The sequence below is a fragment of the Salvelinus alpinus genome, chromosome 30 (genome assembly GCF_045679555.1).
Source record: "Salvelinus alpinus chromosome 30, SLU_Salpinus.1, whole genome shotgun sequence".
NCBI lineage: Eukaryota > Metazoa > Chordata > Actinopteri > Salmoniformes > Salmonidae > Salvelinus > Salvelinus alpinus.
The window spans coordinates 37438252-37653297 of NC_092115.1; the positions used below are offsets into that span (position 1 = coordinate 37438252).

Genomic DNA, 215046 nt, shown 5'->3' on the forward strand with positions numbered 1-215046 from the left:
AGCTAAGATAACGCTATATTGTGTTTTCGCTGTAAAACACTTAGAAAATCTGACATACGCTGTGTATTTTTAAGAAATGTTTTATGATGAGTAATTAGCTAATACACGATGGTCTCTGTAGTTATTCTAGTCATTTTAGTGATAGTTGTAATGGGGGCTGCAATTGTAAACTATGATTTATACCTGAAATATGCACATTTTTACAAATCAGCCGGGCTAGATAATCTGGACCCTTTCTTTCTAAAACTATCTGCTGAAATTGTGGCCACCCCTATTACTAGCCTCTTCAACCTCTCTTTCGTGTCGTCTGAGATTCCCAAAGATTGGAAAGCAGCTGCGGTTATCCCCCTCTTCAAAGGGGGGGACACTCTTGACCCTAACAGCTACAGACCTATATCTATCCTACCCTGCCTTTCTAAGGTCTTCGAAAGCCAAGTCAACAAACAGATTACCGACCATTTCGAATCCCACCATACCTTCTCCGCTATGCAATCTGGTCTCAGAGCTGGTCATGGGTGCACCTCAGCCACGCTCAAGGTCATAAACGATATCTTAACCGCCATCGATAGGAAACAATACTGTGCAGCCGTATTCATTGACCTGGCCAAGGCTTTTGACTCTGTCAATCACCACATCCTCATCGGCAGACTCGACAGCCTTGGTTTCTCTAATGATTGCCTCGCCTGGTTCACCAACTACTTCTCTGATCGAGTTCAGTGTGTCAAATCGGAGGGTCTGTTGTCCGGGCCTCTGGCAGTCTCTATGGGGGTGCCACAGGGTTCAATTCTTGGACCGACTCTCTTCTCTGTATACATCAATGATGTCGCTCTTGCTGCTGGTGATTCTCTGATCCACCTCTACGCAGACGACACTATTCTGTATACTTCTGGCCCTTCTTTTGACACTGTGTTAACAACCCTCCAGGCGAGCTTCAATGCCATACAACTCTCCTTCCGTGGCCTCCAATTGCTCTTAAATACAAGTAAAACTAAATGCATGCTCTTCAACCGATCGCTGCCTGCACCTGCCCGCCTGTCCAACATCACTACTCTGGATAGTTCTGACTTAGAATATGTGGACAACTACAAATACCTAGGTGTCTGGTTAGACTGTAAACTCTCCTTCCAGACTCACATCAAACATCTCCAATCCAAAGTCAAATCTAGAATTGGCTTCCTATTCCGCAACAAAGCATCCTTTACTCATGCTGCCAAACATACCCTTGTAAAACTGACCATCCTACCAATCCTCGACTTCGGTGATGTCATTTACAAAATAGCCTCCAAAACCCTACTCAATAAATTGGATGCAGTCTATCACAGTGCCATCCGTTTTGTCACCAAAGCCCCATATACTACCCACCACTGCGACCTGTACACTCTCGTTGGCTGGCCCTCGCTTCATACTCGTCGCCAAACCCACTGGTTCCAGGTCATCTACAAGACCCTGCTAGGTAAAGTCCCCCCTTATCTCAGCTCGCTGGTCACCATAGCAGCACCTACCTGTAGCACGCGCTCCAGCAGGTATATCTCTCTAGTCACCCCCAAAACCAATTCTTCCTTTGGACGCCTCTCCTTCCAGTTCTCTGCTGCCAATGACTGGAACGAACTACAAAAATCTCTGAAACTGGAAACACTTATCTCCCTCACTAGCTTTAAGCACCAGCTGTCAGAGCAGCTCATAGATTACTGCACCTGTACATAGCCCATCTATAATTTAGCCCAAACAACTACCTCTTTACCTACTGTATTTATTTATCTATTTATTTTGCTCCTTTGCACCCCATTATTTCTGTCTCTACTTTGCGCTTTCTTCCACTGCAAACCAACCATTCCAGTGTTTTTATTTTTTATTTTACTTGCTGTGTTGTATTCACTTCGCCTCCATGGCCTTTTATATTTTTATTTATTTATACATATATTTGTTTGCCTTCACCTCCCTTATCTCACCTCACTTGCTCACATTATATATAGACTTATTTTTTTCACTGTATTATTGACTATATGATTGTTTTACTCCATGTGTAACTATGTGTTGTTGTATGTGTCGAACTGCTTTGCTTTATCTTGGCCAGGTCGCAATTGTAAATGAGAACGTGTTCTCAATTTGCCTACCTGGTTAAATAAAGGTTAAATAAAAAAAAAATTAAAACAATTTTTCTAACAAAACCTATGCTATACAATAAATATGTTATCAGACTGTCATCTGATGAGAATTGTTTCTTGGTTAGTGGCTATTTATATCTTTATTTGGTCGAATTTGTGATAGCTACTGATGCAGTAAAAAAAATGGTGGAGTAAAAAAAGTGGTGTCTTTTGCTAACGTGGTTAGCTAATAGATTTACATATTGTGTCTTCCCTGTAAAACATTTAAAAAATCAGAGATGATGGCTTGAATCACAAGATCTGTATCTTTCATTTGGTGTCTTGGACTTGTGATTTCATGAACATTTTATTTTATGATATCCCTGTAACTTTAGGCTAGGCTATGCTAGTCAGCTTTTGTGATGGGGGGGATCCCGGATCCGGGTTTGTGACTCGTGAAAGGTTAACAAACTTTGACGCGAAAGTGCAAATCAATCCCAGAACAACAGCAAAGGACCTTGTGAAGATGCTGGAGGAAACAGGTACAAAAGTAACTATATCCACAGTAAAATGAGTCCTATAGCGACATAACCTGAAAGGCCGCTCAGCAAGGAAGAAGCCACTGCTCCAAAACCACCATAAAAAAGCCAGACTACGGTTTGCAACTGCACATGGGGACAAAGATCGTACTTTTTTGAGAAATGTCCTCCGGTCTGATGAAACAAAAATAAAACTGTTTGGCCATAATGACCATCATTATGTTTGGAGTAAAAGTGGGGATGCTTGCAAGCCGAAGAACACCATCCCAACCGTGAAGCACGGGGGTGGCAACATCATGTTGTGGGGGTGCTTTGCTGCAGGAGGGATTGGGGCACTTCACAAAATATAAGGCATCATGAGGCAAGACAGTTATGTGGATATATTGAAGCAACATCTCAAGACATCAGTCAGGAAGTTAAAGCTTGGTCACAAATGGGTCTTCCAAATGGACAATGATCCCAAGCATACTTCCAAAGTTGTGGCAAAATGGCTTAAGGACAACAAAGTCAAGGTATTGGAGTGGCCATCACAAAGTCCTGACCTCAATCCTATAGATATTTGTGGACAGAAATGAAAAAGCATGTGCGAGCAAAGAGGCCTACAAACCTGACTCAGTTACACCAGCTCTGTCAGGAGGAATGGGCCAAAATTCACCCAATTTATTGTGGGAAGCTTGTGGAAGGCTACCCAATACGTTTGACCCAAGGTAAACAATTTAAAGGCAATGCTACCAAATACTAATTGAGTGTATGTAAACTTCTGACCCACTGGGAATGTGATGAAAGAAATAAAAGCTGAAATAAATCATTCTCTCTACTATTATTCTGACATTTCACATTCTTAAAATAAAGTGGTGATCCTAACTGACCAAAGACAGGAATTTTTACTAGGATTAAATGTCAGGAATTGTGAAAACTGAGTTTAAATGTACAGTGAGGGAAAAAAGTATTTGATCCCCTGCTGATTTTGTACGTTTGCCCACTGACAAAGAAATTATCAGTCTATAATTTTAATGGTAGGTTTATTTGAACAGTGAGAGACAGAATAACAACAAAAATATCCAGAAAAATGCATGTCAAAAATGTTATAAATTGATTTGCATTTTAATGAGGGAAATAAGTATTTGACCCCTTCTCAATCAAAAAGATTTCTGGCTCCCAGGTGTCTTTCATACAGGTAACGAACGGAGATTAGGAGCACACTCTTAAAAGGAGTGCTCCTAATCTCAGTTTCTTACCTGTATAAAAGATACCTGTCCACAGAAGCAATCAATCAATCAGATTCCAAACTCTCCACCATGGCCAAGACCAAAGAGCTCTCCAAGGATGTCAGGGACAAGATTGTAGACCTACACAAGGCTGGAATGGGCTACAAGACCATCGCCAAGCAGCTTGGTGAGAAGGTGACAACAGTTTCTGTGATTATTCGCAAATGGAAGAAACACAAAAGAACTGTCAATCTCCCTCAGCCTGGGGCTCCATGCAAGATCTCACCTCGTGGAGTTGCAATGATCATGAGAACGGTGAGGAATCAGCCCAGAACTACACAGGAGGATCTTGTCAATGATCTCAAGGCAGCTGGGACCATAGTCATCAAGAAAACAATTGGTAACACACTATGCCGTGAAGGACTGAAATCCTGCAGCGCCCGCAAGGTCCCCCTGCTCAAGAAAGCACATATACATGCCCGTCTGAAGTTTGCCAATGAACATCTGAATGATTCAGAGGACAACTGGGTGAACGTGTTGTGGTCAGATGAGACCAACATGGAGTTCTTTGGCATCAACCCAACTTGCCGTGTTTGGAGGAGGAGGAATGCTGCCTATGACCCCAAGAAACCATCCCCACCGTCAAACATGGAGGTGGAAACATTATGCTTTGGGGGTGTTTTTCTGCTAAAGGGACAGGACAACTTCACCGCATCAAAGGGACGATGGACGGGGCCATGTACCGTCAAATGTACCGTCAAACCCTCAGCCAGGGTATTGAAAATGGGTCGTGGATGGGTATTCCAGCATGACAATGACCCAAAACACACGGCCAAGGCAACAAAGGAGTGGCTCAAGAAGAAGCACATTAAGGTCCTGGAGTGGCCTAGCCAGTCTCCAGACCTTAATCCCATAGAAAATCTGTGGAGGGAGCTGAAGGTTCGAGTTGCCAAACGTCAGCCTCGAAACCTTAATGACTTGAAGAAGATCTGCAAAGAGGAGTGGGACAAAATCCCTCCTGAGATGTGTGCAAACCTGGTGGCCAACTACAAGAAACGTCTGACCTCTGTGATTGCCAACAAGGGTTTTGCCACCAAGTACTAAGTCATGTTTTGCAGAGGGGTCAAATACTTATTTCCCTCATTAAAATGCAAATCAATTCATAACATTTTTGACATGCGTTTTTCTGGATTTTTTTGTTGATATTCTGTCTCTCACTGTTCAAATAAACCTACCATTAAAATTATAGACTGATCATTTCTTTGTCAGTGGGCAAACGTACAAAATCAGCAGGGGATCAAATACTTTTTTCCCTCACTGTATTTGGCTAAGGTGTATGTAAACTTCCGACTTCAACTGTATATCTTATTGTTATTTACTGCTGCTGTTTAATTATTCGTTATTCTTATCTCTTACTTTTTGGGGGGTATTTTCTTAAAATTACATTGTTGGATAAGGGTTTGTAAGTAAGCATTTCACTGTAAGGTGAAATTTGTTGTATTCGTCGCATGTGACAAATACAATTTGATTTGATTTGAATGTGCCTCGGGGCCCCAAATGCCGTAGTCCGGCCCTGCCTTGCCCTTTGCTCTCTGTTCTTGTCTATTCTTTTTGACAGTTGGAGTTGGAGTGCCACAACCTCAAACACCCAGCAGTCTTCAGTGGTTTCCAGTTTCTGCTCCCTCGTCAGAACTGCAGCAGAAAGCCATACAAATATTTATCCGCTGTCTCCCCCCCTCTCACTTTTCATTTCTGTCACAGTCCCCATATCCCTCTTTTCCTCTATTCCCTCTCTCAGCTCTTTCTGTCTTTCTTCGCTCTCCCACACACTCTCTGAATCCCTCTTCCCCCTCTCCCTTTCCCTCCCTCTTTCTCTCCCTATCCCTCTCTGTCCCTCTTCCCATCCTTTTCTCTCTGCCCCGCTCTCGCTCTCCCGCTTCTTCTATCCCTCTCCCTATCATGTTCTCTCTGCCCCCCCTTTCTCTTCCCTTTGATCTCTCTCTCTCTCCTCTGTCTCAGGACAGATCTCCTCTCATTACGTTGATGGTGGTAATGATTCAGTTCACTGGTGCTATGCTCTCTCTCTCTCATCAGCACCTCTCCAAGGCCTTTTTCAGCAGTCTGCTCATGCAGCCCTTTTCGCTTCAAGGGCACAGGGGCAGCATTGCGCCTGGTCCTCTGCCCCTCTGTCCTGTGGATCCATCGTAGGCACTTGACCATTAACATAGCACTTGACCATTAACCATGGTAAGCAATGCTCCCTAACCACCTAGAACCACATTCAATCCATTTAAATGAAATTATTTTTTACTTTATTCTCTGTGAACTATAACAAATGCAATATGTGCTGTGTCTTACCTGTGATCCTCATGGCTGCTCATTACCAAAGTTCCCTTGATCTAACAGCTCTGTACGGCTGATCCTTATGTGAGCGTTATTATGGTTCCTTGTTTCTGATCTTTACTGAGTAGGGTACTGCCTCTCTGCCTCTGGCTGGCTGCTGTCCCTCTCTCTCTGTTGTTCTTAAGCACTGCCTTGTAAAGATGCACTGCGGCTCTTCGTTGTCAGTCCTTCACCAGCGTCGTCCCCTAACATGAAACATTAAAGGCTTTTTCTCACCTCCAAGCAGAATTGCTCCTCCTGTTCTTTTTGACTCGTTTGCTGCTTTCATCTGTTTTTCTGTTTACTGCAATCACAACGACCCTTCCTACTCCCACAACGACCCTTACTACTCCCACAACGACCCTTAGACACAGACACTATGCACACAGACCTTCATCCTCTTTGTCGCTTACACACACACACACACACACACACACACACACACACACACACACACACACACACACACACACACACACACACACACACACACACACTCTTCATCTGTTTTCCGTCTATCTCTCCCTTTACGCACACGCACACACACACACACGTCTGGTTGATTGTTGGGATTCATTTGTTTGTTTGTTTCACCTGAGTCTTGTAATGCCTGGCTCTGATCCGGCTGATGTAGCCTTGGCTTTTATCTCACTAATTGGCAGATCTGAGCTCAGCTGGGATCCCACCAGAGGGCCGTGTGAGGCAGGGCTCAGCCAGCGAGGGGTTAAACACTGAGTGGGTTTAATGAAGGGTTAAAGCAGGAGATGAAAGGACGGGGCTGGAGGCCTTCGGCCGGGCCGCCCAGGGTGATTTGGGCAAGGTGGTGTGTGGGGTGTGACAGGCTGCTCTTGGTTGCAAGGATATTGTTTTATTTGATTAAGTCACAGACACACAGGGTTTTGGATGGTTTTGTTTATTCCACATGAATACAGCCGACCCTGTACACACGTTGACCCCTCCATCCTTCCTCTGGAAATAGCTTTAGCCACACCTGAGGTCTCAGGTCACACACTGCTCTGTGCAGGTGTGTCCCTGGTAGCAGCTGTGACACATGGACACACGCGAATGGACACACGGACACACATACGCTTACACGCACGCACGCACGCACACACAGACACACACACCATCAGTGTATTTTATTTTTCTACAGAAACAGTACACCGCCTTTCTCTTTGTTCAATGTTTCAAGAACAACCGTGGCATCGGAGAAGCATTCCTGTCAGAGATTTCAATTTTCTCCATCTCTCCTTGTAATTCTCTTCTCAAGAGTAGGCTGCACTTCTGCAAAACTTCTCGATCCTTTCAAATCTCTCTCACTGAAGCTATGCTATTTACTGGTGTGAGAGTGTGTGGGTGTGTGTGCTGAGTCGTTTTATAATTATGTGTCTGTCTGGTTGTGTATTGATGTCTGTGTTTGGGAGTATTTGTATGTTCTCTGCGTGCCTGTCTGTCTGTCTGTCTGCCTGTCTGCCTCTCTATGTCCTCGTTGACTCTCACTGCGTGTGTCGGAATTGATCAGTATCCTGTACCTCCCTTCACCTCGGGCTAATTGTGTGTGTATGTCTGTATCTGAGTGTGTCTCTCTCTCTCTCTGTGTGTGTGTGTGTGTACTTGCTCATCTCTGTAAGTGTATCTGGTGTCGTCTTCTCACCTGTCAGTCAGAAGCTTCTCTCAGCAGGGCTTTAGCTATCTATAAAAGGAAGGTCACAGAGCCTCAAAGACAGAGATGAGCTAGGACTCCACTGCCTTATGATTACAGCACAATACCCCTGCACTCGCTCTGGGAAACATCTGAGCACATGGCAAGGATGAAGAGATGGGGTGAACCAGGGGATAGCCGGACACAGGCACACACACACACACACACACACACACTGGTTCAAGCTAAGCCGAGGTGATGCTAGGTTTGATAGTAAGAAGAGTAAATTACTCCCCACATACGGCGATGGAGGATCTTGTGTACAGGAGAGCTTGGATTTCTACCATATGAAACATGGGAGTTATGGGAAAAAGTGATTGAGGTGGAGAGAGAGGGAGCAGATGGGTCAGCCATCTGGTGGATGGCGAAAAAGCGAGGGAGATGAAAAGAAGAGGGAGGGAGCGCTGGAGAGATGTAGATAAGGGAGCGATGCATGGGAAATATCCATGTGTACAAGTTTGAGTGTGTCGGTGCGCGCGTGCGCGTGCGCGTTTATTTAGTCAAAGGAGATTCAGGTGTGAGCATGCAGCTGAGTTCATACCACACACTGTTGAGCGCACTACCATACACACATTAACTACAACACGCTACAGCAGGGTTTCCCAAACTCGGTCCTCGGGACCCCAAGGGCTGTACGTTTTGGTTTTGATCTGATTCAAATGATCAAAGCTTGATGATTAGTTGATTATTTGAATCAGCCGTGTAGTGACAGGGCAAAAACCAAAACGTGCACCCCTTGGGTCCCCAAGGACCGAGTTTGGGAAACACTGTGCTGGAGGCAGGAGGACACACCCCACACACATGGGCACACATACAGGTAACTGCCAAAATAATGGAGTAAATGAGGGATACAAAGTATATTGAAAGCAGGTGCTGCCACACAGGTGTGGTTCCTGAGTTAATTAAGCAATTAACATCCCATCATGCAAATTATTTTGGCTACCATGGCTATGCCCCGATAGGATGACAATGCCCCCATCCACAGGGCACGAGTGGTCCCTGAATGGTTTGATGAGCATGAAAATGATGTTAACCATATGCCACGGCCATCTCAGTCACCAAATCTCAACCCAATTGACCACTTATGGGAGATTCTGGAGTGGAGCCTGAGACAGCGTTCTCCCACCACCATCAACAAAACACCAGGTGATGGCATTTCTTGTGGAAGAATGGTGTTGCATCCCTCCAATGGAGTTCCAGACACTTGTAGAATCTATGCCAAGGTGCATTGAAGCTGTTCTGGCTCGTGGTGGCCCAATGCCCAATTTCCTTTATTTTGGCAGCTACTTGTAGGTCCACACTAAAACAGACGTGGGCAAACCACACAGTCAGAAACCGTACATGCACAGCAACAAGGACAGCCATGTTAGCCATGCTTTATGCACTGTCTATATGGAACTCAGAGATTTAGCCCAGGGCTGAGACAAGCTACGTTACAGACCAGCACAGCTAATTCACTGAGACAAGGAAAGAGAGGGGGAGAGGGAAAGAGAAGAGACCGGCAGATAAATAGCAAAGAAAGGGGGACAAGGCAGAGAAAGAGAGATGATGAAAGAGTACGAGAGGGGGAGAGACGGGGGAAGAAAATGGGGAGAGAGACGAAGATGAGGATGGATGAGCAGACAGACTAAAATAGCTAAGTAATGGTAAACCTGAAACAGATCAAAGAAATTATCTTCGTAAAAGACCAGATGTCAGGAAAATAGATATCAATGTATTTGCGGTGGCAGGAGCCTTGAATACCCTTTAAATTGCACCATCCCTGTTGTGATGTGAGAGAGCATTAGTGAACTGATGCCACTGACGAGAGAATGCAGCTCTGGGAGATACAAATCGCTTACATGGTGGCAAAATAAAGGGATGGTGAAAAGAAAGTTATAAATGTTCATTCACACCACACTTACTGTAAATACATACTGCCATGACTTAATTATCTATAATATAGTACAACAGAGTGACGATAATATGTGGACAGCCATGTTAGTCATAAAATGGTGAACGTAGATCATGAAATTCACATTCACTGCAAATATAATGACACAATTATTTTGAATTCAATTACAGTTGCAAAACATTTTATCGGTGTAAATACACGCACAGCATCGCCAACTCAGTGCTCTGCATGTGGTGGACACAAAAAGCCACCATATAATTTGCGAAACTTTGTTATTTTCTCTCTGCTTGGATGATAATGATGATTATCGTCATTACTGTCCTGGTAATAATCATCAATTTGGCTGTTGTTGTTTTTGTCGTCAGCACTTTGTTCTTCGCTTGGCACACATCTGCGTCCCAAGTGACCTACATTGTGTGAATTTTCCTGTACATATTATTTATTTGTGCAAAGGATAATGTGCCTGCGTATATATTTATCCTTTTGTTGTCTAAGCAGTTCCGCTGCAGTGGAGTACCTTTGGGGCAGCACAGAGGTGGGCTAGAAACCGTACGCTTTAAAGCTACATAAGATCTGGTCTCAGGTGAGTGAGGCAAAACCAGGTATATCTGTGTTTTCTGAGTGACATAAGTGGTCGAGGAGTAATTTCATGCCTAAAGAGACATGAGGCAGGTCGGGGCTCAGCAATAGCTTAGCTGAGCTGTGCAGGATGCAGCCAGCTTTCTCATCCGCTCCTATCATCCTCCTCTCTCCATCCATTCTCTGACCACGCAGGAGCAAAAGGCTGAAAGAGATTAGCAAAAGGAGCTATGACATTGGGTTGACTGTCGGAGTGAGGGATGCAGAAAAGGAAAAACAAAAGGAAGGACCCATATATGGATATATTTAAATCCAAACAATCGCACACACTCATGCTGACACACCACACACATTGTCCTTGTCACATTTCCCCCACTTTTGCCAAAATGCACATACACACACACACACACACCCTGTCACATTTCCCCCACTCTCCATCACATACTCTTGATCTCACACATATGCAGACACACACGAACCCCGCTCTCCTCCCTCTCTCTCCCTCTCCTCCTTCGACGGCATGCACGCGCAACACACACCTACTGTGCTCTCCTGTACACACGTCCCAGTATTTGTGCTGCTGTCTGCCATCCTGTGAAAGGGAAGTCCGAACAGGACTGCAAATGAGCAGACAGGTGGAGAGGGGGAGACACACCCACCAGGTGGAGGAGAGGACATCTGTCCGTCTGTCTGTCTGAGTGTTCGTCTCTGTGTATCATACATCACAAGTCTATATCAGTACTGTACTGTATGTCTGTCTGTACTGTATGTCTGTCTGTGTATCATATTACCTGTTTATGCCTGACTGTCTGTGTCTTGCTGTTTCTTTGTCTGCCCCCTGTTGCTCCTTGTCCTTGATATTTAGGAGAGGCAGAGATAGAGTTGAAGTCGGAAGTTTACATACACCTTAGCCAAATACATTTCAACTCAGTTTTTCACAATTCCTGACATTTAATTCTAGTAAAAATCACCACTTTATTTAAAAAATGAGAAATGTCAGAATAATGGTAGAGAGAATGATTTATTTCAGCTTTTATTTCTTTCATCACATTCCCAGTGGGTCAGAGGTTTACATACACTCAATTCGTATTTGGTAGCATTGCCTTTAAATTGTTGAACTTGGGTCAAACGTTTCGGGTAGCCTTCCACAAGCTTCCCACAATAAGTTGGGTGAATTTGGGCCCATTCCTCCTGACCGAGCTGGTGTAACTGAGTCAGGTTTATAGGCCTCTTTGCTCGCATACGCTTTTTCAGTTCTGCCCACAAATTTTCTATAGGGTTGAGGTCAGGGCTTTGTGATGGCCACTCCAATACCATGACTTTGTTGTCCTTAAGCCATTTTGCCACAACTTTGGAAGTATGCTTGGGGTCATTGTCCATTTGGAAGACCCATTTGCGACCAAGCTTTAACTTCCTGACTGGTCTGGAGATGTTGCTTCAATATATCCACATAATTTTCCTGACTCATGATGCCATCTATTTTGTGAAGTGCACCAGTCCCTCCTGCAGCAAAGCACAACATGATGCTGCCACCCCCATGCTTCACGGTTGGGATGGTGTTCTTCGACTTGCAAGTCTCCCCCTTTTTCCTCCAAACATAAAGATGGTCATTATGGCCAAAGAGTTCTATTTTTGTTTCATCAGACCAGAGGACATTTCTCCAAAAAGTACAATCTTTGTCCCCATGTTTAGTTGCAAACCGTAGTCTGGCTTTTTTATGGTGGTTTTGGAGCAGTGGCATCCTCCTTGCTGAGCGGCCTTTCAGGTTATGTCGATATAGGACTCATTTTTCTGTGGATATAAATACTTTTGTACCTGTTTCCTCCAGCATCTTCACAAGGTCCTTTGCTGTTGTTCTGTGATTGATTTCTACTTTTCGCACCAAAGTACGTTCATCTCTAGGAGACAGAACGCGTCTTCTTCCTGAGCGGTATGACGGCTGTGTGGTCCCATGGTGTTTATACTTGCGTACTATTGTTTGTACAGATGAACGTGTTACCTTCAGGCATTTGGAAATTGCTCCCAAGGATGAACCAGACTTGTGGAGGTCTACAATTTGTTTTCTGAGGTCTTGGCTGATTTCTTTTGATTTTCCCATTATGTCAAGCAAAGAGGCACTTAGTTTGAAAGTAGACCTTGAAATACATCCACAGGTACACCTCCAATTGACTCAAATTATGTCAATTAGCCTATCAGAATCTTCTAAAGCCATGACATAATTTTCTGTATTTTTCCGAGCTGTTTAAAGACACAGTCATACACAGTATTCCTCTGACCCACTGGAATTGTGGTACAGTGAATTATAAGTGAAATAATCTGTCTGTAAACAATTGTTCTAAAAATTAATTGTGTCATGCACAAAGTAGATGTCCTAACCGACTTGCCAAAACTATAGTTTGTTAACAAGAAATTTGTGGAGTGGATGAAAAACAATGTAACGGCGTTCCTCCTCCTCTTCTTCCGAAGAGGAGGAGCAGGGATTGAACCAAACTGCAGCGTTGCGATTTGACATGATTTATTTAAGGAAAGACGACAAACACGAACTTCACTTGAATCTAAACAAAACAACAAACGGAGTAGACAAACCTGAACGTAAGAACTTACATGTAACTCGAAGAACGCACGAACAGGAAAAATGACTACATAAAACGAAACGAACAAACAAACCGAAAACAGTCCCGTATGGTGCAACATAGACACAGACACAGGAGACAACCACCCACGACAAACAATGTGAAAACACCTACCTTAATATGATTCTCAATCAGAGGAGATGAAAACCACCTGCCTCTAATTGAGAACCATATTAGGTACCCAAAACCAACATAGAAACAGAAAACATAGACTGCCCACCCAAACTCACGTCCTGACCAACTAACACATACAAAACTAACAGAAAACAGGTCAGGAACGTGACAAACAAGTTTTAATGACTCCAACCTAAGTGTATGTAAACTTCCGACTTCAACTGAATATGAGAGCCACATCCTCACTGGAGGAAAGACTCCTCCCACATCCATCTCGCTCGCTGATGCTGTCCTTCAAACACACACGCACACACACACACACACACACACACACACACACACACACACACACACACACACACACACACACACACACACACACACACACACACACACACACACACACACACACACACACACACTCACACTCACACTCACACTCACACTCACACTCACACACACACGATCTGGAAGGATTGAGATTAGCTAGTGGATAAATCATTTGAAGGTGTTTCAGTGATAAGGAGGTGCATGGGGTGGGTGTGTCCTGTGTGTGTGTGTCCTTCTGTGTGTGTGTGTGTGTGTGTGTGTGTGTGTGTGTGTGTGTGTGTGTGTGTGTGTGTGTGTGTGTGTGTGTGTGTGTGTGTGTGTGTGTGTGTGTGTGTGTGTGTGTGTGTGTGTGTGTGTGCGTGATGTTACACCTCATAAATCCTAGGGGGATAGAAGTGACCTGGGTTATTGGGGAGGAAGGGTAGCAGGGAGGCGTTCAATGCCACGCTATACCCGTTAATGCCGGAGGGACTCACACTCTCACACGTCCATAAAGAGAGCAGAGTGAGTACACACAAACACACACACACCCACACCAGTGGATAAATCAGTCTTTTCATCCTCTGTCATCTGGCTGGCCCTGTTCTGACCGTGTTTATGTAATGGAGGAGGAACAGTCTCTCTTACAATTCTAATGGACCTGCAGAACCAGAGCTCTCTCTTCCTTCAACAGGAACTGTGGGCTAGTTATTCAATATGAACATAAAAAAAACCCAACAATGGTGAAAATGAAAATAATTTGATTACATTTTTATTTGACTGATGATGATGTCTAGTTGATGGACAGGCTACTACGATGATGATGATGACCTGAAAAATGGTGGTGAACTGTTAGTAGGCTAAAACGGAGGAGATGGGAAGAGAGAGAGAGAGCGAGTGTACATGATGAGAGATTAAGACAGTGGTCTTATTATTGGAGCGCGAGAGAGAGATGCGACAACAGCGTTTACCCTGTTCACATTTGACTCAGTGTGACTCTTGTCACTAGAGACGGGCAGATACGACGAGAGGCAAGAAACTTCAGACAATATTCAAAGATCGACCTCTGAAGGTAAATTAATTCTTAACATCACCAAAAGGTAATCAAGCAATGCGCGCGGTGAGTCGGAAGAATATGTTTTAACCGCGATATTATAGAAGCAAATGAAGATAAATATCGTATTTTTATTTGGTTGACAGTCTATCAAATGCATTATTTCTTTGTCAGTCTGAATGCATTAGACTAAATAGCCTAAACATTGATATTTATTCTTGAAAACGTTCTTCGAGATGAATTGCATGGTGGTTTTATAGTGAACCTTGTTTGTGCATAATTGCGGGGCTGAAAGAGAGAACAGATTTTCTTACATTTTATGTTGAAATGTCAAAAAGTGTGTTGGCTACTCCACTAGATTTTGGGCGATTTCATGCAACAACAGCCAATGTCTACAACGTCTCTTAAACAGACTTGACAAACCCACACATGTTATTATTGTGACCATGGGCTAGGCTACGAGTGCCATGAATTTAGACTTTGATGCACATATTTGTAGGTATTTTGTCATCTATTACAACCGCATAACTCAGTTAAGTGAACAGGGCACGCGCACGTCTCGGGGTCACTTGGGAGAGATGGACCAGTGCAGATTTCACGTGACTGAACCGAGTCCGAGCAGATGGTGCGCGCACTTCTGTCTGCCACGGTTAAAAGATCCGCGGGGTAGCGGCAGACTAGACACGTAGCCTACCAAAAACCGACAGTGACACCCGAGTGTGTGCGAGGCAAATATTTTACCTGCCGCATGCGCAATGTCTACGAGGATCAGCGCGTCCCTAATGAAGGTGATCTTGTCAGTATCGCTTCATAATACCAGCTTAATTGTATCCATTTATTATTTGTACCAAATCGGTTATAACAAGTGTTTGGCTTGATATTGAGGGGTGTCGGTGTGAGCGCGCGGTGACAAGACTGGGCTGTGTTCGGTGCTGTCTCTCCGATATGGTAATGTGATGTGTGTGTGTGTGTGTGTTTGGGTGGCGCGTTTTACTGTCCTGTGACAAACATTTTCTGAGATTTATGATTGCCCTTTAGCAGTAGGCTGCTATCAACAATTCTGTCCATGTCTGAATGTGAATGTGTTTTATTTGCGGTGTTTTACCATTGTGTGTACAGTAGCCTAAAGTGGGTTGAATAGTATGCTATGTATTTGATGTTGTAAAGCCATCCCAGCTTTTAATATAAGCCTCTGTAGCTGGCATTTTTCTCTGTGGAAAATGATGCATGTCCCCTGGATTTGTGCACTACCCCCCCCTCTCCCTCGTTCCAACACACACGTATTTAGAGATCCTTCAATCACTTTTCAGTACCTTTGTGTGGGTTTTAGTGCATCGTTGTGAGCCTCTGGCTCATCCATAATCACTTCAATCACTGCAGTATGTATCACACCATGTATTTTACTGATGAATCAGTGTGCTTTATATGGAACACAGGTAGGCTTTATTTAATATTTGTAGATAAAGCATATACGTTTGGCTGATGATCAATGACTATGCATGTGTTTATGTTTTTTTTAACGTGTGTTTCTGTGTTTGGCTGTGTGCACAGTTTTTCCTGTGCTTGTACATTCAATTTCGACCTGGCTTTGCCTTGGCAGCGAAAGGTCTTGTGAGAATACATCAAGGGAGATCGGACATTAGACAAATGCTCTCCGCTAATTTGGTTAAAACAGAGCAAAACAATCTGTCTCAGCATTAAGCTCATAATTCTTTACACCAAAGAGCTTTTGTATTTACCCTGAGTGAGACGCGAGAGGGAGAGAGAGAACTGAGAGGAAGGGTAGATGTGTGTGTGTGTGTATAGACAAGACATTGACTCAGTGACTTATGTCAGCTATAAAGCGACAAGGAGAAGGGAGGCTGAAAAAGAGGTGCTGCTGTTGTGACAGGGAGGACTCACCACCTCCCATTACCGGACATTACTGTTTATTACAACAGACATCGAATGGAGGGAGGAGAGAGCGAGATGGAAGGACACTGGCCAAGGCCAGAAAAAGAAGATGAGTGAGGGAAAGAGACAGAGAGAGCAAGTGTTCGAGAGTGGTGATATCGTGCAGGCCTGGCCCGGGCAAATCGTAAACCTCCCTGGCTGTTATTCCACAGTTTGTCTCTTATGTAACGACACCGCAACCCTTATCTCAAGTGTGGCTAAAGTGTTTTGCTGTCCAGATAAATGAAGCTATTCTCTCGAAGAGAGCCACGTCACCAGTGGCAGCCATAGCAGACAATGGAGGGGCCGGGGACTCTCTCGAATGACACATCCTCTCCTCGGGCTACTCTCTGTAGACGTTTAAGAGAGTGTTTAAGACACACAGCGCCCCCAAGGCTCTTATTCAGCAAAATTACGGTTAGACGTGCAGCCGAGTTGGGAATGCACCTTTAACAGGGGGGATGATCAATGGCTTGTTTTCCCTTTCTGAAACCAAACTAATGACTATTGAAGACCTACAGTCTACCGCCCTTGGGTTTTGTAGTTCAGGGAAGGGAATTGACTGCTGTTATAGACATCTACCAATTCAGCAGCGTTCAATTCAGCTAAAGGAATTAGACGCCGTGCCGGGACCCTCCGTTAGAATAGCGACTGTTGAAGACTCGGAGTGTTCCCTGGAGTCATCTCAGAGAGAGAGAGATTATTTCATTCTCGTATTCCCACTCCAATTGTTGTGGGGGAAATGGGGCTTCTGAGTCCCACGTTGCCAGGGATACCCACACTCATGTACTCATGCTGTTCAGTCAGAAAATGGAATTAGCTCCTCCACATTCTACCTCCCTGGTGGCACCTTATAGAGCGCTAACTGATAAAGAAACATAGCAGCCTTTGACGCTTCTTCCTTCACAAATGTGATTCAACCAGACAGAGATCTTCCCAATGTCTCTACCTGTAGAGGTGATGGTTAAAGACATGCAATATAACACCCGGGTGACTCCCCTCTCAATCAGACTGGTTCATCAGGAAGACATATTTCTTCCCTGGGGTACCCATTTAGAGAAATGGTTGTGGAGGAGCCGTGTTCTCCTCATGGATGGATGCTGCTGCTAGAGCTTGTCACGGTCTGATTGTACACAGGCGACTGTGGCTGTTCTGCCTTCTCCTGAACACGGTGTGGGAGGATGCAGCTGGCCCACTGTGCCAAGCCCAGGGAGGAGGTCTCTTTTGTGGCTGGAGCATGTAGGGATGTGGAGCTGGAGTGTGGCAGGCACGTGAGGCGCCAAGCCTCTTCCTGCCTTCAGAGATTGACGTGAACCACCTCTCTCGCTGGCCGCTCGGATTATGGAGGATTTCCTCATGAAAATGTACAGCAGTCCGCTCTGCTGGAGACATTATTGTAAAGGGAGAGAGGGAGCTTTCATTTAAGGAATAGAGGGCACATTCATCGCAGTAAGGGCTCACCCAGGAGTGTGTCTGATGCAAGTGTGGGAGTGTGTGTGTGTTCGTATTGGGTAGGCTTGCGGCGGTGTGTGTGGCCGTTAGAAAGCAACTCCAAGCTCTGACATGGGAGTCCAGAAGGAATTGGGGGAAATCCTATTGTAAATTTGTCTACTCCACAAAGATAATTGGCTTATTCCTGTGTTAAATTGGCCTGTCCTATAGGACATTGAGTGGGCTTAACATGCTCGGTGCAGACACTGCCTGCTCCTCTGCTTCGCAGGGACTTAGACGGGTATTACACACTGAATTACTGTATGACAATGATGAACCGATAGCTGCAGTGCATTCAGCAATGCAGAGCCCCTTTAAAGTATCGTTCACACGTAGACCGACAGGTTTGTTTACACAGAGCTTCTTTCAATATAATGTAGGCTAACTAACTATCGAAATGAACCCTTTGACACGTATGAACACACAGGAGTGCTCATTCTACAATGTCCCTGCAGCGTACGCTCAAACCGGTGTGATTAGAATGCTTATATAGAATGTCCAGTTACGACTGATGCAACAGTCAGCGTTTGAGCTGGCCACAATGTTTTTTTCACAGAAACATTTTGCACAAACACAGTCCTTACACCGTTATGTCCTCAATGTGAGCAGTTTATTTTTGGATGCAATGTTCAGACATTCACAGAAGTAGCGACACAATAACACAATTCTCATCCAAACCGGAAAATTCAGGCTACATTAGTCGTAATCAGGCTACACTCATCATAATCAGTACAACCTTCAAAAAAGTTTTTTACACTTATCATATGTGTCCATTACAGTCTATGCAAGAATCGGAATGCATGATTTGTCACCAGAACTTGAAAACATGTGAATAAAACAGTAAATACATACATGCAATACCAGTCAAAAGTTTGGACACACCTACTCATTCAAGAGTTTTTATTTATTTTTACTATTTTCTTCATTGTGGATCAATAGTGAAAACATCAAAACTATGAAATAACACATATGGAATCATGTAGTCACCAAAAAAGTGCAAAGAAAATCAAAATATATTTATATTTGAGATTCTTCAAAGTAGCCACCCTTTGCCTTGATGACAGCTTTGCACACTCGGCATTCTCTCAACCAGCTTCACCTGGAATGCTTTCCCTACAGTCTTGAAGGAGTTCCCATATATGCTGAGCACTTGTTGGCTACTTTTCCTTTACTCTGCGGTCTAACTCATCCCAAACCATCTCAATTGGGTTGAGGTCGGTTGATTGTGGTGGCCAGGTCATCTGATGCAACACTCCATCACTCTCCGTCTTGGACAATTAGCCCTTATACAGCCTGGAGGTGTGTTGGGTCATTGTCCTGTTGAAAAACAAATGATAGTTTCACTAAGCGCAAGCCAGATGGGATGGCGTATCGCTGCAGAATGAGGTGGTAGCCATGTTGGTTAAGTGTACCTTGAATTCAAAATAAATCACAGACAGTGTCACCAGCAAAGCACCCCCACACCATAACACCATCTCCATGCTTCACGGTGGGAACCACACATGCAGAGATTATCCGTTTTGCGTCTCACAAAGACATAGCGATTAGAGCCAAACATCTCTAATTTAGACTCATCAGACCAAAGGGCAAATTTCCACCAGTCTAATGTCCATTGCTCTTGTTTCTTGGCCCAAGCAAGTCTTCTTATTGGTGTCCTTTAGTAGTGGTTTCTTTGCAGCAATTCGACCACGAAGGCCTGATTCACTCAGTCCCCTCTGAACAGTTGATGTTGCGATGTCTGTTGAACTCTGTGAAGCATTTATTTGGGCTGCAATTTCTGAGGCTGGTAACTCGAATGAACGTATCCTCCGCAGCAGAGGTAACTCTGGGTCTTCCTTTCCTGTGGCGGTCCTCATGAGAGCCAGTTTCATTACAGCGCTTGATGGTTTTTGCAACTGCACTTGAAGAATTGTTCAAATTCTTGAAATTTTCCAGATTGACTGACCTTCATGTCTTAAAACCTCTACAAGATTGGTGGGTCCCCCTTGGGATGGGTGAGCTAATGTAGGCTAATGTGATTAGCACGGGGTTGTAAGTAACAAGAACATTTCCAGTGACAAAGACATGTCTGATATTGACAGAAAGCTTAAATTCTTGTTAACTTCTCTGCGCTACGGATCCCTTTTACGGGATCACTTTCCTAAACAACCGCTAGAATTGCAGGGCGCCAAATGCATAAATATTACAAAAAATATTTATAATCATGCAATCACAAGTGAAATATACCAAAACACAGCTTAGCTTTTTGTTAATCCACCTATCGTGTCAGAGTTTGAAAATATACTTTACAGCGAAAGAAATCCAAGCTTTTGTGAGTGTAGCAATCAATGCTACAACAGCTAGCCCCAAATTAGCATGGTCACGAAAGTCAGAAAAGCAATAAAATTAATCGCTTACCTTTGATAATCTTCGGATGTTTCCACTCACGAGACTCCCAGTTACACAACAAATGTTCTTTTTGTTCGATAAATATTACTTTTATCACAAAAAAACGCCATTTGGGTTGCGCGTTATGCTGAGAAAACTACAGCCTTGTTCCATTTGACAAATTCCAAAAAGTATCCGTAATGGTCGTTGAAACATGTCAAATGTTTTTTATAATCAATCCTCAGGTTGTTTTTAACAAACATAATCGATAATATTTCACCCGGACCATAACCTATTCTTTAAGACAGAAAAGGAAAATGGGGAGCCCCTCTCTCGCGCGCAGGAACTATTCAGAGGACACCTGACCTCTTTTGAAACATCTCGCTCATTTTTCAAAATAAAACCCTGAAACTATGTCTAAAGCCTGGTCACAGCCTGAGGAAGCCATTGGAAAATGAATCTGGTTGATACCCCTTTAAATGGAGGATAGACGGTCCAGGAAACACAGATTTAAAAAAAGAATTATCACTTCCGGGTTATATTTTCTCAGGTTTTCGTCTGCAGAATACGTTTTGTTATACTCACAGACAATATTTGGACAGTTTTGGAAACTTTGGAGTGTTTTCTATCCTAATCTGTAAATTATATGCATATTCTACGATCTGGGCCAGAGAATATGTCCATTTACCTTGGGAACAATATTTTAAGAAAAAAAGAATTTCTGACCCCTAGCGTCAAGAGTTAACTAGATCTAAGACCGCTAGACATAACGAGTGCAGCAAAATCAGTAGGTTAGTTATTAGTTTTGTAACATTGGTTTGTATTTAACCTTTTCATGCGTGAGTTCCAAACATCTCTAACGGTCGCCCCCAGGGCAAGAATTGTTTATGCGCATGATGTCAGAATGCTCTCACTGTTCCAAAATGTGGTTGTTATGCAACAGGACAATTAACCCATGCTGCCCTTAAACCAAGGCACGCTGCCTGCTAATTAACTATAGGCTGTTTCAACTTGTCATTTAAAAATAAAAATAAATTGAATTGAGGTGTGTTCCACCTCCTCATTAATTCACATAGTAGTAGCCAATTATACTGTTTCGGCCTATTTACGTTTGAGGCATTACTGAGCCGGACAAAACTTCTCTCTTCTACAAGAGTCCAAGCACAAACGTTTTCCTCCCCTGCATATTTTCCGCCTGGTGCCCACATTGACTTCACTACTAATAATAACTTTGGACATGTGCGCGTTCCTATAAAAGTAAGTGCCTTATCACGTGATCATTATAGTTTCTGTATATCTAGTTGTTAACATTTCTACTGTGGCACACTGTATGTACAGTACCAGTCAAATGTTTGGACACACCTACTCATTCCAGGGTTAATCTTTATTTTTAAAATGTTCTACATTGTAGAATAATAGTGAATATATCAAAACTATTAAATAACACATATGGAATCATGTAGTAACCAAAGAGGTGTTAAACGAATCCAAATATATTTTATATTTGAGATTCTTCAAAGTAGCCACCCTTTGCCTTGATGACAGCTTTGCACACCAGCTTCATGAGGTATTCACCTGGAATGCATTTCAATTAACAGGTGTGCCTTGTTAAAAGTTTATTTGTGGAATTTCTTTCCTTCTTAATGCTTTTGAGCCAATCAGTTGTGTTGTGACAAGGTAGGGGTGGTATACAGAAGATAGCTCTATTTGGTAAGAACAACTCAAACGACAGTCCATCATTACTTTAAACTGTAATAGCTACTGTAAATTGGACAGTGCAGTTAGATTAACTGGTCTGTAACCTGATTTAAGATGTGGATCTATGTGAGAAATCAGCGTGGTGTTAAATGTACATGTGTCCAGGCAGAGAGCAACCTTACTATGGTCCAGGGACAGCTCTGTCTCTCTCGACCTCTTGGTTGGCCAGTCCAAGCGGATTATTATGTTAAGATTGTGACGAAAACAAATATATACAAAAACGAAAACTACATAGAGGCATAAAGATGAAAAATAAATAAATAAATCAAGGCGTCACGGCCACCAAACAAACCAAAAGCCTCACGGCTTGCAAGCTGGGACACTGACTGACGATCACCTGTCCTTATCAAGGCTTGGCAGCACAGCACTTGGACATGGTTGCTGCTGCCCCCTGGAGGAATGGCGTGTGAAAGTGGTAGTGAGCTGTAGTGTGCTCTCTTAACTACCAAACCTTCCCCATACATCAAAACACCAACCAAATGCCATCAGACTTCTCTTTCAGAACTTCCTTGTTCAGACCTCAGCAAATCTCATGCTTGTAATATTCATCAGACCCTCCAAATTTCTGGTTTCCAACTCACAGCCCTAAATGAGGGTTTCCAGGCCCCATTCAGGTTGGCATAAAAAATGTCTCTTTCTCAGGCAGCAGCATACCTAAATCATTATCCTCACATCAAACACCAGCCTGGCTTCGCTTTGGCACTTTGAAGATTTTTCTCATCAATCCATCGTCAGAAGGAGACACAAGATAAGTGTGTGTGTGAGTGTGTCTGTATGTGTCTTCAAGCTTATTTTAACCCATTAAATGTCTTTAGTGTAACCCTTAATAACAGCTCCAGCCAAGTCCTGACCCAGGGCAGCTGCTTAGCAGCTAACACAGCTGATCTGGAGACGCAGGGTTTAGTGGAAATGATAAAACCAGAAAATGAGAGCAGAAGAGACGGATGAATTGTCAATGGATGCAGCCGCTCGTGTGGGAAAAACTAGGCAGGCAGCATGCATAATTCTGGGGAAGTGACCGAAAACTGTTTCGTTAGAGTGCATGCATCGGTAAAATGGATAAAAGCAAGAATTCCCAAAACATGACAAAAACGCTCAAATGCCTGTAAGTGTCTTGAAGCCTGGTAATGGAACCAAAGAGAACAAAATGAATGAACCAGTTTAATTCCTGTTTCAAACCCGCGTTGTTCTTCATGTGGCATTCTCTGCAGGGAATTGGCTGAAAACATCCTTAGAGGCATTTTAAGCTTATAAAATGGCTGGAATGAGATGGTGAGATTTAGGGTTTCTTGATGCTACTAGGCAGTATACAGAGACGACTGTGTTTATTCATGATTGTTTAAGCATGCCATAGATTTGATTACTACAGTATATTATGATGTATGGCATTGTACTCTATGATAAAGTACTGGATGTTTTGTAATACAGTGAGCCTGCCTCCAATTGTTTGTATTTGACAGCATCATGTTCTTTTAAGCTATTGTCCTTGTAAAAATGTGTATAAATTATGTATATATTTGTTTGTTGGAGTGTGTGTGCGTGCGCGTGTGTGTGAGAAAGGTGTGTCAGTGTGTGAAAAACAATTTGTCCACTCCTGTGTGTGTAAAATGAGTTTTAATAGTGAGCCAGCAGGAGAGTGTGTGTATACGAGGTTCATCAGTAGCGTTATTAATGTAGTGGAGTTCAGTTGGTTCATGGCTGATATTTCAGTGCTGGATCTACTTGAGGAACCCTTTTGATGAATGGGCAATTAAAGCCAGCCTCCTCATGCCTGGTAGTTGACTGATCACTTTTTAATAGTACTCCTGTTTCTTTGATAAAAGACAAAATGAATCATCAATACCTTCGTCCAAGGAGCGCTGAGCTTGTGATTTTAAGTGTATTAGAGTGTAGCTTACAGTAAGCACGTGTGTGTGTGTGTGTGTGTGTGTGTGTGTGTGTGTGTGTGTGTGTGTGTGTGTGTGTGTGTGTGTGTGTGTGTGTGTGTGTGTGTGTGTGTGTGTGTGTGTGTGTGTGTGTGTGTGTGTGTGTGTGTGTGTGTGTGTGTGTGTGTGTGTGTGTGTGTGTAACTCCTGTTGCTATAGTGGTCAGTCTTTTCCCCCAGCTCCGGTGCACATTATTGTTTTTGCAACGCATCATATAAAAGTGTCTCCTCATTCAAAATGTTCTATCCGTGCCTTAATCCATTCAATGCACCCCATACAATGAACAAAAATATGTTGAGTATATGTGTGTGTTTGTTTCTATTTGTGTTTGTGTTTGGCTGTTTGAATGTATGTGTGTATGTTTGTGTGTGCATGTGTGCATTTTTGTTTTTGTGTGACTGTTCAGCTGTTAATCGATCATTAATCGTGCCAAGTGACGAGTCAAAGTATCAGTAACATGAACTTAGTTTTTTGTCTCCTTTTTAATCCTCTCTCATCATCTCTCATTTCTTTGTTTGATTTTTATTCAAGCGTATCGTCTCTCACTTCAATTAGCGAGAAAAGTGTTGCCTCCAGAAGCATGCTCGAATCACGTTGTTGCGTTTTGGATTCTCAAATCAAAAAGTCTAATTTTATACATAATTAATGATACAGCTCAGAAATTGAAAAATATAAAAACATCCTAAACGTTCAAAGAAGCAGAAATGGGTTTTGCGTTCCACATTTCCTGTTCCGTGGGAGACTGCTGATGTGCTCACTGATACTTAGAGGGAACACAAAAGATGCGTTTGAACTGAAATGGTGGAACAAACACGGGATAACAATCGAACAAGCTGGCACCACCTCGAACTTAAACCGCCCACCAGGAGACATGGACCTCCTAATGTGCATTCCTTAGTCAGAAGTCAGTCCATGTGTCTCTCTTTCATGGTGTCATGTGCTTAACGCCAGATAGGTACTGCCTCTAACTAAGTGGAACATTTGGGATTAGATTATTCATCTTTTCAAATGCCAATGGAATACCTGCTGGTTGGTTGAATGGATGGTTGATGGTATTTTTTGGATTCCACAGTAACAGCCATAAAGCTTCTGCCATGGAGATGGTCTGTTGAACTGCATGCCCGCGTGGTGAGTGTGAGTAACCTTTCGTGAGAGGTGGGTCTTGTGTTAGCTCCTGGAGATGGGCTATCATACTCTTCAGATGCTCCAAATGAACTGGATTGGATCCTTGGTGGGTCTGCTCTGTAAATAATCACAAGGTGGGCTGCTTCGTTGTGTGGATTTGGGTTTTTCATCCTCATTGACCTTGAGGTTAGAGCTGCTCAGTTGTGACCACAATCTATCAGGAGTCTTCGGGTTTGAAGTACCATCACGTCTCTCTGTGGCAACGGGCAAATCTGCCCAACGTTTCTGAATTAATGTGCGCAAACGGAAGTGTGTTTGTCTGAGTTTGTTTTTGTTGGCATGTTTGTGTGTGTGTTCGAGGTGGGTCTGTCTCAGTATTAGGGGCTTGCTGACTCATGTCATTTTAGCAGACAGCATCTTTCTCAAATAAAGTTTCTTGACTGTGCCACTGACAGAATTAAACTGTGTCAAACATTAATGTAACAGCCCAGGCTGTTAGAATACAGATTGGCTGTTGAATCCGGGCCAAATGGCCTGTATGAGACTTTCCCACCACTCACTGCATTCTCTTTAGAATAATTATCTTTGTCACACTTTACACAGTGGCTCATTTATTTATTTGTATTGGCTTCATGGACATGACAATAGCTTGAGGGTCCCACTAAGTAAATGTCCTACTGAATAGAGGGAAATAGGGGACACGTATTAAATATTCAATAGCATAGTACACAATCTTCCTGAGCAAAAAAGTTATATGTTTTGTCCAGTAATCAACTAATCATGATCTTCAGTTTAGAATGCAATTAGTTTAATCAGCTGTGTTCGCTAGGGGATGGGGGGGAAAGTGTGACTCCTCTCTGGCCCCCGAGGACTGTAGTTGCCCACTCCTGTTCTCGAGTAACTGTGGTCATGATTTCTAGTCTTCTTAGTTGTGGTTTTCTTACTCTAAGTCCGGGTTCCTATCTTCTAGACCAGGGTTATTCAACTCTGACCCTACGAGGTACGGAGCCTGCTGGTTTTCTGTTCCACCTGATCATTTATTGCGCACACACCTGGTGTCCCAGGTCTAAATCAGTCCCTGATTAGAGGGAAACGATGGAAGAAAAAGCAGTGGAACTGTCTTCGAGGTCAAGAGTTGACCTTGAGGGTTTTAGACTGACCCTTGTTCTGGTGTCGTCTCCACACAGCCGCTGTTTAGATTCATTTGATATGTTTTGCTATTCCACGACTCACACACACATGGCTGTTATAGCTACACACAGACAGCACACGATTCACATGCACAGATAGAGCTTGCATACACATAAGGGAATCCAAAACGCACACGCGCACACAATACCCAGGATTGCTGGAGATGAAAGGGGAGGTGTTGGTGACAGATCTGGGTAGAGAGAGAGATGTTCCTGTCGTGTTCTGTCACTGAGGTTCTTCCACATGCCTGCTGCTACATTTACAGCTGCACTGTTAAAAGCACTAGTGACATATGGCCACGGCTGTCATCACCACGAGATGAGCATGAATCTCAGCGCGAGTCTCCGTAGGGAGAGGGTAAGACATGGAGGGAGAGCAGAGGGGAGGAAGAAGAGAAATGGAGAGTGAGAGAAGGCAAGATATAGCATACGGTGGGAATGCTGATGACGGTTTGTGGTTTGTGTGATTTGAGGAGAAAGTGCTGTTGATGAGAGTGTACGTGTGTGTGTGTGTGTGTGTGTGTGTGTGTGTGTGTGTGTGTGTGTGTGTGTGTGTGTGTGTGTGTGTGTGTGTGTGTGTGTGTGTGTATTCTAGAATCTCTGGTCATGACACTGAGTGACTGTGTGCTCCTGGGCTTTGTGGTAATGTGTATATGCTGTTTATGACAGTGTGTAGTATGTGTGTATATTTGTGTGTTGTGCCAGTGTGTGTGTATGAGTGTATGAGGGATCCCTGTGGGGATTGTATTTCGGTCGGTCAGGCACGTCTGATAACAGCCCACCAGACTCGTCACATCTATTATTGAGGGACGGGAAATTGATCGGCACTAACAGTGCCTGTTACCCTGTCTCTCATATACCGCTGGGCTTCTCCTGCTCTCTATTCCTCCTCTCACCGCTTCACTCCTTCTCCCATTTGTCCTCCATCCCTCCTTTCTCACTGTCTGTCTCCCCCACTCATTTGTTCCTTCATGCCTCCTGTTTCTTTTGTCTCTATCTCTTCTTTTCAAACATATAGCAATACTCTCTAATCCCCTTCCCTCACTCTCTCTCTCTCCTCCCTCCTGCTGTCATTTTCTCTCTAGCTTTCTGACTCTTTTTTTCACTCTGTTTCTGTCTCTCTCGCGCCCATACATTGCCGGGTCCTCTGTCCATGTAATCCCCCCTTTGTATCTCCCCTCATACCGCATTTATCATCTTAAAACTTATTCTACTTCCGTACTGGTACGTATTGTGCATGTCTGAGCATGGTCATTTCTAGGCTGATGTCTTGTTGTGTGTTTCCTAGACGTAGTTTGTCATTTGACAATGTTACATTTTTTTTGTCCCCTCAATTCCCTCACTTTTCTCCCTTGTCTTTTAGCACTGCCTCAACCCCCCGCCCCCCTAATCAATCAGTTAGAGAACCTCTCACTCACTCTGTTCCCCGTGACTTTATTCACCAGTTTAATACTCCCTTCTCTCCCTTCATCAGGCATCATCCGTGTTCTAGCTCACCTTTGATATCTCTTCACATTGAGCGTCTGTTTCATCGTTCGCTGTGGAGTGTTTTGTTTATTCGTTGCGTGACGTCTCTGCGCGACAACTCACTCCGCACACTGTGCTGCCAACACGTCTTTAGAAGGAGGAGAGAATGAGAAGAAAAGCTCATTTGAGCTCGATTCATCGTGCAAAGATTGCCCTGCATTTATTGAAAATGGCTTTTTCCGTTTTAAAGAGACGCTGTTAAAATGCCAATCGTGTAAAGTCAGAGAAATGCAGCTGTCGTCGCAATTAACTTCTCGCTTTCCCTAATGAAAGACTTAATCCACCAGCAAATCTCCCCGGTCTTTACGCAGATCGATTCAATGTGCTTTCAGTAGAATAAAAGCAACCCGTGTCGGGAAAAAATATAACTATCTAAAACCTGAGCCAAAAGTCACATTCATCCGCGCCGCTTGGCACCCCATCAGCCTCACCCTGCATCATTGTAATGAGAGACCCTTGAACTCTGCTGTTTGATCCCAGCTTCCTTAGAGCTGCTGAGAGGAGAGCTCATCTAAGTGTGTTTTCAACCCGCTTTTCAAAACATCCTTGTCTTGCCTTCCTGCTCGCCTTTTCTCCCTCGCTGTGGTGGCATCTTATTTTGGGGATAAAAAATAAATAAACGGTGCAAATCTCAAATAGCACTCTATTCCCTGTAGCGTGCTACTTTAGGCCAAAGCCGCAGAGTCATTGTTCTGGCCAAATGTACTGCACTATACAGGGTAGGGCTGCACAATGAATCGAATTCAGATCGAAATTGCGATATTGACGTGCAATATCAATATCGCAAGAGGCTGCAATTTTCCCCTTTCTTCGACACTACGTTAATACAACAAAAACAAGTATACGGGACCTCCTCCAATGAGACGCCCTAGATTCAGTTCATTCACTCTCTACATGCACAGAGGATGCCTACCAATCACCAGCGGATCTTATGGTGTATGGCAGTATTTCAGCCACCGGGAAACAGATGTCAGTCAACCAAATGCAAGTGTTGTCTAAAAAGTGCCTCAGAGTTGTGGCGACAGCACAACAAATACATTCAACTATTTGAAGAAGAACCATCCCCTACTTCATGACGATTGCATGGTGAAGAAAGCGTCCGGAAGCTACAACATACCATTGTTCTAGTAGATTCTGTTAGCACGGTATGTGTTCGTTCATACGATCTCATTTAGAAGTGATGTTCTCTACCCTGACACTTGTTTTAACCATGTCTGATGGAATTACCACGTTACCAAGTGTTTGAAAATCCCAATTCATCATCCCAATTGCAATATCTAGCCCTAAAATTCACAATGAGATATTTTGTCCACATCTTGCAGCCCTAATACAGGGAATAGGGTATCAACAGGTAGACAAATCCATTCTCTCTCTCATCCTTCAAAATGGCTGCTCAGTCAGACCACTGACAGACAGTTCTTCTCATGGTGAATGTTTTGGCCTGTGTGTGGAGAGTGAATGGCTGTCGTCTGACCCGAGTAAGATGTGCTCTCTTGGCCTATCATGAATGTTACACCACTGAGAGGTGAAGAGAGCTTACTCTAAATCACTAGTGCCCTCGATCCCGGTATTGATTGCCAGGTTTTTACCATGAGGAGATGGAAGGAGATAGACAGAGGGGGGTTGACCAGATAGATTAAACAGTTGAAAAATGCCAATCCCATTCATGGTTTTCACTCTACCCATCAATCAGCAGTATGGGGACTGACTGCACTTGTAAGACACATACATAGTGTTGCTCTAGTTCAACTTGGCTTTAGTGTTGGGTAGGCTTTGTGGGTCAGTCAAGACTAATACTGTAGAGGCTCTACCTTGATTGGGGTTGACTCTCTCAGTATGACTCCGCGGCTGGGCTTTCTTTTTGGAACAAAGAGCCTGGCTGGGCTCTGGGTCTGGAGGAGATTAGACAGATGAGGGCCAAAATACCTAGGTTGGTTTTTAAAGAGTTTGGCCGGTCATTGCCTTGTCATTTAGAATTGGATATAGGCCTATGTTGAGATCAGTGTGTTCCTGACTCTATGAAACAGGATGCAGGATATGTTCTAAGTCCACTGTCAGAGAGGCCCTTGTTTTCTAGGTCTTCTCCTCCCGGACCATTATAATTCCCTTTATCTCACTGTCGTCTTTCCAATCTCTCTGTCCCTGCTCCCATCACACACCCAGACCCTAACTCCCACCTCGGCAGTGACCATCTCATCTAGAGCCCAGATTATATAACTGTTCCTCTCTATATATTGTATTCTTCTTCATCTCTATCTCTCTCTTTCTCTCTTGTAATCCCTACATCTCTTATCTTTCACCCTTGACTGTCTCCTGTCTACCAAATTCTCTCTCTCTCTTGATCTCTCTCCCTCTCTGCCTTTGCTGTTGTGGTAGAGGCGCTCCTCTCTTCGTTCAGATTTGTGTTAAGATTGACTTTATTGGCATGACAGGAAATGATCAATGTTAGCTACAAAGTGTGACGGGCACACATACACACACACACGCGCGCAGAGAGAGAGATTCAGAACCTCTCTCACAGTTGAATGAACATTTTGCTTCTCCGTAGTGTGTGCCTTAAGTAGAAACCCAGGCCTCCTTAGCAGTAGATATAAACAAATGACTGGTTGATTCATTTATCAGCCCAACACTTTCATCCCTGGTGGAGTCACAAGTGTTTACTTTTTTTATGTGGGCAAACCCACTTACCCGTTTCTGCTTCCTATAAGCAAGTTCTCTGGAGAAAGAAAATGTGTCCGGTGTTCAGAAGCATATGAGATCGAGGCGAGAAGGGTCCTGGGCTGTTCTTCGCGTCGTTGTTTTCCCGATTTGATCTCTCATTTTGAACTAATCCTATTGTCTGACAACTGCAGGTCTCTGCAGACCTGTTATGAGGAGGCTCATTGGGATTGCATGTGCTATTTATTTTGTCTGAGCGCTGAGACTTAGGCGGGCTGCTGGGTGGTCTTTTCAACTTCATTCTCTATTCTGCTGCATGAATCCAATCAGTGTCTTCCCAAAAACTCCCTCAATGCAATCAGATTGATCAGCCTGCTGATTGGTGATTATAGCTGCCCCTCTACTTATTTATTGGTTAGACCAGTGAGGCAGTTCTCTTCCTCTACTCCCATAGGCTGAGGGGTTGCAGAGGAAGATGAAAGTGCACAGACCTGTCACTCAGACTTTTCTACACATGGTTAACTTTTTGAACATCATTTGATGAGACCTTGGCACATGCCTTTGAGGACAGAGACCCGAGAGAAAGACGGAGGGAGGGATGCACAGAGAGAGAGAAGGGAGTGCGTTAGATAAAGAGAGATGGATAGAAACCCAGAGAATCAGAGCAGAGCACCCCCTAAATGAGAACACTAACCTGTAGGGAGAGATAAGAACAGGCGGATGGGGTAGATAGATCGAGAGACCGATGGGTAGTCCGATAGAACAGGGGGCTGACTGAGAGATGGAGGAAGAGAAAGGTAAGAGAGGTAGATGGATGTGGAGATAGAGAGGAATGCTTCTTCCGGGTAGGGTAGAGTCTATGACTTGGAGTTGTTTAGTGTTAGGGGCTGCTTCTCTGCATGATTCTTCCTCCGCCTGCCTGACTGTGCCTTTTAGTCTCTGCCACCACTGCACTTACAGGCTATTTTTAATAGAATTAGGCTGGTCTCGTTATCAGTGGAGCGGGCAACCAGAGAGTGAGGCGAGATTGAAACAGCGATTTCCAATTTGAGATTGTGTCACACACACCTCCCTGCACTGAGATAACATCAGCAAATCACCACCACCACCACCACCATCTCTTTCTCTCTCCTTCTGTCTTTTACCCCCTTCCTTCTCATCTTCTACTCATCTCTCCCCCTCTCTCTCCGGACTCCCTCAAACACCCTTACAGGTTCTCACTCTCTCTTGTTGGACTGTCTTCTGACAATATGGTGCTTCGATATTTCTCTCTCGCTCTTCTTGGCTCTTTCTCTTGCCAACTCTGCTCATGGTGTTGCAAAGTATCTCTAAATGCTTGCTTTCCCATCTATCCCTCCATCCATCCTCTCTCCTTCTTCTGTCTTTGCAATGTTTCTCTCCCACTCCTCCTCCTCCCACTCTTGTTTGTTACTCTTCGTTCCATCTCCAACCAATGTTTCTCTCCTACAGTAGCGTGCCGTGGGCCTGGCGCCTGGGCCTTCAGTGAGGTCCTACACAGTCCCACCCGAATTAATCCACCTGTTATTACCATCATTTAGATGCCATGGCTCTAGACACTATACATTTAGACAGAAACGCAGTATAACCAGGCGTTGCGTCACCTTGAAATTGACATTTTTTTCAGAGAATTGCAGGGGAAGAGTACAATACAGTACAGTTCAACTAATAGGCAAGAACATAGTCGAGTGCAACAGAGTTATATTAATATTCTTCTTCTATCCATTTCTGGTCCACAAACTTTGAGCTTTAAGTCCCCCAAAAAATAAATACAGTGTGTTCACTAAACAGCGCATTGTCGCACCCAAAGCAGTTTCACCGTGATGATAAAGACACATAACTATTCACTGAAAATAAAAGAAAACAAATAATTTGCAACATAGGCTATTTGCCATTTTATTTTGTTAATATATAGGCTATTTAATATTAACGAAATAAAATGCGAAACATACATACACATTTAATAAAAAATAACATGCATTGTATGCCTACTCACCAAAGACTGATTATTAGACAGTTGCGTGCGCTTAGGGGATCGTGAGAAAAATGCTGCAAGGCCATTGAGGTTGGCAAAGAAGACCTTGCATTCTTTAAGCTTTGAGGCTCCTTGAGTCAGTACTAAATTTAGTCGATGTGCATAGCAGTGAATGAATAAGGCCATCGGTGCCCTCTCCTTAACTTTAGCCTGCACCCCATTGAGTCCAGATGCCATGACTGCTGCGCCATCAAAACACTGTGCCACAACTTTATCCAGACTACATTCATTTTCCTCCAAGAAACGGAAAATAAGAGCGGCAATGTCATCAGCTCGCTTGCCGCTTGTCACATCTTCAAACCGGATAAATCGCTCCTTGACTCCCGTGTCCGTCACATAACGCAGGACGAGTGAGAGCTGTAGCTCCACTCTGGTGTCCCCAAACGTTTTCAAAAGCACCATTGCTTCTAAGTGCCCAGCCGTACTTTGGTGTCTCGTTGCTGCCTTGGTTAGACAACTCAAGTTTGCAAAGCCAGTGTGGCTCCAAACACCAAATCGATCACTTGCAAATAATAGGCATTCCCAGCAGTACAGTTTGCAGTGCTTCTCGGAGCCTGTGAGCCATTGACAGCGCTCATAGTTGAAACTTTGAAAGTGGCGAACGAACGAACCCCTTTCCCGCCTGTGACAGGCTTTGTGGCGTCGGGCGACCTCTCCTTACAATGTCTAACTTTTCTTGAAAAGTTTGTCTTGAGAATGGCGTTATAATTATATCCTCGACCAAATCGATATCTTCTCCTCCTTCCGCCATTGTGGGTTCAAAAAACAGTAGAACGCAAATTAATTCGTTTATCAAATTTAGTTTCCTAGATCTGCATAGACCTGCCCATAGGACCTGCCTCTCAATATTGGTAATCCAATCAAAAGACGTGGACGCCCTACGCCTGCTAGCTGGCTCCTGTGTAACACTGGAGCCAGCCAGCAGGCGTACAATAGCCAACTCTAAAGCTGATTGGTTGACACAAAATTTTAATTTCCATTCACTTTAAGCTACAAGCGCCCGCACTGTTGATTCTGAAGGCCTGAGGGCAGATTTTAGACCCCTGGCAACACATGATGGCTGAATATGATTGGATAAAAGATCTAACGTAAAGACCAGCCCTCCAAATCTCAACCTGGGGCTGGAAGCAGTGCAACCAAGAGGAAAGCTATGAAATGAAGAGTATAACTCTTACTCTGGGGAATAATTTAATACATATTTGTGGGAAAATATATAAAAAAAAAAAATTATATTCTGATGATGTTTAGGCCAGCAGAGAAGGCCTTGCAGGCCCTGACGGCCCACCACTGCTCTCCTATCACTCCTCGGTTATTTCACACATCTTTCTTCCCACATCCCTTTTCCCCGTCTCACCTTCCTCCTTCCCCACTTTTTTTCTAATCGTATCATCCTTTACTCTCTCTGTTATTTCCATCCCCTTCTCCCCCCCCCCTCATCCTCTCCTCTCCATCTGTGCTACCTCTAGGCAGTGGCTCCTTTCACTTTTCTTGACAGCCCTTCTCTCTGCTTCTTGATGTTTTCCACCTTTTGTTTGTGCGTACATAGCCTAGTGTGTGCGTGTGTGTGGGGGAGTGTTTGTCAGGGCCTTGCTGGTTTTCCTTCACCCTTATGCTCCAGAGCTTTATTCTTGAGCACAATGCCATGCCTCCACATTGAGGGGCTTTGAAAGACTTCAGAGAAGCATAGCCTTGCCATGACGGCCTTTCTAATAGCCACCATTAGCCGAGCTAGTGCCAAAGTGCCAAAGTGCCTTGAAGCCTTGTAGTCCTGCAACCTTGAAGCCTTGTAGCCTTGAATCTCAGCACACACTCCTTTATTGGACATTCCCTTTGCATGGGTGAGATTTCTCCTGTTTCATAATATGCAATGAATGCCTTTCTTGTCATGGGCTCTTCTATTCTAGAGTGTCTCTAAGTGTTGATTTTTATTTATTTAATTTCACCTTTATTTAACCAGGTAGGCCAGTTGAGAGCAAGTTCTCATTTACAACTGCGACCTGGCCAAGATAAAGCAAAGCAGTGCGACACAAACAACACAGGGTTACACATGGGATAAACAAAACATACAGTCAATAACACAATAGAGAGAGAAACAAAAGTATATATACAGTGTGTGCAAATGAGGTAAGATAAGGGAGGTAAGGCAATAAAGTTACCCATGAGGCATCGTTACCCATCGCGCCACAAAAGCCGCGGCCCTTGCAGAGCAAGGGGAACCACTACTTCAAGGTCTCAGAGCGAGTGACGTCACCGATTGAAACGCTATTAGCTACTAGCTAGCCATTTCACATCGGTTACACTGGTGTAGGCCGTCATTGTAAATCAGAATTTGTCCTTAACTGACTTGCCTAGTTAAATCAATTAAAAATAAATATCCAACCTCTTCAGGATGACATCCTTTATCAGGGAGCAGAACTTCCTCCTTTTCTTCCGTTTCCTTCTCGCGGTGTATGAATGGAGGCGGTCATAGAGTCGTGTAGATGACATCTTTATTGTCTCAGACATACACATGAAGACAATGGGGTTTGTTGTGATGCAAAGCTGGATGGAAGGATCTCGAACAAACTCGTGTACAGTATATATCATAAGGACTTTGAAGGAGGATGAGGCTATGAATACTTACAGCTTTCATGTTTCTAGTGTGACATAGCTGTTCAAATACATATCCACATTCCATCACATGCACATTTGCACGCACATGTATACACACACACCCGCACACACACACACACACACACACACACACACACACGCATGCACACACGTGTAAGATTTGATTCTGATATAACTGATTTCATTACATTGACAGAGCCAGAGGGTGGAAGGATATAGTACCTCTCTCACATTGGCAATCTATTCCCCAACTGAAAGTGCATTGTGAGCAGGTTTATGTCTGGGTAGCATGGCTTGGATCGATGGATACCAGAGTGGTGGAAAACGATAATTTACATGGTATGTAAGATGAACACTCCAAGTGAACACACTGCTTGATTTGTTGCCACGGTATGAGACACAGTCACTTTAGGTGTGGAGCTGAAACCTTTTCTCAGTTTTTCACTTGGTGATCCTTAACTTATTGCCAATGCCGTTTGGAGAGTGAAGTTGGAATAAAAACTGGGGAATTCAATACACACTGTGGGGGGAAAAAAGCACAGTGAAAATGGATGCGGAAATCTTCAATAATTAGTTGGACAATGTTTACGGTTGAAACAGAGCGAAACTTCATTTAGATTTGAAGTAAAAAAACATTCATTGTTCTGGCCCACTTTTTTCCCATAATCTTTTATGGCTTTCTTATGGTTTGATTGAATTCGTGCCAGAGCCATTACTGTACAGTCAGCTCACTCAGGCTTTTATAATTAGTCTCCACCCATATTCAGTCTGCTGCCCCTGAACATAGTGAACAGCAAACGAAGCATGTTCTTTCCTTTGACAGTGGTGGTGGTGGAGGTGTATGGAGGGTCTGAAACAGAAGAACCACCATGGGGCTGCGGCTGTGCTCAGTGAGCAGCCCTGTCCCTCTATCGCTGTGCCTGTGGTGCTCAGTGATCTATCCACACCAGCTGACACCCGCTCAGCAGAGCTCCAGCAGAGCCCCAGTGGAGGCCTATCCCAGCCCGCAGCCACCCTCCCGCCCCAGAGCAGCCCTGATCTGGCCACTGAGCCAGCCCACCAAGGGGGATAGCCGTGGAGGATGGATTATCTTCCGGGGAGGGGCTCAAATCGACCCTGGAGGTGTGGAGGAGTGGAGCCAGCATTGGCGAGTCAAGCCCATTTCCTCCCAGCAATGCTCTGTCACACAATCACACCACAGGATCAGGAACACACACATTTCACATAACACACCTGAGAACATCCACACACGCACACACGCAGAGACACACAAACCTCAGAGTCAGAAAAACCCACCACACACTCATGCAAACAGACACCGAATTTGCACATCTTCTCTCCCACACACATTCACACATACTGTAACACAAGCAATGTAATGTGACATCCCGGGAACTGGGATGTGTGTGAGTGTGGATATCATGAATATGCCACAGTCAGAAGGAAGTGTTAGAAACAGTGGAGAATTGTTGTGAGCAGGGGGATAGAAATGTTATCAGAGCCGTCACCCGCAACTGTAGGTGAGGGCTTCTCCCTCTCTCCACATCACCTCACGTGGACTAACTTGTCGCTGTGGTGTTAGAGCCAAAATGTCAGCTCAAATGAGCAGATCCAATGACTTTTTGAGCCCTCTGTGTGCCCAGTTTCATATAGGCCCTCAGGGTTAACATAGACCTTCAATCTCCCCATGCTCTGCCAACAACCCCCCCACCCCACCCCCTCAGGCTCTGTGGCTAACCAGCATGCACCCCTCTGGCAATCCTCTCTACCTCCGAGAACGCTTTACTCTATCTCTTCATCTCTCCAACTCTTTATCTCTCACCACAGCACAGTGCATTTTAATCATGCCCCCGAATGGAAGACACTTTTCCAATTAAGAAACCTCTGCAAGGGCTGCACCATGACTTTAAAGAGGGTTAGAATTACAGGGGCTTTGTGAACAGGGGAAAGGAGGTGAGCGCTAAATGAAAATGTTTCGATTCTATAACTCCTCTGTATCTTTATTTTGGGAATCTGTGTGCCTGTGTGTATTTTTAACTTTGGTTTCTTTCCAGCTTAGACAAGGAGCTATCACTTTCCCAGAAACTAGCTCGGCAAAACGACGGCAATTTGAGAACCCTGTTGTGTGTGTGTCTTTGTGTGTGTGTTTGTTTGTGTGTGTTTGCGTGTGTGTGTGTACGTATGTGTGAGGAAGCACATATGATAAGGTGTGGATTTGTGACCGTGTGCAATATATTTTTGGGATGTAATCAGATGTGTCTGTTTCCGATGTGAGGAAGCTTATATTCGAATTTCCTCAGGAGAATATGAATGAGTAATGAGGGAATTGGTCATTTCAGGTGCTTTCATTTCAATAAAATGAGGTGTGTACTTCCGATGACGTGTTTGTCTTTCTATAAGTCCATGAGTGTGTGTGTGTGTGTTTGCATGTGTGTGTGTGTGAGCGAGAGAGTTAGAAACCCCACTGTTGTGTGCTCTGCCGTTATTTGGCCTGTTTGTGGCCCCGCTTGTTAGCTTGCACGATTCTTGCCATTATCCTTCGACATCTCTCATGAGCAATTTTTGCCCACAGGACTGGAGCTGACTGGATGTTTGTCGTACCATTCTCGTTAACCTCTCTGCGCTACGGATCCCTTTAGCGGGATCGTTTTCCTAAACAACCGCTGAATTGCAGGGCGCAAAATATTACAAAAAATATTTCTAATCATGCAATCACAAGTGAAATATACCAAAACACAGCTTAGCTTGTTGTTAATCCACCTATCGTGTCAGATTTTGAAAATATGCTTTACAGCGAAAGCAATCCAAGCTTTTGTGAGTTTATCAATCAATGCTAGAACAGCTAGCTCCAAATTAGCATGGTCACGAAAGTCAGAAAAGCAATAAAATTAATCGCTTACCTTTGATAATCTTCGGTTGTTTGCACTCACGAGACTCCCAGTTACACAATAAATGTTCTTTTTGTTCGATAAATATTACTTTTATAACGCCATTTGGGTTGCGAGTTATGTTCAGAAAACTACAGCCTCGTTCAGTTCGACGAAAATTCCAAAAAGTATCCGTAATGTTCGTAGAAACATGTCAAATGTTTTTTATAATCAATCCTCAGGTTGTTTTTAACATACATAATCGATAATATTTCAACCGGACCGTAACCTATTCAATAAAAGAGAGAAAGAAAATGGAGAGCTACCCCTCTTGCACGCAGGAACTAATCAAAGGACACCTGACTAGTTTTGAAAAATCTCGCTCATTTTTCAAAATAAAACCCTGAAACTATGTCTAAAGCATGGTCACAGCCTGAGGAAGCCATTGGAAAATGAATCTGGTTGATACCCCTTTAAATGGAAGAAAGACGGGAAATGAAACACAGATAAAAAAAATCACTTCCGGGTTAGATTTCCTCAAAAATCTGTTTTGTTATACTCACAGACAATATTTGGACAGTTTTGGAAACTTTGCATATTCAACGATCTGGACCTGAGAAATAGTCCGTTTACCTTGGGAACGTTATTTAAAAAATAAAAAAAATCTGACCCCTAGCGTCAAGAAGTTAAACCCTTGTACATGTTATATAAACTGAATATATGAATTGCTATTAATATTGTACCTGTAAACCCCCCCCCCCCCCCCCCCCCCCACCCCCCCCCCAATCCACCCTAATAAAAATTTGGCACCAAAAAATTACAAATAAATAGTAGGCTGCTGAGGTGTGTCACCACGTCCCCATATGGATCTTTGTGTTGAAGGCTCCCCACATAGATGTGGTAAAGGAGTCACTGCAATGCAGACGTTCCATTGACCAGATTGGCGCACATTCAACAAATCTGATCTAATAATGTGGATATTCGTCAAATCCGGCATGATTTATGTATTGCAACGTCCGATTTGGCTACATCTGGCTGATTTCGCGGCATAACATGTATAAGCTGGTTAGCATAGCTAACTCCTATTCGTATAAGCTGGTTAGCATAGCTAACTCCCATTCGTATAAGCTGGTTAGCATAGCTAACTCCCATTCGTATACGCTGGTTAGCATAGCTAGCATGCAGACATCGGCGGTGGTAGTCAAAGTCGTTTTTAACTGTAATACAGATGGTTGGTAACGATGACATGAACATGTGTTGGGGTTGAGATCCATACAAGCATTATACACAGATGTTTACCTCAACATAGTGTAAAATACACAATAGCCTAAATGTAGGCACATTTTGCTAGGGGGCAATGAGGTGACTGGGGATCTTTCCCCCACGTGTTTCTATGGCAATTCAATTGTTTTGGTTGAGTTCCATTGACCTTTTTACCGCATCCATACACTATTCTTATTGAGGGATTTGCTTTGCTTTCCTATGCAGGGATTTTCTTTGTTTTAAAAAAAATAAACAAATCACATGTCCCTTGTGATTTCCTGTACTACATTGCCCTTCCACCAATCAACATGAGCCTCTGTACGTGACATGCCTGCTGTTTGAAAACAACTAGACAGATAGATTCCCATGGCTTCCCCTTTATATATTGTAACAATCGCAGCTATGCATTCTGTACTTTATCCTTCCTCTTTTGTGTCAAGACATACTCTTTCTAGCGGTATTAGTGGGGAGATCTGTGCGGCCGGAGAGGTTGGAGGGGGGTATTAGGCAGAGGTAATTGAATGTAGAAGTTACAGTGCTGCACAGTTTAACACTTTAATTAACCCTCTCACCTCTGTGCTTTGAGCCAGGAGTTTCTAGAGAAATATAATAAGGCATTGGTGGAATGAGACTTGAGCTTGGCCTGTGTTCCAATTCTCTCCCCTTCTCCCGAAGTGTGCACTCGATCACTCCCGTCATGCACTTAGTCTTTTCCTGCGGTTGGCTAAAACGGAGTGATTGCATTCGTTTTTTCGCCTTAAATAAATCTGAAAAGGAATTGTACTGGTGTCAGAAATATAGTGCAAACACCTTCCAGCCCGTCCCTAACACTCATCCAATACGTTCAAGTCTACGAGGAGGAGTGATCAAGTGCATACTCCATGGAGAAGGGTTGAGGGAATCATAGCATAGCCATGGTACATGTAGAATGGTAGAACATTGGAACACGCAGCCTTGGTAGTGTGGGTCCATTGGGACCAGTGTGGTTCAACACAGCCTGTTCCCACCAGTCACTGGCTGTGTTGAGCCAACTGCCAGGCTTTGATCCGCAACACTCCCTGTCTCTGCAGAGAGATATGTTTGGCTTTTCCCCAAGGAGACGTCAGAGAGCACTATCCATCCTGCAGATAACTGGTTTTAAAGAATAATGAACAAGAGGCCAAGTCTATGTTATAACAGGTTAACACAGAGAGGGAGGGAGAGGGGAAAAGAGAGAGAGGAATAGCTGTCGAGCAAGGAATAGAGAGGGAAAGAGAGAGAGAGACAGAAACCAAGAGAAGGTTGAGGAATAGAGAAGAGAGATGAGATGGGAAATGAGAACGAAGGGTGAGAAGCGATAGAATAGGGAAAGAAAGAAATGCTGAGAGAATTACTCTGTTTTCTCCATTACACAAAACTGGTCATTTCCTCTTCACAAGCTAGTTTCCACCAATTACGTTCGTCAGTGTGCATCATCCTGAATTCAAAATGCAACAACAGCCTTCAGGGGTCTGCAGCAGTCTACCCTTACCCATTCTCGGCTCTGTCGCTCTCCCTGCCGCTCTCATTCTCCTGACACACACACACACACACAAATACCACGCAGGCACGCTCACAAATCCGCCTCCTCTATCTATCGCTCTCCTCCAACGACTTCCTCTCCATCTCTCTCACTCGCTTTACCTCAGGCACTCCATCCATCCACCCACCCCCACTCCAACCATCTCCCTGTATCTATGGGCCTGTGTGCATTCTCCTCTTCCCTCCTAGTGATGATAGTAATAAAAGGGGTGATTGCAGAGATGGAGATAAGGGACAGTGGCTGTGGTGAGTGAAGAGGTGACAGGCCACCATGAAAAATGGAGGGGCTCTATTATTAGCCATAACAATAACAACACTGGGCCTAATTGAATGAAAGGCGCCGCCAGCCCGTCAACCTGATGGCGAGAGAAAGATCAGAGACGTGTGAAAGCTACTGGCCCCGGACCAGACTACTCTTCTAGCTACTGACTGTCTGTGGGTGACTTCTGGGGTGTGAGGTAGACCCGCATGGACAATTACGGGAAAAAATGATTGAGTTGGCAGAATAATAAATAATTTAGAAATGTTGCTGGTGAGGGAGCAAGGTTATGAAGGAGAAAAATGGTCTGGGGGTAAGAGGAAAGGAGAATCCTCTGTGGATGTTTTTCTTAGTGGAGAGCTTTTATGGGAGAAAATGGAGGAACCTGTACTGCCACTGTAGCTCAATTTCCACCTTACAAAGTGTGCATTTATTTAACCACCTTCTCATTTAACTTCTCAAAGTATTTCCATACAGGACTTCGCTGCTGTCACTTACCTGCTTCATTCTCTGCCATTTTTCCAACTGTTAACAACGGTGACGTGCGGAGTGCTTTATATACAGTGGGGAGAACAAGTATTTGATACACTGACAATTTTGCAGGTTTTCCTACTTACAAAGCATGTAGAGGTCTGTAATTTTTATCATAGGTAACACTTCAACTGTGAGAGAAGGAATCTAAAACAAAAATCCAGAAAATCACATTGTATGATTTTTAAGTAATTAATTTGCATTTTATTGCATGACATAAGTATTTGATACATCAGAAAAGCAGAACTGAATATTTGGTACAGAAACCTTAGTTTGCAATTACAGAGATCATACGTTTCCTGTAGTTCTTGACCAGGTTTGCACACACTGCAGCAGGGATTTTGGCCCACTCCTCCATACAGACCTTCTCCAGATCCTTCAGGTTTCGGGGCTGTCGCTGGGCAATACGGACTTTCGGCTCCCTCCAAAGATTTTCTATTGGGTTCAGGTCTGGAGACTGGCTAGGCCACTCCAGGACCTTGAGATGCTTCTTACGGAGCCACTCCTTAGTTGCCCTGGCTGTGTGTTTCGGGTCGTTGTCATGCTGGAAGACCCAGCCACGACCCATCTTCAATGCTCTTACTGAGGGAAGGAGGTTGTTGGTCAAGATCTCGCGATACATGGCCCCATCCATCCTCCCCTCAATACGGTGCAGTCGTCCTGTCCCCTTTGCAGAAAAGCATCCCCAAAGAATGATGTTTCCACCTCCATGCTTCACGGTTGGGATGGTGTTCTTGGGGTTGTACTCATCCTTCTATTCCTCCAAACACGGCGAGTGGAGTTTAGAGCAAAAAGCTCTATTTTTGTCTCATCAGACCACATGACCTTCTCCCATTCCTCCTCTGGATCATCCAGATGGTCATTGGCAAACTTCAGACGGGCCTGGACATGCGCTGGCTTGAGCAGGGGGACCTTGCGTGCGCTGCAGGATTTTAATCCATGACGGCGTAGTGTGTTACTAATGGTTTTCTTTGAGACTGTGGTCCCAGCTCTCTTCAGGTCATTGACCAGGTCCTGCCGTGTAGTTCTGGGCTGATCCCTCACATTCCTCATGATCATTGATGCCCCACGAGGTGAGATCTTGCATGGAGCCCCAGACCGAGGGTGATTGACCGTCATCTTGAACTTCTTCCATTTTCTAATAATTGTGCCAACAGTTGTTGCCTTCTCACCAAGCTGCTTGGCTATTGTCCTGTATCCCATCCCAGCCTTGTACAGGTCTACAATTTATCCCTGATGTCCTTACACAGCTCTCTGGTCTTGGCCATTGTGGAGAGGTTGGAGTCTGTTTGATTGAGTGTGTGGACAGGTGTCTTTTATACAGGTAACGAGTTCAAACAGGTGCAGTTAATACAGGTAATGAGTGGAGAACAGGAGGGCTTCTTAAAGAAAAACTAACAGGTCTGTGAGAGCCGGAATTCTTACTGGTTGGTAGGTGATCAAATACTTATGTCATGCAATAAAATGCAAATTAATTACTTAAAAATCATACAATGTGATTTTCTGGATTTTCTCTCACAGTTGAAGTGTACCTATGATAAAAATGACAGACCTCTACATGCTTTGTAAGTAGGAAAACCTGCAAAATCGGCAGTGTATCAAATACTTGTTCTCCCCACTGTATATGGCAAATAATTCATTTCAAATCATTTTGAAAGATGCATATTTCTTCCTACTAACGTTACACCATTGTTGCATTAGGTCATTTGTAAAACAAATATTTTTTCCCTTTATGATAATGATTGTGAGCTGTTAGTGTTAGTTTTGTGATAACTACACTGTGATTTTTTCATTTTTCTCAACGTTAACGATCCCAATGTCGTTTAAACATTCACACCCCTACTGGAAATACAATAAAACAAACCGCTGTACAAACTATGCTGGCTCTAGAGGGAGAGTAGAGGTGGATTCTCACAGCCCATCGTTTGGTGTGTGTATGTACGTGGCTTTGTGTGTGTGTGTGTACCGGTACTTATTTTTGTCGGTCAATAAATCCATGGCTTGCCCATTTTGACAGACCTGATTTAGCAGGGCCAGGGCTGCATGTGCAAAGCCGCTAATCAGGTTGTTACAGCATGGCACAGAACATGCTAACAACGTCCTCAAACTCGCTAAGGGCCATGCTAACCACATCATCAGTCACATTTGCGCCACGCTTGGCTTCATGCCCTTTCTCAGCAAAAAAAAAAACTTTTTTTTTTTGTTGCATCGGCGGCTCTTTGTATGAAGAGAGAAGCCAGGCATACAGATACAAATCCCGCTTGATCAAAAGAGAGGAGCCGGAGTGATGAAGGGGAGAAGAGAGACGGTGGGAGGGAGGCAGAGGATAACCAGGGAAGTGGAAAGCTTTAAAGGGAAGGGAGAAATGGGGAGAAATTATGGATACATAATTAGGAATGTTTCTTTCCCTTTCAAGACGATTAGATACATATCTATACTGCACAAACATATTAAATGCAACATGCAACAATTTCAATGATTTTACTGAGTTACTGTTCTTACAGTATAAGGAAATCAGTCAATTAAAATAAATTCATTAGGCCCTAAAAGGGCTTTATTACAGACAGAAATACTCCTCAGTTTCATCAGCTGTCCGGGTGGCTGGTCTCAGACGATCCCGCAGGTGAAGGAGCCGGATGTGGAGGTGCTGGGCTGGCATGGTTACACCTGGTCTGCGGTTGTGAGGCTGGTTGGATGTACTGCGAAATTATCTAAAGCGATGTTGGAGGCAGCTTATGGTAGAGAAATTAACATTCAGTTATCTGGCAACAGCTTTGATGGCATGCTGACTGCAGGAATATCCAATTGCATGCTCCTTCAAAACTTGAGACATCTGTGGCATTGTGTTGTGTGACAAAACTGCACATTTTAGAATGCCCTTTTATTGTCCCCAGCACAAGGTGCACCTGTGTAATGACCATGCTGTGCACCTGTGTAATGAAAACCTTTTCACGTGTTGTCAGAATGCGCTCACTGTTGCAAAATGTGAATGTTGCGCAACAGGACAGTTAATCACGTTGCCCTCAAACCAAGGCACGCTGCCTGCTGTTTCAAGTTGTCAATTTCAAATTATTTTCAAACAAGTTTTTTTCTTCTAACAACACTTTGAATTGAGGTGTGTTCCGCCTCCTCATTAACTTCTTATGGGCAGGTGGGATGGTATCGTCCCACCTGGCCAACATCCGGTGAAATTGCAGAGCACGAAATTCAAACTACAGTATTATAAATATTTAACTTTCATAAAATCACAAGTGTAATACATCAAACTCTTGTTAATCCAGCCGCGGTGTCAGATTTCAAAAAGGCTTTACGCGATTATCTGAGGACAGCTCCCCGCATACAAACACATGAAAAACATATTTCAACCAGGCAGGTGCAACACGAATGTCAGAAATAGCGATATAAAAAATGCCTTACCTTTGATGATCTTCTTCTGTTCGCACTCCAAAAGGTCCCAGTTACATCACAAATTATCCTTTTGTTCGATAATGTCCTTCTTTATATCCATAAAAACTCAGTTTAGCTGGCGTGCTTCAGTCAATAATCCACCCAGTTTCCCTCCATCAAAATGCATACAAAATGAATCCCAAACGTTACTAATAAACTTTTCCAAACAAGTCAAACAACGTTTATAATCAAACCTTAGGTACCCTAATACGTAAATAAACGATACAATTTAAGACGGAGAATCATTATTGTCTTCAGCGGAGAAAAATACTAAAGAATTCGCTCTCTTCCACGCGCTTGGGAACACTACAGCCAAAATGGGAGCCACCTAGAAAAACTACAATTTCTGGCTCATTTTTCCAAAAAACAGCCTGAAACTCTTTCTAAAGACTGTTGACATATAGTGGAAGCCCTAGGAACTGCAACCTGGGAGGACCTGGCCTTATAATTAAAGTGATAGCCATTGAAAATAGAGGTAGGCTGAAATTCATTTTTTTTGGGATGGTTTGTCCTCAGGGTTTCGCCTGCCATATCAGTTCTGTTATACTCACAGACATAATTTTAACAGTTTTAGAAACTTTAGAGAGTGTTTTCTATCCAACTCTACCAATTATATGCATATCCTAGCCTGAGTAACAGGCAGTTTACTTTGGGCACGCGTTTCATCCGGACGTCAAAATACCCTCTACCCAAGAGAGGTTAGTTCACATAGAAGTAGCCCATTTCACTTTTGAGGACAATTTACATTTGAGGCATTACTGAACCGGACAAACTTGTCTCTTCGATGAGAGCCCAAGCACAAACTTTTTCCTCCCTGGTGCATTTTCTGACTGGCTCCCGCATTACCTTCACTACTAATAATAACTTTGGACATGTATGCGCCCCTATCAAAGTAAGTGCATTATTACGTTATCATTATAGTTTCTGTATATCTAGTTGTTAACATTTCTACTATAGCACATGTTTTCAAGTACAAATAATGCATTCCGATTCTTGCATAGATTGTAAATGGACACATATTTGTAAAATAATTTTTTGAAGGTTGTCCTGATTATGATGAGATAATGCTAAGCTAATTGCCTGCTATGTGTGGCGCAATGTTTGTTGACATCATCAAATGCATTCTGGTTGTCACATAAACGTCTGTCAGATCAAAGATGTTATAGCAAAACGAGGTGAAGGAAGCGAATGATGGAAGTGAATGATGGTAGACAACACACACCCTTCAACATGCATACTGCAAACAGACCCAACTCATCTTGTAACATCCTATCTTTGGTTGCAGCAAAAAAACAGACATGACAGCGAGCACAAACTACCCATCGTCGGATTACTTTAGATTTAAAAAAATGTATTACTCCATTATCTTGATCACTGGTGAGGTCACCCGTGATGTGATGAATTGTAAATAGTAATTGCTATTAGATAATTAATATTAGGATTTCTGTCAGCGAGAGTTAGCTAAATATGACCACTTATGTTAGGTCATCCTTTCCTCAGTTAGCGCTACGACTAATGTAGCCTACATTTTCCAGTTTTGATGAGAATTATGGGGTATTGTGTGTAGATTGATTAGGGGGGAAAAAGTGAAGGGGTCTGAATACTTTCCGAATGCACCGATTATTGATATTGATATTGCCTGGGTTGTTCGGCGTGCAAAATTACTTGTTGATCAATGACTGGTTGATCAACACAGTTGCATGCTTAGTTCGATACTGAAGGAGAGGACGCATCAGTTGTCAGAAAACAATAGGTATTTTTGGAAGGTAGAAAGAAGGTAATATGAGCAAAAGCATATAGTGAACCTGCGACACGTAAGGTTTAAAATCGATTTTGACTGATGCATGCTACTTTTGGATCTGTTTGGGGTCCCGTAGACCGATGCACTCACATCTTAACGCTAGAACTGCTGCGCCTCGATGGACCTCCCTTCAAATCAAATGTTATTGGTCACATACACTTGGTTAGCAGATGTTCTTGCGAGTGTAGCGAAATGCTTATGCTTCTAGATCTGACAGTGCAGCAGTATCTAACAGGTCATATCTAACAATTCCACAACAAAACCTAATACACACAATCTAGTAAAGGAATGGGATAAGAATATATAAATATAAAATATATGGATGAGCAGTGACAGGGCAGCTAAGATGCAATAGATAGTATAGAATAGATAGTGTAGGATACAGTATACAGTATATACATATGAGATAAGTAATGCGAGATATGTAAACATTCTTAAAGTGCCATTATTAAAGTGACTAGTGTTCCATTTATTAAGGGGCCAATGATGTCAAGTCTGTAGGTAGGCAGCCGCCTCTCTGCTAGTGATGGCTGTTTAACAATCTGATGGCCTTGAGATAGAAGTTGTTTTCCTATCTCTCTGTCCCAGCTTTGATGCACCTGTACTGACCTCGCCTTCTGGATGGAAGCGGGGTGAACTGGCAGTGGCTCGGGTGGTTATTGTCCTTGATGATATTTTTTGCTTTCCTGTGACATTGGGTGTTGTAGGTGTCCTGGAGGGCAGGTAGTTTGCCCCCGGTGATGTGTTGTTTAGACCGCACAACCCTCTGGAGAGCCCTGCAGTTGTGGGCGGTGCAGTTGCCGTACTAGGCGTTGATACACCCCGACAGGATGCTCTCGATTGTGGACCTGTAAATGTCTGTGAGGATTTTCGGTGAGAAGCCACATTTTTTCAGCCTCCTGAGGTTGAAGAGGCGCTGTTGCGCCTTCTTCACCACACTGTCTATGTGCGTTTTGTTTTGTTTTGCTGACATTGAGAGAGAGGTTATTTTCCTGACACCACACTCCGATGGCCCTCACCTCCTCCCTGTAGGCTGTCTCGTCGTTGTTGTAATCAAGCCTACCACTTGTGTCGTCTGCAAACTTGATGATTGAGTTGGAGGCGTGAATGGCCACGCAGTTGTGGGTGAACAGGGAGTACAGGAGAGGACTGAGAACGCACCTTTGTGGGGCCCCAGTGATGAGGATCAGCGGAGTGGAGATGTTGTTTCCTACCTTCACCACCTGGGGGCGGCCCGTCAGGAAGTCCAGGACCCAGTTGCACAGGGCGGGGTCAAGACCCAGGGACTCAAACTTAATGATGAATTTGGAGGGTACTATGGTGTTGAATGCTGAGCTGTAGTCAATGAACTACATCGGTATTCCTCTTGTCCAGACGGGATAGGGCATTGTGCAGTGTGATGGCGATTGCATCATCTGTGGACCTATTGGGCCGGTAAGCAAATTGAAGTGGGTCTAGCGTGTCAGGTAGGGTGGAGGTGATATGATCCTTGACTAGTCTCTCAAAGCACTTCATGATGACAGAAGTGAGTGCTACAGGGCGATAGTCATTTAGTTCAGTTACATTGGCTTTCTTGGGAACAGGAACAATGGTGGCCATCTTGAAGCATGTGGGGACAGCAGACTGGGATAGGGATTGATTGAACATGTCTGTAAACACACCAGCAGGCTGGTCTGCGTATGCTCTAAGGACGTGGCTACGGATGCCGTCTGGGCCGGCAGCCTTGCGAGGGTTAACACGTTTAAATGTTTTACTCAAGTCGGAGAAGGAGAGCCCACAGTCTTTGGTAGTGGGCTGCTTCGGTGGCACTGTATTGTCCTCAAAGCGCGCAAAGAAGTTGTTTAATTTGTAATCACGGCCGGTTGTGACACAGACTTGTTTTTTTTGCAAACAACTTGTTCGCCACTAACCACGTTTCTATCCACAGTTTCTTTATACGGATTCTAGAATATTCACATGAAAATCTGTCGCCAATTGGATGGAAACCTAGCTACTGACACTGAAGTGAAGAAATTGTCCATGGTGATGTTTCTCCTCTTGCCAACGTGAGGTTCCACGATGTTGGGCGTGGCATGACTTGAAAAAGTTGAAAAAATTGTCAAAAATGTAATATAATCACGAGCAGTCAAAATTACTGCTTTAACGGTTCTAGTGTTAAACATTTGAACCAGGGAACGATGCGTTTCGGTGAATTGTTACATTCCTATAGGTAATATAATAATATGTGCCATTCAGCAGACGCTTTTATCCAAAGCGACTTAGTCATGCGTGAAACATTTTACTTGTGTGTGGTCCTGGGAATCAAACCCACTACCCTGGTGTTACAAGCGCCATGCTTTACCAACTGAGCAACAAAGGACCATAAATACATACACGTGAGCAGGCCTGGAGAAAAGGGGCCAGGATGAATATTGATGAGAGATGTGATAATGTGTGTTGTTGAAGTGCTGCAGAGAAAGGACGAAAAGACAGGCTGGGCTACTTTGGTCTGGACCTGTGGGCATGGTGAGTGGCAGCATAGGCAGGAGTTCTCTGCTGGCTGCAACACCGGCCCTGAATTTTTCATAGGGACTCTATGGCAAGATCTCCCAGGGACGTTGCGCTAGTTAAACAATTTAAAGACAATGCTACCAAACACTAATTCAGTGTATGTAAACTTCTGACCCACTGGGAATGTGATGAAATAAATAAAAGCTGAAATAAACAGACACCTTCACCAAATACATTTAAACTCAGTTTTTCACAATTACTGACATTTAATCCTAGTAAAAATTTCCTGTTTTAGGTCAGTTAGGATCACCACTTTCTTTTAAGAATGTGAAATATCAGAATAATAGTAGAGACAATGATTTATTTCAGCTTTTATTTCTTTCATCACATTCCCAGTGTTTCAGAAGTTTACATACACTACATTTTTATTTGGTAGCATTGCCTTTAAATTGTTTAACTTGGGTCAAACGATTTGGCTAGCCTTCCACAAGCTTCCCACAATGCGTTGGGTGAATTTTGGCCCATTCCTCCTGACAGAGCTGGTGTAACTGAGTCATGTTTGTAGGCCTCCTTGCTTGCACACGCTTTTTCAGTTCTGCCCAATAAATCATTCTCTACTATTATTCGAACATTTCACATTCTTAAAATAAAGTGGTGATCCTAACTGACCTAAGACATGGAATTTTTTGTCGGATTAAATGTCAGGAATTGTGAAAAACTGAGTTTAAATGTGTGTGTGTAAACTTCCGACTTCAACTGTATATTCAAATGCCAGTATGCATTCTACAAACTGTGGAATAGGCTAAATATGATAACACAACAACTGATGTCAGTAGCTAACTACTGTAGCCAGCTAACCTTTGTAACTTGCCAGCAAGGTAGCAAACAACGCTAAAGGGATTACAAACGGATTAGGATAGCCAAACCAGTTATTTTTTCTTCTAATTATTAGCTTGCTGGCTAGCAGTAATGAGTCCAGCAATCACGTATTTCCTCCAAAGTTATAATGGATATATATGTGCTCCATGCACTTTCGGTAGCCTGATTGCGTCCAGACTGCAGAGAAATCCACACACAATGCATCCCTGACTACCACCTGAAGTGGTCAACCAGATCTGAACACATTCAGACCCATCATTTCAATGCGATCTTCGTATTCTTATAGCAAAAGTCGCATGTAAGTGTCAAGTGTAGACACAACCTAATTCATCCACAGTGTGATTTCAACAGATTTTTACTTTTTTTGTGAAAATTAACAAATTATTAGATTTTGTTGAATTTATATAACAACATTCCAACCTTGTTTGGCATTATCTAGTGCAAATATGGCATGATTCCACGATTTGGCCAATCCTTACTGTGGCTAGATTCATTCAGGTAGCATATAGCTAGGGCTAAACTAGCGCTTAGCATGAGGCTAGCTAGCGAACTTTCTATCCAATAATAACGGCAAACTAAAACATCTAACTACAAGGATTCAATAGTACAAAATATACAGTGAGTTTATAAATCTGAGCCTTTGTTTAATAAAATAAAGTCATCCTTAAAAATATTTATTTATTCGAAAAGTCCGCAACGCCATTTTGCTAGGTTTACCTCCCATGTTGAATCCTATAATGGGGAGACTTAGTATTTTCTAGCTTGGACATTTTTTTTTTAAATGCACCATAAACATCACACAACCCATTCAATAGTTAGTGAAACATGTTATCTTATTATTTCAAGGTATATTTTGTATTGTTATACTTTGCAAACCTGTAAAACAGGAGACGAAAATTGTCTGGTTTCAGAAAAAGTTCTGTCAATAGAATGAGGAAGGGAGGTCACGATCACCAGTGTAAAGGCCACTAACCAACAGATCTGCTGGCTTCACCTAGTTGTACCAATACCTTTCAGGGCATATTAATGCATAAACCTGAAGGACTCCAATAATAAAATCAAAGTAATACAATTTATGCCTCACAAATAATAAAACCATTAAAAAAAATCCAAAACACATCAAATAAACACAAAACTGTGACCATACATGTCACGATCGTTATAATGAGTGGACCAAAGCGCAGCGTGATCTGGGTTCCACATCTTTTTTATTACTAGGTGAAACTCACAGCAAAACAAAAACAATTAATCTCAAACCGAAACGTGACGCTAACAATAGTGCTAACAGGCAACTATACATAGTCAAGATCCCACAAAGCACAATGGGGAAATGGCTGCCTAAATATGATCCCCAATCAGAGACAACGATAAACAGCTGCCTCTGATTGGGTACCATACCAGGCCAAAATAGATCATTATTCACCTAGATAACCCACCCTAGTCAATGTCACGCCCCAACCAACATAGAGAATAAGCAGCTCTCTATGGTTAGGGCGTGACAATACATTTGGTAAGCGTCACATATTCATATGGTATCTGGGGGACCCCAACCCCTTTTTTTGGGCGAGGTTGGGGGGAGGCCTTGCGGGAGGGTGTGCTACGCCAGTGGCCGAGAGGTTGTGAGTTTTGTGAGGTTGACTCCCAAATAATCAGAATTTTGCTGGTCTGCAAAACCATGCCCATTATTATCATATTTCCCAGCATGCTCTATTGCAGTTAGAGTTCTTTCTTTCAATGTCTGTGTTTTTGCATGTACATTGATTGACAGTGGCGTACCGCAGGTCTGAGCAAGGTATAGCTTGCAAGGTATAGGTCTGAGCAAGGTATAGAGTACCACAGTATGAGTCATAATACCCATAAAACCTAGCGGTCAAACAGGCAAATGGTTTCAAATGTTTTTCCACCATTCATTCATTTCATTTTTTCATTTTAGTGTTTTGTAAAGGCTTACCCTGGCGTGACATTCTGTGACACAATACCTGTTAGCAAAGGTGTCCACTAGAGATGACGTGCAGGAGCTTGCAGGGATTTGTAGATGTCTAGTTTGATGCTAATTAGCATTTCAAAATCTGAGAATAAATAGAGCCGAATATATTGATAAAATTCACCTTGTCCGAAAGAGATTTACATGGTTATCAAAACGTCATGTCAGGCTTAGCCTACATGAAACACAGCCCATATTTTAAGCATTTCTAAAATCCTGTATGGGAAAAATTAATGGTGGTGTAACGATCGTCCTGGGAAGAAGGTGACCAAAACGCAGCGTGGTAAGTGTTCATGTTATAAATTTAATCAAAACTGAACACTAAACAAAATAACAATGAGGAAGAACGAAAACGAACCAGTTCTGTCAGGTAATACACACAAAAGAGAAAACAACTACCCACAAACACAGGTGGGAAAAGGCTACCTAAGTATGGTTCTCAATCAGAGACAACGATAGACAGCTGCCTCTGATTGAGAACCACACCCGGCCAAACACATAGAACTAGACAACATAGAACATAACATAGAATGCCCACCCCAACTCACGCCCTGACCAACCAAAATAGAGACATAAAAAGGATCTCTAAGGTCAGGGCGTGACAGGTGGAAAAACAATTGGAACCATTTCCCTGTTTGACCGCTAGGTTTTAAGGGTGTTATGACACCTCCACTGTGGTGTCATAATAGCTAATCTTATACTATTCAACACATTTTGCCATGAGGCTGAAAGAAAATTGCTGTTTTAAAGCAACTTTTCTGCATTTCTACACATATTCCCTTGGGGCGGTGAGAGAAATGTGCAGTTTTATAGCTAATCTCATGCTATTCTACACATTTTGCAATGAGGCTGAGAGAATGTAACATTTGTTAAGCTAATTTCCTGCTATTTTACACATTTTTCCATGAGAATGAGAGAAAGAAACCCATGCGCCCTTCTTCCTTGGGGGGCTGCGGGTGTGTGTGTGGTATGCCAGTGTTGATTGATTAATTAAGCAATTCATGTATCTTATGCTACAGAAAGATAAATAACATATATTTTTCGAAACTAATACAATCTGATAGTTGGATTTATTGCACCCATTACTGAAATGGTTGTTCCAGTTTAGGTAGTCTTATTCATTAATCTTTCTAACCCTGGCAGTCATTCTAAATGCAGATTGTGGGACTCTAAAACATCATAAGCCAGCATAATGTGACTTGATGCTGGTTTTGCTTTCAGCTTATACTGGTCATCAGTGTCCAAAACACAGTGAAGGCTGGTCACCAGCAAAAACACAGAAAATGCTGATCACCAGCAAAAACGCAACGAAGTCTGGTCACCAGCGAAAACACAACGAAGACTGGTATGCCAGCAGAACCAATTAGACTATGCTGGTCAGACCAGCTTGACCAGCATCAGACCAGCACTGACCAGCATGGACAGCTATAGACCAGCTTGAAATGTATGCTGGTCTATGCTGTTTTTTTTAGCACGGGAGGAATAAAAAGAAGTGAAATGTTTGGGAAAATACAGAGTACGTTGAGAGTGGTTTAGCTCTAGTACCAAACAAGTTAGCAGTGTGCTGATGCTGCAGTGATGGATTATGGGTTATGGAGTTATGATGGATGAGCCATGTCTGGACAGGGTTGTGGAATGGAGGGCAAGCATAAGTTCTTGACTGGACGACATTGACATTTGACCATCAGCAATTTCAGCACAGTCTCTGACATAAACAGTACCATTCAAATGTTTGGACACACCTACTCGTTCAAGGATTTGTGACCTCTAAAACCCCCCACAAACTTCTACAGATGCACAGTTGAGAGCATCCTGTCGGGCTGTATCACCGCCTGATACGGCAACTGCACCGCCCACAACCGCAGGGCTCTCCGGAGGGTGGTGCGGTCTGTGCAACGCATCACCGGGGGTAAACTGCCTGCCCTCCAGGACACCTACAGCACCCGATATCACAGGAAGGCCAAAACGATAATCAGGGACAACAACCACCCGAGCCGCTGCCTGTTCACCCCGCTATCATCCAGAAGGAGAGGTCAGTGCAGTTGCATCAAAGCTGGGCCCGAGAGACTGAAAAACAGCTTCAGACTGTTAAATAGCCATCACTAGCACAGAGAGGCTGCTGCCTAGATACAGACTTGAAATCATTGGCCACTTTAATAAATGGAACACTAGTCACTTTAATAATGTCACTTTAATAATGTTTACATATCTTGCATTACTCATCTCCTATGTATATACTGTATTCTATTCTATGCTATCTATTGCATCTTAGTCTATGCCGCTCTAAATTGCATATATCCATATATTTATATATTCTTATTCTATTCCTTTACTTAGATTTGTGTGTATTAGGTATTTGTTATGAAGTTGTTAGATATTACTTGTTAGATATTATCGCACTGTCGGAACTAAAAGCGCAAGCATTTTGCTACACTCACAATAACATCTGCTAAACACGTCTATGTGACCAATAAAATTAGATTTCGATTTGATAATAGTGAAGACACCAAAACTATGAAATAACACATATGGAATCATGTAGTAACCAAAATAGTTTTGAACAAATCAAAATATATTTTATATTTGAGTTTCTTCAAAGTAGCCACCCTTTGCCTTGATGACAGCTTTGCACACTCTTGGCATTCTCTCAACCAGCTTCACCTGGAATTCTTTTCCAACAGTCTTGACAGTCTTCCAGTCTTATGCTGAGCACTTGCTGGCTGCTTTTCCTTCACCCTGTGGTCCAACTCATTCCAAACTTTCTCAATTGGGTTGAGGTCGGGTGATTGTGGAGGCCAGGTCATCTGAAGCAGCACTCCATAACTCTCCTTCTTGGTCAAATAGTCCTCACACAGCCTGGAGGTGTGTTTTGGGTCATTGTCCAGTAAGCGCAAACCAGATGGGATGGCGTGTCACTGCAGAATGCTGTGGGTGCTATGCTGGTTAAGTGTACCTTGAATTCTAAATAAATCACTGACATTGTCACCAGCAAAGCAACCCCACACCATCACACCTCCTCCTCCATGCTTCATGGTGGGAACTACACATGCGGAGATCATCCGTTCACCTACTCTGCGTCTCACAAAGACACAGCGGTTAGAACCAAAAATCTCAGACCAAAGGACAAATTTTCACCAGTCTAATGTCCATTGCTCGTGTTTCTTGGCCCAAGCAAGTCTTCTTATAGGTGTCCTTCAGTAGTGGTGTCTTTGCAGCAATTAGACCATGAAGGCCTGATTCCCGCAGTCTCCTCTGAACAGTTGATGCTGGGATGTGCCTGTTACTTGAATTATGTGAAGCATTTATTTGGGCTACAATATCTGAGGCTGGTAACTCTAATGAACTTATCCTCTGCAGCAGAGGTAACTCTGGGTCTTCCTTTCCTGTGGCAGTCCTCATAAGAGCCAGTTTCATCAAAGCGCTTAATGGTTTTTGCGACTGCACTTGAAGAGACTTTCAAAGTTCTTGAAATGTTCCGGATTGACTGACCTTCATGTCTTAAAGTAATGATGGACTTTCTTTTCTCTGCTTATTTGAGCTGTTCTTGCCATAATATGGACTTGGTCTTTTTACCAAATCTTCTGTACACCACCCCTACCTTGTCACAACACAAACGCATTAAGAAGGAAAGAAATTCCACAAATTAACTTTTAACAAGGCACACCTGTTAATTGAAATGCATTCCAGGCTACCTCATGAAGCCGGTTGAGAGAATGCCAAGAGTGTGCAAAGCTGTCATCAAGGAAAATATTAACTACTTTGAAGAATCTCAGATATATAATATTTTAAAATTTGTTTAACACTTTTTTGATTTAACACTTTTTTACTACATGATTCCATATGTGTTATTTCATCGTTTTGATGTCTTCACTATAATTCTACAATGTAGAAAATAGTAAAAAATACAGAAAATCCTTGGATTTAGTATGTGTGTCCAAACCTTTGGCTGGTACTGCATATATATATTTTTTATATTTTTATATATTGAGTTGCTTCCAGAAGGGATACCTCAAAAACCAGTTCATCAGTCCACCATTGCAATGAGAGCACAAGTAGTACAGTTCCTGTATTGATGTCTATGGCAGAAACACATGGATTATTGGTGGTTGGATCCTATGGTCTCCTAATGATCACTTCTAAGAGACTGTAATTCTATACAGCGAAAAGAGAGACTCAGAGAGAATGAATAAGCTTTAAAAACCACGTTCCTATGATCTTGAAAGTCAAATCATTCCCTTTCGTCCACAATCTTTAAAGAGGTGCAATTAAAGAGGTAAAATTTTGATATTTTTGTCTTTAGTGTCCCTCTGGTAAACATAGCAGTTTGGAGCAATTAACCAACAGCTAATGAGCAAAGTGGGGGTCTGCCTCAATATCACACCATTGTTCATTTGCGTTTTTTAATTAATGGGGTTTGAAGTAAAAATCGCAAAAGTTTTTAATTGTTTTTCTTTAGGGGGGGGGGGATCAGAGCGTTAATTATAAGAAGGGCTTTAAAGTGTGGAGGATTTAGGGTTTTAATTAAAGAAGAATTTGTCAGGACTGATGAGACCAATAGACTGAGTTCAAATACGACACAATCCTCTGTTATTCCCCCCTTTCCCGTCCATCTTTCTTTTACTCCACCTCGCTCTCTGTTTCCCCTGCCACCTTCCTTCCCCCTCTCCTTCTCTTTCATACTCGTATCTTTCCACCATCTCCTGACATATCTCTCTCTCTCGTTCTCTCTCTCTCTCTCTCTCTCTCTCTCTCTCTCTCTCTCTCTCTCTCTCTCTCTCTCTCTCTCTCTCTCTCTCTCTCTCTCTCTCTCTCTCTCTCTCTCTCTCTCTCTCTTTCTCTCTCTCTGTCTCGTTCTCTCTCTCTCGTTCTCTCTCTCTCTCTCTCGCTCTGGTGTTGTTGTATCTCTCTGTGCTTTGCAGGGTATCAGAAGGAGGATTAGGAGTTTCTCTGAGCTCTATTCTGAAATGGGAACGATGAGTGGTGGATGGGGGGGGGGGGGGGGGGCTGGATTCCCCAGATTGAATTAGTGAGGTTTTAGAAGAGTAAGAGTTTTTGGAGATGTACACAATGTTCCCCTACTTTTCCTTTTCTCATTTCTTTTCTTCCCCTGCTGCTGTTTTCTCTCTCACTCTCGCTCTCTCTCAAGTCATTACTTTCCTGCTCTCCCTTGCGTTCACTCTTCTCGTCCCTATTTTGTTTTCCTCTCGCTCCTATCCCTTTCTGCCTCCCTCCCTCCCGCTCCGTTAATAGAGTATAAGATTGTTTTCATACCAATGATACATTAAGCTGAAGTGATTAACACAGTGTGAAACGTGATTACATTGCGTTGCTGATTGGCTGAGCAGATGCCCTTTACCAGAGAGACTTTGCTGGGTTACATCTTTACATGTAGCTCTCCACACAGCTGGGATCTCACCAGAGGAATCCAGGTTAATTGCCTTGATTGCTTGATTGGGGATATAGACGAGTTGTTCCAGAGGGAATTGAACCTTGAATCGCCTTATTATAGCTGACACCATCTCTCTCTGTCTGTCTGTCTGTCTGTCTGTCTGTCTGTCTGTCTGTCTGTCTGTCTGTCTGTCTGTCTGTCTGTCTGTCTGTCTGTCTGTCTGTCTGTCTGTCTGTCTGCTCTCTCTCTCTCTCTCTCTCTCTCTGTCTCTCTCTCTCTCTCTCTCTCTCTCTCTCTCTCTCTCTCTCTCTCTCTCTCTCTCTCTCTCTCTCTCTCTCTCTCTCTCTCTCTCTCTCTCTCTCTCTCTCTCTCTCTCTCTCTCTCTCTCTCTCTCTCTCTCTCTCTCTCTCTCTGCAGCCTGTTTGCAAAGTCAATTTCAGACATATAAACAAAAACAAGTTGCTGCTGGGAAGGTGTCCTGGTCTGTCTAGGTTTCCGTGGCGACAGAGGACAGGGTCGTCCCTTTACAATGTTTGCCAATCACTGGGATTAATGGGCCGATATTACCGCACCCATCAGCGTCAGGAACAGTGGCACACCACCTCTCCCTTTCTCACTCTGGCTCATCAGCAGGGGAGGAATAATATTAAAGGATAATAACAAGAAAAATTGCTGACCTCCTGTTGTTTTCGTGCCCGTGCCAGTGTTATTACTCCAATCAATGTCATTACACATTCCAATAGATGAATGTGGTTTCCCAAGGTTTGTTGTATGCATGATAATGTTGCCTATACCAGTTCATTTCAGCACAATCTAATCTAGCAGCCATTTAAAACACACACAACCAGATTCGAGAGACATGCCCCCTCAAGATATACTGTATTTCCACTGAAAACAAACTGCAGAGCAAATCTAATCATGATTAAACAACCTGACCCAGCATTCATCCACTACCTAATCAGCAGCAATAGGTTCAGCTCTATGTTGATCCCCCCTCTCCCTCTCCTCCTAGCCATCTCCCTCCTCCTTCTCATTCGCTGTCCCTTCTTTTCCCTGGGAATGGTGGGGAATGGGGAGGATTAACCCATGTCAACCTCTTCCCTCATCCCTCTATCTTTTTAACTTTGTTGCCCATCACGTACTAGCGCTCCTTATCTGTTTATCCCTCTCCCTCTATTCTTCATTTATTTCACTACATCTTTTGCTCTCTGCGTTAATGTATTTTCTTGCCTTCGTCGGTATCTTTCTCTCTCATGTCTCTTTATGACTCTCTTCATGGGGTCTATTTGAACAAACCCAACGCAGGCGGCTTCGCTATAGGTTCAGGGGTGTGTCAAATATTTGAGCTATTTCCACTGTCACAGTTATCATCGCACTTGCTGGCGGTAGCACAAAAGGGCTGGGATTTGATGAATCAACACGTTGTGGGTGTGTCGAGTCTTGGCCCCTCACTGGCCAATCTGAACGTGCTCCATGGCAAAATATGTAGTTGCTTCAGGTTGTGTATTTACTGTCTTTTATGTGTTACCTTGGAATCAACTCCAATTCCAATGTTAGTCCGTTATAGTTTGTTAAATGGCTTACAGAAACAAAATAACAAAATGTAGACCTATCCCATCTTTGCAAAATAGGTTAACTTGAACCCATTTGCAGTAATCATTGTTCTTAGTAATTGCATGTCAAACATTGTCAATAAGCAAGTTTAAATTCATTATTGAAAAGGCCTAAAAAGAGAACGAATAATTAGAATCAAATTCTAAACAAAACAAAATAACAACTTATTTTAAATAGGCTATGTCACACTTACAGGCACCTTACTTTCGCCCTGTGGGCATATAATATTACAACAATGAAGACTATGGATGGTTTTACACACATCCAAACTTTTAACAGTAGCTAGACAAAGATCCAATATAAGAGAAGGGAGAATGTCGACTCACCGTCAGTATACTGCTCCTAAATAGGCCTATGTTTTATGAACATAATCGGAACCATTTACAGATCAGATCGTAGTCACACATCTCCATAAGTTGCACTGCAAGCGTGCCACGGACGTCAACATAAAACCAGGAAGGTGAATCATTCTAATAAGTTTGGTTGTAATACAATTTTACAAAAAACAAGCAATCAGTTTAACAAAAAACAACAACAATAAATACATGTCAAATGTAATGATATCATCAAATCCCCAGGATAAAAAAGAAACGCATTTCTGTTGAACTAGCCATCGTTATAGTAGACCTAAGGGAGGGCCTGGGTTTTGAACATATGAAACAGAAAAAAATGCTATTTTTACAGATGACAAATAACTTATAAATATAAGGTTTCATCTATTCACTGAGGTTCTCATCTCTCCTTTCATGATGGGCATGGACACACAGCCTACATCATGGAGGGGTTTTACGCATGTCCAAAACGAGACCTGCGTGGCAAAAATAATGTGGGCCTGCCTACAATGCATAGATCAAAAGGGAACGTCAGCTCGCTGTTTTACTTGATATTTTAATAAAGCTTTGGTGATTTAAGATTTATTTCCAATTGGTCTTAGGAGCCAAACCCTAGTAGGTCTTGACTACTTCGCGATTTCATTGGGCAGACAAAAATAAAGCCTTAATTGAGAGGAAAGGAGGCTATGCTTGGTTTTTAATCAAATAAAACGAAATGTAAAAAAAAAAGTTTTTTATGATTGTAAATACGTATACAGGCACCAAAAGCACATTAGCCTACTCTTGTTCCATGCTCATATCGGCAGTGTGTGTCCAGGGTGTATAGGCTGTGTTTCCACTGTCAAAATGAATGTTGCCATAACCAACTGTGTTACCGCTAATGTAACGGATGTGAAATGGCTAGCTAGTTAGTGGTGGTGCGCGCTAATAGCCTTTCAATCGGTGACGTCTCTTGCTCTGAGACCTTGAAGTAGTGGTTCCCCTTGCTCTGCAAGGGCCGCGGCCTTTGTGGAGCGATGGGTAATGATGCTTCTTGGGTGACTGTTGTTGATGTGTGCAGAGGGTCCCTGGTTCGAAAGTGAGCTGATATAACACAGTAAATTGCCCGAGCCTGGTGTTAGGGCCGGGAAAATGCCAGTGCGCCAGTTTTTACACGACGCAATTGCTAACTAATGTGCGTTTGACGTTAGCGCCGCCTTAACGCCAGCCGAAAGTAGAGCCCCAAGGCTGCTAGTACAGCAGATACTGTACATTCCTTACAGTAGCTATATTTTATACAACAATAGCAAATGTGATTGAGGCCTCACTTCGGTCAATCTCAGGAACAGGAAAACCATGTTATAGGAGTATTTATGCCGTATAGGATGTGTTAACGGTGTTAAAACTGACACCTGCAAGCTGTTCCTCCTTGGAGACATTGTTAGTGGATGATGACTCAAAAGTACACCTGTCCTTGACATACAGCGTAAACATTCTCAGTGTACCCGCAGTGAGGTCGTTTTCTTTTTTTGTGCAATTAATTGGGGTCAGAATCTTGAAAAACACAGTGCCATGTTACAATTGCCCTATACAGTGACATGTTTTAGTTGAACATTCTGTCATATTGTAAACAACAGGAAGTGCAGGGTGTATTTCCTGTGTGTGTCTGTGGGCTGAAGGCCCTCTGTAGGGGACATTATCTAGTTATGACCTAGTAGCCTGACAACAGAGGTTTTGTTTTGAGGGCAGGATAGCCCTTCCCTGTGATTTTCTTTCTGTGGAGTGATTCACAATGGTGGATGGATGGAAGACGTGGAGTAGTGACTTTACCCTCTGACTGGCTGGAGCCATGCGGGGCATGTGGCAGGGTGACAGAGAAGGACACACTGCAGGGTTAATCGACTCACACTGGTCGACTTTGCAGGGAGGAGAGAGGAAGAGGGATGGAGGGAGATGGGATAGGGAGAGATAGGTGTTCAGTTAGAATAGCAAAGGAGGACTGAGAAATGAAGACACGGAGAGAGGAATGGAGCAGGAATAGTGGAGCCCGGGAATGAGTGAGAAAGATGAGAAGAGAGGTGAAAGAATGGGAGCGAGTGAATGAGGGAGGGAGACAAGGAGAGAAAGAGAGATGGTGAAAGGGAGGGGAAAGGTGCAAGAGATTGATGAGAGAGAGTGAGAAACTAATTCTCACTTCACTCTGGGCTGGAAGATTAAGGAAGATTAGAGAGATAGAGAAAAGGAAGGGAGAGATGGACTGATAACTTCTACCGCATGCCAGCCAGAGAGAGATCTTTGAATGCCTAATACCCTGAGAGGGAGCGGGAAAGAGAGAGGGAGGCAGGGAACGAGAAAGGGAGGGGGAGAGAAAAGGAGGTAGAGGGAGGGAATGAAATGGAAGAGATATATTGTGTGTGTGTGAGAGAGAGAGAGAGAATTGGAGCGATAAAAGGATGGATGGATCAAAAGAAAGAGTGAAATGCTGGCTCAGAAGACTCTTAATGGTAGTGGTCCGTGAGAGTGATGTCCTTGTATTAGTGGCCATTTACATGAGTGTGTAGTAATCCTGGCTGGTCTGTGGGGTGGAGATAATAACAGAGGTACAGTATCCAAGTCCTTTATAGCTGCAGAACTCTCTGCCCTCTCAGTGTAATACTATCCTCCAGTCCAGAGGATGCCCACTTGTCCGGTCCGTTAGTAGAAATGTCAGCACCTTTGTCCATCTGTTTTTTTCTACTCCAAGAACCGACCCTTCTCTTCTCTTGTCCCGTCCTCATCCCCTCTTCGCCATGCCCAAACACAGACACCCACTAATGTGTTCCCTCTTATTCTACCGTATGTTCTCCAGCTCCAGGTCTTATCCCCGAACATAGGCCTTTGCCCAATATTAGGGAGAGTGTTATACTGCCTACGCACACATCCACACTTGAACTTACACACACACTCTAACCCTCAACTTAGTCTCAGAGGCCGCCATAGCAGACTCAATCCTTCATGGAGGATTACAGCTTAAGCTTCTCCACGGCTATAGATGCAGTTTTATGGAAAAGCACAGGGCTTTTTAGAAGAGTGGCCCTGTGATCTGTACATTAGCAGAAAGGGGATTCTCCACCTCTGCAGTGTCCTCATTATCGTCACGACTCCCCCCCCCCCCCCCCCCCCCCAGAGCTGACCGCGGGCTACGGTTGGTCTTTGACAGTCGCCCTCTGCGCCCCTGCCACCTGCCCCTTGCCCCCTGCCCTTGCAGAGTGGGATGATTTCAACCGTGCTGAGGAATTGACCTTGTGGTAGGGACGGGATTGGTGGGGTATGTGTGTGTCTGTCTCAGTGTGTGTGTGTCTCGACATCTTGAACTGCTTGCTGGAAGCGAGCCGGCGAACCTGCACACCATCACCCAGCGTGACAACGCTCAACACAGAAAACGGCCCTGACGACCCAACCAACTTTGATCTCATGCACCACCGCATGCCACGAGGCTGAGCTGACCAAACTCGGAAACTCGCAGCTCGGAAATCCCTAAGGTTTATCCTCTAACCCAGAGACAACTCTGAACTAAAAACATATATAAACTAAAATAAAAACAACTCTGAGACAAAACCCAACACAAGCCACAGAGGAAAGTGAAGTAGAATACACTGAACAAAGGTCATTCATCATTGTCACTTTAGCTACCTCTCCTTGGTTGCCAATCTGTTAGCACACAGCGCACACGATGCTACCTGGCTAGCTGAGAGCACAAAGAAGACACTTAACTGCACCCTCAGGTACAAAAGATAGAGAAAATAAACAAACAAACTGACCCAAATAGAAAAAGACAAAAACAAAATGCATTTGAGATTGGGGCAAAGTCATTAGCATTACAAAAATATCTGTCACCGGTGAAATAAAGCTGAAGAGGACCGAGGGAGCATGAAAGTCAGGCAGAAGGGGAGATATATGCTAATAAGGCTGGGACTTTGTGACTCCCAACAAGGGGGATTAAAAAGTGTGGCAGCAGAGAGAGAGCGAGAGAGGCTCCGAGGCCCAGAGCACAACACATAACTAGCTCAGCTCAACAGTACCATGCAAATATAGTAATATAGTGCTACAGTAATATGGCATGACAACATAGCAACTCTCCAGGCTTTAGCCTACTGACCAACGCCAAACTAGTGCAATGGCGCACAACTAAGGTAAATGATTCATCAGTTGTTACGCAGTTCAAACAAGTACCGACATAGGCCCTACACAGACCTCAAAGCTTACTACATGATATAACATTTGTGGCATCATGCTAGTCATGCTCTAGTCTAGATTGATGTAACATCACACAAGACAAGTACAGCGTGGCATCAAACACTACCACTGATCACAAGACTCGTTTGACTCCATTTAAGTATAGCAAAACATTAGTATGTTACTAGGCAACAACCCCCACCACTATTAACAATCAAAAAAGACATAGCTGAGGGAGTTCTGGAAGAAACGTTCTATTGAACAGCACATGGAGCGGAAGACTATCGATCTGGATCAGGCATTAGAAAACGGTGCCATTGTGCTCCTTTCGCTGTGCTGCCCGTGGAGATAATATTGAGGGTTTTTAATGAAAGTGAGTTCTACTGTAAATGGATTTGTGCGTACTTAAAAATATCAATTGTCATTATTCGGTCTCTTCTTCACAGCTGTGGCCTTGTCATCTCTCTTTTGATAGTGTCGTCTCCTGTCCATAGGTCTGCGATGCATTCGAATTCCAACCTTGGGTACTTTGGTGTTTATTGATCTCTGAAAAGTTCCCCCTCAACTAGCTGGGCCGGCAGGCTCCCCGGTAACACCCTTGAAACGTAAACAGGCGAGAAGGAAGTTGAGATTTTGTCTTTTTAATAATCAACGTACAATATATCGTACCTCCCTTTTCTATGAGGAAGGACAAACTTTATTTTGTTGATGTACGAAGGCTTCAATGTCAACACTTGGGTTGGGGATGCATCAAGGATATTGTTAGACAAAATATCCTGTGCATTAGCAACATTCTGTTCACACACTCACTCACTCACACACTCACTCACACACACACACACACACACACACACACACACACACACACACACACACACACACACACACACACACACACACACACACACACACACACACACACACACACACACACACACACACACACACACACACACACACACACACACACACACACACACACACACACACACACACTTTGCCTGCAGGGAGAGTGCTCATAGATTACGGGGGACGTTCTCTAAAATGGCAGGCAGTTTTGAGAAGATCAGATAGCTGTTTGATGTGCGAAAACAGCCAGGCAGAAGAGGAAGAAAGGCAGTCTTGATGGGCATCAGGTGTAATTTCTGTAAATGCCTCTGCTGACTGAGTGACTCACCACTCCTCTGTGTCCATGTGGTGTATTTCTACCCAGGAGACCTTGACACAGACCAGCAGAGCTGTCTGCTACAAAAACACCCCTCTGACCTTAGGTTATCATTGTGCAGGTAGACCACTGAAGCTTCGACTTTTGTTATTGAAATGCAGGAGAGGTACGGTGCCCAGGTGTAATGCTTGTTAGTCGGCGTCTGAGTATAGAGTCATATTATGTGTGGGAAAAGCTTGGTAGCACGTTCCACCGTCCAAATACAGACTTTTCTCTCCTTGTTAAAAACATAGATCTCTGGTGGTTTCCCATGAGAATGAAGGGAGGGAATATGTTAATTCATTATCTAACACTTGAATGGATGTGAACGCTGATCATGAGAATTTGCTAAATCACATGGTTAGAGGGGTCATGGTATATCCCTGTACTCAAACACTTAGCGCTAAACGTGTTCAATTCAAAGTAATCCGATTGGTAATGATTTTAGATCATGCCAGTGGGCTGTAGTAGTGTAGGAATGGATTCTGAGTGAATGATCTTTTCCCTAGAGGTTCTTAAAGCAATGTGAGGATGTTGTGAATACTCTGCTAATCCTGGTACTGTATACAGTCTCCCTTGAACAGTTTCACTTGATCCAATTGTTAGCTGGAAATGTTCTTTTGCTATAACCTTTAACCCAGCTATAGAACACTCTGACCAATCTGGGACCCTGTTGATCATAAGCCCTTCTTTCTCTTTGTATTACGGTGATGAGTTTGTATTCTAAGCTCAGAGCCGGCCCTGAAGTGGACTTATCGTTCTGCACTTATCAAAACGAGGACTTCGTCTGGATGACTGGATTACACTCTTCCGTTCTACTCTCCGTTGGTTCCTTTGTTGTTTTCCCTCCTTTTCTTTCTTCTCTCTCTGTCCCGACGAACCCACAACTCAGGGGATTTGCCTCTTCAGGCCTGGCAGGGAATGGCCGGTGACTGGTTCCCAATGCCCGTGCAGCTGTGATGCTCACCGCTCACGTTTACCATCTTGTGACAGATTTCACCTGCAGCCCAGACACAATCAGGGCATGGATAGATGAATTCCATCTGCACAGATTTATCCTCAACTTCTTCGTTGAGGAGGAGCGAGGAGGAATGACTCCTCGACCTCCAGATTCACTGTGCTGCTTTATAAAGCTCAACACTTTTTGACAGGTCTGCTTTTATCTGCTGAGGTTCAAGACAAGGCCTGGGCTATGTGTGTTCAGTGGCTTTATGCTCTTAAAACGTAGTGATGGTCTCCCAAGACGGGCCTGTTTTGCTCGTGGCTGGCTCTTCTATCTCCTCTTCTCTCTGTTGTTTGTTTCTCCATGCATAATTCTATGGGCGACTGTTCTTGGACTACCTTTCTTAGAAAGGCGAGTTCTCTCTTTCTTCTCTGACTTTTGTGGGTCCAGAGGCGATCCCCTGAGCTTTCTACCGGGAACAGAACAACACACATATTTGTTGTTGTTTGTGTGGGGTTTGTGGCGGTGTCTTTCTTGCAGTCTAGCAGTGTGTGTGTGTTGAGAAGAGACTGTGTGTGTGTTTCACGTATTTGAGTGTCTGGAATTAGGAGAGAATGGCTATGTTTTAGTTTTGTGTTTTTGTGTGCCCGTGGTAATATATACAGTGGGGAGAACAAGTATTTGATACACTGCCGATTTTGCAGGTTTTCCTACTTACAAAGCATGTAGAGGTCTGTAATTTTTATCATAGGTACACTTCAACTATGAGAGACGGAATCTAAAACAAAAATCCAGAAAATCACATTGTATGATCTTTAAGTAATTAATTTGCATTTTATTGCATGACATAAGTATTTGATACATCAGAAAAGCAGAACTTAATATTTGGTACAGAAACCTTTGTTTGCAATTACAGAGATCATACGTTTCCTGTAGTTCTTGACTAGGTTTGCACACACTGCAGCAGGGATTTTGGCCCACTCCTCCCTACAGATCTTCTCCAGATCCTTCAGGTTTCGGGGCTGTCGCTGGGCAATACGGACTTTCAGCTCCCTCCAAAGATTTTCTATTGGGTTCAGGTCTGGAGACTGGCTAGGCCACTCCAGGACCTTGAGATGCTTCTTACGGAGCCACTCCTTAGTTGCCATGGCTGTGTGCTTCGTGTCGTTGTCATGCTGGAAGACCCAGCCACGACCCATCTTCAATGCTCTTACTGAGGGAAGGAGGTTGTTGGCCAAGATCTCGCGATACATGGCCCCATCCATCCTCCCCTCAATACGGTGCAGTCGTCCTGTCCCCTTTGCAGAAAAGCATCCCCAAAGAATGATGTTTCCACCTCCATGCTTCACGGTTGGGATGGTGTTCTTGGGGTTGTACTCATACTTCTTCTTCCTCCAAACACGGCGAGTGGAGTTAGACCAAAAAGCTCTATTTTTGTCTCATCAGACCACATGACCTTCTCCCATTCCTCCTCTGGATCATCCAGATGGTCATTGGCAAACTTCAGACAGGCCTGGACATGCACTGGCTTAAGCAGGGGGACCTTGCGTGCGCTGCAGGATTTTAATCCATGACGGCGTAGTGTGTTACTAATGGTTTTCTTTGAGACTGTGGTCCCAGCTCTCTTCAGGTCATTGACCAGGTCCTGCCGTGTAGTTCTGGGCTGATCCCTCACCTTCCTCATGATCATTGATGCCCCACGAGGTGAAATCTTGCATGGAGCCCCAGACCGAGGGTGATTGACCGTCATCTTGAACTTCTTCCATTTTCTAATAATTGCGCCAACAGTTGTTTCCTTCTCACCAAGCTGCTTGCCTATTGTCCTGTAGCCCATCCCAGCCTTGTGCAGGTCTACAATTCTATCCCTGATGTCCTTACACAGCTCTCTGGTCTTGGCCATTGTGGAGAGGTTGGAATCTGTTTGATTGTGTGTGGACAGGTGTCTTTTATACAGGTAACGAGTTCAAACAGGTGCAGTTAATACAGGTAATGAGTGGAGAACAGGAGGGCTTCTTAAAGAAAAACTAACAGGTCTGTGAGAGCCGGAATTCTTACTGGTTGGTAGGTGATCAAATACTTATGTCATGCAATAAAATGCAAATTAATTATTTAAAAATCATACAATGTGATTTTCTGGATTTTTGTTTTAGATTCCGTCTCTCACAGTTGAAGTGTACCTATGATAAAAATTACAGACCTCTACATGCTTTGTAAGTAGGAAAACCTGCAAAATCGGCAGTGTATCAAATACTTGTTCTCCCCACTGTATGTGTGCGTTTGTGTGAGAGATGGGGCTCCAGAGAGGAAAAGGGAGCTAGACAGCACGGACGGAGGTGAATCGTAATTAAAATGTTCAGTCTCGTTAAGTTGGTGACAGCCTTCACTGCAACTCGGCTTCCTGCGATCGATGGCGGAGATCTGCCTCTAATACTAACGAACCAAACGATCGTTTGAGTTTGGGGCCCAAGGAAGGGAAAAATTAATTAAGATATTTATGGCCCCAATTAATCAGTTCAGCAAGAAACTCTGTGCACCCGAGGGGGTAAATGGAACACGGCAGGAAGCAGCGGAACGTTAAAAGACGAGAGGGTGTTCCACCGTCTACATACCGCATTCCCCCTACTCACCTTTAACCCACTGTGAGGAGCCGTTAACTCTGGGGTAGCTGCCCTCATCCCCGGGACACTATAGCTCATCAGCGTCTGGAGGAGGAAGTAAGGGAGGCAGGGCCTGGTAATCACACAGGTTGGTTGTCACAGCGATTATAACCTGGACAGTGCTCTGAATTGTGTTAAATGTAGAAATGTGTCTATTAGAGATTAGTCTATTGGAGAACAATGTCGTTCACGCATGTCGACATCCCACAACTTTGAGATGAGGAAAATACCCTCCGGAGGCTCCAGATTTATAGTTATGAGCACAGGGACAACCAGCCTGTGTCTCCCCTGCTGATACCGTGGGGGATATCAAGCACATCACCTGGAGCAGAATGAGGGTGTATATTGATGGGTGTATTGCCATTAGACACAGCATGAGTGACACATTCAACCTATTATCATGAGTAACACATTCAACCTATTATCATGAGTAACACATGCCGTGTTTTCAACCAATGCATGGTACTACATGTAACATCATCCACTCATTAGAACAATGAGTCACCCTCTATAGTCTACTCTGAGCCACTCTGTTCGACAGAAGAATGCAGTCCGGGTACGTACGTGGATCAGTTGAAGGACTGCACTGACCCCATAAAGTCACTGGGAAACCGCAGTCTGACACAACATCCCAGATAGACACCGGTAATGAACCCTTCTCTCAACCACTAACAACCGCGCACCGATATTCTGACCTGCTACCTGCCCTCAGCCCGTTAACAAGGTGCCCATGGCAACGACCGCCTGGCCGGCAAGTTCCCTGACAATATGTTCCTCCTGGACAGAGCGGGTGTCATTGAGCCTGGGTGAGAGGTCGTTCTGATTGGATCTTCAAACTGCAGTAGCCTGCATGTGTAGTAGCGCTCTCGGAAATACAGACATATTCAATGAATGATACCCTGTTAACTTGTGTTGTGGTACTTCCAGTCAGTAAATCCTGTGGTTGTGAATATGAAATTTTCCACTTGTTATATGAGTACTATATAGGTTTTATAATGGTATGTTGTGTCATCAATATGGATGCCAGACACCTGTCAATTCCAATGTCACTGGGCCGTCAACGGGAGAGGGTTGGCTGATTGATTGAAGTTAGAGAGAGAGCACGGAGGGTGAGGGACGCTACGACAGCATCATGATTGACAGGGAATGAGGAAAGGACAGGAACGACAAGCAGAGGAAGGGATAGCATACTAAAACAAACCTGGGGCAGAGAAAGATGGAGAGACAGCGATGGATAGATAGGCAGAGCTAGAGAGACGGGTGGTGAGTGGGAGAGGTGGTAATAGAAAAAGACGAGGAGGAGGAGGAGGAGGAGGATGAGGGAGTGTAAGGTTTTTTCTTAAGAAAAACGATTTGTTTAAATGGGGAAGGAGGCAGGAGAGGAAGGGAGAAAGGGTGAAGGAGGAGTATTTTGGGATTATTTGGACTTCATTCATGCCCCAATGAATGTACTGACAGGGTCTGTCTGCACAACAACACTGCTCAAGTGTCATACACACCAACGCACTAAATTGCACAAAACAGCACATAGTTAAACAAAAACACTACACAACTCACAAAGCTCTAAACAACAAGAGTGCACAAAATCAAGAGCACAAATCAGTATTGCGCATGGCAACACAGTGCGACCTACCGAACACTTTCGGCACTCAGTGTAACAACAACTATCTGACTACGCCGTGCGACGCACCACTGCTTGTGTAAGTGTGATTTCTGCCCCGTTAGTTGATCTGTCCTGCTTGTTCATCTGTGAGTTATCCTACCTACCTTGCTGTGTCGCTCCACTCTTAATTAACACAGTGGGATGATTAAAGTTTTAACTTAATTATCTTTATCCTTTCTCTTAGGGTGTTCAACCCTCCGTGGGAAACTGAATGAGACATTCTGCAAGAGGGAAAAAAACAGCAGAGAGGAGCTGTGAATAGATAGATAAAGATATTCAATGCGGCACCTGTCCTCCATCTCAGTGTGAAGGGCATGTAATGGAAGAGTGAGAGGGAGGATACATGGGAAGAGAAATAGAGGAGAGAATGAATACAACCGGAAAACAAGTATTTCCTTACATCAAGCATCACTCAAACTAGGACATCTCACCACAGGACAAGATGATTACCAGGAATCTGCTCCTATTGGTCTCACTGTGTCTGTGGGAGGAGCTTATGGGAGAAGGTTCTGCCACTAAGATTGTCAGGAGAAGAGGTGTGGGCGGGACTCACATGCTGAAGATAGGGGAGAACAGAGTAGCGGACCAATGGGATTCAAGCGTGAATTCAAACGTGATGCCCATGGTGACTCTTAGAAACTCAATTGGTCATGACCTGGGGGGTGATAGTGGCTCTATCTCTCACCCCAAAATACCCCAGAATCATGCAGCCATGCCATCTAAGGAGAGGCAGGCTTTTAAACCTAATCCAGTTCTGGACTTGGAAGAAGACCTTATCAAAAAAGGAGAATCAACTCTGTCTGTGTCACCCAATAACAGGGAATCCGTCCAGGAGAAAGAACTTAAAAAGATCAAGAACAGTACCAATAATGCTGGGACTCCCACCAAAACAGGGAGGATATTCCTAGTTCACCATAGACCAGACCTACACTCCAATAGAACCAGATTCAAATCCATTTCCCGATCCAGAGTGAGACCAGATCTGAGCGTTCACACCACAGGGCTGCAAGGCAAAGAACTCACTATGGATTCAACCAGAAAATTAAATGTGACCGGCAGCTACAGTGTCCTGAAACTGCTGTCAAAGGAGAACCTGGTGATGATTGTGAACTCACAGATGCAGAGTGTTCCGAGTCTGAATAATTTTCAGAGCAAGAGCAGCCGAAGCAGAAAGAGAGATTTAATTGATGTGGATCACAGCCCGATGGATGCCCTAAAATTACAGGAGCAAGATTTGGCTGTTACTCAAAACCACTTCGCATTGGATAATCCAACTGCACTGCCGCATATAAACCCTGTCACAAATCCTGATCCAAGTCTAGAAAAGGCTGTTCACACTTTAAGTGAAGTCACTCTAGATTCTGGTGTGGGAAAAGACAACTCTGAGACGAGGGGTGTAGATAGTACAGTCACTTGGAAGAGCAAACACACTTCTCACCCTCTGTCAACACCTATGAATGAGGTCAGTCTCGACACTGACAGGGAAATGGCCATTAGTAAGATCAGTAAGACTGACCCTCCGGTCACAACCAAGCTTCTCCCCTCAGACATCTCTTCTCAGACAATTGCTGGCTCTCCCTCAGTGTTCATCTCGCAGCCCCAGGGAGAGGGGACTGGGAGTGTGGCGGGGGATTCCCATAAGGAGAGTTTTCTTCACACAGCCGCACCAGGACTCAAAATCCTCAGCCCGATTTCCACTCAAGACCCTGAAGGTGGCGCCACAGAGTCAATCGATAGCAGCCATGTCCTCAAACTCCACCCAGACACACACTGGGGCTTCAGCCAGGACAAGGCAGCCGGTGGGGGGATGACAGTCGAGTCCCATCCCGGGAATGGGCGGGGCCTGGTGTTCCAAGAGGCGGATGAGGAGGAGGGCCGTGGTCAAACGGATGGGGAGGGGACTCGGTCACGCAGCAGGAGGAGTTGGATCTGGAACCAGTTCTTTGTGATTGAAGAGTACAGCGGGCCTGAACCGGTGCTCATCGGACGGGTAAGGAACCTTTATTAACTATTCATTAGAGTTATGAAACTTTATGTATAACTTATTCCAGCCAAGCATCTCTAACTCTAACTCCTACTCTCAACCCTATCACTGACACACCTGGCTCAACTAATCGTGGTCCTGACTGAAGACCATGATTAGTTGAATCAGGTGTGTTAATGCTGGGCAAGTACAAAAGCCTGCACACCAACTCCAGGACCAGAGTTGAAGAGCCCCAAGTTCTGAACTGTCCTAATTCAACCCTAACATTATCTAACATTAATGCTCTTTATGTACACTGGTGATACTATCTCATTGTCCTCAGCAGCTGCAGGGTTTGTTTTGTATGTGTCGTAAACCTTCAATTGGAATTGATTTACAGCAGACCAGTCTACTGTGGTGCCCTCCAATCCTCATGAAGACTTAGATGAATCAATGAGGCACTGAGGCTCAACAAAACCCCTTCAACCATACTGGCCCCTGGGACCAGTCATGACTAGCACCAATCTACACACACCAATGGGAATTGATATCTTCATGAGAATTAATGGGCTAAGTTTTTCATTACATCATTGATCCCGAAGTCAGTAGTAAAAGTTTTCTCTCATTTCAGACCAGGTCAATTCTTCTCCCTCATGGACAGCAGTCCAGTAGGTCCGGTGGAATGATATTTCAATCAGGTTGATTTACATTTACATTTTAGTCATTTATCACCTTTTATCCAGAGCGATTTACAAGAGCAATTTGGGTTAAGTGCCTTGCTCAAGGGCACATCGATAGATTTTTCACCTAGTCGGGTCGGGGACTCGAACCAGTGATCTTTCGGGTTACTGGCCCGACGCTCTGAACCTCTAGGCTACCTGCTGCCCTTGATACATCTTACAAACATAGATTTATCACTACTACATTAACCACCTCAAAATACTACCAGGGGCTGTATTTCTCCCCCTTCGCTCTGGTAATTCATTATAGCAATCGTGTAGCCGACTCATCCTGCTCCATTGGTTTCCAAAGACTACTGTGGATGTGACTTAGGCCATGTTGACTGGACATGAGCATACCCAAGCTCTCACTGTACTTAACCTTAGAGTTGCGCTGTGTTGATACGCTGCAGTGTAGATGGCTAATGTATAAGTCACTGTGGCCAGTTTGCTGAGTAAATGAATAGTAATGATTCTGTGTGAGTGCTGCGGGCTGTCAGACAGCACTGAGGGAAAAAGAGAGAGGGGGGAAGAAGCCTCGCTCTGTGGGAAATGTCTCACTGTCTGCAGATCCTATTTTACAAACGCTTAGGCCAAATTGCTTCACGGTTTATATCTAACTGTACAGACTGTCAGGCAGGGGCCCTCTCCGACTGAGACCGGAGTCTGTAAGTAGCCTACTGACTATTAGGGAATGCTTAATATGGGCACCTCAATCAGGCCTTCCAGTACATGATGTATGATGGATGACAAATTGCCCAAATTGATACAGAACGGGCAAGGACAAAATGCATGAGCTGAATGTCCAGCGGTACAGATGGCCAGCAGTGTAAGTCATTAGTTCCAATATGCTCTGGTGAGCAGGTATTTACGCCTGCAGATTGTATTGAGCTCTATGAGGAAACACAGCCAGACCACACACGTGCCATATGATATTGCTGACACATGGAGTCCTCCCAGAACACCAATTGTGTGTGTGTGTGTGTGTGTGTGTTTGTATGTGTGTGTGCCTGTGTGTGTCAATTATATCAGAGTGTATCAGAGCTGTACATACATGCATAATGCTTTTATACATCTTAATATGAATGTTTCATCTTCCTGCTCTGGCCCAGTATAGGCTACAGGCTGTACAGGCTGCAGGCTCAGCTGCAACGCACTGAAGATCAATGGGGACATGATGCTTTGCGTCTCCTTATTAGAGAGATGATCATGGTTCGATGATGGAGACTGTGATGACGGATATACTGTATAGACTGCCGGTGCTTGTGCCAGATGTGTTGCAGTTCAAGGTTTTAGCCGTCAAAGACACACACACGCACGCACGCACGCACACACACACACACACACACACACACACACACACACACACACACACACACACACACACACACACACACACACACACACACACACACACACACACACACACACACACACACACACACACACACACATACTGTACAAACACACACACACATATTACTATATATTGCTATATACAGGAGGATCACCCTTGATAAACATGAGCAAAAAAAGACTGTATAAAATAAATAATTAAAATACTGAGCTATGTTGTATGCTGAAAGAAATTGGCAAATTATATTATTGTATACTAATACAATTGATCAAAGAAAGAGGTTTTGTTCAATAAGTAATACTTTTTTTTTCAAAAAGTTAGGGGTGAAAATGATTGTGAGGATAACAGCACTGAGCCTTTTCCTAAAATGTTTTATGAGTCGGAGAACACGTTGGGAGGAGTCTTAGACTATTTCTCCATACAGAATCCTTCCTAATCCTTGATATCCTTCGTCTGCGCTTATGAACTGCCCTCTTCAATTCAAACCACAGGTTTTCAATAGTTTTCAAGTCCGGAGAGTGAGATAGCCATTGCAAAATGTTTATTTTGTGGCCAATGAACCATTTCTTTGTGGATTTTGAAGTGTGCTTGCGGTTATTGTCTTACTGGAAGATCCACTTAAGGCTATGTTTCAGCCTCCTAGCAGAGAAAAACAGGTTTTTGTCCTGTTACTGGGTAAAGTTCATGAGCAAAATGGCCCCATAACATCAACGATCCACCACCTTATTTTACAGAAGGTATAGGGTTCTTTTCTGTTTATGCATTGTCATTTCGACGGCGAACCCACCACTGCTGTCCGTGGCCAAAGAGCTCTATTTTCATGTCATCTGACCAAAGCACCCATTTCCAACAAAGTGCCAATGCCGTTTAACAAACTCCATGTGTTTACATTTGTTGGATGACATGAAAATAGAGCTCTTTGGCCACGCACACCAGTGGTGGGTTTGGCGTCTAAATGAGATAGTGTTTGTTAAAAAAAAATCTCTTTCTCTGAGCAATTGTATTAGGATAAAATAATATAATTTCCCAATTTTTTCGAGCATACAATATTGCTCCGTTTTTTTAGATTTTTTTTTGCTCATCTTTATCAAGGGTGTCAATCATTTCAGACCCCACTGTACTGCTATATATAACTCATGCCCTGAACATTGATTGTTGTACATAAAACATGGTTAATGCCACAGTACCTTGATGGCAGAAAGTCTGTACACAGCACAACGCTGGATGTCTATGTTTATCTGGTGGAGCCAGCATCTCAGCCATGTGATAATTATGAATTTAATTGACGTTGTCATCACATGTTCTACATTGGGGTTTTAAGATTCTAACAGTGCCAGTGTGAAACAGAATACTGATGGAATACAGAGTCGATAGGCGTGTAGCAAAGGTTTGAGTTTGCCTCAGTAGTGCTCGAGTGAACTCTAACACTGCTCTCCTCTCTCTGTGGGAGCCTCACTAAGCTGAAATGGCATTTTAAAAGTATTTATTTGCTGAGCCCAGTGCATATTCTATCTACGCTGCCTGAGCTGTCATTCACCTGCATGACTCAAAACCCTCTAGCTGTCTGGAGCGCGTCATTGGTAAACCAGGGGCGAAATAGGAGATGGTCTGGTTAGATTTGATCAGTATTTATACGATCCCTGTCCCCCAAAACAACTTACCTAGATCATAATACTCTCCATGCACACACGACACTCTTTACTGATCTGTCTGTAAAAAAAATATTATATTAAAAGGGATCTTCAGGAATACACTCTGAATCTTTATCTAATTGGATTTGTATAACATTTCTGCTTTCCATAAGACGAGAACCAATCAGGATTGTGAGAGGCAGTTTTAAGTGCATTATATGTCGACGGCGGTAGTAGTGTTTAATATGTCTTGTGTGGGCGCTGGTATTTGGTGGCTGTCGCGGGGGGTTTTGCAGGGCTGTGTGGTTCTCTGGAACTCAGTGTTTCACAGCTCTTTGTTCATTGGCTCCTTGGCTGTGAGCGGGGGACCATCTCCTCCTTGTCCCTTAAATGGAGACCAACATGTTGGTTTAACTCAGCAGCCGCTGTGCACACAAACGCACGCATGCACTCACACACACGCACACAAATAGGTCACAAATGCCCCTACAAAGTCACGAAACACAATTATACGCATGTACAAGGAACTCATTATGCGCATGGTGCGAGGAAAAGGAAGAGAGAAAGCAGGGGAGTTAAAGAGAAGAGGAGCTCGTAGGGGGGCAACAGCACACACCTGCTTGCAGAAAGCTCATCAATAATAATCCTAAAATGTCTCATTCCAAACTGCTTTGTGTTTTCTTACGTTTCCTCTCTCCCTGGGAATGTCATTTAGCCTCGGGGCTGAAGCACAGCAGGGGCGAGAGAGCAATTAGAGACAGAGGAGGAAGATGGCGGGAGGGAGAGAGCGATAGGCGAGAGAGATAAAGGAGGGAGGAAGGGAGCGAGAGAAGGAGAGAGAGGAGGGGGATCAAGGGGCGATGGAATGGGACTGGGGCGAAGACAGATTTGGAGACCAGAAATGGTAGAATGGAGGGATGAAGAGAGGGGAAAGGAGGGATGGAAAGAAGGAGGAAACGGGGGAGGCGTTTTAAGCAGAGAGGATATGCAGAGAGGGAAAATGAGGCAAGAAAGTGTGTAAAGGTTAATGGCGTACAACTAACAGAGCGGAAGAGCATGTGAGGATAAAAGAAAGGAGCGTGCACGTTCTAGAGTTGACCTCACAGTCTATCAACCCTACTCAGCCAGACAGAGAGAATGGAGACCAGAGGAGAGAGGCTGTAAAGGAGTAAAAGTAAGGAAAGAGAAGAGGCAGCGTGCATGGAGAGAATAAAGAAAGGAGGCAGGGGAGAGGGGAGAGGGAGTGGAGCAAACGAGAGAGAGAGAGTGTGGTTTAATATTAAAAAACCCCGTGGAGAGCAAATTCAAACAACTTCTGTGCTGAGTGGGAGCTGAGAGAGAGGGGAGCGTGTGAGAGAGAAAGGGAGAGAGCGTGAGGAGAAACTGTAGAGTCTATTAAAGGTGAAATTCAAAGCGTACAAAAGCCTGCCTTTCTCTACCTTTGTTCTCCTTTCCTTTCTCTTTTTATAGCCTGTGTTTAATCTCAGAATAATGTCGAGCAAATTTGCAAAGTGAGTGTGTGAATTTAAAGCATTACCATAGCTAAGTCTCTAATGTTGAGAAGGGAGTATTTTACCTGGAGAAACTCACAATGATACCCGTCATGGTGTACCACCATTTTACCCCAAGATAACCCACTGATTACATACATTTCAACCGTGACCAGAATTACGTACCATTAAGATGTACAGTATGAAATATATACGTAAAGCACATGCATAGAATATAACGTACAGTAAGATATGTATGGAGGTGAAATAGTGACTTAAGTATACAAGTATGTGATATGGTTTGTTAGCCAGGTGAGCCATGTTATTATACAGTTGAACCCACATGGGGGTTAATTGTGCTATTATGGAGCTAAAAGCATATTCAGGTTAAACGCAACAATTTGATGAAATGAAACACATCACGTGGGTAAAGCCGTGATTATATGAAGTGAAGGACCTAGCTGGGGTGAACTCCTGATTATGCATGGCCCAGTGTGAGTGCAGCTCGTGACCTTGAGCTAATATGTATTCACTGGCCTCTGAGCTGAGAGTGAGACTGCATGGCCATCCGCTCCACTTCCCCCAGTGCCCCTGAAGGAGGCCAGTGAGTCTGGTCGGGTTGGAGGGGAGGGATAGGGCGCTGTGCCCATCTCTCTCTACACACACACACACACACACGCACGCACGCACGCACGCACGCACGCACGCACGCACGCACGCACGCACGTACGTACGTACGCACGCACGCACGCACGCACGCACGCACGCACGCACGCACGCACGCACGCACGCACGCACGCACGCACACACACACACACACACACACACACACACACACACACACACACACACACACACACACACACACACACACACATACACACACACACACACAGATGCATAACCAACATACAGATCCACACACTCATTTGCAGTACATGCAATGCAAAAATACACAAATGCACCCAATGCACACAAACAGATTCATGCAAAATTATTGGGAAAACATTCAAACAGTGCTTCAAGAGCCATTTCTTTCTATTTCCCTCTGCTCTCTCTAAAATCCCATTGGCAAGGAGCAGTCGTCTTGGCAGTGGCACGCGGTGGCATATATGTGGGCGATTTGCCCTTTAAATGTACAGACGTGAATTACAGTAGGCCTCCGGTGGCCTTTTCCCACGTTGCCACTTGCCCTCCTGCTAAAAACATGATGTGAAGTATACATCATCAGAATGGGCATTAGACGATAAAATACGATCTGCACTAACCACCACACGGTTCTCTCTCATATATCAGCTGATTATGATAATCAAAAGCAGGATTTGCGTAGTCTAGAGCTAAAAGCTAAAATCATTTTTTGTTGTGAATAATGTATCATGGTGGCAGGGAATAATAATAGTATATATTAAAGAGGCTTGTGGTGATAAGGTCTGGTAATAATTCTGATGAATAATAAATGTTGGCCAAAGTGGGGTGGGGGGGAGTGCAAAACCACTAAGACAGGACTAAATTAGATCACAACAGACCAGGACAAACTGTCCACAACACAACCACATTATATAAAGACTCCAATACAGGCCAAACACAAGGCTTGAATCAATCTTGCTCACTAAGCACACGATTGACCCATACCTGCTGTTCTGTTGACACTTAGAGAGAAAGAACAGAAAGAAACCTGACCAAAACAATCACAGAAGCCAAGTGTAACTCCGGTGAGGGGAGTTTCCTTGGTATTTTTACTGAACCCAAATCTATGATGTGATTGTATGAGGCCGTAGGAAAAAGGTTATTTCTCAAATACTTAAACACAGGTTTGAAGGAATTCAACCCTCAGAAATATACTTCAAACAAAAAGAAACTAAAAAACAGGTGTTAGAGGGTAGTGGTACGGGGGGGGAGGGGGTAGAGCGAGGATGTTGGGGCTAAGTAACAGACCAGAGCCCTACCCCTCTGGGCCAGCTGGTTATCTGGAGTATCCAGCTGGGATAAAGTGTCTGATGATGATCAGACTCTCTCTCACAGCATCTCGTCTCATAGTGTTGACTTTAATTATGTGTCCCTGGGTAGATTAGGCCTCTTCTCTCTAAGCCCCTGTCATGGCTCCAGAGCCCTGGCCCGCACTCAGCTGTTTCCTCAGGCTGCAGGTGCTGGGGGGGGGGGGGGGGGTAGATGGGGGAGAGGAAGGCTCTGGTCACGGACATGGCTCACAGTCCCGGCCCTGGGCCCTGCCAGCTGGAGGGTGATCTGGGGTGAAGACCCATCTGACCCTCTGTCATTAGACAAGTGTCTTTAAGATTAGTGCTCTGGCCAGCCAGGCCACGCGACACACTGGAGCAGGAGCACTGTGTTTCATTTCGGGCGTAGTTACACTTTGAAGTGTCCTGCAAGGGTAAGAAAGACCCACTGAGAGGCTGTCTAGATCATGGCTCCGAGCACATTCTGTATTTAGCCACAAGGCTAGTTTATAAAGTTGGCTCTGAAGTGAAGTTGTTGTTGGCCACATCCCAAATTGATACCGTGCCCTTCTCCCCTATGCCCTTGTTGACTCCCCCTCGAGGACACGAAAGGAGTGGGTTGGTATGAACGGCACGGAAACAGCCCTAGACGTCTAGACACTTGGTATACGTTGATCATGGGACCCTGGCTCTTTGAAGTCATGATGTGTTCAGTGGTAGTCCACCAAACAGTGCACGAGGAGACCATTCTCCACAATGTAGTTGAAGATCTAGGCATATCCTCCCTCACGCTGTCTCCAAAGCCTTTGATTCTTCTCCCCGGTGTGATGGGGATTGAACCTCCCACTACAGTAGTCCCTGTGTGGTGGAATGATGCCTCGAGTCCCCCGTGCCACTGGAGGCTATTGGTCTTTTACTTCAGTCAACACCAATTTCCCACAACTATGCTTTCCCCTTCTACACCATCCCCCCAGAATGTGTGCTGAGGAAAACATATTCATTAGCCTAATGCGCAGATGCAAAGTGGATTTTCTTACTTCTTCATGTTTTTATGATTTATTGTGAGGCAGAAATGTGAAATTGAGTATACGGCTATAAGTTATTTAAGTGATTTAGAGGTTGACACCGAGTGCTTTTTCTGTGGTTTATGATGTATGGTTATTGCAAAAATGTGAAATTGAGTATATGAGTATAAGCATATTACCTTATGATAATAAAAGTAATTTAAGTGATTTAGGGGTCTGGGAGCCAAGGTTTGCATACACAGTAGCAGGCACCTCAGTCAGTACTGCCACTGCTGAAGTCTGAGTCTGATTACTCTGGCAGGTGATACTGTGGTGAGTTTGGTGATTTCTCTGATGTGGTCAGTGGCTGACTGTTTTTTTTCTTTCAATGGATTTGATGAAGCATCTGACTGTTATGGGCTCTTACAGGGGAAGTTACGGGGTGTTATTGGTTGTGGTGAATGTGAATAGGTACGTGTACTACATGATAGCGTCCTTGTTGTTGTAGTACTGTAATGTTCGATGAGATCATTCATCTATGCTGTTATTGGTTAAATGAAAGGTATGTGAGTTAACAGGGGGTCCATATAAAGCTAATGGTTAATGTTATGAAGACAGATTAGAAGTCTGTTATGGAGGCCCCAGTGTTGTACCATATAATACTGTGTGTTGATCAGTGACGGACAGATTAGAAGTCTGTTATGGAGGCCCCAGTGTTGTACCAAATAATACTGTGTGTTGATCAGTGACGGACAGATTAGAAGTCTGTTATGGAGGCCCCAGTGTTGTACTATATACAGTGCTGTGTGTTGATCAGTGACGGCCAGGTTAGAGGGCACATCTTGAGAGGACTCTTCTCCTCACCTCCCGGGCCAGAGATTGGCCGGCCTTTTGTCATCATAGACACCACTCACTGTGGTAATGATGGCAGGAGCTTCATTAAGGGCCTCGTTAAGTCCCCTCGTTAAGCCACGTCGTTAAGGCCGTTAACGACCCCTTCGTTAAGAACCCTGAATGTGTTTAGTTTTGTGAGTGTGAAACCTTCACTTCTGGTGGTCTTGACCAGCTGAGTGTGCCGCACAGGAGGCTGGTGGCATCTTAATTGGGGAGGACGGGCTCGTGGTATTGGCTGGAGCGGAACGGATGGAACGATATCAAATACATCAAACACATGGTTTCCATGTGTTTGACGCCATTCCATATGCTTCGTTCCAGCCATTATTATGAGCCATCCTCCCCTTTAGCAGCCTCCACTGGTGTGCAGACCAGGCGGGCCAACCCAAAACATCCAGGATGAAGATAGAAGTACTCCAAGTTGAGATTCCCAAAATAACTAATACCGGATGTACTGCAAGTGCAGTATCCGTGACAACCTTAAAGGACCCCAAGGCCAGCTGCCATGTCTATTTGCGGGTCTCAATCCGGCACCCTTCCCACAAAATCGCTTCACTGCCTGCCAATTTATTTGTAGACATTGTAATTTACATAGAGTTAATTTGTAATTTCTGGAATAGAGTGGTAATAGTACTAGGGGTGTTACCCTCTGCAGTGAAATCATGTTGTGGTAGGAGGAATGATAAAGTATATGGAAACATAATGCATATAGAATTGTTCAGCTCAACTTTGCAGACAGTGGAAACTTAGAAAAAGGTTATATTTGGTTTACAGGCGCAAACAGTCTTGTCAACATCCATGTGAATTGTTTACCTCCTGGGAGGTCATACATCTACACAATTGTACTCCTTGAAATGGGATTCTGTAAAACCTAATGAATATTTAGAATCAGAGTATCCGTTTTCATTTCATTTAGCAAATGTGCTTAGCTGTTGCCGCGCAACGATGCTTTCAAGTGCTCCCCACTCGCACTTTTCTCACAATGTCACACTTTTTTGGAGTGGGGGCTAATTTTGCGCTCTTTTATCAGGGCTCCTATTCCGTCCACGTTTGAGCGGTAATGAGAATGAATGCGGATGTGTGGAGTGCATCCCCTGAGCAGGTCCAGGCAAACCGTTGAGGGGGGAGATGGAGGGCCTATTCTGCTATTACCCCGCTCCGCTTGAGAGAGCCCCAGCCACCAACCAGCCAGGGCTGATCCAATAAGCCAGCAGCAGTCAGGATCAATACAGCATGTACCCCTGCCACACCTGGTCCTCCTCAATAGTTGGGGAATAATTGATTAGGCCTCAACTTTATATGTGCTAAATTCCTACTTTCAGTCATTGTTGCAGCGGTATAGAACTGTATTTCACAGTTTGATGAGCTTTCAGAGACAACTGTTTGTGAGAATAGCAGGCCTAGCTGAGCTGGTGCATCATTATGGATATTGAGATTATGATTATCCTAGTTCATGGCCATTGCCCCATGGATGGATCGGAATAGATGAGAGGGTGTTTGTTTGGATGAGTTCCAGTGTTCTCGTCCTCAGACAAACTCATGTCCTCAAGCACTGTGTATAATCCCCTTCATTTCTCTTGGATGCGTTCTCGTTTATTTTCTAGCTTGTGCCCCCTCTTCCTCTCTCTATATCATTCTCTCTCTCCTTCTACCTCTCTCTCTCAGCTGCACACTGACATGGACCGAGGTGATGGACGCACCAAGTACGTGCTGAGGGGCGAGGGGGCGGGGGCGGTGTTTGTGATTGACGAGAAGACGGGCAACATCCATGTCACCAAGCCCCTGGACCGCGAGGAGAAGGACGAGTACCGCCTCATCGCCACAGCAACCGACCGGCAGACCGACCGGGCCCTGGAGCCCTCGTCCACATTCATCATCAGAGTGCAGGACATCAACGACAACCCACCTCTGTTTGAGGAAGGGCCCTACAGCGCCACAGTGCCTGAGATGGCCAACATAGGTACTGCAGGGGAGCCGTTGTCTTTTTTAATATGCTGCTGCTTGCGTCCTTTAATAATCATTTGAACATTTTGATGTGTGCTTTGCTTTTCAAAGCTTGGTCCCAGATTGAGTTGTTCAGTCAATCATGGCTTCAATATTTACCCGGGATTCAATATTTACCAAGTTGTTTTTCAAAATGCACGGTGGGTTGTTGCGAGACGAGCACATAGTGGCGCCGTGAGAGTCTTATCAAAGAGCTGTTACATAAAACTGGTAATATCTTCCACCGTCAATGCCACAGTGGTGATGGAATTGGATAATGATAGTAGTCACACTGGCACCACGTCAGCCTGCTGAAGAGATTGGTTGAGATATCTTTCATCATCTCCTTTCACTATGAATCGAGATTGAGTTTGCCTCCCCTAATTGCTCCAAACACATTGTGTCATATGAATTTCAGCCCTAAGCCTAGTTTTAAGTGGATACAAGGATTTGATTTCTACCACCACTTTAGCATTACAGTATTTCACATGGAAATTATCCACTATGGTATTCACACAGTAGCCTGGTAATACATCTCAGTCTGAATGCATCATCACGCCAAATTGTGACTGTGTTTTAGCAGGCTGCATATCAATAGGTTTCTCTCTCTCTTGTGCTTGTTCCGTCAAACCCACCAGTCAAACTTGTTTGATCTGTCTATCTGATCATTCTTGTACTGCCGCGTGCATCAAAACAATCGCTCCTCTCGCCCTTCCTTTCTCTCTCCATCTTCCATTTGCCTTCCCTATGCCTGTTAACTACCTGTGCTAGATCAGTAGTCAGACCCAGTTTCTCCCTCGCCTACCTGCCTCCCTCACCTACCTCCCTCCGTCACTCACCTCCCTTTCACTCCCTCCCTCACTCACACTCTCTCTCTCTCCTGGTGACACTGTCAGGGCTTTGATGTCAGAAAACAGCAACAGCTGCTCCCATAAATCCCCTCTACCCTCAGAGCTTGTCAGCCCAGTGTCCCATGGGAAACGTAGTTCTTCTTTCCAAACTGTACATATCTTTTTTTGCTACAATTTAAATTTCTCACATGAAGCTGACGGTCTTTGATTTATTTGGTGGGGGAAAAGTCCATATCTGTCAGGAGAGGCAGGGATTCAGGACATGAGGGAGTCAGTGGGGAGACAAGGGGGGCAACCTACAGACAGAGAGATTGAGAGAGGGAGCAAAAGGGAATTGGAGACGGAGATGAAGAGAAATGAAGTGAGACAGACATAATCGAGAGAGAAAGAAGGTGAGCAGCAGGGGAGAAAGAAAGTGAATAAAGTATTTGTCACGCTGCTGCCGAAAGAGAGTGAGGGGGTAAGAGAGAGAGAGAGAGAGAGAGAGAGAGAGAGGGAGAGAGAGAGAGATGGAGAAAGAGAGAGGTAGGAGTCAGTCAGTCAGTCAGTATTTGGCTCTCTGGTTGTTGTGCTGTGCTAATGTACCGCTGTGTCTGGTCAGTGTGTGAGTGTGTGTGTTATGTTGTTTTAACGCTCCTCTGCTTTCTCCCCTCCTCCCTCAGGTACTTCTATAATCCAGGTGACAGCGACAGATGCTGACGACCCAACCTATGGGAACAGTGCCAGACTGGTGTACACACTGGTGCAGGGACAGCAGTTCTTCTCTGTGGACCCACAGACAGGTGACTGCCTCTCGCTCTCCACTTGGTGTGCACGCGCTCCTTCTCTCTCTGCCCCCAACCATTTTCCTCCCTCTTCAGAACCTCTTTGCAGTGTGTATCCCCACAGCGCTTTCTTTCTCTCTTTTCCCAATCCCTTTCTCTCCCTCCTTCAACCCCCCCTCTCAGGTCCCTCACACTCTCTGCCATGCATACCGATCCCTCTGTATCTACCCCCTCCCCGTCCCGTATTCCCTCCTCTCACCTCCATCTCCATCACCCCCATCCCCATATTCCCTCCTCTCACTTCCCTCCCGTTCGCCCCCGTCTCTGTTCCCCTATTCCTTCTCTCTGTGTCCCCCTCCTGCTCCTTCTCAGTTAATCCAGTTCAAGCTGGCAGAAATGTATTCAGACTGCCAGGGTCTATGTGCATCCAACAAACTGCAGCAACTGCCTTCAATTCTACTTTCTGAAGGAGGAAAAAGTAAAAGGTTTGTGAACTAATAAAGACGGAGATTGACAAAGGCTCAGAGGACCTGTCTCCTCACTAAAATCTACTGTGTGTTCTGGGATGGGGGCTTTGGTGTCAACCCAGGGTCCCTGAGGCAGATGGGCAAGTCTTCTATTGAGTCCTCTGTTGCCTCACTACGTGATTGACAGCCTGCAAGCTAGTAAACACGAAGGGCGTTGTCGTGCATCAGATTCGGTACCCTGGTTCGGTTTCCTGGAGCGTTTGTGAGAATTCTACAGAAAACGTTTTGCTTTCACAGGACTTGAATATAACCGTTTCAGGGTGCCAAGATCAAGATGCACGCTCTACACGACGTTAGCACGGTAGCTTGTTTACAATGAGCGAAAAAAGTTCCATGAGACTCGAGCTGCCACATCACAACACCTGGTACTCTGGTCCTGGATCTTGGACCCACTACTCACACAGGTCCAGTATTCGTTTCAGCCAGGTTTCGTTTGCCTTTCACCCATTCTTTATAGAACAGATCAGGTTATCAAACGCTCCAGGATTCGGCTCATAAGGGGATACGTGAAAACGCCCAAAGTTTTATACAGTATGTATTACAGTATGCTTAAGGTATGAGTGTGTCACCTACAGTAGGTATACAGCGTCTGCAATGCTGTTATTGAATTCTAATGCATTTTCATTCATTGTGTTGACCGAAAGGGACTGATCTCCTGAGTGAAGAGGGTTCTGCTGGTGGGTTTTTACATGGTAATTGGTGATATTAGCCTAATTCTGCCCAGTGTGTTAACTACAACTCTCATCCATTAGGGATGGATTGAAATGTACAGAATGGGTGGAGGAAAATGGAGGAGGGTCATGCTTATGGCTGTGACGGTAATTGGATATCCGTGACATGGCGGTTATGGCGGTTATGGATGAAGACCGTCATGTAAATAAAATAAAGCAAAAACCACTATTTATTTTTTATTTCAAATAAAATGTTTTATCAACTTTTTTTAATGTAGATATACAGTTGAAGTCGGAAGTTTACATACACTTAGGTTGGAGTCATTAAAACTAGTTTTTTCATCCACTCCACAAATTTCTTGTTAGCAAACTATAGTTTTGGCAAGTCGGTTAGGACATCTACTTTGTGCATGACACAATTAATTTTTCCAACAATTGTTTACAGACAGATTATTTCGCTTATAATTCACTGTATCACAATTCCAGTGGTTCAAAAGTATCTATATCCACAGTAAAATGAGTTCTATATCGACATAACCTGAAAGGCCGCTCAGCAAGTAAGAAGCCACTGCTCCAAAACCGCCATAAAAAAGCCAGACTATGGTTTGTAACTGCACATGGAGAAATGTCCTCTAGACTGATGAAACAAAAATATAATTGTTTGGCCATAATGACCCTCGTTATGTTTGGAGGAAAAAGGGGGACGCTTGCAAGCCGAAGAACACCATCCCAACTGTGAAGCACGGGGGTGGCAGCATCATGCTGTGGGGGTGGTTTGCTGCAGGAGAGACTGGTGCACTTCACAAAATAGAGGGCTTCATGAGGAAGGAAAATTATGTGCATATGTTGAAGCAACATCTCAAGACATCAGTCAGGAAGTTAAAGCTTGGTCACAAATGGGTCTTCCAAATGGACAATGATCCCAAGCATACTTACAAAGTTGTGGCAAAATGGTTTAAGGACAACAAAGTCAATGTATTGGAGTGGCAATCACAAAGCCCTGACTTCAATCCTATAGAAAATGTGTGGACAGAACTGAAAAAGCGTGTGCGAGCAAGGAGGCCTACAAACCTGACTCAGTTACACCACCTCTGTCAGGAGGAATGGGCCCAAATTCACCCAATTTATTGTGTGAAGCTTGTGGAAGGCTACCTGAAATGTTTGACCCAAGTTAAACAATTTAAAGGCAATGCTACCAAATACTAATTGAGTGTATGTAAACTTCTGACCCACTGGGAATGTGATGAAAGAAATAAAAGCTGAAATAAATAATTCTCTCTACTATTATTCTGACATTTCACATTCTTAAAATAAAGTGGTGATCCTAACTGACTTAAGACAGGGACTTTTTACTAGGATTAAATTATAGGAATTGTGAAAAACTGAGTTTAAATGTATTTGGCTAAACTTCTGACTTCAACTGTACTTGACTCATAGCGGGAGTGTTAACTATTGATTACATGGTATTGTTTTGCTAACTTCAAATCACATTTTATTGGTCGCATACACATATTTAGCAGATGTTATTACGGCTGTAGCGAAATGCTTGTGTTCTTTTCTACATTGTAGAATAATAGTGAAGACGTCAGAACTATGAAGTAACACTTATGGAATCATGTAGTAACCCAAAAAATGTTAAACAAATCAAAATATATTTTAGATTTTAGATTCTTCAAAGTAGCCACCCTATGCCTTGATGACAGCTTTGCACACTCTTGGCATTCTCTCAACCAGCTTCATGAGGAATGCTTTTCTGACAGTCTTGAAGGAGTTCCCACATATGCTGAGCACTTGTTGGCTGCTTTTCCTTCATTCTGCGGTCCAACTCTTCCCAAACCATCTCAATTGGGTTGAGGTCGGTTGATTGTGGAGGCCAGGTCATCTGATGCAGCATTCCATCATTCTCCTTCTTGGTCAAATAGCCCTTACACAGCCTGGAGGTGTCCATTGTCCTGTTGAAAAACAAATGATAGTCCGACTAAGCGCAAACCAGGTGGGATGGCGTATCGCTGCAGAATGCTGTGGTAGCCATGCTGGTAAAGTGTGTCTTGAATTCTAAATAAATCACTGAAAGTGTAACCAGCATGCACCCCCACACCATCACACCTCCTCCTCCATGCTTCATGGTGGGAACCACACATGCGGAGATCATCCGTTCACCTACTCTGCGTCTCAAAAAGACACGGCGGTTAGAACCAGAAATCTCAAATTTGGACAGATTTCCACCGGTCTAATGTCCATTGCTCGTGTTTCTTGACCAAAGCAAGTCTCTTCTTCTTATTGGTGTCCTTTAGTAGTGGTTTCTTTGCAGCAATTTGACCATGAAGGCCTTATTCATGCGGTCTCCTCTGAACAGTTGATGTTGAGATGTGTCTGTTACTTGAATTCTGTGAAGTATTTATTTGGGCTGCAATCTGAGGTGCAGTTAACTCTCATGAACTTATCCTCTTCAGCAGAGGTAGTCTTTTCTTTCAAAAACAAGGACTTTTCTAAGTGACCCCAAGCTTTTGAACGGTAGTGTAAGTATTTAGACCCTTCACTCAGTACTTTGATGAAGCACCTTTGGCAGCGATTACAGCCTTGAGTCTTCTTGGGTATGACGCTACAAGCTTGGCACCCTTCTATTTTGGGAGTTTCTCCCATTCTTCTCTACAGATCCTCTCAAGCTCTGTCAGGTTGGATGAGGAGTGTCGCTCTACAGTTATTTTCAGGTCTTTCCAGAGATGTTTGATCGTGCTCAAGTCCGGGCTCAGGCGGGGCCACTCAAGAACATTCAGAGACTTAGGGTCGTTGTCCTGTTGGAAGGTGAACCTTCGCCCCAATCTGAGGTACTGAGCGTTCTGGAGCAGGTTTTCATGAATGATCTCTCGGTACTTTTCTCCGTTCATCTTTTCCTCGATCCTGACTAGTCTCCCATCAGACCAGAGAATCTTGTTTCTCATGGTCTGAGAGTCTAGGTGCCTTTTGGCTAAGTCCAAGTGGGCTGTCATGTGCCTTTTACTGAGGAGTGGCTTCCGTCTGGCTGCTCTACCATAAAGGCCTGATTGGTGGAGTGCTGCAGAGATGATTGTCCTTCTGGAAGGTTCTCCCATCGCCACAGAGGAACTCTGGAGCTCTTTCAGAGTGACCATCGGGTTAATAATCACCTCCCTGACCAAGGCCCTTCTCCCCTGATTGCTCAGTTTAGCTCGGTGGCCAGCTCTAGGGAGAGTATTGGTGGTTCCAAACCTCTTCCATTTAAGAATGATGGAGGCCACTATGTTCTTGGGGACCTTCAATGCTGCAGACATTTTTTGGTACCCTTCCCCAGATCTGTGCCTCGACACAATCCTGTATCGTAGCTCTACGGACAATTCCTTCGACCTCATGGCTTGGTTTTTGCTCTGACATGCACTGTCAACTGTGGGACCTTATATAGACAGGTGTGTGCCTTTTCAAATCATGTCCAATCAATTTCATTTCCCACAGGTGGACTCCAATCAAGTTGTAGAAACATCTCAAGGATGATAAATGGAAACAGGACGCACCTGAGCTCAATTTAAAGTTTCATAGCAAAGGGTCTGAATACTTAAGTAAAAAAGTTATTTATGTTTTAATTTTTTTTAAACATTTGCAAACAATTCTAAAAACCTGTTTTCACTTTGTCTTTATGGGGTATTGTGTGTAGATTGAAGAGGAAACTGTTTTATTTAATCCATTTTAGAATAAGGCTGTAACATAACAAAATGTGGAAAAAGGGAATGGGTCTGAATACTTTCCAAGGGGTCTGAATACCCCCCCCCCCCAATATTTCTAAGATAGCTGCTGGGATGGTGTAAATAAAACTAGTCTGCATTACACACTGCAATGGAACCCTGAGCACCATTCTGCTCTTGCTGATCATAACGTGTGTACTGCCTAACTAATGGCTGTGATGTGTAGGCCTGTGGAGGCAGTTCAGGAGGAGAGTCAAAGGCTTCTTCCGGAAATTATTTTTTGATTAGGCCTATTCTTGCGCGCGGACAAGTCTATAGCCTGAGTTTTAGAAGGAGAGCAGGAAGATGAGGAGGTCCGGAGGTCAACTTTGATTTCAACATTTCAACATTTCAACATGTTACTGTAATTGGTTTTATTGAAAACAACATGTTTCTTGCCCGTGATGTATTTATCAGAGTTATTGACCTCACAATAAGCCAGATTTGAGTAACTTACATCGTGGTGCTGAAACTTGAAGCAGCAGCCACAGCACAATCAATTGAAAATGAACGGCTCATGGTGCTAAAATTAAGCAAATTCTAGTAGGCATAATTCATTTCAACAGTCTTCATTTTAATTAGACTTTACTAACAACAAGAGAACCTTGCGTTGGAGCCTATTTCTTCCTATTTAAGAAAAAATAGGTAGGCCTACTTGTTTGACAGACAAAATTAGGCTTTAGGCTGCTATATCCATAGATTTGTCGGTCAATTCCTTCACCATGCACTCTTTAAATAGCCTACCTACGTGTCAGTGAAGGTTTTTTAAGTTAAAAACAAAACTCGAATTGAGAGGGTATGCCATAGGCCAGGGTACCCCAACTAGCAGGCCGCACATTTTTTAAATAATTTTATTTGGGGGCCCCCCAACTTTTCTGTGCATACATATTATTTTTTTTTATTGTTGAACATAAAATACTGTAAAAACACCAGCAAATCAGCTCCGCGTGATTTTAATTTAGGAAATCTGTTCCAAACTATTTCCACGCGTAATAGAGAGATACAGTGCCTTCAGAAAGTATTCACATCCCTTTTTATTCCGTTTTATTTCTCTATTTGGTTAGGTCAGGGTGTGATTAGGGTGGGCATTCTATGTTTCCTATGTCTTTGTTTTTGGCCGAGTGTGGTTCCCAATCAGAGGCAGCTGTCTATCGTTGTCTCTGATTGGGAATCATACTTAGGTAGCCTTTTTCCCACCTGTGTTTTGTGGGTAGTTATTTTCTGTTTAGTCTCTGTTACCTGACAGAACTGTTCGCTTTCGTTTTGTTACTTTGTTCAAGTGTTTCTTTGATAAATAAAATCATGAACACTTTCCACGCGGCGCTTTGGTCCACTCCTTCCGACGACAGGCGTTACAGAACTACCCACCACCAAAGGACCAAGCATCGTGGTAAAAAGGACGAGTGGACATGGGAGGAGATCCTGGACGGAAAAGGACCCTGGGCGCAGGCTGGAGAGTATCGCCGTCCAAGGGAGGAGATAGAAGCAGCAAGAGCGGAACGGCGAAGATACGAGGAATTAGAGGAACGGCGACGAGACCAGGAGTCACGACAACAACAGGAGCCCGAGAGGCAGCCCCAAAACATTTTTTTGGGGGGGGCACACGGGGTGATTGGTGGTGTCAGGGTTTAGACCTGAGCCAACTCCCCGTGCTTACCGTGGGGAGCGTGTGACGGGTCAGGCACCGTGTTATGCGGTGATGTGCAAGGTGTCTCCAGTGAGCATTCACAAGCCGGTGCGCTCTGTGCCAGCGCCCCTCATTTGCCGGGCGGAAGTGGTCATCCAGCAAGGACGGGTTGTGCCAGCTCTACGCTCGAGACCTCCAGAGCGCCTCCACGGCCCAGTGTATCCGGTGCCTGCTCCACGCACCAGGCTTCCAGTGCATCTCCCCAGTCCGGTGAGACCTGTTCCGGTTCCACGTACCAGGCCTCCAGTATGTCTCCCCAGCCTGGTAAGCCCTTCAGCAAAGGTCCCCAGTCCGGAGCCTCCAGCGACGGTCCCCAGTCCGGAGCCTCCAGCGACGGTCCGCAGTCCGGAGCCTCCAGTGGGGGTCGGCAGTTCGGAGCCTCCAGCGGGGGTTCCCAGTCCGGAACCTCCTGCGACGATCCACTGTCCGGAGCCTCCGGCAACGATCCACGGTCCGGAGCCTCCGGCAACGATCCACAGTCCGGTTCCACGGAAGCGGAGGGATCAGCGAGCGGAGCGGGGTCTACGTCCCGAATGATGCCCATCCGGACCCTCCCCTATAGAGTCAGGTTTTGCGGCCGGAGTCCGCACCTTTGGGGGGGTACTGTCACGCCCTGACCTTAGCGAGCCTTTTTATTTCTGTATTTGGTTAGGCCAGGGTGTGATTAGGGTGGGCATTATAGTTTTTCGTTTTCTATGTTGGCCTGGTATGGTTCCCAATCAGAGGCAGCTGTCTATCGTTGTCTCTGATTGGGGATCATATTTAGGCAGCCTTTTCCCACCTGTTGTTTGTGGGATCTTGTTTTTGTGTAGCTGCCTGTGAGCAGCCCAGAACGTCACGTTTCATTTTTTCTTCTGTTTTGTTTGGTGAGTTTCATATTTATTAAATATGTAGAATTCTACGCACGCTGCGCCTTGGTCCAATCATTATGACGAGCATGACAATATGTGATTGTGTACAAATGTAAGCAAGGTTTGAAATTATTATTATTTTGTCAAATATTATACATGTTTGGGTTTCTTGTGATCAATTTCCAGTCTACAAATTATTTGTAATTATGTTCCGGCCCCCTGACTATCCGCTCAATTATTTTGGAGGGATGATCCCTGCCATAGGCCTGCCTCTCTTTTTATTAAATAAAATGGCGAAAGGCACAAGCCTACCCCTTGTCAGCTTAAGATTTTGAAGAAAACATTTAGAAATGGTCTGCGATTCTTTAGTTTATTTGACATTCAGAGGCTGAGCTACAACCTCTATAACCAAAGAGAAAAAATGAAAGACTTTGATTGGGAAGTAGTCTAATTCTGTCTGTCTGATTGATTAAGCTATTCACTTTCTGTACAATAGAAGATGTTTAAACCCAGACAGCTTTTAGGAAAACACTTGTGACCTCCTCGTTGGGTTAAGCCACTTAAGAAGAGTAGCCAGCAGTTAAAGCTGACATGTTTCTGCGTCGGTAGGCCTACTCAGAATGTACCATGCTCAGATTCCTAGTGACGTCTCAGATCTTATTATTTGCAAACAGGAACAGTTTCGTTGCAAACAAGACACACTGATTTGGCGTTGGAGAAAAATGATAAGATGAAAATATAGGCCTATCTCTCTGTCCGTTCATAGCCCATAATTTCGGTAACTCACACACCCCAGAGCCACATCACATTTGCTCAGATGGTGTCTTGTTAATTCCCTACATACCGTATACAGTACCTAGGCAAAGGCTCATATTTTCACTAGCTTTAAAAGAGTATCCATATTTCAAGGTGATTTAGCTGCCTTGGCTCCTGGTTCGGCTGCGTTGGTGAGCGGTGCACAGCTAGAGGCAGCCGCTGTTCAACCAATCGTGTGAAGCAGAATCAGGTCATTCTGCATAGTGGAAATGATTGATCTTGAACTCTTTTTGTCTTTGGTGTGTGTGTTTTTCCCAGGTATACTGCGCACAGCGGTGCCTGATATGGACAGGGAAACCCAGGACCGGTACCTGGTTGTTCTGCAGGCCAAGGACATGGGGGGACATCTGGGAGGTCTCTCAGGGACCACCACTGTCACCGTGAGGCTGAGTGATGTCAACGACAACCCCCCTCGCTTCACACAGAGTAAGTGACACACACACACACATATCACATGCACACATGCTCACTTACTCCGGTGCATGCACACACACTCGCACACACACGCACACATGCACACAAACACACACACGTGTCCCTCCCACACACACTTTAACAGGTATACTTCACGCATCGATCGCTCTGAGCTAGAAAGCCAATTTTTCCAACCTGGGGGCAGTTCTGGTGACCCCAGTAAGATTGTGGCTGTGGGCAGGGTTCTGGGGGGGGGGGAGAAAAGGGGAACCCAGGGAGAAATGCTGCCTTTTAACCAGCCTTATTCCTCCAGCCTGTCCAGGGCTTTTAGTGCCCCTGCTGCTGCAGTGTGTGACAGGGGGGGGGTTAGACCGCAATCAAAGCCTGCCTCCCAGCCGCTCTGCTCAATTACATACCAGGAATTAAAAGACAACCACAATCCAGCTCCTTTCTCCCAAATTCAGTGCTGCTTACTGAATTTCACATGGCGCTTACTAGCAACGGAGGGTTAAATAAGAGGGATTGAACCAGGTGTTTGTGAATATTATTATAGTCCCTAACAAGTTGTAAAGGGATGGTTTGCGGGTCGCAACACTAAATGCTTCTCTAACGTCACAAGACTTTTGAAAGCATCCTGGGTTTTGCCTCCAATCCCACCATTCATGACTTTCTTCAAGGAGCCAAGCAGTGCTGTACCGTATGACAGCTTTGAAAGCTGTCAGTGTATGTCTAAACGCTGGAACCTGATTACCTGTAGAGCTTGTGAGCCCAGCAACATGTGACGTCCACCTCTACAACGTTCTAGGAGCCATACGTGGGTTTCTTCTTAGCCAGGATGGAACATTGATTCATAGCTCAGTGGCAGTTGGCTATTAGTGTGTTACACATGCAAACTCAGGTGCTCCGTGTCCACTCTGGAGTTTTATGCACTTTTAAAAGCCTTGGCTGCCAAGGGGAGTGGAGACACAGCCTGTGCCAAGGTGATGGATGGATAGGTAGATTGTCTGACGGATGACTACATAGGTAGGCCTGATAAGATCAGTGTCTTTTTTATGTGACAACGAGATGAGAGACAGCGATACAGAGAGGGATTTCATCATAAATATTGCTAATTTATTTCCCCTAAAGGGTGCCAGTTGCTGAGAAAATGAGACTGGGGAAGAGTTAGAGAGATGGTGGGATGGTGAAAGAGAGAGAAATAGAGACAGAGTGAGAAAGAGAGAAAGGGAGAATGTGTCACGCCCTGACCTTAGAGAGCCTATTTATTTCTCTATTTGGTTAGGTCAGGGTGTGATTTGGGTGGGCATTCTATGTTTTCTGTTTTTTTGTTTTTGGCCGAGTGTGGTTCCCAGTCAGAGGCAGCTGTCTATCATTGTCTCAGATTGGGGATCATACTTAGGCAGCCCTTTTTCCCACCATTAGGTTGTGGGATCTTGTTTTGTGTCTGTACCTGACAGAACTGTGCGCTTTCGTTTTCACTTTGGTTATTTTGTTTGAGTGTTTTTTTGAAAATAAAAATCATGAACACTTTCCACGCTACGCTTTGGTCCACTCCTTTCGACGAGAGCCGTAACAGAATGTGAAAGGAAGAAGGAGAGAGAAGAAAGGGGGGTACAGAAAGACAAAAGAATTGGAGAATATTGTCATTGACAAACATTCACCATTTTTCTACTTCATATTCATAAATTCCAGCACCACCCCAACATCAATATATGTGAAAATGGGGGGAATGCTGTTGACCTTTCCTTTCTTAAAACTACTGTGATAATTTCAGAATATCACTGTAAGCTGTTGCTGCAATTTCACGGGGAAAACTCAATAAACAAGTTTCAAATATCATGAAAATGTCCAGCTGTTTAAAAATATTGCTCTGCTATTAGTATTTTTACTGTATGAATTTTGGGCTCAAGGAAACAATTCTGTTTATATTGCCCTGCTTACTTCGGGGCAACTATCGGGCAAGAGTCGTGCGTGACCTCCGGAGGTAGCATTCCTGCCTTGAGAAATAGGGAAGTTTACATTGTAATGTCTCTCGAGAATCGATACCGCTCGAATCTCGAAATTCTCCTTAATTCTCGATAAGGAGAATAGACCCACAGAGGGGGAGAAAGAGAAAAAGAGAGGCCTCCCAAGGGAAAGAAAGAGATAAAGACCAGCGTGTGGGACTGGCTTATTAAAAGGAATGAGGGAACAGGCAGAACAGAAAGAGGGAGGAGGTGAAAAAAAGATTGGAACAGGACACACAAAGACTGCCAGAAGGAGAGAAATACCCACAGTGTGAAATCTATGAAAAAGGGAGTGAAAGAATGGAGCGGAGGGAGGTGGGATGGTAATCACGGTAGTTGTCCTCTGAAGAAATGAGTGAGAGAAAAAGAAGAGGAGAAATAACATAGAAGCATGAGTGGGTGAAGTGATGAAGTCGCAGGGGAGTGAGACTGGCAATGCATAACAGCTTAACCCTGTATGTGTGTGTGTGTGTGTGTGTGTGTGTGTGTGTGTGTGTGTGTGTGTGTGTGTGTGTTAACCTTTATTTAAGCAGGGAGTCAGAAAATCATTCTGTATCTAGTGTGACCACCATTTGCCTCATGCAGAGCGACACGTCTCCTTTGCATAGCGTTCATCAGGCTGTTGATTGTGGCCTGTGGAATGTTGTTCCACTCCTCTTCAATGGCTTTGCGAAGTTGCTGGATTTTGGCGGGAACTTGAACACGCTGTTGTACACGTCGATCCAGAGCATCCCAAACATGCTCAATGGGTGACATGTCTGGTGAGTATGAAGGCCATGGAAGAACTGGGACATTTTCAGCTTCCAGGAATTGTGTACAGGTCCTTGCGACATGTGGCCGTGCATCATCATGTTGAAACATGAGGTAATGGCGGCAGATGAATGGCACGACAATGGACCTCAGGATCTCGTCACGGTATCTCTGTGCATTCAAAATGACATCGATAAAATGCAATTGTGTTCGTTGTCCGCAGTTTATGCCTGCCCATACCATAACCCCACCGCCACTATGGGGCACTCTGTTTCCCAACGTTGATATCATCAAACTGCTCGCCCACATGACGCCATACACATGGTCTTCGGTTGGACGTAGTGCCAAATTCTCTAAAACGATGTTGGAGGCGTCTTATGGTAGAGAAATTAACATTACATTCTCTGGCAACAGCTCTGGTGGACATTCCTGCAGTCAGCAATCCAATTGCACGCTCCCTCCAAACATGAGACATCTGTGGCATTGTGTTGTGGTGACAAAACTGCACATTTTACAGTGGCCTTTTATTGTCCACAGTACAAGGTGCACCTGTGTAATGATCATTCTGTTTAATCAGCTTCCTGATATGCCACACCTGTCAGGTGGATGGATTATGCTTACTAACAGAGATGTAAACACATGTGTGGGTAAAAGTTGAGAGAAATAAGTTTTGTGTGCGTATGGAACATGACTGGGATATTTATTTCAGATCATGAAACATGCAACCAACACTTTACATGTGGCGTTTATACAGTGCATTCGGAAAGTATTCAGACCCCTTGACTTTTTCCTAATTTTGTTACGTTACAGCCTTATTCTAACATTTATTAAATTGTTTCCCCCTCATCAATCTACACACAGTATAGCATAAAAAATAAAAAATAAATCAAGAACTGAAATATCATATTTACATAAGTATTCAGACCCTTTACTGAGTACTTTGTTAAAGCATCTTTGGCACCGATTACATTCTCAAGTCTTCTTGGGTATGGCGTTACAAGCTTGGCACACCTGTATTTGGGGAGTTTCTCACATTCCTCTTTGCAGATACTCTCAAGCTCTGTCAAGCTCTGTTACACATGGGATAAACAAATGTATAGTCAATAACACAATAGAACATCTGTATACAGTGTGTGAAAATGAAGTAAGGCGGTAAGGCAATAAATAGGCCATAGTGGCGGAGTAATTACAATTCAGCAATTAACACTGGAGTGATATATGTGCAGATGAGGATGTGCAAGTAGAGATACTGGTGTGCAAAACAGCAGAAAAACAAAAACAAATATGGGGATGAGGTAGGTAGTTGGTTGGATGGGCTATTTACAGATGGGCTGTGTACAGCTGCAGCAATTGGTAAGCTGCTCTGACAGCTGATGCTTAAAGTTAGTGAGGGAGATATAAGTCTCCAATTTCAGTGATTTTTGCAATTCGTTCCAGTCATTGGCAGCAGAGAACTGGAAGGAAAGGAGGCCAAAGGACGTGTTGGCTTTGGGGATGACCAGTGAAATATACCTGCTGGAGCGCGTGCTACGGGTGAGTGTTGCTATGGTGACCAGTGAGCTGAGATAAGGCGGAGCTTTACCTAGCAAGGACTTATAGATGACCTGGAGCCAGTGGGTTTGGCGACGAATATGTAGCGAGGACGAGCCAACGAGAGCATACAAGTTGCAATGGTGGGTAGTATATGGAGCTTTGGTGACAAAACGGATGGCACTGTGATAGACTGCATCCAATTTGCTGAGTAGTGTTGGAGGCTATTTTGTAAATGACATCGCCAAAGTCAAGGATCGGCAGGATAGTCAGTTTTGCGAGGGTATGTTTGGCAGCATGAGTGAAGGAGGCTTTGTTGTGAAATAGGAAGCAAATTCTAGATTTACTTTTGGATTGGAGATGCTTAATATGAGTCTGGAAGGAGATTTTACAGTCTAGCCAGACACCTAGGTATTTATAGTTGTCCACCTATTCTAAGTCAGAACCGTCCAGAGTAGTGATGCTAGGCGGGCAGGCGGGTGCGGGCAGCGATCGGTTGAAGAGCATGTATTTAGTTTTACTAGCGTTTAAGAGCAGTTGGAGGCCACGGAAGGAGTGTTCTATGGCATTGAAGCTCGTTTGGAGGTGTGTTAACACAGTGTCCAGAGAAGGGCCAGATGTATACAGAAAGGTGTCGTCTGCGTAGAGGTGGATCAAAGAATCACCCGCAGCAAGAGCGACATCATTGATATATACAGAGAAAAGAGTCGGCCCGAGAATTTAACCCTGTGGCACCCCCATAGAGACTGCCAGAGGTCCGGACAACAGGCCCTCTGATTTGACACACTGAACTCTATCTGAGAAGTAGTTAGTGAGCCTGGCGAGGCAGTCATTAGAGAAACCAAGGCTGTTGAGTCTGCCGATAAGAATACGGTGATTGACAGAGTCGAAAGCCTTGGCCAGGTCGATGAAGACGGCTGCACAGTACTGTTTTTTATCGATAGTGGTTATGATATCGTTTAGGACCTTGAGCGTGGCTGAGGTGCACCTGTGACCAGCTCTGAAACCGGATTGCATAGCGGAGAAGGTACGGTAGGATTCGAGATGGTTGGTGATCTGTTTGTTCACTTGGCTTTCGAAGACTTTAGAAAGGCAGGGCAGGATGGATATAGGTCTGTAACAGTTTGGGTCTAGAGTGTCTCCCCCTTTGAAGAGGGGGATGACCACGGCCACTTTCCAATCTTTAGGAATCTCAGACGATACGAAAGAGAGGTTGAACAGACTAGTAACAGGGGTTGCAACAATGGCAGCGGATAATTTTAGGAAGAGAGGGTCCAGATTGTCTAGCCCAGCTGATTTGTAGGGAACCAGATTCTGCAGCTCTTTCAGGATATCAGCTGTCTGGATTTGGGTGAAGGAGAAGCGGGGGGGGGGGGCTTGGGCCAGTTGCTGCAGGGGTGCAGAGCTGTTGGCCGGGGTTGGGGTATCCAGGTGGAAAGCGTGGCCAGCCGTAGAGAAATGCTTATTGAAATTCTTGATTATTGTGGATTTATCGGTGGTGACAGTGTTTCCTAGCAGTGGGCAGCTGAGAGGAGGTGCTCTAATTCTCCATGGACTTTACAGTGTCCCAAAACTTTTTGGAATTAGTGCTGCAGGATGAAAATTTCTGTTTGAAAAAGCTAGCCTTTGCAATCGGGTTCAAGTCTGAGTTCTGTCCTGAAGCCACTCCTGCTTTGTCCTGGTTGTGTGCTTTGGGTCGTTGTCCTGTTGGACGGTGAACCTTCGCCCCAGTCTGAGGTCTTTAGCACTCTGGGGCAGGTTTTCATTGAGGATCTCTCTGTACTTTGTTCTGTTCATCTTTCCCTCGATCCTGACTAGTCTCCCAGTCCCTGCCGCTTAAAAAAACATACCCACAGAAATTATGCTGCCACAACCATGCTTCACTGTTTGGATGGTGCCAGGTTTCCTCCAGACGTGACGCTTGGCATTCAGGCCGAAGAGTTCAATCTTGGTTTCATCAGACCAGACAATCTTGTTTCTCATGGTCTGAGAGTCTTTTAGGTGCCTTTTGGCAAACTCCAAGCGGGCTGTCATGTGCCTTTTACTGAGGAGTGGCTTCCGTCTGGCCACTCTACCATAATGGCCTGATTGGTGGAGTGCTGCAGAGATGGTTGTCCTTCTGTAAGGTTCTCCCATCTCCACAGAGAAACTCTGGAGCTCTGTCATTGTGACCATCTGTTTCTTGGTCACCTCCCTGACCAAGGCCCTTCTTGGGGACATTCCATGCTGCATACATTTTTAAGGTACCCTTCCTCAGATCTGTGCCTTGACATAATCCTGTCTTGGAGCGCTACAGACATTTCCTTCGACCTCAAGGCTTGGTTTTTGCTCTGACATGCACTGTCAATTGTGGGACCTCATTTAGACAGGTGTGTGCCTTTGGAAATCATGTCCAATCAATATAATTTCTCACAGGTATAACATCTGTCTTGCTCAGTCTTGATCTCCCCTCTTTCTCCTCTTGACACACAGCCACATGCATGTGCACACACCCTTTATCTAAAATATGGTTCACTGGCTAGAATATTTTATTGTGGAAATCATTAAAGAAGAATATCTACATGTATTGAATCTGCTGTTTCCTTTAACACGCTGCATCACACACGGATGTTTGGCAGTTTGTCAAGCTGAGAGGAGACAGGGAAGCAAAAGGTGACAAGCTTTGTCATCTCACTTCAGGGCCAACCCCACCTCCTGCTTTCTGTCTCGCTCTTTTCTTCTCTCTCTCCCTTTCACTGCCTCTACCCAATCCTTCCCTTCCCTTTCCATCTCCCTCTCTCTCTCTCTCTCTCTCTCTCTCTCTCTCTCTCTCCATTAATCACCCCACTATCTCTCCCTTTGTCGCTATCCCACACACTCCCACTGTCCCCAGTCACCCCCTTCACACTGTCCTTTCACACTCCCCATCTGTGCCTGTTTTAGAGCACCACAGAGAGCCAATCACTCTCTCTGATTGTTAAACAGAAGTGTCCATGCGGGATGTCTCCCCTCTGTCCTTAAAATCCTTCACAGTACACTCCAGTCAGACCATAAAACTGCATTTATTAACCAACAGTTATTCTCCTATTACACCGTAAATTAAATTTAGTACCCAAGCTTGATGAGGGCCACAGAATGCTCCAGAATGGTTTCAGTAACGCTTGTGGCTTGTTCGTACAGTACTGTAAAATGTCTGACCACAGAGATTGAGTGTATAACACTAGTACTGCGTTGGGAGCCACTCTTGAGTTTTGAGTGCTGCTATTTCAAACACCATGTTCAGGGAACTGTCATTTAGTCATATGGTCAGTAAGCACAGACAAAATGTATCCACATCAGTAAACATCACATATAGCAACTCCATTATTGACTAGACTGGTAGTGGTAACCATTGGTAACATTTCCATCCCATCAGTGATATACAATAGCAAGTAGCAACTATATGCTCTATGCAACATTGCATCTAATGTTTTGCTCAATATGACATTGAAAAGGCATTTGTGATTCGACCGCCTCATCATATGCTTGAGCAGGCCATGTCGTATGGCATTGAATATGTAATCTGAGCCAAAGAAGCTGATTAATGTATGTTTAGGAAGCCATAATGATCTGAGGAGACGTTCATCCTTTTCTATGTGACTACCCTCTTCCCATATTCTTCTGCATCACACAACGCCCATCTCTACCCTTCATTCTCCCAATGTGTCCGACTGCTTACCATCTCTCTCTCTGCGTCTTTCCAATGTGACCACCCACTTTCCGCTTCTCTATACGTTTTCCCAGTGGGCGCCTCCCACACTGAGACTTTAGTTATCACTGTTTTCCCTGTGCATGACATGATAAAGACATGAGATGCTCGTTTGAATGCATGAAAATGAGTCCGGAGTGCAAGTTCACTGAGCGTGAAGGAGGGATGGGGGGGAAGGATGGGAAGAGGAGAGAAGGAGAAGGAGGGAATAAGAGTTAAGCCATGAACTGCCTCGTCCCAGCCATAAGGACAGCTGCAATCATGTGAGCCGTAATCATTTCATCTCATTCTGCTTGTGGAAACAGTGCATTGAAACGTCGCTAGTCCTATCTCTGGTTCAGGCTAGGCTGCAGGGCTCTGGGGCTTTGAAGCGTGGATGGGCCTTGTCATGTGACCGTGGAGACGTGGCTGCCTGCTGTACTGTATGTCCTGGGAGGATGATTTATGGACTGATACAGCTGATTGGGTCGGCTGAGAGAATGCAAATAAGCATGCACTCACACACACACACACACACACACACACACACACACACACACACACACACACACACACACACACACACACACACACACACACACACACACACACACACACACACACACACACACACACACACACACACACACACACACACACACACACACAGAGTATACACACATGGCTCCCCTCTGATAGAGAAGCCCTCTGGGTGCTATAGTTAACAGTGGGCCATGAAAACGTTCCTGAAATCGCTCCATCGTATCACAATGCACAATTAGGCCCGGGATGGCATTGCCACAGTTTGTGGTGTGGTATGGTGCTGCCTGGATATGCTCCTCTTGGGCAATGCCTGCCTGCACTACCCTTCCTTCGTAGTTATGCCCACAGGGTTGTGAGGGAGGGAGACATGGGGTCGGTAAGGTCGCAAGCGCCACTGCCTCCTGGGTACAGGCTGTTTGTTGTGATTATAGGCCTGGGCGGTGAACACTCAGACTGGGTACTGGTTAGAGCAACAGCAATCCAGCTCCAGTCCCTTAGAGGAATACGCTAACAGCAGTCTCCTAGATGAGCTTTTTCCTCCACAGACCCCATGCAGCAAAGAGCCTGTGGGGAGATATTAATCTCACAATGTAATCGCTACAACACAAGGTAGAATAGGCATACATGCCACTGTGGCTATGGAAGCCCACGAGTACATTCTGAGACGTTCAGGACTTCTTGAAAATACGAATTAATCGGAAGAGGGGAGAGTTTGAAACATCATTAAAGCCAGCAGCAGCCATTTGTTCTAGTTTTCAGGAGGAACAACCTTGGGCCATCATCGTTGTCTCGTCACCAGTGTTGAAATGAAATCCATCAAGAAGCGCCTCCGTGTCTATCCGTCTTCGAGAGCACGAGCTGAAGGGAAATGGCATCCGTTTTTGTTGTTGTTGCCTTCCTTGTCATCAAACGTGGCAGTGTGCCCTCACGCAGAATACAAGGAGTTAAAGCCATTATTTTTGTGCCGAGCCATCAGTGGACGGAAGGCAGAGCGGAAAAGGAGAGAGAAGTGATTTCCATGCTAATGGGAACGTTCGCGGCTGGGCTCTCTCTGTCTGTCTGTCTGTCTGTCTGTCTGTCTGTCTGTCTGTCTGTCTGTCTGTCTGTCTGTCTGTCTGTCTGTCTGTCTGTCTGTCTGTCTGTCTGTCTCTCTCTCTCTCTCTCTCTCTCTCTCTCTCTCTCTCTCTCTCTCTCTCTCTCTCTCTCTCTCTCTCTCTCTCTCTCTCTCTCTCTGTCTCTGTCTCTCTCTCTGTCTCTCTGTCTCTCTCTCTCTCTGTCTGCACATATGAATGTAGCTGCTGGACTGTGAGAGCCACGGGGGGGTTTACCCATCCACGGCTCGTGTGGGGATGCTGCTGGCTGGCTCACGTGGGCACTGTCACTGGCAGGGGGTAGATTTAGAGAGGAGTGGGTGGTGGTGGTGGAGGAGGAGGAGGTAGGGTTCAAATAGAACCTAACTCGAAAAATGGAACACCCCAAGGGGACGTGTGTAGTTGGTGGAACTTTTGCATTTGCCACTCTTGCCTCTGTGGGGTTTCAGCAGGGGGGTTTGAGTGGCTGCCTGACCATGTCCAACCAAAGACGTTCCCTGGGGTCCATGTCCAACCGAGCACTTCCCTGGGGTCTGCTGCTCAAATAGGAAGACGTGGAAATGTGCCAGGGATGTCAAAGAAAACCTTCTGCCAGCGACAACAGTAGTAGAGGTGAAATCGCCTGTCTGCCCTCTCTCATCTCTTATGTATGAGCTTGGCTGGAACCCTGCTTCCACATTTATGCTGGTAATACATAGTGCATGAATCCACATCAACATCCCCCCTGAATGCTTGCGTTGTTAAACAAATGCTCACCACTTCAAAGTGTATACAGTAGATTATACAGTCAAATATGAAGCTAGCAAATTAATCGGCAAATGAAGGCTGTTCTGCTGTGGCTCTCAATGCCTTCTGTTTGCAGGGCTCCCGTCCAGCTGTTTCAGTGGCTCAAAGACGAGTGATGATGTGAAGTAGTTATTGGTGAATTAACACAGCCATTAGACTGTTAGGATTGGATATGTGGGCAGGGGAGCTGGCCTCAGTTGCTACGCAGTCGCTCAGGAGAGGAGAGAAGGCCTGGAACACTATGGCCATGCCAGATCTGTATGTGCCAACTCTGACCCTCGTCAGTTGACTAAAGCACATACATCTGGACAGGCTATGATGAACACTGCCTCTAATGCCAAGAAGAAGCCAGTAGAGAGGAGAGAAGGCCTGGGTCATGGCAGGAAAATGTGAGGGAAACCCCACAGAGGCAAGAGTGTATTTGACCTTTGACTCTTCCTCCAAGGCCTTGAAGAACTCACAGAGCTCATCAGAATATGAGATCGCCCTCTCTCTGCCCTTCATAATCTAGTCTGCACTCTACTGAACACAACTACACTGAGTGTACAAAACATTAAGAACACCTTCCTAATATTGAGTTGCACCCCCCCTTTGCCCTCAGAACAGCCTCAATTTGTTGGGGCATGGACTCTACAAGGTGTTGAAAACATTCCACAGTGATGCTGGCCCGTGTTGACTCCAATGCTTCCCACAGTTGTGTCAAGTTGGCTGGATGTCCTTTGGGTGGTGGACCATTCTTGATACACATGGGAAACTGTTGTGTGAAAAACCAAGCAACGTTGCATTTCTTGACACAAACTGGTGCGCCTGGCACCTACTACCATAACCCGTTCAAAGGCACTTCAATCTTTTGTCTTGCCCATTCACCTTCTGAATGGCACACATACACAATCCATGTCTCAATTGTCTCAAGGCTTAAAAATCCTTCTTTAACCTGTCTTCTCCCCTTCATCTACAATGATTGAAGTGGATTTAACAAGTGACATCAATAAGGGATCATACCTTTCACCTGGATTCACCTGGTCAGTCTGTTAATGTTTTGTACACTCAGGTGTTTCTCAATATGCATACTACCGTGCTCCGCACTCTCATGCTCCGACTGCATTCTCCGTCCACGTTCTCTTGAGTACGTTCTTGCGAGGACGAGAGTGTGGAGAACGCATAAAACAATAAATTTGTTGTATTACTGTATTACCTCACGCTTCACCTCCCCATTCACTGAACCTTCTTCCAGCCAGGACAATGGCAACAATAGAGACGAACCAAGATATACACAAAGCAAACGTTTTACTTCATAATTATCAGCTAGATACGTGAATTGTAATAATCTAGCTTGACAGCTAGTTAAATAGGCAAAAATGACCTAATACTTGTTTTATGCAATATAATGTCCATTCTTCGTGGGTAGCTAGCTAACAATTCTTCGTGGCTATCTGGCTAGCTAACAGTACTAGTAGCTAGCCAGTTAGCCCTATTGACTTATTATGGGCTTGCGATCTATGGTATGTAGGCAGGTAAACATGCCAAAATTAACACAGCATGTATTTATTCATATAAAATATAAAATATTGTTGTCAGGCAACATATGACATGTGAATAGGCAACATTTCATTCCGTAGTTATTTTTTTTATGGCTCCCGAGTGGCACAGCGGTCTAAGGCAATGCATCTCACTGCAAGAGACGTCACTACACTCCCTAGTACGAATCAAGGCTGAATCACATCCTTCCGTGATTGGGAGTCCCATAAGGCGGGGCACAATTAGCCCTACGTCGTCCGGGGTAGGCCGTCATTGTAAATAAGAATTTGTTCTTAACTGACTTGCATAGTTAAATAAAGGTTCAATTAAAAAAAATATATACACTACCGTTCAGAAGTGTGGGGTCACTTAGAAATATCCTTGTTTTTCAAAGAAAAGCACAATTTTTTTGTCCATTCAAATAACATCAAATTGATCAGAAACACAGTGTAGACATTGTTAATGTTGTAAATGACTTTTGTAGCTGGAAACGGCAGATTTTTAATGGAATATCTACATAGGCGTACAGAGGCCCATTATCAGCAAACATCACTCCTGTGTTCCAATGGCAAGTTGTGTTAGCTAATCCAAGTTTAGCATTTTAAAAGGCTAATTGATCATTAGAAAACCCTTTTGCAATTATGTTAGCACAGCTGAAAACGGTTGTTCTGATTAAAAAAGCAATAAAACGGGCCGCCTTTAGACTAGTTGAGTATCTGGAGCATCAGCATTTGTGGGTTCGATTACAAGCTCAAAAAGCCAGAAACTCTTCTGAAACTCATCAGTCTATTCTTGTTCTGAGAAATGAAGGCTATTCCCTGCGAGATATTGCCAAGAAACTGAACATCTCGTACAATGCTGTTTACTAATCCCTTCACAGAACAGCGCAAACTGTCTCTAACCAGAATAGAAAAAGTTGGGTGTTTGATTTTTAACTAAGTTTGACCAATTTAGTTGGGCATCGTTGCTCAGTTGCAATTACAAAAGTAATAGTGATAGTGACGATAACAAAACAATGAAGTAATTAGCAATAATTCCAATAATTGGTATTGCTAAATAAGTTCCTCATCCTCTGAAGAAGTCCTAATTAAAATAGAGGTGATTAATATTATCCTCCTTTTTTATCATTTTATTTTTCTCCCCATTTCTCTCCTCTTTATTAATATTTCATCTAAAGTTCAGCGCTTTCTGCTTCAATAGACAGTAAAATCACTGCTGGAAACATTACTCTCAGACTCTCTATCTCTCCATTTTTCTCTCTCTTTCTCTTGCTCACTACCTCCCTCTCTCTGACTCCCCAGACCAACTCCCTCTCTCTGACTCCCCAGACCAACTCCCTCTCTCTGACTCCCCAGACCAACTCCCTCTCTCTGACTCCCCATACCAACTCCCTCTCTCTGACTCCCCAGACCAACTCCCTCTCTCTGACTCCCCAGACCAACTCCCTCTCTCTGACTCCCCAGACCAACTCCCTCTCTCTGACTCCCCAGACCAACTCCCTCTCTCTGACTCCCCATACCAACTCCCTCTCTCTGACTCCCCAGACCAACTCCCTCTCTCTGACTCCCCAGACCAACTCCCTCTCTCTGACTCCCCAGACCAACTCCCTCTCTCTGACTCCCCAGACCAACTCCCTCTCTCTGACTCCCCAGACCAACTCCCTCTCTCTGACTCCCCAGACCAACTCCCTCTCTCTGACTCCCCAGACCAACTCCCTCTCTCTGACTCCCCAGACCAACTCCCTCTCTCTGACTCCCCAGACCAACTCCCTCTCTCTGACTCCCCAGACCAACTCCCTCTCTCTGACTCCCCAGACCAACTCCCTATCTCTGACTCCCCAGACCAACTCCCTCTCTCTGACTCCCCAGACCAACTCCCTCTCTCTGACTCCCCAGACCAACTCCCTCTCTCTGACTCCCCAGACCAACTCCCTCTCTCTGACTCCCCAGACCAACTCCCTCTCTCTAACTCCCCAGACCAACTCCCTCTCTCACTTTTTCTTTATTTGCGTTCAACCTGTGTCACCCTCTCTCTCATCTCTCCCTCGTGCATTTCCACTTCCGCTCTCCCGCTCTCGTCCTCTCTTTTCCCTTTCTGCGTCCCTTTCTATGGCCAGTCGTGTGTACTAGTCATACCGATTCTGTCCATTTATAGTGTTCTCTCAGTAATACCCATCAGTCAGTCAGTGTCCCATGTGTCCCTGGGGACTGTTCACTTCCTCCTACTCATTACAGCGTTAACGTAGAGGCCCATCCATTTATGAGGTAAATACAGTACGTAATATATATCCTGTCTCTCTAAGTGTGGCAGTAATGTAGTGGAGGACTCATTCATCCTGTAGGCACGCTATGTTAACCCTTTGTTGCCTGGTCCTGCAGTATTAGAGTGGTGCTGGGATGTCCAGTTAGTCTGCCAGTCAGATAGCCAAGCCTCTCTCCCTCCCTCTCTCTCGCCGTTTCTCTCTCTATCTCTCTCACTCTCCCCCAATATATCTCTCTGTATTAGGCTACTAATATGCCTACATTTCTCCCACTCTCCAGCCTTCTCTCCCTCCCTTGCTGTTCTCTTCCCTTAGCCTCATCCACTAGAAGTGCTTGTGTGATGGACTCTTACTAAACGGATGCAGATTGTATTCAGGCTATTTTCAACCAGTGCGTGCACTTTAGCCAGCTAGACACTTTTTTAATGACTCTCCTTACTCCCACCACTTCGGAGAAACAGAAGGCCTCCTACCCAAATAAGACAGGTCCTAGCCCCCCATCTCTCGGCCCTCTCCTCTCCTAGCGTTATTACTGTAGCCTACCGTGCAGTGAGTCTGAAACTCACTATCCCTGTCCTCTTCTCTCTTTTCATTTTCCTTTTTGTTTCATTTCATGGAATTCATAACCTATGTCCCCCTTTCAGAATCTCTTTTACTAGGACTAGTCACCTCTTCTCTTTTTATCCTTCTTTCACTCCCATACCTCCTCCTCCCTCTATCCTCAGCTCCTTGTCCTCCTGTCTCAGTGTGATGTCACAGATAAACCTGTTTAAACTACAGCCACCCCTAATTAACTCCAGCTGGCTGTCACTTCACTTCCCCTTTACACTAATCTCCCGTCAATGTGGCCTGTTTGAACCAATCACCACGCTTTGCCCAGGTGCCCTGACCAATCACGGTGTTCGTAATTTAACCGTTGAACACTAAAAAGCAGTTTAGTAGTCTGGGGGGAAAAGTATCTTCTGTTATCTCCAGTGAGGTGAGGGGGAAGATGGCGAGTTGAAGGTGTTTCTCTTTGAAGTGCATTTGAGCAGAGCACAGCGGAGGGGTTTGAGCAGAGCACAATGGAGGGGTTTGAGCAGAACACAATGGAGGGGTTTGAGCAGAGCATAATGGAGGGGTTTGAGCAGAGCACAGCGGAGGGGTTTGAGCAGAGCACAATGGAGGGGTTTGAGCAGAACACAATGGAGGGGTTTGAGCAGAGCATAATGGAGGGGTTTGAGCAGAGCACAATGGAGGGGTTTGAGCAGAGCACAATGGAGGGGTTTGAGCAGAACACAATGGAGGGGTTTGAGCAGAGCATAATGGAGGGGTTTGAGCAGAGCACAATGGAGGGGTTTGAGCAGAGCATAATGGAGGGGTTTGAGCAGAGCACAATGGAGGGGTTTGAGCAGAGCACAATGGAGGGGTTTGAGCAGAGCACAATGGAGGGGTTTGAGCCGAGCACAGCGGAGGGGTTTGAGCAGAGCACAGCGGAGGGGTTTGATTCTCTCCTGAGCGCAATTACCAAGGCCTGGTGGGGAGCACTGTATCAGAGAGACACAAAGTATTGAGCCTGTGTCCACCCATGGTGCTTCACCACAGCTCTCTAGAAAGGCCAGAGCCAGGAGTTTCAAGTGATGTGTGATTATTGTTGCCTTGGCATCCTGTCCTCATATTATTTGGAGCTGTCGCTCCCTCTCTCTTTCCCTCTCGCCTACTCCATCGATCTCCAGTGGACATGATGAATGATTTCAGTTGCCCGCTTGACTACATGGTGAGAGGAAAGCTGATAATGACTACTTTACCATCGCCATCACGCCTCCCCCCTTTCACTCCTACAGCTGTGTCTCTCTCTGTGTGTTTGTGTGTGGTGCACGCGCCTGCATCACAGCTCTTGTGTAACATAGCTCTGAGATTTATGATTGCCTTCAAGCAGAACATCGACATATAGACAACTGTTACAGTGAGTGTTTGTTGTGTATGTTAATGAGAGAGAGAGAGAGAGATAGTTTCTCTGCATCTGTGTGGGTAGGCTGATAGTTTTTATTTTGGCTCACTTGAATAGAACTTAGCTAATTTTGGGTGTCATTAGTAATATGAATGTTTTGTGGGATGGTCTGAGTCTTTGCCTTCTGGTGCCCAGTGTCCCAGATGGTTGATTCGTCGTCATGGCAAATAAACTGATATGTAATGTTGATTCATTGGCACAGTTTCCCCTTCAGTAGGCAGGCCCAGGCCCCGGAGTCTCTGTGGGCGTAAGCATGCTGAGTTTCGTGTTTCGCTGCCTTAGGAGACGGAAATGTACATTTTATATCCTGTAATATACACGGTTTGTTCTTTCTTTAACTCATTATTAGAATACAAAGAATATGTCTTTATTATTCATAGCCCTACGGAGCATACAATATTATTTTTGCTGACATCGTGCCCGGCCAATCCCTCGGGACACCACACCCACACACACGAGGGCCCCTAGGGACCGGAGTTGTTCCTGACCACATGCCCTGATGAGGAAAACATGAGTTCATGTGGTCAGGAAAAACTCCTGGCCCCTACTCAAACATGTCAGTGATAGTACTTGGATCCTAAATCAGGTGTCATAAGCAGATAACTGCTAGGAGAAGGTGGTCGTTGGGCCTGAGGATCAAAGAGCAGGTGAATGACCAGCGAGCAGTTTACTCTCAAGGGCCCAGCACTTGGAGGTTTGTACTGTAGAAATGAGCTTGATGACTTATAGCAGTGGACATGATGGCGCTTGATTGAGGTCAATTGTGGTGGCTACCGCTACATTCTCCTTATGTTCGAGGAAACATAGGACACAATTCTGGTGTTAGTCCAATGTTTAAAGTGATGGCAAACATTATCTTCTACCGTAATTCATCGATTGGATTAATACATTACAATTGAACATTTGTCCTGTGTTTTGTTGTGAAGGATAACATCCTTATCTAACATTTGGTCTTGCTCTGATGTAGGCGGATATAGACTATCTTACTCCTTGTTTATTTGATGTAGTCCCGATGTTGTCTGGCTGAAGTGCTGGTTATCATTGTTACTGTCACAAAACACTTCTTACAATGTTATTCTGTCTGAGCCCCAGTGTTTATCAGATTTTCCCGAGCAATAGCAAGGTGTAGATAGCTGCTCTGCTGAATGGGCACGTCAGTTTTGTGTATGTATGGCAAAAATATAGATGTCTTTCTCCCCACCCCCCTTGATCTTGTCACTTGAGTTGATGGTCCGTGTGTGGTATACACCAGTTTGCCAAGCGACTGTGAAGTGTAAGAAAATGGAGTGTGCGTCAGCGACGCAGACCTGTGACTGACTAGCTAACCACTGTATTGCTCTGTGCTCTCTCCCAGAAAGATTGAGTCACGGGAGCAGCGTATTTGTCTGTAGTATAAACTGCAGCTCCAGCAAAAGGGCCTTTTACTCTGGTCATTTAATGTGAGGAGCACTAAAAGGTAAAGTCCCCTGCATGTTTAAACATATCTGAGTGGAGAAGAACCAAAGGCCTATTAGCTGTCCTCGATTAAAGGCCCAGTGCAATCCAAAACGGGATCTGCCTGTGTTTTATGTATATATTTCCACACTATGAAGTTGGAATAATACTATGAAATAGTGAAAATGATGATAATGCATTTTTAGTGTAAGAGCTGTTTGAAAAGGCCTGCTGAAATTTCTGCCTGTCTTGGAGGAATGGGAGTTTTGGCCTGCCTGGTGACATAACCAGGTGGTAAATTTGTTAATAGACCAATAAAAAAGAGCATTCCAAACCTCTCTACCAATAACAGCTAGTTTTCAGATGTCCCCTCCCCACTCAGACCATACACTCCTAGCTAAATTCTTGCTTGAGTAATTGCTCTTTGCTAAGAGACTATTGTTGTTTCTTTTTGACCATTTTAATTGAAAACAATTACAGTAAGGTACTTAATTGTTACCTAGAAATTATTTGATATTGAGATAAAAAACGCTGCATTGGACCTTTAATAATCAAACTTGTTAGCAGATAAGAAATAACAGCAGGAGACAAACACAGACATTGACATTTACGAGGCCTCTCTATCTCGTCTCACCAAACACAAACATCATAGGCAAGAAGAAAGGCGTGTTATGTAACCTGTGATATGTCTCTCTCCCCTGCCATGGCCTCTTCCCTCTCTCTATCCTCCTTTTTCTCAGTCACTCCCCCTCCATCCCTTATCTAAATCTCTCTTTTTCTCTTCCTCTCTCCAGGTATGTGGTCGTTCTCCGTGTCCGAGCTGGCTGTTCCGGGGGCGGAGGTGGGCCGTATCTCGGCAACAGATGCTGACCTGGGCGACAATGCCAAGCTGGAATATACCATCCTGGAGGGAGAGACGGGGAACACCTTCAACATCAGCGGAACGAACCAAGAGGCTGTGATCACACTGAACAAGGTGAGAGGGAAGATAGATGTGGGAGTAAGCGAGGGAACGTGTTTGGTGTTACCCGAGAGAGGGTTGGAGGGAACGAGGGAGGGTGGAATAATGGAGAAGGAGGAGAGAGAGGAAACAGGTGAGCCTGCTATGCTGGATATCTAGTGTTTTCTCTGTGAGCCAGACGGCCATATCTGTGTGTGTGTGCTTGTTGAATCAGCTCACATTTGCCTTGATGCTGTCTGATTCTGGATGATTCCCCCCAGAGCTGACTGTCACTCTGGGTTATCTACTAATGAAGACGTGTGGTTGGGGATGAGAGCTGACACTGTGTTTGTTGCGTGGAACATGTGTGTGTATGTGTGTCTGTCTCCCGCGTTCTTACTCACCTGTGACTGGGCCTCTCTCACGTGTGATGTTGATGTTGACTGACATCAATAGCAGCAACACCAAAGACCTCTAGTCTGTCTCAGAGACACGCCGGAAATATGCTATTTGAAGCTAAATTAGCCTTTCAAAGAGGCGCATACACGGTGTGTGAGTGTTAAAAATATACCCTGCTCTTTAATATAGCCTGTCACTTAGATCTGAGATATGAGAGACTCTGAGGCGCCTCTGATGGTCATCCAGTGTGTGTGTGTGTGTGTGAGTGCCTGCGGATGTGTGTGTCACTGTGACAGCCCCCCCAGGGTTTGTGAGATGTGTTAAAAAGCCTTGGCCGGAGGTAGGGTTGTAAAGGATTTCCAGGCCTGGGATGTGTTACTTTGATAAGAGAGAGAGGGGAGGGAGGGGGGAAGAGACAGTAAGAGGGGGAGAGGGAAGGGGAAACAGAGAGGTGAGGGAAAGGGGTGAGGGCACTGAGGTATACAAGGACTGGATACTGCGTCCAAGGTGTCCGACCATTGTTTTCAACGTAATCTACTCACGTTTGCACACGCCGATTCATGGACCGTCTATATCCGGGTTGCATCTGGTTTACATGACCCAACATCACATGCGCACTAGCACTCAGTGCGCACAGGGAGCAGCGTGAGCAGCGACGACGTCGTCACATCATCCAAAAAACATGGCAGACATTGGATGAATGTAAAATGTTAAAATCTTCGGTGATAGACAAAAATCGGCCTCAGCGACAATTATTTGAATTATTCAATGGATGTTTTGTGGACTAAGGTCATGACTAAAGTCTTATTTGGAATTTTCAAATCTGACTTCTCTATGTGGCTGTCAAAGGAAATAGTATTTCTGGTCCGGGCGTCAGTTAAACTGTAGTACCGAAGCAAGACTGTAGGTGCAGTCGAAACCGTGCTTCAAGACCAGAACCCTGGCCCCTTGGGTGGGTGGGGGGGGCGGGGTGGATGGATGGAAGCAGGGAGGAAAAAGAGAGTGAAATTAGCGAGACAGCCATAGCAAAAACAGATGGAAGAGATAGTGAGAGAAAAGAGAGAGAGACACAAATGAAGCGGAAAAACACACCCAAAGGAAGACAGGCAGGCTGAAAAATAGAGGTTTGTTTGAGAGAAAAAAAGACAGAGTAAGAGAGAGAGAGAGAGAGAGAGAGAGAGAGCAATAACATAGAGAGAATGTCTAAGCAGCATCCGGCAGAGGGAGATAGAAGTGATCAATTCACCGTGTGCTCAGTCACTGGAGAAATGAGAGGGAAAACGACTTGTAAACAAATACACACCTCCTCTCACATCCCTCTCCAATCACCTCCCCTCTCCTCTCACATCCCTCTCCTATCTCCCCTCGGATTCCGACTCCATTGCACTGAGGACACCAAACAAAACCAATATGGAACGTTGTCTCCCTCCTTCCCCAAAAAGATATTCTGGAAAGAAATAGAAGAGATGGACATTTTTGCGTCCGTCTTCTCTAGGGCTCTTCCATATTGGCTCAGGGAACACACGGTTGTCGTCGTGACAGAGGGAGGATAAGAATGATAGGTGGGCGCTAGGTAGGTGGGTGTAGCTGAGAAGAAGACTTGAGAAGGTTACAAGGGATTTTGCCTTTCAGAGAATTCACACGCAACTAATGGAAAACATAGAAGATACATAGAAGATACCACACTAATAGAAAAATAAACAAAGCCTAAAAATGGCGCTAAGCTCCCGCCACGATTTGCACAACAAAAAAAAGCAGTGTGTTTGGGTATGTGGTGTATGTGATAAGTGTGTGTGTGTGTGTTGAGGTTTGTGTGTACTGAATCACTCACTGTCGATGGCCAGTTTGTCTGTAGGGAAGAAAAATAAGAAAAAAAAGGAGGGGTTTTGTGGAAAAATATGATATTTTTGCCCTTGAGGAAAATATTTCCGACTTGAACAATCTCTGCTACCACTGAGTCTGCCCTGACCTCGATGTGGGAAGAATCTTTCTATCATTGATCTTAGACTTACAGCCACACACACAGCCGCACAGGGACACACACACAGGCACACTGGAATACATACACAGGCGAACACACAGGCACACGTGCGCCCGGGCACAAACACACAAAAATTGTTGACCTTGGCTTGCAGCTAGCTATCCCTGTTAACAATCAGTGGGATGAGAAAAAGGTGGTGTGAAGGAAGGTGTGAAGGAATACAGTCATTTGTATAAAAAGGGGGAAAAATGGTGGCGCCTTCCTAAAAGAATGAGGTTCAGCACTGTGTGATGTGACAGATGACGGGGGGGGGGGGGGGGGGGGAGTGTGTGTGTATCTGTCAGAGACAGACAGCGACAGGCCCATGGGCAGTGGTAGAGAGTGGAGAGGTGGGGTGAGGTGAGGGTGGTGGAGGGTTAGCCAGGGACGTGCAAGGGAAGCTGGGTCGTTAACACTCCTGCAGTCAGTCTGGGTAAAGACTGGAGACTGCCTGTCTCTTATCACTGCTTATTCACAGTCAGTCTCCCAGGGCCACAGCAAACTCTATCTCCCCTCTCTCTCCATATCTCTCTCTCTCTGTCTCTCTCTCCCTCTCCCTCTCTCATTTCTCTCTCTCTCTATCTCTCACTCTCTCTCTCTGTCTCTCCCTCCCTCTGTCATCCCCTCACTCATCCTCCTCTCCTTTTCTCTCTATCTCTCGCTCTCTCTCTCTGTCTCTCCCTCCCTCTGTCATCCCCTCACTCATCCTCCTCTTCTCCTTTTCTCTTTTCTCAGGGGCCATTTTGTTGGATACTAGCAGTTTTTGTCTCAGTCTGACTCATTGTTGTGATTCTCCCTCTTAACTGCCTGGGCATAGGTCACTCTAATTCAACCTCTAAACGGTGTCCGGGGATTTGAAAATAGACAACTATTCATTTATAGGCTTATATGAGCACACCAGTTGTTTTTTTAAAATGGGGTTTTCTGAGGGCAGTGGATTGAGATGAGATCTAGTCCCTGTGCACACAGGCCTAAACGCAGAGAAAGGGAAGGTTCGAAGCCAATAGAATGTGTTTGGAATTGGGAAATACATTTTGGTATCCAATCTCTCAAGTCTTAAATGACACCACTGCCACTCTCATACCGTTGTGTTTGGTACAAACTGCAGGTCTACCGGGTAAACATCTCAATCCCATTGATGTTAAATATATATATATATACCTGAACCATCAAGTGAACTAAGGTTTACAATAAGACTTCTTCTCTGTAAATAAGCAAGGAGTTCCTTGTTACTGCTCTGCAAAGCTGCCACCCAGTGGTGGATATAACAGCTGTAATCAGAGACAGTTAATTGACATGGTGCCCTCTACTCACATGTGGTAATGTAGGGGTGGTAAGAAAACTTCAAAGCGACCTTTAGAGCCGCTACCCACTAGGCACTTTTAGGAATGTGTAACCTACCCGGTCAGAGGTCAAGTTGGAGCTATTACCATGTTGCGTATACCTACAGTATCTAATCCTTTCACAACTACATGAAGTCAATAGCTTGGGACTATAAGGTTCTATCTGCAAAAAGATGATTCAGAGATAAGTGGCTTTCAAGTTCCAAACCCTCATTGGTTTGAATTGTGTCAGACATTTTTAGATTGTATTCTTTTGAACTGAACAACATGAATCAGGGTATTTAGAGTATATACAGTGCCTTGAGAAAAGTATTCACACCACTTAACGTTTTCCACATTTTTTGTGTTTCAGCCTGAATTTAAAATGGATTTAACACAATACCCCATCATGTCAAAGTGGAATTATGTTTTTTGAAATGTTTACAAATCAATTAAAAATGAGAAGCTGAAATGTCTTGAGTCAATAAGTATTCAACCCCTTTGTTATGGCAAGCCTAAATAAGTTCAGGAGTAAACATTTGCTTAACAAGTCACATAATAAGTTGCATGGACTCTGTGTTCAATAATAGTGTTTAACATGATTTTTGAATGACTTCCTCATCTCTGTACCCCACACAAACAATTATCTGTAAGGTCCCTCAGTCAAGCAGTGAATTTAAAACACATATTCAACCACAAATACCAGGGAGGTTTTCAATGCCTTGCAAAGAAAGGCACCTATTGGTAGATGGTTAAAAATAACAAAAAGCAGACTTTGAACATCCCTTTGAGCATGGTGAAGTTGTTAATTAAACTTTGAATTTGAACTTATCAATACACCCAGTCACTACAAAGATTTCACCATGAGAATGAGGGTGGATCAAGAACATTGTAGTTACTCCACAATACTAATCTAATTGACAGTGAAAAGAAAGAAGTATGTACAGAATTTAAACATTCCAAAACATACATTTTGATTCCAACAATGCACTAAAGTAATCCTAGAGGAAAACCTGGTTCAGTCTGCTTTCCGCCAGACACTGGGAGATGAATTCACCTTTCAGCAGGACAATAATCTGAAACACAAAGCCAAATCTACACTGGAGTTGCTTACCAAGAAGACAGTGACCGAGTTACAGTTTTGACTTAAAACTACCAGAAAATCTATGGCAAGACCAGAAAATGGTTGTCTAGCAATGATCAACAACCAATTTGACAGATGTTGAAGAATTTTTTGAAGAATAATGGGAAAATGTTGCACAATCCAGGTGTGAAAGCTCTGAGACATACCCAGAAAAACTCACAGCTGTAATCGCTGCCAAAGGTGTCTCTACAAAGTATTGACTCAAGGGTGTGAATACTTTTGTAAATGAATATTTCATTTTCAATACATTTGCTAACATTTCTGAAAACATGTTTTCACTTTGTCATTATGGGGTATTTGTGTACATTTTTTAATTCAGGCTGTAGCACGACAAAATGTGGAATAAGTCAAGGGGTAGGAATAATGTATAGGTAGAGAACATTGAACAGAACAAGGCTATGGCAACAATACATTTGGACAAAAAATGCAGATAGAACCTTCTAGTCACACGCTCTGGAAGTGCCTAAGGGTAGTAAGGCCTAGCTGAGTCCAGAGTGTGCTGACTACACAGCTGCATGCTACACAGGTCTATGACACTGATCCTCAGCAACATTTGGAGTTCAATGAGAAATTGTCCTCAGTTGGTAGAGCATGGTACTTGCAAAGCCAGGATATGATTTCAAATGTATGCAAGCATGTAAGTCGCTTTGGATAAAAGTTTCTGCTAAATAATATATGCTACATCATAAAAGACGATCATCTTCCCCCAATATATACATTCTCTGATTTCACTCAAGGTATGTTTTTTGGGGGTATGAGCTGTGTAAACCTTCTATTCATATATCTGTGTGATTCCACCTAGGGACACTTTAATTCCATTGGTTAGCCATTATTTCCATATGCTCTCACTTTAAATGGCTGGCTGATCCACGGTCACTGGCTAGCAGCGCTCCGAGGATTATCTGTGTTTGTTTTCTCACTGAGAAGAGAGATTGTACTAATCTCCTCGGAGAGAAGGAGAGGGAGAAAGGAAGAGAGAGAGAGTGAGAGGGGGGATAGAACATGGGACATGGAAGAGAGAGAATGGGAGATGGGAGAGCGAGAGGAAAAGAGAAATAGAGGGATGAAAGAGAGAGAGAGGAAGGGAGAATGAGGATGCGAGATGAAAAGGGGGATATACCAAAAATATAGGGATGAGTATACATACAGAGGGCAGAGGGAGAAAAAGAGAGGAAGGAAGGACATGAACAGAGTGAGTGACAGAAAGGAGGGAGAGAGAAAGAGCAAAGTGTGGAGAGATTTAGAGGATACTCTGTTCCAGCAGTACTAAAGTTGCATGTCTGTCTGCAAAATTGCTCGGAGCTAAGTCTGCAATCTTAAGTGAGTAGTCAGACAAAGACATAATCTTGATGTAAAATGTTGAGAATTGAGTAAAACCTCACATAGGCTACGCCAGCAGGAAAGAGAGGGCTCTTATACAGCATCGTGCAGTTAAAGAGATCCTTTTTCACTTGCATATTCCCCTACGGTAAGATGGAAACGCTGGCTACACATATACAATAGCTGCAAAGAAGTCGGATTCAGATCATTTAAAGCCTCACTGATCAGCCTCCCCCCCCCCTCCCCCACACACACACGTATGAACATGAGCCGTATTTGATGCATGATGTATTTGACTATTGTGCCATACTGGTTAGTTAATTAATTCCATGCTTAGACCGTAGCAAAAGGCTATTGTTACAGAGAAAGAATTAGAATTTCAAAAAAGAGTGCAGGACAGGACAAGAGAAGGTTGTACTAAGAGATGGAGAGATGGGAGAGAGAGAGTGGGAGAGAGAGAGTGGAAGGGAGAGAGTGGCAGGGAGAGAGTGGCAGGGAGAGAGTGGCAGGGAGAGAGTGGGAGGGAGAGAGTGGCAGGGAGAGAGTGGGAGGGAGAGAGTGGGAGGGAGAGAGTGGGAGGGAGAGAGTGGGAGGGAGAGAGTGGGAGAGAGTGAGAGAGTGGGAGAGAGTGAGAGAGTGGGAGAGAGTGAGAGTGGGAGAGAGTGAGAGAGGGAGAGAGCGAGAGAGAGTGGGAGAGCGGGAGAGAGTGGGAGAGCGGGAGAGAGAGACAGGGAGAGTGGGAGAGAGAGTGGGAGAGAGAGACAGAGAGAGAAAGAGAGGGAGAGTGAGAGAGAAAGAGAGACAGAGAGAGAAAGAGAGTGGGAGAGAGAGACAGAGGGAGAGTGGGAGTGAGAGTGGGAGAGAGAAAGAGAGGGGGAGTGGGAGAGTGAGAGTGGGAGAGTGGGAGTGAGAGACAGAAAGAGAGGGACGGAGGGAGAGTGAGAGTGGGAGAGTGACGGGCATGATACACTAGCACAGGATGCCGCGTGGTGAAACACCGCGTCCCATTCATTTCAATGGAAGGAAAGGGGTGAGAAGCAGAGAGGGCGGTGACCTTTGGGTGGTGCGAAGGTGGCGTGGGAGGCGGTGAAAAACTTTTCCCAACTTTATGCAAATCCGCAGTGGCGACCTCTGGGCGATGACCAATCATATCGAGTGGTTCCCATGACGAATTTGACGCTATGCGACCCAAGGCTGGAAACTTTCAGCAAAGATGGCTGACAAAAATACTAGGATGGAAGCAAATGTAAGTGATTATAGCGTCATAACGAATCATGCATGAAATTGTACAGTAAACAGGAATATGTTAGGTAATGTAGAGACAAACATTTATGCATATTTTTTATCATAAAGTTAATTTACAAAAATTGAGATTTAGCAAGCTAGCTGGCTAGCTTTATGCGTATGTGTAATGGCTGTCAAAGTCCATGCTCCTCCTCGTCTGAGGAGGAGAACGATCCGACCAAGATGCGGATTGATAATTGTACATGTTTAATGTAAATAACAAGAAAACACTACAAACTACAAAACAACAAACGTGACATACCTCAAAACAGTCCTGTGTGGTCCAAACACTGACACAGGAAACAAACACCCACAAAAGCCTACTGCCTATGGCTACCTTAAATATGGCTCCCAATCAGAGACAAATGAATGACAGCTGTCTCTGATTGAGACCCAATCTAGGCAGCCATAGACATAACTAGACAACCTAACAAACACTATCCCATACACATACAACACCCATAGACTAACCAAACACACACAACATACAATGCCCACCCCAACTCACGCCCTGACCAACTAAACATAATCAAAATAACATAAAAATAGGTCAGGAACGTGACATAACCCCCCCCTCAAGGTGCGTACTCCGAACGCACCACCAAAAGTCTAGGGGAGGGTCTGGGTGGGCATCTGTCCACGGTGGTGGCTCCGGCTCTGGACGCTGTCCCCACACCACCATAGTCATTCCCCGCTTCCGTATCCCCCACCCAATGACCACCCTCCAACTAAACCCACCTAACTGAAGGGGCAGCATCGGGATAAGGGGCAGCACCGGGATAAGGGGCAGCACCGGGATGAGGGACGGCAGCTCCGGGCTGAGGGACGGCAGCTCCGGGCTGAGGGACGGCAGCTCCGGGCTGAGGGACGGCAGCTCCGGGCTGAGGGACGGCAGCTCCGGGCTGAGGGACGGCAGCTCCGGGCTGAGGGACGGCAGCTCCAGACTGGCGGATCCTGGCTGGCTGGCGGATCCTGGCTGGCTGACGGCTCTGGCTGGTCATGGCTGGCTGACGGCTCTGGCTGGTCATGGCTGGCTGACGGCTCTGGCTGATCCGGTCTGGCGGAAGGCTCTGGCTGATCCGGTCTGGCGGAAGGCTCTGGCTGATCCGGTCTGGCGGAAGGCTCTGGCTGATCCGGTCTGGCGGAAGGCTCTGGCTGATCCGGTCTGGCGGAAGGCTCTGGCTGATCCGGTCTGGCGGAAGGCTCTGGCTGATCCGGTCTGGCGGAAGGCTCTGGCTGATCCGGTCTGGCGGAAGGCTCTGGCTGATCCGGTCTGGCGGAAGGCTCTGGCTGATCCGGTCTGGCGGACGGCTCTGGCTGATCCGGTCTGGCGGACGGCTCTAGCGGCTCCTGTCTGGCGGACGGCTCTAGCGGCTCCTGTCTGGCGGACGGCTCTGTAGGCTCATGGCAGACGGGCGGCTTTGCAGGCTCATGGCAGACGGGCGGCTTTGCAGGCTCATGGCAGACGGACGGTTCAGACGGCGTTGGGCAGACGGGCAGTTCAGGCGCCGCTGGGCAGACGGGCAGTTCAGGCGCCGCTGGGCAGACGGGCAGTTCAGGCGCCGCTGGGCAGACGGGCAGTTCAGGCGCCGCTGGGCAGACGGCAGACTCTGGCCGGCTGAGACGCACTGTAGGCCTGGTGCGTGGTACCGGAACTGGAGGTACCGGGCTAAGGACACGCACCTTCAGGCTAGTGCGGGGAACAACAACAGGGCACACTGGACTCTCGTGGCGCACTCTAGGCCTGGTGCGTGGTACCGGAACTGGAGGTACCGGGCTGAGGGCACGCACCTCAGGGCGAGTGCGGGGAGAAGGAACAGTGCGTACAGGGCTCTGGAGACGCACAGGAGGCTTGGTGCGTGGTGCCGGAACTGGAGGCACTGGGCTGGAGACACGCACCATAGGGAGAGTGCGTGGAGGAGGAACAGGGCTCTGGAGATGCACTGGAAGCCTGGTGCGTGGTGTAGGCACTGGTGGTACTGAGCTGGGGTGGGAAGGTGGCGCCGGATATACCGGACCGTGAAGGAGGACACGTGCTCTTGAGCACCGAGCCTCCCCAACCTTACCAGGTTGAATGGTCCCCGTAGCCCTGTCAGTGCGGCGAGGTGGAATAGCCCGCACTGGGCTATGCAGGCGAACCGGGGACACCACCTGTAAGGCTGGTGCCATGTACGCCGGCCCGAGGAGACGTACTGGAGGCCAGATACGTTGGGCCGGCTTCATGGCATCCGGCTCGATGCCCAACCTAGCCCTCCCAGTGCGGCAAGGTGGAATAGCCCGCACTGGGCTAAGCACGCGTACTGGGGACACCGTGCGCTTTACCGCATAACACGGTGTCTGACCAGTACGACGCCCTCTCACTCCACGGCAAGCCCGGGGAGTTGGCTCAGGTATCCTACCCGGCTTCGCCACACTCCCCTTTAGCCCCCCCCCCAAGAAATTTTTGGGTGAGCCTCTCGGGCTTCCAGCCTCTCATACGTGCTGCCTCCTCATACCAGCGCTCCTGGGCTGTGGCTGCCTCCTTCTCCTCCCGAGAACGGCGATTCTCTCCCACCTTAGCCCAGGGTCCTTCTCCATTGAAAATTTGCTCCCAACTCCATTCCTCCTCTCTCCATTGCTTTAGTTCTTGCCCTCCTTCCTCAATCCGCTTGGTCCTGTTGTGGTGGGTGTTTCTGTAATGGCTGTCAAAGTCGTTCTCCTCCTCAGACGAGGAGGAGCATGGATCGGACCAAGATGCGGATTGATAATTGTACATGTTTAATGTAAATAACAAGAAAACACTACAAACTACAAACGTGACATACCTCAAAACAGTCCTGTGTGGTCCAAACACTGACACAGGAAACAAACACCCACAAAAGCCTACTGCCTATGGCTACCTTAAATATGGCTCCCAATCAGAGACAAATGAATGACAGCTGTCTCTGATTGAGACCCAATCTAGGCAGCCATAGACATAACTAGACAACCTAACAAACACTATCCCATACACATACAACACCCATAGACTAACCAAACACACACAACATACAATGCCCACCCCAACTCACGCCCTGACCAACTAAACATAATCAAAATAACATAAAAATAGGTCAGGAACGTGACAGTATGAAATTGTAATTCTGGTTGTTTAATGTTTTAGGGACTCATGAAACAACCAGCAAACCAGCAAACCAGGCTTGTGAAACAGTGGATGTAAAGAATCTAGCTAACTAAAGCATTTACTGCAAATTGAATGTATAATATTTGCCATGTAATGCAGATAGATGAAATAACGTAGCTAGCTACGTTCTTGCTTATTGTGCAGTGGAGGATAAAAATACCTGTATGCCTGGATGGATGTGTAGCCAGCTATCTAGCCGATCTGTGTATGAACCCTAAAGCGTTTGGTATATATATTAGCTCAGAACCTAGCTATGAACCTCAGCTATCATAGCCAGTTGTATCAACTTCAAAACAGTCTGAATGACATTAATGAAGCCTATGGATTGAGTAGAATATAATATAACTCTGTGCCAAGGATGCAAGTTGTATATACATGTAGTTATTACCATGCATGAGATCCCCACATTGTAGCCTATACATTTAATATATTCACTGATCATGTACTCTATTTTGGCAAATAGAGGTGCAGTTCAGATATGAATGTCTTTAAGATTGTTTTTCAGTCATATCCAATACCAGGAGTATCAAATTCCAGTCTTTGAATGATTGTCACGCCCTGGCCTTAGTATTATTTGTTTTATTTATTATTTTAGTTAGGTCAGGGTGTGACATGGGGTATGTGTGTATTTTGGGGTATTATATGGTAGAGGGGGTGTTGGTTGTAGTTTATGGTTTTGTGTTGAGTGTATGTATCTAGCTGTGTCTATGGGTGTGTAGTTTACTAGGAAAGTCTATGGTGGCCGGAATGGGTTCTCAATTAGAGACAGCTGATTTCTGTTGTCTCTAATTGGGAGCCATATTTAAGGCTGCCATAGGCTTTAGCTGTTTGTGGGTCATTGTACATGTCGACGTAAGTAGTTTGTGTGTGCACTTGCGTTTTAGGTTTCACGATCGTTTGGTTAGTGTGTTAAGTGTTACGTGGTCATCTTCATAATTAAAGAAGATGTATTCAAGTCATGTTGCGCCTTGGTCCTCTCTTTCACGTCAACACGATCGTGACAATGATGCTGTGTCCATGTATGTATTAGAATTATACACTTCAACAGTGTTTACCAATCTTGTTCCTGGGACATCAATGGTTACACATTGTAACTAATAAACTAGAAACATGATTTAACTAGTTAAAGGCTGATTTGTAATTCATAAATACCTGAAATATAATTTAAAAAACAGTACACTACACTTCCTATGCATCATGTAAATACTGTAAAACCAGTTCATCTCAATATCTAATTCCCTTCATCTGCATTGATCTGATAAACACAGGATAGGTGTAGTATTTCATCAAATGAGACTTAATTTCAACCAGTAGAGAATGTGAAACGTTTTATTGAAAGAAGTTCAATATCCAAGTGTTATAAATACATGCATTATAAATATTATCATTGTAATACTATAAATACAAGTTAAATCTGTACTTCAATGCACATATGTTGTGCATTATAAAAACAGAGGAAGAAAGAGGTGGCGGGAGAGGTGTAAAAGACAGAAAGGGAAAGAGGTAAGAACATAGGAGCAGGGAAGGCAGCATATGATTAATGAATCACAGTGCTACCCAAATATTCTCTCAGTTCATCACAATTACATAATAGTGTCTCTAGTCAGCCCGGAGGTTATCTTAAAAGCGGGTGAGGTGGCGATGACGGGACTTGGGGATGGCATCCTCTCTCACATCAAAACATCTGCAGACTAGAGACAGATGGAGAGAGAGAGATAGCATGTTTATGTTTTTGGGACTACTGCATCTCTATCTGTATTTCAATGTAAAGCATCTATTTAATAATACTTCCTGTTGACCTGACCAAGTGACCTCTCACCTCTGATCATGCTGTGCCCTCTATGTAGCCAGTTCAGATGCGGGAGGGGTTCACCGACACAGCTGATATAACCTTGAGGATTTAGGGAGAAGGGGAGAGAGGGATGAAGTGAAGGAGAGAGACTGTTATTGATAAAATAAGGAGAGAGACCGTGTTAAACAGAAATCTGTTTGTGTGGCCTCACCTGGTGTCCACACCACACTAAGTGGCTGCAGAGAACTTTATGCTGAAAACATGAACAGACACACGAGGACAAACAATTTTACATTTACATTTAAGTTTAAGTCATTTAGCAGACGCTCTTATCCAGAGCGACTTACAAATTGGAAAGTTCATACATATTCATCCTGGTCCCCTCGTGGGGAATGAACCCACAACCCTGGCGTTGCAAGCGCCATGCTCTACCAACTGAGCCACACGGGACCAATATAGCATAACAATATAGCATAGTTATAGAAATAATGAAGTGTCTTACTATTCTCAATGGTTGGCCCTCTTGCCTAGTCTTTGAAGGTGGAAGGAGCCACAGTTATACACCTGAGCCTGCTTACTGAACAACACAATCCATTCATCAGATTGATACATGAGTGTGTAGGTGTGGGATATAGGGTGTCTAATTGTTCTATATTTTTTCAATATGGGTGATTTTAAATAGCTTGTTTTGTTTTTGTACAGACATCACAACCTTACCTAAACAGCACCCTCACCTGAGAAGTAGAAATCAAAGGGAGAGAAACTGGGAATTGAATAACTGCAGTTGACATAGCTAAGTACATGGAAGAATACTCTTATTGCAATGTGAATGGCTCTTAAAAGAGCCTTTGGTTGTGCATAGTGTAGTCTATGGTGTTGCCAGGGAACAGAACCCTCTTCGAAGAGGTAGGAGGTGAAGATCTCCCGCACACTGATTGCCTCTCTTGCTGCGTTGTTGGACCCCATCCTTGAAACATCCTGCTGAGCAGTAGACTTCTCCTCTGACACACGCCCGCGAGCTGCAGATCCCCTCCTGGTCCTCGTGTCTATCCTCATGAAGTTATGCAGGACACAGGTAGCCTTCACACACCTGAATTCCTCCAGGAGGCAGTCCCAAATGGCCCTGGTCACCCAACCTTGCAGTGCCCTACACGTTAACCGTAGCCAATCGTTTTGAAGGAATCTCCAGTTACAAGGTATCTGTAGGAATATGGAAGACAATGTAATTATGAGAGACATTTACATCACCAGGTCATTGTGGATTACTTTGGATTGATAGATGCATGGACACACATATGTACATATGTAGCATGTGTCAATAACAGGATCATATCAAGGATAGCATCACAAATGAATACATAAATACCACTTGAAGCGTGATGATGAGTTGATCATTTGAATCAGCTGTGCAGTGATAAGGTAAAAACAAAAATGTGCACCCCTTTGAGTCCCCAGGACCAGGACTGAGAACCACTGCTCTTCATTGGGACCACTTCATGTGTAGACAGGCTTTCATAGCTCTCTTTATCTGAGGCCAGAAAATCTCACAAGAAATTACACCGCACTGAATGTTACTATTATCTCCGTCCTCACTTCTAGGGACTGGAACTACACAAAAGTACCTGCCCTATCCAGAATAGCCTACTCCCTCACTGACAGTTGGGGCTGCTATCCTATCACCCTCCTCCATGGCTGTTAGCTAGCTGCCTACAAATGCATTTGGAGTTAGTTTTTTTACAGTGATAAATACATCAAGATAGCTAGCTAATATGAAGTTAGGTAGATGGTGATATTTCATTCACTTAGCTAGCTATCTATACAGTATGTGAAGTTGGCTAGATAGCTAGCTAGCCAACCAGCTAGCTCATTTAGCAGCTCATCTGAGTTAGCTTGCACTGTAGCTAGTCTAATAATACATCATTTTTTTGACATTTTCGAAATGTATTTTGTTACTTGAATAGGTTCTCTCAGCCATGTGGACAATTGGAAACAGGGCAACAAAGTTTGTTTGTCACCAGAGCATTTTAGAGCATATTACTATTGAACTATGTACCCAATAATAACCAGACCTTCATACAAACTTGCTATGCTGAATTCTTGACACACAATCCAACGTGCTGCTATATGCTGCCAGCACGTCAACAAGCAAGTCACAATGTGCGGCCTAAGCGGCACGCGGCAATGTACCGCTATCTCATCTCTCCCAAGTGGACATTCTCTCTTTCTCCCCTGACCCATCTGTCTATCGCCTCCTTTGAATTCCATGCTGTCACAGTTACCAGCCCTTTCAAGCTTAACATCCTTATCATTTATCGCCCTCCAGGTTCCCTTGGAGAGTTCATCAATGAGCTTGACGCCCTGATAAGTTCCTTTCCTGAGGATGGCTCACCTCTCACAGTTCTGGGTGACTTTAACCTCCCCACGTCTACCTTTGACTCATTCCTCTCTGCCTCTTTCTTTCCACTCCTCTCCTCTTTTGACCTCACCCTCTCACCTTCCCCCCCTACTCACAAGGCAGGCAATACGCTTGACCTCATCTTTACTAGATGCTGTTCTTCCACTAATCTCATTGCAACTCCCCTCCAAGTCTCCGACCACTACCTTGTATCCTTTTCCCTCTCGCTCTCATCCAACACTTCCCACACTGCCCCTACTCGGATAGTATCGCGCCGTCCCAACCTTCGCTCTCTCTCCCCCGCTACTCTCTCCTCTTCCATCCTATCATCTCTTCCCTCTGCTCAAACCTTCTCCAACCTATCTCCTGATTCTGCCTCCTCAACCCTCCTCTCCTCCCTTTCTGCATCCTTTGACTCTCTATGTCCCCTATCCTCCAGGCCGGCTCGGTCCTCCCCTCCTGCTCCGTGGCTCGACGACTCATTGCGAGCTCACAGAACAGGGCTCCGGGCAGCCGAGCGGAAATGGAGGAAAACTCGCCTCCCTGCGGACCTGGCATCCTTTCACTCCCTCCTCTCTACATTCTCCTCTTCTGTCTCTGCTGCTAAAGCCAATTTCTACCACTCTAAATTCCAAGCATCTGCCTCTAACCCTAGGAAGCTCTTTGCCACCTTCTCCTCCCTCCTGAATCCTCCTCCCCCTCCTCCCCCCTCCTCCCTCTCTGCTGATGACTTTGTCAACCATTTTGAAAAGAAGGTCGACGACATCCGATCCTCGTTTGCTAAGTCAAACGACACCGCTGGTTCTGCTCACACTGCCCTACCCTGTGCTTTGACCTCTTTCTCCCCTCTCTCTCCAGATGAAATCTCGCGTCTTGTGACGGCCGGCCGCCCAACAACCTGCCCGCTTGACCCTATCCCCTCCTCTCTTCTCCAGACCATTTCCGGAGACCTTCTCCCTTACCTCACCTCGCTCATCAACTCATCCTTGACCGCTGGCTACGTCCCTTCCGTCTTCAAGAGAGCGAGAGTTGCACCCCTTCTGAAAAAACCTACACTCGATCCCTCCGATGTCAACAACTACAGACCAGTATCCCTTCTTTCTTTTCTCTCCAAAACTCTTGAACGTGCCGTCCTTGGCCAGCTCTCCTGCTATCTCTCTCAGAATGACCTTCTTGATCCAAATCAGTCAGGTTTCAAGACTAGTCATTCAACTGAGACTGCTCTTCTCTGTGTCACGGAGGCGCTCCGCACTGCTAAAGCTAACTCTCTCTCCTCTGCTCTCATCCTTCTAGACCTATCGGCTGCCTTTGATACTGTGAACCATCAGATCCTCCTCTCCACCCTCTCCGAGCTGGGCATCTCCGGCGCGGCCCACGCTTGGATTGCGTCCTACCTGACAGGTCGCTCCTACCAGGTGGCGTGGCGAGAATCTGTCTCCGCACCACGTGCTCTCACCACTGGTGTCCCCCAGGGCTCTGTTCTAGGCCCTCTCCTATTCTCGCTATACACCAAGTCACTTGGCTCTGTCATATCCTCACATGGTCTCTCCTATCATTGCTATGCAGACGACACACAATTAATCTTCTCCTTTCCCCCCTCTGATAACCAGGTGGTGAATCGCATCTCTGCATGTCTGGCAGACATATCAGTGTGGATGACGGATCACCACCTCAAGCTGAACCTCGGCAAGACGGAGCTGCTCTTCCTCCCGGGGAAGGACTGCCCGTTCCATGATCTCGCCATCACGGTTGACAACTCCATTGTGTCCTCCTCCCAGAGTGCTAAGAACCTTGGCGTGATCCTGGACAACACCCTGTCGTTCTCAACTAACATCAAGGCGGTGACCCGTTCCTGTAGGTTCATGCTCTACAACATTCGCAGAGTACGACCCTGCCTCACGCAGGAAGCGGCGCAGGTCCTAATCCAGGCACTTGTCATCTCCCGTCTGGATTACTGCAACTCGCTGTTGGCTGGGCTCCCTGCCTGTGCCATTAAACCCCTACAACTCATCCAGAACGCCGCAGCCCGTCTGGTGTTCAACTTTCCCAAGTTCTCTCACGTCACCCCGCTCCTCCGCTCTCTCCACTGGCTTCCAGTTGAAGCTCGCATCCGCTACAAGACCATGGTGCTTGCCTACGGAGCTGTGAGGGGAACGGCACCCCCGTACCTTCAGGCTCTGATCAGGCCCTACACCCAAACAAGGGCACTGCGTTCATCCACCTCTGGCCTGCTCGCCTCCCTACCTCTGAGGAAGTACAGTTCCCGCTCAGCCCAGTCAAAACTGTTCGCTGCTCTGGCACCCCAATGGTGGAACAAACTCCCTCACGACGCCAGGTCAGCGGAGTCAATCACCACCTTCCGGAGACACCTGAAACCCCACCTCTTTAAGGAATACCTAGGATAGGATAAAGTAATCCTTCTAACCCCCCCCCCCCCCCCTTAAAAGAGTTAGATGCACTATTGTAAAGTGGTTGTTCCACTGGATATCATAAGGTGAATGCACCAATTTGTAAGTCGCTCTGGATAAGAGCGTCTGCTAAATGACTTAAATGTAAATGTAAATGTAGTGTACATGCACCGTGAGAGTGAGAGTGGGAGAGTGAGAGTGAGTGGGAGAGTGAAAGTGGGAGAGAAAGAGATTGAGAGTGGGAGAGAGAGATTGAGAGAGTGGGAGTGGGAGAGTGAGAGACTGAGAGAGTGTGAGTGGAAGAGTGAAAGATGGAGATGGAGAGAGAAAGCAGCATAGGATGAGGAAGTGAGACAGAAAAAGGGAGGTGGTGGTTGTGATAAGTGCTTTCTCTAAGCCTGAGCGAGAGAAAGAGATGAGTGTGTGTTCTGGGTGTCAGAGATGGACCTCTGCACACTAGGATGGGAGTGGAGACTGTGATGGAGTGCATGGGAGAGAGGGAGGGCGGGAGGGAGGAATGAAGGGAGGGAGGGGGAAGGGAGGGAGTGGGTGATAAGTGTGTGTTCACAGTGTAAGTGACATCTCTCCTCCTCAGACAGATTGTCTCTCTCTCCTTCTAATGGGATCCTGTTAGAGAACCTTTCTCTCTGTCTACCCCCTCACTCCCTCTCGCTCACTCTCCCTGGCTCTCTCTCTCTCTCTCTCTCTGACATTTCCCCTTTTCCTGCTTCGAAATCTTCCTGTATTGCCTATATTTCAATATCCGTGCCCTTCAATTCCCCTTTTCCCACTGCATCGTTTTTAATCAATCTCTGTCCTGTTAAGATTACAGATTTCTTGTAAGAGAATGCAGTTCTTTACAACTGTGAGAAAATGGAAAAAGAGGGGAGATCAGAAAGAAGAGAAAAATATCCATATTTTCCTCCAAGAGGGACATTCAAAGATCGCTTTTTTCCACTCATGCGTTGAATATTGCTCATACCAAATCACTCTATTTATTCATAGTCCAGTCCAGTCTGCATGTTTCTGCCAATCATACTGACTCCATCCAATATTGGCATGTAAGAAAACCTCAGAACGCTGTTTCTAACCAGACCCAGCCGTGTCGCTCTCCAGAATGTAATCAAGGTAGGGCTTTGCCCCCGCTAGCAATCACCTCTCCTGATCTGATCAGAGACGGGCTCATTCCTAGAGGAACCCTCCTGCTAAGAGAAACCACGATGAGCAGCCAGCCAGAAAGACAGACAGGCGGACAGTCATCACGTCTCAGCAGATGCCAAATTCAGACGAGATTGGAGCTGTATCATGAAACCCTCACAGCTTCCTACTTGTCTGACTACATCTGTGAATGTAATAGCATGGGTACATTATATGCCTGTAGTTAACCAGGTCAATGCATCATACTTGATGCTGATGTTTAAGTTTCTACCACTGAATAAAACATACGTTTGCGAAATGTCAATATGATTTCATTTTCACAGTCAAGGTGAGCTTATTGCATTTGTATGGAAATGTGTATGTTTCCACACCATACCCAGGAGCACACACAAGAATGTGAACACATTAACTACCGGTGTTGTAAAGGGAAAGTGTGATACAATATCACTTGGCAATGTTACACTACAGAACCAACATGTAGTTACTGTAACCTCGTTTTCTCTCTCTCTCTCTCTCTCTCTCTCTCTCTCTCTCTCTCTCTGTCTCTCTCTCTCTCTCACTCACTCACTCACTCACTCACTCACTCACTCACTCACTCACTCACTCACTCACTCACTCATACACATATTTAGCAGATGTTATTGCGGGTCTATCAATAACTGTCCGTCATTCCCTCTCTGCAGGCTGTGGACTATGAGAGTCGTAGCTCCTACTCTTTCTCCGTGGAGGTGTTGAACCCCATGGTGGACCCTCGTTTCCTCCGTCGTGGGCCCTTTAAGGACCGCGCCTCCATCCGAGTGGCCGTGCTGGACGCAGACGAGCCGCCCCGCTTCTCCCGGGCTCGCTACCGTATGGATGTGTCGGAGAACTGCCCTCCCGCCTGCACCGTGGGACGGGTTAGTGCTGTGGACCCTGATACTGGACTCACCAATAACATCAGGTACTGGACTAGAGTGGATCCTATACAGACCAGGGGAGAACTTCTGTCCCCTCTCATTGAAGCCCTGAAGTTCAAGGCCGACCGGGATCCTCCATTATAGGGAAAACATCAACGGGAAAAGGGCAATCTTCGTATAAATCAGGGATGGGCAACTTTGATGGGGGTGGGGGCTATCATGAGGGGCCTCAGTGGCTCGCGGTTCTGCATACCCACATCCATACCCACACATACAGTCAGAGCCAGACCTAGCCTTTTGGGGGCTCTAAGTAAAATTTTGGTTTTGGGGGCTCCCACCTTGAAAGCAAAACATTTTAGCGGACTCCTCTTGACAGTAGAGAGATACATTTAAGTTTTAGAGTTAGCTTGCTACAATTCTATACATTTTGTCATGGGGTGGAGAGAAAATGTGCAGTACAATTATAGATAGCTGTACAAGTTTAGATAGCTGGTCACTAGACTAATTTACCAATCTAAAGATTTTTTGCTGATATGAGCTAATTTTGGAACTGTCAGTGACTGCCTTAACAAGTGAAAAATGCACAACCAAATTTCGAAATTGCACCTTCGTATTCTACCATTCTGACTCTCCACAGTAAGTTGAGACCCCGTCCGACCCCGACCGAGGGTCCACCCCGGTCAGCCTTCAACTTGAGATCCTCAATGAGAGGATCTGAGCACTGAGCTAGCCTGCAACGTTACTTCCTGGACTAACTCAAACTGCACGTTATATCTTGAAAATATTCCCCATGAGATGCCAGCTTAGTCGCTAAAATCAACTTCCTTGACTTCAAATGCGCTATTCAGGCTTCACATAGAAATGAATGGTGTGACATCATTGATGGGTTTATCCATTTATGTATGCCATCTATGATATAGACAGACAGACTGAAAGACAAACAAGCATGTGCAAACGCACGCATGGACACACCAAGAAAGGTGCAAGGCAAAATTATCTTTATATGTACAGTGCCTTCGGAAAGTTTTCAGACCCCTTGATGTTTTCCACATTTTGTTAAATTACAGCCTTATTCTAAAATAGATTTAAAAAATATATATCCCTAATCTACACACAATATCCCATATTGACAAAGCGAAAACAGTTTTTAGAAATGTTTGCAAATCTATTAATTTACATAACTATTCAGACCCTTTGCTATGAGACTCGAAATTGAGCTCAGGTGCATCCTATTTCCATTGATCATCCTTGAGATGTTTCTACAACATGATTGGAGTCCACCTGTGGTAAATTCAATTGATTGGTCGTGATTTGAGAAGGCACACACCTGTCTATTTAAGGTTCCAAGGTTGACAGTGCATGTCAGAGAAAAAAACCAAGCCATGAGGTCGAAGGAATTGTCCATAGAGCACCGAGACAGGATTGTGTCAAGGCACAGATCTGGGTACAAAAAATGTCTGCAGCATTGAAGGTCCCCAAGAAAACAGTGGTTTCCATCATTCTTAAATGGAAGAGGTTTGAAACCATCAGGACTCTTCCTAGAGCTGGCCACCTGGCCAAACTGAGCAATCGGGGAAGAAGGGCCTTGGTCAAGGTGGTGACCAAGAAACTGATGGTCACTCTGACAGAGCTCTAGAGTTCCTCTGTGGAGATGGGAGAACCTTCCAGAAGGATAACCATCTCTGTAGCACTCTACCAATCAGGCCTTTATTGTAGTTGCCAGATGGAAGCCACTCCTCAGTAAAAGGCACATGACAGACAGATTGGAGTTTGCCAAAAGGCACCAAAAGACTCTCAGACCATAAGAAACAAGATTCTCTGGTCTGATGAAACCAAGATTGAACTCTTTGGCATGAATGCCAAGCGTCACGTCTGGTGGAAACCTAGCACCATCCCTACGGTGAAGCATGGTGGTGGCAGCATGATGCTGTGGGGATGAAAACCTGCTCCAAAGCGCTCAGGACCTCAGACTGGTGCGAAGGTTCACCTTCCAACAGGACAACGACCATAAGCACACAGCCAAGATAACGCAGGAGTGGTTTCAGGACAAGTCTCTGAATGTCCTTAAGTGGCCCAGCCAGAGCCCGGACTTGAACCCGAACAAACATCTCTGGGGAGACCTTAAAATAGCTGTGCAGCAACGCTCCCCATCCGACCTAACAGAGCTTGAGAGGATCTGCAGAGAGAATGGGAGAAACTCCCCAAATACAGGTGTGCCAAGCTTGTAGTGTCATACCCAAGAAGACTCGATGCTGTAATTGCTGCCAAAGGTGCTTCAACAAAGTACTGAGTAAAGGGTCTGAATACTTATGGAAATATTATGTTTCCATTTTTCTTTTTTTATATATTTGCACAAATTTCAAAAAAACAGTTTTTGCTTAGTTATTATGGGGTATTGTGTGTAGATTAATGAGGAGGGGAAAAAACAAATTAATCAATTTTCGAATAATGCTGTAACGTAAAACAAAATGTGAAAAAAGTCAAGGGTTCTGAATACTTTCCAAAGGCACTGTTTAAAAAAAAAAAAGCTAAAATTTCTAAAAACCTGCTTTTGCTTTGTCATTATGGGGTATTGTGTGTAGATTGATGAGGGGAAACAACGATTTAATCAATTTTAGAATAAGGCTGTAACGTAAAACAAAATGTGGAAAAAGTCAAGGGGTCTGAATACTTTCCGAAGGCATTGTATATTCTCTTCAGAAATGCTTATGTTGCCTCTGTTGCCTCCCTGTTGTGCAGTCTGTCTTTGTATCTTATCTGCTGTCACTCTGTCTATCTCTGTCTGTCACTCCAAAGTGTTAATTGCTGTTTTCTTCCTATGTCCACTGCACTCACCTCTGAGCTGTCTCTGCATAGCATCCTTTCCCACAGCACTGGTATCAGAAGACCACACTGCCAGTGCTGGGCCCAGCAGCATCCTAGTTGTGAATGAATAAACACATTTATTAGATGAAGAAGAACGATTACTAAATAAATGCCTAATAGATGAGCATTGGCTCATAATACCTTGTGAATATTACTACTAATATTGCTGTAATACATGTTCCTCCCTATCCTAAGGGTTAATTACTATTACATATATAATATAGAGACAAAATATCAATTAACTGGTAGTACGTGCGTCAGTGTGTCTCTCTCGCTCTCTCTCGCGCGCACTTTCTCTCTCTGGTTTCTCCCTACATCCACTACACTTGACTGTTCCAGCTGAGCTGTCTGTGCTGTTAAGCCTAGAATAACTGGGACCAGGGGAACACACTACACTGGCTGTGCTAGGCCCAGCAATATCCTAGCCTAGGATAACACTTTATTTTAAGGGTCCATAATAAACCATTTATAAGGAATTTAAAATCATTAGCTTATAATTTATAAATTCTTACTCCCACATTTGTACATGTTAGGAAGCTAGTTATTCACACATGTACTGTATATACAGTATATTTCCTTAAACATCCTGTGTTGTGTGCTTGTTCTTTTACCAGGTACTGCAGGAATGCCTACCAATGGCATGCCCATCTTTATGTGAGAAATTCCACGCGTCACTCAAAACATTTATAACGTATAAATAGCACTCACTTTAGATTAGGGACTGAAAAAATACTTTACGAAAGATTAGTAAATGGTTTATTAATTTGGGAGTAATGATTCATACATGGTGAACACACAATTTATAAATACCTTGTAAATGTTTTTTTACGGACCCTTAATATATAGTGGTATCCATCCTAGTTGTGAATGAATAAACACATAAAGTACCAGTCAAAAGTTTGGACACACCTACTCATTCCAGGGTTTTTCTTTATTTTTACTATTTTCTACATTGTAGAATAATAGTGAAGACATCAAAACTATGAAATAACACATATGGAATCATGTAGTAACCAAAAAAGTATTAAACCAATCAAAATCTATTTTATATTTGAGATTTTTCAAAGTAGCCACCCTATGCCTTGATGACAGCGTTGCACACTCTTGGTGTTCTCTCAACCAGCTTCATGAGGTAGTCACCTGGAATGCATTTAAATGAACAGGTGTGCCTTGTTAAAAGTTAATTTGTGGAATTTCTTTCCTTCTTAATGCGTTTGAGCCCATCAGTTATGTTGTGACTAGATAGGGGTGGTATACAGAAATTAGCCATAATTGGTAAAAGACCAAGTCCATATTATGGCAAGAACAGCTCAAAGAAGCAAAGAGAAACGACAGTACATCATTAATTTTAAGACATGAAGGTCAGTCAATCCAGAAAATGTCAAGAACTTTGAAAGTTTCTTCAAGTGCAGTTGCAAAAACCATCAAGCGCTATGATGAAACTGGCTCTCATGAGGACCGTCACAGGAAAAGAAGACCCAGAGTTACCTCTGCTGCAGAGGATACATTCACTTGAGTTAACTGCACCTCAGATTGCAGCTAAAATAAATGTTTCACAGATTTCAGGTAACAGACACATCTCAAATTCAACTGTTCAAGGTAGGCTGCGTGAAACAGGCCTTCATGGTCGAATTGCTGCAAAGAAACCACTACTAAAGGACACCAATAAGACTTGTTGGAAAAGCATTCCTCATGAAGCTGGTTGAAAGAATGCCAAGAGTGTGCAAAGCTGTCATCAATGCAAAGGGTGGCTACTTTGAAGAATCTCAAATCTCAAATATATATATATATATGTATTTCATAGTTTTGATGTCTTCACTGTTATTCTACAATATAGAAAATAGTAAAAATAAAGAAAAACCCTTGAATGAATAGGGGTTTCCAAACTTTTGACTGGTGCTGTATATTAGACAAAGAAGAAAATCACGGAATAAATGCCTTGTAGATGACCATTGGCTTATATAATACATTTTAAAGGTCTAATTATCAATTTAAAAGTAGTGCATTTCAAGTGTTCCTCCCTGCCCACATAGCTAAGTGTTTACAGTGCCTTAAGAAAGTATTAATACCCATTCACTTATTCCACATTTTGTTGTGTTACAGCCTGAATTCAAAATGGATTAAATAGATATTTTTATCTCTCACCCATCTGGACACAATACCCTACAATAACAAAGGGAAAACATGTTTTTAGAAATGTTTGCAAATGTATTAAAATGAAAAACAGAAAATACTTTGAGTCTTTTTGTGTATGTCTCTAAGAGCTTTGCACACCTGTATTGTTCAATATTTGCCCATTTATTCTTTTGAAAATTCTTCAAGCTCAGTCAAGTTGATTGTTGATCATTGCTAGACAGTCATTTTCAGGACTTGCCATAGATCTTCAAGACGATTTAAGTAAAAACTGTAACTAGGCCACTCAGGAACATCCAACATTCTTTTTATCCCAAAAAACTTCATAGGCCTTGCCGATGACAAGCTTACCCAATACATGATACAGCCACCACCATGCATGAAAATATGATGAGTGGTACTCAGTGATGTGTTGATTTGCCCCAAACACAACGCTTTGTATTCAGGGTAAAAAGTACATTTCTTTGCAACAAACGGGATGCATGTTTTGGAATATTTTATTTTTGTACAGGCTTTCTTCTTTTCACTCTGTCATTTAGGTTAGTATTGTGGAGTAACTACAATGTTGTTGGTCCATCCTCAGTTTTCTCATATCACAACCATTAATCTCTATAACTGTTTTAAAATCACCATTGGCATGGTGAAATCCCTGTTTCCTTCTTCTCCGGCAACTGAGTTAGGAAAGACGCCTGTATCTTTGTAGTGACTGGGTGTATTGCCCCAATTGACCTTTATATATGATGACTTGTGTTTAACGAAAAGGACTGTATAAATGTCTAATAGATGGCTATTGCCTTACCTAAATGTTATAAAAGCCAATCTAATGGCTTGTTAGACTATTTTGCAGGTAGCCTAGTATCTAAATGTTCCTCCGAATCCTCCCTTCACTAATTAGCCTACTATAATTGGTATGAAATATATTTCATACAATATACAGGCAAAATATTAGGCCTAACTGGCAGCAGTAGACTACCTGAGCTGTGTCAGTGTACGTAAATGTGTCTTTCTCCTTTTTCTTCCTACCTCGACTGCACTACAGCAGCTTATCTGCCATTTCTCACAGACAGAGCACTCAAACCAGCAGAACCTGAACTTGTAGCAAATAAGTTGTTTAATTTCACACATTTAGCAGCATCAGCCTCAAGTGCTTTTTGCTCTCTTACTTTTTCGGCAACACCTTTCCGTTTTGACTGAGTGACTGACACAGTGGCGATTTTAGCATATAAATCTTGGTGGGGCAAACCAATTGTTTTTTTAAATGCATGCCAGAAAAGCCACTACACAACACAACACTAAACAATACATGAATTGCACTATAACGGTGACAAACGGTGCCCACAAACTGTTAGGGCCTACATAAAACTGTCCCAACAGCAGAGCTTTATTTTCAGCACCATGTAGTGAATCCTTACCACTGCTACACCTGGTTATCAGCAGGGCCTTGTCTGGCAGGGAAAGAGTTTATTCAGCCTCGTTTACTGCCTTTTAAAAAACATGGCTGATATGGCTGACTTGCTTAAACAAATGTGTTTTTCTACTGACAATTGAGATATACAAACTAAGGCATAAGGGGATGACAAGCAGATCCAAGAGGCAATCCATAATTTTTGATTAGGACAATAATGAGCGAGTTAGGACAGACTTAGTCAATATAACTATTTGTTCAGCACTTTTGAAATGTACAGTGGCAGAATTCAGAACATGGGCCGTTCTTACAGTATTCTCCCTGTACACCAAGTCAGAACCGTAGGATAAATAAAGGGGGCATATAAGAAGACAATGAAAGCTCTTACAATATTTGATGATGACATTTCACTAAAACAGGCTATAGGCTACATGTGCACCACCAAGTCAGAACAGTAGGATAAATTATGAGGGGAAAAGGGAGCAAATTATTAGGGTGAGGCACATGGGCTACTAACAGCTTACTACACAACATACACTTAGTATTACTTTGTTAGCTACAGTATGCATATCTCCATGGCATATTACATAATATATACAGCAGCATGCAATACCTTTTTGGACTCACCTTGTTGTGCTGTGCCCACTTGAATAGGAAGATGGTGCGGCAGTCCTTCTTGTGGGCAAATTGTGTCATGAAACTTTGTCATCAAAGTCTGGCATTCTCTGGATTTTATGGCGCTTTCAAGACAACTGGGAACTCGGGGAAAAAAACAAAGGCGAATCATGACGTCAGTGATCTTCAGGTCGGAGCTCTAGAAAGAGGCTTCAGTTCCCAACTTGCAAATCCGAGTTGGATGACCATTCAAAACGTTTTTTCCCAGTCGGGGCTTGTTTATTTCCGAGTTCCCAGTTGTCTTGAACTCACTGAAGTCTGATATTTCCCAGTTCCTAGTTTCCATTTGTTTTGAGAGCAGCAGAAGTCATGCTGGATTGATAGCATGGCCAATGTTTAATGTTTATACTTTTAAGCTTGGAAAAGAGACCCTTAAACCCAGACTTGGACCACACACCCAGTCCACTGTATAGCAGGCTAGTGATTGCTTTGCAACACTTGCAGTTAGCCACTGATTCCTTCCAAACCACTCATTGTTGAATTTGCAATTTACAACTTGTGTAATGTTTATGTCCAAGGGCCTATGAGCACCGTTAGGTTTTATCTATCATTTCTCTTCATATGACAACGATTGAGAAGGATTTTGGACTTGATTCATGAAGATAACGGCTAGCTTGCTAGCTAAGATTTTAAAAGTATGATGTTGACATGATCAGTCCCATCAAAGCTACGGTTGATATAAATGTAATTTTATGTTGTTTTATCTGTGGCCAATGACCTTGAGCCTTAGTGGGCTTGAATTTTTGAGCTCTCCCTGTAGATTTTGCAGTGACGTAGTGTCCCCATGAGTGACAGAACGCTGAGCCAATCCTGGCACAACTATTTTATTTTATTTATTTAACCGTTATTTAACTAGGAAAGTCAGTTAAGAACAAATTCTTATTTACAATGACAGCCTACCCTGGCCAAACCCGGACACCGCTGGGCCAATTGTGCACTGCCCTATGGGACTCCCAATCACAGCCAGATGTGATACAGCCTGGATTCAAACCAGGAATTGTAGTGATGCCTCTTGCACTGAGATGCAGTGCCTTAGACCGCTGCGCCACTAGAGAACATTACCAACCCCTACGCTCCGTATTTTCCACTGGCTCCCCCACCACCGCAGAAAGCACTGAGCTAGGCTGAAACACCAATCAGAAAACCGGGCCAGCCCATCTTGATAGGGGGGCCGGCCGTTGCCCACTGGTTAGCGAAACGCTCAAATATGGATGATTATGACAACATGACCATTATTACAAAGTCATAAAAAAAACTGGCTCATGGGCTCCTGGCCATGTCCATTTTTTAAAGTGTTATATGTATAAATGTTGGGTCCGGCCCTTCTGGCATTTACCAGAATTGTCAGACGGCCAATCCGCCTATGAACGGTAGTTAGAACGTTCATTGAGATATTTAGATAAGTCAGATCCACTTCAAATGAGTTCGTATCGACTACGATAATTTGCGATAGTAATTCCCCGGCCATTTATATCCTCTCATCCTTATCTTCCTCTTTCTCTCTCCCTCTCTTCTGCCCCTCTCTCTCTTGGTCTCCTCCCACCTTCCCCCCCCCCCCCCCCCCTCCATCTCTCCCAGGTTCTCTATTGATCCCCAGTCAGATCCAGAGGCTCTGTTCCGTATCACCCCGGACAGCGGCCTCATCACCACGGCCATGGAGCTGGACCGCGAGCGCGAACAATGGCACAACATCACCGTCATCGCCACGCAGAGAGGTCAGAGGGCACAACTTTGTCATCATTTAGGGCTAGGAGTTTTTAACTCTACACTAGCTATAGCTAGACTATAGTCTAGCTATAGTCTACCTTTTCACCCAAGTCATTACACCTATAAACCCTCATAAAATGAAGTCGTAGAGAGCTGAAATACAATACACTCCACTAAGCAGCTTTACTTGATATGTCTTGATGGCTTATATTAGCTACACAGTGCCAGTGGTACTAGCAGTAGCAGCACTGTAGTGCCCCAATGCTTCATTCATGGTGATAGTAGCAGGGCTTATAGCAATGTTAGCACCGGGTGTGAAATTAGGGGGAATCAATGGAGGGCGACCACCTTGGATGGGAGACAACAGATCCTAATTAAACTACCATTTCCACCAGCTAAGAAAAATCCCAAATGAACCCCTTAAAGTCATATCAGTTAGTGGTAACACAGTAGTACCAACAGTAGTGGTTAGTGTGGTGACAGTGCTAGTCTTTATTTAGGCAGTGCTACTGGCTGGTGTGGCAGTGGGTCTTCAGTAGTTGTAATGCTGCTGCCAGAGTTGATTAATGAGCTCCATAGAGTAACCAGACCGTTGGAGGCGGTATCAGTATTGCTAACTGTCTCTTCTCTCAGGGGCCAGAGGCAGCCTCTCTCCTCTGCTCTCATTGCCTGCCACTACACTAGGAGCTCATTGCCTGCAATGTGGACCTAAGGCTTCCGTCCATAACATGGTGTTACTGCTCAGAGTGTGTGAACACAGTCCAAAGAGACTACCCAAAAATGTGCGTGTGTGTGTGTGTACGGGCCGAAATCTGTGTGTGGACTCATGTGAGCAGTCCAAACTATGAGTCAGTGCCTTCCAAAGTGTGTGTGGGTGTGTGAATGCAGTGTGGACTCCGTCCCAATCCATTTAAACTGTGCCCTGATATAACTGCTTTGCATGACTGTCGGCTCTCCTTACGTGCATATTGTCATTGTTTGATGCTGAAGCTTTGAAAAGTCAGTTTGATGTGGAAAGAGAGCGATGGAGGCCCTAATTCCAACGCTCAATCTTAAAATATAACAATAACACCCAGATTCAGCCAGATTGATAAAACATCCCATGACAAATGCTATGTTTACTTTAGATTCAAACCAAATCTATTGAAGGCAACCATGTAAGCTAGGTCACGAGGACACCCTAGCGGATTGATCAGCAGAGTTGAGATGCGTTGGCCACTCTGCGGTCGTGAAATGCTCTCTGTAGTGACACAGATGTCCCTGGTTCCTCTCCCCCAGACAACCCCAGCCAGGTGTCCAGAGTGGTGGTTACCATAGAAACGCTGGACCTGAATGACAATGCTCCCGAGCTGGACAGAAAATACACAACAGCCATGTGTGACTCATCAGCCACCGGACAGGTCAGTCAGAGAGAGAGAGAGTGGGTGTGTGTGTGTGTGTGCTGGCGTGCATGTGTAAAAAGTATTTGAATGTTCTTGTCAATTCCTTCGATCATTTAGTCCACGCTTCCGTCTTTCTGCCTATATTTCTGTCTTGCTTTTTCCACATTGCCATGTTGTCTCTGTTCCAGTAATTTGTTGTCTTTGTCCATCTGTTCCTTCTATCTGTGCTTGTGTTTATTCCCGCTTTTGTGTGCCTGTGTCTTTGTTGTTCTGTCTCACGATCTGCGAATCTACAGGAACCGTCTTGCAGGGAAGTAATCCATCAGCCAACTGTTGTACACTGAACAAAAATATAAGCGCAACATGTAAAGTGTTGGTCCCATGTTTCATGAGCTGAAATAAAAGATCCCAGAAATGTTCCATACACACAGAAAACTTATTTCTCTCAAATTTGGGGCACACATTTCTTTACATCCCTGTTAGTGAGCACTTCTCCTTTGCCAAGATAATCCATCCCCCTGACAGGTGTGGCATATCAAGAAACTGATTGAACAGTATGACCATTACACAGGTGCACCTTGTGCTGGGGACCATAAAATGCCACTCTAATGCAGTTTTGTCAGACAACACAATGCCAGAGATGTCTCAAGTTTTGAGGGAGAGTGCAATTGGCCTGCTGACTGCAAGAATGTCTACCTGAGCTGTTGCCAGATAATGTAATGTTAATTTCTCTACCATAAGCCACCTCCAACGTCATTTTAGAGAATTTGGCAGTACATCCGACCGGCCTCACATCCCCAGACCACGTGTATGGCGTCGTGTGGGCGAACGGTTTGCTGATGTCAACGTTGTGAACATAGTGCCCCATGGTGGCGGTGGGATTATGGTATGGGCAGGCATAAGCTACGGACAACGAACACAACAATGTCAATTTGAATGCACATACCGTGACGAGATCCTGAGGCCCGTTCTCGTGCCATCTATCCGCTGCCATCAAGTCATGTTTCAGCATGATAGTGCACGGCCCCATGTTGCAAGGATCTGTTCACATTTCCTGGGACCTGAAAATGTCCCAGTTCTTCCATGTATCATGCTGCATGAGGAAAATGGTGATCACACCAGATACTGACTGGTTTTCTGATACACGCCTCTACCTTTTTTCTAAGGTATCGCTGACCAACAGATGCAAATCTGTATTCCCAGTCATGTGAAATCCATAGATTAGGGGCTAATGAATTTATTTCAATTGACTGATTTCCTTATATGAACTGTAACTCAGTAAAATCTTTGAAATTGTTGCATTTATTTTTGTTCAGTATATAATGGATCTGAAAATATATGTATATTTTTCATAAAGACATTAAAAGAGAGAAAATAAAGTTTATAATGTATAAACCCTTTCAAAATGAGAGCCATAGCTACTGCATAACTCAGAAACTTTCTAACATCTTATTCCTGGTCTGAATCACTGCACTAGCACTAATGCACTCTAAAGTCCATTAAAGAGGTATGTTGTATTGCCTGTTCTCCACAGGCAGTATTTTAAGAGAGTCCCAATGGTTTAAACTGAGATAATATTCACTAGATCGAATAAGATAATTTATTTTCTAAGTGCATCTCCACAGTCGGGAACCCAGGCTTAGTAGATTGTATACGGAAAGCCAACCCAGTCATTCCCTACTCTGTTATGGCTAGATATACTTTAATTACTTCCTACTTGGTATTAAAGGTTTTATCTAGCAGAGTCTGTTTGTTTTGATTAGGTAAATGCTGAACTCTTGCGCAGGGATGTGGGCGGTAGTTAAAGGAATGCGTTGTTACAAAGTACTCTTTCTCAATCTCTATTATTTTTCTCATATCCCCCTCCTATCTCTTCTACCTCTGCTGCTATCTATCTTTCTCTTTTCTCTTTCTCTTCTTGTCTGTGTGTCTCTCTCTCTCCGACCTCCCCCTCCCCCATCCTCCCTCCCAATCGTTCCTCCTCTGTGTCTGGTCTCACACTCTCTCTTATCTCTTCCATTCAGGTGGTGCAGGTGTTGCGTGCGATTGATAGAGATGAGGGAGGGAACGACAGCGCTGTCTATTTCAGCATCCCTCCAGAGTCCAGCGTCGCCCTCAACTTCAGCATCAGGGACAGTGGAGGTGTGTATAGTCTCTCTCCCTTTCTTTCTCGACGTCTCTCTCTCACACACACGTCCCATCTCGCTCCCCCCCCTCTGTCTGGCCCCCTCTCTCTCACACACACTCCTCTCCCCCCTCTTCTCTCTGTCTCTACCTATCGCCTATACCATCCATCTCACAGCCTCCGTGCCTTCAAATGTTTACATCTTTTATCCTCCTCCCCTTTTGTTTCCCCTGTTGTTTACCTTTGCCTCTACTCTACATCCATCTTTTCCCAATGCTTTCAGACACATCCTCTGAGGGAAGCTGTGGGAATAACATTATATAGTAGAGATTTCTTTCAATTAAATTCAGTTGTGTTACTTGTTTTTTTTTTACCCCTCTAATGTTGTATTTCCCTCTGTCTCGCTCTCTTCCTCCAGGCCCCACCGCCACCCTGTTGCTCTTGTCGCCCCTGCAGCCCCTCTCCCGCTCCTCCTCCTCCTCCCTCACGCTGCACGTCCCCCTGGTACTAAGGGACGGGACATCTGGCCTGACCTCCACCGGGACGGTCACCGTGTCTGTCTGCCCCTGCCTGAGAGGAGGGGCCCGGGCTGGGGAGAAGGAGAGGCAGGAGAGGCAGACGGAGGGAGACTGGGAGTGGGAGAGAGAGACTGTGTGTGTCCCCCAGCAGTCCACCTCTCCTTCCCCTGGGCTTAGCACCGCCGCCCTGCTGGCCATCCTGGCCTGTGTTGCTACTCTGCTGGGTAAATATACTCAATCCTGGTCTCAGAGACCCAGATCCACAGGGTGTGCACTGCAGGCTGTCATTACAACACACTAGCACACCTTATCCAACCAATCAAGACTTGATGATTAGTTGGTTAGTTACTTTACTGGGAAACACAAACCTAATTTACATCAAATTGGATTGGAATTTTACTGGGAATAACCTCCTGAATGCCTACGTCGTTCCAATTCCAATGTGACTGGGGTAGTACAGTACACATTGTATCTATGTCTGACTGGCTGTGGCTCTAAGTCAATTACTGATTTTAGCATGCAGGGCAGAGATATGCTATACCAACACTCTAATCTGCCCCTTCCAGTGTTTGTTTACTCTCTCTCTCCCTCCCCACCTCCCACCCCCAGCGGTCAGTGCCTTGTCCCTGTCCCTCCGTCGTCAGAAGCGGGACTCTCTGTCCCCCCTGGAGGAGGACGATGTGCGGGAGAACATCATCACCTACGACGACGAGGGTGGGGGTGAGGCCGACACGGCCGCCTTCGACATTGCAGCGCTCCAGAGCGCCCCCCACAGCTCACGCAGGGTATACCGCACCCTGGACAGCAGGAACATGTGAGTGTGTGTTTCATTGAAAGCTGTACTGGGAAGAAACACAGGCAGACAAAACTCCAGTCCTCAAGAGTTCTCAGGAGTCTCGCTAAGACTGTATTGATCCATTTAGATCAGTTATTGCCTCAAAATGAATAACCCTCTTATCTAAAAACATGGTCTATTGTGCTGAGTGATATATGTCTATGTTATGTTATCCCTCAATGGTATTTGTTTCTGTGTAAAGCTGCTGTAACATGCTATAACATGTAGTCTAGCCTTGTCACACCCTATCTTCTATCCCCCAGACGCTACTCCCAGCACGTCCAGGACAAAGCCCAGTCTTACAGCTGGGCCCAGAACCCAACTCTGGACCCGGCCTACTCCGGCCCTGGAGGGCCCATGTACGGCCGCCTCTGCTACAGCAGCCATACCCTACCTGTTCTCCGACGTACTCCAGGGAGCCAGTTTGAGCCGGGCCTGGCTGAGCTGGCCTACCGCTTCCCTGGGGGCCAGCCGGACCACTCGTTGGTCATCCAGAATCAGGGGGCCATGGTGGGGGCCCTAGAGCCAGGGGCCATGTACATAGGCCCGGCTGAAATGAGCAGCAGAGAGAGCAGAGACGGAACAGGCCCACAGAGCGGGGTTAGCACCTCAGATGGAGGGACACCGCGGACCAATGACAGCCAGGAGAGAGGCGGCGGGGGAGCTATGAGCAACTGTACCGAGAACAGCAGTGAGCAGCAGAGCCAAAGTCAGGACTCAGTGGACTTGGTAAGAGACACACTGTATATCACAATCAGTGAATAGATGTTATCATTTGGTATGCTTATTGCACTGCTGATTGAACATGATTCTGAGGGGAGATTATGATGAATGTTTTTTTTTTAATATTTTGATTTAAGAAGCTTTCTGTCCTTCTTTCCTTTTTTAACGTTTTGTCTCTTGATTTTCTCCTCCTTCTTCATCCTCCTCTCACAGTGCACTACTAGCTCTTTCTAGTGCTCAATTAACCTCTGCTGCTTCTCTTACCTTCTCAACTCTGTTCTCTCGTCTGTCTATTCTTCCTCTGTCTCTCTGCCTTTCGCTTTCTTCCTTCACGGCATCTCCTTTCTCTCCCTCATCTCCCTTATCTCCCTGTTTCTTTCTTTTGGCCTTTTACTTACGCTCCGGCTATCTGCTTTAATTATTTCTCCAATTCATCTCTCCGTTCGTTCCCTTACAATTCTCTCTCCTCTCAACCGCAATATCACATCTTGTTATCCTTTATCTTCTACTTCCACTTAACAGCGCTGTTCCCTTGCCCTGCCCCTGTCCCTGACTGACCCTCCTCCCCGTCCCCTGCAGGTCCAGTCTGAGACCCTCCCCCGGGAGAGGGAGCACAGCCTGGTCCTGACCCGCTCTGGCTCCGTCCTTGGCCAGGGAGGTGCCTGGGTGTGTGACTCGGCCACCCTGCCCATGGCGGGCCGCAGAGCCTCCCGCGCAGGCCTCTCCCCCAAACGCACCGGCTCCGGCTTAGCTGAAGGAGGTTCCTCTGGTGGTGGAGGTGGAGGCCCTGGGGCGAACGGCCCAGACAGCAAGTCTCAGCAGTCAGCCGCCCGCAACTACACCAGTGTCCTGCAGGGGGAGGCAGCGGGACAGAGGCAGGACTACCCTGGGAGCCTGGGGAGGGGAGGGCTGGAGATTGGCAGCAACTTTGTGGTGGCCAGGCCGGACAGGGAGGGCGGAGGGATATCTCTGACTGGCACTTCTTGCGGGGGGATGTACCCAGAAGGTTTCATGGCTGACTGGCGGGACAGGGTGGGTATTGGGGCATACATTTTAGGAAGAAGGGATATGACCCCCCAGATGCTGCCCTTCCCAGGGCAGGCCAGGGGCGCATATGGGGGCATCATGGGGTATGGGGCAGGGTGGGTCCCAGGGATAGAGGCGGGGAGAGGGGGTCCAGTACCAGGTGGTCACTCCTTGGCCCTCAGGGTGGGTGAATTCCTCCGCCTTCGTCTGGCTCAGGTCACCTTTGACCCCTCGCAGCCTCCCTATGATTCAGTGCAGGTGTACGGGCTGGAGGGCACAGGGTCACGTGCAGGCTCCCTCAGTTCGCTGGAGAGTGAGGGAGAGAAGGATGCAGAGAAGGAGGAGTGGGGAGGAGGACTAGAGGAGTGGGGTCCGCAATTTCAGGAGCTAGCCAAGCTGTTCCGAGATAGGGAGGAAGAAAAACAAGAGGAGAAGGATGGGGAGGGAGGGGTAGAGAACAACAAAAAAGAGGCTGAAAAAGAGGAGGGGCAGAAAGAGGAGCAGTCTGGAGATGAGGGGAAAGACAGAGAGGGTGAAGAAAAAAAGGAGAGAGAATGAGGGAAGGGTGGAAGAATGATTAAAAGGCAAGCAGAGTTAGAATAATGGGAAGAGAAGTTAAAGGAGAGCGAGATGAAGAGGGAGAGTAATAAAAAGAGACAGATAAAAATGAGCCCAGGGAAGCAAGGGCAGGGGAGGAAGTGATTGATGTAATTTAAAGCAATAAGTGGTGAAAGGCTGATATGTGTGAGCACAGATACTGAGACAATGTGCATGATGTTTCGCCACTAAGCAGCAACAATTTGTTAAGTGGTCTGGACAAAGAGAAACAACCTAAACATCCAAGACAGGATTTTTATTCAGCTCTACATCTATAGAAAGAGGAGAGAGGGAGTGAGCGAATGTGTTTCTTTGTTTGCGTGTGTGTGGGATGAGGGTGTGTATGTGAGAGAGAGAAATTGGAAACAAATACTTTTTTGGGGGGGGGTGATGTGCAAGCAAGACAAAACATTCAACAAGGAAGTATGGAAAATTAGGGTACCACACAGAGGAGAAAGGGATATAAGATGAACAAGACAGAGGGATAGAGAAGAAAGACAAAGAAGGAGAGAGAGAGAGGAAGCGAGATGATTGTGCAGAAGCTGTTGCATTTACACCATCCGCAGAGGCAAAAAAGTGAATAATTCAACTCACTACTTCATTCCAAATAAAAACGATTAATCATTTAAATCTCTGAAAAAGTCGTATCACCGGAAAATACACATTGTGAGAAGAAAAAAAGGGATATGATATTCCCAGGCTTAGCTGAGTGTTGTTGTGTTTACAAACACAGGCTAGATATTTTTTAACATGTTTATTTTCTTTGTGAAGCTTGCATTCAATTGCCACACTCTATTGCACAGAAAAGCTACCATTCCCCCTGTCATAAGGGGATTTATGGCTGAATTAAGATGAAATTGTCAACCCTGTTACAGGCAACTTTGTTACAGTCAACCCTGTTACGATCAAACGTGTTACTTTATTTGGAACTTAATAGGCACTTACTATAGTTTTTTTGAGATGGGAAAACATGTTTTTTATTAAGATGAAAAAAAATCTCTAATTAGGTGGAATCAAAGTTTATTATGACCAAGTTCCACTTCTCAAAAGGCACCGAAATGATGGAATGACCCACACACCCACACACACTAAAGACTAATTTGTGTTATCAGGCATTGATTGTATAATAAATCACTAAAGCAAAAGTATTAACAAGATGCATTGAATCTATGTATGAATCTAATAAATCTCTTCTAAATCGATTATTTTACTGTATGTAGGGAGGAGAGGAGAGACATGACTATTTTTTATGCAAAACCTCCGTCTATTCAATCAACATGTCTTGAGGACCAAGTCTGCATGATTTGAGAACAATCTCAACCAATCTCAACCACCTATTCACACTCTGAAAACTCTTAACCGTCCAATCCATAACTTCCATTTATCAGTGAAGAGTGTCAGAATGAAAACCAGCAGACCCAGCGAACAGAAACAACTGGGCCCCGTCCGTAATGGTCAAAGGTTAGAGGTCAATTTAAGAATGAGCTGGGTTTTCAGCTGGAATGCACTTTTATACTGTGTGGCGTTCAATACTAGACAATGAATAATGTCAGATAAAGTTTTTTTTTTTTTTTAAGAAGATGTCTATGGACAATAACTACTGTTCTACTGTATGTACATGCATTTGTAAATATCAGTGAATACCATTGTTAAAAGAGAAGATAATTGTTCAAAAAATTTAAGTGGAAAAACTGTCACGTTTGAACAGAGCACTGTTGGGACAACTTAGACCTGGCCTAGATTCATATTTCAACCAGACTGGACTTGATTTACCTGACCTAAACTAAACTAGCACAATGTACTTTACATTAGGACAGACCAGAATATTGTGTGCCTAACACAACATTATTGTGGAAAAGCCAAGTATTTAAATATGTCTTTAACCTGGCAAAAAGTGTTGTACAGAACATGCGCACTCGATTACTTGTGAGGTACTCTTCTTCATCAGCCATGTATCTGACTAGAACTAGAAGCCTGGCATGCAAGGTTATGTGAGGTAGCTTTCTAAGCCAGCATTTCGATTAATTCAGTTTCCATTGAAAACCATTTAACTGTACCATGAAAACTGCCCTGTGCTGTATTCTATTCTCCAATGCAATTGTCACAACCCATCTGGTGAATTGACTGGAGCTGTAATGGAACTGACCCCAAAGAATACATATATAGTATTGCTCAGTGTTCCCGTAAAATGTTCCACATTTTACAGGGACACGAGGCAGCATATAGAGACTCCTGTCAGCTCAGACTTTATGTGCCATGCCCAAAAGTTGTGCACTGTTAACTTAACATTGGCTCAGATTGTGACAAACCCCTAGTGAAAAGAGAAAGTCTACACAATCACCATAAAAGTCCACAATCACACTGTGTCACTGTGTAAGGTCCTGTTGAAATACTTTTAAGAACTCACCCTTCCTCTCTCCATTCCTTGGAGTTATCACTGATTTGACAAGTCAAAGCTATGAAAGGGAACCCTTCCTTTCACCTATCAAATTGTGTTAGATCAGTGATTATTACTTTGAGAATGGGCGGAAGCAGGGATGCGTTTTGAATGTACTCAAATCGGGCCAAAGACTTGACTGGACCCTGCCAGGACTACTGTAGTAGTGCACAATCTCTGGGGGGGGGGGGGGGGGAGCGGGACCCTGGAGAACGCATGGTCTGACCAGGTCAAACTCCAGCCCTGATATGGCTAGCCTCCATAGTATTGTATAGTCTCGACACCATAGTGGAGGCTATAGAGCAGGGTTATTCAACTCTTACCCTACGAGGTCCGGAACCTGCTGGTTTTCTGTTCTATCTGATAATGAATTGCCCAGGTCTACATTAGTCCCTGATTAGAGGGGAACAATGAAAAACACAGTGGAACTCTGACTTAGAGGTCCAGAGTTGAGTTTGAGGACTATAGAGTTTAGCCATATCAGGGCTAGTCAAGCCCTATTCACAGGGAATAACCACATACACCTGTAAAACACCCTCACATACGCTGTGGAATATGTTATGTAGTTCACACCTATAAATATAGATAATGTAATATATGTGTGTGTCGTAATTATAAACTGATTGGTGCATCATCTACTGTGGAATAATGACTTATGTCCCCCGAAACATGGTTAGCCAGCGCCGATTGGCTCTTGGTGTTTTGCTTGTGCTGATTGGTCTAAATCAGAGTGATGCTCCAGCTGATTGATCTGTAGATGGCGAGGCCTTGGCTTGTAGTGCCGCCGTCACTTAACTACTTGATTGAACTGATTATGTCACCTCCGGAGGAAAGGAATCCAAACACCAAATTGGTCCAATCAAAGGCATGATTAGTTGAATCAGTCGCTTCCTGTCGCGGGGGCACTCCAGGACCGGGGTTTCCCATTCCTGGTCAACCCCCCCCCCCACTTTAGTCAGAGAGGAAAGTGAGATTGTCAGGAGATTTATCAAACCATTTACCCACGCAATTAAATGCAAATGAAAATACACTGCATTTAATGGCAGGTCCTGACATGCTTTACATGTAGTGTTTCAGGGGTGTGTGGTTATATTCTGTGTGTGTTCTGGAGGGTAGAAGGTCATGAACTTGGAACGCCACCAGACGACCCCAGGTTCAGTCTCCCTTTGGGACTTCATCACTCCTGCACGATGTTGATCAAATTCCAAGATGGCGTGCTGAATAAAGTAAATGTATTTATTATGTTGTATTTTTCCTTTTATTTTTTGTAAATTTGAATAAAAAATAATATGTTTTAAAGAGATGTCACACTTGGCAGGTGGTCTTTTCTTATTCGTGTCTCCAATGAAACAATCTCACTAATCAATTGTGTGTTAACTTTGAATGTTGTGTGTGTGTGTATGCGTACACGTAGGTTTGCGGGTGGGTTACCCACGTAAAACAAATACTACAGCTTGCTATAGAATACTATAGTACTTACTATATAATTCTATATAATTATGTAGTAAACTGTATTATACTGTAGAATCTTATACTCCACACTAGTATCGCTTGATCATGTAGTGCTTAAAATAGACTTTTGCACACTGTACTATCCCTTGAGAATTTTGTAGTATACTGGAGAATACTACACACTGTAGTAGTATCCCTCGATTGTGTAGTGCTTACTATAGAACTTTGTACTATACACTGTAATTTATTTTATTTAACCTTTATTTTAACAGGGGAGACATATTGTAACCTATATGCTAGGAGTCAGGAAGCAGGTTCAGAAGGTGAGTTTAATAATGACAATAAGCAGATAAACAAAACAGAAGAAGCGTACCGAACGTGATCAAAACCAATACTGCCGGAAGACGGAAGCTACAGGGATAAATAAAGGGGAAGTAATCAAGGTAATGATGAAGTCCAGTTGTGCATAATGATGGGGAGCAGGTGTGCGTAATGATGGTTGCCAGGTGTGCGTTATCTGGGTTGCCAGGACTGGTGGTTAGTAGACTGGCAATGTCGAGCGCCAGAGAGAGGGAACGGGAGTAGGTGTGACAGAACCCCCCCCCCCCCTCATGCACAGCTCTAGCCACAGGACGACGCCGGCCAGGAGGACGGCCCCGAGGGCGAGGATCGGGCCGGTTGGCGGAAATGGAAATCCTGGACAATGTTGGGGTCCAGGATGTCGGCCGCCGGAACCCAACATCGCTCCTCTGGGCTGTACCCCTCCCAGTCCACCAGGTACTGAAGCCGAGTCTCCAGTAGAGACCTGATGGCATAGGCAGGGGACCCATCGATGTCCAGGGGAGGTGGAGGGGTGGAACGGGGGACGGCATCAGCAAGGGGGCCAGGAACCACCGTCCTGAAAAGGGAAACATGAAAAGAGGGTGAGATCTGATAGTTGGTGGGGAGTTGTAAATGGTAAGTTTTTTTGGTACCCTTCCATGATTGTAGTATGCTATAGTATTTGTTGCGGATTATTACATGTTTAATGCCCAGTTCACTATCAAACTCACTATCACAGTGGCAACCTGCCTCTCCAAAATGGCCGCCAAGTCACCTGACAAGTCACCTGACTTGTGTGTCTGTAATGTTGTCACTCATCAATACTCATGAACCATTCAGGATTATCCATAATCATGGTATCGTCTATATTCATATAGAAGTCTTTAGAAACATATTATATTCTTATTTACAACAAAGGTGACTCCAAAATGACACAATTCATTATTTACCATTCACTTCTATTGTAAACAAAATGATCTCAAACACAACTAACAAAACAGAAATTGCTTCCAACAAATTGGTAGAGTCACAAGCTTGATGTAGTCATTGCGTTCCATGTATATGGGACCAATACTTTAATACACATATAAGTGATTTTGTACTAATACTTTTGCTCCCCTAAAATGGGGGGACTATGTACAAAATGTGCTGTAATTTCTAAACAGTTCACCCGATAAGTATGAAAATACCCTCAAATTAAAGCTGACAGTTTGCACTTTAACCTCATAGTCATTGTTTGATTTCAAATCCAAACTAGTGAAGTATCGAGTCAAAAGAATAATAAATGCTTTACTGCCACAATAATTGCGCTGCGCAGTGTACTGCATTCTATTACTTCAATGTCCTCTGATGATTGACCTGCTTAAATAAAACAAATCAAAGTGATCAAAGAGAAGTTGTGAATCCGAGTCTCTCTGACAGAATCCATTTGGTGGTCGTCACCATCCACTAAAACCAGCCATACAGTCCTTTCAAAACTAGACCATTTCTTACAGTATTCACTATAGAGTTTTAGCGGGCATGGCTGTAGTATACTGTAGTATTTACTGTTTTGTTTTTGCAGACATGACTCTAATATTCACTGTAGTATTTCTTGCGGACATGACTGTAGTGTTTTTGCAGACTTTACTGTAGTATTCACCAGGGGTGTCATGAACAACATTTTGGAAAAAGTAGCTTTACCAATTCATATGCTTATTGCTTTTGATTATCGTTAATTATTGCCAATAACAGCCAATTTAATTATGTATGTTCATTGCTGTTATTGCCCATTATTTGCACCTTTCTGTGTCTCCTTATAGATGAACAATATTCCCTACAAAGCCAACCAAGTCTCAAGTAATAACAGTCATGTCAACAACTGTCAATAATTCCCTGCCGTGCATCATCTCCATTACCCAAATCTATATAGACTCTTAAACTGTACTGCATCTCTGCCTCCGAATGCTCTTCAGCTGGAGTCCCACAGTAGATGGGCATCATCACCATAACCTCACCTTAACCTCAATCATTTACAACCTTGTAACTGAAGAATATTGTGACAGGCTACAAACCAAAGTTTTGGTCAGTGTTTCCCTGGGCACCCATATCAGAGGAGGACATGCAGGAAATATAGAAAAGCACCCCTTTGTCATGTTGAGGTGAGCGCTTTGGAAGGCTGTACGGCGTTGTGGCTGTTGATTTCTGTGAGCAACCACTTTGTCACTATGCTGTCCCGAAGAAATGTTTGGGGTGTGGTTGATTGTTCTGATTTGTATGTGTTGAGTTTGACCATCAGTGAGTTTGTTAAATGTGACAATATTCAAGGGGTTTATCATGTAAAGCCACTGCAATAATGTCCTTTTGTTTTCAGTTTGTTTGGAGATGATTTTCTGGTTTGAGGTCCAGGTGGGTTATTGGCAGTGCCCTCCAATAAGGTGTCAGTCTTTAAGTAAAGTCATTTTGCATTTCTAAAATATATATTGTTTATGTAAATGAGGTGGTTAACTGTTGATTTTCTACTATCAGATGTACGTTATTGTTTGTTACTGTTTTTGGTCATCTTGTGAACTCGGCCAGCTGAATCTCTGTGAAACCACTGTTGTATTTCAGAAAGCTATCTAATGGAAGTAACAGATCTGAGAAGTCATTTTGGTTTACTCTTGTTAATATGTTAGCTGTCAAACAAGCAAACCTGGTTCGTAGCGTTGCTCAGAACTATTGACCCAACTCAATAGGTGGCCTGTCATGAACCTCTGTCTGATGTTCTGGTTGAGTGAGGTGTTCCCCTCATTAAACAGTATTTGGCATAGTCATTTTATCTAACCCTAGTCGGCAGGTATTACTACAATATACTACAGTCATGTCCACAAAACACAACAGTAAATACTGCAGTATACTACAGTCATGTCCGTAAAATACTACAGTAAAGTCCACAAAAACGCTACAGTGAATACTATAGTATGCAGCAGTCATGCCTGTAAAAACACTTCAGTGTTTATATATAGCATACTATAGTCATGTCCGCAAAAACAAAATCATTGTAGTGTTTTTGCAGACTACTGTAGAATTCACTGTAGGGTTTTTGCGGACTCAGCAAAAACACTACAGCAAATATTTTTGTATTTACTGTAATGGACATGGCTGAGTCAGCAAGGTAAAAAGTATTTGAAATGGTTTCAGAACGGAGCGTGTGCTCTGACTCCCAGATGTGGAAACACCTTGTGTGTTCTGATCCGCGCTACTCTAGACACGGGATCTAAGTGCAATAATGAAAATCAGAGAGTTTTGGACCAATCACACACTTTCAGAGGACAGACTTTTCTGTTTGCCGGGTGAGACATGGACATTCATTGGGAGCTCAAGAGAAGGCAGAGAAATAGAGCAAACCTGACAGGGTGCACTGAACATAACGTTTAGAACCTACAGCACTCTAGCAGACTGATAGCGATTCATCTGTGTTGACCAACACAATGTGGAGATGTATTTTGAAAAAGTAAAGACTAATGGATTTATTTAGTTTATTTAGTTTTTCCTGAATTATTTCTATGACAGATCTTGCTAAATTAGCTCGTTTCAATAAGTATATATGCCCCAAGTCAGGAGGAATAAGTAAGGCCCGGATTCAATCAGATCAAGTGATAGCTGATGTATTGGCAGTGTCGGAGGTGTAACTACAAGATGAGGTGTAAACACACACACTACAAGATATACAAGATGGCGCCGACAGACACGGTCGCCCTGTTTCTAGCTCCTAGACAACTTTGCAGTATATATTTATTTTTTTAGAGCCACTGAACATGGCGATTGGCACGTGTTTTTCTGTTGCTCATTAGTAAAACAAGGTTTCTGTCTTGGAGGTTTGTTTTTTGACCAATTCTGCATTTTAATGATGCTTGGCTCCCATGAGAGACTGTAGACGTGGAAGCCTATTTCACTTCTTCAAAATCCCTATAATGAATCTAAGATAACTCAAGAAATCTGTCATTCATTTTTACGTTTTGACGAGGATGTTTTAGTTACACAATTTTACATTAACTAAGGTGTGTGGTTCAATATTTCTCCAGTAAAAATATGTGCGACGTGTTGTCTTATGTAAACAGTCAGAGCTACTGGGCAGGTCTGTCTCACTGTCTATGCTATTGGATAGAGAACAATCAACACAGCTGTTCACCCCATGTTAATGGCCATTGTCAAATCAAAACCCAAAACTTAATTTACCTGGTGTGACGCACATCTGATCCAAACACCATTTTAGATGAGATTGACTTAATGACCAACATTTTTCAAACTCACTTTGTAGTCAATTTTGACACTAGATTAACTGTTTCTGACTCATATCGGTGCCACATATGTCACGCCCTGACCTTAGAGAGCCTTTTTATGTCTCTATTTGGTTTGGTCAGGGTGTGATTTGGGGTGGGCATTCTATGTTTTTGTTTTCTATGATTTTGTATTTCTATGTTTTGGCCGGGTATGGATCTCAATCAGGGACAGCTGTCTATCGTTGTCTCTGATTGGGAACCATACTTAGGTAGCCCTTTTCCCTCCTTTCAGTGTGGGAAGTTAACTTTGTTTGTGGCACATAGCCCTTAAGCTTCACGATTGTTTTGTATTGTTTATTGTTTTTGGTCGGCGTCATCCTAATAAAAAGGAATATGTATGCTGACCACGCTGTGCTTTGGTCCAGTTCTTTCAACGGCCGTGACAACATAGCTCACTTTCAAAGGAATTTGTTGCTTTTTAAAGGTCGTCGCTCTTTAAGTGTTATTTCTTACATTATTTTCTCAGAATGTTTCTGGTATTATTACTTACTGCCGGAAATAACTTTTGGACATTAGATCAGAGGTCACTCACCAGAAATTTGACTTCCTGGACCTGGATCCTTTGCTTGGACTTCGAGGCAGCCCCCGTCACCGGGGGTACTACACCAAAACGTTGAAGCCGGAAAAGAAGGAAGAGAAGTGGGGTCCTAGTCAGACTCAGATGGCGAGCAAACCATTCACTACTTCCTAGTATATTACTCGCTAATGTTCAGTCCCTGGACTACAAAATAGATGAGCTCTGGGCGAGGATCTCCTTTCAGAGGGACATAAGGGACTGTAACAAACAATTTTTTATGGAATCATGGCTCTCTCGGGATATATTGTACACGTCCATACTGCCAGTGAGGCTCTCCATTCATCACATGGACAGGAAGAAAGAACTCTCTAGGAAAAACAGAGATGGAGAGGTATGTCTCATGATTAACAACTCATGGTGTGATTATGGTAACGTACAGGAACTTAAGTCATTTTGTTCTCCTGACCTGGAATACCTCCCCATCAAATGCTTACCGAAATAAAATTTTCTTCGGTTATAGACGGGTCAGCTGACAACGTCACAAAATCAATGCACATGTTTCATTGAGGCAGAAGTCCGTGTATTGCTATGATTCCAGTTGGTCAGATAGCTAGCAACAATGAAAAGAAGCTGCTATGAGGGGAATCGTACGTGGCTAGTTTCTGCTATTTTTATTTTGTTCTTGATACCATGTTGTTTTAAGGTGTTTTGAGTGACACATCTATGCTAATATGGCTAATATTCCCTAGCTAGCACTAGCAAACCAGCAGTTGTAACTATGTATTTGAGAGACAACACAAGCTCATTGTGCAAATGTATTGTCAACGTTGTCAGCAATCTAAGCCAACCCCGTCTGTTTTGCCCCATAGTTGCGCACATGTCGGTTTTGTTGATAAACAACCAACCTGTCTATTGCCATTGCCGTGTATGTTCTGCCCCAAACTGACACCGCGATGGCTCTCAAGGAACTACACTGGACTTTGTGCAAACTGGAAACGGCATATCCTGAGGCCAAATTCATTGTAGCTGGTGACTTAAATAAAGGAAATCTGAGGAAAACTCTCCTGAAATTCTATCAACACATCTCATGTGCTACACGCGGAGAGAACACGGTTGACCATTGTTACTATCCCTTCCGGGACAGCCACAAGGCCCTCCCCACTCTTCCTTCAGCAAACCAGACAATGCCTCCGTCCTGCTCCTCCCCGCCAATAAGCAGAAACTTAAGCACAAAGCAATTGTGGTAAGGACAGTTCAACGTTGGTCTGACCAATTGGAATTTATGCTTCAAGACTGCTTTAATCATGCGGACTGGGAAATGTTCCATGTTGCCTCTGGAAATAGTGTTGACGTGTACACTGGCTCTGTGACTGGGTTCATCAGGAATTGCATAGAGGATGTTGTTCCTACTGTGACGATTAGAACTTATCCATAACTGTTACGTTCCCCAGTTTCTGTCTTGTTGTGGGTTTGTATGTGTGTGTGTGTATTTCAGGATGGCTTCCTGGATTCTAAGCAGCTGATTGGTCAGCCCCATTGCAGATTGGAGCTCTGACAAAAAACATGGATAGATGGCAGCATTCGCGTAAAACTGAAAGCGCAAACCACCGCATTTAACCACGGCAAGGTGACTGATAACATGGACGTGCACAAACAGACCAGCTATGACCTCCGTAAGGCAATTAGAGACAAAACAACAGTACAGAGACAAAGTGGAGTCGCAATTCAATGGCTCAGACATGAGACGCATGTGGCAGGGATGCCAGAATATCACGGATTATAAAGGGAAAGCCAACCACGCCGTGGACACCGACACCTCACTCCCAGTCAAGCTAAACACCTACACCTGCTTCGAGGAAAACAATATGGAGCAGCTAACGTGGGCCTCCGCCGCTCACTAGGACTGTGTGCTCCCGATCTCTGTGGCCGCCATAAGGCATTCAAGCGTGTTAACCCTCTCAAGGCCTCTCAAACCGATCGCATCCCAAGCTGTGTCCTCAGAACATGTGCAGATTAGCTGGCTGGAGTGTTTATTGACAAATTCAATCTCTCTCTATCTCACTCAAGATGTCCGCCATTGTTCCTGTACCCAAGAAAGCAAAGGTATTTAAACTAAATTACTATCTCCATGTAGCACTCACTTCTGTCATCATGAAGTGCTTTGAGAGGCTAGTTAAGGATCATATCACCTCCACATTACCCAGTACCCTAGACCCACTACAATTTGCATACTGCCCCAACAGATCCACGGACGACGCAATTGCCATTGCACTGCGCACTGGCCTATCCCACCTGGACAGGAGGAATACCTATTTAAGAATGGTGTTCATCGACTACAGCTCAGCCTGCAACACCATAGTGCCCTCCAAGCTCATCACTAGTCAATCATCAAACATTTCTGTAGAAAAGCCAACAAAGGCATAAAGGCTGGCATTCCTTTTTTTCTTTTTTTGTGTTGCGCTATTGGCAATAGGTGCACTTAATTCAGAAGCCCTGGGCAACGGGTAGGCAATGTCTCCCCTTTTTGAACCATTTAATTTGTCTGTAAAGACTAACTATGTCTGGGCCTACTGCGCTGGCCAATCGGATAGCTCAAATCCCCGTGCCTACAGCTTTCATGACCCCGGCCACAGCAAAGTTTGATACTAGCCTGCGTGGGATTACAGAACTTTTTAAACCATAACCAGAGAGAGACTATCAAAGAATACAGCAAAGAGCTGCTGTTTTTATGAGTGAGTTCATGTTTTTATTCAGCACTGTCAACACTGTTTTTAATTCAACATTATTTAAAAAAAATTAAATGTGCTTCTTCCTACTTCCACTCGCGCTGCAATGAATGAGTAGTCAAGTGTATCGATAGCCCTGCATTTTATTATTATTAGCAGCTTGTTGTGTCTATTTTAATATCAAGGAATATTTAACTTTCTCTTGTCATCAGAACACCATTAATTTGTGCATGAGGCAGATGGAGTGCGACTCAAGTTTTGCCTTCAGGTGGAAGATGGTGTTCCTTCTCTCTGGTCAGTCTCACCGGAGGAAGGGAAGGAGAGATCAGGGACTGTGAGAGGCGGACCCTCTCCTGCTCTCTCCCTCTTCTGAGACTAATGTATAAAATAACTGGGAACCCGGAATACGGAAATCTCGGACTTCCGACTTCGATGCAGTCAAGACAACTGGGAACTTGAAAAAAATCGTGATGAGACTGAGAAAAATAGTTTCGAACGGTCATCCAACTCAGAATTCCAAGTCAGCATCTTTCTAGAGCTCTGACTTTTCTACCTGATGATCAGTGCCATCATGATTTGACCAAGTTTTGAAAGCACCATGACCATCAGATGCAGATACAATCAGTCCAGTAAAATTAAAAAACAATTTATTTGCGAATTATTTCAATGTATGCTCTGCTGTGCTTCGCAAGTGCTACACCAACTGATTTATTGCAAAATATAATATGGTCTGAGAAGAACAATATTTGCAGGCCAGGCATATAGCAAATATGCTGTGACAATGTATTAGACCTACTGCACAAACCTCATTCCTACAGAACTGTTTTATCATGGCTTAAAAAATGTGAGAGGTAGATCTCTGCTTGCTTTTTGACTGCGAAAATTATCTTGACTCAGAAAAGTTTGGTGACCACTGGCCTACAGGGAGGAGGTAGGAGCCTTGGTGGATTTGTGCCAGGAAAATAACCTCTCCCTCAATGTCACCAAAATGAAGGAGCTGATCAAGAGACAGCAGAGAGTGCACCCCCTCATCCACATTGACGGGGAGAGTGTCAAAAGCTTCAAGTTCCTCAAGGTGCACATCACTGATGACCTGAAATGGTCCGTTCACACCACAGTGTGGTGAGGAAGGCACAACAGCACCTATTCAACCTCAGGAGGGGCTTGGCCCCGCAAGCCATGGCCTGTTCACCCCGCTACCATCTAGAAGGCAGAGACAGCATAGGTGCACCAAAGCTGGGTCAGAGAGACTGATAAACAGCTTCCTTCTCCAGGCAATCAGACTGTAAAACAGCCGGCTTCCGCCCAGTACCCTGCCCTGGACCTGAGACTGCTGCTCTACGTACATAGTCATTAAACACTGTTCACTTTAATAATGTTTTATATTCATTTTATATTTGAAATTCTTCAAAGTAGCCACTCTTTGCCTTGATAACAGCTTTGCACACTCTTGTCATTCTCTCATCCAGCTTCATGAGGTAGTCACTTGGAATACATTTCAATTAACAGGTGTCCCTTGTTAAAAGTTAATTTGTGAAATGTCTTTCCTTCTTAATGCATTTGAGCCAATCAGTTGTGTTGTGACAAGGTAGGGTTGGTATACAGAAGATAGCCCTTTTTGGTAAAAGACCATATTCATATAATGGCATGAACAGCTCAAATAAGCAAAGAGAAACAACAGTCCATCATTACTTAAAGACATGAAGGTCAGTCAATATGGAAAATGTCTATAACTTTGAAAATGTCTTCAAGTGCAGTCGCAAAAACCATCAAGCGCTATGATGAAACTGTCTCTCATGAGGACCGCCACAGGAAAGGAAGACCCAGAGTTACCTCTGCTGCAGAGGACAAGATCATTAGAGTTACCAGCCTCAGAATCAGCAATTAACTGCACCTTCTCTCTGGTCAGTCTCACCGGAGGAAGGGAAGGAGAGATCAGGGACTGTGAGAGGCGGACCCTCTTCTGCTCTCTCCCTCTTCTGAGACTAATGTATAAAATAACTGGGAACCCGGAATACGGAAATCTCGGACTTCCGACTTCGATGCAGTCAAGACAACTGGGAACTTGAAAAAAAAGATTGCAGCCAAAATAAATGCTTCATAGAGTTCAATTAACAGACACATCTCAACATCAACTTTTCAGAGGAGACTGGCCTTCATGACATTCATGGTCAAATTGCTGCAAAGAAACCACTACTAAAGGAAACCAATAAGAAGAGACTTGCTTGGGCCAAGAAACACGAGAAATGGACAGTAGACTGGTGGAAATCTGTTCTTTGGTTTGATGAGTTAAAATGTGAGATCTTTGGTTGCAACCGCCGTGTCTTTGTGAGATGCAGAGCAGTTGAGCGGATGATCTCCGCATGTGTGGTTCCCACCATGAAGCATGGAGGAGGAGGTGTGATGGTGTGGGGGTGCTTTGCTGGTGACACTGTATGTGATTTATTTAGAATTCAAGGCACACTTAACCAGCATGGCTACCACAGCATTCTTCAGCGATACGCCATCCCATCTGGTTTACGCTTAGTGGGACTATCATTTGTTTTTCAACAGAACAATGAACCAAGACACATCTCCAGGCTGTGTAAGGGCTATTTGACCAAGAAGGAGAGTGATGGAGTGCTGCATCAGATGACCTGGCCTCCACAATCACCTGACCTCAACCCAATTGAGATGGTTTGGGATGAGTTGGACCGCAGAGTGAAGGAAAAGCAGCCAACAGTGCTCGGCATATGTGGGAACTCCTTCAAGAATGTTGGAAAAGCATTCCTCATGAAGCTGGTTGAGCAAATGCCAAGAGTGTGCAAAGCTTTCATCAAGGCAAAGAGTGGCTACTTTGAAGAATCTAAAATCTAAAATATGTTTTGTTTAACACTTTTTTGGTTTACATTATTCCATAAGTGTTATTTCATAGTTTTACTGTCTTCACTAGTATTCTACAATGTAGAAAATAGTAGAAATAAAGAAAAATCCTTGAATAAGTAGGGGTGTCAACTTTTGACTGGTACTGCATATATATTTGCCAAAAATAAATGTGGGATTGGAAGTGATACAGACAATTACATTGATGCAAGCTACAATATATCTGCAATATTAAAGCTGATCTACCCCCTAAAAATATATATAATACTAATAAGAAGAAAAAAAAGAGCTCTCCAGAAGGTTTACTAAAACATTCAAGAGCCATTTTCTCAAAAGTGAGGTTACAAGTTAATCAACTTTCAAAGCAGAATTACTTTCCCATTGCTCCTCAACTGTAGTGTATGATATACCATTTTCTAGTTCTGAGTCTACTTTTATCCAATGTCAAAGCACAATTTCAAATGTTGCTATATAAGTCCGAATCGAGCCTGTTGGTCATCTTTATTATGAATAAAAAACAGAAATACCTTATTTACTTAAGTATGCAGAACCTTTGCTATGAGACTCAAAATTGAGCTCAGGTGCATCCTGTTTCCATTGATCATACTTGAGATGTTTTTACAACTTGACTGGAGTCCACCTGTGGTACATTTAATTGATTGGATATGATTTGGAAATGCACACACCTGTCTATACAAGTTCCCACAGTTGACAGTGCATGTCAAAGTAAATACCAAGCCATGAGGTTAAAGACAGTGTCCATAGAGCTCAGAAACAGGATTGTGTCGAGGCACAGATCTGGGGAAGTGTACCAAAACATTTCTGCAGCATTGAAGGTCCCCAAGAACACATTGGCCTCCATCATTCATAAATGGAAGAAGTTTGGAACCACCAAGACTCTTCCTAGAGCTGGCCGCCCGGCCAAACTGAGCAATCGGGGGAGAAGGGCCTTGGTCAGGGAGGTGACCAAGACCCGATGGTCACTCTGAAAGAGCTTGAGAGTACCTCTGTGGAGATGGTTGTCCTTCTGGAAGGATCTCCCATCTCTGCAGCACTCCACCAATCAGGCCTTTATGGTTGTCGTGTCTTTGCTATGCCAGATTAAGTGATATGACATGCTATTTTATAAAATAATTTCTCTGTAATTAATATTACCTGATTAAACTAATCATGTAAATGTAATTAACCAGAAAGTCGGGGCACCACATAAGAATGTTTATAGAGCTGCTGTCTTCTGAATAAACTCTTAAAGACCTGTTAATCTTTTATATCAATAGCAGTCAATTATTAATCGTCACCTTATTCAGTCTCATCTGAACGTCGTAAAATTCTTGTTATCTTTACGAACCCTGGCTAAGAAGTTGAAACAGCAATACAACATTTGGTTTAATTATTTATTTACTAAATTATCACACAGAATTACATATACACAGGATGGATCATACATTGATTACTAATTATGTCATACAGGAAAACGTCCCTAGCGGACGGAACCGATATGACGGCTGGTTACACAAAGAAAGGGGGTTGGCTTTGAATGAGAGCGCAGGAAGACTGAGGAACAAAAGGATTGGTTCTCTATCGTACCTTATGAAGCTATGCTATCGTAAATACAGAATCTTATGCATTCTAAATAACCGCCCATTTGGAAAAGGAAAATGTAAGAAATATTTACTCTGAGCTGCACTTCGATAGATTGGTCGTAGATGGAAGACTGGGTTGCCCAGCAGAGATCTCTCTTGTCCTTTGAAGAATATGTCTTGTGGTAGAACGGATACGTTGTAGTACCGTCGTCGTGTGGTAGAACGGATCTGTTGTAGTACCCTGTCTTTCTGAAGAGATTGTCTGTTCTTTCCTAGCCCGCGTTTACAGCTGCTGCTGCTAACTCGACGTCTAGGATGTATCACTTCTTTAGTGAATAAGAGTTCAAAGTTCATACCAAGTTGCCATACTATAAGCTCATGCTATATTCTGGCTGGTATAGTCGAAATTCATCCTTCCAGCGTGTCGATCATCACCTCCTCACGTCACCAGGAACACAATGTTAATTTCGTTAGGTTGTAGTCGTCCAACTATTCGCAACCACAGCTCACGCTGAGGTTGGTTTAGTTCTGTAGTTGATATTAGCCCTTTTAAACATATAGACAGCAGTCCTCACGTCATCAGGAACACAAGGTTGACTTTCATCAATGGGCTTTTGTAGTGGTGGAGAGAAGGGCGTGTTTCATAGTTCACAACCAATGTCTGTTCACTTGGGCGGAGCCACTGAGTGAACATTGTTCACTTATGGAAACAATTCTCTCATTTAGAAGCTAAAACTACATTTAATCTTTTCACAAATAGTTTCATATTTAAACATTTAAATTGCACAACAATGTGAATCTGATAACTAGGATGTGTAGACTTTTCAAGGTACAGTTTATGTCATCCTATCATCAGTAATAATGTCTCAGACGACAACTGATCTGACATGATATTCTTTAAGTACCAAAGGATATTTTTAACTGGTTGGAATACCAAAATATGGTTCCATTCCCAACCTTTTGATGTCACCAGACACCAGACTCTATGTTAACAAAGGGCTTTCCAAGAGTCAAATCTGTAGAGTTGAGAGAGAAAAGGGGAAAGGTATTTATGGGGGTCATAAACCTCACCAACAGGGCAACGTCCTGACATGGTAGAGTGGCCAGACGGAAGTCACTCCTCAGTAAAAGGCACAACAGCCCGCTTGGAGTTTGCCAAAAGGCACATATAGGACTGTCAGACCATGAAAAACAAGATTCTCTGGTCTGATGAAACCAAGATTGAACTTTTGGCCTGAATGGCAAGCGTCATATCTGGAGGAAACCTGGTACCATCTCTACGGTGAAGCATGATGGTGGTGATGTTTTTTAGCGGCAAGCACTGTGATACTCATTCTGATGGAGGGAAAGATGAACGGCGCAAAGTACAGAGAGATCCTTGATGACAACTTGCTCCAGAGCAGGGGCGGAAGCTTCACCTTCCAAAGGGACAACAACCCTAAGCACACAGCCAAGACAACACAGGAGTGTTGAATGTCCTTAGGTGTCCCAGCCAAAGCCCGGACTTGAATCTCTGGAGAGACCTGAAAATAGCTGTGCAGTGACACTCCCCATCCAACCTGACCTAGCTTGAGAGGATCTGCAGAGAAGAATGAGAGAAACCCCCGAAATACAGGTGCGTCATACCCAAAAAGACTCAAGTCTGTAATCGCTGCCAAAGATGCTTCAACAAAGTACTGAGTAAAGGGTTTGAATACTTCTGTAAATGTGATATTTAAGTTTTTTAATTGTAATAAATGTGCAAACATTTCTAAACCTGTTTTTGCTTTGTCATTATGGGGTATTGTGTGTTGATTGATGAGGGGGGGAAAACAATTTAATCAATTTTAGATTGAGGCTGGAACGTAACAAAATGTGGAAAAAGTGTCTGAATACTTTCGGAATGCACTGTATGCACAGGATACAGTGAGATGTATACGGGAACATGACATTGCATTGTATTGTGCACTATTGAAGTCTCAATTTGTTTCATGTTTTTCCAATGTCAACCTATAATGCACAGAATAGTTTGGACCTTTTGCATGAGAGACTCAGGGATAGAATTAGCATTTAAAAAACTGTATTTATGACATCACTATTGCATCATGACGTCATCTCGGGACAAATGTAGTAACCAACAGCTACTTTCCTTGAAAAATTGTTGGCAACACTGCATAGGGTTGCTCACGACCTGCGAATTCCTGCTTTAAGAAACAACGTTCTTCTGTGGGAATTTCAGTACTTCAGCATAACGTTTTTCCTACAGGTTTCCTCATGGTTCTATTTAAAGTAATTTTCTCAAGTTGTTACGAGAACGTTAAGAAAACTTTCCATAAGAAACACGAAACTTTAGTAACATTCAGAGAATGTTCTATGATTGTTTATTTAAAAACATATACATTCCGTTCTCAGCATCAACAAAACTCTATCCTCTATCTTGTTAAGTTTGTTCAGGTCAGTGGCGGTCAGTGGCGTTGAAAATGAGGGAGGATGATAAAAAAAATTATGAGCATGGCCTTATTTCTATTACAGTATATTGGATGACCGTCATTCATATTCCATTCACCCAACATTGATAGGTTTAGGTTACATGATACTCAAAATTTCCCTAAACCCAAGATGAGGTTGCTACAACCTAAGGGCACACAGGCCGAGATAAATATTTGATGTGACAGACAGTGACACATGGACAGACAATGACACATTCAATAGTGCCTTACACACTCTTGCCTGCATCTAGCTGATCTAGCGTGTAATCATTAGTCCAACAGTTGCAAACGAGTTTCTATTGGACAAATTCAGGTATGTTTAATCAGGTATGTTTATTTCGTTCTGTTTGCTCTTGTTTAAGAAACGTTTTTCAACAGAATCGCCGGAATGAATACACCCCTGATCACACGCAAACAGTTTACTTTCATAGCCACATACAAACAGCTTGTTGCATTCCTTCTTGCATCTACTCACAATCCTCCTCTCACCTTTTCCCTTTGCTTGTGGACTTCAATGCACAACACAGCTGTCTGTGACCAGGTGAAAAAACATTTCCAAGCCAAACCACCATATCATAACCGCTACACACAGCCTACATCGTTGTCACCATATTAGCTAAAGTAACGACATAGTCAACATAGCTAATAGAACTGTGTTAGTAAATCTGCTACAATCATGCATTACAGTGTACCGTTAGTAAGCAGTTTAGCAGTTACACCGGTGGGCCTGGTGGCAATAAATTAGCAAAACAAAAAGCTTACTTGGTAGCGTTCCAGTGTTGGATAGTCATAGCCTGCTAGCTGACATAGCATCCCTCTGTTTGAGCAAGGTGTTTGAGTAGGCTAAACTATCTAGCTACATTTTCTAGCTAAAAAAATATAAAATATAGAGCTAGCTCTCTCTCTCTCTCTCTTGCTCCTCCTTCATTTTTGAAAAAATGAATTTGTTAAAAAGTGTTCAACTATTGTCTTTCTCTTTGAGTTTGTCATGTGCCTCATCTGTACTAGTTCAAAACAGTTAACCCAAATTTAGCTAGCAGTGTTATTGAAACATGTTACATTCAAATAATTTCCGTACTCAGAATGTTAATAAAACTTCCCAGGAAAACTTTCAAGGAATCATAGTAAAACGTTATCAGAACCTCTCTGCAACCTAAAAACTGTACAGTGGCTTGTGAAAGTATTCACCCCCTTTGGCCTTTTTCCTATTGTGTTGCTTTAGAACCTGGAATTAAAATAGATTTTTGGGGGTTTGTATCATTTGATGTACACAACATGCCTACCAATTTGAAGATGCAAAATATTTTTTATTGTGAAACAACAAGAAATAATTACAAAAACAGAAAACTTGAGCGTGCATAACTATTCACCCCCCCAAAGTCAATATTTTGTAGAGCCACCTTTTGCAGCAATTACAGCTGCAAGTCTCTTGTAGTATGTCTCTATAAGCTTGGCACATCTAGACACTGGGAGTTTTGCCCATTCTTCAAGGCAAAACTTCTCCAGCTCCTTGGATGGGTTCCACTGGTGTGCAGAAATCTTTAAGTCATACCACAGATTCTCCATTGGATTGAGGTCTGGGCTTTGACTAGGCCATTCCAAGACTTTTAAATGTTTTCCCTTAAACCACTCAAGTGTTGCTTTAGCAGTATGCTTAGGGTCATTGTCCTGCTGGAAGGTTAACCTCTGTCCAGTCTCAAATCTCTGGAAGACTGAAACAGGTTTCTCTCAAGAATTTCCCTGTATTTAGCGCCATCCATCATTCTTTCAATTCTGACCAGTTTCCCAGTCCCTACCGATGAAAAACATCCCCACAGCATGGGGATGGCGTTCTCGGGGTTATGAGAGGTGTTGGGTTTGCACCAGACATAGCATTTTCCTTCATAGCCAAAAAGATAAATTTAAGTGTCATCTGACCAGAGTACCTGCTTCCATACGTTTGGGGAGTCACCCACATGTCTTTTGGCGAACACCAAACGTGTTTGCTTATTTTTTTCTTTAAGCAATGGCTTTTTTTCTGGCCACTCTTCTGTAAATCCCAGCTCTGTGGAGTGTACGGCTTAAAGATGGTAGCCAATCAGTCTGTTCGTTTGTATGTGGGATCCTTGAGATCAGAGTTTTAAGAGTTTTTATGTTTTAATGACCCTGATCCTGTTTACTAAAGCAAATACTTTTTATGTGAAGGTGGTTGCTGTATATACCAACTATTATTTTTAGATCTCAGTCTCTATTTTATTAAATTTACTTGTACAAAGATTTCGGATTGAGAAGGCCTATATTTTTTTTCTACACATTTCTGGAGTTGGAGCTCGCCGTGTCAGGAGCGTCTGTCTGTGCGCAAGGCCTGCTACGCGAGCGCAGGTGCGCACTGAAGACTAGGAGCGGAGAAGCATTTATTGGATTGGAAAATCTGATGCACCGTGGGCGGTGGGAAAATCTACCTTGTTTTACACAAGTTCTACTGGTCGTTACACACCTGTGCTGAAATATCTCTAAAAACCGGCATTATGTATCTGTTACTGTGTCTGCTCTTTACTCAATGCCATCCTGGATTAAATAGGCTGAATGATCAATGGGTGAGTGAGTTATCTTCGCCTTATGCCCTACAATTTGTAAACACTCCGACGAGACCATCATGTCAATACCACCAGGAACTTGGTCTCTCTCTGCAATTGCATTTGTACCACTCTCAAACGCAACTGGACCTACACTTGATGGCATACTTCTAAAATCTCAAACTATTGAATTACTTTTTTTCTGTGTCAAAAGAGTCAGTTCATTTTATTGACAATGGTGCTGGCTCCACAAAGTCCTCATGCATTGGGCAACTGAGATATATTGTTATGCTTTTATTGTTGATCTCTGGTAATGTGCGACCAAACTCTGGGCCGGTAGATACCATGCAATCTCTACCGACTCCCTATGATTTTAAAAACAGAGCAGGTTTTGGCCTCTTGCATGTTAATGTCAGAAGTCTATTTCCAATTAGAATATGGGCCAAAACGACAAATGCAGACGTAATGGTTTTATCAGAAACTTGGCAAAAGAGGTCTGTGTCAAAAAACTCAATATCTATTGATGGGTACACGGTTTTTAGATCGGATCGGATGAGTAAAGGAGGAGGGGTTGCAAATTATGTGAAATCCGAGTACCAAAGCCAAACATTTTGAATTGCTTGCGGTTAAAGTGAACATATATAAGGACTCCTACGTCACTGTAGTCGGCTGCTACAGACCACCCTCGGCTTTGGGACACGCTCTTAACTCTCTTTCTGATGTCCTGCACAAGCTAAATGACTCTGAATTCATTATTTTAGAAGTTTTGAACTGGGACATGCTTACATCTGTATCGGACTCTTTTAAAGAACTGTGTGACTCTCTGAATCTCGCTCAATTAATTAATGCGCCTACAAGACCGAATCCCAGAGCACCTAACAAATCAACGCTATACTGGACATTATTCTAACAAATACCTCTCACAAATACACATTGACAGGGATATTCTGTAATGGTGTTAGTGATCACTGTGCAATTGCTTGTGTTAGAAATACAAACATGACCAAAGCCAAACCCCGTTATATTTCTAAAAGACATTTTAGACAGTTTGATGAGCAAGCCTTCTTACATGATCTGTACCATAATATTGACAGAGTAAGTCTGATTCCCGATGTCGACACTGCCTGGGACTATTTTTATATAACATTTGTGTCGATATGTGATAAGCATGCCCCTGTGAAGAAATTTAGAATCAGTGGAAGGGACAATCTCTGGTTTTCAGATTTAATTCAGAATTAATTAGAAAGAGAAATATCTCTTGGGCTCAAGCTAGACTTACAAATGCTCCTGTTGACTGGGCCTCCTTCAGAGCGCTAAGAAACAAATGCACAGGACTGATCAGGAAGTTCAAATCAGATTACTATTTAAATGCAGTCCAAGAGAACCTAAACAACCCTACCAAGTTCTGGAAGCTAATCGAATCAGTATCAGGTTCTAATGTATCCTCTGGCCTTCCTGACCATTTAATGATGGATTCTAATGAAGTGAAGGATAAAGCCAATAGTGTAGGGGTATTTAACAAGCACTTCATATCTGCTGGTTCAGTTTTTAATAATGGTAGGGCCCAGGCCTCTAATGTAAGCTCTGTTCCAGTCAACTATGATATAGGCTCTCATGTGAACCATTTTAACCTTGAGCCTGTTTCTTATGCTGAGGTCTATAAAACACTAAAGGCAATAAACACTAAAAAGTCTGCAGGTCCAGACCTCTTAAAGATAGCAGCTGGTATTATTACTGTGGCTCACATTTTCAACTTGAGTCTCTTGACCAATTCCATACCCAGCATTTGGAAATCAGCTTATGTCCTCCCACTGCTAAAGGGTGGAGATCCTGTCACGTTCTGACCATAGTTCTTTTGTGTTTTCTTGTTTTAGTGTTGGTCAGGATGTGAGCTGGGTGGGCATTCTATGTTTTGTGTTTCTATGTTGGGTTTGTTGTTTGGCCTAATATGGTTCTCAATCAGAGGCAGGTGTTTGTCATTGTCTCTGATTGGGAACCATATTAAGGTAGCCTGTTTTGTGTTGGGATTTGTGGGTGGTTGTTTCGTTTTGCCACGTTTGTTATTTTGTATTTGTATAGTGTTCACGTTATCGTCTCTTTATTAAAACATGTTGAACACGGAATACGCTGCGTCTTGGTCCGATCCCTGCTACACCTCCTCTTCAGACGAAGAGGAGGAAGGCTGCCGTTACAGATCCCTCAGATGCTAATAACTATCGCCCTATCTCTAAACTCCCTATCCTGGCCAAAGTCTCTGAATCCCTATTGAACTCACAGTTAAAAAACGTCTTCATTGAAAAGAACATACTGAGCGGCATTCAGTCTGACTTTAGATCGGGGCACAGCACCACAACTGCAGCTATGGCAGTGGCAAACGACATCATTAATGCACTTGATAAAAAGCAATGTGCTGCTCTGTTTGTGGATTTATCAAAGGCCTTTGATTCAGTTGACGATGAATTGTTGCTAGCTAGACTCAGAAACATTGGGCTCAGTGAAGGGGCAGTAAATTGGTTTAGGAACTATCTTTCTGACAGAACACAATGTGTATATACCGACAATCACAAGTCTAGCTTTCTTGAGATGAATAGAGGTGTGCCCCAGGGTTCCATTGTAGCTCCTGTGTTGTTCTCAATTTTTATTAATGATTTGGGAAATGGGATGCAACCAGCAAAGTTACATCTACAGTGGGGAGAACAAGTATTTGATACACTGCCGATTTTGCAGGTTTTCCTACTTACAAAGCATGTAGAGGTCTGTAATTTTTATCATAGGTACACTTCAACTATGAGAGACGGAATCTAAAACAAAAATCCAGAAAATCACATTGTATGATTTTTAAGTAATTAATTTGCATTTTATTGCATGACATAAGTATTTGATACATCAGAAAAGCAGAACTTAATATTTGGTACAGAAACCTTTGTTTGCAATTACAGAGATCATACGTTTCCTGTAGTTCTTGACTAGGTTTGCACACACTGCAGCAGGGATTTTGGCCCACTCCTCCCTACAGATCTTCTCCAGATCCTTCAGGTTTCGGGGCTGTCGCTGGGCAATACGGACTTTCAGCTCCCTCCAAAGATTTTCTATTGGGTTCTGGTCTGGAGACTGGCTAGGCCACTCCAGGACCTTGAGATGCTTCTTACGGAGCCACTCCTTAGTTGCCATGGCTGTGTGTTTCGTGTCGTTGTCATACTGGAAGACCCAGCCACGACCCATCTTCAATGCTCTTACTGAGGGAAGGAGGTTGTTGGCCAAGATCTCGCGATACATGGCCCCATCCATCCTCCCCTCAATACGGTGCAGTCGTCCTGTCCCCTTTGCAGAAAAGCATCCCCAAAGAATGATGTTTCCACCTCCATGCTTCACGGTTGGGATGGTGTTCTTGGGGTTGTACTCATCCTTCTTCTTCCTCCAAACACGGCGAGTGGAGTTAGACCAAAAAGCTCTATTTTTGTCTCATCAGACCACATGACCTTCTCCCATTCCTCCTCTGGATCATCCAGATGGTCATTGGCAAACTTCAGACAGGCCTGGACATGCACTGGCTTAAGCAGGGGGACCTTGCGTGCGCTGCAGGATTTTAATCCATGACGGCGTAGTGTGTTACTAATGGTTTTCTTTGAGACTGTGGTCCCAGCTCTCTTCAGGTCATTGACCAGGTCCTGCCGTGTAGTTCTGGGGTGATCCCTCACCTTCCTCATGATCATTGATGCCCCACGAGGTGAAATCTTGCATGGAGCCCCAGACCGAGGGTGATTGACCGTCATCTTGAACTTCTTCCATTTTCTAATAATTGCGCCAACAGTTGTTTCCTTCTCACCAAGCTGCTTGCCTATTGTCCTGTAGCCCATCCCAGCCTTGTGCAGGTCTACAATTTTATCCCTGATGTCCTTACACAGCTCTCTGGTCTTGGCCATTGTGGAGAGGTTGGAATCTGTTTGATTGAGTGTGTGGACAGGTGTCTTTTATACAGGTAACGAGTTCAAACAGGTGCAGTTAATACAGGTAATGAGTGGAGAACAGGAGGGCTTCTTAAAGAAAAACTAACAGGTCTGTGAGAGCCGGAATTCTTACTGGTTGGTAGGTGATCAAATACTTATGTCATGCAATAAAATGCAAATTAATTATTTAAAAATCATACAATGTGATTTTCTGGATTTTTGTTTTAGATTCCGTCTCTCACAGTTGAAGTGTACCTATGATAAAAATTACAGACCTCTACATGCTTTGTAAGTAGGAAAACCTGCAAAATCGGCAGTGTATCAAATACTTGTTCTCCCCACTGTATATGCAGATGATACAGTTATATATTCATGTGCTCCTTCTCTGGTTCAGGCTGTTGAAGAGCTCCAGACTGCTTTTCAGTCACTGCAGGCCTCCCTTTATGGTCTCAAACTGGTTTTGAATATACAAAAAACTAAATTCATGACCTTTACCAGAACTAGAACTTTGCCAGAGAATGTTAGCATTGTCACATCTGGTGGCTTATCCATTTAAAAAGTGTCATTCTACAAATACCTAGGTATTTGGTTGGATGACAAGTTGTCCTTTAAAGTTCATGTGGATAATCTTGTGACAAAGCTTAAATTGAAATTGAGTTTTCATTTTTGTAATTAGGCTTGCTTCCCGCTTATGGCTAGAAAGAAGCTTGTTCAGGCCACTTTTCTCTCTGTAATTGATTATGGTGACTTGTTGTACATGCATGCAGCCTCCTCCGTCTTACAGAGACTGGACTCTGTTTATCATGCATCCTTGCGCTTTATTACAAATGCCAAGTCACTCACCCACCATTGCACATTGTATCAAATGATAGGTTGGACCTCACTTTATATGCGCTGAAAGATACATGTGTATGTGTTCATCTACAAAGCCCTTTGGGTAAACTCCCTCTTTACCTCTGTAGTCTGGTCTCCTTCACCACCAGCAGTTACCATACCCGGTCTGCTAGGTGGCTGCTACTTAAAGTCCCCAGGACATTCACAGTATTAGGCAAGACTGCCTTCTCTTCTTGTGCACCAGACGCATGGAATAATCTGCAATCCATGCTTCATCTAGATATGTTAGTGCCACTGAATTAATTTAAAATATTGCTGGGAGACTGTTACAGACGAGTGTAAATGCATTTTTTTAGTCTGGATTATGTTGTTGTATTGTATTAAGTCTGTAATGTATTGATTGTTGCTGCCTTCTTGGCCAGGTCTCCCTTGAAAAAGAGACTCTGGGTCTCAATGGGCTTTTTCCTGGTTAAATGAAGGTTAAATAAAAATAATAAAGTGGTCCCATGGACAGATACTCCAATCTCCGCTGGGAGCTTTGCAGCTCCTTCAGGGTTATCTTTGGTCTCTTTGATGCCTCTAATTAATGCCCTCCTTGGTCCGTGAGTTTTGGTGGGCAGCCCTTTCTTGGCAGGTTTGATGTGGTGCCATATTCTTTAAAAAAAAAATAATAATGGATTTAATGGTGCTCCGTGGGATGTTCAAAGTTTGGGATATTTTTTTATAACCCAAACCTGATCTGTACTTCTCCACAACTTTGTCCCTGGCCTGTTTGGAGAGCTCCTTGGTCTTCATGGTGCTGTTTTCTTGGTGATACCGCTTGCTTGGTGATACCGCTTGCTTGGTGATACCGCTTGCTTAGTTGTGTTGCAGACTCTGGGGGCCTTTCAGAGCAGAGCATATATGCTGAGATCATGTGACAGATCATGTGACACTTAGATTGCACACAGGTGGACTTTATTTAACAAATTATGTGACTTCTGAAGGTAATTGGTTGCGCCAGATCTTATTTAGGGGCTTCATAGCAAAGGGGGTGAATACATATGCGCGCACCACTTTTCCTTTTGACATTTTTTAAAATTTATTTAAACAAGTTATTTTTTTTCATTTCACTTCACCAAGTTGGACTATGTTGTGTATGTCCATTACATGAAATCCAAATAAAAATCAATTTAAATGACAGGTTGTAATGCAACAAAACAGGAAAAATGCCAAGGGGGATGAATACTTTTGCAAGGCACTGTACGTTCCCAAAACAGGTACATTTTTTAAATTCCTTTCTCAGAACATTTAAAAAACGTTCAGTTTTACCGGTCAAGAAACTTACAGTATGGCTTCGTTCCCAAAACCAAAGGGAAACAAAAAACGTATGTTCCCATAACTTCCGAGGAACCAAAATGTGCAAGCTGGGAATTGACAAAAATTGCTTTAATTCTTGGGTTATGACACTATATACCAGTGTAGCAATTGTACCAAACCCCTAAGGCATTCAAATTATAATTGAACAGGTAAAGAGGTATGCTTAGATAGCCTATAGCCTTTTACACTGAATTATGCATAATAATTATGGCTCTACGTTGCAGAAAAAAAGCTGTTTCAGGTGTTTGAAAAATGGCAAATTCTCCAACTTCCGCTACGCCCCTGCCAAATCAATACAGTAGGCTATACATGCACATGATTCTGAATGTACTGTAATGCCTAAGTGGATTCTTAAAAAAACTATGTATTGGTCACATACAAATTTTTAACAGATGTTATTGCGCGTGTAGCGAAATGCTATATAAATATTAGATTGAGCAATGTCGAGTAGCATTGACTAAAACACAGTCGAAGAGAATACAGTATATACATATGAGATGAGTAAAGCAGTATGTAAACATTATTAAAGTGACTAGTGTTCAATTATTAAAGTGGCCAGTGATTCCAAGTCTATTTATATAGGGCTGTAGCCTCTACGGTGCATGGTTGCGTAACTGGGTGGAAGCCGGCAAGTGATTGGATTTATCAGTCTGATGGCCTTGAGATAGAAGCTGTTTTTCAGGCTCTTGGTCCTAGCTCTAGGTGTCCTGGAAAGCGGGTAGCTTGAGAAGATGAGAAAGCAAACAAAACACTAATATACTACATCTGTAATGAAGTTATCTGTATTAAATGTATACATGCATATGATTAGATACAATTATGATAAACTAAGTCTAACTGTCTTTTTCAGTAGTCTATAGATAATGTCAAGTGATGTTACCATCTGAATTCCAATCTGAATTTCCAGTGCTGTTCACTCAGATGAAACACTGACTGCAGCAGAATGACAGTAATTATAGCCTGAATAATAGATAATAGTGTACTAATAACAGAGCTGGGCTAGAATGGGAATGCCTGGGAAGCTGTGCTGCAGGGCCAAGGAAGGCTACTACTCTACACACTTCACACAGTGTGCGGCAGGATTACATCAGAGCACAGGGCTGGTGTGTGTACAGAGGGAAGCCACGACATGATTCTTCAGTCTGTTTGATGCTAACTGACACACTAAATCCCACATAACTGCAGTACTGCAAGTGTGTGTGTGTGTGTGTGTTTCTTTGATTGCAGCATCTGATGTTATCTGTGTAAACAAATAAACATTAAAAAAAATATGGGGTGGAAAAACATGGTGGAAACTTGGGGTGTAAAGTCACTCGTGGACACAGGAACTTCCTGCCCTTAAGACAAGTACAGAATCTCTCTCTCTCTCTCTCTCTCTCTCTCTCTCTCTCTCTCTCTCTCTCTCTCTCAATTTAAGGGCTTTATTGGCTTGGGAAACATATGTTAACATTGCCAAAGCAAGTGAAGTAGATAATAAACAATAACAATTAACAGTAAACATTACACTCACAAAAGTTCCTAAATAATAAAAAACATTTCAAATGTAATATTACGTGCAAATAGTTAAAGTACAAAAGGGAAAGTAAATGCACATAAATATGGGTTGTATTTACAATGGTGTTTGTTCTTCACTGGTTGCCCTTTTCTTGTGGCAACAGATCACAAATGTTGCTGCTGTGATGGCACATTGATATTTCACCCAGTAGTTTATCAAAATTGGGTTTGCTTTCAAATTATTTTTGGATCTGTGTAATCTGAGGGAAATATGCGTCTCTAATGTAATCATACATTTGGTAGGAGGTTAGGAAGTGCAGCTCAGTTTCCACCTCATTCTGTTTGTTCTTTGAAATAGGGCAAAAAAGATTGAAGAAGTGGTTCACCCATACATCTCTGTTTTGGATAGATAACTCTTTGTGTTGTTGTTTGTTTAGTGTTTTCCAATTTTCCCAGAAGTGGTTAGAGTCTATGGATTCTTCAATTACATTGAGCTGATTTCTAACGTGCTGTTCCTTCTTTTTCCATAGTGTATTTCTGTATTGTTCAAGTGATTCACCATAGTGAAGGTGTAGGCTCAGGTTTTCTGGGTCTCTATGTTTTTGGTTGGATAGGTTTCTCAATTTCTTTGTTAGGTTTTTGCATTCTTCATCAAATCATTTGTCATTCTTATTCATTTTCTTCTGTTTTCTGTTTGACATTTTTGGATTTGATAGGGAAGCTGAGAGGTCAAATATACTGTTTAGGTTTTCTACTGCCAAGTTACCACGCATGAGATTCCCACATTGTAGCCTGTACATTGAATATATTCACTGATCATATACTCTTCCTTGGCAAATAAAGATGCGGTTCAGGTATGCATCTCTGAGACATTCTTTTTCAGTCATGTCAAACTCCATTATTTGAATGATGCTGTGACTGCATGTATGTATTACAATTATACACTTCAACAGTGTTTACCACTCCTGCTCCTGGGACATCAATGATTACATATTGTAATTATGCAATAGACTAGAAACATGATTGATTTGTAATTCATTTATACAGAAAAAAAACGATGCATATCTAACTCCCTTCATTTGCATTAATCTGAGGACACATTATAGTATTTCAATAAGATATTTAATTTCAACCAGTAGAGAATGTGAAACGCTTTATTGAAAGAAGTTCATTATCCAGGTGTTATAAATACATAATAAATGCATTAATATTATGATAATTGTAATATAAATACAATTTCAATCTGTACTTCAATGCACATATGGTGGGCATGATTAAACGAGGAAGAAAGACCAGGTGGGGAGAGAGGTGTAGAAGACAGAAAGGGAAAGAGGTAAGAACAGAGGCAGACAGCATATGATTAATGAATTACAGTGCTACCCTAATATTCTCTCAGTTCATCACAATTGCAGTGTCTCCTAACCAGCCTTGGGCCCCCAGTTGGCCCGAAGGTTATCTTAAGAGCGGGTGAGGTGGCGATGACGGGACTGGCTTCCTCTCACATCAAAACATACCTGCAGACGAGTGACAGATGGGTAGAGAGAGAGCATGATTAAGCCTTGTTTTTACATTTTTTTAACACAGTCAGTCACTCTGGGACTACAACATCGCTGTATGTATTTCAATGTAAAGCATCTCTTTAATAATACTTCCTGTTGACCCGACCAAGTGACCCATCACCTATGATCATGCTGTGCCCTCTGTGTTAGCCAGTTCAGATGCAGGAGGGGTTCACAAAAACAGCTGATATAACCTAGAATATTTAGGGAGAAGGGGGAGAGGGATAAAGTGAAGAAGAGAGACTGTTATTGTGTGTGTGTTCTCACCTGGTGTCCACACTAAGTGGCTACAGAGTACTTTATGCTGAAAAACAGACACATGGGGACAAACAATTGAAGATAATGTCAATAGAAGATAATGTATGTGATGCAGACACCTATCGGAGTGTACCTGAAACATTTAAATATAGAGTACAGTTGAAGTCGGAAGTTTACATACACCTTAGCCAAATACATTTAAACTCAGTTTTCACAATTCCTGACATTTAAATCTAGTAAAAAATTCCCTGTCTTAGGTCAGTTAGGATCACCACGTTATTATAAGAATGTGAAATGTCAGAATAATGGTAGAGAGAATGATTTATTTGAGCTTTTATTTCTTTCATCACATTCCCAGTGGGTCAGAAGTTTACAATTAGTATTTGGTAACATTGCCTTTAAATTGTTTAACTTGGGTTGTCACGACTTCCACCGAAGGTGGCTCCTCTCCCTATTCGGGCGGCGCTCGAATGTCTGTCTGGTCGTTCACCTGTGTCCTATTTTGGTTAATTAGTGAGGTATTTTAATCTCGCCCTACCCTCTTGGTTTTGTGCGGGATTGTTTCGTTTGCTGTCATTTGTTTGGGTTGCGTTTTCGTGTGTTCTGTTGAACAGGTGTTTTTCTGGACTGCGTTCCGGTTGTTTTGAGGCTACTGTTGTGGTCCTGTTCCTGTTCTTTGGACTTGTATAATAAACGCCCTTTCTTTACATTCGCTCTCTCCTGCGCCTGACTCCACACCCACCTCTCCTTGGGGAGAACCTGACATGGGTCAAACGTTCCACAAGCTTCCCACAATGAGTTGGGTGAATTTTGGCCCATTCCTCCTGACAGAGCCGGTGTAACTGAGTCAGGTTTGCAGGCCTCCTTGCTCGCACACGCTTTTTCAGTTCTGCCCACAAATTTTCTATAGGATTGAGATCAGGGCTTTGGGATGGCCACTCCAATACCTTGACTTTGTTGTCCTTAAGCCATTTTGCCACAACTTTGGAAGTATGCTTGGGGTCATTGTCCATTTGGAAGACCCATTTGTGACCAAGCTTTAACTTCCTGACTGATGTCTTGAGATGTTGCTTCAACATATCCACATGATTTTCCTGCCTCATGAAGCCCTCTATTTTGTGAAGTGCACCAGTCCCTCCTACAGCAAAGCACCCCCACAACAGGATGCTGCCACCCCTGTTCTTCACGGTTGGGATGGTGATCTTCGGCTTGCAAGCCTCCCCCTTTTTCCTCCAAACATAACAATGGTCATTATGGCCAAACAGTTCTATTTTTGTTTCATCAGTCCAGAGGACATTTCTCCAAGTGCAGTTGCAAACCGTAGTCTGGCATTTTTATGGCGGTTTTGGAGCAGTGGCTTCTTCCTTGCTGAGCGACCTTTCAGGTTATGTCGATATAGAACTCATTTTACTGTGGATATAGATACTTTTGTACCTGTTTCTTCCAGCATCTTCACGAGGTCCTTTGCTGTTGTTCTGGGAATGATTTGCACTTCTCGCACCAAAGTACGTTCATCTCTAGGAGACAGAACGCGTCTCCTTCCTGAGCGGTATGACGGCTGCGTGGTCCCATGGTGTTTATACTTGCGTACTATAGTTTGTACAGATGAACGTGGTACCTTCAGGTGTTTGGAAATTGCTCCCAAGGATGAATCAGATTTTTTTTCTGAGGTCTTGGCTGATTTCTTTTGATTTTCCCATGATGTAAAGCAAAAAGGCACTGAGTTTGAAGGTAGGCCTTGAAAAACACCCACAGGTACACCTCCAATTGACTCAAATGATGTCAATTAGCCTATCAGAAGCTTCTAAAGCCATGACATAATTTTCTGGAATTTTCCAAGCTGTTTAAAGGCACAGTCAACTCAGTGTATGTAAACTTCTGACCCACTGGAATTGTGATACAGTGAATTATAAGTGAAATAATCTGTCTGTAAACAATTGTTGGACAAATGTATTGTGTCATGCACAAAGTAGATGTTAAACGAGTTTTAATGACTCCAACCTAAGTGTGTGTAAACTTCCGACTTCAACTGTATGTGTCTCACCACTTGGTTATTGCAAGGCAAACCCCCAGGGAAATCATGACTTGGCAGCAACAGATAGCAACAGATAGTCCAATGAAAATGGCTGTGTTCATGTCGTGTAAATCTGAAAATTAGCAACTGACATCTTAAGGGTTTTTTAATTCATGCATGTGAGACAGGTTCCATGTACAACAAGACAGGCAGAGACGAAAAGAGAAAAAGAACACAGAACATTTTAATTACCTCTGGTTATGGACACTTTTGCCAGCAATAAATCTTCTACGGCCTGTTCCTCGGACAGTGAACATCTGGCAATATCTACATTTTCGAACCCTTGATCAGCTCGCTCTCTGAAAGTAGCATATGTCATTTTCAGGATACGTCAATACAGCCCAGTGCTGCTTACCTGAGATGTCATCCTCACACAGTCCTTCTTCGTAGGTGTCTGCTATGACTTATTTTGTGTTGCAAAAAAGTTGCTTTCAGAACAATTATTTTTGATTGAAAATAAAAAATGTTTTGCTCTCGACAAAAAGAGACAAATGTACCTCCACAGAATATTACAATTTGCCTGTGAATTGCCACACCTTCATACAAACATGCTACTGCATGCAGAATTCTTGAATAACAACCGAAGATGCTGCCATATCCTGCCAGCATGCCCACAAGTCACTCAGGCGCAGAATGATGACGCGTGGAAGAGGGAAAGGAATTAGATGGGTACAGCAATTTGCTGCAAGTTGGGGATTGGGGCTAATTGCTGAACAATAGACTATTCAATCAACCTTTACTAAAGAATAGTCTAATAGCCGAGCTAGGTGTGAAACCCCCCCCCCCCTCCTATCACAGACCAGATTTGCCCTAACGACCAAGGGGTAGCTTGCTACTAATGTAATAAAGTAATGACTTTTCAAATAAGTTACATTACATGTTATGTTGGCTGACAATTTATTAGCTACGCTGTCGTTGCGAACCACATAGCATATCATTACAGCAGTATGTACTGGTATGTTAGCTAGCTACCTAACGTTAGTAGTTATACATCAAACTTGCCAGTATATTAACTATAGGCTATCTAACTACCCAACGTTTATTGACTTGATTATTCCTGTCATTCTTAGCTTAGCTAAATGGTATAGTCGTTGTGCTTTCTAAATGGACATTCGGGTGCTTTCGTAAATTCGCTCTGGCTATCTATAGGCTGGACAATAGAATGAGTCAAAATTCACACATGGCTGAAAAACAGCTTAAGAACGTTGGCTAAACTGGAACACTAGCGCGAACCCATAGCAAATGAATGGAATCGAACGTTCGCAGTGCCTGTTTTGACTGAAGTGATGCATAGAATTCCATTTCACCTAAATGGCACAAAAAAATTTATCCATTTTTATTTTTCCCCTACAATCTGTTCGTCGGACAAAACTGGAAAAAAAACTACTTGTGTAGAAAGTAAACATCCGCACCTCGATGGTGTCAACTGTGCTTATGTCTGCATAATGAGAAAGTAGGGGAAAAAAACAAACTTTGGACTATTTCTGGTCTAGCGATCGATGCCCAGACTTACATAATTACAAAAAAGAGATTCTCCTAATTTAAAATGGTGCCCGACTTGAAAAAACCCGAAATATTCACAGTGAGATATTTGGGGAAATAGACCGGCATGCATCTCCATAGGAAAACAATGGGGGGAAGCGGAGCTCAACGTTCCAAGGGCAAAAATAATTTTGGGGGCTAGCATTTGATGACAACCGAGCTAGCTGCCCAGCCTTACATAATTAGAAAGAGGAGATTATCATGATTAAAATGGCATCCGACTTCATGTTATCTCACCACAGTCAAAATTGCAGAGATGTCACTCTCTACCTCCAGCTCTCCGGGTCTGGTTGAGGTTTTTCTTTGAGCTGGACAATTGTTTGTGCTGACTGAAGTGTGTTCACCTGCTGTTCCAGCTCCGCCTGCCTTACCTCCAGTTGGGTGAATTTCAATGAGGGAGTAGTACTCTGTGCGGGGAGGTTGACTTTCCGCTTGGGGTTTCTTGTCTGTGGGGTTGTATAATGAAAAGGTCTGGTCTGACATGCTCGGGGTGGGGGTATCTTTCTCAAGAAAGAGCTGATCCTGCTGAGTATCTCTTTCATACTGTAAAAGTCCAGCTGAAACTGTTTGGGTTTGGCCTGTACCATTACTGTTCCAGATTTGTCCAGGTTCACATTGTCTGACTCAGAGTCCTCGTTGTCTAGTATCCTGAGTTGCCACCCATCGCTAACACCCCCCCCCCCCCTCTTAACAGAGGAGTTTAATATAGCACTTCGCCATGCCAGGGGATGGTCTGTGTGGAAGATTAAGTTGCTTATGTTCCCATTTTTATAAAAGTCTCCTGATTTTCCATAATTAGCTTGTACTCTTTTTGTGCTTTATCCTTTTATACATCCAGAGGGTACTGTATTGTAAATACCTCTGAACAGCAGGAGTGGGCTTCAAAGGCTTCTGCATTTGGGTGGGGTAGGCTGTGAGACACTCCTGCCATTGTTGGGCTCAAGGGCTTTGACACATCTCACTTCACTCCTCAGTGCTAATTGATGTTGTATCTGTTCGGTCCTAGCAAGCTTGGTAGCCTTTTCTTAGCATTCAGTCCTTATAAAGTAAAGTATATCATTGTAATGTATTTTTCTTCTTGGCTTTGAAAATAGCTTCAGACTAAATATTACTCACTCAGTTTCAGGTTTCTGTTGTTTATTTGCCAGACCATTTGCTGTACAGCTTGGAAAGAAGAATCTTTGGTAGTATGAATCCTTCCAGGTAATTCTGTCCAAATTCAGGTTGTAGGTTTGGAGTTTTGATTTGAAGTGAAGGTTATGTTGTGGAGGGTAGTATCCTGTATATGTCCTTGCAGAAAAATCCAAGTTTATCTAACTCTAAATCTATCTTTTTGTAAAAACATGCTGGAAAATGTGGGAGCTCACATGCAGCTGTGTCTCTCTACCTCTCCTCTCTCTCCCTCTCTCTCTCTCTACTCTGTGTTCAGTGGATTGAAGTAGAAAATTAAATCTTCATTAGCAATCTTAATTAGACTTCGATCTCCCCACTGTAAGTTGACAGAGAATCTATAGTGTAACAGGGGAAGACAGGGGTAGGGGTAATCATAGAATGGAAGCTTTAGGGTTAGTAAGTTACACAGGAAGAACTAGGCCTACTCTCCAAAGGAAATTAGATAACTGACAAAGGAGAGAATTAGATTTATAAGCATACAGACACGTTGCCAACTGTATTATATTTTAGCTAGGCAAGAACAAATTCTTATTTTCAGTGACGGCCTAGGAACAGTGGGTTAACTGCCTTGTTCAGGGGCAGAACGACTGATTTTTACCTTGTCAGCTCAGGGATTCGATCTTGCAACCTTTACAATTACTAGTCCAACGCTCTAACCAATAGGCTACCTGCCGCATTGTTAATGGGTGATATTGTCTGAACTCAATTATTGGATGTTTGCTACGTTGTGTTTATTCTGTATTCAAAATAAAAGAAAGCATTATTTTGCAAATGTATTTTTTTTGCAAGACTGCTCGTCTTGCTTTTCAGAGATGTGATGTTAGCCGAGGGGACATGATCTTTTATCATGCTTACATAAGCGTAAAGCAATTGTCCAGCACTAGACCACTTGAAGAAACTTCTCATGTCCTCAGACGAAAAAAATCCAAAAGAAAAACGTATAATTCTGATATAAAACAACGCACAACATCGATACTGTGTATGATACTTCCTAAAGGTCCTTTACATTCAGAGTAGAATTAATGGTTGCCTGCGTTCTTGTTGTCATTATCTGACGAACCAATCAGATATCATCACGATCTTCATGAATACCTCTTATAGTTATTAGTTCATGCATAGACAAAAAAAAGACACACACAAAAAAAGACTGTGTAGAGCTGCCTGGGATTTGCCTAGGGGATACCTGTGAGGTAAAATGACACAAAGACATTGCCTGTGCTCTCAATATGACAGGTACCAAGTACAGACAGCGTCTGTAAAGAATTCCTATGGGAGATATAGCGTATGGCAGAAATCTATATTTATAGATTCCTGATGTTGTCTACATTGTAGAGAACATAAATAAGTATGACCCCAGAACGTTTCGAAATGCTAAGAGCAGTAGATCATGTCAGGGGATTTTATTTCTCAGAGTAGCTGCCTGAGAGGGGTGCTGCACTGTGCTGTGTGATCATATCTGTGGTTAAATTTAAATTGTGGTGTGTGTGTGTGTGTGTGTGTGTGTCTTTGTTTCTGCCTCTATTTACACAGCTGATCAGAGAGAAAACACAATGACAGGGAAATAATAAACGGCCACCCACACACGCACACGCACACACACACACCCACACACACAAGGCCTATTGTCAAATTGGTTTATCAACAAAATAAATGACTGGAATAATAACTATTAAAATGATATTGCATCCTCTCTATTCAAAGGTTTCTGGACTTTCTCCTTCTCTGCAGTGGTTCTTATGACACAGAGCATGAAGTAAGTATAACAGTAAATGTCCTTAGGAAGACACAGAAACACATCCATTGTAATTCCTTGTGTAATGTGGATGTCCATTGTTTGAACACATAAACAATAGATTGAATACAATAAGGCAGATTTTTTATTTAATTTTTTTATTTCACCTTTATTTAACCAGGTAGGCTAGTTGAGAACAAGTTCTCATTTGCAACTGCGACCTGGCCAAGATAAAGCATAGCAGTGTGAACAGACAACACAGAGTTACACATGGAGTAAACAATAAACAAGTCAATAACATGGTAGGAAAAAAAAGAGAATCTATATACAATGTGTGCAAAAGGCATGAGGTAGGCAATAAATCGAGTAATTACAATTTAGCAGATTAACACTGGAGTGATAAATCATCAGATGATCATGTGCAAGAAGAGATACTGGTGTGCAAAAGAGCAGAAAAGTAAATAAATAAAAGCAGTATGGGGGGTGAGGTAGGTAAATTGGGTGGGTAGTTTACAGATGGACTATGTACAGCTGCAGCGATCGGTTAGCTGCTCGGATAGCAGATTTTTAAAGTTGTTGAGGGAGATAAAAGTCTCCAACTTCAGAGATTTTTGCAATTCGTTCCAGTCGCAGGCAGCAGAGAACTGGAAGGAAAGGCGTCCAAATGAGGTTTTGGCTTTAGGGATGATCAGTGAGATACACCTGCTGGAGCGCGTGCTACGGGTGGGTGTAGCCATCGTGACCAGTGAACTGAGATAAGGCGGCACTTTACCTAGCATAGCCTTGTAGATGACCTGGAGCCAGTGGGTCTGACGACGAACATGTAGCGAGGGCCAGCCGACTAGGGCATACAGGTCGCAGTGGTGGGTCGTATAAGGTGCTTTAGTAACAAAACGGATGGCACTGTGATAAACTGCATCCAGTTTGCTGAGTAGAGTATTGGAGGCTATTTTGTAGATGACATCGCCGAAGTCGAGGATCGGTAGGATAGTCAGTTTTACTAGGGTAAGTTTGGCGGCGTGAGTGAAGGAGGCTTTGTTGCGGAATAGAAAGCCGACTCTAGATTTGATTTTGGATTGGAGATGTTTGATATGAGTCTGGAAGGAGAGTTTGCAGTCTAGCCAGACACCTAGGTACTTATAGATGTCCACATATTCTAGGTCGGAACCGTCCAGGGTGGTGATGCTAGTCGGGCGTGCGGGTGCAGGCAGCGAACGGTTGAAAAGCATGCATTTGGTTTTACTAGCGTTTAAGAGCAGTTGGAGGCCACGGAAGGAGTGTTGTATGGCATTGAAGCTCGTTTGGAGGTTAGATAGCACAGTGTCCAAGGAAGGGCCGGAAGTATACAGAATGGTGTCGTCTGCATAGAGGTGGATCAGGGAATCGCCCGCAGCAAGAGCAACATCATTGATGTATACAGAGAAAAGAGTCGGCCCGAGAATTGAACCCTGTGGTACCCCCATAGAGACTGCCAGAGGACCGGACAACATGCCCTCCGATTTGACACACTGAACTCTGTCTGCAAAGTAGTTGGTGAACCAGGCAAGGCAGTCGTTAGAAAAACCGAGGCTACTGAGTCTGCCGATAAGAATATGGTGATTGACAGAGTCGAAAGCCTTGGCCAGGTCGATGAAGACGGCTGCACAGTAATGTCTTTTATCGATGGCGGTTATGACATCGTTTAGTACCTTGAGCGTGGCTGAGGTGCACCCGTGACCGGCTCGGAAACCGGATTGCACAGCGGAGAAGGTACGGTGGGATTCGAGATGGTCAGTGATCTGTTTGTTGACTTGGCTTTCGAAGACCTTAGATAGGCAGGGCAGGATGGATATAGGTCTGTAACAGTTTGGGTCCAGGGTGTCTCCCCCTTTGAAGAGGGGGATGACTGCGGCAGCTTTCCAATCCTTGGGGATCTCAGATGATACGAAGGAGAGGTTGAACAGGCTGGTAATAGGGGGTGCGACAATGGCGGCGGACAGTTTCAGAAATAGGGGGTCCAGATTGTCAAGCCCAGCTGATTTGTATGGGTCCAGGTTTTCCAGCTCTTTCAGAACATCTGCTATCTGGATATGGGTAAAGGAGAAGCTGGGGAGGCTTGGGCGAGTAGCAGCGGGGGGGGCGGGGCTGTTGGCCAAGGTTGGAGTCGCCAGGAGGAAGGCATGGCCAGCCATTGAGAAATGTTTGTTGAAGTTTTTGATTATCATGGACTTATCAGTGGTGACCGTGTTACCTAGCCTCAGTGAAGTGGGCAGCTGGGAGGAGGTGCTCTTGTTTTCCATGGACTTTACAGTATCCCAGAACTTTTTGGAGTTAGAGCTACAGGATGCAAATTTCTGCTTGAAAAAGCTGGCCTTTGCTTTCCTGACTGACTGCGTGTATTGGTTCCTGACTTCCCTGAACAGTTGCATATCGCGGGGGCTCTTCGATGCTATTGCAGTTCGCCACAGGATGTTTTTGTGCTGGTCGAGGGCAGTCAGGTCTGGAGTGAACCAAGGGCTATATCTGTTCTTGGTTCTGCATTTTTTGAACGGAGCATGCTTGTCTAATATGGTGAGGAAGTAACTTTTAAAGAATGACCAGGCATCCTCAACTGACGGGATGAGGTCAATATCCTTCCAGGGTACCCGGGCCAGGTCGATTAGAAAGGCCTGCTCGCAGAAGTGTTTTAGGGAGCGTTTGACAGTGATGAGGGGTGGTCGTTTGGCCGCGGACCCGTGGCGGATACAGGCAATGAGGCAGTGATCGCTGAGATCTTGATTGAAGACAGCAGAGGTGTATTTGGAGGGCAAGTTGGTCAGGATAATGTCTATTAGGGTGCCCATGTTTACGGATTTAGGGTTGTACCTGGTGGGTTCCTTGATGATTTGTGTGAGATTGAGGGCATCAAGCTTAGATTGTAGGACTGCCGGGGTGTTAAGCATATCCCAGTTTAGGTCACCTAACAGAACAAACTCTGAAGCTAGATGGGGAGCGATCAATTCACAGATGGTGTCCAGGGCACAGCTGGGAGCTGAGGGGGGTCGGTAGCAGGCGGCAACAGTGAGAGACTTATTTCTGGAGAGATTAATTTTTAAAATTAGAAGTTCGAACTGTTTGGGCATAGACCTGGAAAGTATGACAGAACTTTGCAGGCTATCTCTGCAGTAGATTGCAACTCCTCCCCCTTTGGCAGTTCTATCTTGACGGAAAGTGTTATAGTTGGGTATGGAAATCTCAGAATTTTTGGTGGCCTTCCTAAGCCAGGATTCGGACACGGCAAGGACATCAGGGTTGGCAGAGTGTGCTAAAGCGGTGAGTAAGGCAAACTTAGGGAGGAGGCTTCTGATGTTGACATGCATGAGGCCAAGGCTTTTTCGATCACAGAAGTCAACAAATGAGGGTGACTGGGGACATGCAGGGCCTGGGTTTACCTCCACATCACCCGAGGAACAGAGGAGTAGTAGGATGAGGGTGCGGCTAAAGGCTATCAAAACTGGTCGCCTAGAGCGTTGGGGACAAGGAATAAAAGGAGCAGATTTATGGGCGTGGTAGAATAGATTCTGGGCATAATGTGCAGACCAGGGTATGGTGGGGCACGGGTACAGCGGAGGCAAGCCCAGGCACTGGGTGATGATAAGAGAGGTTGTATCTCTGGACATGCTGGTCTCAATGGGTGAGGTCACCGCATGTGTGGGGGGTGGGACAAAGGAGGTATCAGAGGTACGGAGAGTGGAACTACGGGGTCCATTGCAAACCAAAACAATGATAACTAGCCTGAACAACAGTATGCAAGGCATATTGATATTTGAGGGAGACATACAATAAGGCATAAAGTGATTGCAGGTCTTGATTGGGAGAGCTAGCTAAAACAACAGGTGAGATAACAGCAGCTAGTCAGTTAACACAGCAACAGCAGGTAAAAATGGCGACGGCTAGGCAGAGAGGGTCGGATTAACTACACACAGATCCTGAGTTAAAGCACAGAGCCGACAGATAAAACACAAATAAACGGAATGGAGTACCGTGAATTAATGGACAGTCAAGCAGGCATCAGCTATGTAGCCAAGTGATCATAGTGTCCAGGGGGCAGCCGTAGATGGAGCAGTGAGGCCTCCACTAAGCTAGCCCGCGGCGTAAGATTGTTCGATAGACCTGTTCAGATAGCAGTCGATATGCTCAAGACAGCTAACGATTAGCGGGCCGCAGTTAGCATATGGGCGTTCAGGTTACGTCGCGATGGAGGGGCCAGTTGAATAACTCCCTCGGGCAGATAACGTCGGTATCCCAGTCGTGAAGGCCCGGTGGGGCTCCGCATCGGCAGTAAAACGGGTCCGGATAGGTGATTGTAGCCCAGGAGTGGCTGATGGAACTCTTCAGCTGGCTAGCTCCGGGATAATTGGTGTTTGCTCCGGAATTGATGTTAGCCAATAGTCACTCGGATAGCAGCTAGTTAGCTGCAAGATCCAGGTGTAAATGTCCAGAGCTTGCGGTAAAAATCCGGGGATATGGAGAGAAAATAGGTCTGGTATGCTCTGGTCTGAGTCGCGTTGTACAAAACTGGCAATAGTTTTCCGAGCTAAAGGATAGCTGATAAGCGCTAGCTGTGGTTAGCTGAACTACTCACGTTAGCTTGTGAGCTGGCTAACTTCTGGCTAGCTTCTGTTGTAGATTTCGGATACGAGGTGAATAATACCTTTGAGGAAAAAAAACAGATCCGCACCACATTTGGTGAGGTAGGTTGCAGGAGAGTGTTTTGAAGTTGAGTTTTTAAGAAGAAAAAATATATATATAAAAAGAAATGCGAAGAAAAATATATAAAATATATATACACGGGACAGGACGAGGACAAAGGACATCTGACTGCTACGCCATCTTGGAAATACGCTGAAGGATCTCTGAATCTGATTCTTCATACAATAACGGAATGGGTAAGCATTCATGTTGTGCATCACTAATTGTAAAAAACAAAATCGTTTTAATGTGCTCAGAGATGATAACACTTTTGAACCTTACACACCACCACAGTAAATCACATCTGCCACTTACCCATTGTAAGGAGCAGGCAGTCTGTCTATGCCTCTTAGTCATTTAGTCCTTTAGCAGACAATTTTATCCAGAGCGACTTAGTGAGTATGTACATTTTTCATACTTTTATTCTGTGGCAATCAAATCCACAACCCTGGGGTTGCAAAAAACATGCTCTACCAACTGTGCTACATGGGACCCAGCAGCGTTGGTAAATTCATTCAAACAGATTACAAGCACCAAATCCATGAGTTGCTACTGCCACCTGGTGGAAATTTGATGAAGACTTGATGAAGCCTACAGTTAATGGCAGGTGTGTGTACTCTATATAATACATTTTCATCAATATGTTTGTGTGATTGGGGTGTGATTACTTTGTCTTCTGTTACAACCAATTAGATGACTGACAGGGGGGCGCTGTTTTAAAGCCACCGCGCCTCCATTTTACTACTCCCCCACCTTTGTAAAAAATATTTTGGAAGCTATAGAAATGCATTTATTAATGTCTACAGTTTTCGCCACATGTATTCTATTAGACACCTTAATGCATACTTTTACATTACATTATTTAAGCTGAACATTGTCACGGCTCCTCCTCTGCAGTGCAGGGGGTGGTTCCTCCTGCAGGCAGAGGAGGGTCGTTAGTGATTGGAGTCACCTGGGCTCAGGGTATTTATAAACTGTTTCACTAATCACCTCTCTCTCTCTCTCTCTCTCTGCTCCTCCAGGTATGATCATGTTTTGTTTGTTCCTTTGTAGTTTTGCATAGTTTTCACTCAGTCATGTTCACACACACATATTCACGCATCCATGCACTTTACATACACCTTACATTATGATACTTCCACACCTCATTCCTTTTTCTTAGTTTAAAGTTAATAGTTTTGTTTATAATAAAGAACACTTTTAATTGGCCTATACCTGTTCGTGTCCCCTCATTTTTGTCACAGGCTATGAGCCGGCTTGTGACAACATAAAAAGAAAGATAAAACATCTAAAGAATATATAAAAACATTTTCCTTAAAGTCACATTTTTTTTAACGTTCTAATTTTACTGTTCCCACTACAATAAAAAAAAAAAAACATTTAAACATTTAATGTAAATACTGTAGATTTACATTCATTCCTATGGAGCACAGCTTCTTCTGCAGAGTGACATTAAGGTTGACCAGTGGGTTCAAATCCTCTCACTGGCCAATACATAGAAAAATAAATCCAGGGTTTATATACATCATTGGAAATTTGCTTTGGAAACATGATGCAACATCATTTGACATGATTTGAGTATCCTTTATCAATTAGATCTGAACATGTTTTTTTCAATCAACAAACTCAAAATTACAATTGTATGATGCTTCCAATTTTTCATCCTGTCCTGAGTTTTATGTTTGAAAGCAGGGGCTCCCAGTTATTACAGTAGCAATCTCTTACAAATACATCCAATGAAAAGCTCGCTAAGGTTTCTAACCACACCCAGAGTACTAGGCGGGAAGCGGAATCACTCTCACTCTTCGAACAAAGTGAGGCAGGAAAATGAAAATGGCTGAAGGAGGTGTATACCTTGATCTGAAGAACTTGAAATGTTCGATATGTCTCAATTTACTGAAAAATCCAACAACAACTCCGTGTGGGCATAATCTTCGCATGCAACGCATTGCTGGCTTCTGGGAAATTGAGGGCGACGTCTATCTATGTCCTCAGTGTAGAAAGATTTTTTTATACTAACTACCCAGCTAGCACAGTGGATCTGGGACAATTCCGGCTGAGAGTCGGGGCACTCGGCTGAGAGTCAGACTCGGCCGACGTCATGTGGCTCGAGTCTGGGCCGCATTCGGCAGTATTACATATGGCTAGGATGCGGGGATTGAGCTTGGGCCGATTCCGGTGTGAGTTATCTGGCTCGGGATGATTGGGGCTACTCTGGCAGATGATTACACTGGCTGCTTTATGTAATGAACATTTCATTATTTATTTTTCCATATTTTCTCAATGTTTCTGTGATTTTAGTATTTTGATACTTTGTGCAAGGCAATCAATCAATCAAATGTATTTATAAAGCCCTTTTTACATCAGCCGATGTAACAAAGTGCTATACAGAAACCCAGCCTAAAACCCCAAACAGCAAGCAATGCAGATGTAGAAGCACGGTGGCCAGGAAAAACTCCATAGAAAGGCAGGAACCTAGGAAGAAACCTAGAGAGGAACCAGGCTCTGAGGGTTGACCAGTCCTCTTCTAGCTGTGCCGGGTGGAGATTATAACAGTACATGGTCAAGATGTTCAAACGTTCATAGATGACCAGCAGGGTCAAATAATAATAATCACAGTGGTTGTAGAGGGTGCAACAGGTCAGCACCTCAGGAGTAAATGTCAGTTGGCTTTTTATAGCCAAGCATTTAGAGACAGTTGATAAGTATTAACAACTTTGTGGATGTGGCCTCCTGAGTGGAGCAGCAGTCTAAGAGACTGCATCGCAGTGCAAACTGCGTTTCTGCAGATGCTGGTTCGAGACCCATGCCAGCTGCAACTGGGACGCCCACAATTGGGTTTGGCCGGCCGGGATGTCTTTGTCCCATCGCGCTGTACGACTTCTGTGGTGGGCCAGGCGATTGCACGCTGACACGGTCACATGGTGTTTCCTTCGACACAAAATGTTTTTTTTGTGGATGGGTATAATTTGTATGTATAAAATGTAAATAATATAAAAAAAATTACTAAATTTACGTTTATTTAAATTTGCATTGGGCAGCTTCTGGAGTGATTCAGGTAAGATGCCGGCAAAGTCGGCTGAATTCCGGTAAACGGAAACGGCCCAATGTACTCGGGCCGATTCTGGGCAGTCATTCATTTTGATTCCGGGCCGAGTCTGACACCCAATTCCGGGCCGATTCAATCAGTTCCGGCCCCCCGGAAGAGGGCCGCTTCATCATTGCTAGCTGGGTATCTTTAGCGCCAATTGATGAATGTATCTTCTTCCCTGAGAACTTTTGTTAAGAGTCCCGACGCTTATTCTAAGTGTGAACGCATCGCTTGTGGTACGGCTTTGAAAACATAAGGAACGTATCTTTCATATTAGTTAGAATTTTTCTAAAAATAGAAATAATAATTTGCTACACACATTTTATAGGGTTAGGGTTAGTGTTCCCACACAGCCACACGTTACAACGTGTGTTTACGGAAGACAGACGGAAGACAGAGGCGGCCACCAGTGCTAATTAGCCATCTAGCATACTCCAAACACCTGTGTGTAATGGTAGAAGGCTGCCAGAAACGTGTTGTAACTGAAAAATACTGTCGGCTGCCACTGTGATAAAGCCGGTTAAAGACAGTGTGTAAATCCGTGTATATTTTGATGTGATATGAATGTAAAGGGTTTTAGGTATCTAGAACCTTATCGCAATTGAGAATTGAGTCATGTTAAGATGGAGTATTTGGCTTTTTTGTCTGCAAAAAGCCAGTATACCTTGGGAGTAGGTGAGCCGTTACTCTTTAAGGACCAAGGAGCTTGTACGTATGGAGGTGCAAATGGTACAAGCCTAATATACAACAACTCCTCCCCTCCTACCAGAGGTGGCATCACAGGTTCAAAATTCATATATTTTCTGGGGCCTGGAGTTTTTCCTGATCTCATGACCTGGTCAGGTAAAACTCTGAGTCCTATTCGTAAGCTATGACGAAATATTATTTTAGATAGCTTCCCTTTTCATCTGTGCTATGCCTATAGGGCTGGTGGGTTTCTTGTCGGGTCATGCGAATTTGAAATGCTCCTGGCCTAACATGGATCAAACCCTTTCAAACTACCACAAACCGTATTAATGATTCTGAATCTGATATCAAAAGAACCGGAGATAACAACTTCAATGGACAACAAACTACTATTGCAGGGCTGAGCATTATGCAAAGAATGGTTACACCGTCTTACAGTCTAAAATGTTATTTTCCTATGTTTTATACATATGTCCACACTGTGAGGTTGGAATAATAATGTGAAATTGTTAAAATAATGATAATGGCCTTTTAGTGTGAGCTGTTTGAAAAAAAAATGGCTGAAATTTCAGCATGTTTTGGTGGGACTTAGTTATTAGACCAATAAGAAAGAGTTCCTAACCTCTATGCCAATAACAGCTAACCCACTCAGACCACTTCCAGGCAGTCCTAACAAAATTCTTGCTTAAGTAATTGCTCTTTGTTACGAAGCTATTTTTGTTCCTTTTTTACCATTTTAATTTAAAAACAATCACAGTAAGGTACTTAATTGTGACCCAGAAATGATTTGATATTGAGATAAAAACAGCTGCATTGGACCTTTAAATATTAATTTCACTCTATACATCCACAATGTTAAGCATGGGACAGGTTTCAAATGTAGAAAAGTATTTACATTCTATGTCATAAAACCTATTTGTTCATCTGATTACAGTGCTCTTCTGCAATTATTCATTCTGTGAGCTTTATTTAAGGCAGGGTTACATTAACATTATACACAGCAGACTGTGAAACAAACCACTTACCTTGTGGTTTGGTTCCCTGGAGCTTTAATCCATATACTCAATCATTAAATCAACTACTTTTAAAATTTTCTTTGAAAATAATATCCCTTTTTTCATTAGGAATATTCAGTTGAATGTCACTCATTCAGTTGTACTCTAGTCTAACCAAACCTGCATTACCAGTTCACATCAGTAGGTGTCCCTATGCACTAGCTAGTTGAAAAATACTCACTCCATGATGGGTCCCTGTCTTTGTATTTGAGAAAGGGTTATGGGGTGCTAGAATTAATAAATTCTCTCTTTCTGCATTAGCCATCCATCTCTTATGGTTGGAGTAATGTGTTCATATTGTCTGTGTAGACTGCTCTGTGGCGGAATTTGTACGTTTTTTACTTTTAAGACAGTGAAATTTGCACCACAAACTTTTGTGAATAATCACCAGCAGCGGGAAAAAAAATATGCCAAACATTACTGGAATAACAAACTGACTGACTAACTTTTTCATGAACTTCAGAATCCCTTGGCCTTGACTAGCAGGAGCAGATCATTTTATCCTCTTTATCCTGTGCCAAACACATTTATTTAGTGACTCTAAATTATTAACGTTAGCTGCTAGCTGCACGCAGCTAGGCTAATAAAATGGTTTTGTTAGCTAACTATAGATTGGATCATTCTAGATAGTTTTAAAGGACGACTAAACTGATTTTATATATTGTTATTATGAACACATACCTTGTTTTCCATAAACATTTGTGTTCGCTCTCTCATGGGGCAGGCAGGTAGGAGAGGAGAGTAAGCGAAGAAAGAAACCAAGTGCAGAGTCAAACAAGGTGGTGCTGGTGCAACTAGGGCTGTTGCGGTGACCGTATTACCGCCACACCGGCTGATGCTGCTGGTCATTAGTAGCCTACCAAACTTGCTAACCGCCTGGTACTCAGCACTCTATTGTCCCTCTAATCACTTGACATCAATGCAAATGTAATCAAAAATCTAATCAAACACTTTATGAGAGCCCATAAGATCATGTTGCGTACCATTTCTATAGGCTATGCAATTGTTGTAGAAAACAGAGTGATGGCCGCTAATAAAAATACGAGGATCCCATCAGCTTTCTATAGGCTAGGCCTACTATAGTTATTTCTCAACTTTCCTAGTATTAAGCATATTGCTTATATTTACTACAGGAGTATAACCTACCTGGCTGGCATGAAAATGAACCAAGGGAAAAGCGTCCTCCATTCGATATTGAAGTGCATAGATTACATGTATTTTTTCCTGCTGCCCGTTTCGATATAGGTACATGATAATGGTCCATTCTAAATCAAAACAAATTTCACACATATATTATTCAGCATATATAAAGACAAGATTAAATCAAGAATATTCTGATGGGTGACAATATTAGTCTAACACTATTGAATAATATATTATCACTTGTGATTTTTTTATTTTACCTTTATTTAACTAGGCAAGTCAGTTAAGAACAAATTCTTATTTTCAATGACGGCCTAGGAACAGGGGTTTAACTGCCTGTTCAGGGGAAGAGCGACAGATTTGTACCTTGTCAGCTCGGGGATTTGAACTTGCTCTAACGCTCTAACCACTACGCTACCCTGCCGCCCCGAATGATGCCCAGCATAAGAAACAATGCCTTCCCGACTTGAGTCATAGTCGCACACCTCATGTATCCTAACCCATAGGCCTATATGTTTTGATAAGGTTAGTATCACAACTAAAGTGGCCAAATAACTTCTTAAAATTAAGCAAATTAATCTGCTTTACAAGCCTAACTGGCATACATAATCAGCACGTGAGTTTCAAGTTTGGGGAAGATAATTTTCACCACAAAAATGCACCTTTATAATAAAAGCATTACATGCATAATTGAATTTGCCGTAACTTTTCATAATGGTGTTTTCCCGCTAATGGAACACTAATGGAACATTCGCGCTTAATAGCCTACTACCATGTGCACATTGATGCGCTTCGAATGTGAAGAAATATCCTAAAAGTTCACCAATATTTTAAGCTAAATGTTCTGACCTGTTGTGTCAGGCACATTGAGTAAAAAAGTTTTTTTGATGCTAGTGGTTGTCCCAGACTATGTTTGTAATATTTATTTCTCGCAAAGAATAGAATAGGTCGACTTTTGTACTATGGGGATAGTAGATTGACATAGGGTAGTGCTTTTCCTGTTCGTTAGGCCTACTCATCTTGTTGGCTGAAGAAAAGTAAATGTGGACAGCTCTTCCAATATCTTCAATATGCAACTCGGAATTGGATAGTTGCGTCCCCGATGTGTCTTTCTTCACTTGTAGCTTGTGAGAAAGGCCCAATCAAGTGACAAGTGTGAGTGAGAGAGGTGCAGCACTCAGGGAGAAGGGCACAACCGCCACTGGCCGCAAAAGGCATGGATTGTTTTAGGGTGCATTACGGCCACACAAAGGGGATGCCGCCATGAAAATCGAGGCATTATCAAGTGCTTGTCAAATTGTGAATGAGTGACTTATGAAGTGTATACAGCCTACACAAAAAAACAAAGCATAGCTCATGCCTTTCAAGCAACTTTTTTCAAATCAGTCTCATCATGCAGCCTTATAATGTATTAAAACTAAAAACATACAGCCCAGCGTTTGTAGAACAACTAAAGTTACATTAATTACTCTAAATTAAGTATGTAGGAGTACCAATTTCTTTGTTAACCACTCAACACAGAATATCCGCATGTGCGCACTCCCTCAAATCGTTTGGAGAAAATATCCTTCGTATTTTATTCAGCTTTGTTCAATTTTATTCTTCATACTATAAAATAATGCCACGGAATTATAAGCAAATCTTGTCTGCTAAATGAACTAGTGTCGGCAACAGCTATTTGGCATAGCCAGATCAGGACCTAACATAAGGACAACTCAGAGTATGCTATTCTGTTCTTCTGAAATAGACTACATTTTCTTCATATCATGCTTCTTTAGACCTGTCTAAAATAAATAAAGGATATATTGAGAAGGTGTAGGCTATATTACATACATTTATTCAACTTTTTAAAATGTAGATGTGCCAAAGGTCGGCATCAGCGGAATCCAGGAGACGCTAAATGTGTTTATGTTAATTAACGGTCAAGTACCGTGAGACCAACAGTTATTTGCTTGACAATCACTGGCTGACGAAATTTCGTGACCCCCACAGCCCTAGGTGCAACCAAACTAGTTTTTGAGAGGCGTGGCTGATGAGGCTCTGTAGACTGCAGCTAGGAGACCACTGTAACTGACAAGTAAATCACCTGTTGCAGCCTACGTGGGGGTTACTGCGTGAAATCCCAGGGACAGGGTTGTATTCACCAGACAAAACAGAGGCAAATGGCCTGAAATTGGGGTAGGTACTATGTCAACTTGTCCAACAAGAAAAGCCTGCTTTCTTTTCTGTTGCAAAGCATTTTTCTATGTTTTTCTATGATGTGAACTAATGAATATGTCTGGTAAATGCATTCGCTGCTGCTGCTTTGAAAGTGGTTTTCCGCTGGCTCTGCCTCCTACATGAACTGTCTGGAAATTAGGTCAGTTCTCACAAGTCCAAGCGTCTAGGTGCCCGCCTGTCTCTCATAGGGTAAAAGCAGTCAACCTGACTCTCAACAACAATGTCTTTGGACTAAGGTGTTGACACAGGTGTAGGCATGTGAGTAGCCTGTGTCACTATCTCTTCACAAACTTGTGTGGATGCGTCTGAGTCAATCTCCTGACAACGTGACTGTGAGCCCATAGATGACGACTGCTGGGTCAGGGTGTCAACCAGTAACATTTCTGGACCATATCAAATCAAATCAAATGTTATTGGTCACATATTTAGCAGATGTTATTGTTGGTGTAGCGAAATGCTTGTGTTCCTAGCTCCAACAGTGCAGCAGTATCTAACAGTGCAGTAGTATCTAAAAATGATTCACAACAATACACACAAATGTAAAAGTAAAAGATTGGAATTCAGAAATATATACATATTAGATTGAGAAATGTCAGAGTGGCAGTGACTAAAATACAGTAGAATAGAGTACAGTATATACATATGAGATGAGTAAAGCAGTATGTAAACATTATTTAAACATTATTACAGTGACTAGTGTTCGAATTATTAAAGTGCCCAGTGATTCCAAGTTTATGTATATAGGGCAGCAGCCTAGCCTCTAAGGTGCAGGGTTGCGTAACTGGGTGGAAGCTGGCTAGTGAAGGCTATTTAACTGATGGCCTTAAGATAGAAGCAGTTTTTTAGTCTCTCGGCCCCAGCTTTGATACACCTGTACTGACCTCGCCTTCTGGATGATAGCCGGGTGAACAGGCCGTGGCTCGGGTGGTTGATGTCCTTGATGATCTTTTTGGCCTTCCTGTGACATTGGGTGCTGTAGGTGTCCTGGAGGGCAGGTAGTTTGCCCCCGGTGATGCGTTGGGCAGACTGCACCACCCTCTGGAGAGCCCTGCGGTTACTGGCGTTGCAGTTACCGTACCAGGGGATGATATAGCCTGACAGGATGCTCTCAATTGTGCATCTGGAAAAGTTTGTGAGGGTTTTAGGGGCCCAGCCAAATTTCTTCAGCCTCCTGAGTTTGAAGAGGCGCTGTTGTGCCTTCTTCACCACACTATCTGTGTGGGTGTACCATTTCAGATCGTCAGTGATGTGTACGCCGAAGAACTTGAAGCTTTCCACCTTCTCCGCTGTGGTCCCGTCGATGTGGATAGGGGCGTGCTCCCACTGCTGTTTCCTGAAGTCCACGATCAACTCCTTTGTTTTGTTGACATAGGTAGGATTTGTTGACATAGATACGTAGGTCGTTTTCCTGGCACCACTCCCAGGGCCCTCATCTCCTCCCTGTAGGCTTTCTCGTCATTGTTGTTAATCAGGTCTACTACTGTTGTGTCATCTGCAAACTTGATGATCGAGGCGGACGTCAGAAAGTCCAGGACACAGTTGCACAGGGCGGGGTTCAGACCGAGGGCCCCAAGCATAATGATGAACTTGGAGAGTACTATGGTGTTGAATGCTGAACTATAGTCAATGAACAGCATTCTTATTTAGGTATTCCTCTTGTCCAGATGGGATAGGGCAGTGTGCAGTGCGATAGCAATTTCATCGTCTGTGGATCTATTGGGGCGGTAAGCAAATTGAAGTGTGTTTAGGGTGTCAGGTAAGGTAGAGGTGATATGATCCTTAACTAGCCTCTCAAAGCACTTCATAATGACAGAATTGAGTGCTACGGGGCGATAGTCAATTAGTTCAGTTACCTTTGCTTTCTTCAGTACAGGAACAATGGTGGACATCTTGAAGCAAGTGGGGATAGGGAGAGATTGAATATGTCTGTAAACACTCCAGCCAGCTAATCTGCGCATGCTTTGAGGACGTGGCTAGGGATGCCGTCTGGGCCAGCAGCCTTGCGAGGGTTAACAAGCTTAAATGTCTTACTCTCGTCCGCCACAAAGAAGGATAGCCCACAGGGTTACGGGCCGCATCAGTGGCACTGTGGTATCCTCAAAGCGGGCGAAGAAGGTGACGTGGCTGGTTTTCCCTTTGTTGTCCGTGATTGTCTTTAGACCCTGCCACATACGTCTTGTGTCTGAGCCGTTGAATTGCGACTCCACTTTATCTCGGTACTGACGTTTTGCCTGTTTGATCTGCTTACAGAGGGAATAACTATACTGTTTGTATTCGGCCATATTCCCAGTCACCTTGCCATGGTTAAATGCGGTGGTTCACACTTTCAGTTTTTCGCAAATGCTGCCATCTATCCACGGTTTCTGGTTTGGGTAAGTTTTAATAGTCACAGTGGGTACAACATCTCCTATACACTTCCTGATGAACTCAGTCACCATATCCGTGTATTTGTCGATGTTATTCTCAGAGGCTACCTGGAACATATCCCAGTCAGTGTGATCAAAACAATTTTGAAGCATGGATTCCAATTGGTCAGACCAGCGTTGAATAGACCTTAGCACGGGTACTTTGAGTTTCTGCCTATAGGAAGGGAGGACCAAAATGCAGGTGTGATCCGATTTGCCGAAGGGAGCCTTGTTGGCATTTAAAAAAAATAGAGTTGCAAAGGTCCAATGTTTTACCATCGCGAGTACTACAGTCAATGTGTAGGTAGAACCTCCGTAGATTTTTCCTCTAATTTGCTTTGTTAAAATCCTCAGCTACAATAAATGCAGCCTCAGGATATATGGTTTCCAGTTTGCATAAAGTCCAGTGTAGTTCTTTGAGGGCCGTAGTGGTATCGGCTTGAGGGGAAATATACACAGCTGTGACTATAACCAAAGAGGATTCTCTTGGGAGGTAATACAGTCAGAATTTGATTGTGAGATTTTCTAGGTCGGATGAACAAAAGGACTTGAGTTTCTGTATGTTATCACAATCACACAGTGAAACATGAAACATACATGAAACATACACCACCGCCTTTCTTCATCCCGGAGAGTTCTTTATTCCTGTCTGCACGATGTTCTGAGAACCCAGATGGCTGAATGGATGGGAACAGTATATCCCGAGAGAGCCATGTTTCCATGAAACAGAGTATCTTACAATCCCTGACGTCTCTCTGGAAGCAGATCCTCGCCCTGAGCTCGTCTACTTTATTATCCAGAGGCTGAACATTTGCAAGTAATATACTCGGAAGCGGTGGATGGTGTGCATGCCTCCTGAGTCAGACTAGAAGTCCACACCTCTTCTCTGCTGCCTGTGTTTTGGAGTACCTTCTGGAATAAGTTAAATTGCCCTGGGGGGTACGAACAAAGGTTCCAATTCGGAAAAGTCTTACTCCTGGTCGTAATGCTGGCAAGTTACCGTCGCTCTGATATCCAAAAGATATTTCCAGCTGTATGTAATAACACAAGAAAAATTCTGGGCTAATAATATAAGAAATAACAGCTTAGGCGCTAGAATCAGAGCTGCCATATCTGTCGGTGCCATCTTACTTATCAAGCCTTCCAGTGAAGAAAAGCCGATCTCTTTCACATCGGGGCTGTGAACAAAGCAGAAAGTAACTACACACAGATAGAACGCAAAGGGCTAGGCATTGTTTTTGGAGTGAGTAAGTTTAACCAGTATCTGAACGGGAAGAAGGTCACCCTTCTTACAAATCATCCTCCGCTGAAGAGCATCTTTGGACTGCATACTGTGTGCCAGCAGAATGCAAAGATGGGCTTTGTTGTTGTCAGCACACACCTACAAAATCAAGTGCCGCAAGTCAGAACTGCACTGCAACGCAGATGGTCTTTCCAGGTTACCACTACCTTTGGTCAAACCAGAGTCACGCGAAGTGGACATCTTCTACTTCAGAAAACAAGTGTGGAGAAACAGCAGAAACGACCGTTGGCATCTGAAGTGATGAACATCATCATCAAAGGTAAAGCAGCAGGAAGTGATCCGGATCTGAAACCTTACCTTTCCAGGAGAACTGAGTTGTCAGTATCATTTCGCCTTCACTGAGGAAAACAGTGTTGCAACAGCTACACTCAGGTCGTTATGGAATGGAAATTCCACTAAGCTACTTCTGGTGGCCTGGACTGGATAGAAGAATTGAGGAACTAGCAAAAACATGTTCGCAATGTACCTCAACTTGCACTTTTTCATCTGTGGGATTGGCTGGAGGAGGCATGGCAAAGCATACACGTTGACTTCGCAGGTCCATTCGAACACAGAATGTTTCTCGTAGTTGTGGATGCTCATAGCAAGTGTCCAGAGGTTGCCATCATGAGGTCTACTACCTCAAAGACAATCGAGGAGCTTGAAGAAGTGTTTAGTCGGTTTGGCTCACCACTCCATCTCTTTAGCGACAATGGACCGCAGCTAGTGTCGCAAAAAAAGGCCACGTTCCTACAGGTGAATGGCGTACAGCACATCAGGTCCACCCAATATCATCCATCAACCAATGTGCTGGCGGAGAGTTTCGTACAGACCATGAAACGTGCCTTGAAAGTGTCTCAGGGTCAAGCGACATGCCGCATGCAACCACCAAGGCTTCACTAGTATCAATACCAATGACTGTATATATGAATGGACAAAGCCATCAATTACGTAACACAATTCATTCCTATGTGAAGACTACACAGCGTATTGAAGCCAAATTAAGTCGGTTAAGATGGCGTCTCATGGAGACATACAGTACCAGTCAAAGGTTTGGACACACCTACTCATTCAAGGGTTTTCTTTTATTTTACTATTTTCTACATTGTAGAATAATAGTGAAGACATCAAAACTATGAAATAACACATCAAAACAAATCAAATCAAAATATATTTTATATTTGAGATTCTTCAAAGCCACCCTTTGCCTTGATGACAGCTTTGCACACTCTTGGCATTCTCTCAACCAGCTTCATGAGACAGTCACCTGGAATGCATTTCAATTAACAGGTGTGCCTTGTTAAAAGTACATTTGTGGACTTTCTTTCCTTCTTAATGCGTTTGAGCCAATCAGTTGTGTTGTGACAAGGTAGGGGTGGTATAGAGAAGATAGCCCCATTTTGTAATAGACCTTGTCCGTATTATGGCAAGAACAGCTCAAAGAAGCAAAGAGAAACGACAGTCCATCATTACTATAAAACACGAAGGTCAGTCAATGCGGAAAATTCCAAAAACTTTGAAAGTTTCTTCAACTGAAGTAGCAAAAACCATCAAGCGCTATGGTGAAACTGGCTCTCATGAGGACCGCCATAGGAAAGGAAGACCCAAAGTTAGTTCTGCTGCAGAGGATAAGTTCATTAGAGTTACCGGCCTCAGAAATTGCAGCCCAAATAAATTAGTAGGTGTGTCCAAACTTTTGACTGGTACTGTACATGTCAGGACATGATATTTACATATTGTTCTGTCTCACGATTCCCGAGCACAGGGGATGTTCATGTAACCGATGTGAAATGGCTAGGTAGTTAGCGGTGGTGCGCGCTAATAGCGTTTCAATCGGTGACGTCACTCGCTTTGAGACGTTGAAGTAGTGGTTCCCCTTGCTCTGCAAGGGCGGCGGCTTTTGTGGAGCGGTGGGTAACGATGCTTCGTGGGTGACTGTTGTTGATGTGTGCAGAGGGTCCCTGGTTGGCACCCAGGTCGGGGCGAGAGGACGGGCTAAAGTTATACTGTTACATTCAGATTCCATGGGATCTCACCACTTTCTCTAGCGCCTTACGGTCGGGTGCCTTGCTGTTGCTATATCAAGTGGTGATGCAGCCAGTCAAAATGCTCTCAATGGTGCAGCTGTAAAACTTTTTGAGGATCTGAGGGATGTCAAATCTTTTAAGCCTCCTGGGGGGAAAGCGGCGCTGTCACAACTGTGTAGGTGTGTGTGGACAATGCTAATTCCTAAGTGATGTGGACACTGAGGAACTTGAAGCTCTTGATCCGCGCCACTACAGCCCCATCGATGCTTGCTGTTTGGGGTTTTAGGCTGGGTTTCTGTACAGCACTTTGTGACACCGGCTGATGTAAAAAGGGCTTTATAAATACATTTGATTCATTGATTGATAGATAGGATCGTGTTTGTCTTCTGTTTCCTGTAGTCCACTACTTTTTCTTGCTGACATTGAGGGAGAAGTTGTTGTCCTGGCACCACACTTCCAGGTATCTGACCTCCTCCCTATAGGCTGTATAGGCTGCCTCATCGGTAATCAGTCTTACCACCTTCGTGTCGTCAGCAAACTTGATGATGGTGTTGGAGTTGTGTGCGACTATGCGATTGTGGTTGAACAGGGAGTACAGGAGGAGACGAAGCCCACACCCCTGAGGGGCTCCCGTTTTGATGGTCAGCAAGGCGGATGTGTTGTTGCCTACCCTCACCACCTGGGTGCGGCCGGTCACCACCTGGGTGCGGTCCACACAATGAATGGATGTTCCGCCCCCTCCAGCCCCTGTCTCAACTCCATCATCACCGCGAGAAGCTCACGATTCCCCACATCGTAGTTCCTCTCCGTGGCAATGAGGTGGTGGGAGAAGGTGGCGCAGGAATGCAGCTTGATGTCCACAGCCCCCGTTCTGACATCCGAAGCATCGGCCTCCACCACGAACTGGCGGGACGGGTCAGGATGAACCAAGATGGGAGCTGTGGTGAAGCAGTGTTTGAGATCCCGAAACGCCCGGTCAGCAGCTGGGGACCACGTGAACGGAACCCTGGGAGAGGTGAGTGCAGACAGGGGGGAAGCCAGGGTGCTGTAGCGTCGATAAAAGTTGCCGAAACGCTGCAGCTGTGACACTATTCTATGAGTACACTATTCTTTGTTCCCTTGCATAGAGTGTTAAAGCTAGGCTACACATGCATCTAATTCTCTGTGGGCTTGTATGACTGACAGGCTGCATATTCTGCTTTATATCTGTCTGCTTAGTCACTACACAAGCTGTAAAGGTCCCCCATGTAGTCCCATCAGCCAGATGAAGAGAGTTTGGACCCTAGCTGCATGCTGCCTTGGGCCAGGGGTGGAGTGCTTATAATAGTGTATGCCCCCCCCCCCCCTCAATCACTATGATTTGCTTTGACATGTGCACTCAAACACAGAGACAAACTGAACTTTCCATGTTCAGCACAGTGAGCTTCAAAAAAGCAAACATAATTACGGTTATATCATTTACTATATGCAGCACTCATTTCATGCCTGTGTCAGCCAATGCTCATTCATGTGAAATGGAATAGAGGAGAAATGGGAATAGGATTTTACCCTGTCTCACCAGGTGAGGGCAGCACACCATAAGCACTGGTAGGCCCAAGCACTGTTAGTATATATATGAAGCATAACTGCCTTATCCTACGTGCACACATCCTGGTGTAGACAGTCAGGAAAAGACCAAGACCTAAAATGATGAAGTGGATACAGTCCGTAAATCTTCTTTAGCTAAGCACCACTTTGTATTTGAAAATGCACAGATTCTGAGGTTCTTGTAAAAAAATGCACAGATAAGAGGTTCTTGTATGATCTATTCCATAGGACCATGCATGATGGTCCAAAGGACAGTCAACTGTAAATGTTTTATTGGAATCAACATGTCTGAGTCATTTTACTGGGAGCGTTCATATATACATCCTTACAGACAGAGAAGTAAGTGAGAGTACACTGAGGACATCCCTGCTCCTATCTTTGAGATTATGTATTCATTAATAAAGAATGAGATCATACTTTCAAGCGTGACTGTGTGAACAGCTGAAGTCTTTCACCCTGTGAAACCTGGACCCCATGCCGGCCTGTTTATCATCTCACCTTAGCTAACCTCTTAAGCGGAGGTTCAATCTCAATAGTCTGCAATGACTGCTGCCTCTTTTCCATCTGCACTAGTGTTGAAGAACTGGACAGGGAAAGCAAATTCAAGGAGAGGGGACCCTAAACCTGCCAGTTTTCACTGTCTTCTCCCCTCCTCCACTCACCCGTCCCTCCCCTTCTCTCCCTGCTGTTATGCCCCCCACTGGGGTCTTTCACTCCAGTGACATCATTTGAGAGACACAGACACAAAGGTCTCCTCTCACACACAAACCGACACAAACATGTTTATGTGGCCATGGTGCCCCTTTCGGGCCAGTGTTAGGGATGACACCAGAGCCAGCTGCTCCTGTGCCTTCTATACCCCCTCACACACACCCCTAACAAATGCAAGCTAACCCTGAACTGTTTGTGTGTGTAGTGCATGGTGCATGCTCACACACATGGGTTCATCATCCACTTCACTGCAGAGCGAAAGGGACAAAGGAGGCTGTAAAACAATAGCAGATATTACATTTGTGAAATGACTTAGGGTTGGGTTCGACAAGCAATGGTTCAGATCGGTGGAATAATCACACTAGACTCTTTCTGCTTTCTGCTTTATTTGCTGCTTGATCCAATCAGGCCTCTCAAGCCCTTTGTTCTCTGTACCAATCCTTCCAAGAATACAAAGGGAAATGATTCATTTTGCTAAATCTGTTTGCCATGCCCCTCTCTCGTTTGTCTCATAACTCTACCGTACCCCTCCTTTTATCAGAATCATGTCAGTTCCAGTTTTGTTTCCTGTGTGTGTGTGTGTGTGTGTGTGTGTGTGTGTGTGTGTGTGTGTGTGTGTGTGTGTGTGTGTGTGTGTGTGTGTGTGTGTGTGTGTGTGTGTGTGTGTGTGTGTGTGTGTGTGTGTGTGTGTGTGTGTGTGTGTGTGTGTGTGTGTGTGTGTGTGTGTGTGTGTGTGTGTGTGCGCGCGCGCGAGAGCGAGACAGGGTGGTGGCGTGTTTGTAATGATGTGTATAATAGAGTGTTTTTGTGAGAGGGTAATTTACTTGCAATGTTAACTTTTCAACACTTGCTATCAAGGATACGAAGGAATAGTGCCTGAAAACTGTACGAATCTGTACTGAACAATACCTCATGGCTCTCCCTACTGCGCAGATTGATGGGTTGAAATATGTTATCTTAAATGAAGGCATCCACATATTCAAAAATATTGATTCCAATAAAGAAACAGACCCAACATATTTGCTTCAGTAGCTAGGTATCCATCTAATTGGCGACAGATTTTCATGTGAATATTCTAAAATCTGCATCTTCCCACCAGTGGTGTGTTTCCACAAAATGGACATGTTGTGGATACAAGTCAGTGCATGATGATTTAGTGCACACAAAATGTACTACATCAGTGGTCCCCAACAGGTCGATCTCCAAGCCATTCCTAATCAATCACCAAACATTCCTGTAAAGAACCCAAAGATAAAGCCTCGCGTTCCTATTCATTTATTTTTCTGCTGTTGGCGGTAGTTGCACTTGATTCAGCAGCCCTATCGCCGGAAAGCATTTTGAACCATTTCATGTGTCTGAAGGTAGAACTCCGCCTACCAGGTAGGCTCAGAGAGCAAATGAAGTGCACCCATAGGCCTACCACCGTCCATTCAGATAGCCCAGATCACCGTGTCTGCACAGTTTCCCGATCCGTAGACTGTAAAAAGAAGCCTTGAACGCACAGCAAAGTTGATCATGTGAGATTTCAATACTGTTAAAACCATGACCAGAGCGATAGCTGCTGTTTTTATGAGTTCTTGTTTAAGTTGTTATTCAGCACGGTCAACACTTTGTTCAACACTTTTATAAGCCATACATTTGCAATCTCCCTACTTCCACTCACGCTACAACCAGCACTGCAGCTGCAATGAATGAGTACAGCAAAGAGTTTTGATAAGCTTGCGTTGTTATTATTTGCAGCTTGTGTCTTTTTTAATATCAAGGAATATTTCAGTTTCTCTGGTCATAAGTCACACTGCATTATTTCTGCCATCAGTTGGAAGTCTGTAACCCCTTTTCTCAGTGAAGGGAGCGAGAGAGGAGGTAGCCTCAAGGCTGCTCCCTCCCTCCCCTCAGACTGACTATCAGATGCAGGCCATCAGTCCAGTAAAAGCTGTGCATCACAAGTAATACAACAATGATCTATTATCAGTGGGATCATGCACCTAAGATGTTGAAATATAATTTCAAAAGGGTCTGAGAAGAACCTCATTGGCAGGGCAATTCAAGTGTAGCCAATATGCAGCGGTAATGTATTGGGCATATAGCCTGCTGCACAAACCTCATTGCTACGTAACTGTTTTTAATTTGTTAATGTTGCATAGGCTTATGTTTTTTTAAGCCATGTTTAAAAAGAAATCTGAGCGGTATCTCTCAGCTTGCATTTTGACTGAGAAAGTGATCTTGACTCAGAAAAGGTTGGTGACCACTGGTCTACATGATGAGATTATCATGGATGAGAATATTTGTAGTTGTCAAACAGCAGTCAAGCATTAATTTATGGCTGCAATCCCGGTAACGGGATCGACACGACAACAGCCAGTGAAAGTGTAGGGTGCCAAATTCAAACAACAGAAATCTCATAATTAAAATTCCTCAAACATACATGTGTCTTATACCATTTTAAAGGTAATCTTGTTGTTAATCCCGCCAAAGTGTCCGATTTCAAATAGGCTTTTCAGCGAAAGCACCACAAACGATTATGTTAGGTCACCACCAACTCAAAGAAAAATTCTGCCATTTTTCCAGCCAAAGAGAGGAGTCACAAATAGCACAAATAGAGATAAAATGAATCACTAACCTTTGATGATCTTCATCAGATGACACTCATAGGACTTCATATTACACAATACATATATGTCTTGTTCGATTAAGTTAATATTTATATCCAAAAACCTCCAATAACAGAAATACTCATCATAAACTTTGATGAAAGATACATGTTTTACATAGAATTAAAGATACACTTGTTCTTAATGCAACCGCTGTGTCAGATTTCAAAAAGCTTTATGGCAAAACACAATATTCAATAATCTGAAAACAGCGTTCAGCCACAAAAGCAAGCCATACAGTTACCCGCCCAAATTGTGCAGTCAACAAAACTCATAAATAGTATTATAAATCTTCACTTACCTTTGCTGATCTTCGTCAGAATGCACTCCCAGGACTCCCACTTCCACAAGAAATGTTCGTTTTTTTCGGTAATGTCCATCATTTATGTCCAAATAGCTATTTTTGTCGCGTGTTTGGTATACAAATCCAACGTCAGAAGAGCGCATTCACTAAAACCTGACGAAATGTCAAAAATTTCCGTAACAGTCCGTAAAAACATGTCAAACGATGTATTGAATCAATCTTTAGAATGTTTTTAACATAAATCTTGAATAACGTTCCAACCGGAGAATTACATTGACTTCAGATGAGTGATGGAACGGAGCTCCCTCTTATGTGAATGCGCATGGTCAAAGCATGGTCCCCTCATGGCAGTGGTGACTCATTCCTGTCTCGTTCGGCCCCCCTTCACAGTAGAGTCATCAGACATAGTTCTACAGACTGTTGACATCTAGTGGAAGCCGTAGGAAGTGAAAACTCATCCATATCTCGCTGTAATTTCAATGGGAGCTTGGTTGAAAATCTACCAGCCTCAGAGTTTCCACTTCCTGTTTGAAATTTTTCTCAGGTTTTTGCCTGCCATATGAGATCTGTTATACTCACAGACATAATTCAAACAGTTTTAGAAACTTCAGAGTGTTTTCTATCCAATACTACTAATAATATGCATATATTAGCAACTATGACTGAGGAGCAGGCCGTTTACTCTGGGCACCTCTGTGCACCTTTCATCCAAGCTACTCAATACTGCCCCTGCAGCCATAAGAAGTTAATCATCATGTCTCCAGAACAAGACCCTTGATATTTAGTGGAAAGAAGCATCAAGATCACAGTGCGCTTTCACCACCCTGTGAAGTTCATCATAACTTATTCCATCTGTAGCCTAATAAACTGCATGGTTTCCCTAGTCATAGTGGGCTATACCCACACTGTATCTGCGAGCTGTTAGTTAGAGCGCATGTGCCAATACCAAAGTAGGCACACTCTCTATATAACGCAACATTTTTTGTGAGAAAACCTTCAGTTGAGTTGAAAATGCGATGGAAACCCATTTAACTTTATTCGGTACATGGGAATTAAACCACAAATGGTATATTTATGTGCACTATTTCATCACGCGTAGCCTTTTATCTGCAACAAGTCAATTTGATGGAAACACATCTCTGGTGGGAAAATGTGCATAATGTTTTTAAGTGGAGTTTAGAATATTGTATTTGTCCTCCCATATCCTAAGGGTTAATTACTATTACATATATAATATAGACCCAAAATATCAATACACTGGCAGTACATGTGTCTCTCTCTCTCTTCATCCTACGTCCACTACACTTGACTGCTGCTGCAGCAGCTGAGCCGTCTGTGCTCCTAAGCTTAGCATAACTGGGACCAGAAGACCAGGGGACCACAGTGCCTGTGCTGGGGCAGCAACATCCAAGCCTAGGGTAACACTTCATTATAAGGGTCCATAATAAACCATTTAGAAGGCCTTTACAAACTGTCTACTCACCATTTAAACCACATCGCAGTGGTTTACTAGAGATTCTGGGTTCAAGTCCAGGCTCTGTCGCCGCCGGCCGCCTACCAGGAGACCCATGGGGCGGCGCACAATTGGCCCAGCGTCGTCCGGGTTAGGGGAGGGTTTGGCCGGCAGGGATGTCCTTGTCCCATCGCACACTAGCGACTCCTGTAGCGGGCCGGGCGCAGTGCACGCTGACATGGTTGCCAGGTGTACAGTGTTTCCTCCATCACATTGGTGTGGCTGGCTTCCGGGTTAAGTGGGCATTGTGTCAAGGAGCAGTGCGGCTTGGTTGGGTTGTGTTTTGGAGTACGCACGGCTCTCGACCTTTGCCTCTCCCGGGAGTTGCAGCGATGAGACAAGACTGTAACTACCAATTGGATATCACGAAATTGGGGAGAAAAAGGGGTAAAAAGCTTTATAAATGGTTTATTACGGACCTTTAAAATAAAGTGTTACCCATCCGGTAGTGAATGAATAGACACACAGTGCATTCGGAAAGTATTCAGACGCCTTGACTTATTCCACACTTTGTTACGTTACAGCCTTATTCTAAAATGGATTAAGTAAAACATTCCCCTCATCGATCTAAACACAAAACCCCATAATGACAAAGCGAAAACAGGTTTTTAGACATTTTTGCAAATGTCTTAAAAATAGAGAACAGAAATACCTTATTTATATACGTTTTCAGACCCTTTGCTATGAGACTGGAAAATTTGATTTTTTCCATTGATCATCCTTGAGATGTTTCTACAACTTGATTGGAGTCCACCTGCGGTAAATTCAATTGATTGGACATGATTTGGAAAGGCACACACCTGTCTATATAAGGTCCCACAGTAGACAGTGCATATCAGAGCAAAAAGCAAGCCATGACGTAGAAGGAACTATCCGTAGAGTTTCGAGACAGAATTGTGTCGAGGCACAGATCTGGGGAAGGGTACCAAAACATTTTTGCAGCATTGAAGGTCCCCAAGAACACAGTGGCCTCAATCATTCTTAAGTGGAAGAAGTTTGATACCACCAAGACTCTTCCTAGAGCTGGTTGCCCGGCCAAACTGAGTAATCGGGTAGAAGGGCCTTGGTCAGGGAGGTGACCAAGAATCCAATGGTCACTCTGACAGAGCTCCAGAGTTCCTCTGTGGAGATGGGAGAACCTTCCAGAATGACAACCATCTCTGCAGCAGTCCACCAATCAGGCCTTTATGGTAGAGTAGCCAGACGTAAGCCACTCCTCAATAAAAGGCACAGCCCGCATGTCAGCCCGCATGGAGTTTTCCAAAAGGCACCTAATGACTCTCAGACCATGAGAAACAAGATTCTCTGGTCTGCTGAAACCTGAATGCCAAGCTTCACGTCTTGAGGAAATCTTGTACCATCCCTAGGGTGAAGCATGGTGGAGGCGGCATCATGCTGTGGGTATGTTTTTCAGCGGCAGGGACTGGGAGACTAGTCAGGATCGAGGGAAAGAGTATGGAGCAAAGTATAGAGAGATCCTTGAAGAAAACCTGCTCCAGAGCGCTCACGTCCACAGACTGCGGCGAAGGTTCGTCTTCCAACAGGATAACGACCCTAAGCACACAGCCAAGACAATGCAGGAGTGTCTTCGGGACAAGTCTCCGAATGTCTTTGAGTTGCCCAGCCAGAGCCTGGACTTGAACCCCATTGAACATCTCTGGAGAGAACTGAAAATAGCTGTGCAGCAACACTCCCCATCCAACCTGACAGAGCTTGAGATGAACTGCAGAGAAGAATGGGAGAAACTCCCCAAATACAGCTGTGCCAAGCTTGTAGTGTCACACCCATGAAGACTCAGACTGGGGCAAAGGTTCATCGTACCAGGCAGTGATTCAACCAGTCAGGATGCTCTCAATGTTGCAGCTGTAGAACCTTTTGAGGATCTGATGACCCATACCAAATCTTTTTAGTTTCCTGAGGGGGGAATAGGCTTTGTCGTGCCCTCTTTACGACTGTCTTGGTGTGTTTGGACCATTCTAGTTTGTTGGTGATGTGGACACCAATGAACTTGAAGCTCTCAACCTGCTCCACTACAGCCTTGTTGATGAGAATGCTGCGTCTTCCTTTTCCTCTAGTCCACAATCATCTCCTCTCCTAGTCTTGGTTACATTGAGGGATAGGTTGTTATTCTGGCACCACCCGGCCAGGGCTTTGACCTCCTCCCTATAGGCTGTCTTGTCATTGTCGGTGATCAGGCATACCACCGTTGTGTCGTTGGCAAACTTAATGATGGTGTTGGAGTCGTACCTGGTCACGCAGTCGTGGGTGAACAGGGAGTACAGGAGCACGCACCCCTGAGGGGCTCCAGTCTTGAGGATCAGCGTGGCTAATGTGTTTCTACCTAGCCTCACCACCTGGGAGCGACCCGTCAGGAAGTCCAGGATCCAGTTGCAGAGGGAGGTGTTTAGTCCCAGGATCCTTAGCTTAGTGATGAGCTTTGAGGGCACTATGGTGTTGAACGCTGAGCTGTAGTCGATAAATAGCATTCTCACGTAGGGGTTCCTTTTGTCCAGGTGGGAAAGGGCAGTGTGAAGTGCAATAGAGATTGCATCATCTGGATCTGTTTGGGCGTTATGCAAATTGGAGTGGGTCTAGGGTTTCTGGGATAATGGTGTTGATGTGAGCCATTACCAGCCTTTCAAAGCACTTCATGGCTATGAACGTGAGTGCTACGGATCTATAGTCTAGGCAGGTAGTGTTCTTGGGCACAGGGACTATGGTGATCTGCTTGAAACATGTTAGTATTACAGACTCAATCAGGGACATGTTGAAAATGTCAGTGAAGACACCTGCCAGTTGGTCAGCACATGCCCGGAGCACACGTCCTGGTAATCCGTCTGGCTCCGCGGTCTTGTGAATGTTGACCTGTAAGGTCTTACTCATGTCGGCTACGGAGAGCGTGATCACACAGTCGTCCGGAACAGCTGATGCTCTCATGCATGCCTCAGTGTTTCTTGACTCGAAGCGAGCATAGAAGTGATTTAGCTCGTCTGGTAGGCTTGTGTCACTGGGCAGCTCGCGGCTGTGCTTCCCTTTGTAGTCTGTAATGGTTTGCAAGCCCTGCCACATAAGACGAGCGTCGGAGCCGGTGTAATACGATTCAATCTTAGCCCTGTATTGGCGCTTTGCCTGTTTGATGGTTCGTCAGAGTGCATAGCAGGATTTCTTATAAGCTTCCGGGTTAGAGTCTTGCACCATGAAAGCGGCAGCTCTACCTTTTAGCTCAGTGCGAATGTTGCCTGTAATCCATAGCTTCTGGTTGGGGTATGTACGTACAGTCACTGTGGGGATGACGTCCTCGATGCACTTATTGATAAAGCCAGTGACTGATGTGGTGTACTCCTCAATGCAATCGGAAGAATCCCAGTCTGTGATAGCAAAACAGTCCTGTAGTTTAGCATCTGCTTCATCTGACCACTTTTTTTATAGACCGAGTCACTGGTGCTTCCTGCTTTAATTTTTGCTTGTAAGCAGGAATTAGGAGGATAGAATTGTGCTCAGATTTACCAAATGGAGGGAGAGCTTTGTACGTGTCTCTGTGTGTGGAGTACAGGTGATCTAGATTTTTCCCCCTCTGGTTGCATATTTAACATGTTGGTAGAAATGAGGTAAAACTGATTTATGTTTCCCTGCATTAAGCAACCCACCACCTGCAAACCCCTCTTTTACACTACTGCTACTCTCTGTTTATCATATATGCATAGTCACTTTAACCATACCTACATATACATACTACCTCAATTAGCCCGACTAACCGGTGCCTGTATATAGCCTCGCTACTGTTATAGCCTCGCTACTGTATATAGCCTCGCTACTGTTATTATTCACTGTCTTTTTACTGTTGTTTTTTATTTTGTTACTTATCTATTGTTCACCTAATACCTATTTTTTACTTACAAATTGCACTGTTGGTTAGGGCATGTAAGTAAGCTTTTCACTGTTGTAATCGGCATAAGTGACAAATAAGCTTTGATTTGATTTGACGTCAAGGCTGTAATCGCTGTCAAAGGTGCTTCAACATAGTACTGAGTAAAGGGTCTGAATACTTATGTAAATGTGATATTTCAGTTTTTTTTTTGCTTTGTCATTATGGGGTATTGTGTGTAGATTGATCACGGGGAAAAACAATGTAATACATTTTAGAACAGGGCTGTAAAGTCTGAATACTTTCCGAATGCACTGTATATACTTCTTTTTTTTTAAATGTAGGAATCATTTTATGAGAAAGCTAGTGTGTGCAACATGACAGTTTATATAAGTAATAATGGACAGTTGAAACTTGGTTGCTAAATCATGTGGTTGAAGAGCTATTTAAATTGTACATGTTCAAATATTGATATAAAATTGTGTAAGTGCTTACTGGGGAAAGCAACGGGTGTGCTATGTGTGCCCCTACCCTATGAACATTCCAAAGTTGGTTCGAGGTGTCTAGATCACATGGTCAAGGAGCTATTGCATTTTAGTTGATTTTTGTATAAATATGTATATTTAAAAAAACATCGGAATAATTTTACGAGAAAACTAAAGAGTCTGTAACATGCCTCTCTGTGTAAAGAATAATGTACAGTTGAATTAAGGTTGCTAAGTCACATGGTGTAAGAGCTATTCACATTTTAATGTTGTGATCGTGCACTTTGTTGGTAGTTCCTAACTAGCTGCATTGACTGTGGCCAGGCTGCCTACACAATTGCTGTGTGATTATGAAACTGTGCTTTGTTGAACATATTATTTCTTCATAAAACTCAAATCGATCGCAAGCTATTGATGTTCGAAGGTCCGAATGTCTGGCAAATATCGAATCTCAAAGCAACTTTACCACGGTCCCGAACCATTCTCTTTCCATTCCATCACAGCTGTTGTGAGTTTTTTTGTTAATACGGTATGACTTTAGTCGCATAAAAACTGTGGATGGAAACGTGGTGACTGCTTCTCCAGTTTTTACTGCAGCAGTCCATACTGTGTAATAATTGTTGGCAACCATCCAGCTCACAAAAACTGTCTCCATGGCCATATATTGACAATGGGCGGTACCGTAGGCTATTTCTTGATATGAATGAAATGAGCCAAAAGTTATTGGTCTAATGAAGCAAAT

The 215046-nt window shown here is 44.0% G+C and overlaps 1 protein-coding gene across 4 annotated transcripts; it reads left to right on the forward strand.

Moving 5' to 3' along the window:
• The first annotated feature begins 14076 nt into the window (after positions 1–14076).
• On the forward strand, positions 14077–151116 carry LOC139559567 (uncharacterized). 4 transcript variants are annotated; one of them, XM_071375668.1, is made up of 14 exons: positions 14077–14516; positions 70399–72204; positions 82893–83187; positions 84724–84843; positions 93370–93537; positions 111934–112115; positions 131168–131424; positions 140037–140173; positions 141444–141565; positions 143572–143689; positions 144091–144414; positions 144800–145004; positions 145259–145754; positions 146328–151116. In XM_071375668.1, exons 2-14 carry the CDS (start codon positions 70657–70659, stop codon positions 147330–147332), a joined length of 4977 nt encoding a protein of 1658 aa, XP_071231769.1. In that variant the 5' UTR covers positions 14077–14516; positions 70399–70656; the 3' UTR covers positions 147333–151116. The 4 variants fall into 4 exon arrangements, with proteins under 4 accessions (XP_071231769.1, XP_071231773.1, XP_071231772.1 ...); XM_071375672.1 differs by having other exon boundaries at positions 14078–14516; positions 145289–145754; XM_071375671.1 differs by lacking the exon at positions 14077–14516 and adding an exon at positions 15178–15286.
• Positions 151117–215046: the final 63930 nt, after the last annotated feature.

Excerpts from the sequence above, each read along its gene's own strand:
- LOC139559567 (XM_071375668.1), top strand. The coding sequence starts at position 70,657 with ATGATTACCAGGAATCTGCTCCTATTGGTCTCACTGTGTCTGTGGGAG. Across the intron at positions 93,538-111,933 it reads CCCCCCTCGCTTCACACAGA|GTATGTGGTCGTTCTCCGTG; the intron begins GTAAGTGACACA and ends TCCTCTCTCCAG. Across the intron at positions 144,415-144,799 it reads CTGTGTTGCTACTCTGCTGG|CGGTCAGTGCCTTGTCCCTG; the intron begins GTAAATATACTC and ends TCCCACCCCCAG.